Raw genomic sequence first — 288358 nt, 5'->3', positions numbered from 1 at the left:
AAATGAGGCTGTAGCAGGCACTGCAGCTAGAGTTACTCCTTCTCCCATTATTGCAAGTTATTATAAGCTTGTATGATTGAAACTGCTCTAGATAAGCACGCAATAATATTTTCTCTGTCACCATGATCACTGGCTGAGATAAGGGCTCGACGGTCTATTTTCGTGCGGGATGGAGAAAAACAAGGAGGGGAGAACTGGGGGGGAAAGGGCTCCATGTCGTGCAACGAGACGCAAGGGGGGGGAAAAAAACTTCCCCGCCGAAAGCGGGCCCACACGTACGTCAACAATGACACGCCGCGCTGAGAGGATTTAGTGTTAAAGGGACGCCTGCTAATTTTATTTGCAACGCAGCCGAGGAAGCATGCCCGCTCGAGATCCTTGTTGTATCATTTTGAAATCAAGGCCATCTTTTTCTCGGTGGTAAACGTGCAATGTTTTTAAAGGCCAGACTTAGCATAAAATCTATCGGTTGCCATGGCGACCACTTACCACACAGGACTGCACTCTGTGTTCGACTCTGTGATTTTCTCTATTCAAAGGTTCAGCATTGTCAAAAACCAAATTAGTTTTCCAGTTGTTTATCGCGAAGTTCATTATGGAAAAGGTAATAAATAATAAGGTATTTCAGTCGTGTGTGGATAGGTGCCACCCGTGAATTAACTGGGGCACTATTCCTGAAATCTGCTATTTTAAAATAATTATAGCAAAATTGGCCATTGTTAGGAAATAAAACAGATTTTGATCGCTCTGTGTATATGAATATGAAGCAAAGCAGGTAGTTGCAAGTCTGATCCCAACAAAATTACATGGTAATAAGGCTTTTCACACCTACACAGCACTTAGTAACAAAGCTCTGAAAAGGAAAGAAAGATTAAGCCCTGCTAGAGTAAAACTTTGTACCTGAGGTGCATTGCTTCTCCCTTCCTGAAAGGAAAGGTGGGTTCAGGACCCGGCGCTCACTGCATTATTCATGCTGGCTTTTGCATCGCACGCTCAGGGCTGAGCGCTGCTGGGGGGTTGTTATTAGCAGCAGCACAAACCGAACTGGGTGCAGCAGTTCAGTGGAAACCTGTTCAGCTGCTCCTCCCGAAGTGTTTGCCTAATTACAGCAAACACTTGCTGCCAAGCTGCGAGCGCACCCACCCCACGGTGAACCCATCCAGGGCGGCAGCGCACAGCTTCTCCCCTGGAGTTTGTTTGAAGCCCAGGCTAGTCAACACCTCCCTGGATCTGGGTGAGAGTGACAATTTATAGAAGTAGCTAGGGAAGCCTTTTACATCACCTAAGGGTATTTCAAAGACAAATTGGTGTCAGCAAGTTCTTCCTCACTTCTTTTTTTTTTTTTTTTTTTTCCTTTAATAACATTTTAGTCTAATTTCCAATTACTTGAGGAATGTGAGAGTCCCTCACCTTCAGCACTTCAGATTTGCTCTTGTCACCTCCTCGGTGCATGCTGGGTTCTAGCGAGCCAAATTTTGAGCTGCTGGAGGTGGTGCAGCTTCCATGGCTCCGGAGAAATTGTGCTGCTGCTTCCAGTGTGTGGTCTCACCCCCGCTCTAGGTCAGCGACAGGACACTAACACAGCACAGGGAGAGCGCCTCTGCTGAGCTCGGGGTTTTGTGTGCAGTTTGTGTGTTAAGCCATTCATTGGGGTCTGACGTAATGGGTAGTTTTTCTGTAGCAGAGATTTTTTTAGTGTTTTTGTTAATCCTGCTAGATAAAGGAAAGGTTGCTGGAGACGTGGAGGTTTGTGGTGGTCATTTTCAGAAATTCTGGGTTGGTGGGTAAGGCAGTAAAGTTTGCTTATTTGCAAATCTAATTTGTTGCCAAACATTTGTGTGCATGTAAGTTATTTAGAAGATTTCACTTTCGTAGCCAAATCACTCTTCTACTCAATACCAACTCTACAATGTCAAGCCCTGGTAATTAACATGTTGCAAACATGCAATTAAGACGAATCAGATTAAAACATAAGAAAAATGAAAGCATAATTTAACTCCAGCTATTGTCAGTCTCTTCAAGAATTATTATGCAGTCGGCCTCCTCCTGTGCAGCTCTGTTTTAGCAGAGCGTGCACTGTTTCGCACTGCATGCAAAGTAACTAAAAAAGAAATGAGACTTTACAAAGGAATGCTCCAGTTTAAACAAGCCGGTGGGGGCTACTTAGGCAAAACTAACTGGTGACAGTGTGTTTATAGTAATAGACAATGGTAGCTGGCTCAAAACACTGCAGAAAAAGCATGCTTGATAAGCCTACACTGAAAAGTGTCCTATTATTATTAATAATAGAATACGTCTCCCCCTTAGAATAAGCTTTTCATTTTTCTTTGTAGTCAGGTTTTTGCCCGAGCTCTCCTGTTAACATCTTGCCTGTGTTTTTCTTTGGTCCCCTCTGGCTCCTCCAGACAACTCAGTAGGGATCTGCTTTTCCTTCTGTGTTCTGCCAGAGTTCATTAGGGTGCCATAGACTGTTAATAAAGCAGAATTTTCTGCCTACAGTATAGAATGGAATAATATTGTCTTTAATCAAAAGTAAATGTACTAGGAAGCTATACCTATCTGTTTCAGCTCTCTCCCTCTACTTCTAAAGCAATGTGACAAGGGACAGAGTCCTATATAAGACGTTGTTTCCAGAACTATGTTTTCAAGTGAATGAAATGTTCCTCAAGAGCACCATATGTACAGCATGAAAGAAGTAATCCCTCTGCTCACAGAAGAGGGAGAGGCCATTCAAGAATCCCATACAAAATTACTAACCTCCTAACATGACCCGAATCAAATAGAAAGCGTAATAGATTTTTGTCCATTTATATCTGGCATGCTATCAAAACTTTTACGGGAATATTTGCAGAGAGTAATCTGTTTCATGCCCATTCTCTGAAGTTCTTAATCTCTCTGCTTAAATTGAGAGATATCTTTGAAAAAAGTGCGGGCTTGGGTCAATACCACTACCCATGTTCTCAGAGCTGCTTGATTCTGGAGAGCGTCAGTGATGCAACAGCACAGAGATCTCAGAGAGTGGCAGGATGATCTTTTCACTACTGTGAAAAATTAAAAATCAGTGCGCAGTTCAATTTGGAAGTTTCATTTGGCTTTTACTGCATCCGTACTGCATTTGCACTGGATTCTGTTTGCAGTAGATATTAGCAATAAATTTTGGTCAGGGGAGCAGTGTATGCATCAAAAGTGAAGTTATGTATGTTTTTTTGTTTGTTTGTTTGTTTGTTTTTTTCCAGCTAAAAACTAGACCACCCCAAATCACATTCTTTTTTTAAAGTTCTCTAATTTGAAGGGTCAGGGCAGATGCTACGTGCATGGGCTTAAGGTATCTGTGGAAAGTAGTCCTCAAGTGATGACCTAAAATGCAGTCAGAAAGAACGAGTCTGTAAAGCTTTGTTCTGTTATTACGGACCTCGCTGCTGCTTTCTTATATGAGAAATTGCAGTGATAGAGAAGAAAAGGTTGAGAAATGGGAGTTGGAAATTTAATGACAGGAAAAAATCCTCAAAGAATTATTTGATGGAAAAGTAATATACCAGCCCAAGTAGTTGAACTGTCCAGCCCACGCTCAAAAAGACAAATAAAAGAAACTATTCTACAGTCCTCTACTAAATACTCAATTTATGTGAACCAGTTGATCTTTTTTGTTCTAATTTTTCAAATTGTTTGATATTTTGCAAGTAAACTGGTCTATCAGTGCAAAATAGTTACGTTTTTGAGTCTGTAAGAGCATAACACTTGCTAAACTATTTCCCTAATAATTTTTCAGTGTAGCTTTGGACAGTTAGATTATTATCAGACAGTACCTTGTTCTGATATGACAATCATACCTCTATCTACTTGTCATGGTTGGTTAGTAAGGCAGTGGTAGTATCCTTGAGACTTTATAGGCAGCCTTGTGTCTATCTTTGTGCTGCCGTGCAAACATTTCAATTACGTGATGTTTTCAATAAAAGCTGCATACAGGCACGTTTATTTGACCCAACATTGACTGAGCAAAGCCCTGGCATTGCTTATATAGTGCATCATCTACCTAGAAAAGATGAATCACAGAAAATGTATGTGTAACACAACTGCCCTAAGCCTCCACAGGAAGATCCTTCTTAACAGGAGGGGTGCTGTTTCCCTTTCTCAGCCCCTTGTGCTGACCTTGTGCCCATTGCACATGGAAGAAGGCAGTGTTTGTAGCCAGCTTTTTAAGGACTATGCCTATGTTTTTTAGAATACAAGCCTAGGTGGGGATTTTGCTAACTGAATAACAACACGCACAGTCTTGGGGTGTTCTCCTGTCTGTGGTGTCTCTGACTATCCTTACAGTCAGGACCTTCCTGTCTCTAGTTATCACAAGCAATGTTTATTCTAATTAGGACCCAAAGGTTGTATGGAAAATGCTGGCTGACGCTCTTCTGTGAGCAACCTGGATTGTGTGGGACTTCTACCCAAGAAGGTATTAATAGTGGAATGGTGGCAAACATTAACAAGTCAGAGAGAAGGAGTGGTGTGAAGGAAAGAGATTGAAATAACCAGAGTTACTTCTCTGAGACTCATGCAAGATTTTTGCTATTTTGGATCTGAATTTATATGCAGGCAACCCTTGGGAACTGCGATTCAGGCATCAAATATCAGTGGCATTTAGGATTAGTCTGTAGAGCAGGTAGGAAAAGAGCCAAAGCCACATGGCAGTGAGAGAGGATGGGAGTGGAACTGATAAAAGCATGCAAGTGGCCAGCTCCAACTTATGAAAACACAAGCCCGATTGTATGTATTTGCAATGCCTCTTGCAATGTGCAGTGCTTTCTGTGTAGTCACTCTTTTGCTGCCATTTTTCCTTCCGTCATTTGGGATTTGCCTGAGGAATTCTTTCCCCCAACCTATGGACCAGTAGTGAGTTCTGGATACAGACGCTTCTCTGCTTTAAAACAAGTGTTAGAGCAAAATTCATCATGTAAGTTTAAAGAAAAAAAGGGGGGAGTCTCACTTGGAGACTGAGTAGGATTCTGTCTTTTCTAATTTAAAGTGGGAAATACTTTTCATACACTCTGGTCCCACGATACTTTAATGTTATATTGTATCTTTGTACACACATACACAAAATAGTTTTCATCCCAAACTTCCGGGGCAAGGAAGTCTTTTGAAATGCCTTAGGAACCATACAAGCTGTATATGCAAAATTATCCCAATGTCTAGTGGCCTCTATTCCTGCACTAATTTATGGAACATTGAGATGTTCCATAAATTAAAAATGCTAATTTAATTTATGGAACATCAAAGTCAAAACAGAAGTACTTTGTTGTTGTTGTTGTTTCATTTTGGAGAGCAATGGGGATACCAAGGTAGGGATGCACTGTCTTGTGTTTTTCTAGTTGCAAGATGCACCTGTTTCTAGATCGACACACTCATTTTTCAGTAGTCAGTTTGACTTAATAAAGAGAAAAAACAAATATATGTAATCAAAACAATTCATTTAAAGTAAAAACAGAAATTAAAGTTTATCAAGGGTACTCAAAAGGGACAGGGCAAATTTACCAGCTCCTGTGAGCTGTAATTATTGAAATTGTTTTGCTTCACTTCAAGAGAAATTGTTTATCATTGATCTGAATTCATGCGGTCTCTGACCTCACAACGCCAAAAGACTGAAGAAGGATTTAGCGATTTAGCTAGATTTACTGCTAGCACTATGGGCACCTAAAGTACAGGAGCAGGAAGTACTGAAAGTACGTTAAAGCATGTATGTTAAAATTCACATAAATTTACATTAAAACCGTGGCTAATCAGGAAAGTCACTATGCTGTAACCAGCTGGTATTCAGCTGCAGCGTGCTGAGCTTCGTGCGGTGGGCTCTCTAACACAGGTGTACGTGCGCCGATCGGGTCCCAGAGCACTGTAAGGTACAAGTATGTGTTCCCTATCCAAGGCAGAAGATTTTTTCATTTGCGTGTCTTGGATCCCTTTTTCTGTCAAATGACAGCACTGACTTCAGTTGTTACCAGATCTCTAAGCAACTCACTGATGAGAATAATTTTCCCTAACTGCGAAACGAGTAGGCTTGTAAGCTCTGTTTTGTGTCGTGACACATTGAGAAATTATTTGGATTTGAAATAACTGATGAATATGATATAATAAATACAAAGGTGGATTATTTCGGGTAGATGTGTTGCTATTGTTGACAACATCTATTACCTTCTTTGTGCCAGTACATTTGTAAGTTGAATACTGCATGACCTTGAAAGTTGCAGGCTAAAGAGTACTGCTGGCTGCAGTAAAGAAAAGCTGACACTAGCAAGCACTGGTTGGCACCAAAGTGAAGAGGATTTAATTGCCTGAAATGCTTTTCAATGAATAAAAAAAATATATTTTTTTTCTTGACTGACAAGACAGATTCTAGGTGATAGGTGCTGTGTCCTCTCGCTACTTCTGGTGCCCTTCTTTAGTTTGGGGGAAGTTATCTGTCTATTGAAGTGCTTGCCGCTTTCCAGCAACTGCACACTGAATAATTCCTCGGCTGTGGCAGAGCCAGCTGATTTGTAATGCTGTCTCTTCATACTCATTTCAAGTGCCTGTTAAAACAGAGCCCTGCACACCTACATCTCGACCATATTCCTTCAGCAGCATTTAACAAACACATTCCCCAGAAACCAACGTTCGCTTCACTGGAGAATTGCTGCTCTGGCGCAGACAGGGAAGTCAGCCCTGTGCCACAGCAATACCTGGGATACCGGCCTTCACTTCAGCAAAGCCCGCTTATAACTGGGTGTGTTACACTGGCCACGGCCTGGAGCTCGACTGGCCATCTCTGCTGGCAGAGTTGTCATCGCTTCTTTCCACAACAAAGAGCAGCACCGAGCAAGGTTCTGCATATGGCCATGCATATGTACACGGTGTTGCACTTGTCTCCACTTAAAAACGAGTACGAGGGTGGAGGAACATTTTTCCACACACCTGTAAATGTAAATCCTCCCACTGCTACTGTTGCTCTCTTAGAAACTGTATCTAAAGTACCGTGCCAGAAAACCTCAATCAATTTATACAAATGAAACCCAGCAAACACTCTACTACCCTGTGCTATGTATGCCTAAAAGAAGACTAAATGATTTCACTGTGTGAGGAGACGCAATCATACAACTAGATCTTAAAATAGCAGCAGCTCTAGCTCTAGAAGGAGCCGGTAACTGTGATCAATGTACTGCTCTATAAAAAGGAGCGTTTGAGTTATGAGAAACTGCGTGTGCCACTGCAGGTACGAGTTGTAGCCCCAGCCCTCCTGTTTGCAGGCCAGAGCACGTGTCTGGGGGTAGGTTCCCTATCTGCAAAGGAATAACCGCTCTGTCTGGAAGCTGGTGGGGCTGGGCAAGGGGAAAGCAAGCTCACTGTGCGACAAGAAAGATTTAGCCTCTGCAGAAACGCTGGATTCTACCAGACAGTGTAATCAATGGAAGGATTTAGGAGAAAGAACCTATGGAGCTCTTTAAAGCACAAAAAAGGGACATTTATCTGCATTATGTCCCTTGCTGCAGTTCACATTTTCAGCTGGCTCAGTGTCAATAGCAGCTTATGATTCTGTTAGCTTTACGCAGGGAGAAATCATACCTAGATGATAGATGTTACTTGGGGCTTTTTCTTTGTCTTTTTTCACGTGCACTCAGTGCACTGGATTAGCAGGTTGTTCTCCTACGGCACAGAAAGATGCAAGGCAAACGTTACGCAGGTAGTTGATAAGTAGGTAGATTGGCAATTTGCAAACAGCGCTGAGTAGTTGAGCTAAACTACTTAGGGCATTAAATTGAGGTGAGCAAATGCATGGCGTGAGCTCAGTGAAACAAAAAATTGCCTGATGTTAATGACTGAGGGACAGTGGGATGTGTCAGTCTGCTAACTCATAAAATAATGGGTCACACTGTTCTGTCAAAGAATGGTGTAATTTCAGAAATGGCCTTAAGTGGGGAGGTATTTGGTGTTCTCTGTTTTAGCAGGCTGGTCTGTCCTGTAGATGCCTGCACTAAGTAGATAAGCGTGGAAAACGTTTGATTCAAATGATGTTTTCGCTGTTTACCTGTGGAAAACAACCCTTCCTACTCTCATGCCCCTCAGCCCCAGTTCTTGCTGAGCAGAGGAACCTGAGAGGAAATTATGCCAAACACACTTGCTGTGTCAGTCATTTACATGCCTGTAACACAAATACAGACAGGCGAGTTAGGAAAGATGAGATGGGGAAGGGTTTGTGTGTGACAGGTACTGCACCCAGCAAGGTATGCGTGGGCTTTGCCTATTCTGGGCCCACTTGGTGCACCTGCTTGTTAGCAGCGCAGTGGACGTAATTGTCTCGTCAGCTTTCCGTGTGCTATCTGAAATCAAGTCTGTCCTCTGATGTGACTTATATCAGAGAAACATATAGATAGATGGTCATTTTATTACATAAACATAGGCTGCTGTATTGTCACTAGAAGGTGACGATAGAAGGGAATAGAAAGTGACCTTATGGTGTTCCTCCCGGTGTCGTGAAAAACACTGGGTGATTCAGAAGAGTGTTCATTGCTTCCATCTACAGCCAATAAATTGCTTCAGACATCCAACAACATGTAGGAAATTGGCATTTTTTTTAGACTAACAATATGTAAGAAATGTCTGCTCTTGGACTGGTAGAAGTGTGGCGTCTTCTGTCACCCATCCTCATAGCAACAGGAGTGTTTGTGGAGCAGTGGCATGCAGAAGGAGAGTGCTGGCTTGTAGCGTGCTTGAGAAATACCCCACGAGTTAAGTGTTCAGTGCTGATTACATGTTCTTGCTCAGTGTGATTTTAACAATCTCTGTTTTCACACGTTTCAGCAACAGTGTGAGAATATTCTAGTGGCAGGGACTTCTGCAAAGGATTTTGGAAAAAAAAAAATATCTTCAATATGTCTTAGGGACTTGTTTCAAAATATAAATCACGTTGTGTCCTCTTGTAGGCATGCCCCTCATGTTGCTTATCTAAATTCTGGGGACCAGAACTTATTCCTGCAAGTAGTAATTTCTTTCATTTCCTACCAAATTTGCTTCTCAAAGGCTGAGGTGATCAATTTAAGGAAGGTCTCTGTGTAATTTTGGTCTTGTCTTTATGTACACGAATTGTAAAGACCATGGCTGGACAACTTCTGTGTATTTTCTCAGCATGCACTGGGAATGCTGGAGCTTCTCTTTGTTCTGTATGCCATTCCTCAGACTCCAGCTTCTTGCAGCAATGACTGGCTTCGTTGCTGATTCATACGGAGATATAGCAGTCTGTTTTGTGATGATGATTGGAAATAGAACTAAAATAAAGACCAAACAGTTTCCATAAGAAAAATAAATAAAACACTTTTTTTTTCTTTCCAGGCACTATAACAATTAAAACAAAAATCAGTGTAGCTCTCTATAAAGTTATTATATGATCCATTAACAAAAACAGCTTTTCTTGCAATGACTGTAGTGCGTCTTCATTAGCTTTGCGATCTGTTGTTCTCAGGTGTGGCTTTGTTTTCCAGCAGAAGTCCTGAGGTTAATGACAAGTTAGAAAATAATTTGTACTTGAGAGTTTGGTTTGTCAGGGTTCAAGGTGTTTAGAGTCATATCACAGAACTGGAAAACAAAGACAGCACACACCTACTGAGTAGCTGCAGAGACCTGCACCGAGTCCAGGTCCATCTTTAGGCTTGGTGAGCTGGAAGCTTTCCCCCACACCCTGCAGAACATGTTGGTTCTGCTCCATATCCAAGCACCAAGTCTGAGACAACACTGTGGCAAGCATCCAGAGAAATTTGGAAGAGCAGCTTTTCCCTCGCTGGAGCTCCGAACCCAGCTGTTCTTTGCGGGCTGCTGTTGTGCTCCTGCTGGCCTTCTTGTCTCTACCTTAAGGTGGGAACGAGCACAGGATGCGTGAGCCACTGTGACAGTGGGGTTTGAGATGCTGTGGCATCACCACTGTGGAGTCTGGAGCCTTGACAGGACACACACGCCTAAGCGTGCTCACCTCCATTTCTGCAAAGCCATAAAGATTTTTATATCTTAAGCATAATGTCAGCAGGAGCTGGTCTGTGCTCAGTGCCTTACTGAAAATATTAACACGGTGATTCATGGTCTGTTCTACCAGTCAGTGCTCAGGGCTCTGGGGACTTAGCAAAGAAACAGGTTTGCTTCTTAGTATGTTTAGGTACACTGTGCAATGGAGTCTAATTAATCAATTTCCTGATTAATCTCCTTGAATAATATGTTGAAAACCCTACTTTTAGAAGTACCTGTAATATTAATGACTTGTGAATTCTCTACTGGGAAGGGGAAGGGGTACAAGAAACAGGTCACTTTATCAGGCTGGTGTTATGCTTGTCTTTTCACCAAAATTTAAGTTATGTGTCTTGAGTTGACCTGCCATGGGTTGTGAGGGACTGCAGGGTGGTGGACAGCTCTTCCACGTGAGTCTTCTAGACGGCAAGTTTTGACATTGTGTTAACTATAGAGCAACATCTGGAATCTGAGGACGGGTGTGATAAGCCTTTGGAAGGTGGTTGAACTTCCCCTTTAATCTGCACAGGACTTGAGAATGGGGAAATTGGCCTGATTCCCGGAGTCCCCGGGGAAGGCAGTGTGTCAGTGGGTTATTTGTGTGTTTGGCCTTGCACAGGAGCTGTGCCCGAGTGCGCACATACCTCGAATGAACAGAGGCACGTCGCCTGCCCGGTTCAGCGTGAGAGGCCTTCGTGTTTTCCAGTTATGTCTTCTCAGCACCATTGCTTCTCCCTCTTTTTCCAGTGATATCTCTTAGTTTCTGACATCCCCTCTGCATAGATTACTGGGTACATTTATGGATTTAGTTGTTTCCATGCTGAATTTGGTGGATCTTCCTGGACTATAGAGAGAAGACACCTGCAAAGATATTCACTATCTGAACTTATTAGTGCCTCTGTCGTTATGCCAGTTTGTCTCCCATTGTGTCTACGTTTTTTCATTTGTAATGATAAAGAGCTTCAGTTCAAGGCTTCGGCTGGTTCCTTTTGTCAGGCTCGTGGCATCGGCAATGCACTTAACTCAGCCATTCGACTATTTGAAAACAGTTCTGATGAATTAAACACCAGCAACGCTTCAACCCTTGATTAGGCCGGTATGTTGTAATGTTGCTGCTAATCAGGCTGGTTCCTAGCAGGCTCCCTTGGGCCAGCCTCACCGTGTTTTTTGTCTTTTATGTTAAATCTAGGGCGCAATGTGGTGGTGAGCTCACTATAGTTAGGCTTTATCAGGTTTAAGATGTCTCTGTCTTGGTGGTTACAGAAATATGTGACCAGGGAGAAGCACGTGGAGATTGGTCGCGATCCCCACAGATAAATAAGGCAGACAGCAGCTGCTGCTCTGGGTCTGTGTGTCATGGCTGAGGTGTTTCTTCAGCATCTGCTATCGAGTCTGGTTTAATCGTTGTCCCAGCTCATGTGTTTGAAATGGTAAACTGGAGCTCGCAGCAATTTGATCCCAGTAAACGATAAAGCTTGTCCATGGGTTTTGCTGTGGAACTACCCCCTTCCTTGTCTGCCTTTCTTCTTGGAAGTTGCCAACTGGAAAAAAATGTTTTTGTCAGCGATTACCTTGGCATTAATGGGACGTAAGGATGTGGCCTCGGTGTAATGAGAGATGCCGTTTATTATTGTACGGGGAGTCTGATATTCTGCTAAGTTCTTCTTGAACAGCCTAATTGTATCCAAGCTGATTTTCCCCAAGGGAATGAGAATGATAAGTGGGATTAGAGGGATTCAGGGAACTTTTCTAGCTAGCCATTGGCAGTTGAGGCTGTACAGGGAGAAACTCTATCTGCCCTTGTAAAACGCTATACTGTTGAAGTGGATGCGGCTTGTTTCATCCCCTGGCCTTGGCAGTGTAAATGCTGTAATCTTTCCATGTGTTCCTGTGATTCCTTGGATCTGAGGAGCACTGGCTTTTGGATCCTTTTTTGGCTGTCACCAGGAAGTCAGAACTAACGACCTGCCCATTCGTTGCCCTTATTTTCTTCACTGCTCTGGAAGTTTGCTCGAGTGTGGAGTTTCTAGTGCTCAGCCTGTAGGTGCAGAGGAAGGTCCCACTGGATTAATACTGACTGCGATAGGGTTTCCTTATCTTCCTTCTGCCCGAGGCCTTATATCTGCTATGAAGTGCTTTAGGATCTTGTCCCTGGCAACCTTATCACTAGCTTCTTCATCTACTGTGACTGGGGAGTTTTTTTGCTTGTGTTATAAGCATCTGTAAGATTCATGTCACAAAGGCTCAGGGCCAAACCCAGGCACAGGGGATTGCAGCAGAAGCCTCCCAAGAAGTGGCTTTTATGGCATGCTGCTTGTAATTGCCAGTCAGGAGGATGCTGACCCATGCCAGGACTCTGCCTAGTCCAGAAGTCTGATGATGGGATCTCCTCGTCCATCAGAGGATTATGATCAATCACAGCCTCTTACTTTGTACTCGCTTTTGCAAGTATGGTCATAAGAAAAGCAAATAAAAGTGTTTTTTTTTTAATTATTTTTTTTTATTATTTTTTTTAGAAAACTCAGAAGAGCACAATGGTAAAGCTGGGGGAGGTTGACTAAGCAGAAAAGCAATGAAAGATGTCCCCATGTTTGACTCATGTTTTGAATGCCACTGTCCTTTTATAGCACAGAGCCATTTATCAAAGCTGTTTAGATTTACTGGCTCATCACTATCAGAGGAATGTTTTTTACCTTTCTGCTATGTTATGTTCCTAAGTCTTGGAAATATTCACGTCCCTTGCCCAGATGCAGTTAATAGTTGTCTTCAGGTAAAGAGGGTCAGTTTATCAATAGTCCACCACTGGTCTAAACCCTCAGGTAAGCATGAGGTATAAAGCTCCTGTTGGCATTCTGCAGTTTGATGGTCTTTGAAGGATGTTTGCCCAGTGAGAGCACACGGAGCAATCCTGCGGATGAGTTAATTTTCTTTTTGTGTCTGCTTCTCAGTTGAGGAAAAATGTTTCATCTCTTGAACTGTTGCAGAGTTCTGCATGTTTGTAGTTTGACCTGTTTTTAAAAGGAAAATCTGCAGGGAGAATCTAGCTTGATGACTAATTATTTGTTTGCTAATAATCTTTTAATTTTCTTTCATTGGTTAATTCCCTCCTGGTTAAATTTTCAAAGCCTCATGCACTAGGATCTTCTAGAAAACCCACTATCTCTTAATTACAGTTTATCTTTGAATCCCTACAAAACAGCTTTAAAACTAACTTCTATCAAATATCTTGATGTTTTGTTCGGGTGATTTGTTCTGTTGTTGTTGTATCTTTTTTCCTTCGCTGAATTTATGTATGTGTGCTGCTGGTTCCTCCTAGATTTATTTCTGATGCGGAATGTTAGCTTCAGGTCTTCTATGAAATTTACCATCGCAGCCATCTGAAGAGACAAGGTATCTTACTGTAACTTCAGGAAGATATCATTTAAGATCTTTTGAGACCATAGTATCAATTTCACTTGCAGTCTTTTCAGACTCCCCAGTAAAGCTGCTTATTTTTGTTAGGTTTGATGTTGTCATCAGGAATGGAAGCCTTTCACACCGATGTGGCTTTGCTAACATTGTGGTGTTCCTGCTAGTGCTTTTTCCTCGTTTACATATTTATAAATATCCTGTGAATGTCCTTAACTACATGCCATGAATTCAAGTAGTTGCACATCATGCGTGGTCATCACCTGGGAGCAGAGCCTTTCTCCAGGGAAGTCTGATGGTGCTACCAAAGAAACCCAGCCCCAAATGGGGCTTTTTGTGTGTTCAGTCACTTTACTTTGCGATTTGTTGTCCCAAGCAAACATCCCCAGACCCATGGTTATGCTGTGGAAAGCTTGCCCAGTACCCACACCCAGTCACCACTACTGGTGTATATGGCATTAATTTCCCCCGAACAGTCACTGCCTCGTTATTTCTGTGCAGATGGGAAGCGTTGACAGTAGTGCATCAACCTCTTTCAGGGGCTTAGGGGTTAATACAGGCACTTCTACCAGAGGCTGCTGTTTACTAAAGCATGACCTAGCTAACTCCAGGGGATTCAGGAAAAAGCAGCTCTCCCTACTGGGAGAAGCTAGTTCATTTAAATCTGATTTGGTTTTATCATTTCTTGCTCCTGTTCTGTTTTAAAACTTTCTGGAAATAAACCCAAAAAAAGCCCCCTCCGTGCAAGTTTCCACTACTGTGTTCCTAGCAATTTTGTAAATTATCTATCACACAGATTTTTATACCATCCTCGTCACCATAGTATCCCTGAGTGCTTTCCACAGTATGCTAAGTGATGTACATAACATCTGACACATGTGGCTTGGCGTCTTTCTGATCTTCTTCCTGGAGGGAAAATTGGGAGTGCAGTGGTGGGGTTCGTTTTGGAGGAGTTTGGGGATAGGAGAGAAGTTTGTTTAGCCTCTGATTGAAGCTCCTAGTACTTTACTGACCCCTCAGCAATTCTTCCTGAGTTACTGGGCAGTTGATGGCTGCTGCCTTTTGCTGTTAATCCTAGCAACAGGCAGAAGGTAACAGCATTCAGCATTTATTCCTCTTCCTTTGAAGAGCCTTAAATGACAACCAGCTTCTGTTTACTGAGGAGCAGTAAACGAAACCAGGGAGATGATAAAACCCAGCTTTCCAATGTTAAATAATTCACCCTAAGATACTTGCTGCTTATATGGACTCGGAGCCTCCACTAGATTTATAGTCGCACTGTGTTGACAGTGCCACAGCCACCTTGCTTCTGTTGTATGTGCAAAGTCCCCAGTCCCAGGTGAGCAGAATCCTGAGGCAGGCAAGTTGTTGGCAGGACGAGCTCCACGCTTGTGTTCCTCACCCTTTTCCTTAGCAAAGACTGTCAAACTTACCAGTGCTGAGCCCTTGCATTCCAAATCTTTTCTTGCATTTGGAAGTCTGAGTCATTGCTTTCGGTAATGGTCTGTCTGGGCGTACGGAGCTGTGTCTGTTAACATGATGAATACTCAGCTATTCCTGTTCTGGCACCGCGATGGCATTTCTTGTTGATGACAACCTGGCTCTCCCTTCCCACACAAACTGACCCCATCATGGAGCTCTCCTATGGACCCACCTTTCAGAAAGGCAGGTACAAAAGTAAGACTCAGAGTAAAGGTTAGCACGTTATTTCTTATTCTGTTTGTAGGTTTTCTTTGGTGTCTGTGTACGTTGACTTTCAGTCCTGTTAATATTCTTACACAGTGCTTCAATCCTTTTGCCTTTCTCAGTTTTACTTTTATACACAAAGCCTCTGGTATTCATTATTGTATGGTTTGGTGCAGAGCCAGGCTCTGGAGTCCAAGAAGGCCATTTTGCAAAGTATTAAAGTAAAAATTAATCTAGTGTCTTACAAAACAGATGCATTCCCCCCCCCCCCCCCCCCCCTTTTTTCATTTCATTTCCTAAATTAGCCTTCCAAATGGAGCATTGGGACTGTAATTGCCAAGGTTTCTTCCTCCACACCTACTCCAAAGGTCAAAGATGAATTGTAGTCTTTACCAGAGCAGCTGGGGACCATGGCAAACCTGGTGATTTGAAGAGAGGCCTGGGAGTTATGCCCTTGCTAGAAGTACCTTGCGCTGAGGTGGAGGCTTAGAGTTTTAAAGGCAGATGAAAGGAGGCACTTATAGGGTAAGGAAGGGAGATGTCATAGGATGGCAGTATTAGGCAGAAAAGGGAAGAAGAAATGGTTTGCACAATCAGGAGGAGGAAGACAGATGACAGAATTGGGTATAAGTAGAATGGTATGTTGAACTCTGGAAATAGGTTAAGTGCAAAATCTGACTTCTATTACAAGTGTATTAGGCAAAACATGTTGGAATTAATTCCTGAGGTACGGATTGAAATATATTTGTAATTGTAGCAGATGGGTCTGGTTTTATTTTATTATTTTATTTATCTTATCCTTGGAAGGGAATTGTGGTAATGTACTGCTTATGGATGAAATGCCCTTCAGTCTTTACAGGTGTCTTCTATCATGAGATGCTTTGGACTAGAGGGACTGGGCAGATAATCTTTATTACTTCAGGTAAACATTTATTATGCCTTTCTTTTCAAAGAACAAGAGAGTACTTTTGGCCCCAGTACATTCTGGCTGGATTTATTCCACTCACACTCTACGGTGAAATGTCCAATGTCCTAACTTATTCATCTCATGACTGAATTATATACCCTTTTTATTAAAGTTCATCTGCAGTCCACTGAATTAGGGGACTGACAGTGCTGAATAGCTTATTGTTAGAAATGGAGTATTTCCTGATTTAAAGCTGATAATTATCTAAGCTCCTACAAAATAGTTCTAGGTTCCTCTTTTTTAATGCTGCATGCTTATCCCATTGCCACATGTATGTAGAGCTCAATACAAAGTGGTATTTTTTTCTTTAAGAGTTTCATCTGACATACCAATTTGTAGCAAGGAATGCCTTACTGACAATTGATACCATATAGAAGGTTGCCAGACTGGGTTTTAAATTAACATTAGGACAAGAAAAGATTGCAGAATAGAAGGCAGAATGTTTTTTTTTTTTTTTTTTTTTTTTTAAAAAAAAGCAAGAACCAAAGAATTAGAACTTAAAATCACACCGTCATTTGGGATTTCAGTCACTTTGAGTTACAAAATGTTCTTTTATTCATACTGTTTTAATTGGCGTGTTAAATGCTTTAACAAGAACAGTTCATGCATGAGTCTTTTTAAAGAAATGAGTTTTGAAAGGGTGTGTAATGAAAGAGACTGTTGTGAGAATGCAAAATAAACTTTATTAACATGGCACGATGGGAAGCATTGTGAGACATACAAGTCACTATCTAAAGGTCTAGGCAGTGGATTTTCTTTTCTTTTTTTTTTTTTTTATTTAAAGTTTTTAAAATTCATTTTGCTTGCTTAGTCATCGCCGTTCAGCTTGCTGTGTGCAATTTCAGACTTCAGCTCCAAGATCCAACTGTGCTGATTTCCTATCATCCAAAAAATGTTTTCAAATCAGTTAATTCATTTCTGGTATTTGTATCCTAACGGATATGAGTATGTGACTCTTACACATTACTGTCACTTAGCACTGAAAGGCCTCAACGCATCAGCCCTAAGGCTAGGCGTTCTTCTGTGTGCCAGCACTTGTGGGAATCACTGCTCATTTTGTCACTGTGCTATATGCTAGAAATACTAACATAATCCACCTGGGTGGTTTTGATAGGAATGCTGTTTCTTGCATGTCAATTCAATTTACAAGTTAAAATCTGTATTTCAAACTGGGAAAAAAAAATCTTGTACATATTATATTCACTCTTTACCACTTTCATACCCTTCTCTTCCTGATTCTGCTTTCATGTGTATGAATTGCAGGTATTTCTAATATTTCTGTAGACAAATCTTCACCTGAAAAGCTCTGCGCTCCAGCCGTCCCTTGTGTTTCACAGTTGGCATACTTGAGTCATTGCTTGCTTCTTGCCTGTTTAATTATTTAAAGTTCTGAAATATTTCTAATTGTTTGTCTTAAGGGAATTGATGCCAACCCATTATCTAGTATCGCTGCAGAAAAGCTTTTGCAAAGCGGAGGCCTCGTGTTTTCCTTGGTGAATGAGCTCTGATTCTGTAGCCAAGAGAGTTCTGCAGTTGAAGACTAAATTTAATGGCCTATCCCCAACCCAATTAGCTCTACCTCAAATTTAGCCTGTTCCAGCAACCTGTGGGTCACGACACCTAAAAGTACATGTTTGTTTACCTAAAGAACTGCGAAGGTTTATCAGAGCAGACCAGAGAGCTCTGTTCAAAACATGGTCAGACACACTTAGGCAAATTAATCCCAGGTGTAATTTCACTGACTCATCCGGAATTGCAACAGAAGTTAATGTAGGCATTTTTTGCTTCCTTTAAAAAAAAGTAAACAGAGCAGGACAGAAGCAAAAAGAGCCCACAAATAGCTCCATAAATAGAAATTTTCATAAATTTTCCAATCTTTACACACTTAAAAGAAGAGGTAGATGGGGCAATGGGACAGACGGAGCACTGGAATCAGCTGCCCAGAGAGGCTGGGGAGTCTCCTTTTGGAGTCTCAAAGCCTGCCTGGACGCCATCCTGTGTGACATGCTCTGGGTGACCCTGCTTGAGCTGGGGGGTTGGATTAGATGATCTCTGGAGGTCCCTTCCAACCTCAACTATTCTGTGATTCTCTAATATTCCCTCTGCACCTTCTCTCTGTGTACAGTTGTGGAGTTCAGAAATTTGACTTCTCTTATAATTTTTATCATCTTCCTTCATTTTGGCCAGAACACGGTCACTGACCATTTGTAATTTTACCGTGTATGGTTAACATTTAAATTACCTACTTGCTCAATGCTGACTGGCATGTATTCTCACCTACTATGCTCTTAGCAAGAAAGAGATACTTAAGCCAAACACATATAGACCATTTTTACAAGAACTTGGATAAATTGATGTGATTTCTAAGAGGAAGTTTTTGTTTGTTTGTTTGTTTGTTTGTTTTGTTCGTTTTTTGTTTTTTTTTCCCCCCTTGTCTTACATGATATCTGAATGAAATAAGATGAAAATAAGAGGATGAATGTAGCTTCTAGTATTCCAAGTGGTCACAATAGCATTTTTTTCCTGGTAAGATGCTGGTCTTGATAATAGTGAAGAAAGGAATTTAAGTAAGTCAATACAGTGTTTTCATGGGTTGATTTGCAGAGACTGGGAATCTGATAGTAAACGAAGGGTGATCAATTTGTGGGACATAGAAACCGTCACATTGCTTCGGGATCCCTTTAATCTTGCATTTTTGACCTTGACAGTAACTGGAATCAGCTGCTTTGAAGAAGAGAAATGCTCTCCTTGTTAGATAAGCAATTGAAATGAAATACTTCATGGTAGATGAGCAGTAATCACAACTAGAGAAATGTTTCCCAACCGTAGGTAAAGGCAAACTGTTTATAAAAGCTTCTTTGGCCACAATACTGTAAAATTCTTTCAGTTTGTTTGCGGATGCTGCAACTACCATCATGCACAGAGTGACCTTCACAGTGAGCAAGGTAGCCCAGTATTGCAGCAGCGAATATGGTCAGAGCACCCCTTGTAAGTACACGTCTGTAATCTGACATGTAAGAGTCCTGTCATTTAAGAATGAGGGCAGGTTTTAATGGTGAAATTAGAAAGGCTTGTGGGGGAGGATGGGACGGCCCATCCTCTGAATGCCTGTGTCTGGTCCTTCATGCAGCTGTGAGACTCTCAGGTCTCTCTTCTTGGTGCAAAGCAGAATGGTTCATTGGTCCTGAAACCTGACCTTATTACAGCTGTTTTTGCCCTGATACAAGTTTCCTCAACCATGTTGCATACTCTTGTTTCATCAGAGACTAATTGCTCTGCTATGGGTTGGGTTTGGATTTTTTCTCCCTTCTCAGCTGGTTTTCAGCCAGTTCAGTTCTCCAATCCAGATGCCCAAGTAACCGTGCTATTGCCAGTGGTAGGGAGACAGTGGGAACATGCAGGCAGGGCAGCTAAAGGCTTCTCTTTTCAACAGCAGCATTAATATTGATTAATTTTGACCTATTTTGATGCTATATGTTAAATTACACCAAAACAGATATTTATATATCCGCCTAATGCAACCCATGAAGTCAGGAGTATCATTATTTTGGCATTTGTCACTACTGCACACAAACCCGACCGTAGCTGATTTTTCATTAATTCGTACAGTTGTGTATACCACATATCTGTGATGTATGGTTAGACAAATCTGTTTACTTTACATATTTCAAGAAATTAAAATCAATATGCTATATTCCGTGCTAATGTGGCTGTGTGCAGTGACATCAATACTTTTTGTTCTGTCTGCAAGGACATAAGGAATTTTCAGGAACTCTTTTTTTTTTTTTTTTAACGGGGAATAATATATGAGCTGTAGGGAGCTGTAATGACAGAGTTTCATCTGAAGATTCAGCAGTCTTTGGTTTGTTTTGCTACCAGAGTCCCAAGATGGAATTAATTTCGTCTAAGTTGCGCTAGTCCATTTTATTGCTTCCCTGAGCTTTTGCAAATGGAATTGAGACAGATTTCAAGTTCCAAGGCACTTAAAACTGGTAAAATATTTATTAGCAAAACAAACATCTAAAATGATTATAATTGTAACGATTTGGGACAAAATCCAGAAAACTATTGGAAAAAACATGGCTTGGAGCCAATTGAGAGTGGCCTTCGGAATAGTCCAGGGAAGACGAGTGTTTTAAATGCGCTTTGATCATCTTATGGAAATTCAGGTGTGGAACTGGAAGAGAAGGTATCCGACATAAGACATTTAGTCTGTCTTATGGGTCCCTGGTCATTCCACACACACACACACACACGGCTATATCAAAGGAAAGGTTATCTTCCTTGAAAGGAGTCTGGATAACTGTTTTGTTGTTGTTTGTTGTTTTTTTATTTTGTGAATTTATGCCATATTACTCTGATGCATGGGGGCTTCATGACTTTTTTTTTTGTGCATCAGGAGGGATTTTTCCTGCCCCTTTCCCTTCTTGCCCCGTGATGCACAGTAAGGTTGCAGTTGGTGGCTGATGAGGCTGATTTGTTTGTTGTTGTTTTTTCTGTTTCCTCCCCAGTGAATCAGCGAGACTGGTTGCAGTGAGAGGAGCTAGAACCAGGGTATGTGTGTGATCGCCATGCCACCAAATCCTCAAGTACCTGCTTGGTGTACTTCTATCTTGCTTTTGTTTAGACTGATTGTTGTTGTCTTATTTAGGCTCAGCAGGAAATTTGCTTTGAGAATGGGACTGCTGGTTTTGGAGGTGTTTTTGGCTGATTGGCTTGATTTTTGCAGTGCTTTGTGGTATGAGTCATAAGCCTCTTTGGATCACTTGAAGTGTTATCTAAATAATCCAGTGTCATCTCAGGGACCTTGATCTCCTCTCTCTTCCTATGGCACATAACATTTTGGTGATTGTTGTGTGCATGTTTTACCGAAAGAGGTGATTTGCGGTGCTGTGTGTAACAGATGTTGGGAATGTGACATCTGTCGTAGTACTGCCTGTGATGGTGGGAACCCAGCCTCAGTGGCCTCGGGGCTCATTCCCATCCCATGTTACACGAGACTTGGCTGAGTTAAATTGACATGCTACAGACAGTGACCACTACCGCTTATCCTCACCCCTATCCCAGAAAGAAAGCTGAGCCTCTCCTGCATGGGTTTTGGAGATCAAAATACCTTTCTTTTTGCCTTTGCCTTTGTCCACCTCCTCTGTTAGTCCCTCCAACAGGAGTACATGTTTCTGGAGTCTGTGGGGAAAAACAGGTAGAAACCAGGTGGTTCAGTAACAAAGATAGGGTCACGCTTTCCCTGCCTCTCCTCTTTGATTTGTACGTGCAGAGAATCACTGAAGAAAGCTGTGCAGAGCCACGCTACGTTAATTTGTGGGGGTTCCCATCAGGGCCAGCAAGCATCAGAAGCAATGGGGGAACTTGGCTGGCGCTCCCTTCTGAGCTGGGGGTTACCTGGTCGCCCTGCGTGACGCTTTGGGGAAGGCACAGAGAAATGAAGCTACAGAAGAATTTTTGCAAACAGCTTCCAGCAGGTTTAACTGTGATAGGGGATAATCAGCGGCTGTTAAAGTCTGAGTGCAGAAAAACTCCGGCTGAGATTTGACATCTTCTTTCTGAATGGGGGCTAAACGGAGAATACCAGCTTTGATCTTACAAAAATATGGAGGCTAGAGGCTGGCTTTTAACTGAAGGCATTCAAACTGTATAATTCCCCAAATACTTGTGTAGCTGACGCTTGTCACTTTATAAAAGTGGTAAATAATCCTATTATGTGCTATAGCTGAATTTATAAAGGCTGAGTTAGGGACCTAATTCAAACCTGTTTATTCAGAAAAGCACAAGCGATATTTTGAATTGAACTCTGCACAAACTGAAATCTGAATCCATAGAAACAGATACTGGATACTGGAGTGAGCACAGCTTCTGTTGAATCATACTATATATATCGCATGCTGAACTGAATGCGTTGCACACGGATGGATATATTCGGTGCTTATCAGTCAACGTGTAGCCCCATTAGGGGCTTCCTAGGGTAAATACATTAACCTTATTTGAGATGCTTGTCTCTTCTTAGATACGAACTACAGCAAGAATATGAAATTATATGGTGGCATAAAATGCTTTAAAGGTTGCAAAACATCCTCTTCCTTCTTAAAATTTCTAAGCCATCCTTGCTTTGTATTCTGTTTTCAGGTGATTGATGGCAGGCAGCGCGGGGCTATTGCTGATGGAGTCCTTAAATAGAACACCAGACAACTTTGGATATACCTGACATCGGGAGGTAGGGCTTATCAGCAACTCTGTCTTGTTTTCTGGGAAAAGGGCATAGAAAGTTATGGTATAGGAAGTACAGACATCAGGAAGTCTCATTTTTCACCTGTGTACCTGTCAGACCTGAACAAAGTTTGAACACAGATGAGAGTCCAGTCCCAATGTTTAAACCAAGACAGGCTGTAGTCTCAAATCATGTGTATATATATATATTTTCTTTTAAATGTCCTGATAATCGAAGTTCTCCAAACTGCCACTGATTTAGGAACTTAATAATGAAATTAAAACACTTTGTTTTGCTGAACTTCCTTTTGGGCCATTCTTTGTGCCTTTTTGATGAGTCAGGCTTTTTTTTCCTTAGTCATGCTCTCTTGTTTTATTTTAATTTTTATATTTGGGTGGACCTTCATGATTTGTGGCTTTTTCATGTCCTGGTAGGGTAACGTAGCTCCATGATTTTCTCTGTTTTCGCCTGCTGTCTGCCTTTGCAGCCACCATCATCTATTCGTCTTCTTTTGTTGTTGTTCTGATTCTTTGTCATGCCATGAGTGACAGTTTTGATGCAGTATGGACTAAAATAGCAACAATGGACAAACAATAACTTGGTTTTTATATCCAAAGCAAACAACAGTTTCTTCTAGTCACCCATAACACTTGAGATCACTGTTTGGCTGAATAAAACCAGACTGACAGTCAATTCCAATCAAAGAAAAGTTAAGCGGACAATGGAGTAGAAAGGAAGACAGCACCAGTTAGCAGCATTTCAAAGCTTTCTACTTTGAGTATGAAGACAATATGGTTAACTATTTTTACTTGGGTTTACTGATTTTAGATTCTGTTTTTTAATTTTATGGGAAATAATCTTCTCTACAAGTTGCACTTCCTTTTATCAATTTAATCATAAGAATTTTCATATTCATGACCAGGGCCCTTAAAGCTTTCAGAAGGTATGGGAAGTCCAAAATGCCATGCGCCACCTTTTCCATGATGCAAGTTGCCAAAATCCCATGCTGCTTTAGATTCTCTCCCAGTGCTGCTTCTATTGAGGTATAGGTTAAATTGAAGGTTTTGACCATGCATTTAGTTTAAAATGAGTTGAATTAATATGGAGTGTTGTGAGCAGTATCACCAAGTCAACTGTGTTCCATGTGAAAAATGGAATTGATGAATTTAGAAGTGAAAAAAGTATTTGTAGAAGATGGGTGAAGTCCTTTTGGTGGGATCAGAGTGCTTACAAACCTTTGTGTTTAAAAGCAAAATTCAGGAAACCTGCATCGGTGATAGCAGCGCCTTTCCTGCGATACCAGCCTGGACTATTTAGCAGCAGCGATAATCCTTCACTTACTCCTTGGCCTAGTCCATGCCAGTCCAGTATCCTGCCTGTGGCCAGTTCCTTTTACACATTATATTTCTCCATGGATGGTACTTCTATTAATAAATACATTGCTAGTTGGGTTAGATTTTTGAGCAAAACTGCTGTGAAGTCTTCTGCTGTGCTGTACAAAGGTGAACAGGTTTCAGTGGTGGAGCAGCCCCTATGGTAGAGCTGCTTTCTGCATTGTTGTAGCAGAACAGAGCAGTCATTGCTGGGGAGGATCCTTTTTGTCTGCTTTCTGCAGTCGGTTGAACAGAGGTCAGATTTGTTGGAAGCTGCTTAATTGTACAGGCAGCACTGCTCAGGCCATGGAGCACAGCTTCACGCTGTTCTCTCAGCTGTCTGCTCCTTCTGCAATCATTGGCTTTGCTTCTTTTCAACCGCTAACATCTCACTACAGGCCTTCCTGTGAACATGCTGCCTTATGGCTTGAGACCAATGTGTGGGCACTAATCACCATCTGGAGAGAGAATGAGACTCCGGGCCAGCTGAACTTGGCTGCAAGTAGGATTTGAAGTGGGGCATGGGAAGCTGTGCACCAGGCCACCGCTCTTTTATCCTGAAAGGCTTCGTTCCACCATGGTTCCCTGGCAGGAGGTGGCTCTTGAGGGCCTGCAGGAGCCACAGGAGCTGCTGGCTGTACTGATCAGCTGCTCAGAGTGGGGCAGCCCTTCCTGCTTCCGTGGGCTCCTGGGGGCTATGGGGCAAACTGGTGTGGGGAGGCAGCAGCCCCGTGCAGAGGAGCAAGACGCCCTAAGGCAGCAACGAGCCCTTGCCTCCATGGGAGAGCTGATGGGCTGCATTCTGTCTCTGCAGGAGACACATTTCCTGCCAAGTTCGGGACTGTGGCCCCATCCAAAACACACACATCTGCAGAATACGGGTTTCAAGGAACATATTGGTGTATGGCAGCGTGTCTTTGTGAGTGCCTTTGAGTGGAATGGTTGATTTACCCATTGCTGTCAGATGGGGATGAGGGCTGGTATCACATGCCTGTGAATTTTTTATCCTACTCTGGATGTTTCCATAGCTTAGAAAGGAAAATAAAATTGTATCCAGTATCACACCACTAGTTTCCATTTGTTAAAGGCATACTTCCACATCAAGAATAACTTTCTGCCCCATGGCTTGTCTTACAATCTGTCTCTGTTTTCTTTTGCTTAACTGGGTCCAAGAGTATTTGCAGGGGAGAGGCAGGGAAGGAATGTAACTGATAAGCTCCTTATAGCCCAGATCACTGCCTGGCAGCATTCTCCAGCTGTTAAGATGGATGTTTTATGTACACGGAAGTAGAGGTGGGTTGTTTTCTCTGGGAGATGTATGCTTTTATTAGAAAATGCATGCGTCTCATTATGTGAAGCTGTGTGCATTTCTGAACAGAAGCACTTGAATTATGTCCTAACAACCCATCATATATCCTGTTCTGATTTCAGTTAAATTGTGATAATCTAATAGGACGTTTTTCTGAGTACCAAAGTTATTGGCACCATCCGTATTTTTCATTCAGCTTAGATATATACCTGGAGAGTCATTTGTTTATGAGAGTAAGAACGTCTTTACCCTTGATGAATTTATCATGAACAGCAGTGAGTGAACTGCAAAGGGTTTGAACTGATTCTGATATGGATGTTTTATCAGAGACAGGGACAAGCCTTTATTTTTATTATTTATTATTACTATTTTAATTCTTTCTGCAAGGTGCTTCATTATTGCTGCCCAGATTCTGTTCTAAGGTATAACATGCAGCACTGCTCCAGAAACAGACTGAATCACTGGATGGAAAACAAATGTGCCTTATGTCACCTCTGGTGGAATCCCAGAGAAACAAAGTTTGGGATACATTGAAACACACCCCTCTGCTTTCCTAGATTTGATTTCTTAATTTTTGTAGATTAGGTGATATGTTTAATTTGTTATAGGGTAGTACTGCTGGCAAAAATCTATGATTATTATGTAGCATAATGTCCATAGCACCCCTGTGTAGACTGAATACATGCAGTCCAACAAGTGCACCGGTTGATCAGAATTTCTCCTGCGTTTGTTCCTTCCACATGCCAGGAATCAGAGAAGAAAACATAAAAGGTATGGAAGAAAACATAAAAGGTATGGAAGTCATACTTGAGGGCATATTTCCTCCAAATCTTGAGGCATCTGGAAAACGCCAAAGAGAATTCTTAGTTTTAACATCCTTTACTACCATCAAACCTACTTTGAAGCTCTGTTTCAAACACCCTAGCTACTTGGTCATCCTGTGGAATAATGGCCCACTGTCAGGGTGGCTTCGTTAATTCAAGTGGTAGAAGCTTGTACTAAAATGCATCTAGAGCTCTCACTGTTACGTATCATTCTTCCTAACAAAATTTGTATTAAAAGCCTAGACACTTTTAACTGCAATTTCCTACATTAAAACAATGCTAATGTTGCAAAAATCAGGCAGTCAAAAGTTAAGAAATACTGCAGTCAAAGTTTTCTCTGCACTCTTAAATTGATATTCATGTGCATAAACACTATAATGCACTCTTTTATTACATGCTTTTTTCCTCAAAGAGGCTCCAGCCTCATTAAGTACATGAAATGGGAGTTGTATAGTTCATTGTTGCAGAAATGAGGAGCTGTGTGGTGAAGGGCTGAGGGGATTGTTAGGAGAAAAGAATAATGCCAAGGACAAAGCAAATAGATGCCATTCTTATCCCTTGTAGTCTGTTCCTGCATCTGCCACAGAATAACCCGGAGAAGTTCCTTAAGTTTTGATAAGCAGTCACTTATTGTAGGCCTTATTTTCTACGAAAAGTAGAAAACTGCTTAGTGCTGTAAATGTGCTGAGCTCTCACAGCCACAGCTGATGTCTAGTGGGGCTTCACTCTGAAATACAAAGTGCTTTAAAATGCTATATAATCTGATAAACGAAGCCTTGTGTTTCAGTTTAGGCCATGGAATCTTGTATTTTTCTTTTCTACTTTGTCTCAGTTGCTTTGTCTGAAAAATGGGGCCAGTGAACAAAATTGACTGCAATAGCTGAGATGATCAGGGGTCAACACTATAGAAACAACCAGGAGACAAAGAGTAACTCTGTAGTCAGCATAGGAAATCCTAAATAAGTCTGGGTATTACTGAATAAGGCCAAGGGCCAAAATTTGAGAGAGCATGATTAAAAGGTTATAATAACGTGCTCTCTGAGCTCTGTATGTCCTGAGTGCTGAATGAGGCAGGAGGCTGGCTAGGAAATAGTGTGTGTGTATAATTAAGGACAATTCATAACCTCTCTGTCCAGTGGAGCTGAATTAAAACTTCTGTTATCACCTGTTCTGACTCTTGACTTTTCAACCTGATGGCCTTTTTCACCTTACATGTTTTATTTAATATAACAAAAACATCGTACGTATAAGCGATGAGAATGAATGAGTATGCATCTGCATATAAACTCCTTCACATTTGTGTGGGTACCTTTTACACGTACAGAATATGCAGTGCAGACATATAGAAGGCCTTTCTTCCAAAGGAAGTCCCCATTTGATAGCTTTGTTACTGTTAATAACCAGGTTGCATCCGTGCTGAATGAGCAGCTGCAAAGAATCAGGATATTGGAGATGATGCTTCCCTCTGGGTTGCTACAATAAACCCTTGTTGTGGCGCTTTGATTTAAAGCACTGAAAATCTCCGAAGGAATGTGTCAGATACGCTAGGGTATTCTTTTCCATTTGCAGTACAATGGAGAAAATATTCTCTGGCTCTCCGGAGAGATAAATATGTGATTGCAATACGTTTGACTGTATTTAAAATGAAAGCGTTTTGAAAGCACTCTATTGAATATTAAGCAGATCCTATTATAATATACCTCAGATCAGAGTATAGGATTTTCCCCTAATACTTTGCAAACTACTGCTTATCTTAACTACAGAAGACACTCTGCAGTAAGGCTCATTTTAGCTATAGATTCAAGGATCCTATGTCTAATACGGCCTGTAGGATGACTGAGCTGCAGGAGTGCTTGCTGAATGATACATTGAGCTGCGTTCACATCAGCTTCGAAGAAAAATACTTTCTGCTCATGGAAAAGAAGGTGCTGCAGTGAATATGGATATCGACACGAGGCTAAAGGAATCAAACAGATAATGTGTAAAGGGAAGGGAAAACACATCCGTCATGCTCATGTAGTAAGCAGTAAGTAATTTTGCTGTAATACTTGCTTTTCCAAGTTACAATGGTTTACATTTATATACATCTCATACCCAGACTGAGCCCCAAATACCTTTATAATTCATAGATAATATAGGAACTGTATGTGTAGCAGGGAAAACTTATACAGCAAAGTCAGGAGTTTGGGAAGCTGAAATGCCAGAAATGGACTATGCAAATGTGTGCATCACATACCAACCAAATGAAGCACTATTCAAATAATTCAATAAATACTGTTTTAGTGAACCATTATGACATGCTGCATCCTAAGTAGGGTTTGAATCCGAAGCATCGGTGCTACGTTTGCAGCCTTTGTTATTTTGTGTTGATGCAGTTACTGTCACGCTGCAACTGGTATTGCTTTCCCTGACAGAAGCAGCAGCAAACCATTATTCTGCATGGCAGGTCAGGATGGAGAGCCATACAGCACTGCAGCAGGGAAACGTGTGCTGCAGGTAGTGTGTGGAAGCTTTTGAATTTGGGACCTGCAAAGTACAGCAACTTGGATTTGGAGCTGATATGTTGGTATCAGTAGAGGTGGGAGATGTGCAATGTAAATGGACTGAAAAACAAAAAAAAAAAAAAAAAAAAAAAAAAAACACCTTAGTAAGTAGGACATGGATATATTAGAATGAGTCCAGAGGAGGGCCATGAAGATGATCAGAGGGTGGGAGCACCTCTCCTGTCAGGACAGGCTGAGAGACCTGGGTCTCTGGGGAGACCTTATAGTGGCCCTCCAGTACCTGAAGGGGGCCTACAGGAAAGACTCTTTGTCAGGGTGTGTGGTGATAGGAGAACGGGTAATAGCTTTAAACTAAAAACAAACAAACAAATAAATAAATAAATAAATTAGATTTACATGACATATTTGGAAGAAATTCATCACTCAGGGTGGTGAGGCAGTGGCACAGGCTGCCCAGATGAGCTGTGGATGTCCCATCCCTGGAGGTGTTCAAGGCCAGGCTGGATGGGGCTTTGGGCAACCTGGTCTGGTGGGAGGTGTCCCTGCCCATGGCAGGGGGTTGGAACTGGATGACCTTTAAGGTCCCTTCCAACCCAACCTATTCTGTGATTTTATGATTCTAAGTATATCAGCATATCTAAACTTGGGCATTTGTGTGTTAGAATTGGGCCAAATTTGGGCACATTCGGGGACCAGAAGATACACATCTTCTTTTCAGAGTTGCTGAATGTTAAGGTTGTCCTCTGCCAACATTTCCAGAAAGACCAAGTCACTGCTATATGGGTCATCTTCTAGGCTTGAACATCTCCCAGGTATATTCATTAGGCCAGGCAGCTCCTGCCTGCAACATAGAAGAGAGCTGATGTCATGACATCAGTTAGAAATAATTAAGCAATATTACATTTCTATTATGTTTTTGTTGGCTCTTGGCTCTTTTATTCTACTAAGTGGAGGTGGGAAAGTTGCAGCTCGTATGGCCCCACTGCTGCCACCAGCACACAGCTGTAAAAGTACCAGACTTTTATCCAGGCAGCTCAGTGTTTTAGGGCTCCACAACTCCGTCTTTTCTAGATGAGACTTTCGCAACAGAGCTGACTGTGTTATTCACTAGCCTCCTCTCAGACACACTAATTTTCATCCTTTATATCAAGCCTTAGTGACCCACTCTGTGGAAGCTCATCCACTTTATACAGTCTTCCAGTCATTATGCCTGAGGCCAGCAAAGTCAAATGATGTATGTCTGAGGCAGGCATCTAATCAGAGTGATTTGTAGGCACTAGGAGAGGGACCAAAGTCCAACTGGTGCCCCAGTGATAAAAACCCACTGATTAATCCCAAGACTACACTTTGCTCTGATTCACCATTTGTGGAGAATAAATAAAACATGATCTGATCCATTTCATGATCAACTGCTGGAAAACAGTTGCTAGTTACATTCTCTCACTCACAGAAATGAGAGAAAGAGCCCTTCTCTGGGATTCTCCCCTAGCCTTTTTGCCAAACTAGGAACGTTAGTGGGTAGGTTTGGTGTTCCAGAAGTGTTCCCTAATGAGTAAATGATTGAATGTAGTAGACGCTGGTGGATTTGTTTATTTTTTTATATTGATTTTGCCAGGACTGTATGCCTGTCCATAAATAATTTGAAATGCACGATGAGCATATCAAAGCCTGGCTGTCAAAGAGAGAGCAGTCTTTCTGGGGGCCTAAAAACCAAAAAAACTAGCATGTGACCTGCTGCACAAGCAACTGCTCTGTGTCTCTGTATGTCTGACTGTTATGGGGCCTTTTTTTTTTTTCCTTGAGCTCTTTTGCTAAAGGAGAAGCAAAATATTTATTCACGTACATTCAAATTAATATTTTTCTTGCTGTTTCATTTACAACCTTGTTGTAATATCAATAGGGCTTATATATTCCCAAGATGCAATTTTTGCTTTTCCTTGCATAGTCCCCCTTGTATTGCATAGCATAGTTGTGGTCCTTTGACCTAAGAATCAAATTGATTTTCTCTACCATAACCACTGATGAAATTGAAGATAGAGGGTAATTTACATGGGTAATTTGAGAAAGAAACTAGTTTGCATCACTTTTCCTAATCATTGTGCCTGAATAAAGCAGCAAATACTGCATCCTGAGTGAGAAATAGATTCTAGATGAAAAGCAGTCCTTCACTTCAGCTGGGGTTTGTTTGTTTTGGTTTTGTACCTTTTTTTTTTTTTTCCATGCAAACAAATTTTTGCAGAATCTAGATTGCAATTAAGCTGCCTTCATGGTTCAGTGAGAATTGACATCCTGCATCTGGGACGCTGGTGAGAGATTATCAGGCTCTCTTAGGATACTTTTAGAGCTGACTATGAAATCTTTCAAGGCAGAGGGAAGCGGCTTTTCAAGAATGGTAGGAGTAGGGCTGCAGAAAGGACTTCCGTGCTGGGCAACCACATGACTGGGTGACATGAAAGGCAGTGTTATGGTTGGAGGAAAGGGTGCAGAAACAGCTTTGTGGCCTGAAGCTAGCAAGAGGCTTTGTCACAGGAGGCAGGTAATATTTCCCCTACAAGCAAGAGCGAGCTGCTCCTTGGTGTCAGTGGACAAGAGAGCTCTCTGACTGGCGACTGCGAGCCATGACTGGGGTGCACAGGAAAGAAAGAAGTGAGAAATAGAAACAGATATTTTACCACTGAGTGACTTGCTAGAAAGGTAGGTAGAGAAAATAAATCAAAAGACCATTGTTCTAAGAACTGTAAGAAAACACGGTTTACTTTGTGTACTCTGGATTTGCTGTTTCTGTTTTGCTAAGCAGCGCTGTGTTTGAGAAATAAATGTCGTCTGTAACAATTAGTTATGTTTGACATTCTAGCTTAGTGCTGTAATGTGAGAGAATTGCCTTTGCAAGTGCCCAGAGCAGACTTCACTTTATTTTTCCCTCTCAGATTTCTGGTGTGAATTCAAGCTAGTTTTGTTCTCTAATTCTGCTAAGGGCACCTAGGTTTTGAATCAGTTCTTTGTTACTGCCAACAGCGTGCTACAGAAAAGTTAGAGACACAGCCTGATCTGGATGGAGTTGTTCTGAACTCTGAAGAGACACTTGCTAAAGCAACCATCTCCAGAAGGGGGGAGCACCTCAGTCTCTTAATCAGCCCAAAGGAGTTCCAGATGCTCAGGTTAAAACTGAAGACTGAAGAACTCCTAATCAATTTTCACGTCTGAAAAGACTGGCCTTCTGTGTGCCAGGGCAGACTATAGGATTGATTCAGAACTGCAGGCATCCGTTTCTCTCTCCCATTTTTCTCTCTGCTCAGTAGATAGAACAGCAGATAATATATCATTCAAAGCTAGCGCTGTTGATCCTAATGGTGGTGTGTCACTGTAGAGGAAAGGAATGTTTTCTTGACAGTCTAGCATTTTGCTTTATGTTTTTGGCATGTTATGTGCAGCAAGATGTATGCAGTGATGCCAGCTATGAAAGTATTACAAGAGCTTCACCTAGGTTTGTGACAGCTGCCAGAATTTGTCTGTCATCGGACTCATCCCCGCATATTATCTTTGTTCAGAGTGGTTCAGTCCAGTCTTTTGTAGATCTTTATGTATTTTTACCTTTTCCTGTGGTCTTTCCCATTGAGATCTTTCATGCTCCAAAATAAGATTCTTTGTACAGAGAGGATAGATACAATTTCTAGCTTTTATCGTTTAAGTTTCCACTCCTTTCATTTCCTTGCAGAGGTGTTTGTTGACTCCTGGGTTAGAATACATCAGGTTTTCTCAGACTTATCGTCTCTGTAGTTAGCAGCAGTTAAAAATCCCCTGGGAAGACTGCTCCAGCTGAGGAACAAAGGTTTACAAAATGGCACTGTTCATCCATGATGAGTCTGTATTATTAATTGAATTGCAAAAAAACAGGTTTCTCTATTAGTTTGGTAACTCATTTGGCAACTATTTCTGCCCAACATCACCGAATACATTTTTTTAAGATGTATTTCCACCTTCTACTGACGAGATGTTGAATGCTCTGGTTAGCTATTTCCTTTCCTCTCATCCCATAAGGTTCTGCACTGAAATTGAGCTTGGTATTAATATTTTTAGTGGGGACGGCCTTTGAGTCTCTAGAAACATTATCCTCTTTTGTTTGTCCATGACAATGTCTTTCTACATAGCTATTAGCTGCGAAAGTGAAAGAAATTGAGGTCCTAGGTCTTAGATCTTCTTTGAGCACAAAATCAGACTCGGAAATCATTGTGAATTCTTACTAAACGCAGTGTAAGAGTTTCTTCTGAGTGAAGATATTCATCTGCCTGTGTTTTCATTTGTTTTCTGAGTTGCACGTCTCCATTTACGGCTGCTTTGCATGCAAGGTGTGCTTTGTCTTGTTCCTACTAGCCGTGCGAGCTGCTTAAGGAAGATTCGTATTTTTGAGCTCGCTGCCAACTGGTTAGGGAACCATCTGTTCCTACGTGGAGGTTTCTCCCTGGATGACCAATTGTGTGAACAGGCATTATGAGTTAGCTGGGAAGGAGTGTCCTGCTCACTCAGCCGGAACTGAGGCCTCGCTGATGGCATCCTTGCAGAATGTGCCCGGAGCTGCCACGTGAGCCCTGCTCACACTGCCACTGCACACACTGCTCCTGCTGAACCTTCCCAGTGATGCTGCTTCTGGCAGCAGGTCTTCAGGCAATTTTTCCCAGGAGCTCTGTCCTCCTGTAAACGCTGGGGTACTGCTTGAAATCAGACGCTTGACAAAAGTACATGTAGAGAAACACTTGAAGAAGGAAGATTTATGCTGGTTTTGTTTTTGGTGGTGATGTGTCTAACTGTGTGTTCGCTTCTTAACTGCCATTCCCGTTTACAGCACCATGAACCCCGTGTTTAATGAGCCATGGCTTCAGATAAGCTACCAATACTACAAGGGGAAAAAAGGCTCTGGCTTCCAAGGTTTGCATCGGGGTGCATCCACAATGTGAACAGACATCAAAGAACAAGGGCAGAAAACACATCTTGTTTAATAACCAGCTTTGTACTGAAAGTGCTAAAACTGGAATTTCCACTCTGTAGGAAGGTTTGTCTTTAAAGTCTGTCTTGGTTCACAGCAAAACTGCGAACAAAGGATTGTGATTATTTTTTTTTTGTTAAATGCTTTCCCAAAACGTGTCATGATGGAGAAATCAATCGAGTTTTAAGGAAATGGTAATGAAATTTTAAATCTGACTTTATTTTTAATGCCTACTATGTAAATAGAGCTGTTAGTAGAATAGGCTTTTTTTTTTTTTTTTTTTTTTTTTCTCCAAAAACTGAGTGCTACTTTGAAGAGATGAAATTTCAACAAACAGGCATTTTCTAGTGGCAGAAATACTTAGCTGGGAATTTTTGAAAAGTCTCAGTTTGATCCGAGGGCCATTCTTTCTCACTAGCTATTCTTGGGTTCCTGGGCTCCACTGCATGCCGCCTGCAAAATGTCAGCAGGTACACGGGGAGCCTGGAATCCCCAGAGCCCCTGGTGGCAGGAATGCACATAAATCACACTGCTCCTAGACTGGAGAGGAGGAGAAGTGGCACCGCTGGAATTACAAATGAGAAATCTTAGCTAGGTTAAGTAAATGACATCCTAGTTTCTCCCTATCATTGTACCTGAGCAGCCAGAGACGAAAAGAAAGGTTACTTAGAGGAATTGCCCAGCAAGGTAGAATCTTCTGAAGATTTGCATTAATTCATTACTATGTTTAAGACTTCCAAATTGGGCTTTTTCTAAGAGATACCTTTTTATCTTTTTAAGCTGCTTGAGTCTATGTGGTAATTTATTTCTTAACACAAGTAGTTAGCCTTTGACCTTTGAGAAAAATCAGAGAGATTTGGAGAGCTGATTCAGAACTTAGGCTTTTGGACGCCTCATTTCCTACACAGAATTGTAGTCAGAGGCTTTTTTTTTTTTTTTTTTTTTTTTTTTAATTCTCCCCAACTCTACCTGTGTGTGTTCTAATGTCTCCTCTTATCTGCTTGACTGATCCTCTCCAGCGCTGTTTTATGCAAAGCACAGCACAGCCAAACTCTTTGCAGAGATTATGAGTGAGTGACAGTACATATTTTCAAGGTACACTAAATGAGAAATGTGCAATTTAAGCAAAGCACTCGCACATTTGAATGAAAGACCGAAACTGTTGAAAGTGCAGCTGCTGACAGGAAATTGATGTACCCGGTGCTATTTACCTAGCAGAAATTAGTTCTCTGCGACCAGTTTTATTAAACTGGACAGAGAATGTAAGCGTGCCCTCAAGAGGGCTAAAACCCTGTTCCTTTCAAAGCTAAGTGTTAAACGTGCTTCGTCCCCATGTTATTTCTGTTTTCCTGCCACGTCCTTTGTTTTTTTTTTTTCCTGAAAAATACCACTGTAAATCAAACTAATAAGCTTTCCTGGTCAGTCTGTGAGTCCATCCTAGAGCCTCCACTTGTACTTTGCAACCCGCTGGTCATCGACAGGAGCTCCACAAGTGGAGTTTCTCCAGTCGGAGCATTCTCCTGTGGGACACAGGTGAATGCACCCAGGCTCCACCTTTCATTTGCTGAGCGCATAGGCCAGCCGCTGCAGTGGAGCATAAAGTTACATCTGAATGAAAAGGTTATTTTCTATTGCAAATCACTAACTTCACTGTAAATCGGACAAGTCCCTCGGGAGCCTCACTGTCATGAAGAGGTTCAGGTGGTTTCACACTCAAGTGCTTCAGGGCTGCTCGATCTGTCAGAGTTTTCCCTGCTGTGGGGATGTAAATTAATATTTATTATTAACGTAGCGCTGCAGTGTGCAAGATGCACCACACTTGTTAAGTTTGCCATGTTAAACTGTGTCTTGAAGCGTTTGAAGTCTGTTTCTAGAAGGGTGAAGAACTGCACGTGACAGATTTTTGGAACAGGAAGGGATGAAAAAACTTCTTAAAGCTGAGGCTGGGATACGGTCTAAGAGAATATTGTAGTAGTGTGGACCTGGCATATGATCCAAGGAAGCTGCAACCTCTCCCCCAGTAGGAAGCAACCAAGGAATGGGGCTGGAACTGGTTTTGCTCACTGGGAATGTAGCGGTCGCAGCTTTTCCTAGTTGTGCCCAGCCTCCTGTACATGTGTGAGGGAAGAGGTACTCAGCTGCTCCATCCACGATATGCAAATGCTAAAAACCAGGGTGGATCTGTGTGGTTTCATGCCAAGATGACTCTGGGAGACATTCCAGAGTCGGATCTGTTTGCAGACAGCCGGCTCTTCAGTAGTTCACTAAACTGAAGTAGTTCCCTTACCTGTTGACTTTGCTAGTAAAATGTAAAGCAGATGGATTGTGTTTTTTCTCTATCTATGTTAAATCTATCTGGGAACTAACCCTGGAACTAATCACTTGTATTTTTCAAGCCTGTGTGCCTAAAATTGAACACCTGCATCCGTATCAATCGCTTCAGGCACTGGAAGCAAAAAATGGGGCTTGGTTTTCAGAGCAATTAATTCTGTGGTGGGACGTGCAAGTACCAAGGTAAAAATTAATTTTAGATGAAAGTACTCAGCACTTCCAAAATTCAGGATTCTAGGCAAACTTTCAACAGACATGTATGAACATTTGAGCCACTGGATTGTTGTACTATAAAGGTATTCTTCTACTCCCTCCTTTTCGTTTCTTTTTCCTCCACTTATTTTAGGGATTTTTAACTTTTTCTTCCTTTTTGTCTTTAAGTTATCACAAATCCAGTTCGTTGTGAGTAAATCAGAGAACAGAATAAGGGCAAAGATGGCTGGAAGGGATCTTGAGAGACTGCCTCGTCCACCAGCTCCCCCCCAGTGTGAAAGCTGAAACGTTCAGCAGAGCCCCGAGCAACAGGCTCCTCACATCCAGGATGTGCAAGCTCGTAGAGAAGGTAGAAATAATGGAGGCAGGTGGAGCAAGCTAGCAAGGAGCTGCTGGTGGTTACAAGGGAGAAAAGCTGGGAGCTGGCTGCTGGGTTAGTTTTTTCGCAGCCCATAACAGGATCAGCTTTATCTAAGTAAAGTTTACTCAGATCAGCCTGCCTGTCCACAGCCTCCCCCCTATTAGCGCTACTGCCTTCTGAAAAGAGCATTTTATTGCCCTAATGGTAGTTAGAGCACAGCACACTTTCATTTTCTTTGCAATGTTTCAGCATCTCACTCAACTCATTCTTGTCTTTGACGTGTATGGGCATGATTTTAATGGGCCCAGTTGTCTCTGGCACTGTGACAAATGAACCTATGAACCTCGTTTTTCAAGCCATTACAGGCTTTTAAAGCTGGATTAGAGGTTTTCAGGAACACCTAGGATCTTAGAACGGGCATCATTTTAGGAATTCAGAGCAATGACCAGCTGAAGAATTTTGTTTCATTTATTTATTTATTTATTTATTTGAAATATACTCTCGACAAAGTATCACTAAATAGATACGCTCCCTTTCACAGCTCATAGTGAAAAGTCTCAGGACTTTCCAGCCTTCCTTGTAACCTCATGAAATTAGAGCACGCAAATTTAAAGCCTCCTCTACTGCGTTTAAGGCAGCAACCGAGAGTGCTGCTGAGTTGCTGTTGCTACCTGTTGGCCAACAGAAGTGGTGGGCGCTCTGGTAAGTGCTTTCTTGTTAGTAACATGCTGCTCAGGTAGCTCAATTCCTTATGCTCAGCTGCACCGCCAAGCAGTGGGTCAAGGCTGATAGTGTGAGGGAGCATGTGTAAGCTTGTTTCCGAACTGCTGTGTAAACAAGCAGTGCCCTGTCTGTTTCCCAAATGGCATTTTTATTTCCTGCCCAGACCAATTATTTTAAAAGCACTTCATTTCACCCCTTCAAATAATGGTAAACACGCTGTTTTTAAGCAGGAAAACATGGTCAAAGCAAACATTGCAAACCCTACAGAAAACAACCGTGAACCCCAGCGTGTGCTGATGGTGCTGTTTGGGAAGTGCTGTGCTCGTGGGTCTGTCACTGAAGACAGAAACGTTTTCTTTTTGGTTGGGTTTTCAGAAATGCAGTGGAGAATGCCAGCAAAACATGAAGGTGTGTTTTTTGGAAAAACTTAGCGTACGTGGATGTCAGCTACCTGCAAGTGGAACAGGATAAGGCCAATTAGTCCAGGGGTGGGTGATAAAAGGCAGTGTAGACTGAGAGCCTGAGTCTAGAGACCTTCCCTAGCAGTTTCCTCTGCTTTTTAAAGGAGCCCAGAGACCCAGCCCAAATAAATTTTTCGTGGGATAGAAGTTCTGATTCATCTTCACCTGTTGAATTTCTCCCGGCTGCTTTTGTGGATAACCCGCGTGGCCAGGTCAAGGTGGGACTGGATAAGAAGAGAGCTTGAAAAATGCAGCAGCTTTTGAACTGCAGCTGTAACCTGACAGCCTCCAGACAGATAAGCCTTAGGTGAAAAGGAACAAATATTGAGAAACAGAGTTGTGCCATCAGCATGCTTTAGTCCCTCATCTTTATGAGGAGTTGTCAATTCCTATCTCTGACAGACTGCAGGCTGGTACCCCAGGCCTCAGAGCCCTCTCCAGCCGACCAGCAGGCCTGAGGCTTAGTGCGGGAGTAAGGCACTGGGGAGAGGAAGGAGATGATTCGGCTTTGTATGTCTGTCAGGCAGGGTCTGACAGCAAACCAGCTGAACGTGGCACTTGTAATTCAGAGGGGGCCAGGGAAGGTCCCTGGACAGACAGCTGATGAGAAGCCTACAGACCAGGGAGCAGCGTTAGGCAGGAAACATTCACCGGCCCCCAGCATCCTCTGGTAAGCCCAGGGGGAGTTGTTTCCTAGAGGACAAGGTGACAAGTGAACTGTGCCACCTGCTCAATAGCACCGTGAATCCGGAGCAGGGAGTTCCCCAAACAGTTTTGGGGAAGGGTGACTGTGTGGTGCAGATGCAGAGCTGTTACCTCTCAGATGTTGGTTCTGCTCCTTGTCTTCCTGCAAGCACCTTGTGGAACAGTCCTTTCAGGGCTGGGATCCCCATCCGTAACCTGAAGATTAATAGTAGTCTGTGCTTTACAAACGTCTGCAGCTACACATGAATAAAGTTCCTTAGCCATCTGTAGATTGCACGTGATCTAAAAGCATAACATTGTGTTCCATAAAGCCCGAGAAAGTTTCTTTCACAGGAACGATGTTCAAAAAAAAAAAAAAAAGGATGAAAAATAATGTTGTTTGCTAAATATGATTTCTCTGGAAGTTGCCAGCCAGGTGACATTGGAGGAGAAGGATATGACCAACCTTTTAAAAGTGTTGGAGTCAGGGATGTCATTTAGCTTTGGGATATTACCATTTCTCATCCAAATTAAATGTACTTGCTAGTATCGCCAGGAGCAGCGAGGTTATAGCCAGGTCATATGTGGTGTGCTTCCATCCAATCAGAAGCAGATCAAAAATGCATAAGTAACATTTCCATAAATATCAACAATGGAAATTAGATTTTCTTGCAATTAATTCTTTCAGGCTGTAGAGGCTACATGGACGTCTGTGCTGACTGTGTGTCAGAACTGGCAGACGACACACGAGAGGCTGGTTTCCTAGCCAACCGGTGCTTAAATGCAATCTTCCCTACAACGAAACAAAAGTAGAGTGAGTGACTCTGTGTGCGTGTTTAAAAAAAAAAAACAAAACATCACCCCCCTGGTACGAAGTGGTTGGAAACTCTTCACTATTCTTCAGTCTTTACAAAGAAATCTGAAATAAAGGGTACATTTTTTACCCAGAGCATATGCTCTTAGACTTTTCCCCAGCTATTTTATTTTGATGTCTTCCCTTGCAACGTGGAAGTGGCAAAAGGTAGGCTTGAGCTCAAGATCAGGCTGTTTCGGTTTGCAGTCTTTGCTCCTGGAGTTACAGTGTTGTATGGATCACGTGGCGGTTCTGACTTGTCTCCTGCCCAGGGGTGACCTCTCCTCTCACCCCAATTAGGAGAGGAGGGAGGAGTGCAATAAATACATCTCAGAAGCGTTCAGATGACAGGTGCTGTAGTGGCAAATGGGAATATGTATTTTCTTCGGTCGTTTACAGGTTTAACAGCTCGTATTTGCCTGTTTTTCTGTCTGCAGTAGTCCAGTCACAGAAGAAAGCCAAACAAATCGTGCACACCAGCTCATCGCGGCTGGTTCACGGCAGCTGCTGGAGGTCAGGCTTCTTTCCTCATTCCCATTTTTCTGCCATCCAGTCGAGCTCCCTGTTCCCAAATCAGCAAAACAGATAGAGATACCTCGGGTCACTCAGCTTCTGTATCATTTGGCATTCTCACAAGCTGAAGCACGAATGGAAATGTTACTCCCACGAGTAAATAAATGCTAAGTCAGTGTCTGGTGATTCCTCTGAAATCTCAAGATGTCTTGTAGCATGACTGATAGATTTGATTAAATAGCCCCCGTAAGACTGGTATTGCGGAAGAATGATTAAGCCTAAATTATCTGAAAGGCTCTGACTCAGGATATAAACAATGCAGGAGCAATTGGGAGACCCTGAATCATGAACTGCGGCATGATATATCCTGGAGTTCAATAAGCTAATGGAGCTATTAGTGACTAAGCTAAAGCAAGCGAAGGTTTTGTTTGCTTCTGGCTTCATGTCTTCCACCCTCAGTCTCTGCATGTGGCTCAACATACAAAAGTACTTACAAAAGGGAGCGGGCAGAGACGGAGGAGAAAAAGGTAGGAGCGGAGAAGCAAAGGGATTGATGTTGTTGTTTACATCAGGAAATTTCCCCGCTGTCCCTAGGGTAATGGCATTCACAGCAAGGGACAGAGGGAGGGAGGGAGGGAGGGAAGGAGGAAGGCCCCCAGGCTGCGGTGGGGGAGGAGAATAAAGGCTAGGGGGCAGATAAGGAAACAAAAAGCAGAATGTGGAATACAGCCAAGGCAAAGAGGACATTTTTTAGACAGGAGAAGGAAAAAGAAGAGATGCCCAAATGCTTGTCAGGATTCTTTATCGTCTCTCCCAGAAATACTGCTAGCAGTACTGGCAGTGGTGCACAGAGGTTCCTATAGGGGAAAAACAAGCCAGTCAGTAGGTCACTTACAAATTGTTCTCTAAAAAAAAAAATATACAAGAAAATTCATACCTGAAATTTTCACATTTGTTGGCACAAAAGTATTTATTGATCAAAAGTAGGCAATTCTCCCTCCCTTTTAGTACGTGATGATGACAGGAGAAGTTGAATAACTTGTTCCCTTGGGAAAACCATGTTATTTCATAATAAATAAACTGAAATTTTAGTGGCAGACCTGACAGAGGGTTTTTATCTTATTTTCGTTGTATCTGAAAGAGAGGAGAAGCTGAGCTAAAAGTCTCTCTTATTGTTTTCCTTAAATTAAATGAAAGGAGTAGGGATGGGGAGAGAGAGAGAGAAGAGCCCACTGCTGAGCAACTCGCTTACCCTTCGAGTCATTTCTATGGCAAATGAAAGTGCTTCTCAAGGATAAGTAACCTGATGAAACCTTCTGCAGTGGTCATGGGGAATTGCTGCCAGAACTGGAGAGGAGGGAGAACAAAGGGCTGCATATTAATGGGCAATGTCATTAGGTGTTTCAGTGCTACATGCAGCTTTTCTGCTGATGCCTAAGTGGTAATTTTGTGGAACACACAATAGTTACACGTGGTTCATCTGTCCTTAGCTCTATGTCCTTTAAACCATGGCAAAACTTAACAGGAAGGGGAGAAAAACGCTCACGAGGCTCTTCAGTGAAAAGTGGCAGTAGCCAGGTTCTTCTGTTTGCCTTCTAGTCGGCTATGAATATGTAAAAATGTTGACTATGCATGAAGTATGAGGAGATTTTCATAATGTGGAACTGTCTCTTCTTATTAGTATTTAAATAAAGATAAAACTACCATGCATGACCGTGTGCCGACAACGTGAACAGGGAGAGAGAATCTTTTTTATTCTTCCTGACATAAGATTTACCTGATTAGAAGCTGACCAGATACCAAAACCGTAAAGCACTCTCTAAAATTAAAACTCCTAATGGCTTCATTAATACTGCGAGCTGACATCCAGCTTCAGGCACATGGCTTTAGTGTACCTTGGCGTCTCAAGAGGGGCTGTGTGGAGGGCAGAAAAGCAGGGAGCGTTTGCTACAGGACTGCTGGCATCGCCGGTGTGCTTCGTGTTGTGATACAGCAGCGGAGAGAGCCCTGGCTGTGCTCGTTGCTGATGGGGGGCTGTCCCCCTTAGTGGTGGCACGCCGGGCTTCACTTTGCAGATCCTTTTCTATGTGCTCTTTCTAAGGTGCTATTTGCGGGTCCAGGAGGAAGGAGCTGTTTGGAAGTGCTAGTGGCAGCCTAAGCTCACAGACTGTTGTTGGCATGAGGAGCCCGGCTGCCCCCGCTTTTGCTGGTATAGTCAGTGCTGGAAGCCTCGTCTTCAGGAAAGCAGCTGCTCCCAGGGTGAGTCGTGGCTGTTTGCTCTTTTGGCCAAGTACAAAACAGGGAAGGCTCTTTTAATCTACCTGTGTGTGCAGCCGGGTGGGCCCTAATCTAAACTGGATCTCATGGAACAACAGCGAAAACCAAATAACATCTGAGTGCTGACAGCCTTAATGGTTACTGATAGCATCGGCATCATCAGCCGGCGGTAATGTCGCTCTGGGCATCTCGGCAGAGGAAGAACAAAAGGAAACTGAGGTTGAAAGTAGCACGGACTAAATTAGAGAAGCCGAAAAAAGGGTGCTCTCAGCATTCAGATTGCATCTTAGGAACTAATGTCTTAAATTACCATATCAATGTTGTGATAGCCACTGGAAAATTGAATTAGTACACAGGGCATTTGGAAGTCTCCATGGCTTTCAGGGGAGAGATACAAAATAAAGGAACTCCGCTGGGATGGAGCTGCGCTGGGTCAGCCAATATCCAGCAGGCTCGAGAGCCGGCTAGATCGTCCGCCCCGTGGTTTTCCTTTCAAGTGTTTTCAAGTTGAGCGTCCAGTAATCGATCTGGGGTGCCAGCTGCATCAAGGCAGAGAGCGTCAACATGCTTCAAACACAGCACACACGCAGCGCGGCAGAGTTTGTGGAAAAAAAGCAAGGGAAAGGCACAGAACGCGCACCGAAATTTGCATTGGCGAGCGGCCAAATCTGTCTTCGTCGCCCCAGTGTGAGATGCGCCGACTGGACAATGAGCTCATGGCAAGCTCTCGCCCTCAGCAGAGCTCCCGTGCCGCATTTATTGGGTAGCTAAGTGTAAAGTCTTCTGGGGTTAGATGGGTTGTGGGCATGCCTCTTTCTGCTCTCAGATAAACAGGGCTCTTTTAGGCCGGTATCATGCAGACAAAGTCCCCTCAAGGACTGCAAGCAGCTTTAATTACGTCTCTTGCTGTATTTAATTGTCTGGCTTGCTACCACCGACAAGAAGGCAGCTTTATATATATAACTGTCATTGGACTGAGCGCCCAGGGTGCGGTGTCTGGGTCTGTGTGTGGATTTGCAGCAGCTAATTATGTGTAGGCCTCCCAGACCGCTGGGCCCAGCAGCAGGCGATTTTGGGAACAGACTTTCTATCCGGGGTAGAGGAGGAGCAAGCTAGGGACTGGTCACGTCAGTAGGGTGTATATAGGCCATCGGGTAAGTCAGGTTGTGCCCGAGGATGCTGAAGGATCTGGCAAATGTCACTGTAAAGCTGAGTTCCTGTCATCTCTGGGAGGTTCCCGTTGAATGGAAAAAGGGGAATGGTGCACCCCTTTTCAAAAGAGACCCAAAAGAATATCTGACACGCTACTACTGTCTGACAAACTGAGCCCTGAAAATTACAGAACAAATTCTCCTGGACACTGTTTCCAGGCATATGAGGAAAAGGAGATAGTGAACGTTTGAGGGATAAATTGCAGGTGATCAATTTTTACACCTTCTGTGATAAAACAATTAGCTTTGTGCGGGAGGGGAGAGCCGTGGATTGATTTTAGCAAGGCTTTCAATACCGTCTTGTGTAGTACCCCCCAGTCAAGCTGAAGAAATGCAGATTAAATGGCTCGACTTGCAAAAAGGCTGAAAAACTGGCTGACCTGTCAGGCTCGGAAGGCCGGTGGTTAGTACTTTTGCTGCAGGCTTGCTCTCGGTGCTGCTCTCAGCAGGCGGTGCCGGGGCAGGCACTACCTGGTACCTGCCGGCCTTCAGAAGGAGCCGGGCAAGCTCGAGGCATGGCCTGGGGCTGGCTCCGTGGCAGCCCCACAGAGGAGGGCCTGGGTCCTGGTGGGCAAGGAGGAGGGGAACACGAACCAGGAGCCTGCCTTTGCACATCCACGGCAGGGGCGGACTCTGCAGAGATGTATGCAGCAGAAGGACAGCAGCCAACAAGTTGGAGCATGGGCAGAGCTGTCTGGGTAGAGGGAAAAATGTTTCCCAACTGGGCAGCCAAGACCGGGTTTTGGTAGTGCTGGTCATTTTTTTAATAGGGAAACCTGCAAATGTTTGTACACTTCAGCACATGGTCTGTGAATGAAGCATGCAGACAGATGCAGGCGTGAGCAAACAGATACACGTGGCAGAGCAGGGCTGCAAGTTCAGCCAGCAGCATAAATACCTGGTGTGTCCAAGCATCTGGACGTGTCTTTGATTCCTGCTATTTTCTAAACGAACTTCCTTCCCTTTCTCAAGGCCCTCCTACTCCAGCCAAGGCTTCAGAAGCTGTCCACGTGAGGGACCACTGAGAGTCAGGGTGGTACCAGCAGCAAGGATCTGGGTAAGGGAAAATCCGTTTGCTCATCAGAATTTCTCCCTTTGGCAATGAGAAGTTTAGGTGGTCACTCGTGCAGATGTGTGTGCATACACACAGGGGCTATTTTATTTTGGCTTTAGCAAATGCTGCTGCTGTACATAAGTTATGCACACGTGTTCTTCTCAGGCTTACATATTTGATAAAATTCTTAGTAGGAATGGTCCCATTTTTAAGCTTTTGGTAACTTAAAAACCTTTTTCAGTGAAATGCAGTGAGATGCAGCGATGTTGCAGTATTTTGTATCCTTTTAATTCCTTGGACATGAATCTTTCCAATCCGTTCATCATGCTTACTCTCATTTTCCTGATTTGTTGAAAATTTTGCCTAAAGCACTGTTTATTTCCATAACCCCCAAGCAGAGCTTGCCATTTCTTTTCTGGTTTAGAGAGAAGAAGAAAAGAAAAAAGGAGGTAGTTTAAACATAACTCCATTTAAAAAAGAAAAGCAAATGCACCAGCATGCTGTAATGAAAGCTATTAAAATAATTAGTCCTTATCCTATGATGATTGCAGAAGAAAATAAGTAGTGAAAGTGAAACATATAACAACTGGATTATAAAACGAACAAGCAGCATAAAAATTGAATGAGTCAAAAGTTTAAGCCAGAATGTGGCTGAGTTTCAGGATAGCGTAGGAGGAAATGTAATTGTGTTCGTTCCATGGCAGTTTACTCGAGCTAATGACGTGTCTTTGAGAAGTGCCTCAGACTTGTGCGCAGACACCAGGCTTCCCAAAAGGTGTCACCGTGTTCGATGTCAGGGCAGGCAGTGGGTCACACCCGGCCTCAGGCACTCACAGCAGCTTTAACAATCGAGGGCAGAGTGGGACAGGACAAAATCCTACTTTTTGGCTTTGATTTGATCTCGCTCCTTATTTTATTATGGCCCGCTGGATGGCTCTGTGTTCCGGTGCCCGCTGCTGCACCACACTGAGCAGGACGGGCAAGGCAGGCTCAGCCCGAGTGCCAGCAGTTCCTTCAGCCTCGTGGGTCTCCTCAAGCACAGGCTCACGCTGGTGCTTCCAGTAAGCCTTTTGCTGTTGTTGTTGTGCATATCTCCTTGCATAATTGTCATGCTCTTGGCTTAAAACAGCATCAAACAAGAAAGATATTGTTCTGTTGATGCTGATGGCTCAATATTACCCATGTCAGAGATGTCACTTTCCTGTAGCGTGTTGTCTGATAACTGTCATGGGGTTCAGAGTTATAATGAAAAAGCTCTAATCTTGCTTTACGTGTGCTGAGAAAACATTCCCGGTAATGCAGTGTGAAGTTTCAAAGCACGTACTGATCAGATGGATATCATGTCCTTTGAAGCATTAATTGTTTAAACGAAAATATTATCGCTATTTATTAAATATAAAACAATCACTTTAGAAATTGCCATGGCTTTTGTTGTATTCCATCCAGTGCCACAGAAGCTCCTATTCAGAGACCATCTTTGCACTGCAGACTTGTAAAGGGATTTGAGGTGTGCTTGGGCTGTAATCAGCAGGTCAAAGCAAGCCAAGCCAAACCGTGAGCCCAGGATGTCCATCTGTAACTGCATTTTCCCCCAAAATATATTTGTGCACAGCATTATATTCAGTATGTAGCAGCAGAGTTAAAGTGGCTCATTTAGAAAACTCTCTATATGTGTAACTTTCCCTGCAAAGTTTTTGGGAAAAAGTGTAGGATCAGGCCAAACAGTGTTTCAAGAACCACAGATCAAAATTCTTGAGCAGCTGAGACCCCAATCTTGAAGGTCTATGGAGGGCTCTTGTAACTCAGGCCAAATTTTAAAAGAAGAGAGCTTAAGCTAATCTTAGAGAAGCAATACTAAGAACAACATTATCTGTGAGTTAAAAGAGATCCAGCACCGCCATACGCTATAAATACTAGTTCTGAAAATGTTTATTCCTGAAGATGCTATTCGTGTAACCATACACAGAGCTGTGTAGACTTGCCCTGCTTATTCGGGGGTTTCTTTGAAGTTTCTGAAAGCACCGATGAGTGTGCTTCAGTCATTTTTTACTTGCCCTATCTCGGGCAGCAAACAAACTGTGGCAGGTTTAGTCGGAACTAAACCTTGTCTGCAGGCTACAAAACCCAACGTGCCGGACAAGTTGCAGCAGAGCTGAGGCCTGTTCCTTCAGCTGTTGCAGGGCGTGGTGCTTGGGGAGGGGGAGAGTGCCTATAGACATACTTACACGGCCTGTATAAAGTATCCCTAGTGCGTAGGAGGCTGGCAGGCATCCTGTATCCACTTGTTGTCTGTGTGACCTTGCTCCCAGGGAGATCTGCTGCTGGGGATGCTCTGTTCAGCAAGGTACAGCAGGCAGCGAGAGCCCAGCAGTGGGCTGTTGCTGAGCTGGGTTGCAAGCAGTGGGCTGTGAATTAATCCAAAGGTTTTCAAGTGTCGTGAGAGGCAAAGACTCGCTGGTCTTCAGTGCCCATTGCCCGGTTGCCTGGCAGAAAGCCAGGGGATCTTACTTAGATCATGGTTTGTAAGATAAAATGAGAAGCTCTACTTAATTTAAATTGACATGTTTCTTTCAAAGTGCTGTGCTTTCCCTGTTATTTACATTCGGTCTAATCCTGTGGCAAAATCACCTCTAGGGGAGGTAGGTACAACTGCACTGACATTTACATTTGGTTTGTTTATACTGGATCTGAGGTCATGTCTGTGCATTTTACCAGTGGCTGCAGAAGATGAGAATAGCTCTAGGAAAAGAGTCTGCAGATGGATGAAAGAGTGGAATATGTGCTTTCCATAACTGTATCCCTGACTCAATATTCGCAGCAGAAAGAATCCTCTTGTGGCTTTCCATTTCTTACATGTGGTTGGCGCACCACTCCCACCTTGCAAAAGGCTCAAACATATAATTTTCTAAAGTATTGGCTGCGAAATGCAAGGTTAGATTTCAGGTCCACGAGCGAACCAAGTTACCTGGCAGGCTGAGACGAATGCACGTGTGCACAGTGGTTCAGAAAAACCTGCCTTAAAACAACTTCACAGTAAAGTTGAGATTTAAACCCATTAACAGCAGCGAATTCAGAGGCTGATCCTCTAATCCATAACTCCACCCGCTGTCCCGCAGCGCACATGTCGAATTTGTTGGGTAGTCAGGCAGCGTGCTAAAAGAAAACATTTTATTCGCCAAGATTATTTTTTCATGTCGTACTCTAGAGAATGTTGATTATCCCTGTTACCTTGTCGGTAGGACACCTCACCGGTTGGGTCTTTACATTCCTCTGGGTTTTGTCCTCATTTTATGGCTGAAGAAATAAGGCCCAGGGGTTCTGAAGGTTCGATACTCTAAGCATGGACACCTTCTGGGGTAGCTAGTTCAGCTTTTTATGGCCTAACAGGCCTTCAGTATCCTTAAGTTACACTTGAAAATACATGTAGGCTGAAGGAACCGGCCCTGAGAGCGCTGTATTGCAAGCATGAGAACAGCTCTGTGCTGCTCATTTTTTGGGAAGACATGCAGAGGATGTGCACAAGGAATGGGGCCCTATTTCAGAATGGGACCCTAGAAGAGGAGCCCCAGCCTGCTTCAGTGTCGGGGTGACGCAGGTGCGGTGAGTGCCCTCAGAGCAGCTTGCTGAGGCAGCGCGGTGGGGCGGGCAGCCCTGTCTGCTCCCGCTGGGAACAGCTGGCTGTCTGGGAAGCATTTTCGGCAGTCGCAACACAAAACAGCAAGCTGATCCAGTGACCTGCAAGCAAGAGTTAGAGTGGTCCGATCCTGTGCTAGTATGTGGGATTTGTGAATGTCTGCATGCCATTGAGATTTTTTGAATGGCAGCCTGGTGCAAAGCTGGTGGCGTTACCCAGTCGGTGGTGGCTGTTCATATAAAGCTGAATCTGATGTGCGTCTTTTAATGGAACCTCTGTATGTTTCCACTGATGTTTTAATAGCTTATCGTAAACACGTAAGTGAAATAATCCAGTAAATACAACAGAGGGACTTTGCAAAAAAAAGAAGAAAAAAAAAAAGCTAAGAAAGTGGAGGAGCCCTGAGATCTGAGTCCAACCAGGAAGTCAGCGAGGCTGCTTTGAAGGTCTCTTCAAAGCGCTGTTTTGCTGATTCCAAAATCAGGCCTGCTTTGCTGCAGAGGGGATGGAAGCATATCAGTGAGGAGCTTGATTAGTTTGGAAAAGGGCAATACTGATGTTTAGGGCCATTTGTATGTCGAGACCCTTCAAATGGCTTGTTAACTGGACCATACTGGAAATGAAGTAGAAGTACGTGGGTAATGTAGACGTGGGATCAAAACAAGTAAGCTGTAGCCTGTTATCTGTCACTAGCACCATTCTGCTTCTACTTGTATTGCAAACCAAAAGTGCTCGTGATGTTGTTTTCTCAGCGCTGTGTTGCAGCTCTTCCCCTTTTCTCAGGCTATGAATGTGCCTTGCAGGAACTGGGAGGACGTGGGCTGCCCTCCCCAGGACGGGGTGCTCGAGCAAGATGTCGATGAGCAGGTCAGAAGCCAGGTCCAGATGCTAACGAGGGGCATACGGAGACAGTGGCATCAGAGCTGCTGTGCTTGCATCCCTTCACAGCAAGAGGAGGGAGCAGATCCTGCCCGAGGACAGCCACCAGTTGCGTGTCAGACCCAAAAGCCATTTATTAGCAGTGGCCACGCACGTGGCCATGGTGGGCTTTGCGCGCCTACAGGGTATGAGCTGGAGATCAGTACCACTCTGGCTATTTTGGTTGGCATAAGAGGTCGTGACAGTCCCAGATTATCCTCAAAACCAGACTTGACTGCATCCCATAATGACAGCAAAATTAGAGGGGCCACAGCTCTGTCTGGAGCCTGCTTTCCAAAGTAGCCCAGGCCTTGTGTACTGGAGGAGAGTACAGTCAGCTAGCTTATGCTGGGAGTCTAAAGCTGCCGGAACAAAGTAGGCAGCGGAAAGGCAAACTGTGCTAACAAGCACATTCTTTAAATAAAACAGAGACATAACCAGCAGATGTTACTGGCAGCTCTCTATTGCACACTTTGCTTTTCTTCTGATTTCAGGGAGTATGCTTCAAAGTTACGAGTTGAGTTTCATGTAGACCTTGTGGCCACAACTTGTCTTGTCTTGCTCAGTGCCCTTGCCATGATCCTCTGTCTGGCCATCAGTGTGCTGCAGCTGACAAGACTACATTTCAGTGCTGCTCTGTACCCTGTACTCATTTTTTTTTTTTTGTGAGAAAACTTGTAAAGCATCTTTCTGAAAGGTAAAATGCTATATTAATGAAGGAATAATAAATGTATGTACAGATGGGAGCTATGTATCCAAAAATGTTGATGTATCTATAGATTTATTTTTGCCTGTAGGGTTTTTATTAATCCATTTATTTTAATATTGGACAGAAGTAGGAAATAAGTAGTGGCAGAAGCAAATACTTGAATCCATGGGTGGGTTTTTTTGGTAAGAGATTGATTTCTGGGCAGTGAATAAACATTTCTGACTTAAGGTGGATTTAATTAAAATATGAATTATAATCATTTTCAAAATGATGTTTAAAGTAGAAGCATCGATTGATCTTTTATACACAGAACATGCTATGAGGCATTTTATGTACGTACAGTATAATAAACATATAACATCCATCAAGTTGTAAGATGTTTAATCTCTGAAAACAGTTGTCATATTTAACATTAATGGGCACTAGGAATATTGCCCAGACTTACTTGTAATTTAGAAGGCAGATAAACCGGGTTATATGTACACATAATTCTGTATTTAAAATTAATTTTATGTTCCTGAAAGTATGTATCGATTACTACAATTTCATGGCCAAAAATGAAAAATGGCCTTAGAACACTTAGTAAAAAAAAAAAAAAAAAACAAACAAATGCATACACACAGAGATCCCAAGCTCTTCTGTTTCTGGGTCCTTGCTTTTGGAAGAGCTTTATATAGACAAAGAAGGGAGTTACTGGGACGTGTATTTCTGGTGCTCTCGTTCTCTAAGAGACCATATATGTTGCATTGCTTCCTGGTGGTGATTGGTTGCCTTCAGCCAAATGCTGCTAAGGAACTGGTGTATTTCTGTGGGTAGTCTGCAATATTGGTCTAAGAACAAGTGTGTGTATTTATTTATTTAATTAATTAATTATTTATTACTGAAGTTGCATAAAAAGGGATGTTTCTATGAGGACCTCTGAAGGAAGATCAGTGATTATGTCGTTCCTTCTCTCAATCACCTTCTCCCTTTGGTTTCCCCTGATTGTTTAGGAAAAGCTGTGGTTTTAGGTCTTCTAGCCTGTTGTTACTCAGCTGCTCTGGCTTCTTTTCTGGAAGTCAGTTAACAGACATTTAGCTAAATTACTCAACTCGCCCACTTTGGTCATTATAGTTAGTTTGGGGGTAGATGAAGCGGTAACTGTGGAACGGGAGAGGGTTTGTATACAGAGGGGTTGTCAACTAACATAAATCATCGTAGCTCTTTTAAAGTCAACAGAACTATGCCAGCTTAAAAATTGGCCTGTGAAGTCTGTAATGCATTTATTGGAAAGCCACTTTACCTGTTTTTGTGCTAATGTCACATAAAAGCCTATCAAAATGTGAAAAATGTCGCAGGTTGCTAATCTCATTTCTTTCTGCCCATCTATCTGGGTGTCTCCCAAAGCCTTGCAGTATTAAATTGCAGAATGAATATCACAGTGGCCCAATTTAACTCCAGAACAAGGAAATATTTTGAATTCTGGAGCTGCCCTTGGTCATGTGAGACAGTTGTAACAAGTAGCATCTCTTCAGCATTGCAGCGTGCACCCTGTTCACAGCTGTTGCAAGGTACAAAATGCATTGCATCCAGACTCTGCCACCTGTTGTAGGCAATTTGGGAGAGAGCAAGTTAATGGAGATACAGGAACAGGTTTTACCTACTTGCAGCGATGTTATCTGCATTTCAGTTAACAGCCGCTCACAGCCTTCCCTTCATGCCGCTGCTTTCAGAGATAAACTCTTGGTTTTGTAGCAGCGAGAGTAGGTTAGTAAATTGAAAACTAGCATGGTTTTATGGTGGGTGCTTTTTCCCCAGCCGTCTGTTCCTTTTCTTTCACAGCTGCATTAGGCCTGGCCCCACCTGAGCCTCCTTGTCTGTAAACTACCGGGGAGCTTTGTTGGTGGCATCCAAGCACTGCCCCTGCTTTCACCTCTCTGCCATAGTCAATGTCCAGCACCAAACAGCTCTAATCCACGCTGGCTTGCAGACTATCAAAGTCACAAATATATTCAGAGCATCCAACAGAAGCTATACATTGATGGGCAGATTACTAAACTGTCCCATTATCCCTAACCTTTTGTCACTGAAGCTTGTAGCCTGCAAATTGCCTCCAGCACTTTTTTTTCTTCCTTGTCCTTGCCATATAGACAGTGTCTAAATCTTAATGCATCTCCAGCACGCTACCATGAGAATCAGGCTTTTTCATTCTCTCCAGAAAGCTGCAACTTTTGTTCAAGCTCTTCTCCTTGCTTGCTTTGATTAATGAAATCCTATTTTCTTTGACCTCCTTGATTTCTTTGTAAGGCTTTCTGAGCTACAGAAAACACAGCTGCTAAAATCATCCTTCTTGACTCGCGCAGTTGGATGTGATGGAGATGGCAGTTAGAAAAAGTTGCTCTTGTCTTCTTACATATTAGACAGAAAGCTGTCTCATATATCCAGGAAGAAAATACTCATTTATCTCCTCATCCCATGAGCTTTGCAAAAGGCTTGGGAGGGAAGACCAAGGACACTAAAGCGATTTTTCCCCTCCTCGTCCTCTTCAGCTCCTCTCCATTCTCAATGTCTGTTACTCCTCTTTGAACCTGTGCTACAGCTGACACTAATGTCTAACCTGTAAAATTTCCCCTGGGCCTAAAAGCTGCTTATAACTCAGGTCAGTGGGTCATCCTTGTGGGTTCCAGGTGTTTACACGAGAGCCTGAATTAACCTTGTGGCAGAGACACACACATCAGTTTAGGGGAGACACCAGATATCTATGAGATGACAGCAATTTTAATACCTATGCAAGTAGTCTGGATTTGAATGTGAAACCTACAAAAGAAAATCTCACTGGGTTGTCTTTTCCCTTTTAAGAGCTATCATTGTAATTTCAGGAGTGGGAGGTTTGTTTTTTTTTTTATTTGGAAGATAAATTTACTAATTTGAGGTTTGACCTTTCTGCAGTTTATGCCATCAAAATCATTTACACAGTGAGCTTAAATAAATTGTACTTGGTTTTGGTGACATTTTCCTCAAAGTTATAATCGGTCTCCCAGCTGATTTTTAAAGAAACAATCTGAATTAACCAAAATGCTACAACTCGAAATGCTAAGAAAAAAAAAAAAAAAAAAAAAAGAAAGAAAAAAGCTAGAAATCAATCTCTAATGCTAAATCTAAGTCAAAAAATAAATAACTACATTTTAAAAATGCTTCCATAATGATTCATAGTTTTCACACTGCTTTGCACTCCAGCCGAAGTTGAGCTGCATTTGAATTTCTCGTGACAAACAGTTGGTACAGAAAACATGGTATGGACTCAAAGATCATCCCTTTACATTGAGCTGTGCAGCATTTCTTTGTTCTCTACAAAAAGCAAAACCCGTCTGCGCTCACGCTCTTACATCTATTATCCAGTAACGTTGCTGTTGACAATGTAAATAGCCATATAATTCATGGGGTGTGTGTGGGGGAAGTTCTCCTGATTTATAAGGTGGCTTGTTCGCACTTCCTATAGCTCAGAGGTCTTTGCGCTTAGCCGATATGAGTGCTGTGTGTGTTAACACCAAGCAGAAACCGGGAGCGTAGGGAGATGCAGCAGCTCACCCACAGCTATCAGCGCTGCTCAGCAATCCTGCAGGACAGCGGGGTTTGATACCAGTGGCTCTCACACACCTCGTGCCATGGTAGGCTTGCAGCTCCAGCATGCTCTGCGACACAGGTTTGGCTAGGTACTTGGGTACCTCGCAGGTTTACAGCTTTCACAGCACCCACAGTGTGGGAACTGTCGATCCACAGAAATGCCTTAAGGTCTCAGCAATAGACAAACACAAAGATGAGACCACACCCAGGGTCTCTTGGGCAGCCTTTGTGATCCTACAAAGGAATTATCAGTATTTAGCAAAAGTGTGGGGTCCAAAAGTGCATTCTACAAGACTGCCACTTTGCGCAGACGTGTGTGACACTGGCAGCAAATATGGTTATGACATGATACCTGCTCGGTGAGCTCTTATGAGATGAGTAGGCGTAGGATCTCAGTAACAGCATAGTTCGGCGTAATTCTCAGTAATGGTGTAATTAATTTCTGGACAGTGGATCCTGTTGTTCTTGGCTTTGTGTTTAAGAATGTGCCAGTCACCAGGAGAGGTGAATTTCAGTGGCAAAGGAATGAGTTGGTGGATGGGGGCAGGAATATGGTAACTTGGCACAAACGTGGAGTGAAGCCATTGCCTCAGGGCTGGAATACCCATGCCCTAGGTTTATAGGTTTTGTAGCTACAAAGCATGTGATGTGGCCTTGCAGATCCCAGTTGGGACCTGCAGTTTCAGAAGCCTACCATTTATCATGTTGCCTGGCACAGGACTTGATGCACCTATGCACAGCTGAGTAGGAATATGGGACCAGCAGGCAGCACCCTGGGCAACTGAATCCTCTTTCTTGCTCTGGCAGACCACCTCGCAGTAGATACTAGTTCAGAGGTATCCATACATCAGCTACTTCCCATGTCACTGAACGTTATAATTCTCAGTGCTTAAGAGAAAATTTAAGTACGTAGTAAGTCTAGAAGCTGCAACTGTAGTGTGTTGTAGGCAGAAAGCAACGAAGTGGAAGATAGCGCTACTCTTCCAGGTCTATGTGCTAGCAAAATATATGTAAAATTAACTCCTCTGTGATCCTAAGAAGCTGATCATACCCTAAATTACTGATGGGGCAAATAAAACCCCTCTGATCCCTGCTAATCTGACTTAGAGGACAGATGTCCCCCTGCTCCTAAATCTGAAGAATGGTTTAATCCTTTGTGTGCGAGCAGGACGCAGTTCAGCTGAGAATTTTACGTCACTAGAAACACAGCTGTACTCTGCCTGCATCCCGGTTTTTGTGCCGTCCAGTTTCCAGAAGCCAAGCGATAGACTAAGGAAGGAAAAGAAAATTCCTTCCTGGCCCCTGCCAGTCAGAGTTTTGAAGCACAAAGTTAGTGCAAGTATAGCGGAGACACCCAGCGCTTCAGTGTGCTCTCTTTGCATATCCTTAAAGTGTGCATTCCCTAGGACTCATGCCACAGAATTAATTTCCTGTTTTTATGAGTTCTCTTAATCTAATTTACAATCCCTTGGTTCGTACATTTCTTGCTCCCGTGACTGTATTTACAAGGCTTTTCCAAATTTCGTTCTTGAATAAGTAAAGCCTTTGCACTGTCTCGTCCAAATTTATTCGTGACCACTTCATTGCACAGATGACTCTGTCAAACCAAAGGCTGAGAACTTCGGAGCTGATACCCTAGGAGGCCAGAATAACGCTGGATCTTTTTGCATAGGTACACGCACCCAAGTTAAATGATTACTTCGCTTATGTACAATTTTACAAATATTAGTCTTTGTAATAACAAACTACCCGAAACTTTGGGAGGGAAGATTTTGAAAGGAAAGGAAGTAAAATCCTTGCAGATGTGGTCTGTGTGTTTTCCCAATTCTCTGCAAGTGCTGGTTTCCGGTAGGCTCTGTCACCTCAGCGTGCTTTCCACAGTGCCATGGCACGGATATATTATAGCATTTCCTTGGACAATATTTGCCAGAAAATGCTCTTACTTTATATTCAACTGTTTTTAACCATTTCTAATGTATTTATTAGTATTTCTTACTGCTGTAATTGTTTCTTTTGTCACTGAAATTGTCCACAGACTTTAATTAAGCCCATGAGCCTAGAGAATTTGACAATTTAATTCTTTTAAATGCAGCCTTATTGCCAAGCAGGGTTTCCCTGCAGCCCTCCCAGCTGTCGTTTTTATAGAGGGAACAGCTTTGGGTGTCATACTGTTAACTGCACTCAGGTACTTTTCTTCAATGGGCATGGCATCTACTGATCATTAAACTAAACTAATTTAAATGACCAGCTAGCGAGAAACAAATATAAACTAAACCCGTTTTAAATAAAAACACATTCTTCAGTGTAATCACTCTAAAAAAAAAAAAACAACACAACCCTAATAATTAATCAAGGTCTGTCCTACTGGAAGTAAAATGGATCTGTATGAACTGTAATTACCACACTTGAAAAGAGAGAGTTCTACAATTTGGATTCTTGACTTTCTTGTTTTTCACACAGGATAAATATTGTATCTCATGATCCAAAGCCTTTATGTTTTCCGTAGGATACTTGAAGTGAAACAATGCATCTTTTACCACTGAAAACAAGAGTAAATGGGTCCCCGAAGGATTTATTTTAAGTCAGATGCATTTGTCATTCTATATTGATAATCTTTGCACTTCATTATCATATTCAACTCACCATTTATATGCAGATGACACAATCATTTATGGTAATAGATTATACTAGAAGAAAGCTTAATATTATCTTCAAGCTGATTTAAATGAGCTTTAAGATCATCTGGCACAATCTAAATTACTATTAAATATTAATGAAACAAAGATCATATTATTTGGCTCAAAACAGAAGTTGGGTAAACTGAACAACTGGCAATCAATGCGACCTTGGAGACGGTTAGCAAATGTCAATTGTGAAGAATATGGATACATCATTTTTCATCGTATGACTAAACTATTGATTAGCTGTGAAGATTTGAGAGAAAGCCAAGAACTTTATTTGGGCTCAGAAAATATGTTGACTTAGGGGAAAAGAAAAGATTTGTTTTCCTGCATTTTCCGTTTGTATTATGTACTTTGGGTTTTGCTGATTGCTGCATAATGTTTGTTAGGAAAGATAAAGCATCTTTAACTTGGTTATCTAGGCAAATTTGCTTTGAATTATACATTTCATAAACATCACCGTCTGTCATTTTAGCATCAATTGGCAAAAAAATAGAGAACTGTCAACATTTCATTGGTACGTTATCCTTCTACTCCCTCTTTGCTCCTATCCCCTGGCTTCAGATAAGTTACAATCTTCAGTCTTCCATGTTTTCTGAAATAGAAAAATTAATAAGAAAACTAGTATCTCCGCTTCTTCATCTGGAACTATACAGCTGTGAATTCGATAAAGCGAGTCAGGAGATTCAGGTACATCCAGTATTTTGTATGTGTTTATTCTTACATAGGTCTGATCCTGTGAAGTCCTGAGCATATTCTAGGAAACACAGGTGAACTCAACGGCAGTTTATGTCAGTTCCCAAGATGACAGATAAGGGACTTAATACTTTCCAGGAGATGTTCTTATTCTTAGAGACTAAATTTTATAATCCCACAGTGAAAAGGAAAAAGGAAAATAACTGACCTCTGTGTTTTTCAGTTTATTAAAAATGCAGAAGACCTTCTGCATTTAAACACTTGAAATCCACCTCCTCTTTTATGTAGCAAGATATGTCACACTAATACATCCATTGTCCCAGAAATGCCAGCTCTTTTGACATTATAATGAATCTCGTGCTATGAGATATTGTTTGTTGTTGCCCTCTTTCTGTTCGAGGCATAATCAAGAGCAATGTGGAAATGTTTTCTGTTCAGAGCATTTCCTCTTGATGTTTGCTAGGCTGTGCTGCATCGAGATGGGCATGGTTTTCTGGGAACCTTTGCATTCAGGAAAGGGATCACAGCCATTTATTTGACCCTTGTCTGGTTCTTTGTTACCCTCTAGGTAAAGGGGCTTCCACATAGTGTCAGGAGATGGAGACCTACTCAGGCAGCAAGAAAATGTGCGGGGAAAGAGGAGAAAACAGATGTGGGAGTTGTATAGTTGGGAATGAGGCTGGTTTAGAACCAGAACAAAGCAGCTGGGGAACTGTAGGCTGGGATAGAAAAGTGACTTAAAAAGGACAGTAAGGGCTAGGATCACTTGAAGGATCTGGGAAAGTCTGTGGGAAAAATTGTACAAGTAGGAGGCAGAAGAATTTAGGTGAGTGGAGCAGTAAGTATCCTCGGAGGAGTAAGGAGTAAAGAGGAAAACAGAGAAGGAGAAGGCCATAAAGAGGAAGATTAGTGTTGGAGGAAATGAGGCATGGGGAAGATGAAATTTCTTGCCAAGATTACAAGAAATTCAGGTCTAAAGGAAAAATGTATTGGATGATGAGCTGGGGCAATGAATGCCCACTGTGACAATCTGATGTCCAGGTCATTAGCTTACCTGGAGCATAAACCCTGCAGAAGCTGTGGATGGAAGGATGAGCAGGGAAAGTGTAAAAGTTTGTGGGCATTGGGAAAAGTTCCTGGAATCTGTCAGAGCAACTGCAGGGTGGAGGAGATCTGTGCTTTATTTAAATATTTCAAGTTATTTTCTAATTCAAACTTAGTAGGTCACATATTTCCAGTATAGATGCCTTCCCGAAGAGATAACGTAATCAGGCAGACTTTTATCAAAATAACTGGTGAATCGTTTTTAGAATTAGCTGTATGCCTAATTTAAAAAAACTAATTCAATAGATTCAGTCTTTGAATTTCTTTCAAATGGCAGCACCATTTCCCAGTCTGCCTGGACCTGTCCTGGCCAGACACTCGCATCAATTTTCCTGTCCCTTCGTACCATTGACTCTCTTTGAAAGGATGGGAGAATCCCGAGAAGGAGCCCTGCTATGAACAGTAAAACCATACTTTTATATCATCAGTGAAAACCTCCTTCCACACTGTAATCACATCAGGAGGAGGCCCCTCTGAGCCTGTGCATGTTACCTAGTGATAATACAAGGTTCCCAATGAATACAGATATTCTTCAGTGTGATTAATGTTTCCACTAGCCACTTAACTCTGTAGGTAAGAGCCAGCTCCCTGTTGTAGTCACGGGTGCTCGGGAGCGCTGCTGCCAGTTTGTTAATGATGAGCTCTGGCTGTTGCTGTTGGGATTTGGCAGCGCCTTTGCTGCCGGGTGGGCATGCTTCATGTGAGTCTAGAAACCTGAGGAACTTTTGAGGGAAAGGGGGAGAGGGGCTGGGGAGAGAGACAGAGGAGGAAGGAGAGAGGGAGTGCGCGCGTGTGTCTGGATGGAGCCTAACTGGGGCTCCTGTGCCCTGTGCAAGTCATACATTTTGAGTAGACACTAATGCTGCTCATGCTTCTTGATTGTGGAAAAAATGGAAACCTTTTCAGACTGAGATGCTTAAAATAGAATCCCAAATCGATGCTTAGGCATCTAAATAGAAGCAATTTGATTTTCAGCACTACTGAGTGTTCTGGTGATGCCAGTCTGGAAGAAAATGCTTTGTGTACAGAAGTGCATTATTAGAAAATGTGGAGGTTCAGGACTTGTTGTTATTTACAGAATAACTCTATTCTGGGTCAGCTGGGTCTGGCTTATCTTTGGTCTCTATCTTTCATGTGTTTATTGATGATTTAATGTAAGAATAATATCTGTTGTATTAGGTATTTATGTCTACCCTTTGGAACAAGAAAGTGAAGGTCTTGGCAGATTCCTTAGTATCAGTGTTATATTGTGTACTTTCTAGAGATGAAAGGTCTGCTGCCATACCACACTGATCATGCAGCTGGCTCTCACAGAAGCTGTGATTCACCTGGATCCTAGTTTTTGCCACAGCAGTCCCTGCAATCCTGTCAAAAGGTGTGCAAGAGTGTAGAAGAGTGCAGCAAATATAGCTGCAAATACTGTAATTTCAGCCTATGCATATCCAGAAGAATTTTCTGTTTGGTTGTTTTTGCTTTTGTTACATGGATACTGGAGAGACCTCATAGTAGATAATTGCCTTTCCTCATTTCCTTAAGCAATGAAAAAAATACGTAGGTGTTTTGTTTGTTTTGGTTTTCTTTGTTTTATTTCCTTTGGAAAGTAGAAGCAACCTGAGGTAGGTCTTGGCAAGTATTAGTCCTTAGTTGTTTCCCTCCTGATCTTTCTGTTTGGCTCTTATTAATTCGTCTTTTAGGATCATGCAGATTATATTTCCTTTGTTTTTCCAATTCCTTCTTAGAACAGATCATTTCCTACTGCAGCCTTCACTCAACAATAGTTGAATTCATGAGGTTATTTTTATGAGTATGGCCTGTAGATTAGGGTCTCAGAACAGCATGGAATCAAATTAATCATAGTTCAAAAATTACAATTTTCATACTCTTATGATAATATTTTATAGAAAAATAATGCAAAACTACTTTAATGATGACCTGACCTCTACTGAGTAGTCTGGGTGGTGCTCTAGATTCATTCCAGATCCATTCTCATCAAATGCAAAGTTGCAAGAACTTACTCTCTTGATCATACATTGTAAGCTGTAAATATTTTCTGTGATATATGCAGTGGTAGAAATAATAGGGAAGAGTTTTCTCATATTTCATTTATGCGCCTACAGGTGTTCTTAAGCAGTAGAATTCTGGTACTATTTTGTGGTTTGTTTGGAGCCTTTTTAGTTCTTTTTCTTAAATGTTTATTGGCAGGCTGAAGATAACTTTTCAATGTTATAAAACTTGAAAAAGTGACAAGGAAATAACTTTGGAACTTCATAAAGATAGAAGGAATGTAAAATGTTGCAATGAGATTTGTAGTCATTTTTTGAAAGCATTTAATTATATTAACCCTTGTGTTAGAATGGATTTTTTATCACTAAGTGAATACATGTTTGTTTCTAATTGCTTCTTTCATGTTACATTGATTTTATGTATTGAGCTTGTAACGATTAACTTGGAAACCTTACATATCGTGTGCAGTTGAAATAAACTGAAATTCAGATGAAAGAAGGGTGAAACAGGGATGTAAACCAGATGATAGCGGTATATCGTGATATATCAGCATGTCAATGATAGATCAGTGGGTGTACAGCTAAGCTGGGAAGAGGCTGTGCTGCATGCAAGGTTTGTTCATGGCAACCTGGGCCGCAGCCCTGCTGTAAAAGCAAATGCCAGCCCCCTCACAAGAGAGTCCTGCTCCCCTTTGAGAAGCTTTATGAAGCACTGGGGGCCAGAGATGCCAAAGGTTGTTTGATGCAGAGATGCCGTGAGAGTTGTTTTCAACCTCATGGTTCTAAAATTAAGCCCTTACTTTGCCTGGTGGTTTCCTAATCTTTTTGGGTCCTGACTAGGCTTCTTCATACCTATCACCCCTTAAAACCCACTGAGACTCCCCCAAGGGGGAGAGGGGCTTACATCCCTTTGCACCTTGATGAAAAATGTGCAGAGATCGTAACACTGAGCGGTACTTGCCCTCATACGGTCCCCTCCCCACCCTCAACTATTTCCTGCTTCTGGGCTGCTTGGACCATGGCTGCTGCTGAACTCAAGCCCTCCTTTCCATACCAGCACTGTTCAGTAGAGGAGAAGCAGCTCAAGCAGCCTCTAGTGTGGTGCTGAGTTCCTGTGACAGAAGGCACTATGGAAATGCAAAAGGTGATACTGCTCGTGGACTTAAGTAACAGTCCTGTTTAAAGTCTCACGTGACGAGTTGATCTCTAATTCTTCTTTCTCTTGTTTACAAAATAATAATCTTCTGTTTCAATGGAAATATTAATTAATTTGAATTTTAAATCGCTTCTATCGGATAGTCCCATTTGCTAAATCAAAACCTTAAACAGGAGCCTTAGGAACATTCTGCAGTAACAGGCCGATACGATGTCAAAGGGAACATTACTTTCCCAGGCAGTTGTTTAGGAGTGAAGAAAAACAGCAAGAAGTTGTTTACATGCAAATGTCATCTGAATAAAAGGCAGGGAAACGCTCTAAAGAAAATATATTATTACAAAGGCATAATTTTCTGGAGGCAGAAAAAAACGTAGGAAACATTTTATGGTCATCAGCAGTCTCTCCATAAATCTGTACCATCAGGCATGCTGTGGGGTTGGCATGTGGGGTTGGTCTAAAAAAAGCCTGAGACCCTCAGCCTGGAGACTAAGAAGAAGGGGAAATGCAAGCAATGTGTCAAAGAATTTGCCGTCTGTGCTGAGCAGAAACCAGATGTTTTTGCTAGTAATTATTATTATGATAATTCATTTAAGTAGGAATAAAATAGGGCATGATTGTTTACTGCAGCCTGTTTTCCCTAGACAGACTGGGAAACGAGAAAAAAAATCTCCGAGGTTTTACTCCTGGTTAAATGAATAATTTTTTCATTTAACCAGGAGTAAATACGGCAACAAAAATAGTTTTCATACATATCGCACGGTAGCTGTGAATAGACAACATTTTTTTTTTTTTCCTTGACAGTCACCAGAGGCTGTTGAGGAATGTTAGGGAAGGTCACTTTGAATTTAGTGTTTTTAAATACATCTCGCCTCCTGCTGAAACGGGGGCTGAGCGTGGTGGCAAAACTGGAATGTCCAAAGACTGGCAAAGAATTAGGAATAATCTACCTTGGCAAGCGTAGGTAGTCGTTTCAGGTGAGAAGCACGTGCTGGGAATGGATAGTGCAGGAGAGCTTGTTGTGAGCCAGAGAAGTACTACTTCTGTAGATTACCACCGCGTATCCATTGGATTTTACTGTTGCATCTCTTACAAATTCTGATTTCATGTGTGAAATAATTTAGAATTACTCTAAATTACTCCGCTCCTGGTGTTTGATTAGGAACTCTTAGTAAGCAGAAGCTCATTCTTTTCCTCCTCTTCACTCCCACGGGATATGAATAACTATCGGTGGCTTTTTTATGGAGGTTAGAGAATGGTGTCAAGCAGTCACTCATCACATATAAATCTGGTTGATCTGTTTAGTCTGAAAAGAAAAAGTGGAGTTCTCAGCTGCTATCCCTTCTACGAGCATTAGGTTGGAAGGTTTGAGATAGTTAAATAAGTCCTATAGAAAATTAAAATCTAAACAGAGTCTGGAGGAGTTTAATCGAGCAAGTGCATTACTGGGAGTTTCTCTGACGGTGAGGGTTAATTTATCACCCTGAATCCAATCACTTTATAAAAAGCCAGCGTGGGTTTCATTTACTTTGATGAGGTTTATTGCAAGATTCCAGAAAATCAATTTTACTGTGAGCCATATTAAACCCAGGGGAATATAAACACTATATGTACTACACATAACTTTTTGTTATTGCTTACCGGATCACTGGGGAAATTATATGTTTACCATGAAGAAGGGTTATGGCTACGTTCGTTGTCTTGGGCAACTCCCAGCCTGCCCATTGTAGTGAAATAAAACAAAATGGTAGGGTTCCGAATCAGCACTTAACTTGTCTTCATATAGCCTGAGGTATAGAAACACTCAGCAGCAGTGACTTGATTTTCCAAAGGGCTTTAAATAACTGCTAGGTTATATACTCTCACTCTGTGTTCTTTCTCAAGCAGATGGTAAAAGCAGGCGCTACGTATGCCGCTGCTCGTTGGCCAGGCTCAGGTAGTTTTTGCTCCCAGAGCTTCCTGAGATTCAAAGGCAGGACTGACAGGCTTTCCTTTGAAACACTCAAGTCTGATCTGCCAGGTTAGTGACTGAAGGAAATTTGCAGTTTTTCAAAGACCAGTAATTTCTCTGGCGTGTTTACTCTCTGTCTTCCCTCCTTCTCTGTTTTGCATACTTGTTGAATTAAAAAAATAATAGGAAAGTAATTTTGCACAAGAGGATTATGTTCCCTCTAGCTATAGTGGGTCACAAACTCATTTGGGCTTGAGCTAAATATAAGGTTTCCTGCTTTACAGATTCATTCAGAGCAGTAGGGTTATAAACTTTTCAATTATTAGAAATTTTTTAGTCTTATGAGGCCTTTCAGATTATGGCCTACTACTTATGTTGAAGCTACTTAAAACAAAATTAAATGGGCATAATGGACTAAAATTGGTGGTTTTACTTGAGGAAATCTAGATTGTAAAGAAACATACAGAAGCCATTTCCCATATAAAAAGATGTTAGAATTCAAGAAAATATCTCTGAAAATCAGGTTCGTGTAGCCTGTATTTCATGACAATTTTCATCCAATTTTTCTCTAATGATGGGTTCTGTTAACAGGGAGTGATCAGTTCCCTGTGGCTTCAGTAGCTAAAGTGAAAGAGCAGACCAATACATGCATCTATGTGTATATCTTTCTCCGTGTAAGTTTTGCAAGAACTAAGAGAGGATATCTGAAAAGTGCCAGATGTAGTTAAATACTCATTTGGGTCAACTTTTCAAGGGAGATGGAGAGCCTAACTCCCTTATTAATTTTTGAGACTCCTTTGCTAAGATGCAATGTATGTTAATGTTTGTATTTTTATTTCCATATCATATTTGGTAGGGGTGTAGTCCAAAAGCTCTTGCTTGGGCCAAACTCCCTGTGAAATGTGTTTGGAATATGAGTTGCAGTGGTTATTCAAAAGCATAAAGTTGACTTTGATTTATGGATAGTTGTAAACATAATTTAACAACAAATTAGAGAAAAAAAAAAAAAAAGGAAAAAGGAAAAATATTCATCCAAAACATTTATATTAGGATTCCTCCTGATACCTGTATATCTCTATGTCATGTGTAGTTAGATGTTTCCACGATATTGCATGTATTTGAGAGTTGGAAGAACAATTAACAAAGTTTGACTCACAGTATTACTGTCAGTGAGTCTCTGTATATGAAAAAAAAAAAAAAAAAAGTGGTTCTTTTTAATGATCTAATAAATTTCCATATTAAATTAAAAAAAAAAAACAAAAACAAAACAAAAAAAAAAAAACACAGACTGTAAGTATAGCACACAAATTCAGTAAAAGAAAAATTATCATGTAGCTTACCGGTTAGCACTCTCATTGTCTTCTTGCCACTCTTCCAGTTCCCTGTCTCTTGTATTTGTAAGTGTGAGCTCTTGAAATCTTGGCCTTTCCTTTTGAAGCTATGTTGCAGTCATTTTTATTATGCAACCGAGTAAAAGTGTGAAAGCACCTAAGTGGTTTTAAAAAGGAATGAGCACTTGTTCTTGTTTTCCGTTCTTTTGAAGGTAGTCTGTGAGACTTTGGTGCAGAGTAAACTTCAGAAAAAGGATGTGGTTTTGTCGTGGGCAGCACTAGTTTGGGTTTGATTTTGCAAATCTAGGGTTGTGTGCGTGTTCTAGGCTTTGTGTTCTGAACTCGCTGAATTCATTTTAGATGAGTTTTTTTGTCAATGTAAGGGAAATCAGGCCGAGATGCCAACAGCTTTAAACGTCCGATCCAAAAGAGAGTGTTCAAGCAAGTACAACCTGCCCTAGAGCTGGTGAATGCAGCACAAGATGCTTTCCAAATCTGGAGCTTGACTATGCCCAACTCAGATGTATTTCTGAGAGTAGAGCACGTGGCTGGGGGGAAATCAGTATTTTCAGCAAATAAGCAAAAGCATGAGAGCCTGACAGCAAACACATTAAAGATGCTTTGGTACTGATACCTATACCTATCTGTTTAATATCTAAAGACTGGTTCGCGTATTTGTGCATACCATACCCGGTAGTAAAAAACCTTTCGGATTTGGAAGATACTTTCCGAAGTATTTTCCTTCATTCTTTTCTCTGTATCTGTGCACCAAGGAACTAACTTATGCTTCAGTAGCTAAACAAATTATGCAAAATTATACACCATGAATATTTTATATCCAGAACCCTGAAGCAAGGACTTTCGATGGCTTTATGTCTGCAGCAACCTGTGTCATACCCAGATGAATTCCACAACTGATAGGTTTCCCGTCTTCTTAAAACTTTACCCAGGTCTTTATTTTATTTTTTTCTTCACATCTGTCAGTGATTATTAATAAGAATGTCTCAAGGGTTTTATTGTATGTAAGAAAATGGAAGTTACTGCAGTCTGCCTTCTTTCTGCTACTGCATAAGGCAAGGAGGTTATTCCCTTTATAATTCTGAATTGATTTAAAACTTCATAGAATCCTATAAAGGGAAGTAATGTGGCAAAAACAAGAATAAATTTAAAAAACTAGCTAAACCACATTTCATCTGATGCTGGACTGCACGTACTCTGATATATCTCTGCTTCGTTTTTTATTTTTTATTTTTTTGTTTTATACCAAGGTATATTTCCTTAGAAATGCATTCTCCTTTTTCTATAAAATGTTAATTACAAAACCACATAGGCTTGAGTAGGGAAGACTGTAGCTATGGTGTACTGAAAAATGAGAGCAGTTTACAGAAAATATTTGATTTTTTTTCATTATTTAGCTAATTTTAATTAATGATCTTGCCTGCTTCCATCTAATACTAAAGAGCTGGCATCTTGAGATCACATGCATCTGCCCCTGAAGAGGTTGGCAAAACAGAAATCTTGTAATTATAACTTAACAAGGATTCTTTGGCACAGCTTACTGGTTCCTGGGATGCAGAGCCTGTGAGTTAATGCCATAATTTTGACTCCAAGTGGCACTGAATCAGGGGGTGTGGCTACATTTCAGTGTGCTCATTAATCTTCAATGTGTTCCAATAACTACACATCATACATGTATACTGGCAAATGCCAGAATACAATTGTGATTTTTTAGGTAAAGTATACTATTTACTATTCACTTAATATTGCTAACTTCTCAAGATGAGTCATACAAAGTCTCCAGAAACTCATCCAAAGAATCTCTGCTTCCTCTTGGAAACTGTTCTGGGGGTTGTCTTACCTATGCCTGTTTTCTGTCCATCCCACGCATTACATGGTTTTTGTTGATGGCAATATGGTCCAGCATAAGGTGACATTTATTAGTTACAATAAAAATTCTCAGTGCTACAGGTACTGCTAACATATTAAAACATTTATACTTCTAAGTCGTACATCCTGCTGTAGTATTCTAGCATGAATCTATTTTTCCCCTTTTACAGTTGAAAGTGAATGTGCTGTTACAGATAATACAGCTGATGACAGAGGTCCCTGTTCTGAAAGGTATTTGAGAATTTATTTGATGTAGGCATATGCTGAAACACTTTCCTTACCCCTAGCTGTAAAGGGTAAATGTATGCTGTGATGTCTCTGGTTTATACCTGCTCCTATGGGTGTTCCCCACAGGTAGGCTGCATGCAGTCAGCTAAAAATCACTTCGTAGCTGCAGTCCTCCTAGAGCTGGTCTTCTGATTTCAGCAAAACTGCCAAAGAATTCTGCTTGAGTGAAATGTGTATTATTGTTAGTGTCTCCTGGCCACCATGAACAGTACTATTTCAAAATGAGTTGGTCTCTGTGATTAGGTAAGCAGTAAACAATATACAGAACTGTCTCACACTGGCTGGCACATTGTGCATGTGTAGCAGTTTAGAATCCAGTATGTTTATACAGAGGAGGAACAACATACTTTGTTTTCATTTTGCAAAACTATGTTGATGAAAAAGTGTAACTCAGTGGTCTTTCTCTAAAAATAGTGCAATTATGCATTTTTTTTGTGTTTTGGTGATGTTATGGTTATGTTTGACTATGCTGTGTTTCGTGGAGAACGTAAAAATAGAACATATTTTTTTCATTGCTTTTACAGCTCAGTGGAAAGTGCAGATAACATTCAGAAAATGTAGATGGCCAGATAGAATTATGAAATGTTATTGATGAATTGGCCTGAGATCTTGATCAAATGAACACCGTGTTTCCGTTTTACCTATATTTTATCATACCAGAGGTTGAGAGTTTAGACTGAGAAAACACAATGCTAATATTATGATCTTCTGAGGAGTTTATGGCATTTTATGGTATGGTATTTTATGGTATTTTTCAATTTTTAATCTTTTTTTACACTGAAGTATAGAATGGTCACTAATGCTATAGCCGATGCCATATAAAAGAGACAGGACTGGAGAAATGCTACCTCTAGACCCATATAAAAAAAACACTGATGAAGAAAAATGCGATATAAACAGTTCTAAATTCGGAAGCTTTTTGAAGAGAGAAATGAAACACTTTTTAAGAGAGAGCTTCTGGTTTAGGGTGTATAACAAAAGGTTAAAGGATAGTTTTACTTAAAGTGAGAAATATTGACTGTTTAATATACTTTCTTGAAAAAGCAAATTGCAGTGTCCTGTCCTTTACCTACTTATAAAGGCAGTACTTGTTTCTGCAAATTAAATAAACATTTCAGTGGAAGGAAAAATATATGCAACTTTATTCATGAGAATTTTACAACAGAAAATTGAGATTTGGAACCACTTTTAATAGAATAGTGTATATACTGGTTACTTTTTTGATGGGCTTTTTTAATAACATTTAAGTGTGAACCAGTTAGAATAATACACACAGCTGCAGGAAAATAATGCAAATTCTGACATTTGAGGTTCAATAAGTTGAAGCTTTGTTAACTCTTATACCAAAAGCTAGTGTTTCATTGTAAGCAGACACTGGAATTGAGGGAACTATGCTCTGAGCCTTAAAGTCAAGGAAGTTGGGGGATGTTTGGTGTACTTGGAGCCTGAGCATTCAGGTGTTAAGTCACTGCCAATTACTAACCCGTTAGCTGAAGAGCCATGGTAGGAGTGTTGTGTCTATTTAATCCACTGTCTAATAATGCAACCCTAAATGGTAAAGATTTCAGGGAACTATAAAGTATGGGAAAGATGGAGAAAACGGGTTTTGAAAAAATGTCAGAGTGGCCTATCTTCTCTTTGACATTGTAGACACTTGATATGCAGAGGCACGGAAACTGAACAGAAGGCCAGCTCTTGTTGGAGTCCACTGGCAGTGCAGTATCTTCCTCCTTTGAAAATCCAAGCCTGCATGATCACCAGTTTTTGTTTTAATCTTTGGCATTTTTATTAATTGTAGCATAAAAGCTTTAACAAATAATACACCCACAGGGAATGTAACTTGGATGAGGAGGGATTTGGATATTTGAAGGAGGAAGATTAAATGGTCTGAATTAGTCTGTGAAACATATTCTGGCCGTGGGAGGATAGAATTTGGCAAGAATGAGTTGGCAGGACAGAGGAATCTGAAGCGTTATTCTGACTTGTGGTGTGATTCAACTTTAGACCAGAGTGGGGGAAAAAAACCTTGAAGAATGCCTGTGAGGGTGAGGAAAGAATACCTGTTCAAGAAAGAAAATTTCAGCTTGCCACTGCCACTCACCTTTTTGACCTCATGTGGGATCAGGTGGGTAGATAGGAAGGAAGAGTATCATCTAGACGGATTTATTAACTGCTCTAATAGAGAGGCTCTTAAGAGAAAGATTTGCTAAGATATACGTGCGCTACAATTCTTCTAGGTATCCAAGGGGAATTGAGCGCGCGATAAAATCCTTTTGAATGTAGATCATTGGAACTTGGGTTCACTGAAAAGTTACGAAGTTCAAACCAAAATCAATGTATTCAGTGATAATTATGCATTAACAATATGTTCTGGGGAACTCAGGTGCTCAAGTAGTCAATCCAAGCCTCTCTCTTTTCTCTTCTTGAGATGGCAGAACGGGTTTATCTTTCGACTGTATTCTTCATGTTAACTTGAATTTCAATGACTCCAGTCCACCCTCACATCGAAATCAACATTTATATGTATTTGATACGTGTAAGATCTCTTCTTGTATTTTGAGGTGCTGATGTGTAGTTCTTTGAAGGAGATTTTCTAGCCCTAGGGACAGCACTGTGTAAGTATTCATGGTATTTGAGATTTCCTGCTGGTACCATTTAACACTGATCCTGCATTTAAAACCAGCCAGCTTTGCCATCTTAATATTTTTATATGAGAATTTTATCTGTAGTGAGGAATCAAATGGAATTGAGTGCAATATTAGGGTTTTCTCTCTTAACTTTTTCTTCTGAAGCTCTAAGAAGGGATTGGTGCTGAGTGTGAAGAAGCGTAACAGAGGTGGAGACTTCCCTTGGTTAGGCAGACCTTCTTTGAGGAAGGTGACAACCCATATGGTACACTTGGGATAGCTAAATTCCAGCATCTGAACGTGCAGAACTGTGTGCCAAAAGCATTTAATTTCCAGTCTGTAAGGATGGAGCACCTCACAGGAGTCCCTAGGTCCGTGACTTTCCTAGGTCATCCATTTCCTACAGCTGCTTGCTATAGAACGAAAGACCTGAGCTAAAATTCTTAGTAAAAAGACTATAGATCATGCCTTTAGATCATTTTAGAAAGCTTTCTACCTCCCCTGTTCCTACAGCAGTTCAGCTCTACTACCAAGTTTAATGCTGTACCGTTTTTCTGCCCGGAGAGCTGGGAGGGCTGAGGGTGACAGATCAAGGATGTTTCAGAGAGATGAAGCGGTTGTACTCTGGGAACTCCTAAGATGGGAGTCCTGTAGTGAGACTTCACTGTCCCTCACATGACATCCTGAAGGACGATGTGTGTCCTGAAAGGTAGAAAAACTCCGTTTCATTTCCTGCTGTATACGCTCATACGTCAAAGGGCAGAAGAGTTCTGCCTTTGGGGCACAAAACTCCTACAGAATGTAAATTAGCTTCAGAATGAAGTAATTGATAGTTGTGCAGAACAATAACATAATGGTTGGTATAAGCGTGTTTGTGAAACGCGCAACTTGAACGCACCGCAATCAGCCAGAGCTGTAAGGCAGTGTAAGAGACTGCACACTTAATAGTTGTAAATGTTACATGAGTGCGAGTCGCTTGATTAAATTTATTAGAAATGTGTTACTAGCATTTTAAGAAATAAAGCATTCATCACAAAATGATGATTTCTTCACTTAAGCTCATTAGGAAATCACACATCAATTCATGCATAATTACAGGGGAATTTCTGCCACTCACTACAAATCATTACCACATTAGCTAAAGTTGACTTAATTTATCTGTGATTTTGAAAAGGTGGTATCCAAATAGGATAGAAGATACAGGGGGCGAAACTATCAACGTCATCCCAAAGGACTTAGCCTCCTCGTATTTGTCAGACAAAGATGCACCTTTAAACTCCTTTATATGTAAAGCTCATACTTCTCAGTGAGCTCTAAAGCTTTTCTTTCCATGTCAGAATCCCATATTATGGATCCAGTGCCAGGTACTTAATGAATAGTCGATAGTCTAGGCACGTTTACTTGCACCAGACATGCTCATTGTTTTTAATGATCATTGCAGTTTGAGATTGAATTGAAAGGGTTTGGGGGAGGCTGGGAGATGGGGAAGGCACCGGTTCTGCAGGCGCGGGTAAGCCAGTCCCACAGCAGCAGAGCAGAAAATGAGATTCTGCCAAGGCCAGCAGCGTTGCCATTGCAGAGCATTTACATTCCTGCGATGGTTACAGCAGGCAGAGCTCTCCTGCAGCCTGTGGCACCCTCCCGATCTCACAAACTTTGTAAAAGTTTGAGTATCGTGCCTAACTGAGAGCGTCCTGCCTCAAGGTGTGACTGTCCACCGAGTGTTCCTGCTACAGATCGCTTGCTAGTTTTCTCTTTATCGGTTCGCAGGTACTCCTGTGAACGGGTAGGTTAGGCTCTGAATTATCAGGCTGCACCATCGCCTGTCCAGGAGGCATGCAGGGACGTAGGGTCTGGGACTCGGGCCTGTAAGTGAGAGACATCGCTCTGTAACTTGCCAGCCTTTCGTTAGGGGAGGCGTGACTTGGTTCCGTCATTTTCCTGTTCTGTATTCAAGTGCTGCATCATTCCTACTGTTGGGAAGTATTTATGTCACAGTTACCGAGTCTAATTAGAAGGGGGGCTGTCTTTTCTCATCTGGGACGTTTGTGTGATGTGCCTTCCGCTCATACCTCCACTTGCTGTGTCGGCACCTGTGCGCGGAGAGGGCAAGGAGCAACCGCGGGAGGGAAGCCAGGTGCTTTTCAGGTTGGTTTTGCTGTCAGAAATAACGTACCTAGAAATACACTCCCCGTGTTCTGGTGGGGTATTTATACTTTGTTTTCTGCAGCCCTTCTGAGGGACTTTTGTGTGTCCTTTATTTTGGGTCTTTTTGTACAGGCTTGGGCTGTGCAAGCTGAAAGTTAGGCCCCTCCTTCTGGAGTAGTACCTCCCATTTGTAGGCTGAAGCATTGTTTCCTGCTTCTTTCTGAATTTATCTCCCTGGCAACACGTGAGCCACTTGTGATTCCTTTGCTAGGAACTTTTTACTTCATTTTTGGGCTCAAATGCAGCTTTAAGGGCTGTTACTTTCTAAGTAAGATGTGATGCTGTTGAATTGCATGTGGGAAGTTCAGGGTTCTCGGTGGCATTACTATGTGTACGTGTTGTTTTTCACCTTCTTTAGGAAGGTGTTATGTGAGGCTGGATGAGCCAGCTGGGCCAGCGAAATGGCTGGCTTCTGCCAAAAGGGTTAGTCCTGCTCCCTCCTCCTTTCTGGTTCCTGTCTGACCCTTTGCTGCGCTGACTCAGCATACTAAATATACAGAGAAATATTCCTTTTTAAAAAACATATATAATATACATATATATATATATTAAGAATAAGCTTTCCTGCCACTGTTAAAATTGGAAAGCTCCTTCAGAAGTCCACCCATTTCAGTGCTTTCAGTGCCTATGGATTAATGGATTGCTTCAGGTGTCTTGAGGCATATTTATGCATCTAGAGCACATATACAGTCACACCATCCTTTGAATATGTTTTGATAATCTTTTTTCTGCTGTTGTTCCTTGTTCTCTTAGGACACATAATAATTTCATATGAGAATTGATTGCCGCTGAAATGGACGAATATATATCATAACAAGTAAATTTACATTTGATATCAACTCTGAGGTAGCTAATTGCCACTTCCAGTTGTTATAAACGTGAAGCCAGATACAAAATAAAAGAGTTTCAGGACTGTTCAGTACTCTGAAAACCAGATACTTCAAAGTACTAAAGAAAGTGGATGGTGTGTAAACCAGCATCCTACATTTATAAGCAAATAATTATAGAATAGTATTTATTAATACTATAATATATAGCATTATATATTAATATATAATAATATATCATCATGTTATAATATATATTAATAGTGTTTATTAATACACATAATAACTGCAACAAAGGTTGGAGAAGGGCTTCTTAATAGCTTTTAGGTCTTAAGCTTTTAGAGAATTAATCTTGGAACAGTCACTTGTAACCAAATTTGGGATTTGATGTAATGCCTGAATTGGGTTCTTACTCCCCGCACGCACAGACCATGCTATAGCTACAACTCATGTTTGCAGCTTTCGTTGCTACTGGAATTTCAAGTTGGTTTCGCTTAATCCTGAAGTGGGCATTGCACACTAGGTAGGAGGCAGTATATTTGAAGAAGAATGCCAACTTTGGCAATGGATGAAGACATTGTAATGATAAGAAAAGAAGGGGGGAAAAAATCCAAGAAACCAATCTGAGCAGCCATTCTATCGCGGTGACAGCAGCAGTTTAGTACATTGTAGCAAAATGAATGGGCTTTGCATAATTGATTTCAACATACTAGTAGCCTGAGGTCTAAGCTGCTCAAACCCAGAACTTATTAGCCATGCTACAAAGACGGAAGAAAACTCTGCAATCTGCTACAGGGGAGGCAGAGAATAGCGTTGCTATTACAGTAAAAGCTTTAAAAGTAGGACAGAGCTACTAAGAGAAACCCCTTTTGTATATTTATTGGGGTTATTCTGTTCATCTCATTCAAATATCATAAAAAGCTATTTTAAAGTCTTTGTGCGATACCAAATACTGAGAATTAAATTCTTACTAGTCTGTAGATTTTATTACCTAATTAGAATGGCATCTCTGCACAAGTGTAATAGCTGTGCTGAGATCTCTTGTAACTGGGATGCATTTTGAATCATCTCAGCAAAAAACAGAGATGCAAAAATAAGTAAGATGCTCTTTGGGGATTTGCTTTACTTGGTTTTTTGTTGCACATTCACACACTTAATGAATACTAGTTTTATTTAATAATGTTTCGCTTTGGTGTGAATCAACAAGTGTGTTTCCTTGGAGCTTTCTGAAGAGAAGAGGATGATGTGCATCACAGCAGCATGTATAAACTGTATTCTAGAATGTGAGAACACTGATAATTTGATATAAAGTTATTGCGTTGAACAAAGAAGAAGTATATTTTTTTTACTGTTTCCTTGCAGCATTTTAGAGGTCTGTTACTACATGGTGTCTGTTTTGCTGTGCCTTTTCTGGATGTGGACTTGGGAGTGTCTGGAGAGTCTGGATTCATGTGACAGGTGCCTGAGAGTATAGTGCTATACTTGACAGAGGAAAAAATAGATTAACTTTTCTGACTTGGATCAAAGATGGGTAGTTGGAGGTGAAGGACTGGGAAACGAGATTTGAATGAGCTAATGTGTTCGGTGTCAGGATTCCCAGGCAATTAGACTTCTTTAGAAGACCATGACAAAGCTCTTCATTAGTGTTCGTTACGCTTCATCCAGCAATGTGAAATATTGACAGTGGCTCCTTTAAACACGACTATTCTGCATAGATCAGCATCAAGCACCTTCCTCATGCTTGTGCTTGTATAAGGAGCTAAACGGTATTAAGAAGAATATTGTACGTTTATCAGTAGTGGTAGTGTTTATTCTAAGTGGATCCAGCGCTGTGATTGACTGAATGAGGTTCAGTGCTCTATAATTAGCAGACTTTATAACCTATTTTTAAAAAGTTTGACTAAGGGAAGTTTGAGTAAAGAGAATTCCATGTTACTGGCAATGTTTTATTCATTTATTTTTCTATTTGCGCTACTTTCCCAGAACCTTCATAATCTTCACAGAACTGTAGGGGTGGCTGAAATATCCCATATTGTCTGAACAGAGACTATCTCAGTCAGACAATGAGATGACTCTTTGGTCAGTTTTGTTCAGATTTAGACTACTACAGTTTACTAAATCCCTCCCAACAAAGTTGTGAATAGGTTCAGATGACCCATTCTGTTGGATATATCGATCTATAGGAGCCATTTTTAAGTATCTTTTCTGTGCTGGTAAAGCCATCGCTATTCTTCAGGAGTTGAATCATGATTTTTGAGATTTATGCTGACATTTTTGAAGGGGAAGAATATAGGCCAGGTTGTAACAGCCTTAAAAATATTCAGATATTGTTCTTGAGAATGTCTGGCAGAGCCCATCAGCAAAAAGTTGTGTGGCAGTTTTGCTTTGCCTGTCACAGCAGGTTTGACTGATAGTTGGGGGAAAATCACTGTTAATAATAATAATAAATAATAATATGAAGGTCCTGAAGGCCTGGTCGGAAGCAGCAGCAGACGTGCCAACTCTTTCTTGTTTGTTTGCAGAGAAATCTAAGATAGGTTTAATACTTTTTTTTTTTTAAAACATTAAAAGAAACATTAGTGGAAAATTTGGATTGGTATAACATGTCTTTTCTGTCAAAGAAGTTTTGTCAAATGCATTTTTTTTTGGTGAAAAAACTCATAACTCCAGTAGTTCCTTAGTCCTCTAGGACAAGAGGGAATGGCCTCAAGTTGCTCCACGGTAGGTTCGGGTTGGCAATGAGGAGACATTTCTTCTCAGAAAGAGCAGTCAGGCACTGGGACGGGTTGCCCAGGGAGGTGGTGGTGTCACCGTCCCTGGGGGTGTTTAAGGAAAGGTTGGACGTGGTTCTTGGGGACATGGTTTGGTGGGTGACATTGGTGGTAGGGAGATGGTTGGACCAGGTGATCTTGGAGGTCTCTTCCAACCTTAATGATTCTGTGATACAGAATTCTTGGTCTGTGAAGTCCTGGGTGGTAAAGCTCAGTATGTGACGTACACAGATGGCTTTTTGGATTTATTTATTTTTACAACTTTTCTCTGGAGCCAATCCCTCACGAGACAGACTTAAAATAATCAGTTTCTGTTCTGAAATACGGAAGGCAGTCCTGCACTGTTCTGAGCACCGTTAAGTCATACAAACATCAGCGGGGAGCCAGGAGTCCACACAACGAGTGGCCATGGGAACATTGGACAAGAAGGAACCATCCCCTTGTGCTATTCCTTTCTGTTTCAGGTGGCTTGCGACATTTACCCACATACAGACATCTTTATCAGGTTGGTCTCGGTGACAGAGTCATCTAAATAACCCCTTTTAGATATTTTGTAGAAACGTGGGAGGAGGAAAGGAGAATCTTTGGTATGAATCACACTGTGTACCTTCTTGCAAAGCTGCCCATTGAGTCTTAACACCTAGCTGGCTGGCCTGTTTTCCCCTGGCAGAGCAAAATAGTGCTGGCTTAAGACAGTGGATAAGTTTTCAAGCAGAATGATTACAGTAGCTGTTCTTCACTTTCCTACATGTCACTAGAAAACATTTGTGAAGTGCATCTTTTGTGTGCAGAGTGTGGAGGAACTATGGTAATGGTAAGAATGTGAGGGGGAGAAAAAAGCAATTAAAAAGCTGAGTGTACCTGTGTTAATTATGGATAAAGATGGTATAATCCGGTGCTTTCTGTTATAGAGATCCCATTTTAAATTGTATACAACTTTCAGTTTATAAGTATTTGGGGTGAACTTCTTCAAGCCAAGCATCTGCCTCAGGCTGCGTTGTGGAAGAGTTTCAAGTAAGTTGGTTCGTTTCTGAGACTGAGTTTAAGGAGTAAAGATGTTTTGCCCATATTGAAATAAATGCATACCTCTTTTGTTTTTGAAGCTCTAATCTGTTTTCAAGCATAGACTTGAAATTTGTCAGGGCATCCATCCAAGTCTACAATTAGCTGTGTTAAGCTCTGCATTTTTGGTCAAGTTGTGAGCCTCTGAAAACCTGAGCTCGCTTGCTCAGCAGGCAGGCTTGTCAGAGCCTAATGGCTGAATTAAAGATTCACAAAGGTATTTAGTCTTCTGACTAGCTGTGGGTTTTGGGGGCTGGACACTTTAGGTAGGAGCTATAAGCCTCAACACATTTGTGCACATTGGTTTTAGACGGAAGATTCCATCTGCAGGCAGCATCTTCTGTCCCTTAGGGTACTTTTGATGCCCACTCAACTGCACATGCTTTATCTTAGGGCTCTGGGATCTGAGCTGGTCACTCCCTGTGCTTAATCTTTCGTATTGCAGCAGCGGGCGGTGCCAGCACTGATTTTCCCCTTGTCTTCTCAGAGCTCTTGATGTAGCAGCCTGAAGGAAAGCTGGCATGGCCAGCTTGTGGGGGGATGAAGTTGCGTGGAGGGGCCTTGGGAAGGCAGAGAGCAAAGATGGAGAGGCAGGAGCTGGAAGGAAGGATTATGTTGAAGAGAAAGTAGGAGCAGGTTTTAGGAGGAGTAGAGGCTGAGGAAAGGGGTTGGCACATGGGAGAAGGGAGGGCAGGTGGGGTGGGGACAAGCAGAGCTGAGATTAAACAGGACCAAGGAGATGGGAGGGCCGGAGTGAGCAAGATGATGGAACAGGAGAAAAGCAGCCAGAGCTGAAATGGGTGGGTGTGAATGGAAACAGAGGGAAAGAACAGGAACCGTGGCCTGGGGTACCACTTCTGTTCTCAGCAAGCAGAAATTGCAGAATGAAAGAAAATCAGAATTAAGCTTGCTTGAGTTACATCCTTCGTGTGCAGGTATTTGTCAGTATCTGCTTCTGGTAGACTTTGGAGCTCCGATCCTTTTTGATTATGGCTCCTGGAATATTATGCGTATTTTTGGCATTCTAATGTTTTTATTATTGGAGGAAAAAAATGTGGTCATTAGCCCTCCTAGTTGCATTAGAATATTACATGTTAGTAGTTTTACTGAATGTCTCTCCTGCCTATTATTTTTGGTGTGTTTTTGGAGGTGCGAGGCTCTCTGTGTAGACCTGCAACAGTGAGGCTGCATAGCTTTTTGTTTGTTTGTTTCTACTAAACACATAGCTGCAAAGGAAAGCTCTTCCTTCTATTAAATCACACTGTGATTCTTTGTTTTTCCTTACTGTACCCTAGTTGCAGAGATATCCAAGAGAGGGAAAAGAAGTGTTACAAAAACATTCACATGGACCCAGATGAAATCTTTATTTCTATTCCATGATCAGCAGTAAAGTGGAGCATTAGTAATAAAGCGTGCCTCTGCCATGGGGCAGAGCTGAACTCAGAGGCAGGCTCGTCCTCCCCCATCAGTGCCAGCATTGCTAATTAGATGGCTGCCACGGAGCTGTCTGGGGAGGGGGAGCTTGTGTGAGCAGAAGAGGGGAATAATCTTCCTGCCTGCTGAATACAAGAGTTGACCGGGTTCCCCCTCCAACTATAGTGCTGCAGTGTTTGACATTATTTGTTCTGTTAATTTCCTTCTTACCCATCGCCACCTCCCCAGGAAGGCACCTTACCTAGAGCAGGGCAGTAAAAGAGCAGGCATTCTGCCTCGTGCCACAGGTATTCTGTGCTCTGACGAGGATTAGTGTAAAAGCCACGCGCCTGGCATTCCCCTTTCCCCTCCCTTCCCCAGCCTTCCTGCTCTCACTCATAATGTAATGTTATTTCCTTAGGCAGCAAGTGGTCTGGGACCTGGAATATTGAGTTTACATCTAACCATGGGGAAGATACATGACAGTGACTGTAAAAGCAGCTTGCAGTGCGCATCTCCCCACTCAGTCACCTCTCCTTGCTTTTCTGACTAGTTTCGTATTGCTACTTCTCATTTCAGAAGGCAAAGAAGCAGCCTTCCTGCGGAATACCTGTGGCCTTCTGTTGTCTTTGGCATGATACAAATGGAATTATTTTCCCCGCAAATAAAATTGCTTGCAGCTGACATACCCTCCTTTTGCTGTGAATGTTGGAGGCAGCGTCTCCCTGGGTGTTGGATGCCGTTGTTCTTCAGGCTTGTTAGGAACTGGAGTGAAAGATTGCTTGTTGGGGCTTCTCTCAGCATAGCAGTGCGTTTGACTCTGCCAGTGAAGATTTCAACTAGAAATTGTTGATCTTTTTGTGTGCATGTATATGTTAACAACGTTTAAAGATGAATGGTTGCAGTGTGCTTACCTTGAGCTGTCTTGGCTTCAGGTTTTCATACGCAGAGCTAGCTTAAGGCATCCCAAGAAGTATGGGAAGGTTGAGATTTCCCACCCTGAGGATGAAGGCCAGGACAGAAGAGCCATTGCTGCCATAGGAAGAGGAGAAGCATTGACGTAAGCCACCCTTCCTTCCTGCCTTCTTTCCCCAGGTAGCTGCTGCCTACGTGCTCCAGCCCCTTTCTTGCTCAGTAGGGCAGGAAAAGTTGCCAGCATAGCTGTCCTTACAGAGGTGAGGTGAAGTAGGTGCTGGAATGGTGGCCCTATTGCTCCTCCTCCCAGCACTATGGTGCCCTGTGGGAACTGCTTGCTTTTCCTGTGCCTAGACACAGCCCTCCCTAAACAAACCTTCACACTGCAGTTATTAGGAAAAAAGAAGAATTTGTTTTAAAGCACTGTAATTTTTAGAGCAGTGGTTTGTCTTAGTTTTGCCTGAATTCTCCAAAGAATCAAGCTGATGGAGTCCTTCAAAGTCCTTGAAGTAATGGTTCAAAACAGCTAGTAATTGGTGAGTGGCAGGCAGGATTTCTTTTCCCTACTGAAGTCTCCCTACTAAATTTTTGTTTCTGCCTTTTGTTGTCGTCTGTATTCTGTTTCATCGGGTAGCATTTTGGGGCTAACTGAACAAGACATGCATCATAGTCTGCTAGGGAAGGTGGTTTCCTAAGTAGCTGTGAAAGTCTCTGCATAGCTGAACTGATACCTAAGCTTCTGCTCCCAAATCTGTATGCAAGATCCTGATTTTTTCGGCGTGCTGAGCAGCTGTTGATTCTAAATAATGTTGATACCCAGCCCAGCTGTATGCATGCCTAAGTAGGACCATGTTGACCTTTTGTGGCTAATGATAATACTGTTGTTTTCAGAGTGTATCTTACCTGCATATGTTCTTAGTTCTGCATATGTTGAGTTTAGGAATTGCAAAGGAGAGTGCACTTCTGGCTGCCAATCGGTTGTACTCTGAGCAATGAGGTAAAAGAAGAGTACTTAGTCCTGCTTATTTTGCATTTGTTTTTGCTAATTTAAAGGAAGGAAATCTCTGAAGAAGCTGAAGTGAGGGAGTATGAGCAATTTTCTGAGCTTCTGCATATTCAGTTACTGGTAGGTAATTCTTCTGAGAATTTCTTGGATATATATATCTGCTTGTGGATCCTTAACTCCAGATGCTAATTGAGAGGAGTACTAATTAAACAATGACTATCCTACCAAACTGCCTCTCTAGAGAGATTTCAAATCCAAATCTGCACCAAGGTGTTGATTTCCCTTACAAAAGTTCTGCGTAAAGCTACACTCTAAGCCTCCAGTCCCAACCTCCCTACCAAATGTGATTTATTTGAAAAACAGTTTTAAATCAGAGAAGATACTGAGGATTACATAATAGTTGCTTACTAATGATGCAGAATAATCTGTGTAACTTCCTAGAGGCTTGCCTTTCCTAGACAACGATTTCACATCTTGAAGTCAAGTTTATATAATCCAGCTTCCCCGTGTAATGGACGTGGTTTTGGGAAGAACACTGATAAAAGATATGGCTTGACTCAAATGGAAATTCTGAGCTACCTTCGGCAAAAGTGCAGATATAGAATGTGAAACCACCTGGTCCCCGTGGAACAGAGCAAAATGTAAGTCAACCATTAAACCATTTAGTTCATCTATTCCCTCTGCAGATTTTAAGGCTATTAAAAAGACAGTCTTTAGGGCTAAGTGCTGAAGAGACTCCTAGCCCAAGCTCTATTCAATCCTGCATATTGAGTTTGGAGATTGCAGGACGGATGGAGACCATTTATGAACCTTCGGGGAACACGTGCAGTCAGTATTCTTCCCCTCCTGCCCACCAAGAAATTTTATAAAAACCTTTCTGTAGAAAGCAGAAAAAAAAATATGAAATAAATGCCATGCTAAAATAGCAAATTTACAGATAGCCATGGCTAGTTTGTTTAAAGAAATTATCTTTTAAGGACAGGTGATGCTAAAGGATTGTGTGGTTAGATGCAGTCAGCTTGTGGCTGACTACACAGAAATATCTTCTGCTGTGATAGTTAACTGACTCTGAACAGTCCATTGCTAAATACTGGTATTTTTGAAGGACTTCATCACATTTCTTTAGTTGATGGTCTCCATTCAGCACAAACTGCTGCCTGAAGCGGGTGGGGGAGTGCAGCAGAGAATTGCCTGGGACAACCATGGGAAATAGAGGGAAGTTTCTGTTGTCAGAAGCTGCAGCAGTGGCTCAAGAGTATCCTAATACCCAACTGGAGCCTATAGAAATCACGAAGAGTGCAATGAGGAAGGAGCTGTTGCTGGAAAGGGAACTTTCACTACAGCAGTTCCTATTCCCCCTAGCAGCAGCAGTAGCAGCAGGCTGCATCTCTAGGGTGGCAGCAGCAATCCCAGCCTTTCCTAATGGGCTGAGCCAAGAAAAGACTTCCTCAAAGGTGACAGTGAATGTGTCTGATCAGTCAGAATTATTTCAGACATATTTGCTGTGAGTGCCCTGGTGTTGTATCTGGCCTTCTGAGCATTGTGCATTTCTGGGTTTAGCATCTGACATCCACTTTGTCCCTGGGTAGCAGCAAAAGTTTTGTCGTAATTCAGGTGGCTTGCAAATCCCAAACAGGAGTGTCAGGGACTGCTCGGAAGATCCCTGCAGGCTGTAAGTACCTGCTAGACAGGGTGTACAGAATAAGTGGAGCTGTGCAGGGTGTCAGCATTGTTTGTACAGCATGAGTGCTCCTATGGGGTGTTCAAATGACAGGATACACCTGACAATATTGGCAATACCAGGTGTTGTCCCAGATTTACCCCCACAGACACTCCCACTGGCAAGTAACACAGGCAGGGAACTGTTTTGGCTGCTAGGAAGCCCTCCAGGCTTTTTACAAACCCTGCCTCCTTATCTGAATCAGCTGAATAAGAAGGTATTTTTGTGCCTCTGTGCTAATGTTGCCTGCTGCTAAAATGATCATAAAGGTGCTAAGGAAACAGTCTCCACACCGGTGGTACATTAGGAAAGGGCTGGATATACTTGTTGATCAAACATCTTTTTGTAATTTTAGCAATGTGTGATATTAATATGGCTCAGCAACATTTCCAGATTGTGTGCAGATACGTCCCAGGTCAGTGATGTGTAGAGAAGAGAACTTTCTTCTGCCCAGAAAAGGATGGCTGAGTATCTGCGGGTTTATTTCTGTAACAGCTTGCTCCTGTACTGACAAGAACCTAAAAGATAAATTTTCATGCCAGGGAGAAATAATTTGGCTGCAGCTCTGTGTCAAGCCAGTTTAGGGCTGGGCCTGTAATGGCCAGTTTAGTTTTTCCATATCAGTTGACAATTTGTGTTTACAGTGAGTGTTTTGGATGAGTTCTTATAGGTGATTTCTGTCGATAAATGTTGGTAAGGACTTACCAACTATGCACAGTGGCTATTGCAAGATTGTTTCATTGATAATACATAGCCTTATCGCCAGCACCATACCTCATGTAGAAAACTCTGCGTAGTAAGGGAGCCAGCAGGCAGTCGGGTAGATACTGTAGTGAAAACAGTGGTGCTAATGTAGAAATGCTGGGTAGTTGTTGCAGGCCTACAGAGTCTCTACGTACAGAACTTGAGCTTTTGCTGTCTTGCATGTTGTTTATTTCCTGTAAAGACCGTAGTGTAACCGCTACCAAATCAGGGTGGAAGCATTTTGTACTCGGGTTCGTTCAGGTGTGAAGCAGTGCTGGAGGGATGGAGCTCTGGAGACTACAGCCATCCAATTCAATCATTATCCGTGAGAAGAACAGACGCTGCAGTCTGGAGGCAGGCAGTAGCGTGGACTGACGTGGTGCAGGTTCCTCACAGCATGCTGCTGATAGTACTTAAAATCCCCATGTAGAGGCACGCTACTCCGCAGCGCTCCTTAGCTGCGCAGAGCTGCTCAGACTGCGGTGGGCAAACATCTTCAGGTGTGGACAGGCATACTTGTGTGCTCAGCTCTCACACCTGCAGAGATTGGAACCTCACCCCTCGGGGCGAAAAATTAGTCTGTTCAGTAATTTCTCCACAGGGTACCAAGCATTTTCTAGCCATTAAAATCCTTGTGTACTGTAGCTCTTTGGCTGAGCTCCAGCTTTTACTGTCAAACAGTTCCTTCAAATTAGCTGTCTTTTAATATGTTCCTGTTTCAGGACCCCGGTGATGTAAAATTTCAGTGTAAAGGAATATGTGATGTTAGATTTTACGCTTCTTTGCTCTATGTATTGAAAATATATGCTGGACAGCCTGATTTAGCCGTAAAGAGTTGGGGGGGGAGCAATCAAATTTTGTATTTGTACAAAATAAACAATAGTATTCAGTCCTTTCTGGCACAAAGTCCTTAACCAAGTTAGCTGCTGGTACTACACTGCTATGTAGGCACCCACCCCAGTAGCCCACACAAGCAGCCTTGGGGATTGCACTGGGGTTTATGAAGAGGAGAGCAGCGCTGTGTGCTCCGTTTTTGTCTGCAGAATCTTGCAGAGATACGCTGGGAGGGTTTGAACGGCTTGTGAGCAGGGTGGCACTTGTGATACTGATCAGAGCTTATCTGTAGTGCTGCTGATTTGGAGAAATTGAGCTCAAGACGTGGTGCAGGCTGAGTTTACGGTGCAGCTAACTGAGTCTTGCTGCTGTGTTTGTCACAGAGGCCACTGAATCATATGGCAGATTTGAATTTGGTCCTTAGAACCGTACCGAAAGGTTAGAAGAACATAGCCAGTGTATGAACTAAACAGTTGCCATAGCAGAATGGCAAGATGAGCTCACCTTCCTGTCCAGCCGCGTCTTTCAGGAGCTGCATCAAATACCGGTTCACGTGTCAGATGATGGGGATCATCCTCTTGGAAGAAATTAAGGCCTTGTATAATTTCCTCGGATTAGGCATCCCAAATCAAGAATTTCAGATACCAGAGTACCTGTTTTTCACAGCTTGAGAGAGAAGGGCTAAGGTCTCCCCTTACATACATGGCTATTACCTCCGCCTCTTTGGGGTTTGCATTGCTCAGAGATTTCTTAGACAGGGCTCAGGCCTGGACAACTCTTGCCTTCCTAGTCTATTCCCCTTTTTTTTCTTCCTCTCACAAGACCACTGCCAACCCTGAAGCTCCTAATTTCCACTCCTGATTCTAGTAAGCAAACTGGGGAGAGAGGTCATAATGCAATACTTAATTCTCAATATTAGATAGAAGGGTTGTGATTGTGATGGTTTGTTCTCCTGTTTGGTAGAAACAAATTCTTGATAGTGAAGTGTGTGTCAGAACATGGATTGCTTTGAGGATTGCTGCTTGTACTCGGTATAACTAGACACTTGCAAAATTGTGCAATGCTGGAACTGTTCTCTACTTAGCTGAGACTAATGTCATTAAAAGGAATGGTGGATAAATAAGGAAATGAACATCCTGTTGCCAGGTCAACCACATTCCTTATTTGTAAGTATCGGTGTGTGTGTGAGGAGGATAATATGTGGTGATGACAGACAAGAGCTGCAAGCTCTCCATAGCACGGTGGGAGGGAAAGGTTGTAGAAAATAATGCCTTTAGCAACAGTGACCTAAACCCTTCGTTCTCTCATCGTTGTGTATACATGACCGTGAGGAAGAGGGAGAATTATGAAAAGGATCAAAAGATAAAATTCTCTTTCTTAATCAACTGTTTTTCAGTTTCCTGAGGGGACACACAACATATTTCTGTGTGTCTTCTCGGTTTTCACTGGTGATGGGAGACACTGGATCAAAGATACTGCCTCGCTTAAACTGCCCTCAATTTCTTTGTGTTTACTGTAGATGATTTACTGCCTTTCCAGGTTCCGACTTTAATCCTGTAAATGTTTTTTCAGGGGTTCATCGCAAACCTTCTTGTGAAATCTACTTATTATGTTAAAAATACAAAGGAAGAGAAGAGAAAGTGGATTGTGTTGTTGTTGGTTTTTTTTTGTTTTTTTTTTCCTTCAATCCTCCCCCTCTCCCCCTTTTTCTTTCATTCAGCACTGTCAGCCAGATCTGCACCATCAAGCCAAAGGTTGTGTTGTTATGATGAAAGCATGGAGTGGCCAGAGTCTTTTGCTTTTCCTAGGCTGATGGCGTTAAAGTGTAAAGAGCAGTGGCTTATCTGTGTGAAAAACAGTGACGTTTGAAAGTTTAAAGTGAGTTGCACCATTAAGCCTATAAAGTACTTATTTCCAGAGTGTGCCCTGTGTGATATTGGCACCAGTTTTCGGAAAACTGGGTATGATTCTAGCTCTTGTTCCCTGTGTGCATGTAGGATTGGAATACTGTGATGGGAAAAATGTGCTCATGCTTGAAATGGAGGCAGTGCCTGTCCCTTTTCAGCAGGTATTCTTGCAGCCTGTTAAGGGTTGCACAGGTAGACTCTAAAGGGAGTCTTTTTCAGTTCTTAAATTCTAATATACCAACTAAGATAATATTTTGGAAGTGAGGTTTAAAAGTCAGGCTTCCAAAGAAGTGTCATCTTCATTTCTGAATGGCTGGGTACCCAGCCCTTCCTGTTTTAATCTACAGAGGCCTTAATGGTGTTCTCAGCATTTTAGAAAATCAGGGCACTTACATAAGTACCTACATGCAGATAAAGTCTGACAGGCACCCAGTTTTGAAACTCTTGTCTGCTGGGTGCTGTGTGGGCGGTCAAGAAATTTTAAGTGGACTCCTTGGGAGATGGAATTGTTGATATCAAATGCTCACTTTCTAGCTGGCATTGATTTTATGAGAACTGGCTGCTCATCTTTTCTACTCCAGTGTGTTTTCTTCTCCTTCCCTTGTTTCATAAGCCAGTCTTCATTTGACTGTGGGGAAATCAAGCCTAAAGTATTGTTGTATCATGTGTTACAGCTGCTCCCATGTCGTTTTCTCTTCTATTTGCATAAGTCAGAACAGAACTGAAGTACTCTTCTTTCCGCCAAAGCTTTCTGTTTTGGTGAGGAGGAAAGGAAAACCAACAACTTGTCTCAATAGTTTAGAAACCTGTAGTTTCATCTTCACAAAAATGCTTTACAAAACAAAGGGAAACAATAGCTTTTGCAGAGACTGTACAACAGAGAACCCAGGGGGAACCCAGGGTATTTTATTATTTCTGAAATGCAAATCGCAGTGAAAAAGGGACACTTCTCTGTACATGAAAGCTCTGTCTTTTTTTACTCTTGCCCAGCTCTGAAGATAGAAATACAGTATTTGCCTTCTGTTTAGAATAAGCAAATGATTGGCATAAAGTGTTCAAGTGTGTGTTTTTCTTTTATCTCCCACAAGTACTGTTTTCCCTCTTTCCACTCAGTTAAGTCATGTTTTGTATTTTATGCAACCTAGAAAAGGCTCTGTGTTCTTAATCTTGTTATCTGCTTTCTCAGCATTTATTCATTTTTCAATTGCCTATAGAAGTAGAAAGGTTAAGATAGAGTAACCGGGCTCCGTGATGGCAGAATCTTTCTTTGTAAAGCTGCTGCTTTCATTTTCTTCTCAATTTGCCTTTTGTTTTATACGCTTCAGCTTTGTGATAATCACATGCCGTGTTAGATACAGGTCTTCTGCTCTTCCATAGGTGCACGCAGCATGTTCATGGAATGGAATATAATGGTGATGTACGTAGGCATGATCCAAGAGAAGCACTAACCTGTAAAATGTGACATAATGTTATTAATTGGAAAATATGATCCAGCACCGATTATTCAATACAAAAGTTGTCACAGAATTACCCAAATCCTCTTTACTGCATCTGTTATTGTCGTGTGTGTACACAGCAGCATGTTACTGATGCATCGAGGTCTTTGTTTTGATACCCACAAGTGTTATTTGGGCTCTGATTTGCTTCTCTGTGTTTTGTCATGCCATGTTAAAAAGCTTTGGGTAGCGAATGTTCCCTGTAAAACAAATTAAGTCTGCAGACTGTGCTTTTATTAATTATTTTCCATATTCTCTGCAAGGTGGATACTTTTCAGGTTGGTCTTACTCTTATGGAAAATTGTCTTGATAGATGAGTAGCTCAGAGCAACATCTGTAATTTATGGATATAGCAAACGCGTGCAGTCTCTCACTGTCTTTACAGATGTGCTTTAGGGCAAGTGAGATGCTCAGATAATGGAAAGGGGGAGTGTTAATAAATCTCAGTCAGGAAGACAATACTTACATCTTGTCTTTAAAACAAAGTCAAAGCCAAATTCTAAATTACTTTTTTAAGCATCATTGATGCTTTTTCTTTGTGCTATCGCTATATTGAATGCTAGATAATATGCTTGATGTGTAATTTAAAAAATACAAGTAATTAGACTGTGAGATTTGTTTTCCAAAACAAAACTAGTAAATCACTCAGACCCCATAAAATGTAGCGTAGTGCTTTTGATTAGTTGTTGGAATCATTTAAGTCGCTCTCGGTGTTTGTTTCAGAATTAGAGAAACCATTACTGTATATTGGAAGAATGACTGCTGTAGTATTAATGACATTATTGTAATATGTGAGGGCTGGGAAGAAAATGAACACAGAAACCGCTGCTCTGGAACAAACCAGTGATCCGTACAGTCTTGTATCCTGTCTCTGACAGTAGCCAATATGCGATGATTCAGAGGAAGAAATACACACAGCCAATTGTGTTATAGTGTACCACAGAGGGAAATTTCTTTCTGGCCCCAGATGGTGCTCAGTTTATGCCTTAAAGCATGAGGATTGATAGCCATTGTAAATTTTACCTTAGCTAGTGTAACCAAATTGGATTACTCCTTGTTGTCCGTAACCTGCCCTTCACCTGGCCTTCACAGAATTACAGTCCTGTCCCTTATTGCTGGATTCATAGCTGTTATGTTTGCTGTTTTAAGCAGATGCAGTATTGCAGTCCAAGGACTTGTGCTACTATTTTACATGATGTCACACACAATTGTATTTTTCACTGATAACAGCCTGGCTCGATGCTTTTGGCTAAACTGAAAATGTTATTTTCCTGTGGGACAGAGCAGTCACTGCACTCACCCTGTGTGAATTCCTGGTGCAGAAATTTCTCTGCCAGCTTGATAGCAGCTGTCCTCGTCTGAACGCAGGAGCCTCGTCATGGGGAGAGTTGAAGAGTAGAACTGATACTCCAAGACTTTTGTGTCATTGCAGTGGCCTGAAAGGATCAAAGTTGGGCTGGGAGCGTTACTGTGCTCTGCAAATCTTGACCTCAGCAGCCTCTGAAGGGAAAGTCAGTGTCAATGCCAGTGAATCTGTTCTTTCAGCATCCTGCAAAAGCGGTGTTGTATATCCTTAGATGAAAGCACTGAGGTGTAAGGTGCTGCTAGAGAAACAAATATTTTATTGCAATGCATATGTGACATTTGGACCAAAACTTATGAAAGTTCCTTGGATTCAGCTGTCACGGAAGCAGAGATCAAGGTCTTTGTGTTAAGCCTTGGTACATTTCATTTGTTACGTACCCATCTCATAAAGCCCCGTAGCCTGACAGGTGCTTTCTGACATCTGGCACTCTGCTAAAATAGTTGTTTATTGCAGACAAAAACTGACCTGATTTTAGGCTGGCATTCATATTGCAAGGTAGCGCAGGCTTTTGAAAATGCTTGCACTGATGCTATTGCCCTTCCAGGTCTTCTTGGGTACACGCTTGTGTGATGGCTAACAGCATGCGTGTCTTAGTGGTTTGTGCACTGCCATTTAGCCAGTCTTTCTCCGTGTGCGGGGTGAGGAGAATCCACAACAGACAGTACTTATGCAATTACCGTCCTCCTCGTCTCTGCCTCTGTGGGTGAAGATCAGCCTCTGACTTCACAGATAATGTTCAAAAAGCAGCAAGCAGTTATCACAGGAAGCAGATTTTGCTCAGCAGCTTACAGACTTGTCATTAGGAGCTGCCTTTCAGCCTTCCAAATGTGTGCTCCACTGTCATTTTGCTGCTCCTTGGGAGATAATTAAACAAGTCATGTCTCCTTGCCAAATGACCAGTCAAAGCCAGGGAATGTGGGTTTCCTGAATGACAGCGGAACACCAGAGCAATCTTTGGAGAAAAAAAATCCCCTTCTCGCTGAAGGAGGAGGCCCAGCTTTGTTTTAGACCCCGATGATTCTTCCGGAGGGATCATCTAAACTTTAAATTGGGGGAAGAAATGACCCTTTAGTTGGTTGGTAAGTGGCGACACGTCACGTGGCCACCTGTGGACCTCAGCTGCTCAACCCCGGCAGAAATTGTCCTTGAGTTGTCCGGCCGCAGGAGCTGGCACGTTGCCTCTTCCTTCAGAGCACAGCCCCCTTCTACCAGCGCTGCGCTACTTGGATGCTCACTCGAAGTCGTGGCACTTTGCACGTTAGGGAGGAAGCCTTTCTTTGTCTGTGACGGAAGGGACTTGTGGTGATATGCTGCTGCCGAGGCTTCGGGGAAGGCTTCTGCTGTCCCTTGCCTCCCACAGGCATTGCTGATCCTTGTGGGATTGCATTGCTGTCCCCTCACTCCATCTTCCTTTCCCCAGCTCAGAAACGGGGCTTTAGCAGGTGAGACTACCTCAGGTAGAGCTCTTTCTGAAGCAACCCGTTGGTTTTCTCCTCATCCTGCTCCTTTCCCCCAGCCCATATTGGCCCAGCACGTGGAGCCAGCTGGCTGCGGGGCTGGAAAGCCGGATGCAGCAGTCTCCGTGTACTGACAACTGTAGAGGGACAGCGTTTGTTCGCAGCCAGGCTGTCTGACAATGGGAAATTAGTGTTTTCTTGCTGAAGACAAATGAAGTTTTGAATACCAACAGATGAACTGCAAAATTCTGCCAGCTTAATCCCAAATCCCAGAATTTCTTATGCCCCTCGGGTCTTCCATAAAGGGCCGCAAAGCGTTTTGTAAGAGTGTGTAGGCATGATAATAAGGTAGTTGCACAGGCAGGGAACTGCCTACCTTGGAAAAATATTAGTTTGGTGTGGTTTAGAGATGAGGTGCGCTGATTTAAAGACAAAAAAGAAGAGGAAACCAGCTGTGTGGGTATTAATATGTTAGACTAACATTCCGCACACACAAAGAAACACTTTTAAGCCTTCAGTGTGCAAATCATTCACTGAGTAAATCCAACATTTCCATAAAGCTCTTGCTCTTTCACTTGAGCTGTGATGCACTTTACCTTGGACTTAACTATCTCACATTTCTCCTTGTTTTAATTACCTTTTTTTGTGTTCCTTTACAAGGTTCAAAATTCAGAAATCTCCAGGCCATTGTTTTAAGAAGAACACAAGCTTTTATACCTAATGATGCAGATAAGCATGGGGTGGTTGCTGTGAATCCAGGACCTTCTCCAAAGCCTCACAGTTCTACTTTGTGCCCCATGCGTGGCTGGGTTTTTGGTACGTGGATGCACAAGTGCTCAGAGCAAAAAGGAGGGGAGGCAAATTCTCTCCTCAGGGGTTGGGAAGCCTCCTGGGCCCTGGGGATTTGGGTCTGCCACGGCACCAGGTGCTGTCAGGCAGCTGCTGGGTGGCAGCTTTCAGCCATCCACAGCAGCAGCCTGGTGGCTCACCTGTTCAGCAGTGCTGCGGCAATGCCAGGGCAAGAGCAGCTCCCAGTAGGTTTTGGAAAGCTGTTTGAGCAAACCCACACATGGCTGTTTGCTTCAAAGCAAAGAGGTGAGGTGGCTTAAATGCTCCGATGCAAGCAGTGCTCAGACAGCAGGAGTGGGCCTAGTGCAGGGATGTTGAATGAAGTAACATAACATGTGCTCATGCGTGTTGGTGGGTTTTGTTTTGAAGGCAAGGTGGGCAATTTTCCTGCTAGGAAAGGTAAAGGAGCTGCCATTTTGCATAGCATCCCAGGCAGAGCTGTGAGAGAGGAAGGCATTTCCCTTCTCTCCCTGCAACTCGCGCGGTGGCAATGCCTGGATGCTGCAGATTGCCCAGGAGAGCGTGTATTGTGCAGGCATCAAGTCTCAGCAGCGCTGGGTTTTCTTTGTCGATTTTGTAACAGCCGTGTTAAATTGATTTTCATGAGCCATGGAAGCTGCTGAATGGGAGGAAGGCTAATTGTCCCTTCAGTCCGTTCTCCTGTCCCTGCATGCATCCAGGGAACCTCAGACCTCTGGGTAATCCCAGAAACACATTCACACAGGGAGGTGTGATTTGCGTTTGCTGCGCAAAGTGGTGATTCATTGTAATCTGCCTTACATGCGGGCTCAAGAGGCCAAACCTCATTTTTGTTTGGCTTGTCCCTGAATGCTAGTGAATGAACTTACTGTGTGAAATAACCATGAGTGTCAATCTCTGGTATTTCACCTCAGAAATTAATAATACTTTCTTGAGACAGTCTCCCTCAACTGTCAAAGCTGTAATGCTGCTGAGCGATGAGGCCTGGAGGGGGTTAGGGCAATGAGCTGCTCTGCATAGGTGCGATCAGGATGTCAGCCCAGACAAACCGAACTAAACATGCATTGGAATTTGCTGTCAATTTTAGGTGTCCTTTCAGGAAAACGACTTCTTTCCGAGTAATTTTCCTTCACCTTTTTTTTAATCCCGTGTGGCGAATCTACATCCCTCTGAGTAGGTTCTGGCTGCCAGAAACTCCCCTTCAGGAAAAACAGAGCAAAGCCACCCATCTCCAGCACAGTCACTTGCACACTATTAGAGTCACCCTGGATTTGATGCCGGCTGATAGGCTGTAAGAGGTGCTGCGTGACTCCTAAGTACTTCTGCTTAGCAGGGAGGCAAACGTAGCAGTGCTATTTTTAATATAGAAGTACAGACGGTGTTAAGCTATTTTCCTTAAAATTATTCAGAAAAAAATATTTAACATTAATGGCCAGATGTATGCTATTAAGACACTGATAGTTCATTTGTTTTCAGTAATGTTTTTAAGCCAGGCAACCTAATTAGATAGCTTTGTGTGTGCTGTGCCTAGTCAACTGTACTGGTAGGGGAAGGTCTCTTATACCTGGTCCCATTAATGCCTTGGTTTTTATAAGGAATAAGCAGAGTTTGGAAAAAATCACTTCAGACACTCTACGAAAAAGTCATTTAGTTCATCATCCTGGAACGCTTCTAGGGAACATCTGCATCTTTTCTGATTCCCTCCTCTGTCTTCATTTATCAGTGTCATTGCCTACGACACCACGTTGCGGTTCCTGTGAGAACGTCCTCTAATGCAGTACCAACATTAGCACCCACTGATCTCCCCTAAGTTGCTTTACTGCTTTTGATTCCTCAATGTGATAAAGTAAATAAAATTGTAGGCTTTGCTTGCTTCTCTGGTATTCCATAAATATTGTTATTATTTACTTAATTTCTAAGCAAATGCAGGCCAGCACATTTACGCACATACAATTGAGAGTGTCACCTTGAGTCCCTCGCTGTTGTAGGCTATGTTATATCAAGCATCACCATTACTGTGGTAACTCTGCTTTCTAGTGAGTGAGACACCTTGATAAGCAATTTCTTCTTTTGCTCCCTGTCACTGACAGGTATCGCTGCATAAATGCATTTTAATTTTGGGCCTCCTTGGCACTGTGGAGTGGCAGGGGTGCTGGGTCTTGTTCACAGCATAGTAGGTTGGGTTTCTTTGCTTCAGATGCTGCAATTAGCTGTTCTGCAACCAAATTGTCCTAATGCCTGAGAAACTGCTTCTAATTTTCAGCCTAATGACCAATTTATACCTCTTTTCTTCTCGCATCAGCTTTTTTCCTGGCTGTTGTTTACCCTGTTGTAATTACAGATAACATTCCAGTTAGTTGCCTCTCAAAATAAATATCTCAGCTCCTTTGGCCTTCCCTTGTAAGACAGACACATCTGGATTTATATGGCAGCGCTTGTCTGCCTGGTGTGCCCACTTGTGAGCCTCTTCCTTGAGTGCTGAAGACACTATTATCATGTGAAGACATTATTATCATCAGTGAAGACACTATTATGTGCAGTTTTTGAAAGAAAGCCCTCATACAGTGGCATTAATACTTTTCTACCTGCTGGAGATGCCTTGACTGATGCATCCTAACATCACATTTGTCTCTTTCACGGCTGAATCACACAGACCATGCTCTACCTTAGCAATTTCTTATTGATGAGCTCTCAGCTTTATTACAGAAGTTTCCGCAGTTAACTCCCAAGTGCAGAATCACATTTGTGGTTCGTATGGAACTCAGTTCACATTTCTGTTGTTCTTGCCACCAAAGAAATTGATTTATTTTGGGGTGGTTACTGCAATCCTCTTCAGTGTTGTCGGTGACACCCAACATCACTGACTCATTAGCACATTTGTTTATGCCAGGGTTATTAATGAAAATGCTAAAACCTTTAGTAGTCAAGTTCCCTGCCACTGACATTCTTCCCCTTAATACTTCCAGTTGCTATATTTCCTTCGCCAAGCTGCCTACCCAGCAGATACTGTTTTCTAAATTGACAAATGGTTTCCTCTGGAAATGCTTTACAGAAGTCCAGCCACACGAGCCTGACTGAGTATCTTGTCTTTGTCTAAAGCATTGATTATCTTACCATGTCAGCCTGGAGAACTCTTTGGATAGTATGCCACTTTGCCTTTACGTCCATGTCACGCATTAAACTTTCTTTCAAAATTTGTTCTATATTCCCCAATATTCCTAAGGTTGGACCAATATGTCGGCGCTCATTCATATTACTTTTCTGTTCTCAATACAGGCATTGCATATATTGTTATCTCGTCAAATGGCATCATTTCTACCTGGAGAGACTATTATAGAAATACTTGCCGCCAGACCATAGCAGTCTGTTCTTTCTATGAGCTATCTTTATTACAGAGCTGTGAGAAGGGAAGGCGTAGTTCTGTCTGGCTTTGTTTTCTGAAGGGAAGGCTTTGTTTTCTAACGGTGGTGAGATGAGAGAATTTAGTTGTGTTGCACAGGTGAGAAATCCTAGGCTGTTTTTTATTATTTAGCCTCTTTAATGTATGCGTTGGTTTACATTTCAGTGGCTGTTTATGAAAACATATGTTCTAGGAATAAGAATGGAAACAGAATGACAAAATGAGTAATACACTGGTTTCCTTAAAAAAAAATAAATAAATAAAATCAACTGTTATCATTGTATCTGAGAAGGGGAAATGACTTCAGAATCTCACTTCTCACCAGCTGAGTTGGTAATAGAGATTGAGAAGCACTGAAATAATTTTCTTAAAGGGCTGTTTTCATCTTGATAGGACTTTCTTTTTCTTGCATTTTAACAGTTCTTGAACAGTCACTGAATCCTTGAATGTGACATGGCACAGCAGTACGTGTTGTAATCTTTTATTTACATTGGGGTTTATGATAATAAATTATGCCAGCTATGTACGCTTTCATGAACTGTGGTCAGCAGCACGTAGTCCCCATAACAGTCTAATTTAATGACTTTGATGGGATATATATATATATATATATATATATATATTTACTTCTTTGCTTGATGAACTTAATCTCTGAAAGGCAGAATGCCATCTCCCAAACTGAGATTTGGCAAGTGTACCTGGACAAGACCTGTTCTCCTTATCAGAAAAAAATAGGTGTGAACCATGTAAAGGACACAAGTGATGGGAGGAGCTCTGCTTTACATTTAGTTGTATAATAGCACTAGTATCTTGGTGTGCCCTGGCATTATATGGGGACCCTGGTATTAGATGGGACTGCTTTTATTGCACTGATCCGAAAAGAAGAACGTGCAGTGTTGAGTCATTGGTTGTCCATCCGTGGAGGAGTTTGGTACTAAGCTGAGTCTGCTTATCACATCAGGCAGGTTGCCGCCAGATGGTCCCACTATGTTGGCTGAATTTTCACCGACAAAAGGATGCTCTCCAGTTTCACTCCATTTTCCAGTTTAGTTTGCATGTGGATTTCTACCGCATGTGGATTTTATTGCTGATAAAGATACGGGGTCTGTTAAACAGGCAGCCTGACTCATTTCAGCTGAACTATGCCTGTGAATACAGTAAGCAAAATTCGGCCCACTTGGGTTCTCATGCCAGAGAATATCCACATCTAAAAAACATATTCAGATGAGCATTTGGTTGTTCTTCAGAGGTTTGAAAAAGGAGGAAAGAAAAAAAAGAAACCTTAAATACAGTTATCACCTAGATTGCAGTGCACGATCGACTTCAGAATGATAAGAATTTCTAAGAGAAACATACAGGTTTTATTTGGAAACTCAGTGAAAAAAAAAAAAAAAGATTTATATTAACTTTTCAGCTTCCATTTTGCATTGATGGCAGATAACAAATAGGAAAAGAATGCTTCTTGGCTTAGTTGCTACCATATAATGCAGAGCGCATGCACATATTTAATATATTTTTTTAAAGAGGCGGTTTGATAAATGATTGGCCCAGTATTGCAATCACACACTGTATGGACAGCAGCACTATCATTTCTCCATCAGTACTGCAGAGCTTACATTCGCATCAGATGCTAATGTAAATGCCTTTACATTTTCCGTTTGCTTAGATATAAAATGATTTGGGTAATGGATTCTTTATTGTGCTACGCCTTGTGGCTGTGCAACTGATTTAATCTGGTTCCTTGCCTACTGCTTGCTATGGTCAGTGAGAAGATCTTATAGCATAGAAAGGTGTAATTTAATAAAATGTTCGAGACCTTGAAAAGCTGTCTTGCCTTCCAGGGGTTTCCAGCTCAGTTTAAATATTCACATGGCTTTGCAGTTAAGTGTTGTCAGGAACATATAGCTTCTTATCTATAGGGGTATTGCATTTGAGGAGGAAAAGAGTAAAAAAACGATGCCAAACATTTTTTTTTAATTATTTTTGAAAGATTTCTAATTCTTCTAAGGCAGCAGCCAAATATTCATGCTTTAATTCCCCCTTAGAGGAGTCCAGCCTTTCTGTGTTTCTTGGTCCCACAATTCATTTATGGATATTTGTAAGTTGTCTAATTACAAGCAAGATAGAGATGAATTACCTGTAGACTATGTACCCTTCGTGTAACACTTGGAAAGATTGTGAAGTGCAAGAAAGTGTTAGCACTAAGCATCCCAAAAATGTACTGTACTGTTATACTCTGGCAAGTACCTAACAGCCCAGATAAGCTTCATATTGTGATGTTAGACTTCTCGTAGTACTAAAGAGCTGTCAAGGGCTTGCAATTCCTTTAGGGACCATCATACATAGTTACAAAAAGACACCTAGTAAGTATAACTGATACACTGATATATGTTGCATGTGAGCATGAACTCTTTCTTCACATTTTCATACTAGTTATTAATGGAGGGAAGGATTTTTTTAAATGATCTAAATGCCATAAGGTCATAGGTTTCACACAAAATCGATTTGTAAGTCTTCTGTCTGAGGTTACTTCTGCTCTTTATTACTAGTATTATCTTTTTAACAAATTCCAGGTGTACTTTCATGAAACTTGTCTGAATTGCCTCTGTGTCTACATAACCTTTTAATAGCAATATAGTGAGCTGCCATTTTTCCCAAATCCCAGGTTGTTTGATTGCATACCAGCTGGCTAACAGCAGAAAATTCCATGTTTCTGACTTGTGACACCTCTCAGAGTTGCTATGCTTGCAGCTCCTCTGTGTTTCAGTTCCTACAATCCTTAGCTATAGAGTAGCCTAGCAGCATTAGCTTACTTGAAAGGAAACCCTGAAATTCCCATTCTGTAGGAAACGTGGATAATTTAAATTTTTATTCCTATATAGAACAAATATTCCTTAGCTATGTTCCAAAGGTTAGTATTGTTTGTGGAGTAGAAACACCAAAATTCCTGCCCAGCTATGCTCTGAAGTCCTTTAGATGACTTTTGGAAACCCCACGCTGAGTCTTTGGCTGCATTCAGAAAGGATCACAAGCAGAGAGCAGCTATTGCCAAGTTTTCTGTGGTAAGAATGAAAATAATGTATTGATGAGTTAAATGTGAACTTTTGCTTCATTTTGCCATTTGTGATCATTATTATTACCTCCACCACTAGAATAATTCTCAGAGTTTGGCCTACGGCTACAACTATTCTGTTCCATCTGTTGCAGAGATGCAATTTAAACAGGCAGAAAAATACCATCCCAGCTCAATCCATGTATTACTATAGCAGGCAAAATTTGACAATTTCAGTATAAATAAATGTACTTTGGACAAAAGGTTTTCTGTATCTGCTCATCTCAGGTGATTTCCTGGCTCCTTTCCGTAATACGTGCATTCACTGCTTAGGAAGAAACAACAGAGTGGCAGGAGCTGTAGTGCAGAGAAGGCTCTTGTGCCTGCTGATGCATTAGCTGTATCAAAAAAACCTTCACTGATTTTACTAATACGGTGCTATAAATGATAGAGAGTGCCCGAGGCCCTTTCTGTTCCTTTGGAGTAATGATAGCATTGGTAGGACCTTGCAGCAGTGGAGCAATATGGTGAAAATGATAGGCAGATAAGGTAGGAGCTGTTGTTTGCCAAGTGAAACAGCAAAAGACAGCGAGTGCCTTGCATTCTGCGCTTCCAGTTTAGCAACTGCAGTACTTCGAGTGGTGTGGCAGGGTGAGTAAAATGCTAGCATCAGTTTCAAAGATGTTTTGGATCATGCCCTTCAGTGTTCAGAGTAAAAGCTGAAGGGGCCGGTTCCACATCTTTTCACTTCTGCGCGCCCTTCCTTCCTCTGCTGCCCTTACTAATCATTACTCTAGCTCCCCTCCACCTCTCTCCCTTTTTCAACAACCTCTCATACCTCCATTGTTTCTTCCGTCTCTTTCTGCTAAGGATGTTGTATTCTCTTCCTACAGCTGTCAAAATGATGTACCCTAAACCTTGACATTCTTCCTCTGCCTGTTGGAAAGCAAAACATCGCATATGCATATAACGTAGTTCTGCTTAGAGCAGTAATTAAATGAAAAGCAGTGTACTGGGAGGCAGAGTAGTGAAGTGACTAAGAACAGAGTGGAAATTTTAATTTTTTCATGGATTCTGCCACAATTCACTTAAGAAAATAGAAGTAATGGGATATCTACCACAAGGATAAAAGTTCTCTACAAATTATTGGTTCCCATTCAAATTCCTTTTTGCAGACCGTTTCAAGAAGTAGAAACGTCAAAATCCCCTCTGACTTCAGTTCCCAATGAAGCCCACATGTAATTATTCCCATTCTCCGGTTTCTTTGACAGCTCCATCCTTCCTCTACCCCATGCAATTTTAAGATCATGTTCAATAAACTAGAACAAATATAAACATGGTTCTTTACTCCGCTTATCCTGACTGGGGGACTTAAAATAAAAGGTAGGGCACAACTGCATGCTCAGCGGGGAGTTTTAACAAGGCAGATCACACTCTAAATTCAGAGTGTTGCCCTAACTTTGAAATTCTTTACTCTCTGGTCTGGTCTGAGTATATCTGGGTCCTTTCCCTTCATTTTTCCCTTCCCAGTTTACATTCTCCTCCCTCCACAAGTGCTGCTGACTTTGCTCCCTCCTGTTTCTCCCTTGCCTACGCTCTCAGTATTGTTGGCTCCGTGCCTTGCTAAGCCAGGGTAGTGTCATGAATACTGCATGCTATTCAAATGTGCATATCTGACGCGCAAAGTTCTGAAGTAAATGCTGCTGCACATGGAAACTGTGAGGGAAATATCACCAGAGCTAAGAAAATTGTGTGACTTCTAAAGAGAGAAAACATACTGAAAACAGTCATTTACAAATGACAGATAAGCCCAGTGAATCATATGCAGCATTCCAAAAAGTAGGGTGTATCATAAAAAAATCATGTAAAATAGGGACCTTGGGATTATCTGTTTAGCCTCCATCTCCAGGGCAGCTGAGCTGTACCTGAAACATTGCTACTAGAGGTTTGTCTAACCTTTTCAAAGAGATTTCCATGATAGAAATTCAGCAAGAAAACCTAACCAGTGTATTTAATTCAAAGATGTTTTTCTCATACCCCTGAACCTGAACATGGAGGACATTTTACTTTTTCCTTTTTGCAGCAACGTTTCGTGCATTTTATATATGTGTTAGCTTTTTTCTTGGTCTCTGTCATCCTCAGACAGAGCACCTCTTGTTCTTCTCAGCATTAGCTCCGATGGCCTGCTGTCTAGACATCGCTCATTCTTGTCTTCTCTCCTCTAGATTCTCTCTGAGTGGTGTGCTGTCAGTGGATTTTTGGAAATGTGGAGTGTAAGCCGAGCAAGCTACTTCAGAGGAAGCTTTGTTAGCACTTAGCACTGTAACATTTAGGATTTTTATTTTCTTCCTCAGCAGTGTGACAGTGTTGATTGATGTTTGATTTCTGAGCCATTTTAACCCCCCAGGTCCTTTTCTGTCTCCTAGCCAGTGATTTTGCATCCAGTATTTGTGCAGTTGATTGTTCTGACCTTCAGCTGGCTGACAAGATCTGAAGTATTACACTTAGCGTTTGTCTTTACCAAGGTACATCCTATTTATTTCAGACCACTTTTCCATTTTCTTAGGATTGTTTGGGATTCTACTCCTGTTCTCCAGCACTTTGTGCCCTCTGCAACTTGATGTGGGCTGCAAACACAGCAAGGGTATGGCATCATCCCAGGCACTGATGAAATGGTTGTATTCCATGAGTCTCACTAAGACAAGAAGTGCTGATAGCTATCCTTCATATGCAGTTTTTCAACTAGTAGTATTCCTGCTTTATGCTACTTAGATTCCCCTTGATTCACTGTGAAAATATTGCCTGAAGTATGTTAGGGCATCATTAGTAGGTTTTCTAACAATGTTTAGATTGATGCCATTTGTGTTGACTGTTACCAATCACCTTGCTATCCAGTCCATGCCTGCAGATTAAATTTCTGTTGTTCTCTAACCTTATCAGTTACTGGTAGGTGTACTGAAATCTGATCCTCCCCGTTCTTTTTCTTGTCGGTATAACTGCTTCTTTCATGTCTTTAAGTAATGCTTTGTCTTCCACAAATTCCTGAAGACTTTTCTCTCCCACGAGGTTGTTGCCATTGCTTGTGGCAGGCTGACACTTCTTACTTATGCTTGCTTGCAATTATCCGATTGTAGGTGCCAGATAACGTGCAAGAAAAATTCAACTTTTCAATTAATGTACTATTTTTAATTACTATTACTGCCCTCCTGATCTTTAACAAAGCTGTTCTCCGACAGCTTTGTGAGATGATGGCTGTTGTCCTTTTCAGCTGTTTGCAATGTACCTTTTCTATTTTATTCCAGAGACTTGAGGCTGGGTTCTGACCTAACCTCAGTGCCTCAGTATCTTTGGCTGTCAGGAGACGTGATCTCCACTCAGAATAAGCCAAGAGCATTTAAACTGTCTTAAGGTAAATCATCATAACTGTGCCCCAGGCCACATTTAGGAGGTGAAGCCATCTTTGCTTTTTGCCCTTTAAGGCAAGCTCAGCAGATATCTAGCTCATCTGGGAAATGAGCTCACAGAGTTTACATGAAATATTTGACTTAACTTTTCTTTGCTTTGAATGCAGTACTTCTTCAAAGTGCCTGTAGAAAGTGATCTTTTCTCCTTCCCTTTACCACACATTAAGAGGTGAAAACCTTGCCCCACTGAAATCAGTAGGAGCTCCAGTTAGGTCAAGAATTTCACCTTAGAATTTAAAATAAGATTATGTTGTGCAAGCCTAAAGTAATGCTTTTCATTTTTCTAAGCTTACTTTTTCTCTCAAACCTCTCTTCAGTTGAAACCAAATAAAGACTAAGGAGATCACTGCATATAATCTTGATTTTTGCACAGACAAAACCAATGTTATATGAATTTTTATGTTTTTCCTACGTAGAGCAGGCCAAGTTCTCTGGAATCTATTTCATTACATGTTAAATAAATTTGGATAAAGAACGGATTTGTGTCTTAGTGAACAATTCCAGGAAATCTGAGTTGAGTTCATGATGCTGGGATTGGCATTACCTTATTGTGCTTTTGCTTTTCCATCTGCAAAATGAGTATAATGATACTGGTATTTCTTTAAAGCACCTGCAGATTTTGGGCTGAGAAGTTTTGGCTATGTTCTGTAAGTGACACTTCCTTACTTTCCAGAAACCTTTTCAGGCTTCCACTGAAGAAACAAAAAAAAAAGGAAAAAAAAAAAAAAAAAGGTATTCTGCTCTTTGTACAGCCTTTTAGAGCCTTCAGTGTCACTAGACCTGTGACTTCTCTTACAGAAATGACTCACAGGAGATGATGAGCTGGTCCTTTTGCAGCCCTTGGTCTTGCTGCTGAGGAAGAGAAGGTTGGGATTTTTGCCTCCCCACCAGCACTGATACTTCCAAGGAGTGAGTGCAACGTCTTGCACTTGGAAAGTGAAGTTTGTGTAGGGCTGTCCTAATAAAGTGGCTGTTCTGGAGTCCCAGTAGAGAGCGAAGTGCCACTTAGAATATGTTTAAATTAGGGAAGGGATTAAAGGATGTTGGTACATAGAATAGCAGGGAGATGTTCCTAACAGGGGTTCAGAAAGGAACAGGTCTGACTACACCATTACATAAGAAACAAAGAGAAAAGAAACCAAATGTGCTTGGAGATCAGCAGTTCTGCAGTTACAGGAGGGGAAGATAAAGAAACTGAGAAACCTTATTAAATTTTTGCAGTTTCCTGACTATCAGAGGGAAAATTTGCTAATTATCAGGAGGCTTTTGTTGCTGGTTTTTGAACAACTGAGGGTTTCAGACGAGGTTTCAGAAATTTAGCTGTTACGTAACCTGTAGCACTGAAACATCCCGAGGTGTTTGTGCGACTCCCTTGGCATGGAGTCAAGTAGGGACAAAGCAGGTTGTTTCTGAAGATGACTCCCAGCACGCTGGGCGGTTGAGGTGTCTCAGGGGTGCAGTCAGCCCAGACTGACCGTCGAGTCGCATCACAGGCTGCTGTCCCGATGGAAATGGGAATAAGCAGACAACTTCCATTAGAGGCTACCGTTGAGATTACTGCAGCATATCGGTCCTGTTCGTGCTCCAACGAGTAATTGCACATCGCCAGAACACGTCCCACTTTGCTGCATGGCGGAAATGGTCGATATTGGCTTGGGGGGCAGGGAGGAGGAAGGAAACAAATGCATGCTACAAGTGGGAAAAGCTCTAGCCCAGTATTGCTATCGCGTGGCATATTCTCTGCGAGATGGTTCCTTGCTGAGGGCTAAATCTTTAAAAGCATGTATGCTTCTTTTCTCAGTGATTTACAGCCTTACATGTTTTCCAAGTTTTAAATCTGGATTGTTATTCAGATATTTTTTTTCTGATGTGCTTTTAAAGTCGAGGTTTTTCAAACTTCGGCTTCTTGCTTTGGGAAACCATTTTGCTGCCTATTAAATTTTGCTGTGAAACATCTTTATCCTGGCGGTCTTATTTCTCTTAATTTCTTCCTGTTATGCTTAGATCTTTCTCTTCATTTGAACCCACAAAATTCCCAGCTTCACACCCTTCAAATATTTGTAGATTTTGTGTAAAGCTTTTATACATCCTTTGCATTTTAGGTCTCTTGGAGTCTTTGGGTGTCTGCCCAGTGAATCCTTGTATTGTTTTCTCACATTAAGATGATTGGCACCAAATGCATAGTTCTGAAATGCTCCTTTCCTTGTACGTGTGTGTTCGTCTTCCAATTATGCCTCTGCCTGTTCAGCCTAATCTCTCTTTTGGCAATTTGTTGCCAAAGTAGATGGCAAATTTGTTTTTCACCAATACTGTTGGTCGTTTCTGAAAGCTTTTTGCCCTGCTCTGGTGCCAAAATGTAAGTTTTAGCTAATTTAAACCCTTAAAAAAGATTAGCATAGAGAAATGATTGAAATGTTTATTGGGTAGCGGAAAGTTTTGTGGTTAATGACTGTGCATTCAAAGGCGATTGTGAGGAAGGGAAGGCAGGAAGGGTACCTGGGTAACCTCTGCACCTGAGGAAAAGCTGCAGCAGCCTGGGGCCGTTGGCAGTTGGCATCTTGTAGCTACCTCACCTTGTGCTGGAAGACTGGACCACCACGAAGCAGCTCCAGGGTAGTGGAGTGCAAAGGCTGATTTAAAACTGGAATTGTATACCACTCCCTGGCTTTGCCAAGTATTCTGTGGTGAGCTCCGCTGCCTCCCCAGGCACTCCTGCTTAGGATGGTGTCCTGCTCAAATTATCCAGATCTGGTTGTTCTTCCTGTACCTCAGCCCAGCAAGACCTGGGCTGATATTTGTTTCTCTGTGGGCACTAATGCTTAGCTCAGCTGTACAGGTTCTTGCTGCTTCTTTTGTTAGCCAAGAAGGACACTCGAGGGGAAGTGCTTACTGCACCTCATGTTTCTATCATACGCTTTTGGTTCCGAAGAATGCTGTGCATTGTATTTGCTTAGCTGGAAGAAGAAAGCATTTCATTTTTAAATTTCATTGGAGAGAGTGCATTCTGCAAAGCAAATTTCATTTACCTTGCTGTATTACTTCCCTTGGTGGCCTACCGATTCACATTGCTCAGCCAAGTCAAGCCAGAGCCAGCCTTCTGCCCAGTTATGTGTCTCAGCATCTCACAATTTCACATCTTAAACAGGACTCTGATTTTTTTTTCTGTGATGGGATCAAGCTGTGTAACTGCAGGTTCTTCCTGTGCATTTCTCTGGGGCTCATGGTAAGTGAACACGGCACAAGTATATCTGGAGGCAAAAGCAGCAAGTTTTGACCCAGGCCCTGAACACCTTCTCACCAGTGGTTGGGATTTCTGCTCCTACAGCAGCTTTCCTACATGGCTCTGGGGGGTTGGGGCGTCAGGCGAGCATGGGATGAAAGTAAAACAGGAGAAGAGAGAATTGAAGGAGACAGCTTTGAGATGTTGACCCGACTCAGTGTCTCCTGAGGTCTTAGCAGCATTCTGTGGCTGGGAGAGGCAGCCCTGCCTTGCTCCTGGCCACTTGCTTCCCTTGTGTTGGTGGCTGACTGACCCTCTTGAGCCAGCTCAGCTCACTAAACCTCCAAAGAATCAGCTGTTCATAAACACATGAGTTACCTGTCTCAGCGGGTCAGCTCAGCCCTAGTGCCCCTTCCAGAGTGCAGCAGGATGTCTCGTTTAGGAGCAAGCCACAGGCTGACTGCTCTCCTGTGAAAGAGCAACCCCTGGACCGAGGTCTTTGTCACTTGACCAGTGCCTTTAGACCTAATAAAAATTCTCTTATTTAGGCTGCACCTTGATCTCTTCTGGTGCAGACAGAGCTCCAGTGGAGTATTGCAAATAGCTGCTTTGGCACTGATGCTTCCTTTCTGAAAGCATATTTATTGTATTTTTAAGTCACATCTTATAGCTCACATGGCTGTATGATTTACAGATTGCATATTGCTAGCCCAGAATGCTAGATTTTCTACTCAGATACTGTGGTACGTTTTGTACTGCTTTGCTGGGGCACGAATTTTCGGTGTGAGAAGTGGTGATATTTTCCCAGTTTCTGTTAGTGGAGGTTGGCAATACGAGTCTGTCCTCAGCAGAAGGCAACGCTGAAGTTCATATTCGCAATTCAGCTTTTATGCGGTAATAACGAAAATAAAATAGTTTGTATTTATTTACTGGCATATTTTTGCAATGTTAAGATTGGTCTTATCTGGAAGATAAAACTAAGAGAAACGCAAAAGGAAAATTAGGTCATTAATGTACTCTTTGCTTCTAGCTTTCACTTCATTTGATTGTAAATTGTTTGCAGTAAAATTGCGAATTAGTAGCTTGGATAAAGCCCTATAAATTCCTTCAGTATCAGATTTAATTGAGGAGGATTGGGTCTCCAACCTTCATGGAGTATAACTGTAGCTGGATGCATTCCTAGGGGCTAATTATCCATTCCTCCATATCATTTGCTTGAACTCTCAATTGCTCACTGTTCGATGCACATCGGGTGGATGCTGGAAAATGTCTGAGAACATGTGAGATGGAAACTTAGGCAGGAAGATGCTCTCGCTACCAGACGCTAATCTCAAAAGGCACTCCACCTCCCACAGCAGGCTGCCGAGCTGGAGTGGCTCTCCAAAACATGCGTGGCTCCCCGAGAGCGGTGCAGTTTTACTCCCCATCTGGCAGAGAGATGAGGGTCACACCAAAAGTAGGTGTTCTGCGTTTTGTAAGGACAGGATGAAATAGCTATCTTTCCTGAAAAGTTGTTTCTAATGTGGATGCAGCAGAGGAGTCGTGAAATGCATGCCAGAGCCTAGCGTGAGGGACCGGTGCCGCCATTTCATGGCTTGTGCGACTGGGGGGACGTCGTCCTGTTTATGGCAGAGCTAAAAGGACGAATACACCTTGTGAAGGGGCGTCTTTGTCTCACCTCTTCTGCAAACCAAACCCCAATGTGACAGTAAGAGCAATGTTTAGGGGCAATAATCCAAATTTTTAGAGCAGAGCCATGGCGAAAGCCGCCCTTTGACAGGGTGTGTAGGCCCGGCAGGCAGAGGAGGCCGCAGGCCCCTCAGCGCGCGCCACCTGTGGCGAGGAGGAGGGCCCTCCTCTGGTGCAGAAAACTGGAGCTCGGGTTTCTCTGCACAAATGACTGGGTTTGGGCATTAATTAGAGAGCATAATTTGTTTGGAGAGTCAAAGATGAAAGGAACTCTTGTCTTCCTGTCAGATCAGTTTTGTCTGCGCCGCGCTGCCTGATAAATCAGGCTGCACAACGGGAGCCATGCGTGGACTACCCCAGAGCACATCGCAGTGTGCTGCTCTGAGGCCCGTGGGGTTTTCTTCTTCTCTGGTGCGCTCCTCATGTCTGTGGAAAAGCTCCTGTTCCCTTTACTGTTAGGTTTAACTGCTGCTGTGTGCTGCGTGGTGCCTCTTGTTGGCTGTACGGGGATTAGGCGGGCTGTCAGTGGGGACGGTTCTTTACCTCAGGCTTTCTAGATACAATGCTAGTCACGTGTCGTGCTTTTTGGGCTTCAAAACTCCGTCTAATTCTAATTTATTTTCTCTGATATAATCATTCTACACCCTAGAGAGGATAAGCAGCAACACCCATCTATTGCCAGCTTTGTTGAAGCCATGGGGAAATGCAATGGTTGTTGTTCTGCCTACTTGTAATACAACAAAACAAAAGCAAAATGCTTGAATAAAATGAGGAAAACAAAAACAAACAAACAAACAAACAAAAAAACAAACAAAAAACAAACAACCCACAACCAAATGTAAGGCAAATCCTATTTATCTTTCTCGTTGAGTAAATGCAGCCATAGAGCCTGTGAGTGAGGCGCACAAAGAGCTTGTGCTGGGGATGGGTGGGCACGCGTTCGCGAGGTGAGGAGGTCACCTGCACTCGGTAATGTTATTATTAAGCTGAAATGAAACATGCAGATGAAAGATGCTGGGATTTGGTTTGGAGTTTTGCTGGTTTGGTTTGTTCTTGTTGTGGTGGTTGTTTGTATTGCTTTTTGCCCTGCAGAGACCAGGTGTCTTATCTGTGGCTTTGTTGCTTTGGACAGTTTGTGTCCTTCTTAACAGTTGCTTATCTCTTTGAATAAGTCACAGTGGTTTAACACTATGCAGAAGGCAAATCTCAGAGCAGTGCAGGATGCCCCAGACTTTTTTCAGCTGGCTATATAGTGTGTCACTACAACAGTTACATTTCACCAGCACTCGGGTCGTATACCCAGTGTGCAGTCACATCATCACGCTGGCTCTGGAGCTTTTATTGCCTACGCTGTCATTGTATATTAAGAATTAGTGAGCAATGTGTAGTAGATTGCTTTAGACGTGCTTTATACGTGATTCCTAACATACCCTGACAGCCTGCCCTGCCCCAGCTGCGCTGTGGTGGTGGTACCGGAAGGAAAATCAGCCGCCGCTGTTGAGTTTGGAATAGGGGTTCATTTGCAGCCTCACATTCTTGTTTATGCATAACTCTATGAAACAAACAGGCATCTGGTGGGGTGATGGTTTCTGCGCTTGTCTTGAGACTTTTTACCAAAAGTATCTCCTGAATTCTGCCTGGATTTAGAAAAGCCTGCATCACCCATGTTTCCTAATGAGGAATACTTTCAGACTTGCCTTTACACATTAGATTTCCTAATGAGCAAGATAATACATAATTTTTAGGAAAATACTGTCTTTTGGCAGAAAGCAGTAGGGAGGATGTTTAATGAGCATTAATTAGGCAATCCTTGTTGCTCGGTTGTTTGTGAAATTGGAGATAAACTGGGCCATGGTTAGAGGGCCTGATCCTACTGCTGTCAGACCATTTGAGTCATTTGTGGACTGTGAAAAACAGGGAACATGAGTAGTAAAGCATTAAAAGAAAAGCAACAGGGACATAACAAATGAGGAAGTGAAACATGAGGAAACTGAAGTGCAAGTGTCAGAGAAAATGAAAATGAGGGAAGAAATGAGGAAAACAGGTTATTATGTCAGCAAGTTTTTTTTTTTAATATGTAAAGCAAGAAGTGTTTCAATATGTGAATGTATGTAGAAATGAATACATAGGTTGAATCTTTTTAAAATATAGGTTATAATCTTGAATTTTTGAACTAATATTGGAGAGCTGTGGCCTTAGTGGAGCCATATCCCACCTAGCTTTACTGGTTGGTGGCTGTATTAGTGGCATTCTCACTCAGAGGTGCATTCCTCCATCTTGCTGTGCCTCTGACCTGGGTTCTTCCTGTTCTGCCATGTGGCCAAAAGCGATGAACGGTGAGGTCTCAAGAGCTGGTTCTGCTGGTGAGTGGCTGCCTGTGAACAGGGGAACCCAGTCATGTCTGGATATATATCTGCTCATGAAATGTAATGGCAAATTGTGTGGGATGTGAGGCCGGGCACGAGGAACATTGCATTACTATGTTGCTTTGGATGAAATGGGATATTTGAAGTGTGGCAGTAGTCAGCAGAATGGTAAAGAGAGAATCCAGTGCATGCCTAATGCGTGGTATAAATCAGCATCAGAAACACCAGCAGAAAAAAATAAGAAACTTTTCCACAGGGGACAGCAGTATAACATGTTTCTATAAATCTTAATTATTTGGGAAAATGTGTATGCTAGTTAATAGAAACATACACTCCTGTCAGCTGAGAATTGACAGGAGGAACACCAAAGCACACAAGTAGCAGCAAACAGTCTGAAGGAAAAATGTTGGAGTCCTGTCTAGTCAGCAGCTTTTCAGTGCTTTATTTTTTCCAAACTATAATGTAAAAATTTAAAATCAGCAATGAAATGTATCAGGAAACCTAAAAGCAAATGGCAGTTTGAAAAGAGAGGGAAATGTACTACTCAGTTCTGTACACCAGGGTAAAGGAAACCTGCTTTATATTGTTTATGTATCTGCAAAGCTGTGGTATTATTAGAAATTCGTTTCAACAGTGGAGCTGAAAATAAAACTCCCATTTAGGAACAGTCGTACTGCTCAATTTACCACGTTGGTGTTTATAGCCAACTAATCTGAATGCCTCAATTCGTTAGAAATCTTCAAGCCTCTTGAAGGTGTGAGCATCTTCCCACACTGTCAGATTTGAATATGTAATCTAGAGGCTGAACTTAGTCAAAATGCAGCTCCTTTGGCAATGGCAAGCGCCTTTGAAGTTTTTGGATCTTCTGCATTCCACGTATCATGTTTAAAATTAAAAGAACAAAGCCTTCTCGAATAGCGCACCGTAAGCACCATGCAAAACCTGCATCTCAGACATCTGCCTGACTGCCGTGATGAGCCAGACAGAAGTTTGGGGCCGTTCCATTCATCTTCCCATCAAACAACCCGCCCCAGGTAAGAGAGGTTCCTGCAAGTCAGAGCCAACGTGGCTGGTTCTGTTCTCAATTACAGGCCAGGCAGACCAAAGGCTTCATAAAGAAAGTTTGCTCCTATGCTTTGTTGATGAGGATGATGAAATACCCCCAAGCAGTTGTTGTAGGACTTATATTTATTGGACAAAAAAAGCCCCACATTCATTGCACCTGCTTTCCTCTGATTTTTCACAGGCCATTTCAGATCCAGCTTACACTGACCTTGCATGCTTGTTCCCTGTCTGTAGACCGTGAGCTCGCCCAGATTCTGTGCAACCTAACTCACGATCTTGCCTCTTAGATGTGCCTGTTGTGCAGGCGTGGAGACACCCAGGCCAGATGAGGTTTGTGGCATTAAAAGCTCTGTGTCTGAAAAAAGATAGGGTATTGAAATCAACTTGAAATGTGTCTGATTGCAGCAGGTCTAGAACATTACTTTCAGTCTAGTCTCAAGGTGGAAATCGTTTTAGCAATGCTGATGACAAACATCTCGCTCCAGGCTGAATGATGCATTCTCATCTCATGGACTCCCTCGGAGCATTTCGTGTTAGGCTGAGGTCGTGTTGTCCTTGTGAAGAAAGTGGCAGAAAGCACAGAATAGATTCCAGCAGCACAGGGACATGCAGAGGACAAATAATCTTCTTTTTCTGAAGTTATTGCTGCTGTGCTGGGACAAACCAGCTTGTGAATGGGGATCGGGTAGCTGACATTGGGTCTGAGCAAGGCTGAGGTGAGGACAGAGGAGGGCTGGAGGATGCCTTTGGAGGTCTGCTCACCTTCCACTGCCCTGCACAGTGTGTGGTTTAAAAACAACTGCTGGGTTCTTCTGTGATTAATGGTTTTGGCTGGCTCTAGCTGGTGGGAGATCTGTCCTGGCCAGGTGATGCTTAGTCATGATTGTATAGGACTTTTGTGGACGTCTGGGCTGAGCAATGCAGCGTGTGCGTGGGCATGAAGCCATGGGTCTTAGGCAACTGCAGTCCCACGGAGTGCTGCAGTGTTTCGCCTCAGTAGTGCGCACTGCAGGCAGCACAATGCACCACTGCTGTCCTCTGAGGTACTCCTACAGTTGCTGGGCCACTCGGCAATTTGAACAGGGAGCAAGAGCCCATAAGGGCTGCTGAGTTTTTGGGGACGCCTAGTTTTGTCAGACTGTTGCAGGAGGGAACAGCTTTTCTGTTAAAGCAGCCATTTCGTTTGCAAACCTGCACTGATGGTTGAGGAACCATGGCACTGAAAAATGTTGGAATATATGCAATTTTTAGAAGTTTGAAAAACCTAATGTATCTCATATAGGTCGTATCCTTCATCATAAACATCATAAAATACTGAACATCTCAAACAGCATGCATTTTCAAGCAGTAACAGGGTCAAGGATCAAGGCTATAGGTAAAATGACAGGAGATGGAGAGAAAATACTCTCCCCTTTCTTTGAGATTCAGTAGTCGGTATGTTTGGATATTGCCCTTCAAGTAATTAACAGTTGTGTGGTCAGCGTGACTCAAATGATTTTTCTTTTTGACTGTAACAGTCTGGGTCTTTTGCCTATCTAATCCCAGAATTTAGTGACTCCCTTTTCTGAGTGATTCAGCTGTGGACTTGCTGGTGGAAAACTTTGGCCAGACAATGAGAGATTTGTATTTCTTTTACACTGGATTCCATAAGCAGATTAGTAAAAAACCCCAGGAAAGTGTGCTGAAAGACAGTTGAAGACATCTGTCCTGTTATTTATTTGTTTATTTTGTTTGTTTGTTTGGCAAAAACTCCCCAGTGGTATCTGGTGGATGCTGTTTTCTGCTCCCCCTGTTTGGATGGGAATTGGTTGCGCATCAGGAGCCATGTTGCTCTGGGAGAGGGTTGTCGAAGGCCTGCTTGGATAGCACCAGTGTGTTGGGCCTGAAGACCCAGTGCCCATGTGAGTGTATTTTTGAGGTGCTGGATTAGTTCTGAACCACGAACTGGTGTCGATGCAGCTGTGAAATGGCTGCGTTTAGCTCTCGAGGAGGTAAATGGGTGTGTGAGCCCACAGGAACGGGATCTTGGAGGAAGTGGCAGTGCCAGTTCTGGCTGGCTTATTGCTGGCTAGAGAGAGGCACAGCTCAAAAAGAACAACTGCACAAAAGCCTTTTAGTGTTGTTGACTTGGCTTCAGATACAGGAGAAAATTATGAAGCTCCTTCTAGAGCTAAAATAAAGGGAAATAAGGGAATCAGCAATAAGACAAGAGTCCAGAAACACTGGTGTAATTATCTCTCTAGGGTAGCTGCCGCTATTGTTTTGATATAATCTACGATGAATAAGCCACTAGATTCAACAAGTGCACGCATACTGAGAGCGTAAAGCAGTTCAGATCTTATGCTAGTATTCACAAATGTTTTTATTTTAAAAAAAGAAAAATACCCACCCTAAAAATCAAAATCTAATTACACAAAATGAAGACGAGATGATGTCTAAACAGCCTCGATTGGAGCAGGTGCTGCCAAACTAAACAAAGTGAACTGAAGGTTTCAGTGAGTATGGTAGCATGAAGGGTGCTGTAGAGAAAAGCTGTGTGAACGCTTTCTTACAAATCATGTGTTTAGTACAGGCCTATTTTTGAAATGCTGTCGCTTTAATAAATTAACAAACCTCTGCTCTTTGAGCTACATTGTTCAGGTATCTCATAAGCAATGTGAATGCCTGCAAACCTAAACGGAGTGTTTAACAAAACCAGAAGACTTTAGAATGCTAACACACCTTTACGGAGTTGTTTTATCAAAGAGGAAAAGTGCTTTAGAAAGTAAATGTTAAGTATGGTTCTGATTTTTGTAGTTAATATGTGACAGTCTATCACATCTTGACTTTGCAGGCAGTACTTTTTATCAACATCTGGGATAAAGGAAGCTAGAAATGTGGTTTGCTTAACAGGTTCAAGCTGGTCTGTATTAATTTGAACAGTTGAGATAGTGTTGGAGCTATGCTATTAACTGGAAAACTTTTGAATTCTAGTTAAGCACACTTTGATCCTGGTCATATTGGCTGCTTAAAGTGTACTTACACACAGCTTGAACCGATTTGGATGTTATTCTTCCTCTTCAGTCATTTCAGTCTTCTGCCTTGATTTGTATTCCTGCCCTCCAGCGCAATGTTACTCAGAAATCTCTCATTCTCCCGTGCAGATAGGCAAGTGCCTTTGCTCTTTGAAAACATGTTGTTGCAATTTTTACAAATCGCGGAAGAAAATTACATAATCTTAAAAGCTGTTGCTCAGGTCCCTGCATTAAATATTCATCTCGTACCATTCTATTTCCATCCCCTATCGTAAGTAGCTCAGCCCAGGCTGACGTACCTGTTTTTGGGGTGGCCGAGAGTCCTACCCGTGTTCTCAGCTGAGCAGCGTCCCCACACCAGGGCCTGGCCCCGCACTGAGCATTTCTGCTGGCCCCCAGGGGTGCGTGCCCGAGCTATGCGCTGAAGTTGTGGCAGTCGGAGGCTGTCACTTGAGATGGGAGGATTAGCTTTTTAATTGTCTTTACGTAAATACCAGGACAATCATAGCTTTATGTGTTGGGGCTTACTGCAATTTTTTTTCCTTAAACACCAACTCAATGAACAGCTTTTTACAATTTGTAGCTGCTCAGTCATTTTGTATGGCTTTTTAATCTCTAGAGGCCAGATGGAAGTGTGATCCTTCAGCATTACTCGTTTTGCATAATGTGGGAATTGGAACTATATTTGAATAAGCACGTAGTCATTGATGTATAAGTATATAAATATTTGTCTCTTCCATCCATGTAGTTTCTCTTCTAATGCTTTGGTTTGGATTTTTTATTTTTATTTTATTTTTTTTGCTGTTGTTTATTTTAATTACAGTTTTCTATAGGGAAAACTGTCACAAACAAGTAAATTGTGTGCCCTGACGGAAAAGGCACAGACAAAAACAGTAATTTTGGTCAAGGAGATTTAAGAGAGAAACAGACTCTCTCTCAGTTGGTAGGTTTCTAAGGCAGCTGATGGCTTACCTTGGTTTCTGATAGAGCTGCTGTTGGACTGATCTGGAATGTTGTGGGATTGTTTTTTTCTGTAGTCTTTATTTCAACCTGCCCCAGATCCTAACTTTGATTTTAGTTGCATTTATGGATGTACTCTCCGCTGTTAAGACTGCAATCAATTGATTGAAATCCATAAATAATAAACATCAAGTTTCAATTTAAGATGCAGTAACAAGATGCTATTGGGAGAAGTTTTTATGTACTTCAGATGCTTTTTATAGCTGACTCCCTCCAGAGTCAAATCCTGACACGTTCCTAGCGCTAGGAAGCTAATGGCTTTACCGCATGTTTGTTGAAGGCCGTGTGACAAATCCTATACGGCAACTGAAGGAGAGGACGCTCGTGCACCTGTTTGTGGAAGTGTTACATAAAAAGTCCCGAGACATATTTTAGCATCTACCAGTAAGCTGAGCAACTTGACCTGCTTTAGGCTCCATAGGATGTATAGTATTAAATTAACCCCAAGAAATAGAAAGGAAAAAAAAAAGACATACTAACATGAAAAAACACATTTTATTGCACTTAAGTTATAAGAAAATAAAATTTCTAAGTGAATCAAACCATAGACACAATCCCTTTAAAGGTTGTTTTCCTCCATCATGTCAGGTTGTTACATAACTAAAATTAACCAACTGGAATCTGATTGTTTTAAATCAGACTATAAATAAAACAAAAACAAAAAAAAAAAAAAGAGGAGGAAAAAAGATCGCCTAGGATACAGTGTTAAACCACTTTCACAGTTCAGCTTGAGTTGTGGCTCTTGGAGAATGAGGCAAACCATTTGACTCTTTCATTTCTCATTTTGTTTGCATGTGACATCTTTACAAAAACGTAAGTTTTTGCTCTGTCAGTTCCTCCCAGCAATAACTGTAACAGTTGTTTTTTTTTTCTCAAATACTGTAAAACACTAAGACTGACCAGCAACTTTATTTCATTTTTGTATTTTATAATATTTTTTAAAAATTTTGTCAGTTTTTTTTTTTTTTTTTTAATGTATGTTCATTCCATTCACCACAGCCCTCACAAAGAAAAATTTCCCCACAGAACAGGCTGCAATAGCTTTGTTCTAAGGAATGTGTTTTAATTTTTGCCCAGAAAAAAGAAAATAAGCTTTGCACACACACTCAATTCTTTATTTGCAGGCAAACTTCACTCTTAATTGTCTGAAACTCTTCCACTCTCAGCCTCTTAGAGGCACAGTTGGCTCAAGTTTCAGTGGCAAAAAGTCTTTTTCTGTAACCAAACTAGAGCAAATTTGGAATTCAGTCTGGGACTAAAACGTCACAGCAGAAAAAAAAATAAAAAAAAATAATTTGCTTTTCTTTCTTTCATTTAGCAGCATAAATAAGTTTGGCCACTGGGAATACAGTACAGGGGTGGGACAACAATCCCGTAATTGAAGACCTACTTCTAGCACCAGCATTGCGAATTAAATCCATCAGAGGACTCTCAAAACCCAGGACAACTTGCCACCTCAGAGCAACTTATGCATTGAAGAGTGTAGATGGAAGCAACAGTAAATAGATTAAACAGAGGCTAATACTGTGATTGACATTGGCAATGGTTGGCAAAAAAAAAAAAAAAAAAAAAAAAAGGAATAAAAGAAAAAAAAGAAAAAGCTCTGATAAAACTGTACAAAACAATTCACAGTAATATTTCAGCTTTTCCACACCAGGAATGGACTCCTTCTGGTTTTGCTTTTGTTTTTGTTGTCATTGCAGATGCTCTCTAGTTTTTGAAAGTCAACCAGTGACTGCTCGTAGAGGTTGGGAGGGACCTCTGGAGGTCGTCTGCTCCAACCCCTGCTCAGAGCGGGGCGAGGGGAGAGCGCGTTGCTCGGAGGGGCTGCCCGGACCCAGGGGGCCCAGGGGTGCACGAGCAGGCTTGCATGTGCAGCTTCTTTCGAGATCTTTGTGGTAAAATAACCTGTTAACAAGAACTGTAACATTATTATTTTTTCACCTCCAAATTGCTGAAGGAAGCAGTTGGAGGAAATTAAAGAAATAATTGCACCTGGTTTCATTTCAAAAGTCATATTTCTGCAAAGCTGCCCCGGTCGAAAGTGTAGCCTTTTTATGTGACGAGACAGCAAATGCCTCACTTGTCAGTTAGAGTTCATCATCTTTGTCTTCTCCTTCGTAGTCTGTAGGTCTTTAGGATCTGTTGCCCCAAGCCAACATCCTGCACCACCAAGGACAAGGGATTTTTTTTTCCTTTTTCTTTTTTTTCTTTTTTCTTTTTTTTTTTCTTTTTTTTTCAGGGGGAGGGAAAGGAGAACATCGTCTACACGTTTGGACAAATTAATCTTTCTGCCCTTCACTTCATATCCACGTCAAAGTCCAATACCAGCAGCTTTGTTTCCTCAGTCCCATTTCGGCTTCCAACCGCACACACTAGCTTTGTGTTAGAAGCTCTGATCCGCCACACGACGCCTCCACTTCCCCCACTCTCCAATGTAACTAGATTTCGGATAAATTCACCCGTTTTCAAGTCCCAAAGTTTTACAGTCCCATCATCTGAGCTGGTAATTACAAAGTTCTTGTTGAACTGTAAACAGGTCACAGCACTCTGATGCTTGTTGGGACCTAGAGGAGGAAACCAGAACATTTTTGTAATTAGAACTCAAGGACAGCCAGCGCTGCATCTAACATAAATATCCATCAATTTGCATACAGCTGTTTCTATCTATTAGATGCATTAACCCTGTTTTTCTGCTTCAAAAGGTACAGAAGCCTTGCCCCATGTTTTCAAAAAGTGAATGCAGGCATAGAAAAATTCCCCGTATTTCCTTCTTTGTTATAATGATCTTGTTTTGTTTACAGCAGGGCAAGTGTATACCTGGGAATTCATGAAAATGAGCGTAACCATCCAGAATGAGGTGGCCACTACGACTGTTTGTCTCCACGTCCCTTTGAAGTGTTATTACGGGATTACTCTACCAGTAAGTATTGATGGATATATAGATAAGACATATAAATTGTTAAAACAGCAGCCTGCTTTCCAGTGAAGCTTAATTTTCTGCTGTAGCTAGCATTGCTGGATATGATGTAAGACCTTTTTTAGGGGGGTACAAAACAATGTGTTCATGTGCACGATGCCCGAGTGGAAACTGAAATCTTCTTTATTACTGAACTAAAGAAAACATCTTCCCCTCATTTCTTTTGATTTATTGCAATAGACAGGGTACTTTACCTCCCGCTCCAATTAATCAGTAGGCTTTGAAACATCCAAGTGACCCCTAAATAAGTACGCTGACTGACTGTTTTGAGATGTCATTTCCTACATACTTCTGTGGCTTATTAGGCTAATACACCCATACCGAATTTCTATCAGTCCAGACCATCTGCCTTTCATAATAGGCAAGTGATTTGAATAGATTAGATTAAATACATTTTGTTCCTCTAAAGATCATACAGCTGTCATCAGAAAAAATTATATTTAAGTTGTAAATGGTCCGTGGTTGTTTCTTTGCATGTCATTTTTAGAAGTTTTGACATAGGATCTGCAGCACAGATTACTGCAGGCAGCTTGATTTACATGAAGGTAGTTTGAGCTCACCTTGCAATGTCTGTAAACATTGTCCTGTTTTAATGTCCCAGATTTTGACTGTAGAATCGGCATTCCCAGACACGAGTATATTGTCCTTGAGTTCCATTCCACTTGTTAAAGACTGGTGGCCCGTCAGCGTGTGAATGCAGTTTCCTGTCTCCACATCCCAGACTCGGATGGAGGTGTCAAGAGATCCACTCACCACATGGATACCATCAAACTACAAGAAAGGTAAATCTGTTGTGAGCAATTATATCAGGATCTTACAATGCTCTATATGAAGAAGGCTATTAAGCATATTTAATTCACTAAATGCGATGTTAGATACTGCATATGTATATATTTGGAAATGGCATTACAAAATAAAAGTTCAGTCTACATAGAGACTGAAGTGACTGTTCGATATTAGAGCAGGCGACTTGTGGGCAGCATAATTTCCTGTTGTAGACATGGCCTAGGAGGTACTCTGCTTGAGGAGAACAACACTGAACCATTGGTCTTTCAGATGTAATACAACCCTTTTACACAGAACAGAATCTTGGCTGTGCTGCAGGGTACAACAGTAAAAGGATGCCATTTTCATAGGAAAGAATTAAAAAAGCCAAACCTGCTTTTCAGAAGTCAGGGGGGCTTTAAGCTGGAGAAGGGCAACAACATGAATCCAGAACAAGCTATACAAAAGCCAAAACATAGGGAAATGGAGGGAATTGAAAAATGCTGGATGTAGCCATTTTATAATCATAATTGTGTGCAGTAAGGAACTCTTCCTAGTCATCGTTGGGAAAAGTATACAGGCTAACACAGATGTCCAAATTCTTAGATTTTCTGGGCGTATATACATATAAAGTAAAAATATGTTAAACGTGAACATGTAGAGGAATCAGCTACGAGATTAGATACTTTTCACCAAAAAGATCGGACATGTAGAGAATATAAAGGTGGAAAGTAACTTGAATGATAGCGACAATGACATAAGAGTCCAGGATTCTCAAAAAAGGAAGGAAAAAAGAGCAGAAGAATAAAAACAGTGGGCTTCAAGGAGGAATACTTCAATAAATTGAGACTTCCTTCCCATGTGGTTGTTATGTATCTATTCTCTGAGGGGAAGAAGAGTTCAGGAGAGTTGGCACTTTCTTAAAGACACAAACTATCCTTGTGTGAAGGAAAGATAGGAAGTGTAGTAAATTACCAAGACCCACTTGGCTGAAGTACAAGGAATCGTACAAAAAGTGGAAACTAGATCAATAGGTGCGTATAAATGGGACAAAATCAGAAAGGCAGAGCACAAAACAAGATAAAACTAGCAAGAGCTGTTAAGGACGATAAAACGCTATTATATAAAAATTATTAAAAAAAAAAAAAAAAAAAAAACATGAAGAAGGCCAAAAAATAACTAAAAAGCTCATTTATGCACAGTGGGAAGGAAACACTAAATGAGGCCAGCTATTTAACTTTTTTTGTTTCAGTCCTCAGCCATCTGAGTGTAGGCTAACAGCACTGACACCGGTGACAACTGAATACGAGCTTCTGCTAGAATAGGAAAAAAAATGCATAAGGCAAGTTGTTTGAAGACAATTCCAGAGACATCTGCTGCTATCTTTGAGAACTCATGGACGATAGACAAGACTTCAGATGGCAAATACAAGTTCTCTTTTTATTGAAGGAGATGATGATGGGAGATGGGGAATTCTGGATCAGTCAGCCTAACTTCAATTTCCAGAAGAAAGTAACAAATAATCTGTCTGGTTGTAAGCAATGTGGTAAGTAACAACAAATGTCCATTTTGGGAAAACGTGCTTAACCAATGTTTCTTCTGTGATGGTAAAAAGCCATGTGAAACGGCAGATGTCTTGGCTGTATTTTCATCAAGATGGAGGCAAATTTGGTGCAGAGATACTTTCAGTTCAGAACTTTGTTTACCATGTTATTAGACATATCACAAAGATTTCTGGGAGTTCTGGCAATTAGTATTTTCATTAAGATTTGTGCAACATTTAAAATCTAAAATTAACCCAGAGCAAAGTGTAAAAGCTGAGAGAGAACTGTGAAGATGTGAACTTGGCTTGAATGCATGCAGGTACAACTGCAGCCTGGGAAAATGATGACTTGGCAGGAGCCTTTGCTATAGGTAGGGTAAGGCGACACTGTCTGTCTGTCCGTCTGGACTGACTGGTATCCAGTAAAGGAGAACAGAGAACCCAGTTAAGAGAACTCAGCTCTCTGACTGCTGCTTTCCATAAAGGCCTCCTAGATCTTAGAACATCTGAAATCACTGCCTGCAAATATGGTTGAGCCTGGCACTTCACTTCAAAAGAACTTAGGGAGTGACTGGCACATGCAGACTGCTTACCAGCATACACTGCAGTTCTGGTAAAGAAAATATATACTACAAACAGACACTCTGGTGTCTGAAATAGACATATGCTATATAAGGCATGTAAAATAACTTTCCAATTCTAGCAAGCATTGTTAAGACTTTGACTGGAATTCTGCATCCTGCTTTGGGCACCCTACTTCCCAAGCAGGATGTGAACAATTTGAGTTTGGATAAAGGACCAGGAATGGTGAGTAGCCAGCACACTTCTTGGGTGGAAACACCATGGGATGTTTTTCTTCTAAGCTGAACTTACTCAAGGACCCTGAGAATCTGTAGATTATTTCAAAGGCAGCTAAGAAAGAGATGACTAAGAAAACGCAGTGTGGTCTGTAATCTTAAGTTGCTGCATAAGGATCTCTGGCAAATGGTAGGGGGTCCACAGAAGGGGAAATACTGAACTGTAAGAGAATCCACTGTGAAGCAGGGATGGGGAAGGCAGGCTGGTTATCAGCCTAATATTCTATTTATGGGAGCTGTGTTGTTTTGGGCTATTTCAGCAGGAGGTCACTATGCAATTTTAACAAATCTTCCTCTCCTAGAACTGTAAGCACCTGTAGCATTCTGCCCCCTAGAAAATTATTTTGATAATACCAAGTTCCATTTACAGGGTATAAATACTATCAGTGAGAGTAACATTACCCAACTACTTGATCCGTTATTAGTACAGTTTCAGAGCAAGACATGAATATTCATCAGCCAGAACAAGAGCCACTAGTGAACATAAGGCAGAATAACATACACTATTCCTCAATTGCACCAGATGAAATAAAACTGTAATATTTTTAAGAGAGAGGTGATACAGCATTTTTAACTTGTTTGCTGCTCGGTACAAGAATACTCCTCAGCATATAAATGTAAGGGAAGGGCTGGAGATATCTGATAAATTTTACTGCATATTTTTCAGAAGAAAATCAATTAGGCATCTTGTTCACATTTAATCTATTATGGTGAGAAAAACCTTATGATTAAAGAATTTAGGAAAAATGTTCTCTAGCACAGAGCTTCACTTTCTGTGCCATAATCCAGACTAGTTACATACTGAATGCTACTTCCTGGTTGTAAACTGTAATTGTTAATTTCTTTTTCAAGTTCTGACAGACTGTGGTGAGAACAGGCAGAAGCATGAAATTAATTTATTTCTCCTTTATGTGCCTGGAAGTGATACTTTGACTTTATGAATGAACAAGATGATCTCTTGGATTAGTAAAGGTAAGAAGAGTCTACGCATGTCTTTGCCAGCATAGGTCTGGTGAAAAGTCAGGTGACAGGTAAGCAATAAAACCATGCCACAGAGTAATACCAATAATAACCTGCATCTACAGTAACATGTCTCTGCTGACTAAGCCTAACAACTGTAAGCCTCGACTCTGAGAAAAGGAAGCAGAAGACTGGAGATTTATGTCAGGGCATTCAAATTTTAGGTTTAGCCTTGCTGTGAATTACAGCTTGGAACTAGAAGATGTGACTACAAAATAAGGATAAACAGATTTGTATAATTCAGAACAATAATCCAATGAGGTATCTGGCACATTTTCAAATACTCTATTATCTGATTTGTTTAAATAGTAACATTAGAGCTTCTTTTAGGGAAACTGATAACAAAGCTCCAAAATACATGGCGGGAAAAAAAAAAAAAAAGCAAAACCACTTAACTTGCTGGGACAGAGATCTGGGCTTTGTTACGTTGGGTGCTTTAAAAATGCTCCTCTAAAAAAACCTCACTCTCTAAATTAAGACAACATATAACTATAAAAATTGGAGAGGAGACTATCACAGATGATCCTATATTCCTGTGGCCTGTACAATTCCGGAGTAGGTACTCACAATTTAATAAACGAGGTGAAATACACCGACTTTAAATGCTAATTAACTAAAGCAGCAGATGCAAATCACTTACCTGTAATGAATAGACTCTGTTAGTATGCCCTTGCAGCGTGTGCAGACAGGTCTCTGTCTCTGGATCCCACACTTTGACCATAAAATCATATGCACCACTTACAACCCTTCTGCCATCATATTGAACGCACCGAACTGCAGCTACGTGGCCCATCAGAACATGTAAACACTGGCCCGTCTCTATGTCCCAAACTCTCAGTGTAGCGTCTCGAGAACCACTCACCACTCTGCAGGAACAAGAAAACCCCTCCTATACTTAGTATCGGAAATAAAAGTATTAGAACAATTAGATTGGGCTACAGATCAGTTAAAAGTTATAATTTGGGACACTAGGTAGCATTTGTCCACTGGCTACCAAGGCCTGGTTTGGTATGACGTTTCATTAGGGTTGCAAATGACTTGAGTGTTTTTCTTCATTGCTGTACTCACCTCTCCAGGACACATTTGATATAATTAGCAACCAGTACTTAAAAAGCACTTCATTCCTGAACAGCAAAATAATGCCATGGGAAACTGTGGACTATTGTGTCCACCCATGAAAGCTTATGAATATGTCAAGTTCAAGTTAGTGCTTTGAGCATCCCATTTTAATGACTGAGTTAACTAATTGTAACAATGAAACAAAGAAGATCTTTAGAAGTTATACTTTACTAAAAGAACAGTTATTCTGCTTGATTTTTTTTCAGTTTATACTTTTAAGAGCGTTTTCAGGCAAGAACAGAAATGAAAAGGAATTAATATTAAAGGAACAGGTAAAGGAAAACTTCATCGTTCTTCAAAAAAATAAGAAATACAACCAGTGGGCACTCTGTCAACTACTCCATGCCATAGCCAAGTAAGGGATCTATGCCAATGTTCCTTGACTCAAGACATGACATACTATTGCAGAAATTATGATGCAATCAATTAAAATCTTAATAAAATACTGCACCAACAATACTTAAAAAGTCATTCTGCAAAATGAGTAAAAGTTTGTAACCTTTACAAAAAGCTAAGAAGAAATTGTTCAGTGTGGGAGACTGGATCACAGCATACTAGAATTAGTTTCGAAATCAGGTAAAATGTGACTTTATAAAATCCATGACACTTCATTTTCTGTTCTTTAATTAGCACTCTTATGCTCTTGCTTCTATTAATCATCTCCTCCCTTGTGTTGATTTATGTAGTTTAGTTTGGATGCTTTGCCCGTTTTGTGTTTCGCTCAGTGTTTGATTAGGCACCCAACTTTAACAAGCATTTTCTGTAAACACGGCATAAATTACAAGCCAAACCGTGGCTGTCACTTTGGGCAAAGACTTACCTTTTCTCGTGGAGATGCATGCAACGCACCGTGGAGGTGTGGCCGTACAAGGTGTGTATGCATTCTCCAGTCTCAGCGTTCCAGACTTTCAAAGTTCGGTCTGTGGATCCACTGATGATGATGTTGTCCCTCATCTGTGATGACCAGACTCCGCCTGTGTGTCCAACTAGCGTTCTCAAACACTGAAAATAAACGTGGGGCTCAGTTACTGCTTAGGCAGAGCTGAAGGGAAATTTAAGAAAAGTAATCAAGGAGGTAACAGTAGTTTCTCATAGTGAAAGCCAGAAGACTCCTGGAGACTTCTCTGTGCTTGAACTAAAAATTCCATCTGTTAGAAAAGGCTCGTGAAATTTCTCTCTCTCTCATTGGTACTTTAAGGAATATTCCCCATAATCTTGCTTTTGATAAAGTAAACTGTCTTTCCAAATTTCTCAATACAGGCCCGAAGTCTTTTTCTCAGTATTTTTCTGAGTCACTGAAGGTTTTCCAGGATGTTTCTGAAGCATATGTATTAGAACTGGAGAGAGTATTCACTTAGTAGTTCTACCACCAACCTATAAGCCATATACTCCTATTTTATTTTTCTGTTTGTTTTTCCAGAAACATCACAGTCTGTAAGCAGCAGCTACAGCATCAATACTGTAAAATCGCGTTTCAAACCTTTCTCAGACTTCACTGTTGCCCAGGAGAGAATCCCCCATTACACACGCGCAGCCTCCCTTCTTTGATCCTAGCTGTATGACATGATTTTTCACCATGTAGAAACAGCGTTTGCTCACACCTACTTGTATAAAACCTCACCCACTCTGGAGCAGCGGCTTGTCTCTGCCTCTCGGTCTGTATTCCTGTAAGTAATGGCTGTATACGTCTTTCTTACTGAGCAGCAGTGAAGTGCTAACTAGTACAGACTAGACCACATCCTTGCAAGAACCTTCTAGAAGGATATTCCGTAAAGATTTTGCATTTACATTAACAACGTGATCTCTCTAATTACCCACGTTCTAACCCAATTAAATATGTGCCATGTTGATTTTCGCATTGCTCTATTTTCTTCTGCTGTGTCATGGGATGCAGTCTTGCACTGCACACGGCCATCTACCTCAGCGCTATTATTTTTATCAGTCAGACTCATATCTGCAGGAGAAAAGAGGTCAAGACTGTTTGATGATCTCTTTTTCTGTAATCTAATGCTAAGTGGCATTAATTTCCATGGCCTTCCTCTAACTGTTAGTTGACTCCTCTTCACGTAGTCCAATATTTTTTATCTGAGATAATGTATCCTAAACACACAGTCTTTAGTTTACTCCGTTTAAATAATGACACATTTTAGCTTTCTTCTCCTTTTGAAGAAACACAAGTAACTTCAGAAACAGATCAGAAAATACAGGCTATCTGGATCAGCTGTAATAAAGTAAGCCCTAACTTTGGTAGCTGTCGTTTAACATCCTTTCAAGTTTCTGCTGAAATGAAATGTTCTATCATCACTGCACGTTCTGTTTCCATCATATGACTTTTCTCCAAAAATAAATACTTTTTCTGCATCAGTGACCAATAGTACACTAATTTCTGTTGGTAATATCCTGTCCCTTCTAACAAACATACTTGAAAATCCCTTGCTTTTCTGCTGTACATAGATTTCTGGTTCTTTAAAATCTTTTACCAGTATTCTACAATTCCTGGCTTCTAGCTTAATTCACTGCTAACAAATCCATCTTTTTCAGTTCATAGCTTCTCTTCACTTTTACAGCTCCAAAACATTTTTTTTTTTTAATTTCAACTGATTTGTTCATATTTTAAGAAATCATCCTTCTAAAGCAGTAAGAACACAGAATCCTTATTTTGGGCTTTACATCTGTCAAGGGGATTATTTAGTCATGTTCATTTGCACAAACCAACCTTCAGGGTTCCTGTTATTAATTCTTCAGTATCAGTAAGCATAAGGGCTAATACAGCAGTCTCCCATCTTTCACATACAATACTTAGCTCTCTTTAAGGTTGGAGGTAAATAGTCACACTAGGATTTGTAATTACTTTCAAAAAAATTACTGAACATGAATTGATAAGTCCTGCTAGTATGATCAACTTTATATATTTAAAAGAACATTTTGCTTTTGAGAGGGTGGTATACAGAAAGCAAGTATTTTTCACTTGAGCTTAGCCTGCCCTTTTCAATTAAAAAATGAAAAATTTAATATGAGTTCCATCATTAGACAGATTGTTGTGGGGAAGTCAGTAGAGGCAGGGTGAAGCTGCCCATTGCTTTTAATTTTATTCTTCCCCACAGTAGTATTTACAATCCTGTTGAGGAATTTCTAGGCATGCAAAGACAAATGCTTTACACATTCAGCTTAAACATTAAAAATGGATACCTTTTACATCTTAAACATGTTATCCTCAAAAGCTGTCCTGGTGTTCAAGTAACTGTATCATTAAAACAAAACAAAGAATACACGAGACTAGTTTCGAAGGAAAATCTACTATTTCCCTGAGGTCATTTCTGTATCCATATAGAGCACGGACAGTCACCTTAAAACAAAAGCTGTGTGCTGAGTAGCTGTGATGTTCTAACATGAGTGAAATGTTCAGTACTGTCTTTTTGATTGCACATATTGTTTTGCTTCCCTAAGCCAAAATTAAATTATTGAAGCTTATTAAATTCCTGCCTGAGCTGGATCTAATTTAATAGGAAATATTTAAACCTAAAGCAAGTTACATTTTTTTTTCTGGCTCAGCAATATAGTGGCTTAGAACGAAAAACAAACTGTATTTGAAAACAGAGCCAGTAAAATCAACACACCATTTCAATAACTTAGAAACAACAGAAAGAATGATAGAAGACAAGTGAGATCTAGAGGGGTAAAAGCAGGCTAAATTAAGCTTTAAGGGAGATAAAGCAACATATCTGTCCAAATTCTTTAGAATCCATGTCACAAATGACTCCACAAGAATAGAAGAATTGCCAAGAGAACAAGGATATATGCCAACGGTAACATGAGCAGCATTGTAATTTCACATCAAGGTGACTTTTTTGAACTGGACTAGATTCTGTGTGGGGAAAGATGACCCAAATGTTTACCAGTATTTTTGCTGAATGTTGTGCCAGACAAACCAAAGACCATGCTGGGTGTGGCCTGATAAAACTGTGGTAGCTGATAAAACTATGGCTCCTACTAGCTCATTTCCTAAGCAATTCAGCAACATACTCAGCTTACCTTGCCGGTAACTGCTGACCACACTTTTAATGTGTTGTCATCAGAGCCGCTCACTATTCGGTTACCGCAGAACTGAAGGCATGTGATGACGTGATCATCATGACCTTTGAGCACCTGACAATAAAGAACATGAAAATGTACACTCACGATTTAACTCAGGAGATCAGAGATAAGCAGGGGAAACAAAGTGCTATTCTGATTCATAAATTATAAAATGGTAGAGTAACTTAAAAAATAATATGGCCCCTTAATCCTGTGTGTCAAGTCTAATTTACTGCCAGCTGAGACCAAAGAAGGTATTTTCCTTCTTCCATGGAGTAATACTGCATTGCTTGTCAAGCATACCACAGTTATTTTAAACCTCCTACAAGTACCAGGATAAATCAGTAATAAAAGTAGGATAAATTAGTAGCTGGACATTGCTTAATTCCTCTGCAGTTACTCCATCACATGTTCATAATCATTTTTTTGTATTTTTTTTCCCTTCAGACTTTTACATCTTAAGAGTCATTTCAATCTTGAACAAAAAGCAGGGCACTGTATTTTTTGCTGCGTATTTGTATTTCTATGGTCAAGGCCAACCATGTCTATTGGCCCCTTACCATTGTAATCTGTTAAATGCCAGGCAGCACCAAAGTCAAAAAACTATAAACAGTAAATTAAATGAAATACAAGAAAAAGAGAACATTTAAAGTGCTGGAAATGTGGATTGGAATCTAACTCCACAGATGTAGGATTTTCAATACTTGATTTGGGAAAAACTCCGGTGTATTTTACTGCAATACAGTAAAAGAATAGTTATCAGAACACACAGAAATGCTTTTATTCAAGATATCTGAGCACTCTTCAAGATGTTCATCGAAATGAAATGGGCATTTGGCTAATGCCTGAGGCTGTAATTTTAATAATAATTCCAAGATAACTTGATGTGGCGTATCAAGGCAAGAAATACAGAGCCGTTGCCAGAGATGTACATAAGTCACGGCCAAATAAACAGCAGGATATATCCATAGGGTTTTCACAGGAATTTTTTTTGTTCTTACTGTTTCATTGTACAGGAATCAAGAAAACAGGGAAATTGTCTAAAAGGATATATGTTTTTTCTTCATGTTTTTTACTGCTAGTTCAATATGAGTTTGATTTGACAGTTGCTAATTTATTTTTAAAAATGTTGTAGGTATTGCTTCATATCTTTGTATTGGAAAGGACTTAATGAGAATATGAAATCAATATTGCTAAATATGTTAATATTTTAAAAAACAAAATCTTAATATGAAACACAGTTACTGCCTTGTGTTGCTCAATTTATAAGAATATCTATTAAACTAAGCATGAAATGGTCATAGAATGGTTGTAGAATGTTTTTGTGTAGGTATGTGGCCCAGCTCTACAAATACGCGTGTTTGTATGTTTAATTTTAAATAAAAGTATTCCCAATCAAGTCTCTGAGATTATCTCCCTCACAAGACTGGCATAGGCATTCACCAAATTCTGCAGATTTTTTTAAAACAGCAGTGCAACAATTTTGTTATATGAAGCATTGCATTTTGATTTCCTAACATGGTGCTCAGAAATTAATGTAAAAACATGGTAAGCTAAAATACAAATCATTTCGTTTTTGTAAAACACACTGCTTTTTGTGCATGGCTAGTCTGTAGCAAAAAGAAAAAAAAATAAATAACTGGAGCTGACCTTGCTTTGTTCATGGCACCATGTCCATAGCTCAGAAACTTACCTTAGGCGATTTAAGTTCTCCTCGCCGCCAGTTGGTATCAATCCTGTGTTGTCTAATATACGCGCTTTTCCACGGACTATGTATAAAGCCTGGTTTTATTACTTTCCTCCTTTTGATATGTAATGGTTCATCAATCCCTAAAATGGGTTAAAATAAAAAATTAAAAAACAGAAGGGGTGGGGGGGAAGAGGGAGTGATGAGTCCAATCCCAATAAAACAACTTCTCTCCCTTCCAAACCTTACCGTGAACTCTGAAGTTAAATACTGCATTGACATAACAACCTCCTGCCAGAGGGTTCTGCTCATCTTCTCCATGCCAGCATTTGCATTTTGTCAGTGACACCACCCTGCTCCTGATACTACATCTTTCCTGGTCTTCCCAGCACAATCATTACGGTAATCATGTGGCTGAAAATGCTCTTGTTCATCACTCCTTCCTAGCAATCTACTGCCTTGGTTTTGGATCCCTTTTTCTGAGGAGATGTAGCAGAATATTGCCTTTTTCAAATAAGTATCAACCAGCAAACTCCACAACCGCTCATACTCTCATTTCAAAGCCATTCAAAAAGCAATTCTTTCTTTGTGTGCACCTCCTCTCTGGTCATGTATCTTTGTTACCTTTGAGTTCACTGTGATTCTTGATATTAGTGGGCTCTTTATTTATTTTATTTTCTTTCAAAAAGCTACGCCCTTGCCTGGCTTCAATTTATGTGCAGTTGTGCCCTGGCTGAATTGGTACTTAAGAGGTAGTGCTTTGTTTCAGCCTTACTACTATAGGTTGTTGGTTTTTGTGTGTGTGTGTTCTTTTTTTTTCCCCAATTCTCTTTCTCACCCATCCATCTCTTCTACACAGCATCTCTCTCCACTGCATCTCATTACTAGCCTGAGTCTTGTCTGTTGCCACTACGTGATTTCATTCTGCTTTTAGCCCTTTTTCTAGTGTTTCTATCTGCAAGACTTGAATTAACTGTGCCTTCATATTACTGAGCACCTCACTACGTCTAAACAGGCTAAAATACTGTTTTGGCAGTGCTCTCATTCCTAGACATATTCTTACTTATTTGTACATATTTTTACTTATTATTTATTTTTTACTTCTCAGGCTCACAAATGCAGACTCATGCCTCTCAACATTTTCCTTTTTCTCATTCTGTCCTCTTAATACATTTTTCACTGAAATTGGTAAGAGGAGAATCTTAAGATTTATGAGGTTAGACACCTGATTTCCATTGCAAAAGAACAACTCATTAATTTAGGGAGCCTTTAAAAATACCCAGCTTCATGTATTCTGTCATCGTTTTTAAAGCCCTTGCATAGACCTTTCACAAGTTCTTCTCTCAGGACTCTGAGGCAGACTGGACGGTACCTGTGTTTGCCCACGTCCAGTAAGGACACTGCTCTCAGGCACGTGCTCTGCCTCCAGAAACTGACTCCTTCCTTGTTCATGTATTTCTGCTTAGAAATACAAGTTTACCTTTTTGTTGTTGTTTTCAACTAGGAGGTTGTTTCCCTGGAAGCTTTTTATTGCCCGTTCATACTGCTGCTGAACCACCACACCTTCTTGCGTTGGCATGAGCTGTCCAATCTACAGGGCTTATGGAACTGCAGCCCCTTCTCTGAGCAACCAAGTTACCACCTTCCTTCCCTACCCTATGAAATTTCTCTGCTAATTTTCCTACAACTGACATTAAATTACAGGGCCTGTTCTACCCAACCGCTGCAGTTCTTCCTCCATGTTATTTACAAGACTGTGCACCTATCATTTTTCCATCTTAGCTCGTATTTGCTTTGTTTCTGTTTTGAATAAAGCCAGTCCTGACAAAGCCAAAATAATAGTATTTTTAAAACATACCCCAAGTATACACCCTTATGAATAGGATGTTCAAACTTAAGTCTAGTTTCATTGCTAGCAGCCCACAGATTATTCCTGCTTCCTACTTCCAACACAGATATGCACCACGTAGCTCAAACGGGTAAATTTAAAGTCATCTGAATTCCCTTTGTAAAACTTTAAGCTTATTATGTAAATGAACTGCACTTTTTATGGCAGCAACACCGTTACATTCATCTTTTTGCTCAGCCTTACCCTCCTCTTTGCATTTCTCTCTCCAGAGAAGATTATCTTCAGCCAGAATCCTCCAGTAACGGCATGTCTGGGCTGCCTGCAGAAGGTCCCTGGGTTCCAGGAATGACAGCACATACAGTGCCAGCTGTGAAAAAAAAGGGAGCATATTTTCTCAATTGCTTTTGAAAGGAAAAGGGAAGTAACTCAAAGTATTATCACACATCAGAGGCTGAAATACGGAAAATTGAAACAATAAATTATTAAATGTTCTCAGAAACTTAACAGAGCTACAGTTTGTTCCAGTGCGCACATGAAAAGTATAGCAATCATCTTAGATAACTAAATCCATATGGATCACATCAAAAATGTATATTATTTGCAGGAGAATAGATGTCAGCTGAAATCACTGGCTATTATGCTTTTTTTAAATGTCATCCATATTACCACAAACCATTACCGGCTGTACCAAAATAATCATGTCTCCAATATTTTATCTAATAAATGTACCAGAAGGTTTTAACTGGAAAACACAACGCTACGTGACCAAATGAGGAATGCTGTGATGAATAACATCATGCAGGAAGCTCAAATATAGAAAACATAAATGCTATTTGTACTCAAGTTCAAAAGTACTCCGCAGCTGCAGAAGCCCAGCATACACATTGCTCAATTTCTGATTAGAATGCAAACATACAGGGATGCTACAGGGAGTTTGATGGACCTGGATGCAGAGGGCCTGAAACACATAACTTTGCTATTGCACATAGTATGTGTTACCAAAAAAAAACAACACATGGGAAATCCCAGTAAGCAGCATAAGACAAACTGAAGTTGAACTTTTCTGTGTGACAACATTAAATGTTACCGGCAGCACTCAGAGCACAGCTGACTGAGCTAAGCCATATAATGACCATGATAAAAGCCCCAAATCTCCAGAAATACCTTCAGATGTGTTGGAGTCTTAAACAGGGACTGAGGCATCTCAAACACAATCCAAAACACAGGGACTGATATCCTTAAGGGTATCATGGATGACTACAGCTTTTCTACTGAACAGCAACAACGTATTTTCGCAGTCACTGAGAATAAAAACATAAGAGGCAGCAAAGTGGCTGCCCTGGCTAAAAACTCAAGAGGAAACATTGCTGATAAAAAGTGATGCACAACAACTACTTACGTTTAGAAATAGTGGGGTCTTTGTCAGGACTAGGATGCAAAAGTTATCAGGGAAATCATATCATCCACCTTAACTGCTGCTTGACATATCTTTTTGTGCTTACAATTTTTGTATTTAATTCTTAACTGGAGTTGTGTTGTGTATAAATAGAATCTGCCCTTTAAAGAAGCATAGACTGAAATTCAGTAAGGAAGTCATAACCATAGGCCATTGACCTCAAAAGATTTTTGACCTTATTACGTGAGAAACGTTTGCTTTTAGTAATGTAGCCCCATCAGTGACTGAGCAGGAAATAAAAATTCAGTATGCCAGGACTGTTTGCATTTTGATTGCATTTACACACCTTGTTTGCAAGTCATCACCTGCAGCCTACAGCGAGCATGCAGGACTCCACATTTGCTGAATCTGTGCCCCAACTTGCACGTTAGCTCCCATGTGCATCCCAGGCCATGCAGCTGCACAACAGTCATTCTGTCCCTACTCAATTATGGAGTCAGAATTTAGGCTTTGCTGAAAGGCTCTCTGATACACAAGCAACAACTGTGCCCGTCCTTTTAGACTTTCTGACTTAATTCCTGATATGTAAAAATATTGAAGAAACCCTGTTTCCTAACGCATATCAGACAGCTGGTCACACACAGCAAGACTCAAAGCACGGAACAGAGCCTTTCTGTTTCTGCTGGATGTTCCTTAACCGAGAGAAGAGTTTGTTTAAATATCACCTGTCCTATCTATACAGGTATGAATGTTTGCTAAGGTAGCGTTAATTAAAATCTGAGCCGACTGATTTTTAAAACAGGTTACATATGGGTGACATTTATTTTAGACTATATTTGGCTAAGTAGTCATCAAGGGTCAACACAACTCACAGTTGACTTTAGGATTAGCAGCACACAAAAGCTGAAGGCCCTCTGTCACTGTTCACGGATCTAGTTATAAGAAGGCTTCAGGTAGCAAAGATCGACCTTTGACTCAGCTGTACCTAGCCCTACTCCCCTTCCCAGTGTTAATAATACCCAACACAACACGCTGCCGCTCACTTTCTCTTCCACTCATACCATGGCACCAACAAGACTTTGGCGGATTTCAACAACACTCCTCATCTGTTAATTTCCAGACCTGGTTTTCACAAACAAGTAATTTCAATAATTATTTCTAATTGCTCCGTGAGAAAACAAGTATTATTTCAGATTAATTGTTTGACTGCAGGTTTCCTCAGGAGGAAAGCAAACATTTTCTTGGTTATTCAGGTATTAAGTTACTGTCTCTCTATTGCCGAAAGCATTTCTGAAGAAGCGGCCTCCTGCTCGAATGTGCTTCCTGTCCTGGTTAGGTAATAAAATCCCCGCACTGCATACCACAACACGACGTGGGAGACACCTGGAGATGTTAATGCAGAGTGACAACTCAAGAGAGCGTGTGTTCACAGGATGCTGGCTTTGGTAGGAAAGCCTGCTTACAGAATTACTGACCCTACCAAATTATTCTTGCTTCCCCCCACTTACTCATCACCCCCTGCTGAAGCCAGCAGGGGTGGCAGGGGACAGAAGCGATCTGGGTTAATGATCTCCAACATGGAGGCGAGATGGCGTTAGCTTGATTTTTTTGTTTTGTTAACTCAGTTGATTTTGGTGACAGTAACTGGGGGCTAGGAAGCAAAAATGATTTAAGCCAGCTTCCATGGCCAAGCCAGCCTTTCATGAAACTAAACACTTGACAATCCTGGTTTCAAGAGGCAAGCACAACCACTAAAAATAAATAAAATTAAACACACACGTATCTTACGGTGGAGTTAAAGAACAAATAAGAGAGAAGAAATATTTTACAGCTAAATAGCAAAGCCTTGTAGTGAAGAAACTGCTAAAACTGAGTAGCAACATGATCATTAGTTACAATGCAACTGCATCACTGGTTGTACTTGAGTTAGTTTTGGCACTAAGTCAGGCAAAGAAAGCTAACTCAGCTGTGAGTTACTGCTATCAATTATTGAGATTTTTGATTTAATAAGAAGTGAAGTGACAAAATATCTTCTGTTTTCCCAAAATCTAAATAGCGTCTTTCTTCCTCTGCCTCTGAACTAAGGCTGCCTTGGGCAGCTTCTTCATGAAGGTGGCAACAACCCAGAGATCTTACTAGACCCTTCTCCTCCCGCTGCATCCCCTACATACATGAAGGCTACCACACAGCGCTTCTGTAAATACTTACATCATGTGCACTAAGTCAACATTCACTGCATAAACTGCTCCCGAGCCTTACAAATGCTAACCAGCAAAACCCAGGGGAAGGCTGTGACATTTCCTAATCCACAGAGATATGATAGTAGATAAACGGGAAGAAGGGTCATGTACATCCAAGTATTTCAAAAATAGAACATACACCAGAAAGAACGTCAAGAAATGGAGATGCAGAACAGCCCCCACAGTAAGTAAGGGCATATTAAACATAGCAACCATATCCTAGCACCAGAGGATCTACTAAGAACTTGTTTTCAGATGTGTTGGTAAATGAAGACTTAAAAATACCAGTTCTCATGAGAAGTTTTACATGGCAAACCCAACATGTAGTAGGTCTGGAACAAAAAATAACGCACTGCCTCCTCACTCCAGACAACAAAACAAGTTCCCATTTGATAAAATCAATTGGGGTGAGAAATATCATTTCTAAATGAGCTAACATGCATTCATTTAACAATTGTAGCAAAATGGGTTTATAATCCTTCACGTCTAACCCCCTGTTCTAATGGCGAGGACATCAGGAATTACTCTTCTGTGGATGACATTTACTTACACATGCTGCAAAGCACACACTCAAATCTAAGTCTTAGCTTCTCCTTAACCTGATACAATATGATCAGATTTGCCATACAGGATTTACTGCAGGATATCTAGTTAATTAGGGCTTGCCTTTATCCTTAGCAAGAAGGGCTTTTCTGGGTTTACTTTGGTTGTTTTTTTCAGTACAGACTTTAGGGTTTAGTTTGTTTAAAATAAATTCAAAACTAATATTCACCAAAATATAGTACTTAAAGCATTAAACGACAATGCTTATCCTTACAGAACAATGCGCAGAGAGGCCTTACATCTGGAGGAAATGTGTGTGTACATTCTATGTAAAAGAACTGGTTCTCAAAACAAAAATACAGCTGCCAGCCCAATTAAGATACAGAGATATTTGTAAAGCTACGGGGACTTTGTTGAACGGAGTCATCCATATTTCCAGGTATCTAAATGCCCATCAAAACATAAAGGTATGTTAATGTGAAACAACAGTTACTATGGTATGGCAGTGTTTCAACTTACGGACCTTTTAAACATCAGTTTACTTCATTTTGTTGGCAAAAATGAACGCCACAGTTAGCACAGAAGTATTTAAAAGGCAGCAGATGACGCACTGCCCAGTCCTGTATTACCCTGTGTTTCTCACCTCTTTTGGGAGCAAGGAAATGAAGTCTCTTTGAAACTGGGGCTCTATCACTTGCATCATGTGTTTGACTTGTGTTGGTTCACAACTGTCAATAAGTTCATCTAAAGCAAGTAATTTCTCTGGTCCACTCCAGCTCTGCAAGAAAATAAATAATATAAAAAAAAAAAAAAAGAAACATTAAGCATAGTTTATATTAGTAAGTGCTGTTGCTTTTTCCAAAAAAAAAAGACAAGTTAAGTTTCTTTGCTGACCTATATATAAGCATATAAAAAGCCAGCAAGATAAATGCTCATGTAAATTACACAAAAATGAGAAGTTAATCAACACAAAATATTCCAAATTACTACATTGATTCTTAAGCTAAGAAAGAATTTGTTATACACACACACATACAGATTAGCAATTAAATAGATAATAATATTTAATAATAATAATTAAAATAATTAAGCTTCTTTTGAAGTTGATGAAATCTATGCACATATTACTGACAATGACGGGGCTGGAACAGAACGCGCGCTCTCTCTTTCTCCGTTTTACGTTCAAGTGAGATGACAACTTTTAACCTTAGCGTTTCATCTGACAGACCAAAAATTTTCAGTGGAATGAGAGGAAAGGAAAGAAAAGAAACTTTTTCTAGTAATACATTGGCTTACTGCCTGCTTATTACTGTGGTGTGTCCCTAAGCAACAATGCTGTATTTCAGGATCCTGGCTATAAACCTACGGGTATTTGTAGGCATCAATTTACACTTGAATAAACAGAGAATTTTGACTGGAAATTTCCTTACCTCACATTTTTACTAATGGGCATCATAAAATTTGAAGATTTCAATAAGGCACTCGTCTGAGAGCATAGCAGATTAGTAGCATCATTTGTAGAAAACAATTAGAAACTGAATACACTGCACATCTGAAAAGCATGTCTTCAACTCATCTGTGCTCCTCAAAGAGTTTAGATTTGTTACGTGAAAACAATTTAAAGAAAAAATAATTTCTTCTGGAGAAAAAAAAGACAACAGCCATTGCTAACTGATTTAGCAACTGAATTAGAGCATGAATAAAGCCTTAGAGAGGATAGAAAATGAGACATCACAGTTTTTGAGAGCAAATTCACATCCACATTCTTCAATGTCTTCTGGAGTGACATTTACAAGTAAATTAGCACATACAAATTATATTACAGTTATGGTGAGAGGCTAAGAGAAATTAAATTAAAAAAAAAAGGCAAGGTACCTTAGAATTAAGATCTCTGTACTAATCTGCCATGTATCGAAGGGCCTTTACTGCTTATGCTGTACATTCCTGCTCTCTGGATGTGAGCCTGACCATTAACTCTGGTCCCTGCAACACTACAACACGGGCAATTGTGTCAAGATTCTGTACACAATGAGGCAAGGTGAGGAGAAAGGGGGATTTCTGAAGATGAACGAAAAGCAAGTAAATACCCTGCTCTGCTTGCTGTGAGAAGATCATCGTGTTGCATCATCTCCCCTGATGAAGGTTTCGAAGCATTGGGAATGCCAAGAGAAGTCCCAGTTGCCCACCTGGCTTTCAGGTGCCCCCGTGCTTGCAGAGCAGTGAGAGCGGCGTGGCGCTGCCTCAGCTGCGCAAGGAGCACGTGCCAGGAGCTACCAGCCAGCACCCAGCACGTGGCTGCTCAGCCACCCATCTGCACGTGCCTGCTCCACAGCAGGCGCGCGAGAGAGCCTGACATCTGCCACGATGGACATGGAAAAGGGGCCGAGGAAGGGAGCTGCTGTGAGCTGAGCCTCTGCACACGCTGCTGGCGACTGGAAACATGGCCTAAGCTGCCAGGAAAGCGTTCCCCATCCCCACACGTGTTTTATATCGTCACCGCGAGAGACCCGGGTTTCTGTGCCTCAGGTGTTAGTAGATCTCGGGTCGCCAACACCTCACAGTGTTAAAAAGACACAAGTCTCTCAGCATAAACTGCAGCGGTGTCGTTATAAATAGCTTTCATTATCAATTTCCGTCGATGGAAACGTCTACATCCCAGAACAGTTCTCCATCTAGCAGGCTCTGAGGAACTGTTCCTCTCTCTGCCTTTCCAATTGCTTGTTCCACTTACCCCAAGCTTTGCTGCTGTTAGGTACAAGCGGTTGCAATCTGTCATCTTAGCTGTCAGCTGCATTTGAATTTAGGAGAATTAAGAAAGGAAAACTAATACCTGTGCTACTTCCTCACGCTCTAAGTTTCCAAGGTCAGCCTACTCTTAGTCTATAAGCAGCTACACTAAATTAAAACAAATCAACCCGAACAGCGTTGCATATTGCTGTGGCAAACACTGGTGGCAATTGTGAACCCATTATTAATTAATAATTTCACTGTGCACCGTCTGCAACTCTCTTGCATTTCTATTTTTACAGAGCAATTCAGAGCTGCGCAGAGAAGAGAATGGAGACGATACAAGAATTGCAAAGAGATGCTACTGAATAAAAGCAGCACCCCTGTCACCTGTCCAGCCATCCTTATGGGATGGATACGGGCAGGTACCTTGGGCTCTTTCTAAGCCATCAGCTGCCAACACGTGTTTTTTTCTCTAGGACATTGTCCCCTCAGTCTCTCACCTAAACACAGACCCCCAGCTACAGGCAGGAAGGGTCTGTGAGGGAAGCTCTTGGCAGGAACCATTCTGATGAAGCGAGTAATCTTGCCAGATGAACACTAATGTTTCTGTTAATGAAGGCAAGACTAGGAAATTTGTGTTTCTGGACCCCAAAGATTGATCTGTTTGCACCAAATTGCATTGAGCAGAAGTAAGTTTGTGGCTTTGATGAGAAACAACAGTAAACAAGTATCAAAGATGGAAAGAAAACAGAAAAAAAGTAGTAGTAAATGGGTGCCAAACAGTTTGCAAAGTTTCAAATGTTTTAGATGACCGGAGAGGCCTGAGACACTTGGTGTAGTGTCCAGAAAACCTTGGGACTTCTACCAGGTGATCCCCTTTGAAATTGAAGATCCCTGTAAAGAACATACTTTGTCTGTAAAATGCATGTGTTTAATTCATTTTCCTTGTCTTCAAAACTTAAGCTTAATGTAAAACTGAACCAAAGCTTTTGTTCTGTGCAGGGCTTCCCCTAGGAAAGGCAGCTCCACGGTTCCTTCCCACAGCCCTGGGGAGCCCGGCAGGGACTGCTGCTGCTGCTGTGCTCCTTCAGTGATCTGAAATCCTAAGACACAGCATCTCCCTCGTCCCTGCCCAGTGCCCCAGGGAGGTCTTGCTTCGCCTTTCGTCTGGCTGATACCATCTCATCATCCAGGATGCTGCTACAGCAACCACGGCACTGCCTACCTGAGAAATACCCCTTCCTTTTCCCCTTCGCTGTTGCGCGTAAACCTCTTTCCTCACGTTTTCAGGCAAGCCAAACAGCTTTCTATCAACATAAACATCTCCGCTGCTTCTACAACTTCCACTTCATTGCTCCCGCCTGACTTGCCTCCCCTCCTTTCATCATCTCCTTCTGTTTCTGTGCCTCTGCTCTACCATCAGCTACACTCTTCTGTCACGCAGCCCCAACCTGTTAACACCAGTTTGCACAACTCCAGTTTGTAGCAAATAGATCCTTTTTCTGCTCCAGGCATCTTCAGGACAGCTATTTTGAACACGTTACGCCGTGGTACAATTTTAGGGTGCCGTCCTCTGTTGCTGCGCTCTGCTAACAGAGCTGTGCTGTTTCCCACAGAGCCCTGCAGAGAGGCTGGCGGGGGTCCTGCTGCTGCCCAGCCCCTGGTTAGGTACCGAGCACCTCGCCACCTCAGAGGGTAGCCCAGTCTGGACAGATGTAGCAAACAAGCAAAGCCCCCTGCAGGAAGTGCTGCAGTGCGGATCCTTCCCATTGAGGGTGCAAGGGCTGTGCATCAACACTGAAACCTTGACCTTACACTGCGAAGGGGGTGCTGCTGTCATGCTGCTTATGATACAACCTTGACCACCAGCTGCGTGTAAGAGCTGGACCACTCATGTGTGCATTCACAAGAGTCTTTGGAAGAGTATGACATGAAGAATGGTAAGTAATTTGAGTTAGCTCTGTGTGGCAGAAAGAAACAGTCTTCTAGCCAGCCCTCAATGGGAGGAGGATTGTGGACACTATCTTAAACCACGGAGGAAACAATCTTTCCAATCTGAGTAAAATAACAGCGTTCACTAGTTACTCAAAGCGAGTGCTGTACTTACTGCCTACGGAGCAACTTCTCAGCATCACTATGTGCACTCCAACATATTTCAAGAAAATTCCAAATTTTGTTGATCACGTTACTGAAATAAAACCCAGCAATGTAAGCAAGTGAAGTAGGAAGAATGAAAAGAGAAAAATGGAATGTAATATTTACAGCAGGACTGTCTCTGGCTGAGTTTAGCACGCAGCTGATTTTTTTCCTTATGGCAAGCAATTTGGTGACTTAAAAATATTTCTTGTTCCAAATAAAATAAAAATAGCTTCTCACAAAAGAAAAAATATTGTAAAGATACACTTGGGCACTGAGTTTTAAAAATCTTATGGTGGACATTAAAAAGACCTGAAACCAAGAGCCACTGCGAAACAGAAAAAATAAATAGGCCTTTAAGAAATTAAATGGCTTGAACCTATCAAAATACTTTTCTATTTTTGTTTCTAGACTAACATTTCATTGAAATCAATACACATCTTCATTTTTAAAGGGAAAGTGCAAATGTACTTCCAGATGTTTCTCCTTTCTGCACTAGTTTTTGTCATTTTCACAATAAAAAACCCTAGATCAGCTACAAAACACAGCAGCAGCAGTAACATACAAAAATAAGTTTAAACAAAAAACAAGACAACAAAACTCAGACACACACCCTGTTTTCTTAGTATTTGAGTGGTCTTGCATTTAAATTTGGGGGAAAAAAAAAAAAAAAAAAAAAAAAAAACAAAGGAGAGTGACTGAAGGCCAATGTACAGGTGAGGAACCTCGAAATAACCGAGTATCACTTGTTACTGCTGGCTTCTGTGCCAAAGGACAGTTCTACCTTCAAACAGAACATATGTCCAGCTAATGTGCCCCTGGAAATTTAGCTTTAAAATTAATTGGAAATATATTTTCACATAAAATCAGATAGTGCTATTAAACAGGCTTAGGAGGCGTAAAGTGCATGAAGGAGAAAGGCCTCCCATTTCTGTTTCTGTATGGGAAAATCTTCGTATTGCAAGAATGATGCTTCCTGTGCCAGTTAATTCTGCCCTCTGGGCAGAGCGAGCTCCCCTTACTTTAAGGCTGTGCTCTCAACGTTTGGCTATTGAAGCCTTGCCCCCTTCATAAAATTCACATGGAAAATAAACATGCAGAAAATGAGGGGCTTGGCATTAGCCAAGGAGGTGAAACATTGAAATGCAGCTACGTGGCTCTGAAAGCTTTGGGTTCCAAAATAAGGGACTCCCCTTTTGAGAATAAAATACAAACTACCAGTGAGGGGGGTGATCACCGAGTGCTGCTAGCTGGTCTCTGGTCCTGAAAAAGAGGCCTCTCTCTCTCTGAAGAGTCCAGATCAGAATCCAGGAATTATTGCTGCGGCTGAGTCTTTTCAAAACCTGAAAGTATCTAATTATGCAGTTAATGGAGAACATAGTTTCTCCATTAACTAAACCAGTACTTGTGACCCTAAAATAATAACAACCTAATTATAGGCAAAGTTTCCATGGGCTTGTGGACTTCTTTTCCCAATCCTGACCAAACAGCAAATAGCATTGTTGTTTTTTTTTACTGTCAAGCATGTTTGCGTCACGCTCTCAAACACTCCAGCCTTTCATAATTTTTTTGAATATGTAACTCTTGGTAACTAGTGATCTTCCATCAGAAAATACACATTATGCACTGCACAGAAAACAGCTTTTGTCAGTACAAAGGCTTTAACATTAACAAAATGTAAAAATACAACATCGCATTATATTAAGTATGATATGTACAAAGTACCATTCAAGCCTGATCCCTGAGGGTTAAAAGGACATATTTCTATGAACCCTCTTAAAAAAAGACTCACGGTACCAATTACATGTGAGCATGTTTAAGAAACTGGATGATGTGTACAAGAATATGTTAATTCCAGACTTCCACTGTTTTAAGCAGATTATAAATATGTAAAAATAAAGAGGGAATGGAGTTCTACGTTATTATTTTAATGTTCACAGCTGACAGTGATTGAGATCAATGGTACTATGTGGCAGTGTGAATCAAGCCAAAGCACGCTCCTGCCTGCAAAATCGTATGCTCGCTACTACGTCTACAATATTGCTGCTCTATCTTTGAAAATGTCTGTTATCGTAATTGAAACTATGCCTCTATTAGTTACTTATGCCTTCTGAAAACATTTTTAGAAGCAACAGTTTATTAATCAAGGGTTGAAGACATCGTATTTCCGTTTTTCAAATCAATGACTGGGACCCATCCCTACTTCTCAAAACCAGGCTGCTGGTCTGTCTGGGACACAGTTTGTGCCGCAGGAACACAGGCCTGCCCCAGAGCGTGTCTGTACTAACACACACAACATTGGCTTAGCTGCCACCAAACTGGTGTCATGCAGGCTCTGGTTTCTACCTGTGCGACTGTGTACCCCTGTGCCTCACACCATTGGGTGTTTTAGTTTTTGTTTTGTTTTTTGTCAAATAAAGTTTTAGACATCATTGAGGGCTGTTGGAAAGATACCGCAAGCCTCTTTTCCCTCTCCTTTCAATGTTACATGCGTGTGCCAGCTGACATCGTGTTCAGTACTCAAACATCAGTAAAAATACACATCGAGTTTCCGTTCAACCTATTTTTGCTAAACACTCCTCTGCCTTCTATTCTTAGAAGACACCAGACTTATGGTAAATTTAGTGCTATACCTACACTGAAGCAAACCACGTGCTCACACTTGGTAGTCTCCCAGAGAAAATGTCTCCCGTTAGCTGGAGGCCATGGAGGCAGCCGTTACATGTTGGACAGAATTTGCAGAAAATGTGAAAGCATCAAACAGTATGGGCTATTTTATTAAGAAACCAGAGAAAGTAGTAATTTTTTTGTGAGTTTCTACAGCAACTAGCTAAAACGGGCAACTGCATTTCCTTGAAGTTGCTGCCCATTTGTTTTTTCAACAGTACACAAAATCAATGACCGAGACATTCGGGGATATACAGCGAGGACTGCCTTTAGTGCAGCAGCCCGTGCTTAAATCACAGAGGTAAGCTGCTCCAGATGTCTCTTTCTCTAAGCACTGGTTACCTGAAACATTTTCAGCCATTCCTGAAGGCCTGTGGGTGGCTGCACAGATGTAATGCGGCGCCGCTGCTGTCCCTGGCCGTTGGCTGCCCTCAGGTCCCCAAAAGTAGTAGGTGTGGCAGAGCATGGCACCAGCCCCGTGGTACTAGAACACAAAGAAGAAGTGAAAGCTGCATGTAAAACATGGAGGAACAGTCACAGCCTAGGGCAGAAGAGGAAACCTAGTGCAGAAGTTGCAGCTGTTACTGGGAGTCTGAAGCTTCCTGCAAAGCCAACACTGTGGGAATGCCCCGTTGGCCGCTCACGGCGCCAGCGCCCTCAAGCTCACAAACTCACCTGTTGCTACCACTGCGGCACTGATCTTCCAGCTAGGGGCAAACTCCTCCAAGGCCAAAAAAACACTGCTCCATCAACTGGCCAGCAGGCTATCTATTGAAGTGCGTGTTCTCATATCCCTTTCCTTGGCAGAGTGCGTCCTTTTCTGCTGGGCTGCACCTGTGCCTTCTGACTGCTGGTGCCGGGAGCCCGAGCCCAGTCTCACCTGAACGTGACGTGCTATGGCTGCTTCACCCACAAACGGAGAGATAGCTATTGTTGGCTCTTAATATACTTTTGTTGACAAAGAGCTATTACTATCAAACAATCCTAGCGCCCTGGTGATTGGAATGGGACTTTGAAGTGCTCGTATGGAGCGTTTTAAAGTTTGTGTGTTGATGGAGTGACACGGGAATTAAAGGGCGGCAAAGTGAGGAGGGAAAAGGAGCCAAAGGTGCTCCCTGAATTACAGTTGGATTTTTTCACTCTGACACGTTAAAAAACAGCTCATTCGTATGGGACAGGCCTTTAAAAAAAGCCAGGATTAAGCTGCTATTGTAGGAGCCTAGAGTCATACAGCTGACTGAGTTCTCTCTTTTTTTTAAACATAATGTAAAGCACTTCGTTCACAGAATGCCAACGTTGTGTCCCCACCACAAAATCTGGAACTCTGCTGTAGTGTTTTCACAAACATCAAAATTTTAAATGCAGTCGTGGGACTCAATAAAAAAAAAAAAAAAAATCAGCAACAAAAAACAACCCAAACCCTCTGCTTTTATTTATGATAGACCCAACTTTTTAGCAGGTGTTTATTCAGGGGGTTACTGACATTTCACTGGCTAGAGGAATAGCTTTGAACGATGCCAGGCACGTCCATTTTAATACGTATCTCATCAAAATCTACAAATCTTCCACCCTTTATTCTTCCTTGTTCTGAAGGACAATCGTAGCTTGTTCTAGCATTTACCCAGGCTGGTAGAGAAAAGTAAAGAATGGCTTGAATAGACTTTCTAATGATAATTTCACCGAGCAGTAATAGAAACAGAAGGTAATACCAAAATACTGTTTCACAGATCAGGGATCCTCTTAATGACATTTGTTTACTGGCTTTACCTGTTATATGCAAACAAAGTTAATCAGAACTGTCAATTTTAAAGAGCGCCTGATCCTATGGAAAATGAACCAAGCAGACACAAGAGCCACATCGTTTGCCTAAACATTATTACAGAAAATATAATCAAACAGTTTAGGAGAGAGGATCAGATGTTATTTAAGGATTCTTTTATGTCAATAATGACTCAAAATCCAAGCAATGACAGTAGAAAGCGTTTTTTTTTTTTTTTTTTTTTTTTTTTTTTAAATCAAATCTGTATTTACAGCCTACTCATTCTCATCACCTGTACAGAGACCTTGCAGAAGGCCTCTCATTTAGGCTCCAGAATAAGGCCCTTAACTTGGCTTATACAGGGTCTGAGCAACACGTAGCCTTGAGCTTGCCTCACTACAACAGCTACACCTTAATTTCTTCTGCAGCGAACTGGTTCTCATTCAGAGGCAGCTATTCCAAATAAGATCTAAAAGTCTCTTTCCTTGACCTGAGATTAAGCCAGCAGGCTTTTGTTCCTGCTGTATTTTTCTGTTTGCTCTCATCCACCTGCAGCAGGCAGGCAGGCTGCTGCGGAAGCTGGGCAAGCACAGCGGTTCCTTTGAGTGCCACAGGTATGCTTGCCAAGAAGCGCCCCTTCCTTGCTCCGGAGCTGTTTACTTTCACCTGAGTGCAGAGAGCGGCGTGTCGCACCAGGAACCACCCGGTGGGTGAATGGGAGTGCTCCTCCACTAGAATAATGGAAAGGCCCGGAGAAACTACCAATGCACGAGACGTGGGAGCTGCAACATGTGCTCCTCGGCTGCCTCTTCTTCTCTGCTGCAGCGTTTCTGTCTGAAAAGCAACCAGGGAACCTGTTTTCCCTCACTGTCCTAACTTTTCGCTCATCACCTGCTAAGCCCCTTAAAGGAGGGGAAATAAATGCATGTTACTTTTGGGAGACCCATCGGTGGCTGAACGCTACAATGCTATTCACAGAAATAACATCCCCAGCCAGTGTTAGGCAGCAAGCACGAAGCCTGTGGGAGGGCTGATGCTTCTTACGGGGGAAAAATGCGTGATGGTGTAAGCTCCAAAATGATGGGAAGCAGTGCGGCACCAGAGCACAATCGTTATGGCAACTATGTAGTAGGACCTGCAGCTGCAAGGCGTGCACGCAGGGCCCTGCTCGGCCACCTCCCCTCGTGCTCAGGGGCGCGTTGCCCTGCGAGGCATCTGACCGCACACGTGCCGCTGCCTGCGCGACGCGGTGCCGCTCCGGCGTAGTACGGAGGCAGGGCTGGAGGAGCCCTTGGTAATTTCACGTCGTGGGTAACAAGTACGTGTGTGTTCCCGTTCGCATCAGATGGTCTGCTCTGCCTACATAAATTTCCATTCTCTCATTCCTGTTGCCATAGCGAAGTGATACATTTGATCACAGTTTGTAATAGTCTTAGGGTTTATCGTTATGCCCCTTTTTAACAATCTGATTGATTTTATTCCCAGGAATGCCTCAGCCCTCGAAAAGACTCCAAGTAAATGGGCGTGCTATATTTAGAATCAAACACAAACCTCAGCTGAAGAAATGCAAGTCTGGCTACTTCATTAAAACTCATCTTCAGTGTAGGTGATTTAAATTAGCTAAGCAGTACATGAACACTGATACCTCCCCTTCCTCCGCTTCGCAGTGCTTTAACATGGAGAGGAGCAATGAAGCAGGCTTAGCGAGACTGGAAAGACGGGATACGCACAAGAATCACAACCCAGGGGTCTGTTATTGCATTTAATTACCTTGTGTATTCTGAGACTTTGCAGGGTTTCTTTCCCAGAGAGAAAGAACGGACCTCGGAGCCATGGTCCAACTTTCTCTTCATCTGCAAGGTGAGGGAAAAGAGCAACAACATGGTTTTAGTTACATGGCCAGCCTTACTTATACATACTTCTGTAAATCAAATCCATTTTTACTTTCTGCTTTAATAGCGGATTTCAACAAAGTTAGCATTCACCAGATTATTTAAAGCAACATTGTAGTTTCCGGCTTTAACTTTAAACAATACTTGATACATGTTTTTATACGGCACATGGATACAGTAATGCTGTTTTGAGGTCCCAAACTCACTGGAATTACATTCCTTTTATTTCCAAAGGCAAATGTTTAAAAGTGCACAGAACTCGGTGCTGCTTTATTTACTGAAGTGCTCTCTCCCTGTTCTCCAGGGAGGGCAGGAAAAGAACCAAACCACCCCCTTCATTCTCCGTGTCCAGATTCACTGCTAAAAGTCTCACACAAACGGTTAAATGTCAGGTAACGTGTCTGCACTATAAAGCAAATACCATTTTATGGCCTAAAAAAATTCAAATACATCTTTTCTTTTGCCCAGCACCCTTTATTTTCGAGTTGCACACTGGAAGCATTTATAAAACTGACCGAAAGAGTAACAGACGTTTTCACAAAAAAGCTAAGGATGAAACCCGGTAAATCTCAGCCTTGAATGTCACCCACAATTAGATGTGATCAAAACCAAATAATGAGCAGGGCAGCTGCTAAAAGGGGAAGCCAGTCTGCAAAAATTACCAGCGAGATGGAAACCAGTGAAAGCCATATTTACCCAGCCAGACAAATAAAGATTACTTTCTACATATTTGGGCAATCTTTAACCACAGGCTTTTGGACTCAGTGAGACATCGTGATGCTAAATGCAGTTTCTGTGGGTTTTGTTGGTTTTCATTTTCTTTTTTTTTTTTTTTTTTTAAAAAAAAGATGTGATACACCGGAGCACTTGAGCCAGCAGAAGGATACTTACTGCTGCGTACAACTGCAAGCTGCAGAACGCAGGAACTACCTGTGTCACAACTCGGACTTTAATTTTACCATTTTCCTTTTTTTTTTTTTTTTTTTTTTTTTCCCAAAAATGTCATTTTAAGGTACACGGTTTAAAAGTTGGCATCTCACACAAACCACTGATTTGATCTTTTCTAACACCGTGCTGGAATATATTTAACCATTTATTGCATCGGTCTACCTGGCTAAAAAAAAAAAAAAAAAAATTAAACCCAAGCAAGCAGGATGATGATCCGTATCGCGTTATCCTGATTCATTTTATTTATTTATTTTTTTTTTTAACTTTTCAACCGCCTCCGTGGCTTTCCCTGCAGAAAGCCACCGCGGACCCGTGGCCGAGCGCGGCTCGGGCATGCAGCGGGGCTGAGCTTCACCCCGCGCGGTCTCGCCGCGGCTGGCGGCGGATCCCCTGCTGCGGCCGTGCCTCCCCCGGGACGCAGCGCGGCGCTTCCCCAGGCGGGCACGGCACCGGGGGCACCCCGCGGGCACCGCCTCGCCCCGGCCGCTCCCCACAGCCCGGGGCAGCCCCCGGGGCCGGGCGGTGCGGGCTGAGGCCGGCAGGCAGCGCGCTGCGGCCGGGCACCGCCGGGGCTCCCCGCAGCACACCCGCAGCGAGCCCCGGGAGCCCCCCGCCGCCTCTTTCGGGCTCGTTTCCCGCGATTTCGGGCAACTTTCTCCCCGCGCCGGCCGCGCGGCCGGCGGGAGGGGGCGAAACTTTGTCGGAGGGCAGGCGGCGGGGCGGGACGTGCCCCGGGCAGCCGGGGGGCAGCGGGGGGGCGCGGGGTGCGCAGTGCGGCCCCGCGGAGCACTCACTTTGTAGAAGATCATCTTGAGGGTGCCGTAGAAGCCCATGGCGTCGGCGCGCTTCCCCCTGCGCGCCCGGCGGCCGGGCAGGCGCTGGCAGTAGAGCCCCTTGTCCGGCAGGTAGGTCACCGCCTCCCGGCCCGACATGCTCGGCACAGGCGGCGCCGGCGGCGGGGACCCGCGGGGAGCGCGCCCGGCACGGCTCGGCCCGGCCAGGCACGGCGCGGCTCGGCTCGGCTCGGCCCTGCCCGGCTGCCTGCGCCGCGCCGAGCCCGGCTCCCTGCCCGCCGGCCTCTCCTCCTCCTCCTCCTCCTCCTCCTCCTCCTCCTCCTCCCCGCTGCCTGCCGGCCTCCAGCGCCCGCCCCGTCCCTCCTCCCTCCTCCCGCCGCCTCCGCAGCGCGCCTCGCCTCGCCTCGCCGCGGCACTGCGGCCCGGGGGGCTGGGGAGCGCCCGCCCCGCCCCGCAGCGCCCGGCACGGCCCCGGCACGGCTCGGCTCGGAGCGTATCGGCAAGGCACGGCAAGGCACGGCTCCCAGCAGCTCGGCAAAGCACCGCAGAGCAGCGCAGGGGAGCCCCGCGGCGCTGATGGGGACGCCACCGCTGCACCCCCTCCCCCCCCCCCGCTGGGGAAAGGCGCTGGGGTGGGCTGGGGGGGAATAAAAATAATGCCAGTAGTGATAATAATGACCATAATAATCATGAAGGTGGAGAATGAGGCGCTGCTTTATCATCACAGGCGTCTGGGGCTGCGGGAGTGGAGCCCCGAGGCCGGGCGTTACATAAGGGGCGCTGGGACAGGACCCCGGGGAGCGGCTGCAGCAGGCGGGGGTGGTGGAGGGGAGCCCCCGGCCCGGCCCGGCCCAGCCCCGGGACTGTGGCACCAGCACCCCCTGGGCCGGATCTCCCCGCACCTCAGCCCCAGGCCCCCCCGTGCTAAGGAGCCCTCCTGCTGCAGGGGCTTCCCCTCCTCTGCCCCCTTACCCCTACGCTTACGGCCCGGGGCGCCCCGAGCCCCCCGGTGCTGGGTTGGGGCTGGGGCAGGCCCCTGCCGCCCGCAGGCAGGCTCCGTGCGCTCCCCTACAGCCAGCGGCAGCGAGGCACGCCGGCTCCTGCCATTTTTCCTTGGGCTGGGTGCTTCTGCAAAGTTTTCTGCGTGAGTAGCAAAAATAAATAAATAAATAAACGAATAAATAAATACGGGAGGGGGGTGGGTGCAGAGCACCCCCAGAACACGGGCTGAAAACGCAGCATTGACCTGCGGCTCCCCCCCCGCAGCACAGGGGCCGGAGGTGCTCAGCAGCAGCCACGCAGCCGCTCCTGGCAGCCAGAGGGGAGCCCCCGTCCCCCTACCACACCAAGAGGTATGGAAAAGGGCACGCACGTAAAGGAGAGGAACTGCTTTCTGCAAGAGCCTTCAGCCTCCCCGTCAGTACGTAAAGAAACCTCATCTTTACTGATACTTCAGCGCGGGTGAGCGCAGCAGCGGGGTGTTGGCACACTGATGGGGTGAAGGCACGGCCCCACGGCACACGAGGATGGCCTCGCACAGTGCCAGCCACCTGCAGCCAGCCCCCAGCCCTCGCTTCAACATCTCCCAGTGAAATGGCTCTGCCTGTCAAACCCCGGCATTTATGCCATTACCCATTAAACTGCAGTGCTGTATATTTTATGAGAACAAAATGGTCTTGAGTTGACTCCATACCTCAGACGTGAAGAGCGCCGTACATATCCCTGGGGACTATTACTGCCTTCCTCTGCGAGCGCATCGCATGCGGAGGGGAAGGAAAAAACCCACACGGGCTGCGTGTACACATGAAATCAGCACAGGAAGCAAATTAATACCCAAAGCACCAGACACGAAGGAAGCTGAACATTGCCGCCGTGGGATGCAGGACTCGAGGTGGGGGCACACACGAGGCACCCTGCCACGTTCCCAAGGCCCGCCTGATGCGGAGGGGGCTGGCAGCAGGGGTGTCCCAGCGGGTGCTGGCAGGAGAGCCCCGGGAGCAGCCTCGCCTCTCCTCTCCTCTCCCCTGCCCACGGACAAGCGCAACCTGCCAGCGTGACTGCTTTTCTCCTTTGAACAAGATGTGCTTCAGAGTAAGCAGTCAATGAGTTGAATAATAATTAGAAATTACTATTTTCCTCTCTTTTGGAGTATTGCTATTGCTGATTCCTTCTCTTCCGATAATGACTGGCAGATAGTCTCTCACGGCTACAAGAAATCCCCGACTTCACTGCCACGCTCTGCGCCGCGGGCAGGGCCCTGCGGTAACCCCAACATCCACCTGCCAGCGGAGCAGCGCTCGGCACATCAGATATTTATGCGCACAAAAGGGTTTCGGGTTCTTCCTAATTTTAGCTGCAGATACCACTGACAGATTTTGACATTTTAATGGTGACTGTCTTTCGTCTAGCAGTCTACCTTCCCGAGAGCACAAGACAAAAGCTGCACACGGATCTCTCCCACCTGATGTTTTTCTCCTACAGCCTTACCACCTCTTCCCAAACAGGGACCCACCCTCTGTGCATCTCCAGGCAGCAGCAGGTCCCAGGGGTGTGCCTGCTCTTCCCCCAAGCCTCAGGAGAGCCCCTCTGGCTCCTGCTCCACCTCTCTCTCAAAAGGGCTTTCACCCCCTCCCTTGCCTTGGAGGCCCCCCATCCTCGGGGAAGCTCAGCTTCACGAGCACGCCACGATCCCAGTTGCAAGGAGCAGCAGGAGGAATGATTTGAGACCTTGCAGGAGCAGAGGAGAACGAACACAACCGTGGAGACCCAGCAGCGCTGCAGGTCACAGCTCCGCTCTGCGTCTTCCTGGAAAACTTAACGGGGGACAAGTCAGTCCCCGGCTCCTCCGACGCTTCTGGGAGCCCAACAGCAGGGACGATGCCTCCGTTTCTATCTTTCCTGGCATTTGCAATAATCTTTACTGCAGGAACTTAACGTGCTCCAAGCACACTTAATGGCATCAAGTGAATGCTTCTCGCAAATTAACATGCACTGGGGCAGACCATAGTTAGCACTACAACTTTAAGAGAAAAACCCAAAATTGCTGCGTTTCCCTGTTTCATATGTATTCAATTTCAAAGGTTGGCTTCATTTCGTTTCGGCTGAAGATAAGTTTTCAAGTTTTTAAAACCACAATCAGCATATAACTCATGACATTTTTTAAAAATGTCTCCACCAAAATTACATAGTTTCCAGTGGACACAAGCCCAATCTCCTCTCCCGTCAGTCCTGCCAGCTCTTAATTAATAAAAATTCGCATCATCCAATTCTTTTCCTGCTGGCACCATTTCTAGCACCTTTACCAGTTTGTCATGTGGCACGCTGTAATTAAGAGCGTCTATTACTCCTAATGAAAGGCTGGGATGAGCTGCAGCAATCACCCGCGGAGCTGCGCAAGCCCCAGAAGAACGGAGATCCCGGTGCAGCAGACCAAAGGAAACGGCATTTTGGGGGGTTTGGGCTGGAGAAACATCTCGGGGCGGGCTGGCATTTCACAGGCACATATGGGCCCTGCGAGCAGAACGTGTGCGGGAGGAGCTGCGGAGCAGTACGGTTTGGTGTCTCCATTAATATTGGTAAATGCATCACTCGAGACGCTGCCAGGAGGGATCCTGTGTACTCGGCAGGCTCAGCAGACGTGCAGCAGACTGCCTCCTTTGGAGACGCCGCGGAGGGGTTTGTGTGCAGTGTCTAATAGGATTGCTCTCCCCTCACCCCCGGAACTCAGGAAACCAAATGCCCTCATCAATTTGGGGCCAAGCCCCCGGCTGCGTGCGATTTAGCCCAGAGGCAGCAGCGAAGGCCCAGGAAGGACAGTCAGGCTTCGCTATTCTTCCCCTTCTCAAATCTGGTCCGGCCTGTGTTTTAAACACTTCCCTTCTGCTCCTAATCGAGTTAGGGCAGCTGCAGCACTCAGCGCTTTGTCTTCTCTATATGACCTCTCCCTCCGACCACAGACTTCATTTAATTTGCCAAATGCTCCCATTCAGGCAAGGCTCCGGCCCCATGGAGAGGTGCTTCTGCCATCTGCTTTTGACATTTGACTGCAGCTTCAGCTCCTAACAGAGGTGTGCTGAACCGAGCTCCCTGCTCCCCAACGAGCCAGGCAGGTGCTAGGGCCTAGCTGGTGTGAGGTCTTAGAAGAGGAGGAAAAATACACCCCATGACCAGTGCTAAATGTGTAATTCAGCCAAGTAATTCAGGGCAGGCCTTTCCCCTACCAAAGGGCACTCCTATTACTGTCAGACCTCTGGTTTTTTGAACGCATTATGAACCAAGCCGATGGGATTTTGGAAAGCCCACGTTTTCATGGTTTCCCCCAGTTTGTCTCGGGCCAGGCCATGACCTCGAGGCTGCCACCTCTGATTTATGATTTATTGGCCATCACCCTGCACATGAAGGAGGAAGGAAAGGTGCCTGGGCTCCCAGGAATGCAGTCTGGAAGGAGGAATTTGTAACCCATGTACCTGCAGCTTCAGCGGGAGGCTCAGCAGGGCCCGCGGCAGCAGGTTTGCCTCACAGAGTTACAGACAGAAACGTAAGCTTACGAGCTCACGGCGTACAAGTCAAACAACCCTGCTTCAGTGCCCTGCAACGTGCACTGCTCACCACATCACGGATCAATAACCCATTCCTGCAGCACGGAGGGACCTGAAGTTTGGGATGAAGCAAGGCAAGCAAGAGGAAGCACGGCACACAAGGAAGGAGGCACTGCACTAAGCTGCACATCGCCTTCAAAGGCTTACTTACACACAGCGGCGAAGACATTATCAAGTATGATAGGTGTTACTAAATTGTTTTACTAATTATATAATGTTTCTTGGCAAAGCATTTTGAATGCTGCTTTCAAACTGGTATTTTCCACACACTATTATTCCTTATTCCCATGCAGAGCAAGGCATTGTAGTTAGCAGAACTGTAAACAGCCTGTAAGTTATTTTCCTTCCAGGGATGGAAAAAGGCATAGATAGCACCTGAATATTACTATTAATAAATCCTGATTTTATGAGAGCAGTACGAACTTTACGAACACTGCTTTCAGAGGTATATTATCTGTAGCAGACTCCCCATAAACCTGGGGGCTGCTCTGCAGCCAGCCCAGGCTGCCCCCTCCCTGCCTGCCCAGCCACGCAGACGTTTGTGCCCCCGTAGCCAGAGGCACGGACGGCTCTCTGCTTCCCTCCCCACGGAAGAGCCACAGCAAATGCCTGCCACGCTGCAGCCTCGGGCGAACCGGCGAGGAACGCAGCTTTAGGCTTCGTCCTCCCTGCCAGGGGGCTGTATTGTTACCACGGAGAGACCCGGTTGCACTAAAAAACATACTTAAGCCGCTGTCAAACAGAAATGGACACGAAAACATTACGGTTTCACCGTAAAACGAGCACAAGGTGAACCACAGGCTGGGGGTATAATGTCAACCTCCCTTAAACACGCCACGTTACAACTCCAGGGAGCTTGTCTCATTACAACTGGGTATTATTTCTCAGCAAAAACAAGTCATTTGCTTCCCAAAGCCTCTTCTTTTTTTCCCCCTTGTTACAGAAAAAGGTAAAATGAAAACAAAAATATCAGGGGAGACGGGCTTCATGTTGCTTTTAATCCCCTGTGGCAGTAACCACACGCAACTTACCTACACAGAAGTCTTGAAGGGTTTGTTTAAGAACTAGCAATACCATCTCATAATAGAGATTTTCATAACGCACATTGTAAGGAGGAGAATTAAGGTCGCTAATGCAACCTGCACTTTCACGTATTCGACTGCTTTCAGTGCAACAGGACCATTAGGAGTTGTGTTTGGTTTCTGCAGAGCATTAGTGCAGGACTGGTGTTTCAAAGGAAGGAGGAGGTATTACACGTAATGCAAAACATCTCGCCAAACATCCGCTAATGGCAGCGGATCTTCTTAAGAAGTGCATCTTCGCTCATTGTACTCCTATTAAAGTTAACTGTCACCTGTTTATTATATCATTACACTTAATACATTGCAAGACAAGCTCTGTTTCTGGAAGCAGCTGTAGCTGTGTTAATCACTCATGTTCACGTTGCACTGGGCGCTAAGATGCTGCAGCACAGCCCCGGCTAACGCAGGCACACAGCGTGGGCAATGCCCCAGGGCAGCACAGCCCAGGCCCTGCTCTTCGTGCGCCCTTACAGCCAGCTGCTGGCACGTTTATAGCTTCGTATTCCTGCTATGACCATTTCACAGATTCTGCCTGTGCTGAGTGCTCCAGATGCGGTCCATAAAGTTAGCAAAACACGTGCTTGAGGCGTACTCAATCCTACCTCCTATGCATGAGGCACGAGCCCTTCTCGCTGACCAATGCATGACAAGCACAATACTAAAAAATAAATAAATAAATAAATAAAAAATTAAAAAAAGACAACCTTACTTTTCTTTCTCCCCCAACATTTCAGCCATAGAACAGGGCTGGATTCGCTTGTTTACCTCAACAAGGACGTTTCCAAACTAATGAAACGGGCATTTCTGTCTTTGGACACTGGCGGTCAAACTGCTTTCACCCAAGTATGAGCAGGTTGGGAAATCAGCTTGGTAGGGAAGGAGAAAGGCCTGCTCTGTCACGGAGGGATTTCCAAAGAAAGCCTGTGGTTTGCACAGAATACCAATAGAGCACTGGTATCTACTGCCTGTTGTCTGATAAGTTATTTTCTTTGGAGATAGCTTAATTTTGATTGCCAAGGGAAGCGCTTGTTTGTCTGGCATAATATAAAGAAATCTATTTACAAAACAGCTCCTGCCCCTCTGCGGTCCATGGGAACGATAAGGGCGTTAGTGGCGAGCCCTCGGGCTACAGACAGAAGAATTCCTGGAATTACAGATTATACCGGAGGGATTTAGGAAGAATTTGAAGAATAAACTGTTAAAAATGTCAAATTCATTTTCCTAACTGTATTACCTAAAGAGAGTATAAAGGTTATAAAACCAAGCTTTCAAGGGAGTTTGAGATGACAGATGCAAGATACTTTCACTGCTCGAAAGCTGCTTACCAAGACAGCCCAGCGCAGGGTGCATGCTAAATACAACAGAGGATCTGGGAAAAAGCCTCCGATTCATTCGGGACACGCTCTTGGTACCCACTTGCACTTGCCTCAAGTTTGCAAAGGCAAACCTGCAAATGTCTGTAGCATCCTGCAGGACCCTGTAACACAGCTGGGAATTTAGCTTTCCCCCATCTCACCTGGCATCAGCAACTCCCCGTTCCCCACGTGGGGCCACATCTTCCCCGGAGCAGCTGGCAGCAGCCCCTCGGGGGAGCTTTGCCCCCTTGCCTTTGGCTGTCACAGGGCTGGGCGAGTGCAGGGGAAGGGTGCAGGTGGGTCTGGTGGGACACAGGTCCCTCACAGCCCGGGGCATCCCTGGTAGGTGTGAGGGGTTGTTTATCTTCACACAGCTGCGGACGGTCACTGTGCCCCACTGGCGAGCACCAGCAGCATTTAGAAAGGGGACAAGGAACTCACTCAACCTTCCCCACAGCCCCTACAACCCGGGGAGCCCTCCCCGAGTTGGGTTCTTGCCCTGAGCGCATTCCCTGGGCTGCAGGGGGAAGGATGCCAAACCTCTGCACAACAGAAAGGCATGCCAGGCATGCCGGGGTCACACTGGGCTCTTTGAAGCCTCTCTAACCCACTGTCTTTAACCTTACGCTGTGTAATTTCGCATCAAAAGGGAGCTGGCAGGCTAGGAAACCTGCCCAATCTAAACAAACTCTTCCTTGAACAGGTGCTCCGAGTCTAGAAACCAGATAGCACGCCTGTCTGCCTCCAGAAGAAATGCAGCACTGCATAATTAGGGGTAAGCAGTCCCTCATCCAGAGCAGAGGGGGGAGAATTTAAGCACATTTTTTTCTTCACTGAATCTAGCATTATTTAAGAGATTATTTAAGATAAATACCTCTAATACAGTCAGGCCCAGAACAGGTATTGATAATGGAAACCTCTCAGAGGTGCAAAATGTATGAATTAGGTCCCAAGGTGGCAAGAACTGCAGCATACAAAGAAAAATGCCCATAGCTTGCCACTGTGGTCCAAGCTTCTTTTGGAAAACCACTTTCTTTGGTAAAAGCTTATGCTCCCTTTATCAAGACATAACATTTGTACTTGAATTTTAAAAACTGCAACTCAAAAAACTGTTTTTACCATCAAGATAAACCACATACTGCAACCTCAACAAATCTCCAGACTTTAACCCGTTCTCCAAAACCTGCCGACTTGGCAGGTCAGTGTAACGCAACCGATGAGCTCCCTAAACCGAAGCCATGCACTGGGGGATAAGCAGCAAGGCAGTTCTCTAAATTCCTGGGGTTTGAAACTTACAATTTTTTTATTTATAGACAGGATGGAGTAAATTAGAGATTTCAGGAGTATTTGGCTTTCATTTGTAACCACAAAATTAGATGGCAACCGTGGTTTTAAAATCTGTAATGTTATGTAGACTCTTGGTATTTCTTAAACCCAGTTACTGACGTGAATGTAGCCCCTCTGATGGTACTGAGTTACTAAAAAAAAAAAAAAAGAAAAAAAAAAAAAAGAAAAGAAAAGAAAAGAAAAGAAAAGAAAAGAAAAGAAAAGAAAAGAAAAGAAAAGAAAAGAAAAGAAAAGAAAAGAAAAGAAAAGAAAAGAAAAGAAAAGAAAAGAAAAGAAAAGAAAAGAAAAGAAAAGAAATGCAACTAATGAAATGCTACAAAGCAAAATCTCTAGGAACTGTCTAAGCCCCCAGTGTGGTAGGCTGTATGGGGGAAGCTTATTCTTTGCATCTTTACTATTTTAATATTCTAGAAAGATATAAAATATTACAAACTATTATTTGAAATTAGTACACAAGGAGGATTAGAGATGCTGCAGCAAAGCCTATGCAAATACACATCTTGATTCCTATTCCTTTTCTTTTACTGAAAGCAATTGCGAAAGCATGTTATGAGCTATTAGATTGCTAAAGTTATGCCAGAGATCTTCTGACCAAACTCTAGGGTGGGTTTTTTGTTTGTTTGTTTGTTTATTATTATTATTTTTAATCATATTCCATCTCTAACATTCAATCGATGCCAAATGGGTTTAGGTAAGCCAGCCTTTCTCACAGAAATGGAAAAAGAAATCCCGCTGTACACGTCATATGCCTGCTGGTGTTACAGGGAAAGACTGAATGGAAAAGGGAAGCAGGAGGGTGGAGTAGGAGAGCACCAGTCTGCAGCTTGGTATTTAGCGGGAGCTCCTGCTTTCTAAGCAGAAAGTTGGCAAAATCTCAGTGCAAAGCACCATTAGGGTCCTTGGAATTTAATGTCTTCAGCACAAGCTTTGCACATCGTGTTGTTTGATTTCCTTCATCTAATCCGTACGCAGAACAAACCAGTGCCTTGAAAACCAGCCAAATCTGAATAATCTCCATTTTACTATCTACCTCCAGCAAAATGTGCTACAGGCCACTGACCGAATCATTTGCATATCAACCTACATTTAAATCACTATGCAGCTACTTCAATGTGGTCCTGCTCCGGTTGTGAGCTGAATTCCTCCTTGGGATGAGATCTGAAAGCGTTCACTTTTGTCCCCTGTGCAGTCACAGGTGATGATTAGGAGTATTTGATGTAAAGGAAAATTCGGGGAAGAATTCATTTCCTGCTTGTAGAAATACATTTCCCCATAAAAATATTTGACAAAAACAGCCTTAACGGAATACTACAACTCATTCACATGCTCTTGAATAAAGTGATTTAAATTGGCAAGAACAAAGTTTAAATACACTTCTTCCCCGCCAGCCGTCCACGGCTTTTTACGGCCTGCAGGGACAGGTATGACTCATGCCCACGCTGTTCTTCAAACACGCTATTTTAAAATGCAGATTTTTTCCACTGGTCTATTGTGCCCTACAAGTAACTACAAACTGAAAGAGGCTAAAATTAGAAGACAGACCACTATCGCCAGAGGGATTAGAAACTCCTAGGCTGTGTTGATTCAAAAAGCCGAACTGGTTGACCGATGTGAGGGAATCTTTTATGTTTATTCCTGCTAGAATTTGTCAAACTTCATTCAAAGTCTCTCCTGGCTACAAATTATTTGCAATCCATGTGTTTCGGAACAGAGGGTGGTCTCCAGATTTGCATGCAACATTGTACTGAGTAACCCTCTCATTTTCTGGTATGTAAGACAAGGAAAAAAAAAGGTGTTCACCCTAACCTAGGTCAATCATCACAAAAACACTACCGATGGCAAGTCATCGGACCAAGATTTTGTGGTCGTTTGTTTGTTTGGTCTGTTTTGTTTTTAAACCAACAAGTACAGCAACATTCTTTTCATTTGCCTTATGAAAAGTCTGCTAATTCTCACTTATTCTGATTAACATAAAGTTTGGTAGAACGCTAATTTAAGAAGTAATCAGTCAGCCTTGAGCTTAGACTGAGCAATCAACCTGACAAGGAAACTACAGAAGACACTAACCTTCCCTGTAATTTACAGCAACATTTCAGCTACTGCAGACTACTGGGTTAAAAGCTAGAACAATAAGATAACTTTCAGCTTAAGGCACGGATGTCAGTCTCCTTATCAGTATGGTCCTTCGAAGAGCCTGCTGAAAGTCTCTTCCTTTTAGATAGACAACTCCCAAATTTGTGGCGAGATGTGTGGGCTACTTGGTAGTCAGGAGTCACCACATAGCTGCTGTAACAGCAGTATCTTGATGACCAGAAAATGGGGGGTAGGCTTTGTGTTTCCTTGCGAAAAAAATAGCAAGGAAAAAAAATGCCAAGTACTTAATTTGCCACATCACAGAGGACAGTCAAATGTCTCTTACCAGGTGAGGATACTAAGAAGCAAAAACACTTCTACTGACTGGAATTTGTTCACTTCCCTGTGGACGATAACTATTTGCATTGCTACATGACACACGCCTCGCTGAAGAACAGATTTCTTTCTCTTTCACCAGGTGGACAGCTGGCAGTTGTGTTGCACTGGAAAGAGCCAGAGAAACGTGAACAGTGAGCTGGGAGAGCTGCTCAGAATTGCACACTAAATGTGGGAAGGAGAAAAGAGGAAGAGTCAGCACTGAGTCTACATTGATCTAAAACACGGGTCGACAGTTCGAAGACACTGAAAATCCAATTCATTTCCCATTTCCCAGTTTCGGGGGACATCTGTTACAATCTAAAAAGTATCTGTTTTGAAGAGCTGCGATGCTTAAGCTGTTCTCTAAGCAGAGGCAGGGTACACCAAGGTTAAAGAGATGGCTGTAGCACAAGAAATCTCATCTCAGAAGGAAAAAAAAAAAAAGAAAGAAGAAAATCACATTACCTCCCTCCCCCCTCAAAAAAAAGAAAAAAAAAATGTATACTTTTTTATTGCAGTAGGAAGCAGAACTCTAAGTTAGAAGCTTAGCAGATGCCCAAGAAAGACACATAAAAACCAGGCTAGCAGCCTGAGGAGTAGTCATGCAGGCTGTGAGAACAACTAGCAGGTTGAATCCAAGCTCTTTGAAAGCTGTTTCCTTTATCTGCGTCTGGCAGTTAGCATTTGTCTAGTTTTCTCTCTACCTAAATAAGCAAATAAGCCAGCAAACTGTCTTCAGCTTCTGAAAACTTGCACCTCCAGGAACCCCAACGAGGGCTCAAACGAGGCTGATCTTTTCTCTCTGCTGAGGTACTACTGTGCCTGGTCCTCTCGAGCTGCATCTATCATCAGAGTCAGCAAGACAACATCCAAGGAAGACCCCGCAACGCGACCTGGCAGCCGACACGGTCAGGAAGCGCCCCGAGAGAAGCCTGAAGTCAGAGGGACAAAGGCTGCTGCAGCTGGGCCCGCCACCGATCTGTCTTAGGCTCTGCAACAGAAGCTTGAGCAGCAGCGTCTGCATCGGAACAGATCTGGTCCTGCCCAGCGAAAACCCCAGCCTGGAAGAATTTATCAACTGATTCCTTCCAGACAACACAAGAATTTCAGGAATGCAAATTAACTGCTTGCTACCTCTGACAGGTCTTTCTAAACCGTCTACCAGTTCTTCCAGCTTTTCATCTCCCCCAAACAAAATCACTGTTCTCAGAAATACTCTGGAAAAGCATATGGGGAAGAATAAATTTCCCAGCACTCAGATGCTAAGCACCAAGCGCCCCCAGCCCCCACCCCCAAAACAGCATTACAGTCTTCAAAATGTTTTTAAAGGAAAGGAGAGAGAGGAGCAGCTTGCAGTAGTTTCCATATAACGCAATTATACAACCTTTTATCTGTAAGGATGCCAGCACCGAATTGCATTATTCCTTTCAAGGTCTTTAGAACCGAGGTGAGAATATTATCTTGATCTGCATTAAACTAATAACAGAGTTGAGTATATTTGCTTCTTCGTGTTAAACTAATTTTAAGAAGCTCCTAATACATTGGTTAGCACTTTTTGGGAGCAATCTCAAAGCTGGAAAGGAAGAGACCAGACAGCTCAACGTGTATAATAAGGGCTTGTGAAATAGCATCAATATCCCCTTTAATGAGATCTCCCATTCAAAGCAAGAACGGCTCGGAGACGGGGAGCGATCCCAGCTGATGAGGGCTGAACGGAGGGAGAGGCCCACAGGCTGAGGGCTTAACTAACCTGGAGCAGCGAAGGAGTAACTGGGAATCTGACTGCTTCACGTTGCTGTTTCCACCTCTGGGTTAAGAAACCCGGGGGCAATGGCTGGGAACTGCAAGTCTAGAAGCGCGTTCTCCACGTTGATGCCGCCACACAGACCAGAAAGGATGACTTTGGACTACATCAGTATAAACTTACAGTAGATAGGGAAAGAAATCTTTTCAAAGAGGATGTTACTATGATTTATCCAGTCTAAAACCCATTTTCAACACCAAGAGACAGTGACAAGGGACAACCAAATGTGTTGTGAATCAAGAACAATCCTAGGCCAGGGGACTGCCTGCTCCAGATGCCAGCCACTATCTCCTCATGAACTACCCACTACAGATTTCCCTCGCTGTAAGGCAGGGACTGAGTGAACCTGTTGTAAATAAACTAGTCAGAGTCAACTCTTGACACAGAAAGCTGCAGGTGTGTCGTCTTGTGGAGGTGACTTCACCAGGAGAAGAGGCTAAGGTTCCCTCCTTAACCTCCTTCAGTCAGGAAGCTGCGCTGGTTTATACAACTATATATAGCAGCAGATCTTTGGCAATAAATGCATTTTTTTCCTCAAACAGGCTAGGAAGTGATGACATGAGCAGCTTAACTGGCAGATCTGAAACAGCAGCAGAAGTCTGTTGGCAGGATGCACAATACCTGGAAGTAGCCTGAAGGGTGGCAGTTTATTCAGCCAACATAGCTGGGTTGGGAGATGACAGGTTCGCAGCACCAACTGCTTGGACTCGCAGGAGCCAAAAAGTACACTTGATTCCCTATCGGTAGGATAAGTAATCTGAGTTAATTGGGAACTTGTGGTACTGCTGGATTTTAACGAAGATGTGTAAACCTATATACCTGCTGCTTTAACCTTCAAAACATTTCCTCTCCTGAATATATCTACAGAGTGACATGCTTTAAGTCACGGCTTTCTTTGAGAAAGGTCTGAAGCTAAATGACTTAATCCAACATCAAAAGATCTGTAGCAGAGACAGTTGTGGGTGCAACACGTGGCTGTAGTTATAGGACCTTCTTCTTCTGTCCTGGCAGCTCCCAGCTCATTCACACACACAGAAATCCATTGTGTGACAGGGCAGGCCAAGTCATCTGTTCTGCAAGTGCTTTGAACAGACAGATAGACAGATAGCATTCCTAAACCACATTTCATTTATTCAGTTCAAAAGGCAACTTAGCTGAGTAAACAAGGCTTTGGTCTATTTATGCTTTTCTTTCTTTCCTTTTTTTTTTTTTTTTTTTTTTTTTTATCAGGGTCCCGAATTCTGTTTCTAGTGCCACTACACATGACTTGGTGCAACGTTTCTTGTCTCTGTGAAGAGAAAAATCTAATAACCTATTCACAGGATAGGTACAAAAGGGGACTAAATTCTGTTAGGAATTACATATCAGTAAATACACACGGGGTCAGCTCCCAGGCAGCTAACAGCAACCAGCTGCAGAGAAGACTTGGACTCGTGGTCGCCTGCTTTCAATTGACGAGACAGGCTGGAGATGCGGTGAGAAACAGCAGCACGCAGTTTAACACATACTAGCAGCTGAAGTACCAACTTTTCGGAGACTCTGGATACGTGCTCTGGCTACCCATATGTTCTGAAGCCCACACCGCAATGATTTCTAAACCAAGCTTGTGCTTTCATTCCGCAGGCATAAAATGATACATCGGAGAAACAAAGTCTAGTAACTTTTTACTGATTTGTTTTGGAGGTGTTTTTGGTTTCACCAGATGGAAATGTTTTCCGTCAGGATCGAAGTCATTCTGCTCAGATATTATTCAAAACGGGCATTTGCACTGACATAAAACTTCCACAACCGACCGATTTTGATTAAGGAAGATGCGCGCTCCGAACGCCTCGATGGAATACCTACGAGCTTCAGATCACACGCAGACCTCACACTGCCACACCAACTCAGGAGGAGATTTCACTCCAGAGCCTCTTCTCCTGCTACACCGCTGCCAGCCAAGCCTGCCCAGGCCCAGGACTACCCTGGGTGCAACACGGCTGCCTTACTTCTGCAGCACCTTGCCCCAAACAAGCCCGCCTGGCAGAGCCTCACTGCTTGAAAATATCCACTTCAGTTTGACAAACAACTTTGCCAGCAGCTTTGAGAGGGCATTTCCCTTAAACAGAGGGGTTGCGCTGGGCTTAGCCAGGCAAACAACCTGCAGCCGTAGAGGCACATTCGTGAATGACTGCTGTGGTGCACACGAAGCCCCTGGATTTTGCAGAGATGTCGCTGAGGAGCATCAGCATATTCTTTCTGCCAGTTGTGCTGTGAGAGCAGAGCACCCACAAACAGCTGGGAGAAATATTATCTGAAGCTGCTGCAGCTTCTTGTTGAGATGGATCCGAGCTCTTTGCCAACAGAAGTGCTCTTCTCACAGCTTGGCTGTAGCCTAACGAAGGGGTTGGTTGGCACAGAAATAGCAGCAAGAAAGGGGACTCTAAGACATAAGCCCTTACGGCTACATCAGGAACTGTTGTGTAAATGATGGGTTCTAGGAAAAGTACTTTGGCAGAAGCGATCATACTCACAGCTTTCTTCTCTAATCAGAAAATCAGTGTGCTATCATACGGGCGTATTCGTCATCCAAGGGTTTTGCATGCAAGTGCATACGATGTCACAGATGACCTCTCAACAGACAACAAAAAAAAAATACGGTAGGCTACACCTTAGACCGTACTTTGCATGAAGTTACCAAAAAAAGATCCCAAAAACTTCAACAAAGCCCAGAACATCTACAAGCTGACTTGAAGGACACCTTTAAAGGCTGTTATCTGCAAGCTCTTTAAGAAATCCACTCATGTACAGAAATCTGCAATACAAAAAAAAATTCCTGGGAGGAAGAGTTGAAATATACAAAAAGGTACAAAGTCAAAGACGGTACAAAGAATTTATGACCTTCTCTCTCTTCCTCTTTTTAAACTCCTGTTTGAATACTTGATTTTTTTTTAAAGGTCTCTTCATAAACACTACCGGCCAATTCTTCTCCCACCTACTTAGCAAGGCCATAAAAATAAACCAGTTACGTGTTCAGCTGCAGCAGACCTGATGTGAAAGATTATTGCCTACTTCAACGCAGTAGGCTAATTTGAGTAACCCTTTCTTCAGTAAAAACACAAGTTTCTTTATATATAGTATCTTTTCTTGAGATGACAAAGCTCCTCTTACCCCATAAACAATTTCCTTCCATTTTAGCTAGGATCAGTTTCTTGCACCAAGATGTGTGCAAAAGGCAATTTATACAAACATTTTACACACAGTCCTTAAGATAATAATTGCATGAGTAGCTTTACAAAAGAAAGTGGCTTGACTGATACTCAGAGTTTACAATTTGATTAAACAATGCTTAAGAAGTTTACCACAAAGATATAACACAGCATCAACCAAAAATTGGAGACAACTAACTTTTCTCATGTTTGGAAAAGAAATTGGAAGAAAACAATGCAGAGATACTAGCTTTACATCTGAGTACCGAGAGCAAACAATTCCTATGCTCGTTGTTAACCTGTGCCATCTGAATTGAAACGTTATTATTTATAGCCTTTTAGTTCCAGAAAGGAACTGGAAACTTCTCTCATAGAACAGCAGAAGCCGTAAAGGCAAAACAAGAGCTGGGAATGCAGCAAAGCAAGTAAGAGGAGCGTGAGCCTGAAGTTCACTACGTGCTTTGTCAACACCTCATCGTTATCAGTGCATAACAATTTTCTGCTATTTTCTGCAGGCTGCATTGAACAGAACATTGAAGAGTGATTATATGTCCAAAGCTTAATAAAATGTCAAAATCCACCACTCCATTGTATCGGCAATTATGATGCTTTCCTCCTACATACGGGATAGCAAAGACTACAATTTTGTATTCACGGTGTTCCAAGTGCTATGCTTTAACTTGCAGCTTGCTCTAAGTAAGTTATTTGCCAACCAGAAAGGCATTATCCAACCTCATATTTTAATAAAAATGGCATTTTTCTTAAGAAAAATATAGCTTTGACTCAAAAACACTTCTAGAAACCGAAGATTTTTAAACAGTTAGTGACTTTCACCGCCAAACAGATACCGTGGCCAACAACTTATGTCACTTCTACAACACAGACAAAAGGCAGCAGACTGGACTCTGCAGTTGCAGCTCTGCTCAAGTTGAAACGGGAGAAGAAAAGGCCTCTGGGGAAAGAGGCTGCAAAATCTCTCTTTTGGCCTCAAAGCTTCTTCTGTCTGCCAGGGCCAAGCCTCACGCCCCCCCAGACTCTGGTGCCAATGGAGAAAGCAGCCGTACCTGAGCAGGGTGGCCTGCCTTCCTTGCAGAGGGAAGGGACCTCCACCTCCTGCCTCTTACCGTGCTTGGCATCAGCTCTGAGACAGAGGAGACAGGCAGATCCAGCCTGCCCATTGCTGGCCCCAAAGCAACACTTTCCCTGCTCTCTTAACCCCCGCCTGCCACGACACCATTTTCACAGTCGAGGTAAATTGCAAACTAAGCTGCAGACTGCAACTCCCGTGCTGATTTTCCAGGGTATAGATAACATCTTCTGACAAAACAAACCCAGCTTTCAATACCAGTTTTGGATGAACCCTCTTTTTTTCCCCCAATGTGGAGCATCACCTTAGAACTTGTTACCCAAAGGAAACAAGCTCCTCAGGTGAGATGAAGCATGCTCCCCTACTTCTTCTTTTTTAATCATGCTGCTGCCTACAGATGGTTATTATGGGATTTTTCCCTACACGCTTTGGAAAGCAGGATCACTGATTTTGAACAACCCAAAGCATTGCGCAGACAGTACACCAAGTGCACCTTGTAGGGGGAACACATCAAACAGAAAACTCCTGTCAAGAAAGCAGAAGCCACACGTTAATGGCCAATGCATGGTATGTAGCCAGCTCTGTGTGCCGACGGCTGCACAGCTGAACAGCGGGTCTTACTGCAGCCCCCTTGCCAGCAGTCAGCCCTCCTCGGAGCTGGGCTTTGATGCGTCAGAGAGGGAAGGGTAATACTGGTATTTCCTTGGGAAACAATGCAATCGTGATTGCAAGACACACTTGTCTGAATTAGATATATAATACCAGGTCTCATAAGAGACGCTCTGAACTCCTAAAGCTTGCCTGCCTGTGATAGCAGCTATTAAGGAGCCTGCTTTAATGGATAAGAAACATGACAACTCCCACAGAGAGTCAGTTGGTGCTGTGCTGGAAGGGCTGGAAGCGCAGTCCTACCATTGTGCTTGCCCCTCATGGAGGGGAGAAGCAAAACACGTTTCTCAGTAAGACTTCCAAAAATGCTTGTCCTGATCTCTGCTGAGAAATACGTGAGCGAAGATCCTTGACTTCTTATACCCCTTCTGAAAGAATGTGCTGCAATTAAATGGAGTGCTTTTCAGGGTTCATGAACAAGCTCCCAGCGTAGGTAGAAGTGCGTTTGCCATGCAAGCATTAGCTGCCATTGTGAACCTGGCTGCAGAGAGAAGATCCTTGAAATAACAGATCTTCCTGGGGAGGCTGAAGCATCAGGTGAGCTCACCTCCAAGTTACCAGCCCGAGAAGCACGGCTCCATCAGCTGGTACAGTGCTCATCTTTCCACGTTAGTAGTGCTCTGCAAAAAGACACATTGCACCAAGACTGCTGCCTGCTCTGCGAGGTGGTTTGTTCTCTCTTAACTCCTGACAGCCAGGGAGACTGAACGATAACCTTGCTGCTGTCCCTCACCCACTCCCTTGAGGTAAGAAGGTCAGCTGGCAGCCTACTGACCGGCTTACCGGGGAGCGTGGGTACCCACAGACCAGGTGTCACCCCAAAATCCAGTTTCTGCGGGGCAAACCATGCCTCCCGATGTGCAGTGTTCATCTGATTTCCAGCACATGCTGAAACATGAGGCTCCTGTAACCAAGAAAATGGTGATCCTCTTTCTCCTTTGGAAACAGCTGAACCCATGATGGCTATTACTTACAAATTCCTCATCAGATGAGGTTCTCATCTAAGCAGAATAAATCTATCAGCCAGTTTCAAGACCTCAGTGAATCACTGCACTGCAGCCCACGGAGGCTGTGCTCCTACTGTTCCTGGTGCACGCTGCTTAAACCAATATTGACCGGAGTAAGTGCTTTCCATTACTCGCAGCTGACATCTGTCATAATAATTTGTCTGTTTCACAAATGGGGGATATGTTTGTGTTTCTCATCTCGTCTTCAGATGGAACAGGGTATTTGTTTCTTTGTGCTTCCTATTTTGAATTAAGGCCATTTTCAGCTCCTTATCAGTGCTGTTCTCAGAGGAGATCTTGCTCCTGATGGTATTCTCTTTGAGCACAGGCCTTTGGCCTGACTTATCCAACACTGTGTACCACCCACCCTGTGGTTACAGTAAATCATGATATGCTGAAAATAAGTACTGCTTTAATTCAGTTTTCTCTCCATACATCTGCAAAACTAATGTGAAGTAGGATTTTATTTCCTTTCTTAAGAAAAAAAAAAAAAAAAAAAAAAAGATAATTCTGCACTAAGTATAGAGTAAAAGCTATAGGAAAATAAATTATTTAAACAGTCACTAGGCATACGCAAAATGAGAGAACACTACATGGATTGGGTTTATGCTTTAAAAAAAAAAACACCAACCAGGACAAAGCAAAGCAAAACACACACACACACACACAAAACAACTTGAAGAGACTTGATAGGAACAGGCTATAGAATTCCACTCTGAATTGTTATAAAAGACCCTTTCCATCCTGGTACTGAACTGCTCAAGACCAGAAGCAAGACAAAAATGTAATACCTGTGACTTATGCACAGCTTTACAGAATATATTTACAAGACAGCATCTAAGAATTTTATTAAACCAGATTTGTGGATAGTTGTTTGGTGAACAACAACAACAACAAAAAAATACAAGAACATGGCACCAGTGTACGAGTGGAGAAAGGCACACGTCAGCAAGGTGGACTATTGCAAGGTTAGCGAATAAGGTTCCTAGCCACTTTCCCTTCAGACTTTGATGTGGCTCCAGGTCTGTCTTGTCTAGCGCGATTGCCACCTGCTGCACCTCCGGGTATACTTCTGCTTTAACAACACACATGAAGGACCAAGGCTGTGGCAATTTCCTAATTACTTTAATTTGCCCTGTACTTTTTGGTGGAGGTTTCCTAATTAAATATTAAACATAAAGAATGATTCATCACTGAAGCAACACTGAGCTCTTCAGTTTAAAGCACAGCTGATAATACAGACCCTATGGACAGAGGACTGATGTCTCTTTTTGCTGGGCAACCACTAGGTTGGCTGATTTGTCCAAACCCCAACAAGGCTCACCAGCAGAGCTCTCTGCAGCAAAAACTTTCATGACAGGAGAACTGTTAAAAGCCTGTCTTCTACCACAGAAGTGGCCAAAGTGAAAAACTTCAGCAGTACCTGGCAGCTGTAGTTTGCCCATGGGTAGTAAGCACAACGAAGCACCCAGGGCAGGAGATCAGGGAGGACCTCAGCATACCAAGGACAAAGCCACAAGATCTCAAAACGCACTGCCAAGTTTTAGAAATTTCTCCCCTTCACTGAAAACTCTCTCGGATGTGTTCTCTTTGCCACTCAGTTGCTCCAGATTTTGATTACTCACTACACTCTGCTTTCTCCACTGTTTTTGATTTCCATAGATAACTACGCTATTGTTCTTTCCCTGAAGGTTTTAACACAGACTTCTCTGAAGCGAGCCAGTATAAAATAACATTAGTGGGACTAGATTCTGGATGGAACATCATTCTACTTGTTCTACTGCACAGTCTGTTGTCTGCCTTGCAGTTAGAAATATTCCTTTTAGTCTTTAAAGCAACATCCTTTCTTACCTTAAGGGCACTAAAGATCCTACTATAAGCTTCATTACAAAACTCACATATAAAGAAACAGAAAAAGATCTCAATCTCTTCAAATCTGTGCATCTCCTATCAATTCTGAGCATCAGACATTACCTAGGCATTAAGCACAAGTTAGCAGTCATATGCATTATTTTTAAAAATGTGCAACTGACAAGCAATACACCTAAAAGTATCAAAATAATGCACAAGTATTTTGTAAGGTTTTCAAAATATTTAAGGCAGGAACGTGCATAAGACTTTCCAAGGGCGTGGTCCTCAGACAAATTTTACAACGTAATTGGCTTGTCCTAGGTCTTAGTTACTTGTGATCCCCTATCACAAGCACAGAGATGTCATCACAGACCCAAAAGAGGTTCCAGCTTTGTGCCATGGCCACAATCGTTTTAACCTTAGCGTGAAACACTTACCTAGACATTCTGAGTTCTTCTATAGCAAACGCTGAAGTTACTTACTGGCCACTGAACTACTTTTACACATGAACAGAATTCACATTAGCATGGAAATCGCACCATGCTTATAAACATCCCGACTGAGATGAGAGGGCTCCCTGTTACCAGCTGCCCACAGCCTGCAACAAAGCACACACAGCTCTCTCTAGGCAAGAACAAACCACCAAGCTACTTCACAGTTGCCTTTCTCAGCTTACACCCAAAAGGACCCCAGAAATACACTTGTAGATTTTTTTTTTCATCTCTGCTCGTGGGAAGCCTTCACGTTTCCATGTCTGTGTATCACAGGGCTGGCCCAGGGCTCGGTAGGGCCAACAAGCCATGCGTTTGCCCCACCTGCACACCACAGAGCTGTTGCACCACCTCCTCCTCCACCTTTAGCTGCGCCAATGGAACATGTTACTGCCCCCACAAGAGAACCAAAGGATCCATAGGAGAGTTTTTACACCCACTTGAGGAGGAATTAGCTGGGTTAGCTCAAATCACCCACTTAAATTGGCTGACCACCCGAGAGCTGGAGCAGGAAGGCGCGCACCACCTGCTCTGCTGGCTCTGGTGAGGCTGCAGCCACCACCGCTGGGGCGGCAGCAAGCAGCGAGGGGGAGATGGGGGTCTCCAGAGGCAGGGACTGCTGCCAAGAGACAACCTTCAGCTGGTGAGTTTTAATCAAAGTAGTGGCACCAGCACAAACAGTCGGAGGAGGGCACTCAGAGTGACAGAAAGGCTTACATCTGCTCTACGCACACCATGCGCGGACGCCTGCGCTGAACACCCCGGGCAGCTGAAAGACCCCCAGGGGCTCTAACACCTTTCTGCAGCAGGTTACTGAGCCCACAGTTCTGCTGCTCTTTCATCTTCTGCACGCAAAAAAAAAAAAAAATTACCGTGCAGCTTAAATCACTTTTAATAGCCTTTTAAACCTAACTAACTTTGCCTAAAGCAAATTGAGCATTTACAGGACACCCATTGCCAGCAACGCTGAAGGGAGGGAAAAACTGGCAGAGGCAGAGGAGCAGCACTGGGAAAAGAGGCAGAAAGGAAGACAGTGGGTTGAAGGCATAGGTGTGCAAATAAAGCCTCCAGCCAGCAAAGAGGGTTTCTGTTCATAACCTCTTTTTTGAGGTTTTGTACTTTTGTACAACTGAATTTTGAGCCAGAGGTGCAAAACCAGAATGCTGGAGTTTATAAACTCGGGGGGTGGAGGGGAACTGCCTTCAGTCACAGAGCTATCACTCCAGGGCCTGACTTTGGCCACCACTTTCTTGCTGTACTGCAATGCACATCAAGACCTAATGAATTATATTTGATTTAAAGGACTAAAGAGCTGCAGTTAACCAGTTCTGACCTTCACTCTTGCCAAGTGCATCGTGAATGCGCTTAAAATGTGGAAGCTGACCAAAGAACAGCACTTTACTTGCAACTCAGATCACATACCAATCCCCACCTTAATCTTCAGCTTTATCAATGTAATTCTAAACATGATCACTGAATCACTAAGAGCAATGACTTTGCAACACGTTTTCTGTAAGCGTAGCTCACGCCACAAAGCAGCAAGAGCATTTTGCAGGTGAGCAGTGTTGTTCTTGAAAATCTCTGGATGCTTTGTAACTGTTCTTGAAATAAAACTCCAGGCAAACAGTTAAATAGTTACAGAGCATCTCTCAGCTTGATTTCCTCTCTCCATAACAAAAATTTGACCTACATTGTACAGACATTTGTTGGCAGGTCTGGAGTCAGAGCTGAAGGTGACTTTCAGACATGAGCTTTAAGAGCCCTGATAGCTTGCTGCGCTGCAGGACCAACACCCACAGATACAGCCTGCTTCAGTAGGACTGCCACAGCACAGCCTGAGGACAGAGGCAAGATCATTCCCTGTCCCAAGCACTGCTGTTGGGGCAGTGGGGGGAAAGCGAGAGGCTGAGCTGACAAGCTTTTACGTATGCTTCTGGGACCCTCTGATCTGCCTTCAGGTACACACAAGATGTCCCAACTCCAGACACAAACGTTGCTCAATTATCACTTTAGCTCATCCCAACCAGTGCAGCGCCACCAATGCTGCTTGTCTGTGCGTGTAATGGGTTGGCTTTTCACTGGATTCGTATAATTGCACAAAATGTAAAACCGCCTCGCAAAATGCAGATTATTTTCCCTTTCATAAAATCGGGGATTTTACTGTTTGTTCACTCATCTGTTTTGGCAGCAGCCCTGATCATGATCACTGTATACAACCCTGTGATTTAAAAAAAAAAAAAAAAAAAAAGACCAGGAGATGCTAAAGGAAACGAACCACAAAGTGGGGGCAGCGGGATAGCACAGAACATTTCTGCAAAAGGAAAGCAACAATGAGGTGGGGGCGGCAGGACAGTATATAACATTTTTGCAAACAATCCATTTGTCACTTCGATGTCCCAGGGTTAATTAATATTCTATAAAGGTCTTCCAAACGCTGAATACCTCTCAAGTTCTGAATTCATGGGGCTGACCTTAGACTTTCTCAGAATGATTTTTAATGCAGTCTGTTATCAGCAAAACCCGTTTAAACACATGTCCCATCTGCCAGCACCCCATTTGCAAAAGAGCTTCTTATACTTGCAGACAGGAAAGCTTCTGCCTGCCTCCCTCTCTCCTCTAAATACCAGCTGTATGGTAATGAGCACAAACAGCTGAAAAATACTGCACAGTAACAAAGCTGGTACGAAACGGGCAGAACAACGCTTCCACTCAATGAAGCAGTTGTAGCATGAATTTAGCAGATTAGCTATTGAGCAGAGGTGGGGGGAGGCCTGGAAAAAATGTAAAGGGTCTGCACAGATAGCAAGAAAATGAAAAGAGACCAGAGGGGCACAAGCTACCAAAGGAAAGCCTAATTTCTAAAGTACTTTTGTTGAACCTTACGAACCAATTCTCCCAATTTTCTAAGGCTTATTCCTTGCGTACTAATGATATGCCAAATGCTATTCTGATTATTTGCAAGTTCAGTTCGTTTTTAAGGGAGGCAACTTGTTAATGAAAGTTTTCCATTCATTAACAAATCTCTTCATCGGCTGGGGGCGGGGGAAGCCCTTAGGAACAGAAACACGCTCTCCTCCTGCAGTTTCTGGTACTTGCAGCATGTGTGACCAACAAGCACCATATTATCTATTAACTTTTCGCATAATAGCCCTCTCAGCCTAACCATTTTTGAAAAGCGATTTTTTTTAAATGCTGACAACATCCACGCCATCCTCCAGACGCTGACAAGCTCTTCGCTGGATGAGAGGAAAGGATACTTGCTTTAAGAAAATTTGTGGGGAGCCGCATTCATCTGAGCAGCCCATGCGCGTACGAGGCACGCAGCTGAGTAGCTGTTTATGCGAGCAGCTAATTAGATACACGCTGTTTGCATCAAGTCTAAAAATTGCGCATGCACTTTTGCACTTGAAATTGCATGCATCTACTTGGCAGGCCCAGAAGAAGTAGGCAGTTTTGATGCATAAAGCCGACAAGAAAACACGCTTGTTTTTCTTGTTTGTGATTGCCCAATGGTGAGTGTTACAGGGGCTTTTCAAGAACCGCAGCCAATGCTTTCTAGGAAACAACATGGAAAAAGATGGGGCATGGACACTGCTCAGACAAGCGCTTCATCAGAAGTTTAATATGTGTGGCTTTTTTATCTATTTATTTTAATTCCGACTCTAAAAGCCTTAATATTTCAAGCCCTCAGCTTCCTGACATTTGTCTTTTGTGGCAGTAAGGCTAGTGAGGTAGTTTTCAAATATTCATCTAGTAAGACAGACTAAAAGAAAAATACAGTGTTGTTTCCGAAAGTGGTGAAGAGCGAAACTTAGCATCTGAGGGAGAAAAAAGATATTACCTCTACAGTCATCATGCAATTATGCATCATAATGCTCCCCAAAAAGCACATATAATCTTTTAACCTTTACACATCACACCTCGGGAGTTAAGCACACATACAAAATTGGCTGTGTTACTGGCTTCTTATAACTGGTGATCTTAGAATAAACAAAAAAAGAGAAAGCAATTTTCTCAGGGCATCAAAGAGCTTGTCATGCAGCTATACAATGGCATACCCAAATGACATTTTTATTGCTCGTGTCTATCATAACCCCATAACAAATCGAAGGAAAAATCACTATTGAAGTTCACTGGAAGTCTCCACCTAATTTCAAAATTTAATGCAGGTCAAATCAATTGAATTTCAGTAAAAGAATGTGTACTTTGATCTTTCCCGGAGAATTCTAGCACACCTTACAAAATATTTTTCATATTTCAAGCATCTTAAGGACATAAGAAATAGTTTATCAAATGACAAAACAGGTAGCATTTCACAGTTTTGTACACTCAGAGAAGAATAAAAACAATAACTCATGATTAGTTAACCTTAAAAACACTTAGCAGCTGAAAAAATTGTTACTTTTCAGCCTATATATTAGCAGTCATTATAATGACTCCTGTAATTTTCTCTACTTAAAAATTGTCATAAATATCACTTAGTTCATATTTCTGAATCTGATCTCTGAACTGTTTAATATGCACCAGGATAAAAACAGCTTGCTTTAACACATTACGTAACTGAAAGCATTTGGTACAAAGCAAAAGTAAAACACTTTTTCTATGGAAATGTGATCTGCCCAAGCGACTTTGGTTCCTTCCAGATATACAAGTTTTTTCAGCTCGCCAGGAGGAAGGCCCCTGGTACAACATATCTAAGTGCCGTATCTAGATAGCATTTGCTATGCTACTAACTTGCTTATCATCTTCAAGTTTACCTTGCTTATCATCTTCAAAGGAGCCTGAGCTCCTCAATATCATTTTTTAATCTTTCCAGGCTCAGGTCCTGACCTACAGACTGGGATGCAAACACAGAGTCAATAAAGGAGGAAAGCCCCACTTATTCTGGAGGACTTTCACTTGAGAAATGCAAGATTTCTGCATGTCCCATATGACTCACATGAAATATTCTAAGATTCAGTGTTTTACTACTTTGAAACAAAATTAAGTATTCACAGCGACATAATCAAAGTTGCCTACAAAAACCCTAAAAAATTCTGTCACAGTATTAAAGAGAAAGCTTGCTACTGCAACTGGCAGAGCTAAGCTTCACTCTCCCCAAAAGTTTAACCTCAAAATCTTCCTTGTTGTATCACTGGGACAGAATAGCAACTACACTAACTGGAACTCTGTAGTAAGAAGAGGCTGGAGTGAATGTTGTCTCTGTTAACTAAACCATGACATCAGAAATAATCATTGTTTCAGACCATACATCCCAGAATGATGACCCTTCCTTGTGCGATGGCAGTTTCAAGTGTGAGCCGGCGCCTGCTTTGGATACCAACTTCTTCTGCTTAAGCAAATACACCAAACACCTCTAGCAGTTCAGCTCTGCAGGGCCTCAGACAACGCACATCCAACAGTTGCCTTTAACAAAGAGGTATCCTCAAATGTACTTTAATATCTGAAGCTAAAAACAAACAAAAGTCGAAGTTGTTCTGTCAATGTCCTTTTTGTTTAAAGCATAACTACAGTTTGCCAGCACTTGCAAATAAGCTCCATGTGCTTCTAGCGCATGGAAACCTTTAAACACCAACAGTCCCGAAAAAATACCGATTATCTATATTCATGAATATAAACAATATTCAGGAGAAAACAGTGACTCACTATAAACAAGAATGATCTCAACTGTATTGACATTTCTGGGATATTTCTTTAACTTGAAAGAATTCACATATTTCCCTTAAAAGGAAGCAAGTACACAACAGATGAAGTAATATTTCAGCTTGTGATCTTCGAGAACAGGTTGAAGAGATGAAAATACAGAAAGATTTATAGATAGCACCACACTGCCCCTACACGTCCACTACAGGAACACCACCACAAGCTGCAAAATGCAAAAGAATTTACTGAAAGTGAACCAAGGTAACCATGTGAAACTCTGTTCTTATTCTTATTTTTGTATTTAACAGTCCGCCCCACAATAAATAAATAAACAAACACAGATAAAGGAAGAGAATTGGAGTATCACTACAGTGGATGTTATATTTTAAAGGACCTTGAAGTACACGTTTAGTCCATTCTCTTAAAACAAACAAAAAAAAAAAAACTACCTTGATTACACAGTTTATTACAATAACACAAACAATTCAGTTAAATATAACTTTTTCTCTGAAAGAAAAAAGTACATACTAAAATGGATATCCTATCAAAGTTTTAAGTTAAGAACGGAACAATAAAACTTCCATTATCAAAAACACTTACTGGCATGGGAATTCATTTATGAATGTCTGTTTGTGAAAAGCTATTTCACACTTGTTTATTCCCTTAACTTTTAAAATAATACATTTTTTCCTCAAGCATCCTGTTTCTTCTGACTTAAAATTCAATTGATACTTTGCATGCAGTTTAACATTAAAACTTGTTGTTCTCATTGGTGTATGGCTTTTGCTTTGGGTAACATTAAGTTGCACTTCAGCCAGAGACTTCAGATTGGATAAAAAAATAAAAAGATGTCCCATATTTCAACGAGTCAAATTCACCAGATTAACATCAACAAAAACACCGGCCAGACAAGCCCATTCTGTTTGAATGGGGATGACTTTCCAGAGCATGACTGCATAGCTGATCTATAAAGATCATTTCCCCCAACTTTAGGATGTACTAGTCCAGGGTATACTCCCACAGAAGTTTAGACATACGACAGTCCTAAATTCCCACTTTCTACGCTTCTTCATACCATGTATAACAGCATTAAGCGAGACTTTTATCAAGTCAGGCTAAATATTTTCCAAAGGGTATTCTAATAGTTTCTTCTGCTACGTTTGCTGCTTTGTTGGCTTAACCTTCTCATAGAGACAACACTTTGAGAGCTGTATAAAAAAAATCAGTACATGTTTGTATCTTGTAGTCAAGACGCATGTAGAGTCACAGTTCATTTCTGAACTTCTTGGTAGGATGACATTAAGATGTTTTCTGTGAAAACTATAAAATTTTGATTACTACCTTAGTTTTGGGTAACCTTCTTGCTGATTTAATCTCACAGACTTTTCAAAAGTCAGAACTTAAACCAAATACAAGAACAAAAGCAAGAAATGCATTATATGCTGGTGCAAGTAAATCCATAGTTTTCTACCCGCTTGATGCAGCAGAGCTATTCAGTTGCAAACTGAATACTAATCTTCAGAAATCACTAGGACTGCCAACCCAATCTTCGTCCTGTTCTTAAACTACATATAAGATGATATTTTTGTGATGATTTTCTGAAGAATAACAATAAAATAATAGAAGGTATTACGTCTCTGAATATTCTACAGGCACGTAAGCAACACAAAAGCATAATAAGCTGTTTTGTATTTCACTACCTGTGCCTTGCTTGCACTTGAGAAAGGTTAGCATTCAAAAAAAAAAAAAAAAAAAAAAGGAGGAAAGCATGCTAAGTCAATGTATTCAATAAACACATTTCTTAAACTTTTTAAAAATTAATATTGTCTGGTTGTGTGTAGTACCTTTATGTTACAGTTAACAATTTCTATCCAGACCTGACACAAGTCTTTTCCTATTTTTCTTCATCCATGCTAATAGTATATAACAGTATACGCTATAGAATCATTATATATATTTATATACAAGTTGTTTGGAAAAGCTACCTAACATTTTCATGTCCTCAAATTCAGGGATCACTTTTCTGCAGGAAATCCATGAAACAGAGAAATAAATTGCAAAAATTAATTTCTAGCTCTTTTCAATTAAGATTTCAATGTTAGAAAAATGGTCTCTGCAGAAAAGATTACTACAGCAACTTGGGGATTTCCCCCATATTATGAAATCCCTCCCTAGCCCGGACAAAGACTTGCTGTGCCTCTTAGCTCCGTCAGTGATAAACCAGCATAAAAGGGATGCCAGGGGGCTTATGTAACATTGGGAGCCGCCGTTATATTTTCCATTATGAAAACAAAATGCCTATACATTGAGGCCATAAAGCAAACCACTGTATTGCACAGAAGCAAGTATTTTTTAAAACAACTAGAATGGCAAAATTTGCAATTTTTAAAATTTATGCTTAAAACATGTCATGTTCTACAAATGTTCATATGGTATTTAAGATAAGCATACCCTTAAGTAGAAAAAGTGCCTTAGAAAATCTCTTTTGCATATAAAATACCCTAAATCTATTCTGTCCATTACACTCACATGGTAGCTGTTTAAATAAATGGTACACCAGAGCTCTTCCTTCTATGTGCACTTTATTAAATCCATGGGACATTTTAGATATGCTATGGTTTGCAGGAACATCACAAATGTCTCCCTGGGTCAGGCCAACAATCCATCTAAGCTTAGCAGAGTCTGGTGATAATTTAATTTTCATCACAGACTAATGCCATGTCTATTAGACTGTTCAAGTCACCTGCATATAAGCACAACGTTTTCAAGGAGGAAGAGGAAAAAATCAAGTTTGGATTATCAACAGTCACAAAAAAGAGTAGGAAACAGCTCTCAGAGTGATGTATTTCAGAAATTCTTGCACTTAGAGATGTCAAACCACTGTGCAATTTGCACTCATCACAATAATGGTATAAAAAGGACACGTAAGTGTGAGCTCACATTGTTTTTAGTATTTGTGTGGGGCCATCGATTGAGATTTTACTATGTTCCTGTAATTGTAACACTGTATGTTGCACCATGTCTGTAACAATACACCATGTATTTAACAATCCAGCCTACAATGACTTCTTGCACAGCTTCTTCACCCAGATCAGGGTAGTACATCCCCTTACTAACCAAGTGTTGCAAGGAAGTTTCTAAGCAAAAAAGATCATAAATAATAGCATGGTAGGTATAGTAAAAATCCATTTTCCATAACCATAAAGACAATATCCAAAGGATTCTCAACTAACAATAGAAAAACTAAATTCAAGCGTTCTCTTCTGACTACATGTTGGTAGAAACAAGGACTTAAAAGACAAGCCAGATGTTTTCTAAAAAAAAACTTTGAAAAACAGTTATTTCAGTGACAATTTATGGACCATCATGTATTTTATTCTCTCTTCTGGCTAGTCATATAGGTTTATTGAGTTATTACGTAAGTGCCACTCACCACCCTATTAGGGATCTTTCCCTTACAAGAAGCATTCGGAGCTTTCACAGACTATCCCAAGTTGGAAGGGACCCACAAGGACCATGAGCCCAACTCCTGGAAGGGAAGGGAAGCTTGCACTCAGAGGAATGACCACGTCCTCTTCAGAGGTTGCTTCTCTAAGAGGTTGCTACTCAGAACTTGGGTCAGGTTAATCGAAAGGCTTAAAAAAAATTGAAAGGTTAAGAGCAGGGGGTTGTATTTCTATCATACTGGTGGCACCTAGAGGTAAGCTCTCTGTAACTGCAACCAATCCAGCTTTGACTCAGCAAGCAAGGCATCAAACAACATTAAAATAGGAATGAGTGCATAGGTCCAGTGTCCAACACATGGCATCAGGCCTTTTTACGAAATAATGAATTCTCAAACAAGTCGTGATGTATTCTCTGAAGAATATATCCCTGTTTGAGAGACTTCACTGCCGAATCTACGGTAGCACTTTTTAAGATGATATAAATTTCTTGTCAGCTGGGATGGCCAACCAGGGAGTACTACATAAATAACTTCTACGACCACAAAAAAAAAAAAATTTTTTTTGCTGACATACCTACACAGAAACAGCCCCATTTCCAGCAATATAGCTCTGGCTGCTTGGTACTATAGCCACTCATTTTTCTGCCCTGTCTTTTGTCAGTCTCACCTCCCATATCTCATTTCATTTGCAGCCAACAAAGCAATGCTGTATCTATGACACAAGCCTGGGATTGGTGTGGCAGTGCCTACTGCTCCCAACCCCTGTAATGTCACTAAATGTCCTCTGAATCTGAAGCATCCACTGGAGAAGGAGAAGTGCTATTTCCCTCCAAGCAACCACTGTAAAGGAACAAATCACACCTAAATACTGCACAAAGATCAAGCTGCGTGTAGATGTGCTGAATCTCTCAAAACTTTCATTTACATTAGCCTACCTAATGCTCCTGTCCACTTCTAATTTTGGTTTTAGGCGAGAAACACCTTTACAGATTTTTCTATTTTTATGAAAATAAACACAACTGTTAATCAGAGCTCAAATATTCTATTTCTTAAATGAAGATAAACTAATTTTGCACTTTAAATGTAGTGCAAAGTAGTAGATTTTTCAACACCTAATGAACTTTGTTTTACGAAGTAGTGCCCTCAAATTCTCCTTACAGATAACTTCTACGCATCAGTATTTCAAATTCCTGCCTATACCTTCCATTATGCCTGCATGGAAATGCTGTCTTTTCCCAAATCTTGATCCAATTAATACTATCTGGACTCAAGAGACAAGAGCATTTTCAAAAGCAAAAGTACATTTAAAAAAAAAAAAAAGTGCCTATATCCTACATAATTTCTTTCCTCATTCCAACTAAGGATACATATATAATCATGCAACATAGGCTAATTTCAGTTATCTCCAGTTCCATTTATATATAAAAATTGTATCTAATAAATATATACAATTGTACTTTGGACAGCAAAAGCTAAGGATTTTGAAATCCTCAGATTTGAAAACCTCAGTTTGAAACCATTTATTAATGAGATAGCCACACTGGAAAACAACTGAATTTCACTTGGACAAGAACAAATGCATTCCTAAAGGCTCACTGGTAAGGAAGGTCTCAAGGGGGTAGTGCTGTTCCTAAAGGAATTAGAAAAACAAGGAGTTGTCTTTGACTTTGTGCTAGATGCCTTCTAGAACAGGGACTAGCCACAATATTCTAAGTGTTCAGCTCCTGAAACATTTTTTCTTTAGTACTCCACAGACCTCCAACTGTAAGTTGTTGCAGCTTGAACCATGGACAGCATTCAATGCTAGTTTTTATTATTATTATTATTTTCCATTTATTTTGACAGTACACAAACAACTTCTGGTTTTCCAAGTCAAACAAGAAAAGAAGGAAATTTGTAGCAGCAGCTGTTTACAGGATTGGAGAATATGACAGCAGACATCCAAGAGGTGAAAGGAACAAGACAAGGAAAGAAATGAGGTACAATTATTTTTGTTTCCAGATTTGCTTGTAAAACTACTACGTAAAACCAAACCTTGGCTCTTGTCTTCACTCTTGTCAGAGGAAGAACAGAAACTGTGTGCTGAAGGTAAGCTGGGGAAGTTTATGCTTCTGTTATTTTTAGGGTCAGGAAGCGAAGGACGGGAGAAAACACATTTATAATACACTAGAAGACGTATCCAGTGTTTCTGCTATTTAATATTTTTTTCTATTGAAAACTAAGATTTCATATAGACTGAAAAGCTCTGATTTATTTGAAGCTAGAGAAAAATAATATAATGGGAAAGAAAAAGGAAAAGGTAGAAAACTTCAGGTTTGCTCTGCTAGGATAATATTACTAAATTTACTAATTTGTCCATTTATAAAGTAGTCGCCAAGTTGCACTTAACACGGTCCAGATAAAGCCTCTGTGTTTGACAGTTTTTGATGTCTATAATAGACACAAATAACCAAGGGCAGACTCTTTCAAAGCAACAATGCTGCAACTTATTGGCAAGGAGCTAGAAGGAAATCTTAAACTCACACTGAAGAACAGCTCCGGAAGAAAAAAAAAACAGCATCTATATCTGTGTATGTATGCTGAGCATTATTATTAAGTAGTATTAGATAACAAGATGCTATGACTCCCCAGTTCCGAATGCAAGAAAGGAAGCAATTACCTACTAGCTTTAATATTGCACACTACTGAATGAAAATTATATATTGTATTTTTAAAATAGACCATGAAGTTCACAAGTACTGTCAAAGGAATTCAGAAGTTCAGAAAGGTTTTTAGCATATTTATAAGTAGCAACTGACATTCTTTTAGAAATACAAAGATGGTTGCATATATTAGGCTTTTAATAGGGCAACAGCTTTGTGATCCGTGTCATTACATGCTTTGGAATGCCACATCCAATATCTGACACTCTTATTCTTCAAAGACAACATACATTTGTATGTCCTCTCCATGGAATGCATACTGATTCTTTTTTTGTTGTTGTTCTTTGAGAGAAAATAAAAAAGCCTATTGATAATGCTGAGACAATTTGAAGATAGGAAAAAAGTAGTTCAACAGTATACTCCTAAGGTACCTACAATATGGAGGGGCAACGTATAGGAAAAAAAAAAAAAGTGATTTGTTCTTTTGCTTTCATTTTGCAGAAGTAATTTTTCCCCCTTAGTTTCAACATTTGTTTTAGAAAAAGAACTTAGGAACATCTATAAAGCAATACAGTCTCTTCCAAGTCCCAGTGTTTGAATTTAATTCCCTTTCTCCACCACCTCCTTTCTCTCCTCCCCCAAAGAAGTTTCCTTGTAAGCTAAAAAAAGGCAACACCTCAGGTTCTCAACTCTTTAGTCTGAGTTCTCCACAGAATACTCGTTCACCATATGTCCATATACCATCAAAACACAAAATATTTTTTAAAACTCTGAAAAGTTAAAACTAATAAAGAGATCAAAGCTTCAAATTTATGCCAAATCAGAAGAACATGAGGAAAACTGATCAAGAACAAAGTTGGTGTTGTATGCCGCCTCGCAGCAAGGCATGAAAATGCACAAATAGGTGCCCAAGCTTTGTGGTTCTGAAGGCTCAGAGATACAAACAAGCTGAAATTAAGTGTAGAGAAACAGTGGAAAAGAGTTTAAAATGCATTTTAAACTACTGTTTAGAACTCTACTTACTATATTTCTCAATAGTTGTCGCACATTTCACCCCAGTGAGGTTTGACCTGTGTCAACATAAACCTTTGTGAAAAGGACCATATTTACCTTCTTCCATATACATAAGCGTACAAATAAAAATACCATACACTATGTATAGACAGTCACTTGTTAAAATATGTGAAAAGACTGCACATTCTGGTGTTTATATCATGAAGATTAGAGTTCTCTCTTCACAGAGAAGACAGTTCAATTTAAAGATTTTTTTTTGTTCAGTAATACTGTTCACGCTTAAGTAGTGCAAATCTGAATTACAAATCTTAAGATCACCAAGAAAATACAATGCCTGAGGGCCAATTATTAAATAACATCTCAATTTTTATATCAACATATATACACAGAAGACAGACAACGCTAAGAGCAAATAAACACAGATGTCTCTTGAAAGATTAGTTTTATTAGGCTTGCAGTACCTATTATGACTGGGTAACTATGTCTGAATAACCTCAGGGGACGTAAATTGTCTGCTGAAGCCCAAAGAATATGCTGAAAATTTTCAGCAATTATGAACTCGTCCGTTCTACATGTCCACTGCCAGAAGCTGCCAATGCTACCTGTTTCTATAAATTAGGTCCCCAAAGTCATAAAGGCACTTCAAATTAACAGAGAGGCGCGAGTTATGGTTTTTAATACTCCAGCACTTCAGCGACCAGTTTGAATTTTTACAGCGTGTTTCCCTCTGCGTCAGGAAGAGGAAAAGACAGAAACCACGGCATGTGTGCTGGTGGAGGGGGGCAAAAAGCAGATTTCCACACCTGCCTCTCCCTGCTGTCATGTTTGCAGAAATGGATTAGTTCCCTGAGGATGTCTTAGATATCTTCTACGATTTACTTTCACCACGAAGCAGGAAGAAGAGTCACTTCTGATGCAAGCTCTACCTAACTCAACAGAAGTAAGGCTGGACCTGCTAAACACGGCCATAAACAGACAAATATGCAGTATTTCTGGACATCTAAGACATTCACTTCTGCCCCCAAATTAAAATGGGCCAGCACTTCAGAACAGGAAACTATTTCCTCTTGACCCTCTCAGAAGTTTGGATGCCTTCCCAGAAATCTCAAGACCGGCGTGGGGCTTAGTGCTGCGTCTGCAAGACAGCTGCATTCATTTTATATCGGGCACTAAAACGAGAAGACATCTGGATGCAGCCCCTCATGGGAATGCGCAGAACAAACCAAGGGAGACAGGTTGAGCAGACGCAATACGCTGAGGAGGCGCCAGGTCCAGAAAGTGATCTACATCAATCCACTGCTCCGAGCAGATTTGACTCAGTAAGGCGGCAGGATATTCAGACTGTTTGGAAAGCCGACTTCAGTTACCAACAGGAGATCCACAATCACTAGCACAGCTTGGAGAAAGGCTGCTCAAGCTGTCTCCTCTGCTTTTGGGAGGTAATGGCTACGGCTCGCTGAAGTTTGCCCCCCACGATGACCAGCTCTTTATGCAGCAAGAAAATGGGAACAGAGAAGAAGCTAAAAGAAATTTACAGTAATTTCTCTGACATTTAAAATGGAACATTGCCAATAAAATTATAAAAAGCTTTCTCTAACACATGGGGCTGGGGAGGCTGTTTCTTAAAAACATCAACAAACCAACCATAAAACTAATCTACTTCTGCAATTTTAATCCACATATTCCATATGAGCTAGGCACCGACCAAAAAAGCTGCTATTACTATAATCCATTTTCTTTCTAAAGCGAAGAAGTACTGCTATGGACATATGTCCTTAATAAATCTGGAAATTAGTTTCAGCCCCCGCATTAATTGCAATTAATGTCAAATTTTTATAGTGCAAAGTGACCTCAACACATAATGATATTTTAAACATGATGAGAAAACTAACAATTTCTACCAGAAGCAATTTTATACCATTAGATAAATCTCAGCCAGCAACAGCACTGACACAATAGACCCTGCCATAGGCTAAAGGGATGATGTAGCCCCACTTTCTCTAATTTGTATAATTATTTTTTAGCCATGTGCAGCATCTGTTAGGTAATCTTACTTATTTCTAGTGTCAATGGGAGTGGAAACTGCAAGGAAGGGGCAAACAGATGTCAATCACATGAAACAAATAGAAGATTAGTATTCTTTAAAACACATTCCTCCTAAAAAAAAAAAAAAAAAAAAATAGAAAGGTTCACAAGCATCTATTCTGAATGCTATTCAAGGAAAAGAAATTGTTACCAACTGTGAGAGTTTACTATCTGCCTGGTGATGACAAAGCAAGGGTAAGGAGTGAAAATTGATTTACATGTAGTATTTTAATACTTAAATTATTATATTTAAGCCTAAATGCTTGTGCTTTAAAATTAATTACTGGCTGCTACAGCAGCCGTATTTTTATATTTCTTCAACCTGATGGTTTATCTGGCCTAATTAAGAAATATTAGACTAGCCAGCTACAGATAATTCCTCGTTTCATTAAAGGAGGTGCGTGGGCAGGAAGGGTTTTACCAGAACAGCGTGCAGCATACACAGAGAGACAAAGAAGAGGAATACTGTGGGCGTAGAAAGGCAGGACAGTAAAGAGAGATGCTTTAGAAAAGCTATGTGGACAGAACAGGCACTAGACAGCAGCAGACTTGGTTGACAGCTTGGTATCTAGATGGGATTTGAAGGTGGCAAGGCAGAAGAGGGGAGAGACACTGAGGCCATGAAAAAATTCATGGTAGGAATCCTGTCTGAAATTTCACTGACAACGAACCACAGGAGAAATGCAAGACGGAATGTAGTGGTGCTGCAAATATGTTAAAATTGCAAACATTCTTGCCAGCTGCTGTGGTTATCATGAGAAGTAATCTTGTGTTAGGGTTTATTAATAGCAACATGCTTTGGAAGAGACTGCCATTTGTACTTACAGAACACCGTATCGTGCAGATTCATTTAGAGCAAGAAAATCTTAACCATTTAAGTATAGTAGTAAGCCTACCTAAGCACAGAGTAAGCAGAAAGAATGGGGCTAAAAACATACCAAAAATACCTTTGCAGCATCTGCTCTACTTTCTTTTTTCTACCTAAAAAGTAAAATTCCACTGGGAGAGGACCTTCAGAAAAGGAATGGCACTGTATCACCTACATACTACTGGCCGGTGATCCTAGAAACAATTTTCTCTTTCTAGCAGCTAGCACACCTCTATTTCTACTTTGTCTTCTGTCTTTCATCTCTACAAGCAGTAAGCATTCTGTGCAGAGGCAAGGTTGCATACAGCTTTAAGGATAATACCAATAGTAAAATCTGTAAATAAACTTATCTTTTTCAAGACTGTTATTGTGTATGCAGAGAGAGAGATTGGGGCTTCTAAACCATACAGTGCCTTGTGAGACCTTTCCTCATGAGAGCAGCATGTTGTGATCAGTTCCCTTTATTACATACTAACTACGTTATAGGCTGAAATATATGCTGACTACTAAGACTGGAGTCAAATGTAATCTTAGAAATTCCACAGAAAGGTACATGTGTTGAAATATCTGGTCTCAAATTTGCATATATTTACACACTGGATTCCTAAAATAAGTCTTTTACCTTCCTGAGTCTTCCACACACAAGTTGCCTCCTATTTTTCAACTTTCAAATAAAATTCTATCTTGTATATGAAAAGCAATGCAGCTTATACAAGCTTAATAAATGATCTGAAATGCAGCGTGGATTACAAATTACAACACAAAACACTTGCCGTCTTTGCCATATTGTTACACCATTCCCTGAAAAAACATTTCCTTATCTCACAAAGAACTTTAACAGATAAGCATTTATCAAGTATTTGTTCCATTCATAGTAAGTATAAAATCAGTTGGGTTAATAAAGCTTTGCTAAACTCAGTTTATAAGGAAAGATAATACACAGAAATATGTATTTAGACTTTCAGTAACACTTATGCGTTTTAACTCAATCTTCTTCTTTCCTCCCTTTATCAATCAGTTTAGAGCCTATGGATTTGGTGATTTTGGAATACCCTAGAATATGATCTACAAAAGAAATGAAAAACAAAAGAATTTTTCAATGATTTGCCTATTAATTTGAAATGTTACAGTGTCACAATGTTATTAAAAAACATATTTTGTGCATCATCTTGCACAGCATCAAATTTCTTACGACATACACAGCCAGCACTTGCATTCCGCAAATCCACATTAAAAACGTTGTACATGGTTTGCAATTCCCATCTGAATTTTTAAGATTTATCACCCTACCTCATAGACTGCATGTTCTACTACCAAAATCACATCCACTTGACAGGTAACTAGAAGTTTTTCCGAAGTGTGATCAAACCACACGTGTTCTACAGCCACCTCAATCCTCTTACCAAGAAGCCTTGTAATCCAACCAGTTACTCAGAAAATATTTTCAGGACACGATAGATCAAAAGTACAGACTTCTTTGACTAAAAGTCAAAGGGAAAAGTCACATCAGCTGCAGGGCTGCTTTACTGCTTTTTCAAGCAACTGAGTAACCTTAAAAAATCCCTGAATACAGTTTTGAAAGGTGCTACTCTTGCCCCTTTTCAGCATTATCCCTATGCAAAATTACACACAATGATTTTAACATGAAACGAAGACTAATAAGGGTACCAGGAGTGCAGATGGAGTGAAAATTGAAGAGGAAAAAAGGGCCTGCTTTTAACAGAGGACAGATACCAATGAGAAGCTGTGGGGGGAAAAGCAGAATTAGGTCTAAAACTGGGAGGAGGAGGATTGAGATAGAGCAAACCAAGGTGTAAAGCAGAGTTTTGAAGAAAAACACAAGCTGAGCAATGAAACTATGAAGGGGGTAGGCTCCTCGGTCTGATGAGTGGAACTACTATAAGCGTCAAAACCATCGCTCTCTGACAGTGACAGTCTGTCACATAAGAAGCGATAACCAATTGGTGTGCTAGGCAGCAGAGACCTGTGAGGGAGATGCTAATGCTACAGCCCGGCCTCTGCCTCGCCTGGGTGTCATTCCCATTCGGTTTGGCTGGACTTCCACTCAACAGCTGGGAAATACCAGAACCAAGAAGGCCGGTTAAAATTCATTTGCCTTCTTTCTGTTTCTGCATAAGGAATCAGTCCTGCACAATGACCCTTTCCCATACCTGCATAGCTATGTTCAGGAAATTACAAGGGCTTCGCTTGCTGTAGGAGGACAAGAAGTGTTTACTTAGAAATATAAGGGAGTGAATAAAAAGAAAATGGAGATTCATGGTTAAGGTGATTAGGTTTCAAAGCAATAAATGAAGTATTTAATTATACATTTCGTAACTTTCCCTCAGGTATATCAATCAACGAAGAGGCAGCTGGGTCAGTTTATGGCATCGCTGCTGTCTCCTGTTCCTTTTTTTCTTCTGCTGGCTGTGGTAGCCTCCATAGCTTGAGACCATAAAACAGACCGACTTTAAGAAGGTAAAGAGCTTTCACAAAGGCAATCCAGCATGTTTCAATAGCTCAGCTTTAATAACAATAAAGCTTTTTAAAGACATCTAAACAACTGGGCACAAAAGAATAAAATTGCCCAGTCAAGCCTCATTCTGACACCTCCTGAATTTAAGTGACATACTTCATCATCTCCCTAACACGCTTTTAGCATAGGCACCTGCACATCAGTCTAAGTAACATTGCTCACTGCACGAAAAATAGAAGTTTTAAACACATCAAAACCACACCAAAAAAAAAAAAAAAAAAAACACCACTTTTTCTTTATGTTAAATACAAATGAGTTTCTTACTGCTGCTTTTATCTTGGCCAGAAATAAGTAGTACAATTTAAATATAAAAGCATTTCTCAGAGACAGTACGGTGACAGAGGATCACTGAATATTCTGAAAAAAACAGTCTCTGGGAGTGTTGCAGTGAAGATTAAAAAAATAAGAACAGGCAAGTTTTCAGAGATTGCCCAGGTATTTTTGACCCAGTACAGCAGGTTAAACTAGATGTGCGCATTCTAGCTAGCAATTTACTTTTTTCCCCCCATGAGACAGGAGGAACAGCTGTTTGAACAGCAAACTAAATGCTCCCTCCTACAAATGGCTATCTTAAGCCCAGAGCTTCTGTAGCACCCCACAGAGGTAGACGGGAGCATGCTTCTGCACGCACGTAGTTCTGGCAGAGCCATAAACACTGGCTACCAGCTGACTGCATCCGTAGATAAAAAAGGAAAAAAATGGACCGTGGGGTGGCTTAGTGCACCTCCCGTAAGCACAACCTGGGAGTCCCTGGGGAGCCTCAGCTAAGCCTGGCCAAACCACCCCAAATTAACCACGGCTACCTTGAGTTAGCCAGGGAATCGAGGACCTGCCTAGTGTTTTTCCACTTCTGTGATTCCTGTTTTGTTCCCTCTCAAGTACAGAACTAAGTTAACTGTTTAGCAAGCCCAATGAAGGAGATAATTGAAGAAAGAACAAAAAAAAAGGGGGTGGCAGGGGGGAAGAAGACAACTTCAGCCTGCCAATGCTCCACATTGAGCAAATAAGCAACAGACTGCTTCTCCTCAGGGCTAGCACCTCACTCAGGAAGTACTTCAATTCCCCTTGTGAAAAGGGATGAAAGGCATAGGAAAAGAAGTTTCAGAGTGAAGATACTGGATTTTTTTTATTTTTTAAATAGGAAGTAGTTCATTATTCAAGATTATTAACATTCTAAAGTAAGTTTCCCTGTAGGCAGTGTTAAACAAGACTTAGGTTTGCCCCTTTCTCTAACTTTTCAGCATTCCTTTCTTTCCACTAAAACAATCTAAGTTATACTTTTAACAGAATGAGAAATAAAAGCTCTGTATGGATAGCTTTTCTGGGAATATTTTACTTACAGAGCAATGGACATCCTCCCTTATGAGAAACAAGCTTAGGGGACAAGAACAAACTTCTCATAGATACCAGCTGATCAGTCCATGATCCGTGCTTCCATCAGAGTGACAAATTCTGACACAAACACAGAGAGTGAAGTAAAGGCTAAACCGGCTTTGAGAGAATAACTTGTGACAGCCACTTAAAAAAAACTTCTTGCCACCAGCAGCCACAATGCTGGTTACCTGCCACAAAGCCCAGAAGCAAGGAGTCTCCTGTAGAAGGCACAGGCACGTGGGAATGCTCTTATTTGTCCAGTAGCAGACACATACTCATTTCTCCTTTATGCTCTTCTGATGGTCTCTTCTTAACAAATGGTAAGGAATTACAGGGAGGGAACACTTTGTTCACTTGGGCTTAAAGAGAAAAATAGTTTAGTTGGTTTTCATTTTATTCAGGACCTGATCCGAAGCCAGCTGAAATGCAGAGAAGTACTTTCCCTAGTTAAGACGGGAGGACACAGCATTTCCCAGAAGACTAGATAGTTTTTGGTTCATTAAGTAACTTCTTGCTGTGATCTATGAAATAACATGCTTTACCCCAGCAAGAAATACAATTTGTTGCAGAAAATGTCGGGATTAGATTTTCCTGAAACACTGAAAGGACTATGTGGCTGAAGTGCTGGCACAAGCAGTTACTTTGATTTGACTAACAACAAAAAGGGTGGTTTTGGTTGTTTTAATACAGAAATGAAGGGATAAATCACCAAGTCCAAATGAGTGAAGATGTTTGCACATAAGGCACATCAGTGTTTGAAACAACTACGTGCATACTAATCAAGCAGAGGCAGGAAAATGAAGTGGCATCTCACTCCAAGTGCTCTACTGCAGTAACAAGTCGACCCGTAGTGTGCCATGCATAAAACCAGTCGATGCTTTTACATATAAAACTGTCTACAAGCTGGCAAATAAATCAATCTTCAAATGCTTTATCTTTGTTCACCTCATGTACAAGTACATCTGACAAAGGGAAGCATTTCACTAATGAACTGAGTTGATGAATTGCCTGAATTTTGTCAGATACATTTTAAGGGTGAAACAGAAAAACTATTCTCACGAAATGGCACAGTATAAATGAATCTCTGCTGTTTCCGAGAGCAGGGCCCTTGGAAATGGATACATTTATTACCTCAGCTTTTCCAGTTTAGAATACCGCAGGGTGCACACTGAAACTCCTTTGCAACAATTCAGCTCTACTTTAAGCCGCTTGAAATAGAGGAATGCTGAAAGTGCAAAAGGCATTTTCACAAATTCTTCGGCTTATTACTGCTGCTCAAAAATGTATATTCAATATGGTGAAATTGTTATATAGCAAGTTTTAACAGTAACAAGTACTGGAATTTTCAGGAGGAAACGTGGAAATTAAAGAGGGAAGCAATCTGTTTTTAAAGTACAGCTTCTGAAACTGGTAAGAATTAGAACAGTTAGAAAGGAGAAATACTTCCATCGTTAGTGGTTTAAGAACAGCCTATGGAGAAAAATCATACAGTTAATTTACAGACCAATTCATAACAAACTGAAAGCATTTACTATGACAGAGAAAATAGAGCACTTGCTTTTGAACATACGTGACATGCATGACTGTCTCCTAAGTATGTTCAGTGATCAGCTGCAGTTCGAGCTAAGTGACATATGATACCTGAAGTGTGCACTAGTTAAAGGGCTTCATTGCTCCTTCACAATATACAGCAAAATCCACTTCAGTGCCTATAAGAGATACGTTAACAGCTAAAGAGGACCATAGCTGTGTTTATGTTTGACAATCCAGCATCAATGCTTTCAGCAACATTTTGAAGGCATGCACGCGTTTATCATGCGAGTACAGTGCTTCTAGAGCTCTGCACAAAGCTATTCTCAAGAGCTACACAAAGAATGCTAAGTAATACTATTTTTAACCGGATTCCGATTAGGGGTATTGCAGGCAAGTGTTTTAACTCCATGAGCAAACTGACAAAATGCATAGGGGCAAACTGTTAAGTCCTGTGACCATTTATAGTACCCTTCTTGACAGAAGCCCAATAGAACTAATGCAGAGGATGCAGAAGCTATGGGTTGTCAGCTCCCCTAACGGAAGCAGTTTTATTTCCAGGGATCACAGTACACATTTTAAAGATGTTTTGCTCGGTTTAACGCACGATGAAGTAGGAGAAGGAATGAGTTCAAACAAGGAGAAGGTCGATAATCTTTAAGCCCTGTCAGTGTTTGAACAGCCCAGTCATACACTTAGCAGAGAGCAGTCAGTATTGGTATTGACACATTGCCTGCTCATAACTTAGAAGCAAACCCTAGCCAATGTTTTAAAGTATATCAACTTGGGGTCTGAACATTCAATACTGAATAATTCAATCCACCACTTCTTAAATGAAGAGTATAAATTAAAGAAAAGAGTTGCACACCAGAGGAGTTCTGACACAATCTTCAATTTTACTTGAAAATACTTTTTTGGTTTTAGCAACATTTAATAAAATGATATATTTGTGTAACAAAAGTATCGATCCTCCCATCTGTTGATACCAAAGTGGGTTTTATTTTTGGATATGTAGAAATGAAAACGCAGACCTTTTATGCAGCCAACGCATGCTACCATGGAAGGAACCCAATATGGTGATCGCTGAGAGCTCTACGCAGGCTTTGAATACGTTGCAAGGCATGAGAGTAATGGTGGAGCCTCTCATCTTTTCCACTACCAGCTGCCATCAGACTGAGAACTAGTAGTTTCAGAGGACAAGTAAAACTTAAATTGAAGGTAAAATACATGCTTGCAGCATTTATTAATTTCCAGCTTAGTCCTAAAGATAAAAGTAGATGCTGAACAACTTCTTAGGACTCTTATAAACCTAAAACATCCAAACTCATGAAACTGACTGCTCAAACATGATTTAGGACAGGACAACTGAGAGACCGTGATCATTTTAGAACAATGGAATTTCTTCAGAGAACTGATTTTTAAATCGTCTTTTCATATTTGCAATAAGCTAACGCGTAGCCACACTGCTCACTACAGAAAATACATATGCAAGATTAGCATTTCCATGCTGACAGCATAACTTTTTAATATTCCCATTACTTCTTTAAAATAAGACTTGTGTGGAACATCTACTAAACTCATGGAAAATTTTTTATTCTATGTTGCTTCTATGCTTTATCAAAGACAAAGGAACTAGAACTAGCAAAATGTATTCCGAATGCTTAGTTTCAGGCAAACCGTTCTCAAAGCACACCAAAAATTTGAAAACGCCTATTAAGAGATGATTACTTTATCAATTTCAACCTTGTGAAATGTTCCTATTCGCCATCCAGTGAACACACAAGTAGTATCTTTTACATACAAGAAATGTTCTCAGATACTCAAAGCAACACAGTAAGGAGAAATCAACCTTTCAAGGGCAATCTTGTCAAATTTAAATGTCATCTATGATTTAACTACGTAAATTCACTAAAAAGGGGTATTTAGACATTCAAGGGAAGTCAGCACATTTGCAAAAGCTGAACCAGAATTTTAAAACTTGGCATCAATAAATGGAGTTAATATTTACTCAGTAGCAACAGAAAACTTCATAGTGTGGGGAATATTCATTACGATGAATAAATTTATTTATAGTTCTATTGAAAAAAGTTCCAAAAAGTAATAAAGACAAAAAATTAATTTGACTTTAGAGAGCATGAGCTCAGCAATATGTAAATCACGTAACAGAATCATGATATAAGTTGATTTGCAGCTTTTTTAAGGAATTTTATATTAGGTACTGGAGAGAACAAAACTTAAAATACTTTTTTCTCCCCCTCATATTTTGTGTTTTAAGAGCCACATTATCCATATAGTTCCTGAAGCTGTAGCATAAGACCCGTGATAGTCTGTCAGGCTGGGATTGTCTATATATAAACTATATCGCAACCTCCACATAGTAACATGCTATTTTTATTTTCTGTAACAGCAAAAAATTTTTATCTCCACTACTGAGTTACTACAGTATTAAAACTGTATTTTAAGAATTATTACTAAAAACATTTAAATATTAAATGAGTTTAAGATCTCTGAATTCTCTACTTTAGTACCCAACTGTGCCAGTGCAATTCAGAACTGCACTCAGTGATTGCCTGCAACTAAAATCCTACAGCACCTAAAACAGCAAATAAGAGTGAAGTACAAATTTAAGAATGCACTTCTTTTTATATTTTATTTTTTTCATCTACATGGTTTGCACCTATAAAATAATCTCCGACGTGTCCCTGTAAATGAGTAATATCTACGACAAACAACACGTGGATTTTAATTAAAATGAAGCAGGAAAAAAAATATTGAGATAAGTGACCCAAGGGCTCTTCTGTGGCACCCCGAGACAATACGCTGTACAGATAACTATTTCCTCATGGGACGAATGCACCATGACAAAGCACTAAACCACAAGCAAAGTGATCAAAATTCAGGTTTTAAAGAATTTTACACTTACCCGCCTACGGCAGAAGGGCAAGCCCTGGGCAATGATGCTGATGCTAAATATCTTCATCACAGTTTGGTGTGGTAGAGGCTCTTTGGTACTTTTAAGATCAACAGGTACCAAGCCATGGTTTATGGCAGTTTTCCCAGGTTTGGACATTTTACTGTTCTTACTCTGTCAAGTCTACTAATAATGCATGAGCATTGCTAAAAAACCTTTGCTCCTAAAGTTGCATGTTTTCCTTCAAAAACGGGTTTCAAAGTGGCGATCCAGCTCCCCACAGCCTTCTGCCTTTGTCTCTCAACCTTCTCCTGCCAAGTGTCCTGACCTGTCTGCTGCTCAGTGAAGTGCGAGCTATCCTAGTATAGACAGGAATTGCACGACGGAGGGGCAGGCAGACTGCTCCTGCCAGTCACACAGCTGGTGGACCTCCCCTGCCATGTCAGGAGAACCCTTCTCTGAAAAGGGATCCGGAGATTAAAAACCAAGGAGAAAATCATGTAACTGCCACGAGCTTTCAGTGCCACAGACGTTAACGCATGTGCTTTAAAGGAAGAATTTTTACTTTATTTTAAATTGGTTTATTTTATGAGCTGGTGATGTCCTTTCAGAGCAAGAATTTAAGGAGACTCCAGCCTTCAGACCCTAACGGTGTTACCCCAGGATCAGCCACACCGCTTTCCAGGCACGCTTCTTCTGGAGGCTTTCAATAAAAACTTGACAGCTAGTGACTCAAAAAAGTTACCCAGGCTTTGCTGTTTCTCACCTCCGCAATCACAATGTATTGCTAAGACTGGAAGTTTAAAAATGAAATGAAAGAAAAAGTAGGAAGAAATTGGAGTCCCCCAAAGTGAAGATATTGGCTTGAAATGTGGTGGGTTTTGTTGTTGTTTTTTGGAAATCAGAAGTAAGACTACAGTTTTCTTCCTAGCCCTCCTTACCGACATACAGGCAGCCCAGCCTGCACCCCCCTGCTCCCTGCTGCTGTGGGGGCTTTGGCTCTAGGCACCGGTGGCATTGAGGTATTCTCCCCTTTTCTGGCGGGTTTGCATGCAGGCCCCTTCCATCACACTGGTGGAAAGGAGAAGGGCACAGCCCCTCCTCCGTGAGGAGTGTGGGAAGAGTCACCTTGAGTTTCCCAGCTAGTTTTCCTTCGCCCCCCTTCCTGCAGGAAGGCTGTCCCCCGAAGGAGATGGGGAGAGGCTGCTCTCAGCAACAACCCCAGCTGAGTGCCATTTTCTGGAATAAGTTGTTATTCCACCAAAGCACGCTAAAACAGCCATGTCTTATTACTCAGATTACCTGCAATTAGTTTACTTCAATTTTAAATCATTTTTTGGTTCAAATTAGCTTCCCTACAATGCTGTTAGGTTCCCACAACCCTATTCAACCCCTGTACTTAAACACGGTTCTTAAAAATATATTCAAATTTTGAAAACCTTTTTGAGCAAAACTAAGTAGAAAGAGACAAAAGCCTGTGAAAATGTCTTATGAAATTACTGATAAAAGATGCAGAAAGCCGTCAAAGCCCTTGTACGAACCGAGCCAGTATAGCCCAAAACAGAGTGAATAAATGACCATTAAGAAATCTTGCGTGTCCCTTTATGCACAATCCGGCAAAGATAATTAACTGTATAATTATGTAAGGGCAAAAGAGGGAGTGTAGTAATGCTTTAATGCTTGAAGCACAACACTGTAACTTGACAAAAGACAGCATTAAAATATGCCTGTATTAGCATCTCCACTTAGCTCTTTGTTTCCCCTTCAAAAAAGCCAACCTGTCATCATGTTTCACTCGCAAATAAAGGGCCTCCCCAACTACACATTTACTTGTTGAATACTTCTTTTTTTTTTTTTTTGTAAAAACATAAAAACCCAAAATGTTTCACTCAGTATATATACATTTCAGCAACTATTTACTTATAAGAAAATGCCTCTTAGAGAACTTTACATTTCTTTACAGATGCTGCATGTGGAAATGCTGGGATAGGTGGATGAAAACACTGTGCCAATCCAGCATTCTATTTTTCTTTACTACTATTCCATTCAAACACCATTCCAAAGTAAGCTTTAGATGTAGATTTTCTTCTAAAAGACCTCCTATGTTTCCTTCTTTACACTTCATCCTATAAACACCAAAAAGCAGTTTATCATTAGCTTACATGTAGCAGTGGAATTATCAGATCATACTTCATAGCTTCATTCTGAAGGACTTGGTATTTTATACAAGTATTAGACTTAACTTGGCTAGAAGACTTTGGAAAGGTGTCTTAGGATTTCATTTTCACTCAGACAAGGAAGCCTTACTAAAACACTCCAAAGAGGGAGCAAACGTGCCATTTTATTTCTACCTTAAAAGACTGAACGGAGGAAAAACAAGCAACTCACAGTTCTCTATTGAAGTATCTTTCAAAATAAAGCAATAAATCAAAGTTTTCCATTTCTGAGGTACCAGTTACTGTCTCAATTGTTCCAGCAAAGTGGGAAGTTTACCAAAATGTATTTCTATTGATGTAATTTAATATTTAAATAGTGGGTATGTAATGTGACAAGATGAGACCCAGTATTTATCAAACAAAGCAACCCTCAGATTCTAGTTTAAGGAATACGCTGTATTTCATTTAATCACATACAGAAATACATGCATGTGTGCTGTGAGAAACTGCTGAAAAATTGTTTTAAGAGACTATCTCATTGCGCAATTGCTGAGAGGAAGATCAGACAGCGTGGCAGATCGTTCTATTTTAATACCCGCCGCTATCAGTTGGTATCAGAGCCTAGTAGCATACCAGTGTACAGACAGTCTTACTCCTCCTTTTACATCAGCTCATAACCAATGTGGAGAACAGGGACACGACTCAGTCCGTTTACAGTTCTGCATGCAGTCGGGGAGCCAGGCATTCTCCCAGCCCCACTCGTGGTGCAAGGCTCCTGTCACAGATTATTCTCGTACCTCTCCCAACAGAGCTCTGATTATCAGACCTCACTTTGCTGTGTGGTTTGAGGTAAGAGTGCCAGCATATGTCAGTTTTTCCTCAGTAACTTCCAAACATTCACAAACAGATATTCTAAAGTAAATCCACGGGGACGCACTTCTAGCTGAAAAAAAAAGTATCATGTTCACTTTGAGTTGCCTACTTACTAAGTGGATAAAGCCAAAGCAGAATAAGGATTACTTTCTTGTCATATGCGAAGTGACTACACTAAATTTTACACTCTACCACACTAAAAGGAACAGCTTCAGTTTTTGTCTCTGCCCACTCCACTTACCCCCTCTTTTTTTGGCATCATCAAAATGCAGACCAGATATTGTCAGCCCATTTTTGCTCCCATGCATCATCATTCCTTTTCAGCCTTAAATGCATGACACATTACTGATTGTAGGTATTAATTGTCTTACAGTAATGTTCTAGGGCCCCAAGCTATGCTGGACAACTATAAACATTTAATCAGTGAGAGTTCTTAGCCTGAAAATACAACACAGCCTAATTTAAGCAGTAAGAGGAAGACAAAAATGGAGAGGGCTGGCTATTTGGAAGTGTCAGGAATATATCGCACATATTATGTATAATTTATTTTTGTATTCATTACACATATACTTCTCATTTAAGCTCTAACTGTAAATTTTAAAGAATAGCTCTGTTGCTTTTATCTTTAAAAGCTTTTTCTTTAAATATTATACAGAGAGAATGTATAAACTTGACAAATGTGAAACTACAGAAATTTGAGCCTCACTGCTTTTAATACATTTTTCTAGCATCCTATTTCTGAGCAATTTGGGACTGATTTCCAATGATGCTCTTTTTAAGTGTTTACCCATTGTCGTGTTAGAAAACAGATCACTTTATGCATAGAAGTGCCTGAAAACTTGTGTTTGAAAATATTAGTTTGAGATTGCTATTGACAGTTAACTATAAGCTTAATAAGGCAGAAGACTTTTCTTTCTTTTCTGAGGGTCCAGTGAGGGGACACCTCTGTAAAGCAAAAGCATGCAGTAAACACCAGTAACTTCTGAAGTAATTAAACATGAACCTTTAGCAGAGTTTTTTTAGGAACTGTTTACCAGAAATAAAACGTTATGAAACTCCCTTGCTTGTTCAGAATACTTGACTGCAGAAGGCTTTAAGGCATAGCTGTAAAAATTTATCACAGCAACAAAAAGCAGCTTACTCACAAACTTCACAAAATCTTCTCCTAGAGCCCACAATTGTTTTGGATACTAATCCTGCTGAAAGACTACATGAACTTATGACATTTTAATGTGGTGATGCAACAATTCAAGACCTACAGAGGCCTAAATTAAATATTTCCAAGTATAGAAAGACTGAAATGCAGAAAGCAGAACCCGAGGCACTCTTTCAACAGTTCTTAACATTGGTGAACAGCTGCCCTCAAATGGATAAAGCAGAGCACTGCAACATTTCTAAAGTCACCTTCTCAAAATGTGCAGATATTGAAAAACGCGCTAGAACTTAGATTATACACATGCCTTATTGCTTTCCTAACGTTCATGCCTGTCCCTATGCATGTGTAGAAAGAGTACCAACCCTTTTGTGAGCGAAGTGAACTACACTAGTAACTATTCTTGAACAGTGACTGTGGTCCCAAGCTTCTTTCTGTGAAGGACTTCTAATACCAGTACACAAATAGTTCCCAGTTGATATACTGCATGAGCCTGCTTTGTGCAGGCAAATGAATAAGCTGCATAGAAACACGGCACTGCTGTACCAAACCAGACCAAATATACTAGTGGCACTGCACCAAAAAAAAATTCGCTCTCAAGAGTCTCTCTATCATGTCCCAATTTACTCGGTACAAAACTCTGTGTGTGTAAAAATATAATGACCCAGAACCCTGAAGAGAGTATGCAGGGAATCAATGGAGGGATCATTTTGATCTCTCAAGATCAGAATTGACTAAAAAATATAGAGAAGAGAAAGAGGTCAGCTGGAGAATCCAGCAGCAAAAGGAGAAGAGCAGCATTCCCTGCTTGCAGCTGGAAAGCAGAGATCACCAAACTGCCTAGTTCCTCACCAACCAGATTATCAGTCCCTTGCAGTAACTCATTTTGCATATTAACTTACGCCCCGCTGAAATACAGATTCATCCTCCTTTACCAGCAAGGACATTCCCCCTGCCCTCTAAAGTAGAGACTCAGATCCACTGTGAACTGATACTAAATTAACGCATTACCACAGATCATCTGAGAAGAGATTATCCATGCATGAGTGTGAACCCTTTCAAACATGATAAAAATGTACTAGCTGCGAACTGAAGCTTGGAATTAAAGTGAATTTAATGTACTATTTTAATTCTACATTTGCTGCAAACAAATGAAAACTGTGACTGGCAGCTGCAGTTCACCTGATGCGCAAGCACAGTGCATCAAGCTGAAGAAACTCGAGAATACCTCTGAGTCCTGCGGGCAGCTACTAATGAGAAAAAACACAACACAAGCAAACTGGCAAGAGACCCAGAGTCAAAAGCAAATCTACTATTCCCCTTTTTCAAACTTTTTAAGTTGAAGAAATAAAGCACTGGAACAATGAAGTGGTCAAATGTTCCAACAGAACATCACACAAATCTCCAGCCCTGTTCAATTACTCTGCTCCAGGCTCTCCTTCAGTTTCTGGTTTGCTGTTTTTCTACTTTTTCTTTTTGTCCTTTTATTCCTGTTCCTCAGCTACTGATTCTAGCCCAGCAGTGTCCATGAGCTATGCAATATCTTCTCTCCTTTGCCTTTTACACCTAATGAAAGAGTAAGAGCCCTTATCACCTGCATTTTTTCAGGCTGAACTATGACGTTGTGTACTGACACCTAGATGGATAGTACTTTGCAGAAGGCTGAAAAGAAAGCACAGGAATGGAGAAACTTGGTTCCTATGTTCCCTTTTATACAATGTCCAACTATTACAAAAAGCTGTTTTGAAAACTCTTACAGGAAAAAAAGCATTTCATGAACTTAAATCTCTTAACTTTCTCTCAAGAGACCGACGACATCAGCATCCCCATTTCAGCTACAGGTTATTCAACACACTAGAAGTCAGTGAAGAAAGAAGTGATACAACCTGTAAATTAGTTGACTTCACACTGACAAAGTCACTAGCACTTAGGTGCAGTGTTAGTTTAACAGCTATTTTCTTTAAGAAGTGGTTTTCACCTCCCTCCCTTGCTCTGGCCACTTGATTCCAAACTTCCTTAAGCTGGCTGCAGCACTTCTCACACTTTGCTCTGAAATGACTTCAGTAAGCAGGGTGCCAGAAAACCCTCAGCTTTCATTGTCACTTAGTAAATTTTACATTAGCTTGGCAAATGTAAGCAGCTCATAAAGTAGCCAGATGCATGATAATGCAAACACAAACAGCAAAAGTGTGTGGAAGTGGTGAGCAAGTAGACAAGACATGAACCCTTCAGCAACATCAAGCTATCAGGTCCCCTCTCCTTTCTCTTGGATCCCTGAGCATGAAACACTGGCCCTGAATAGCCATCACCAATAAAAAGCTTCCTGAGCATCTCAACAAACAAAATTTATTATCAAGAGAAAGGGAAGGGAACACGCTGCTATAGGTCTGCCCTCAGTCCACACGTTGTTAGTGCAGAAGAGGATTTGACAGAAGTAGGAGGAGACCATTTGCACAAGGAAGCTTTTTGTCAGGTCACATTAAGAATTTATGAGAAAGATAGAGACTTTCTAGGAAATTGCAGATTGGCATGACAATATGTCAATACTAATGATACTACCGTGTCATTAAGACATATACTTAACCACATACATTTTTAAATAGTTACTACCATATTTAAGCATCCTGTAAGTGTACATATTTATAATCATAAAACTATCATTTGCCTCTGCTCCACAAACTTCCTAACTTTATTTACTGTACTATGGGGTCTTGTTGTCATTATCTTTTTTTTTTTTTTTTTTTTTAAACCATCTTAGAAGCACATGTCTTTCTTTCCTCATTAAAAATTTCAGGTATGTAACAGAAATCCAGCTTCATCATCTTGCACTTTCCAAGTATTCCAGAAATGTCTGCCCAGTCCTCATTGGCTATAAAACAATTTGGTGGTTAAGTACATTTAAGTCTAGCCAGAGTTGCACCAGCTGTTAAGAAGAACTGCTACAGCTGCTATGCAGGAATTCATTTGCTGACCACTTATTTATGCTGTTGTTGCACCTTTAAATAAAGCTGAGGCAAGAATTAAGACTACAACAACAGGTAGAGAAGTCATGCAATATTTAACACTGGATTAAAATGCAAGTCAAATTCCCAGGCTGAGGACAAGCTGGGGTGGGGGGGAAGGGGAAGCAGGTGGTTTTGTTAGCAAGAAGGCTGCTTTACAAAGCAGGAAACTGAAAAATTAACTTCATACAGAATAATTCAACTTCTCTTAGGAACTTTCCTAGTACTTTCATGTAAAATGCAAGACTATAAATGAGAAATTATCTACTTGTGTATACACACATACAAAATATATACAAAGCCAGTACCAAAATATTTTAAATCACAAGTACTAGTTTTTTAATAGCATCTAGAAACCATTACTAAAAATTAAATTTGGACTTGTAATTCTCCCTTTCTGCATATTAAATGGAAAAGTTACATTCCCCAAAAAAACATAAAGCTCTTAAAAATATTTTGGCTACTAATGCATTCAGATTTTCTTTCTTACTAGGAAGAAAAAATGTCCAGATACTATTTAGCATTAAAAAAATCCTCTTGTATACCCTGACATCAAAATAAGACTCTTATATCCAGCTATTTTATTTAAATAAAATGAAAATATGCCAGAAATAGAAGTTTGAACAATGCAAAGTATTACATTTTGAAATGAAAGAACGTAGGCAGCCAGGTCTATTTTTTAGAAGATTATTTTTTTCTCACTAGAACTGTAAAATTCAAATAAATGCAACAAATGCAACCAATTGTTATACTGGCATTCATTTGATAGCAATGAATTAAGCTACCTAATCCTTTTCAGCTGGTTAACAGCATACTGCAAAGGGCTGTGAAGCTATTTATAAAGCTCAAGATATGTGAAGTAAAGGATGCCTAAATCACAGAAAAGAGCAGGTAGTCTATGGAAGACATGGCACTTGGCTGATATGGATGTCATCTTCACCTTTTATTTGCCTCTTTTACTTCCCTCCTTTTTTCTTCCCCTCTGAGTGGGTAAGGAGGAGATGGGACAATTCTTGCCTGTATTCTTATTTAACAGGCACTGGCTTCCCCTGGTTTGTTCAGACATTGCCCATTATCTAAAATACTTATGAGTATTTAATAAATATATATAAACATATTTATATGGACACCTAGATCCAGCTTTGAGCTGAATTGTCTGCCTGATGTTTGTACTTCAAACTCTGTCAACAAAGAAATAGAGGGCAGCAATACCAAAGTGTTCTCACTGGCAAAGCATCAGAAAAGTTTCAATAGTCTGTTGTGTTGCGTTTTTTTTCCTCCAGAACAGATAAGCATGAATGCATATAAAACAGAGCTTGGAATACTTACTTAAAGGACATGCAACACTAGGGGTTTCCACCAAAGCCAAAAATTGTGCAGATGGGTAATTGCCTCGGGGTAACAATATCCTTGCTGAAATATCCTTGGCTTTGGGTAATGTCCAACTTAAAGATAAGGAACAACACTACATCTAGCAGGAACAAGGGATCCATAATGAATTACACAAAGCTTGATTTCTTCCATATAGCTGTGTCACTTCCAGTTTTACTTGCTCATTTTAATACAGTGATTTATTTTCTGTGGTTTAGAATATCTGACTAAGGGATCAGAACTGAAGGACTTAACACTGGCAAAAAAAAAAAAAAAAGGTATGTGTTATTTGTTGTTTATTAGTATTTTTAGTATTCAATATATTTGCTTAATAATGATTGCAAAAGCTGCCATCCTTTAGAAAGGCTCCATAACTTAAGTACGAACAACAAAGGGTCTCCTGCCTCTGCCAAACACAGATAACCAGCAGCTGAGTAACACACAATGAGAAAGTGCTTTGCACTTACAGGAAACATTGCTCATACTTCACTTAAAAGTAATAATGACTTCTGATGGTGAATAAGGTGGAACTTATCCCTGCTGGCAATCTGTGGTGGCTGCAGGTACATTTTCCACTTCAGCAGAGGCACCAGGGATTGAACAAATACATTAAAATTTAATAAGCGTCAACAGAGTCTTATTTCATGACACAGCTGAAAAGCACAGCCACTGTCTCCCAAGATTGAATTTCACTGAATAGTACTAAAATTCTCAATTTGCCCATTTCATATTATGTAATATTCGGTCAGGTAGTCACATCAGTAGAAAACATCAGCTTTTGGTAAAAAAAAAAAAAAAAAAAAAAAAAAAAAAAGCATAAAAAGAAGTAAGATTCTCTACAGAGAAATAGTTAGTTTAGTTCCAGCTTGACTTAGGAGAGAAATCTCTGCATTTCCTTCTTATACTCAAGAATTTGTAAGGGTATGTAAATTATTTCCTTATGTAAAATTTCCTGAATACCAAGATGTTGTGCAGATAACAAAGACTCTACAGAAGTAAAGGATATACTGCTAGTTTGCAGACTGCAATGACAAATGAGTCACGAAAAAATGTTAGTCCTGCAGCAGCTGTTAAACATAGTTCTGGTCCTCAGATCAACTTCTATTCCTCCACCTTTCTGAACTAATTTCATATCTCAATTTTTTTTTTTTTTTTTTTTAAGTATAAGACATCAACGAACAAAATAATTGTACTGATCATAACATTTTAAACATAAACTTGCAGCCAGATTAGTATTAAAAGACCATCCTTAAAAAGAAAAATAAAATAATGAACAGAACCAAAAACTAACTCACCAGTAAGTTTTATTTCCTTCACACTTCGATTCACCATTGCATCAAGTTTCATAACCACTAATAACAACTTCAGCTAAGCTCCAAAAGGTGAAGCAGCTTAAAATCAACACTGAGAGCAGCAGCATCCACTGATAAAATGCTCAGTAAATACAGCTGTATCACTGCAGACTAGGGATATTTGGGCTAACGATCACATCAGGCAACAGCACCTGCCACATAATCAAGAACAACATAATGAACAAATGGCATATTTAAGTGGGGCAGAGCTCCCGCATGTATTTCTTAGACAAGCAATGCATCCCCCACAGAGTAAGCATACTGAAAGTATTCTTGAGCATGTTTTCGTGATTTCTACTTCATCATGGCATGGCCATATAATTCACAAGCTGAAATGGTGTTACCGACATTCTTAAAAAATGCAACGTATATTTTAAAAGGCTAATTTTCATCTTGAGTACCAAGATCCTGAGCAAAATTTGGGTGGTTAATTGATGCTGATTTCAAAACCTACAAAAAAAGTGTGCAACTAAAGACACCGCCTCGAGTAGTTATTCTGAAAGGATCAGTTTGGTGTGTTCTATGCAAAGCCATCTAGGAATCTGATATGGCAGTCGGAGTCACACCGACAAACTCCTCTCCAATATTTATCTTTAAGGAGCTCTGCAGAGGCCAAGAAACTAGAAGACAATTCAAGTTAATACAGCCTCATACCAACACATCAATTCTGAGCAAGTCTAAGAGACTGCTTCCCTGCCAGAGAGGTGGCTGGCTTTTTCCCTGCAGCAGGGGAGGGCTGGAAATATGCCTGCATGTCAACAAACATACAGCTCCAAAAGAATTGCACGTATGTTGAGACAGAGCTACCAAATGTGCCTGTAAGGACGATCAGGAACTAAGGAAGGTACGTGTTCTGAGAGGCAGGCCGCATCCTCACTGCACAACGGCTGCGATTGGACGTTTGAGTCAGGTATCTGTACAGACTAATCTGGCACAAGCAAGAGCTCTGTTGTTTTATTTTCCAGTGTGACTAGTTGAGGTAAATTCCTAGACTGGAACTGAAAGACTGACCTCAATTATTGGTAATGTAGAAGAAAATTGCTTGTGCCTTACTCAGCTAGGTCTTTAGTCCAGTAAGTGATCACTGTAACAGGAAAAGAGAGGACTAAATCAGCACTGTGTCTTTTCCACATCAGGAAAACACACATCTCTCCATAACGAAGGCAAAAATCAATGAAAACCTCCTTATTAAATACCATCTTGTAATCAAAACCATGACCCAAACTGCCAGCATCAATGTTTTCTGTTAAACGTCTCTTCCTTCGCAGGCACTGAGATTGTTGATTCTCCTGTCTATACACAACTCTCAACAAAACAAATTACACATCAGTACTGTGCATTAAATCTGTAGTTAAAATTCTAGAAACCACGATGAAAACCAGTAAACCACCTTTCATTAAAGGAAAGAAAAGACAGTGTTTATTGTAGGAGAGATTCCTGTCCTTTGACTGCAAGGGACATTTTAACATAGCATTTAATTACTAGATACCTCAAGAATTTTGCATGAGAAAGCTGAACTAGGTAGCCAAGTTATGCCACAAACTATATCTGGGATAACTGCGTATTACAAGTAGAACCCACGTATCAATTTGAAAGCTTCATGATCTGCTTACAGACTGCAGAAAATTAGCAGAGCAGCCATTTTTTAATGCCAGCTTTACCTGCAAGTGAAAGCATAGGGACGATTCTACTCACAAAGGTAAGAATGCAGCTAAACCTCAGCAAATATCAGGCAGCAAATGATCCATTACCTAATGTCAAGTAAAAACAAAGCAAGAGAAAAGTACTTTTCAAAGGAAAGGTTGGTATTTGAAGTCAAGAAACATGCTGCCGGTTAGCACAGAAGAGGAAGAACTTTGCTGTCTACAGAGAGACTGGGAATCTGCATTCCTTCCACGGATACTTTAATATTTAACAAACTACATCTTAATGACAGTCACAGAACCTTTCCAAATGATCCTTCATGCTTGGAATCATCAGCAACTAAACTGTGCAGTATATAAATAAGAAAGAAGTCAAAGGTTGTAAGTGTTAATTGATACTAATCTCAAGAGCGTGGCTATTTCTAATGTTGTTACAGTCCAACAGAAAAATAAGGTTCGGTACTGGAAGGGTCAAAAATCTTATTTTTAAAAAACACAAAACTTGCTCCAAAATAATTAAACTGTCACAGTAACATACAAGTAGTTCTGCCTTGCAGTTGTAAAGACCATTAATTGTTTATTTATCTTAAGCCATTTACTCATCTTATCCCATTGTATTTTAATGCCGTGGTTCACAAAAACCAAAGGGGGAGAACAGCAGGAAAAAATGTGCATGTCGCTAATCTTTTCAAGACAGTGATATGAAAGCAGCTTTAATTAGGAAGGAGAATCTGAGGGAGAAGCGAGAACAAAAAATTCTATTGCCAACTTTTTTTTTCTTACAGTCAGAGCACTTCCTAACATGTACCCATTTTGACACAACTAAATGAATTATTACTTGGTTTAAAAACTCTTTAAAGCATTGTGATAATTGTTAGACATCTCAGGAGATGAAAGGCATGAAGAATCTACATAACCTATGCATGATCCCTGCACACAAAAAAAGGGGAAAAAAGCAATCTCTCTTTACAGTATAAACTTCTTAAATTCCATTGTATTTATTTTGCAGATTAAAAAACACACTAAGTTTTTAGCTGCAGGAGGGAAATCCTTTGCAAAGCAATGCAGCACAACAGCACAACTCTCCATAAGACTGCAGCAAAGCAATAGCAGCACCCTCTGCTGCTGAAAAAGAGGTAAAAATGTTAACACACATTGCTGCAAGACAACCACCCCACCTACACACAGTATTCCAACCTTCCCTAAACAGAGGGAAGTAAACTGACCCAAAGGTCAGCATTGCTCTAGTTATCCTTTCTTTCCATGTATTTCTAAAAAAGCTTTGTTTGCTACTGACCTTCTGACAATAAATTTACACTTGCACAAAAGAGGAGCCACTTTTCAGTTTTCACAGGCATGAACTGCCCTGTGCAATCTTCCTTACAATAGCCACTTAATTTCCTTTAGTTTTAAAAATTGATACTATCCTTCCACACAAAACTGAAATTACCAAAAAATACATCTTTTATATCCTTGTGCTCTATGCACCAGCTCAGAACAAGCACCAGAGAGTAAAAAATTCTCTCCCAGTCTGCACGATTTGGGAGCTCAAACTAAGTATTTGAGCTTTAGGTTTGCTCCAGACCTTTAAGTCTGGAAATGTAAGCTCCCAGGAACGAGCCTGTGGTACGCGCTGACCTAGCTCCACTGCAGCCAAGCCAGCTTAGTTGGTCTCCCCGCCATTCCCCAGGGTCGACGGACAAAAAGAGCAAGGAGTGTAATGCTCACACTCACACACTCGCACCTCCCAGTGACTTTGTGGTCAAACAGGCACGGTGGATACGGAACCTGGAATCAGAGGTCACTGCAACCAAAGTGCACCAGTTTTACCAGAAAAATAAGCTGCTTCTCAACCCTTACCATTGCTGTATGTTATATATGAGAGGAATCAAATTATTAACTTTAAATAATGCAGTAAATGCTCAAATACAGCAACTGCTGAAGGGGTATCAATGTGGTTTTTGTGGTTACAGATCCAACTCTATACACCTCAAGAAGTTATTATTAGACATAATAATTTGGATCTTTTAGGTTCTGTATAATCTTCAGATTGTTCTCCTCAATCTGCCAAAGACCAGCTTCAGACACGCAAGCAGGAGTAAGAAAGGAAACATACCTTGATACCACAACTTGACCTACAGCACCTAACTGCTTTTGGTACTCTGGTATGAAGTACTTTTTTGTCTTAATCATAAAAAACTGTAACAATATTCACTGGAACACAACTAACCATTATCAGGAATATTTATTTTTATTTTTTAAAGTGACTGTTTCCTAACTGAGGTAGCTTCAACATAGGACATAACATAAATTTTAAATAAAGGAAAAACTAATAGATCAGTTAAAATTTTGTGGTAGCTTTGGTGTAAGTGATCATGACTTCTTTTTTCACCATTCTGCAATAAATTTCAAGTCCATCCCAAAGCCAAATAAATCTGTAACTTATTTAAACTGTATGGGAACATTTTCTAAGATAATCAAGATGTCATTACTCCTCTAAGAAAACATCAAAGCAACTAAACAAAAACAACTCATCTTGATGGAAACAAAGCAATTAAAAACAACAGATTTAAGTATACCGAGGATGACAGCTGTTAATATTAAAGTTAACATTAAAAACTAGAAGTTGTAGAAATAGTTAAGCAAACAACATCTAAAACAAGCAAGGATGTTAATTTATGTAAGCTATTTCCCAGTGCCAGTAACTACCAGCTATGTTTTCCTGTCCTTGCAGTGTTACAGAATACCACAATTACTGTGGGATAAAAGCATTTAAGGGCAGTTGCTACGAAGTATCTGATGTATTGGAAGTTTCTGTTTGCTCCTGTTGTGGTTTAACTGTAGCAGAATCATTCCTAAGGAACTCAAGTGATACAAAGTCATCAAAGGGAACTGGCAATGGATGCTGTGCATACCATGCAACCAGCAAACAATCAGCATCGAGAGCACGTTCCTGAAAGCCTTGCATGTATTACTTATTTTACCCTACCGTGCTGTTTTGTATTTTTATGTAACAGATATGACAAACAACATTTGACAGGAGATAGATTGAGGGGAATGAAAATTAACTGTTAAGAATCTAATGGGGGTACACTGGGTACAAGAAAACTATTCACTTGAACACACCCAAGCATCAATTCAATTTTCTAGTTGCAAAGAACACAGATCATACTTACAGAACAGAAAGCTCTCTGAAAAAGTCTTGCATCATGTTGGGCAGAGCAGCCGGACATGAAATCCCAATGCATTGCTGTGGTCAAAGGTGTTAATGTGATTGTTTGTTACGTGATCAGGTAATACATAGTATGAATAATTTTTAATTAGCCTCCTTGCAACAACTGAGGTGCTGGCATCTACAGTTCAGATCAATGCTCAAAAATCAGTGTTAAGGGAAATACCATAATGAGGACAAGAATAGGAAAATACGTCTGCTGGACACAGTGTCCTAAGTACCTACATGTAGGAGACCTTTCAGGAGTGAACTCGATCACTTTATCACAGAATCACAGAATTTCTAGGTTGGAAGAGACCTCAAGATCATTGAGTCAATGTACACAACATAAAGACACAAACAAAATAAAGACAAGTTAAACAGCTCTTCAGTTCAGCAGGAAAACAATAGAATACAATGGTCAAAACAGACACAGTAAAAAGGCAGAATAGAATAAAAGTACAGAAATTTAAACACAATTCACTGAAACGACCAAGAGTTCTGACAGATCTGCCTTGCTGGACTGTTTTCTTTTATAAAAAGCAAAAACATTTGAACAATCTGCTTTAGCTTGCACAGAAGTCAACACAGATCAGCCTAACATTTCAAGCAGGGGACTGTAACATAATCACAATGACCCTTCCAGATTCCTAAGGCACTCCTGGTGAATGCAACAAAGACACTCCTGTATCCTCTCATTTTAAGGGCACACACCCTTCAGTCATAATATTTTCAGTACATTATGGAAACAATTACTGCAATTGCTTCCATGGAACAGTAATATCAAGCAAATATTTACATATTTTATTTATATATAATCCTACATATTGTGTAAGCATACATTATAAATATATAAAAACATTTTCATATAAATGTTTTAGCAATTTTGATTGAGTTTATCAGCTAGAACAGTCAGCTTGCTGCTGCCAGGTGGACATCTAAGATGATGGGTGCCCAACACAACTGGCATATACTGTGTTACTTGGGAACCTTGCCACATCCTTAACATCACATGATTCCACAGGCCAATAAACAAAACGTAAAAAAAAAAAAAAAAAAAAAAAAAAACATTACAAAGAGACTTTATTCAGTAGTTTATAAGGAAAAGAAAAACAGAAAGACAAAGAACAGATATCCAAAAGTTCATATGAGTGCACAGAAACAGTTCACAACTGTAGCAGTTGCTGTTTTACTCAGTCACGCTCCTATCCCCTGATAGTTGGTACTGATGAAAACACCCTGTATGTTGCCAGCATTGCTCCATACAGCTACATCAAGCTAGCAACTGCGTTGGATCAGCAACGTATGCCTCTGAGCAGCAGGGTTTACATCTGACATAGAAACAGCAGAGCGGCAGATTCAGTCCCCACAGCTGATACTGGTGGCGCAAAGCAAGCTTCACAGGAATACAGAATACAGCAAGGGAGCCCATAACTCAGCCAGAGCGACAAGAAGCAGAACTGTACTAGACTACAAATGCTGAGAAGCATATCTGAAACACTAAAAGTCAGTCTACGAGGTTTGAGTCTCCTGGGATGAGTCCATCTCCAACAAGTACAAAAAGAAATACTGCCGATGAACCTACAAATACCCCTTTTTCTTCCCAAAAGCAGCATATTCATTAGTCATGAATGAATTACCAGAGTAGAAATAAACATGCTCTGGCACAGCTGTATTTCTACAATATTTCCTAACACAGAATGCGTTCCTATAGTTAGATTTTGTTTTATTAAGGAATTGATAGGAATTAATGAAGCATTACTGCATAACCATGACCTCGAGCAGTGCCAGCTCAAGCAGCTTTCTACCTGTGCTGCTCCTTCAGGTATACAGTTAAAACTATCAAAAATAAAGTCACACCATGAATCAGAAACAATTCCCAAAGATGATTTCCACTACCTAGCTCCCCAAACAGTTCTTGCAGGAGCACAGCCTGAGGGCGCAGCACAGATGAAAATGGCCAGCACTGCATGGAAACAAAATGCAAAGCAACTATCAGACAACACAGAAATTGTGTATCTATACGAAAATCTCTGAGACAAGCTCCTTTAGGCAGAACTTCCTTGGAATATTGATTCATATTGAATGTGCCATAAAAAAAATTTTGAAAATTGCATTCATTACTAGAGATGATTAAAAAAAGCTTCAGAACTGATCATGTTCTGCTCAGTTCATACGTATTTTGAGTACGGTTAGTTACAAAGAAAAACAAAGCTTTTGAGTCAGAGACTTTACATGTATTTCTGAGTGTAAATATATCTTACATTATGTATCAAGTCCAAACTGGATGGGTGCTAATTGTTACACAATCATCAACAAGTAACACTGAACTTTGGAAAACCAAATCATCAGATTAAAAACAGCACGTAGAAAGCTAACTGAATGACATGAAATTTGACTGCATCACAGCATTTCATTCCAAGTTAGAAAGCGTACACTTCAGAAGCTTGAACAGTAGAATTATAAAGTTGTATCATTTCCTAAAAAAACACATGAAAACATTATGACTTTTCTAAACAAACTAATCAGCAATACCAAAAACGTATTGCTGCAGCTTCAAGCAAATATTCATCCTATTTACCTGTTCTGGTGCATCTTCAAGTCTGATTATCAATACATTTATATTCATAGTCATACAAATAGGGAGCACTGTTAATTGCTTCTGTGTTTGTTTTTTTTTTTTTTTTTTTTTTTTTTTTTTTTTTTTTACATCAGTTTTCAGAAAACCGAGTATATTATAAGAATTTGAGGGGTTTCTGTTTTATTTTGAAAGGTGGAAGGAAACAAAGTGTTTTATTACCAATTTATGATGATTACAAAATTAGCACATAGGCTTAAGAACAATGCTCTTCCACAACGCCACTTCCCTGCTCCTCCCTTTCATTAGGCAGTATCACCGCTATCATTATTCTTTCAGATTTTGCTGCTGCTAAAAGCTAAGATAATTCTTTCTTCTTGAGGTATTCGGAAAACATGGTGAACTCCTAACAAACAATGGATCTTAAATGTTGGGTGATACTTGTAACAATAAAAATGCTATTATTTATTTTCAAATTGTTGTTGCAAACTGGAAATTTTCAATCATTTAACACAATTTACAAGCTCCTTTCAAGTAGCATGTCATACAGCATTATGCAATGACTATAAATGAATGATTCACTATTACGTTCTTTTAAATCCATATGTTGTCAATGAAATCACCGTGACCTGTCTAGAAGGGAGAACGTTGAGTTCCTGTAATATTTCACACTAACTTTTCATGACCAACACTTTGAACTAGATCTCACAGACCACCACATACACACAATTGCTTACCTTCTTTCTTGCCTGCTTTGAAAAAGAAAACATAAATAACCCCTGGAGAGTCTTATTAAGGGTATGAGTCAGCATATGAAATACTTTTTAAAACAACCCTGTTCTTTTTAAAATAGTCTTTGAGAGCTCTAGTCCCTTAAAACAAGTACTTATTCATGTCAAATGCCTGCAGATTTTCTGATTATTAACAGTGAAAACAATACAGTTTAAGAATTTATGTAGTCCACAAACTAAGTTCTTTAGGAAACAAAGTCTTGGCCTCAGTTTAAAACCTCAGTTTAAGTTTATATATAGATATTATTTTCCAAAATCCAGAGTTAACCAAGATTAATAATAAAAAAAAAAAAAATCAGTTTCTCACCTTTGTCTTTGTGTAGAATGGTGATGACTGGTGAATGGGCAAGTCCATGAGGCTATTGGAATTTGTGACACTGTTACTGTTCGCATGTTCATCTTCTCTACTGCTGTCATCAGACTGATCAAAATCATCACTCTCCTGGTCCATTTCCTCCTCCTCTTCCACCTCCTCCTCTTGATCACCAGCATGTTCATCATCATCTTCCTCTTGGTTACAAGTGGATTCTTCATCCACTGTAATAAGTCTATTGTTATTTTCTTCTAACTGTTCCTGCTGGGATTCATGTCTGTCATCAAATCCAGGTTCTTCTCCTCCTATCTCCCCATTCCTCCCAATGTGCTGCTCCTCTTGTTGTCGTCTTTGCTGCTGCTCCTCCTCTTCTACAACCCGATTCATCTGCTCCTCATCTACTTGGCTTGAGGAAGCATTACCTCGAAGAGATCCACCAGTTCGTCGCCTCTTGCTGCCCACAGAGAGCAGTTCCTGATTCATTTCCAAAAGCCAGCTTGCTACTTCTTGGACCTTGGCTAGGCTATCTGAAGATGCAAATGCTTTCACATTCTAAGGAGACAAAAAAAAAAAAAGTGGAAAATTACAAGCTATATTTTTGATTAGATGATGCATAAAATATCACTGCATTGTACTACTCCCAACAACTTGAAATTCCACGCAACAAGGAGCAGTTTCAACTTCAGACTCAATTTTTTCAGTTCATTGTCAAGCTTTTAACAAGAGAGTCATTTCTACTATCATATAGTCTGAACATGATCTCTGTAAAAACTAGATTCTGCAAAATTCCTAAGTTTTTCAGAACTACCTGCACGTGAGTATACATGCCAAGAGAAAACAACCAGCTTCTTAGCTGTGCATGGCACCCCGTGCTCAGGTATACACACAGCACACCTCTTACTCAGCATGTTAAGCTACACAAGGGATTCAGAAAGCACAACGACAGCATTGGAAAGGAGCACGAGTGCCCCATATCACAGTAGGAGCAGTAAAGGACTTCGTTTCCACAAGTCCTTCAGTAGAGGAAGACATTCTTCAACCCACTCTTCTCCCACCCACACATGCACAAAAGAACAACTCCGTATCTTCAGAAAGTCTACCACCTGTCAGTTTGTTCCTTTGTTTTGTTTGTTTTTAAAATCAGACCAGAAAACTTTAGAGGCTTGGATGACAGAGGTCTGAATAGATAAACCCCATCTTTGCTCTATGATATTTTTAAAAATACTAAATTTATTGCTGAGGTGACTGGAAGGTCCCAGAAACCATAGCTCAAGTCATTTCATTGTGTCTTAATGTAAAAGCCACAGAAACACATTTACAGATGGTTTTAAAGTCTTGCTTTGAGAGGAACTCATAGATGGGATTCTGAACACCTGCCTCCTCTTCAGCACGGAAGCAATACTTAAATCCCAAAGACATGGTTCTCAGGTTTCCACATATCTAACCACATGACAGTCACCCCCAAATAAACCCTCAAAGCTGAGAAGCTGAAATGTGTTCCAAGCAAGTGTCCACTAGCAATTAGTTCCACTCCATGAACTAGCAGCTCACAATAAAAGACAATTAAGCTATACACATCAAGGCAAGGACATGAAGGAAACAGCAGAGACTGTGCTGACTTCTGCTTTTACCAGGGGAAAAACCCAGCAGGGCACTGGGTTGCACGTGACCCAAACCAGAAGCTAACAACTCCAACCTTGAGTGCAATGGGCATCGGAAATAAACATGTTTAATTTTCTATACATACTAAGTAGTACTTGAGAAAGATGCCATTAAGAGAGCACTCTAAGAGATGCATTTTCACTTTTTTTTTTTTTTTTCTTAGCATATTTGAGTGATGTTTATCTCCATTTCATCATGCAATTCAAATGTGGTTGTGAATACCACCTGACGCTAGCACAAGTTATTTATCAGGCTTGCTACATAGTTTAGGCATTATGAATGTGACAACAGGACATCTTACTTTCTCAGAAAAAGTGAGAAGATCTTGATTTTTTGAAGTACTTAAGTCACTTAAAAACCAATACTTAAAAGGACTATATAAGAATCATAGAATCATAGAATCATAGAATCATAGAATATCCTGAGTTGGAAGGGACCCTTAAGGATCATCAAGTCCAACTCTCGACACCGCACGGGTCTACCCAAAAGTTCAGACCATGTGCCTAAGTTCACAGTCCAATCTCTTCTTAAATTCAGACAGGCTCGGTGCAGTGACCACTTCCCTGGGGAGCCTGTTCCAGTGTGCGACCACCCTCTCTGTGAAGAACCCCCTCCTGACGTCCAGCCTAAATTTCCCCTGCCTCAGCTTAACCCCGTTCCCGCGGGTCCTGTCACTGGTGTTAATGGAGAAAAGGTCTCCTGCCTCTTGACAACCCCTTACGAGGAAGTTGTAGACTGCGATGAGGTCTCCCCTCAGCCTCCTCTTCTCCAGGCTGAACAGGCCCAGTGACCTCAGCCGTTCCTCGTACGTCTTCCCCTCAAGGCCTTTCACCATCTTCGTAGCCCTCCTCTGGACACTTTCCAACAGTTTCATGTCCTTTTTATACTGTGGTGCCCAGAACTGCACACAGTACTCGAGGTGAGGCCGCACCAGCGCAGAGTAGAGCGGGACAATCACCTCCCTTGACCTACTAGCGATGCCGTTCTTGATGCACCCCAGGATACGATTGGCCCTCCTGGCTGCCAGGGCACACTGCTGGCTCATATTCAACTTGCTGTCTATCACGACCCCCAGATCCCTCTCTTCTAGGCTGCTCTCCAGCGTCTCATCGCCCAGTCTGTACATGCAGCCAGGGTTTCCCCGTCCCAGGTGCAGGACCCGGCACTTGCTCTTATTGAACTTCATGCGGTTGGTGATCGCCCAGCTCTCCAACCTGTCCAGATCCCTCTGCAAGGCCTTTACGCCCTCATTTGAGTCCACAACTCCTCCAAGTTTGGTGTCATCAGCAAACTTGCTCAAAATACCCTCTATTCCTACATCCAGATCATTTATAAAAATATTGAAAAGTACCGGTCCTAAAATGGAGCCTTGAGGGACCCCACTGGTGACCGCAAGAAATCTACACCTTCACTGTCTAACAGTTTTAATTTCCACTGCAATTCTCTAGTCACAAATGAAGCTTAAGAGTTTTAAACATTCTTCAGTATCACCAGCTTTATTTTAAATATATGCAACTACCTGTTTAGGACGTACTTGCTGAAGTTGTAAATGCTCTACTTGTTCCTAGAATTTCAAACATACTTTCAATTTTACCTATAAGCAACTAACATGAAAGGTTAGCATTAAAATAACAAATCAGATGACAATAATAATTATAAAATGCATCAGATTCTGCTAACTGCTTAAATAACAAAAATACTCTACTGTTACTGTTAATAACAGGCCTAAATGAAATTCCAGCCAATCAAAAAGACAATATGCTAGTTTTATTATGGATTTTTAATTATTCCTCCATTTTTGCAGTGACCATCAATTCACAATGTTAGCCTCAAACACAACTTCCGTTTCGCTCTGTATCTAAACAAACTCAGCTTGTTTTTTTCCAGAAGCCTATAAAATGCATTATCAAAATTTAATTACAAGCAGTGCTACATCAGAAAGCATCAATATGCAAAGAGGTGATACATTTGCTGAAGCACAGATGGATGTACGTTATCTGAGAGATGTGAAACATTAAAGCTGCCTTCTGTCACGCAAGTGCTTGCAGAATTAACTGCTGCCAGCTAATACACAAGATGTAACCATTTCCATACATAAGGTAGATATGGAACAGTAAGGGGTTATTATTTTGCAGGGTGAAGACTGCCAGAGAACTAAGATGCTGTGTTTTCATCTAGCACCGGGCCTCCTTCACATGTACTCTGAGCCCCATACTTCTATCACATAATGATTGAATATCCCAAGTTGGAAGGGACCCCACAAGGAGCATGGAGTCCAACATATCCTCAGATTGGTACCGGGAAGCTCTTGCTTTTCCTGCCCACCTCAGACTTGAGTGAGAAATTCGGACAGCCACCGAAGCGTGACAGGGCTGCAGCAATGCCTGCATATGCATTTATCATGCAAACCTCACTGAGCTGGGCCAGCAACTCTGGCAGGCAAGGCTCAGGGAAGTTTCCTAACACTTTCAGCAGGTCACTGTATGGAAATACAGGGAATCCCTCAGGAAAACGTAAATCCTGGAAGGGAGCCAACAGTGAACACCGAGCCTCAGAACACACCTCCATCTACATTCAACATTAAGTGCTGCTCACACTGAATTCTTCAGCTTTATCCAGAAAATATGCACAGAAAATAGATTGAAGAAGTAACCCAGAAAAACAGTAGCTCAAAACCAGCTGTAAGAAGTGCTGAGGATCACCAGGGAAGTACAGGGAAATTCCTCAGGACCGACAGCCGCAGCAGGCTCCGCTCCGTGAGGCGAGCGCCCCGCGGCCTGCTTTCCCGCCAAAACCTCTCCGTCCCCTCAGCAGATCTGAGAACCACTGCACATTTTTAAACTTATAAAAACATAACTATGGGAATACCTGGAAATCTCCATATGTACGGCTGGCTCTTCATTATGCCCTTTTATCACTTAAAACTGTAAATTAGGGGAAAAAAAAAAGGAGAGGAGGTCAGAGGCAGAGAGGGCAGGGTGGGGGTAGTGAGCCTGTTTTGTGTGGCAAAACTTGAAAAGGTTATCAAGACTTAACTTCCAAGTGAGAGATGCAAACCCCCTTCTAGGCAAAAAAAAAAAAAAAATACTTGGACTTTACACGATAGCTGACACTAGGCAGCACTATGCACAGGCAGCCTACACGCTGTAAAAATAACATTTGATGTAATGATTGTACTACTAGCCCCAAAGTTCGCATATGGGAAAGGCTTCCAACAGCAAAGTAACAAACCCAAACAGAACCATAACAGTGCAATAACTGGAAACAAACTGTACAAAGTCAAAGGGGAAAAAAAGCACTTCTGTGGGTTACAGTACTGGACAATTATCCTCATGCAAGGCATTAATGAAGACAAGACGTTTCAGACATAGCCACACCTTAAACTACATTCATGGGCTTTAAACAGAAATTGTAGGAGATGAACTTTGCTGCATTACACAGGGTGGGAACCTAGATCATAGCAATGGCCTCCTCTAGTCATAAAATTATGAGTTTAATATATTGTGGAGAACTGGAAAATAAACAAACCTTCTATATTTCCATTATCTGAAAATGTAGATCTGAGCAAAATGAACATTAAACTTTTTTTAAATTTCAGTAGCTTTGAAGCAAAATACATCATTCTCAGTGCAACTCATTCTACAGCAAGACAAGTAGGCACGCATTTTCCAAGAATAAAGCCACTTCTTCCAAAGGTATACACACCTCAATTTGCTCATCCGGCCAATTCACAGCCCCAGGCTCCACACAAATCAGCTGCTAAAAAGTTTCTCTGCTCCTGCTCTACCATCGTCTTGCCCAGCATGTCTCCGGCTACTGCTTTTTTTTCTTTACTCGAGACTGATCAGCAGACAAGATAGAGTAGAGCAGCACACGCAGCCTCTGTTGGATAAGAAATCATCCTGCTCCCTTATGCAATCTCTTTAAGATCCTTTACCACCGATTCATGTTGTTTATTTAGTGCAAAATGGTCAGAGTAACCAACATGAAAATTAAAGTGCTCCTTTAATGACTTATGTCAAACATAAACCTGACAGCAAGCAAAAAACTAGACTAAGCATTCAGTAAATTAAAAAAAAAAAAAAAAAAAGAAACAAAACAAACACAGTTAAGGTTTCCCTGTGCAAATTTAATTAAGTCCAGCTGCCTCTAATCTTCTTGTGTGGCCAGTTTTAATTACCTCTCCTCCCTACTATAATCTGGTCCCAACTTTTTATCTGCCTTCTCAGGCTTTTCATCAAGTCTCCATGCCCCAGCCAAAAAGACCTACATCTTTTTGAACAAAGACAATTCCACTTTTCCCACAACATGGGGTCTACTGTAAGATGTCTCTCCCCTCTGTTCACCTGCTTCTCTTAGCCCAACAATCTTATTTCACCAGACTTCACCCATTTTCTCCCTGCTTCATCATCCAAATTTACCATCTCCTAGGACTGCCTCTTAAGACAGCCCCCTCTCTAATCCTCTGCCTCTGTCTCCCAAACCCTTTTAGCCTTGAGTGCTACTTTTCAGTCCCATATTTTGCCCTGTTCTGATCAATTCCCTGCAAAACAAATTTAGATGAGACACAATAGCTGATGTAGGTATTAAAGAGTACAAGAGAGCAACATCCCTTGCTATCAATTACAGGGACAAACACAGGAAAGCAATTAAAAGAAAATTTAGCTCTGAGTTGGAAAGACAATGGGGATATGGAAGATCTATCAGGTAATCCTAATTCCTCTTAGTAAACACAGGTAAAGTATGAAATACAAGATAAAACATGAAATAGCTTACAAGACCCAGCAGACAATAAGATTACAGAAAAAATAGTTGAGGAAACATGAGAAATTACTATGGGAATTTACATATATTTAGCAGTGCTTCAGCTGAGTGGCATGAAAAAATATCAGAGGTGGAAGATAAATTAGGACCTTTATTAGGCAAAAGTTTAGAAGAAACAGCTTGAGCAACAAGCAGTCAACATACTTTTTCTTTAGATAATGATAAAGTATGATATCTAATTACTTTATACAGACTAAGGTATTTTATATGAACAAAACAAGGGCCCAGCACTCATTGCATTCTTCTGACCTCCAGCTATACTCATACAAATGTTTCAAACTGCAGATGTCCATTCCCTCCTTAGAACTCAACTGCTGAATCGAAAGTAACATCTTCTGCTCAATAGGTCTTGGTCCTGTTAGTGTAGGAGAATAAATTTTCCTTTTATGTATCTGTCCTTTCTTCCTTTTACATTATTTTTTCTGTAGTATTTCCACATGATCTTCATTTGTACACTTTGAACATCAGCACAGAACATTAACTTTTAATGTCCATTCTCTATTCAGAAACAAATAACTTCATATTGCATGTTTAAGTGGGTGAATAAAACTCTTTTAAGCCATTACGGTAAAAGCCCAGTCTCTTCAAGACAGATTCCCTTAACTCTTCAGACAGTGACTGTGGCAGAGTCAGAAAAGCTGCAAAAGGCACAATGCTCTTGCTTGCTCTGTACAGGCAGGGCACACACAGATTCATTAGCAACACAATCACCTGCGAGGTTCATGCACACACACACAGAATTTGGATTACTTATAGCTAAAATATATTCCATGATTTCTCTGTCTTCACAACATCAAGAGGAATGCTAGATCTTAACACCATAAACCAGAACCCCATTTCTTCTCTCCTCAAAAACAGGAAAAACTGTTCAGGATAAAACATTACACAGAAGAGACCTAGCCCAGAAAGACTTCTTGCTCATCTTCTTCTAACTCATCTGAGTTCAAGTTGCGGAAGTTTTTAACAACAGAATTATGATATAAAATGTATTATTGAGACACACTAACAAAATTAAAGCAGTCAACACAAAATAGGAAGAGAGGAAGACTGATCTTTTCTATAAACACTTCTCTGCAAGAAATTCATGGCCTTAGATCTTATATTTGAGATGTTAAAAATATATGCATTTTCCTCACTTCAAAAAGGAGGAACAAAATACCATAGCAAATTACAGAATAGCATGTTATACAGGGTATGTTTTTACCTTAGAACTCGATACTTAAGGAAATGAGAATTACTGCAAAATACCGTAGGGGTAAGGATAGGGTGGTAATTAGAGAAAATGGTAAAGCGATCCACTGAGGATGCTGCTGGAAGACTCCATCACCTCGTAATAAGAAAACAATATAAAATTATAATCTTAAGTCCTTTTCCCCAAAAGCCATATCACAACTGACAATTATCAACACAAATACAGAGTTATTGAAGAAATGGAGAGCTCATGACTATACACCAGGAATATTCTTACCTCTCAGCTCACAGAAAACTAAGACCAACAAAGTTACTCCTCCTTTTTAATTTTGTTTTCTTATGTTTTCATCAAGAAGAGTGAATGGATATAAATTGAGAATAAAATAATTCAAAATCCTTGAAAGATCATCATGGGAGGCAACAATCCACAATAGGAAATCAGTATTATGACCGATCTCACTGTGTTCATATAAATAATTGTGTTATTTTTAGTAGTTACATCAATAATAACTGTTATACAGAAGATGGCTGGTGTATCTTTTCAACAACTACTCTTTGAAGTAAAAAGGAATAATCTGTAAAACGTGACAAGTTAACAATCATGTGTGACTAATGACAGGCTTCTCCCCTTTCCTCAGAAAATGAAAAGCAGCAAAAAGCTTGGAGGAGTTTAAAGGGTGCCAAAATTTCCAGCAGCTACTGAAAACAACATAAGACAGGCAAGTCCTCCATACAGTCCTCCATGCTGCCACTTAATCTGTAATGTTAATCAGCGTCCTTTTTCTCACTGAAATAATCTCTGAGCTAGAAAGGTAAAGCACAATTTTCAGTTTTATTCTTATCCTTGTGCTTTGACAGTTTTACTGTGACTTGGATTCCTATATTCATTTTACCTCTCTAAACGGAAGCTTACCTTGCATAATTAATGCATACACTTTAAAAAATATATATTATTTTTTTTACAAAACAGATTACTACGTGAAGCCTGCAGTATTGCTACTACTAGTAATACAGAACTAGCATGCTCGTTTGTTCAGTTTAGAATAGCAAGTTTCTATCTTGATATTTCAGTCTCAGTTCAAGTATGCCTTCTGTGCATACTAATAAAGAGAAGTTTATTGCCAAAAACAAGCAGTAGATCATACTTAACAGCAATATAATCAGAATATCTTTAGTTACATTACTAGAGAAGCACATGGGCTGAAAAATTCTCAGATTAGATAAATAGAGCAGGCAGATAATTACAGTCTTATGATTTAAAGATGCTGTTGCATGCCTACTTAGCAAAGCCTAGAAATGTAGAAATGGGATCGTCCCAACTCTTACTTCATGCTAAATACACATGTAATAAAGATTTTCTCTCAAAACAAACAAACAACCCCAGTCATCATACAGCAAGAGTGACAACTCCTACAGTTCAGCAGGACACAACACGGTTCTTAAAATGTCATCTGTTTGGGAAATTGGGAGGTTAGTTTCACTCCTCCTACCCCTTCCCTAAACTAAGCTAAAGAGGTTTGGGGTCTGTGGTAGTTAAGACAGCTTTCCAAGCTGGCCCCTAATCTCTGCAGATCACCCTCAGACTAGTAGACCTGTATTGCCTGTATCTAAAGTCCTAGAGATCAGTCTTGATGGAGATCAGTGCTCCATCAACAGCCCTGCATACAGAGACCTTCCCAGCTGCCTGGAAGAACATCATTTTGGATGCTTTTATGCAGCTCAAGGCCTTTTATCCATAGGAAGGGAGCCATAGGAGAGAAGAGGATGACACTCCTAATCTTGCTTTCTAGTAGTAACTCCAGTTAAGCCATGCTGGAGCACTACATATCATGGAAAACTCTCCTGAGAAAATGCACAAATTAAGCTCTATGTTCCAACAGAAGGAACTGAACCCAGAGCAATCCGTCAGTACCGCACTATTTTTAAGTAAGCAGGCAATGTGATTATCATGCAGAAATGACTACTTTGTTCCTAAGTATCCAGCTGAACAGGGATTTTATCTAATAGACAAGAAGCAAGGTCCAACCACTGAATGCTGAAATTAGAAAAATCCAAATGGAATTAACTATGAGAATAATTACTCACTCTAATAGCTTACTAGGAAGATAGTAAATTCATCACGGCTAAGTCTTAAATTAGAGAAATACTCCCTCTTAGCTCAGCAGGCACATTTAAAAGCTGCAGAACATGTAGCACGAGCCCAGCTGCCCGAGCACAGTTAGCTGGCTGCCCCTGCCTGGGAGCACACAGGAGCACGAGCTGCCATGGTCACCTCCTCTCCGCTCCGACAGCGCCACAGGTTACCCAGCTGCTGATAAAAAAGTGCCTAGTTCCACTGCAGAGAGATCTCAAGGCCATAAAGCTTAACACGCACAGTAGCTGGCACAGCCAAAACAACCTTACTGTAGATTTGTCTCCAGCATCCACAACAGTGCTGGACATGGCCCCTGGGCAGGGATGCATTTCCAGCATACAAACCTACAGACCTTAGCAATACGTTATGCCGAGCTGCTTTATGAAGCCATTCACATAGCCTGGTACCTCACACGGTGCTGCTTTGCAGAACGGTATCATAAGAGCAATACATAAATAACTTCCAAGAAGAACTGCTCATTATTAATGCAAAATATCTGAAGGTAAAAGCAAAACAGCACTTGGCAGCGAGAGTGCTGCCATTAAGATGCTTGGTCTAAAAACCTCAAAGTGATTTATAGAGTACCCAAATGACTTCTCCGTCTCCGTTTCTTTCCTGTCCACTAATCATAAAAGTCATTTTGGGTACATTTCCCCAAATTATGGGTTTTACTGATAGTGAATTGCAATTTTACCAGATGGCCAGTGTCAGCTTCTGGCAAAACGGCAGCATGATTTCTTGGACAGAATCTCTAATTGAAAGGCTGCAGAAGTGCAGCACAAGGAGGCAGATGCACAGAACAAAAAAGGTGAACCTGGAACGCAGAGCAGAAGAGATGGACAGAAGAGGTGAACTTCAGCCGAGGTAGACCTTGAGGACAGAGAGCAATTGCATTTAGTTAAATTTAAACTGAATTTAGTGAAGTTTAAATGGGGGGAAGGAAGAAATTAATGCCAAGTACTAAACTCTTTCCTAACTGAGATGAACAGCTCTAGTGTGTAATGACAACGCACAACCAGATGAACGCATGCACACTCACTTTGTGCTGAAAATCTTTCCAGTGGTTAAGAAGGAAAACACCACAGGACTGAAGCTGAGAGAAGTGTAAATCGAGCAAGCACCAAGAATAATCTTCTCCTTGGCTGTCAAGAAGTTTCATGGCATAGCACAATTTTCTCAAGAAGCTGGAAATAATATCGTCTCTTTTGAGATCTACCACATAGGTATCAGAGATATATCCGATAGACATTATGGACAGAGCAGCTCTGGTGCATAAGCTGCAATGCCACTGCTTGAACATCCAGTCAAAAATATTAAGAGCTCTCCAGCTAAATAGACATAGAAGGTCCCATGGTACAATGTCTGCAAATGGGCCCAAGCACTGCTATTTAAGAAATATAGCTTCATTTCAGACTGAATTTCTAGAAAAGACTGCCAGGTCTTTGTTGTACAAATAAAGAACAGCTTACCAGACATTAAAGAACTATCTATTAATACTAATGCTACTTCTTTTCTTTTTCCACAAGGTGAAAAAAGTCCCCAAGTCTTGCCAAGCTATCACTAACAGTACTTTGCATATGAAGATCCATAGCGGTAAGGCTACTGTTTAAAATTTCTATTTTCATTTCCTGTTTTCGGTTGCCTACTCTTTAAGAAAGTTTGAAGGACTATTATCTATAACATTCAGCTGTCATGTAGTTTTAATTGCTAGGAAAAATTCCAGTAATTCTATCAGTACTGCTAATGCAGCTGGGAGTAAAAGGCTGTAATACATTACAGACTTTTTTTATTTAGGCCTAGTTCAGCAGAGCTATAAACTGAATTTCTGAGATAAGAAAAGGTAGCTGGGGATCAGGTTGGGGTAGAAAATATCCTTCATGCAAGCAACACAAGATACTATTGCTGGTGTAATCTTACCATTTGGGGGGAAAAATACAGATCAGCTCTGTTCCTGTGAGATTGCTGTAAAAGAACAAGGAGTAATATATATTTTATGAAGAATATCTATCTGTCCACTGTCTGACTTCATATCTTATGAAATGCTCTGCTATGTACATTCAATCAGATTTTGTGCAGTATCTGCTGGGCAATATTGGCTCCATTCTGAATACTGTGTTTTCAAAGCTGAACTCAAGAAACATGTACTTTCATCCAGAGCTAGTCAATGAACTCATTAAATGCCTTTGCATCAGCATCTGATAAGAAGTCTTTGACCTCCTTTTATTTTTTTCCTTTTAATAAAAGCCAGAAATACAAATAAAGAAGAATAATGGCGGCATTTACCAGACTTGCTGAAATCTGTTAATACATTGGTTTGTTTGCATTTTCACCATAAGAAAAACTTAAGTACAACAAGGTCACATACTACTGGGACACAGCAGAACCGACTCCCTTCTTAGCGTCTCACTTGAAAGCAAAGAAAAAAAAAATCAGTCTCCACACTGTATTAAAAACAGCAAATGTCTTCTCATTAACCTCACTTCTCCAGAACACCGCTTACCACACGTTGGTTCCTGAGTGTTATGTTCTCTGCATCACCGGGAAGCTTTCCGGCAGCAGATCGAAGCTCTGACCTTGCAGAACAACAAGGCGCTTGCTGACAAACAGCATGTGCAACTGCCAGGTTCGAAGGAAGATGATAACCCAACCTGTCTAAAAGAATCTGGCCTCTGCCCAGACAGACTCTTAGCAGGCTCCACTGGAGAAATGGAAATGGTTGCAATTATTGTTATTGGTTTAATGCCCTTAAGATGGCTCTCCGAGAATCTTATTTCAGTAACTGATTAAGCAGTATGTTCAGCAGCAGGCCATTTGCCTGCCAACCTAAGGAAACTTCAGTTTGCTCAGCCAAACTCTGTCTGTGGCTGGGAAAGTAATTTGGGGTGTCTGCGTGACCAGAGATGAAACTAGGTACCTGGAAATGAACATTAGATGGCCTTCAACATTAGGGACAGGGAGGCAATCAAGTGCCCTTGAAAATTCCACGAAGCAATAGACTAGGTATTCAGTGCTCCTGCTCTACAGCACCTTCCTACTACAGAAAGGTGCTGTGAGCACAAGCAGGGAGAAGAGCTGCGTCCCAGACCGGGCAGCACTGACCCCAGGAAGAGGGAACAAAAATCATGTAACTGAACTACCAACCTAAAGAGGTACTGGCAAAGCCTGCACAAATACAAATGCTCTTAAAATTTGAAATTTGGGTCATAAATCAATTGCAGAAAGTAACATGTTGTAGAGGGAGACCCTTCTCTGAGGCTAACGCCAGTGAAGATGCTGCTGCACCTCTGCCACAGGACGTGGCTGGCGAAGCTCCACCAAAAGCCAACTGCAAGAGTGCTGCCTAACCCACCCCACATCAGGGAGGTCAGCAAGCTCCCCAGTCAGAGCAAACCAGCACTGGATTAAAAGTGACTAACGTGAGCTGTTCTGAGGACAGCAGACCATACACCCTTCCAGGGCAGGGGACAGCCTGGGGCCAATTAACATCTTACACCGCTGCAGAACAAACACCTGCCCATAAACTTTATGCTATATTCTGCAATAAAAGCAAGCCGTGTTTCATTGCTAGCATTAGGGATCTAAACTTGGCTACTGAGGTTGGCAGAAGCCACATATCAAAGACCCAAATCAATGCACTTGTCCTGCAGCTTGCTGTCTTTTGAACTTGTCATGGGAAGTCCAGAAAAACAAATGGCAAAGTTATTTTGTGAGGGTCACAAAGAAGTTAGGGAGGCAGTTTTTTAACTGGAAGTTAGCTCTACCTTCTTTCTCTTTCCTCTCCACATGAATATAGATGCACTGGCACACCTAATTCATATTAGGTATATGAACAAAGCTGTACCAGTAAAATATTACTTGGTATTAACTTAGCATCCACACTGCAGAATGACAGGTCAATGACAACAAAAGGAGAAGAGTGCTACTGACCTTAAATACACTGCTGTGTTTCATTGTACAGTTCTTGTATGCAGACAAATGCTGGCTTAAAGATCACTTTAGAAAGAATTGATGCATCTGTCAGAAATTACTTCAACATAACGTGGTTCAGCTTGAACTGGCTATAACAACAAATTCTTATATAGTGCAGAAAAACTTCCTACCTTCACCCCCATCTTACACAGAGAGCAGATATAGCACAAATACTAAAAAGCTGGTGGAGAGTTTGCCCAGCACCCAAACCAATTCCAAACAGGTTCCCCCTCTGAACTGAATTTCATTTCTTCTCTCTTCAGGACCCTTTCCCAAATGCAGACAACCAAAGATTTCGGTTTTATAGTCTGATCCACCAGCTGTTAACATGACAAACACTCTTACAGATAACAACTAAGTAGGTGAATGTTTCCCGATACTTCAGAGCATTTTTTCTCCTTTTTTGACAATGTGCATGTATTGAAATAAGGTTAAGTCCCTCATTTAACCCCTACTTGATAGTAGATGCATAAAGAGCTAAAAAGGCATATTAGAATCATTTTTCAAATACAAACAGATTGCTTTAAGTCTAATATGGACGGTATTCCGAGGAAGCCTTTTCCACTCCTGTCTTACTCTTTAAATCCATGCATGCCACCTGCCTGATGGCACATAAAACAGCAGTTACCAATTCCAAATGAATGCCTTCAAATCAGCCAGTAAAAGTTTTGCTGTACGCATGTGTGCATCCCATACAGACCACTGTCTCACCAAACCACCCGTCTGCCAGAGCTGCACCTGCTTCTCATGCAGAGCTGGGACAGCTTCTTTGCAGCTGTGACCCCACCACAGTGGCAGCTGCAAGCAGGAAAAGGCACCAATGTCACTGTCTTGACCCACCTTTAGTGCAGGCCACTCCACCTTCCTGACTTTTCAAGGGTGCTGTCAGTGCAGTCATCATGAAGATGAAGAGTCATCACTGTCCTTGCAGGACAGCAGAGCCAAACAGCACCAGCTGTATCGATCAGACACAGACCGCACTGCTTCCACCCAGACCTGCTGTCCATCCTCGCTGCTGCGTCAGGTGTGTGGTGTGGCAAAGGACAGCTGCTGTACCCCACAGCTTCTGCACAGTTCTTGGAAATCAGCACAGTTCCGGAGCACGTAGGTGAAGTTACTCTGGCCCTAGTGAAAGGCGTCTTGATGTTCAAAGGGAAAGACTTGTCAGACAGTTGGTAACAGGTGGAAATGCAAGGCAGCTGGTACGGCACAGCCTGTCAGACAAGAGTCTCTCGTACGTGCCACACACAGCCCCAAAACGACAGGAAGGGAAACCCGAAGAGTCTAACACTGACAGCACAGGGGAACAGAGCTCTGGGGTGCACGGAACAGCCAGGGCACGCTTCTGAGTCAGCTGGTCATTTCTAACAGAGAAAAGTTGTTCAAAGAAAAGACTGGCAAAATAACCATAAAAAAATAAGGCCATTTTCAAATTAACTCAGAATGGGTTTTTATCACTACCACATAAAAAAGATGTGTGGGACACTCCAGCTGTTAGCAGCTGTATTTCACTACGACTGTTTCTGCTGTTCTAATGCCAAGTTGGAAGATGCTCTGAATAATACTTTGGGTGGCAGCAGCTACAGCACCACCACAAACAAGGTTTCTGCATTTGTCCTTACTGGAAAACCTGGCTGATTAGGTTACGTCCTATGGCAGGCACAGCGGGAAGCCTGTAGATTGGACCTTACAGTAATCATCTGCACTCCAACAGCCTAAAAGGGGTTTTAGTAAGCCTAAGGCATTTCTCTTGGTATACAGCTCAACTTCTCAAAAGGCCCACTCCTAAACAAAGAAAAACAGAACACGGTACAAATCATCCTGACCACGTAAAGTCCAATTCATACATGGGGCTTTCAAGTCTGTTTCTATCTTAATATTTCTCATAATCTATATGTGGACTTCCATAATCTCAGATGCAGGCAGGGCTGATTAACAGATGGCACCGATCTGTCCAAAGTTTAAAAATCACTTTCTGCTCACCAGGACATCAGAGTCATCTATTTGCTCAACAGTAGTGATGATTAGATATAAATTCCATCATGATAGAAAAAATACAATTGAACTAAGGCATTTACATTTCCATTCCTATTATCTTGACACCTGGGAAATATCTAGCAAACAAGATTTCTTTCTCCAATATAAACCCAAGAAAAAAAAAAGAAAAAAAAAAGGCTTTGAGAAATGCTTTTATTTCCTAGAGAAGATTTTATCAAAATCCACTCCCTTATTGTTCATATCCGTTCTCAAAGGTACGCAGTGAACATGGGGTAAGAGCACCAACGGGGTGCGCAGATCTGCTCTTACTGCTCCGACTAGTGAGACCAAGCACACATTTCCAAGATAACCCATCTTCAAGAGCAGACATTGACCTGAAACAGCTTTGGTTGCTTTTTACGGATTGCCCAAATACTGTCTCATATTCTTTGGGTTTTGATTCTGCATGGGAGAAAAAAAAAAAAGCCTGTGGCCCATCTGCCTGGGAGGTGGGATCTCCCAGCCCCAGCAGCACCTGCCACACTCAGCTCTGGGGCTCACCAGGCAGAAACCTTAAGTGCACACATTTGGAGCTGTTTTAAAGGACTTGTTAGAAGTGGACAGGAGACAGCTCAAAAAATCTGATCCAAAGTCTATTCAGCTCCAGACGATAAATTTAGAAGGCTGAGTGCATTCAGAAAACCTTCTCAAAAGCCATAAAATCTGGAAAAGGTTCAACTCCCAGTAGCAGGACGGCAGGCTGGACGACCCTAGGTCTTTCTGCTGCTGGTGAAGGAACAGCGAGCGGGTGATGGGTGCTCCATCATTTATACCCTAACACAGAACTATTGAGCAGCTCTGATGCAGGTACCATCCATCAACAAGAAATGGTTCACTTAGTTGAAATCACATTACCGACCTGAAGAAAGCATGAGATCTTTATGAGCTCACACAGAAATTCTCTCAGCTATGCAAGAGAGCTTGGCGACACATCTTGGAAGAGTGAGAGAGAGCTTCAGCAGATTTTCTGGCAGGACTTCTTTAAAACATAACATATCAACCTCAAAAGACTGGCAGCAGTATTTTAACAGGTATTGTGGAAAGAACATTTTAGTGTTTATTTATTTATTTATTTTCAGTTGTGTGCACTCAATTCCAGTGGGACCCGAAATATTAGCTGAACTTCTTATAGCCAGAGATAACACCAGGACAAAAACAAGCATTGCAGGGAAATCCTAGTTCACTGAATTAAGAGATAGAAGTGCACACAGAGCACTCCCATAGACAGAAGAACACTTGACAGTAGGTAACAACCAGCAGCTAACAGTAAGCAAGTGCTCTGCAAGCTCCCCTGGCACACTTACACTGTACAAGATTTTGCATTTTAATTTCAATATACACTTCCTGACACGTTAAATAAGCTATTTAAATAAACTTTTAGAAAGAAGAGGGGTACAGACACATTTGTGCACCCTTCCTGAGGTGCAGCCCAGCCCCCACGCCCCCAACCTGCTTATCGCTGCATCCAACCAGCTCCCCCGGCATACCTGCGTACATAAGCATCACTAATCTGCTTCAGTCAGAACAAGCCAGGTTAGCTTAAAAGTTTAAATTCTTAGCTAAGCAGATTTGTTTTGCCTGAAATAGATTAGGAAGCAACCGCACGAGCAGTTCCACGCACCGATGAGAGACACGGGGGGACAGGACAAGCGGCACGGGCTGCAACCCGTGAGCAGCACTGCCCAGTCTGACCTGAACGGCCACTGCAGCACAAGGGCACCCACTCGGGAAATTGGTTAAGGGCTCAATTCAAACTCACGGTCTGTTCTGTTCCACAGCTTCCCCATGTTGTAAGAACCAGTGAAAGTGAAGCAAGGATTCCCGTCCTGGTCTTACAAAGAGGCTGGCATCTACAGCTGATCACGTTCACTTACAATGAATCATGGACACAACACTTAGAGTCCAACTGCTAGTACTTCTATTTAAGCAGAGAACAAGCTCTAAATATGATGAAAGTGGCCAATGTTGGCCAAGGGACAAACTTAATTTATTGTTACTTTTGTTCATAAACGAGGAAGGGAGTATAGGTCTACTGGAAATAATAAGAATGACCGTATCTCACTATCCTCATTTAGGGGCTTCTTGCTTCTTTGGCAGTCATCTTCCTAAGTGATTGCACCCTGAGAGAGCTCATGAGGACAGCATTTCAAGGGCAAAAATAAAAGAAAGGACATGCACATACCCAGATGGCAAACACACCACACAATTTACTACTTGGCTGAAGTACTTCACTCCCAAAATAGTTTAACCTAACCTCCTTAGGTCCTTACAACAACCTCCAAAGTCTAACAAATACAAACCAAGTCTGCAAACGCACGGAAACAATAAGCAAAGGTAACACCAATCCCTTCATCAGTGGCTTCAAGGAGATGTTTCATGGACGACCATGTGGTCCACAACTTTAACTATGAAAAAGGGTCTTCCTCATGATGAAGAAATTAGCATTTTTGCTACAAGTGTGTCACACACACACGTGTCTGCTTCTGTCCTAGTACCACTTGTTCTTTTCTCTACAAAGCTCTGAGAGAAGAGTTTTGCCCTAGCATCCTTTCCCTCCGAGCGGAATGCAAAGCAATCCATTTACACACATAGAGCCCAAGATGCAGGCATATAGGTAAGACAAATAGACAATTCACATTAATAACCAAAAATAAGAAACTGAAAAGCTAAACTTTTGCCATTTATTTAAAAAATACAACCTTTTCTAAATACCTTCCAGGTTAATGAAGTTGCTGGACTAGCAAGGGAACAACCAGACGTGTGGAGGGGTGCTTTTGTACTTCACTCCCCTCGAGGAACTGATCGTCATTGAGCACTTTCACACATTTTGCTGGTTTGTTTTAAACACAGCAAGGATATGTGGGAGAGACTGCAAGGTAAAATGCTTCATGAAGATGCAATAAGTTTAGCTCAACTGAAAAACTATTAATCTCTAGCTACCAAATACAGTGCCACTGTTCAGGAGTACAGCATGCTCTTATCAAATTGTCATCAATAAGCAGCAACAGGAAAGTGACTGGCCAATGTTCAGTAATCTCAGTACATTTGTGAAAACTCCACAAAATCCATGGGAGTAGCATAACAATAAAGCTTGCTTCTTCAAGCACACGTGTCACCTCCAAACCACTTACCAATGAACTCGATCCCCAGTATGTAACTTGGAATCCAAATGCTTCAGTTGGCCCTTCCCAAAGCGTAATTGTTTCTCCAAGAACAAGTTTGGCAAATACTACCTAGGATGTATCACTGTCAATACACACACACTTTCCAGAGGTAAAGGAGCAAGTAAATCTCTCTTGCACAGCAGAGTCCATCATCTGTATTTGTAAAGGATGGTCTTGCTCAACAGAATTTGCAAATCACAGACCAAAGAAAAGAAGGAATATGTAAAATCAAGATAACACAATTAGCTGCTCACAATGGGATAGATTTGCTGCTTGCTCTTTCCTCTACTACAGAGGAAGGGAATCAGAAGTACTGACACAGGCAAGTGGGACTTGCTGATGAGATGAAAGGAAAGGTATATTTTGAATAGCAACCTGAAGGTTAAGTTAGAAGCTGTGTCAAAACGGAGAATATTCCAGGCAGATGTGGCAGCATAAAACTAGAATCGAAGTAAGTATAAGGGGATAGCAAGGCAAAAAAATATGAAGAGTGGAATAAATTATACAATATAAGGCCTCAGACGAATTATAGATAATTCATTACTAGATATAGAGTAAACAGGATCAGATCTGTTCAGTGCCTGTAGCCAAGAAAGTGCATTATTGATCTACTGTATTATGCAGAGCTTGGAAAAAGACGACGACTCAGGAGTAAGTGTTCCAGCATATCAATTTTTATATTTAGCAACAGCTGAAACAAGCAGAAATGGACACTTCATAACATTAGTACCTGATTGTTTATTTTATGCTTCAAGACAAATTGGCTTTGTGCACCCTGAAGAGGAATGCTGTCAAAAAGGCCAAAAACACAATTCCTTAATTTAATAATATTTAAAGCTTCTCTAACAATTGAGATGGACTCCAAGCAGCATTGTCCTTGCAGCATGTTATTGATACTGTTAAAACAAGACTTTCCTAATGGAAAATCTAACAAGATGCTAAGCCAGCCAAAGTAATACCGAAAATAGCTGCGGTGTTTACAAGCAAGTATCAAAGTGTTCGTGTCTCTCTGAAGTCCTTTTATTTCCAACACCTAACATATGCTTGTGTAAATCCATAAGATCCTGAAAAGTAAAGGCTGAGAAACACTGCCCAAATTTCACATTGTGGGAACGTGGCAAAATATTCAACTTTGCGTGGGACAAGAACCAAGTTATTTAGAGCCAGTGTGACAGATTTACACCAGGATCCAATGAGAGCTACTGATTAAGTAAATAAGCAAAAAGAAAATTCAAGGACTAGTAAAAACAAAAACTTGACTTTGTGACAGCAATCTGTTTGTTTTTGTGTTTTTTTTTTTTTTTTATCCATGGGCTTTTGATTCTATAAAGCCTAATGTCTTTTTTAATTCTACCCAAGGAAATGCATAGGCTGTAGTACAATCCTTGCATGAAAATGAAATCAAGTCTTCTGTTTGCAACAGATTTGCCTGATGCCAGTGGCTGTTTGCCAGCCATCAGCACTACCATTAATACAAAGACTCTTATCTGCTCTTTGGTTGGTTCATTTGTTACTCGCCTATATTTAAAGTCTTCCTGTGGAAAAGAGTGGACTTGTGGTTCTAGGGGTATCAATGCTGCTACAGTGATAGATGGCTTGTCAAGATACCATGACCATTGTGAACTTACACATTACTAAACACACCTAAATGTATACAGTGGTATTAGCTGCCTTTCTCAGCACCAAAGATAGCTTACCTGGCCAACTGAGAACTTGCCTTTTAAAACCAAAGGTGCAGCTGCGTTCAAATAACAGGAGTAAACACGTCAACACTTATTTGTGAATGGATACGGCTAAATAAAACGAAAAAAATACAAGCGTGCCCTTACTGTTTCCTCCTCAAAAACTATGCCAAATACAAATGAAGTCTGATGCCATCTGCCACCTAATTACACCTTATATAATATATGTCATCAGGACACTTACCATAGCCATCACTCTGCAAGCGATGACACAAGATTGAAGTATTCAACTATCTGAATTTTCCTGCTCAGGGAACTCGCCGAGCCTTTGCAAAGCTGTGCATGCTAATGCAAAATCTTTTCAGATGAAATAGCTAAAATAAATTGATAAGAGTTATGCAGCCAGTGAAGTGCCATCACCTTTTTATTTCCCAGCTATTCCCACAAGCAGGTACTTGTATTCATTATTTTCTATAGTCCCTACACTTAAGATTTGAATTCTGCAAGTCCAAGACCAACTACAGCCAATGGCATCCACATCATACACTATTTGGAAATGTACTCCACAGACAGATCAAATGAAATCCAGTCCTCTTTTCAGGCAAAACTGTCTGAATGACTGCCTGTTGTACTTTGTATTACACCCGTATGTTCACAGTCCACACTCTACGGTGATAAAAGATGCTACTGTGTTCATTATGTTCACAATTTAGGACAACACAAAGACAAACAAAGCCATTTTAATTACAAAACTTCTGGAGTAATGTTTCAGTAATAGAATGAATAAATTTTCCTTTCTGGATTGGCTTGCTGTGTTTCACCAACTTAGCAGTGCTTATGTTACAGTACCATATGAGCTTTGAACATCAACAGTAATTCATTATGAATCCTGCTGCAACAGGATTCAACTTGTCATCGAAAACAAGCTGATCTGAGGCAGTAACAGAAATTTTCTTCGCCAAAGTCAGGCAACATTTTTCGTGCCACTTTTTCTCCCCTATCAGTTGGCGTTACTTTGAAGTACACACACTACTTTCTTACTTAAACCTTTCCCTACTAAAATAAACATGCTCAGAAACATACAGCATGAAATACTCATCTTCCCCAAAGCAGCAGATAAGCTTCCAGGTAAAGACAAGGAATCAGTGCATTTCTGTGCTCTCAGGGTATAGAAGATCTTTAACCTTTTCAATACAGGAAGAACCAAAACCGATCAAAACAAAAATTACACTATACGTTTCCTGACACATCAAACTACCATGAAGTTTCCAGCTTAAGATAAAAGCATAGTAAGACTCTCTTGACGCCAACAAGTCATTCAGCAGTTAAACTTCAGTCTCCCCTAAAAGGCAAGTGTAGATAGGCCTGCCATATTTAATTCAGAAAATGTGGTGTGCTGGGAAATACCACAGCTAGACATCTCACTGCTACCTTGAGCTGCTGACAACTTCCAGAGAGAAGAAAAGCTTGTCTCGGCAACGTCCTGACATGGATGATTCTAGCCTCTAATAACTGAAATCTTAATTTCACCCCACATTTTGCTGTTGTTTTTTGTTTGTTTTTTAATCTTAATGAGAGCATTTCTTAACAATATATTTTTATTATCGAGAGCAAGAAATTTTTGAACTGCTCAGTAAAGTCAGTATCGATTCCCCAAATTTCTCTTCCTTTCTCTAGCGACCAGCAGCACACATCAGAAATTTTAGAAGCGTACTTCTTACATCAGCAGACATAAGACGATGCACAGTAAGGGCCTGTTTTGTAAGTCACAAGAACACGAGGCCACCAGCTTTTAGGAGTTCTGCAAGCCACTGATTACATAGACAGAAGTGACCCCATGTACTAGCACAGAGTGAAACAGCCTCATCTACTGACATCGGATCCTGCAGCCTCTTGCTGCTGCTAGCACATTCAAGTGCATCAAGGGACAGCTGAAGTGCTTGGTGCACGGTAAGACCTGGTTGTGAGAACTGCAATGTATGCTTTGTGCTCACTTGCCTGGATCGATGTGACAGACTTGGCACTCGGACTCACAGACAAAATGCCTGAAAACGTCCTGACTGAAGTCTTTGAGGAGATAAAAAGCAAGATAACTGTGCCCTCCCTTAGCACTATTCTTTACCTGTTTTACAGTCTGCTTTCATGGTTAATTTTCCCTGTAATATATTAAAAAAAAAAAAAAAAAAAAAAAAAAAAAAAAAAAAAAGCAGATCCTCTATTCCTCTATTCAAGAAGAGAAAAACCCTTGCTGCCCATAGCACCTCCTTTATTCAGATGCAGTGCAACAATGAAGGCACAAGATCTGAAGATCTGGCTTGGAATATTTAGGGAAAGCACGGTCACCACAAAATGAGCTCATGTCTGTAATGTATCAGGACACATCCTGTATATCTGCTCTCTCAGAGCACAGCTCACAGCTGGTTTTTGCTTGGATGTGGGGAAGCCTGGGGAATGCATTATTTTATGGGGAGGGTGCTTTTTCACGCTGGGGGCTGATAAAGGATCTGAAACATTCTAATAAACCCAGCCAGATTTGCTACCTTTGCCTGCCACTTAATCTAACAGCTCACTACCATTAAATGTGGTTTCCAACCAAAACAAACAAAATCATGCTTCTTTGCATAGCTTTTTCCACATATAGAAGGTTGTCATTTTACTTTATTTACAAAAATATAGGTTCACAAGGAACTTGCAAGTGGAGCACAACTGGGAAAAGTTACTTTCATATGAACAATTCACATCACAGAACAGTGAAAGATTAACAATACATGTTGTATAAAGCAGGTTTGAGGATGCCTTTAAATCAAGACTAAAATCTAAGAATCAATTCATGTTTTTCACAAAGAAAAATGTGTCTTGTGTAACTTGGTCCATAACGGAAGCTATGGGCACCAAACAGTGAGGAACTTTTCAGTCCAAGAACAATTACTCTAAGTTTCTAATAAGAACCAAATTGGGAAGTTGCAATTTATTTCTCCTGAATGACAATTATCCTCACATGCAGTATTCGCTCTCCCACTCTTCCAAACTCTTCTGGTGAAGCTCTATAAAGATGAAGTTCAGCCAAAACATTTTAATTATTCGTTCTTCTAAAGGAAGAAATATCAGGTGGGCACAGCTAAGCAAGATGCATGAAGTACTTAAAGACTAGCCTACATACAGGCATCAGTGCTCACAGGTGATCATAAGATAAATTTTTGAAGGAGGAACTGCTAGTGTACATGTATACATAAGCAAGCTTAGGAAGCCTTGATTACAAAAAAAATGAAATGAGAGAAAAGTTTAGACCCAAGATATTTGTGAAGTCTCAAAATGAGTTGGTAAGCTTGTATATACATATCCAGGGTTTGCTGCTTTCCTATGCTCCAGAACAAAAACTGACAGCAGGTCATCAGCCACAAGTACGTATACTTCTTAAAATTATTATTTTTAAAATCTCATCACAACAGACAGGTAGAAACTACCCACATTATTAACTTCAGTTAGTGGCTTGCTAATTCATGTTGTTTTAAATCCAGCTGGCACACCGCACTAATCCTGATGTCCTGCACTAACTTAGCAACTGATTTTCACATCCTAAGATCCCGAATTGCCACTGTTATGCAAGGTGTCTTTCTAGGCAGAAAGAAAGAATTAGCGACCTAGCTTTCACCAGTGAATTGCCACTCAAAATTATGGGCTGTCACAGCCTTAAGAGCAGCAAATTACAGCACTGCCTTCCTAGCTCCTGTAATACCACACTCAGTCCATGTTGGTTAGCCATTTCCTTCGTTCCTCAGTTTATGCCACCTAACCCAACCTGCTTAAGGAAAAGATTTTGTTGTCACTCAGGCTATCATGGGAAATAACCGCAGCTGTGAAAACAGATGGAAAATGCTTTTGTATACATTCAGTTATGATATGTCTATCTGACGGGAAGCGTCTTCTACTCCCCATCCTGAATTGTGACTGTAGGTGTAGGCATCTGGAGGAAGGCAAAGTGAAATTTGCATTCTTTGGGGAAACAGGTGGAGAAAAAAAGGGACAAGCTAAGCATTAGTAACAACTGTGCATCTGGGAGACAGCACAGTGGGAAAGTAGAAGACAATGAAAGCGACCAGGCAAGCAGATGGAGCCAAAAACCTTGGTGTGTGTGTTTGTGTGTTGGGGGGGATAAAAAATAAAAATCAAGTGACAGCTGCATTAGTTGGCACACAATCCCCAATGGATGGCAAAGACACTACCCCTGTATTGGTGAAGTGTCAGAAAAGACACTGAAGGAACAAGGTCCATCTTTCTATGAATTAAAGACTACAGAGACTACGTGGTTAAAACGTGCTTAAAAGATAGCAGTGAGATCTGAGTTAAGATCTAATTTTTTCCCCAGCTCCAGATGTGAGAAGCTGGGTGAGTCACTAATTCTTTCTGTATCTGCATTACAACAGCCTCAAACACCAGTTTTTGCCCCTAGGGCCTATATATGCCCACAGAGTGCAAGCAAGATGTATTTACCGAGATGTTTTTAGCACTTATTTTTCAGTGGAATTTTCTGGGGCGTATTTTATTATGCATCATATTTCCCGGGTTGCTCAATGGTATGGTATGTGCATACGCTTCATAGCTGACCACTTCATTTTAGCGACAAACATAAGGCAAAAGAGTGATTTTGCCCACCCTTTGCAGGCAGACACGTACTGATCTAGTGATGCCAGCTGCATTGAACTTAACTGTGATGCCACGTTCCTGCGAAACCAAGGCTTGTATCTTTAACAATGTTAGAGTTCAAAGAATAGCTATGGTACAACTCCACCTCTTCAACATTTTTATTTTAAACTATTTTTTATTACTACACTTTTTCACTTGCTGTGAAAATCAGTTATCTGTGCTGATTATAGTTTTTTTCCTCTTTCATTTTCCCAACTTAGGAGGGCCCAATGAGCAAGCTAACACCTGGCCCTAAAACAAACAAAACACCAGAAAAATCACAAAGATGCCACCTTGGATGATAAACAAACGCAAACACACTCAGAGCAAAATTTGGGAAGAAGAGAAAGGAAAAGAAGAGAGGAAAAAAAGAAAACCACAAAAACAAGACAGGTTCAGGAATTATTGTCGATGCTTTAGAGATGCCCAGAGAATGGTGCGATGAGATCTGCTGCTTTTACATGCTGAATGACTGTATCTCAAGAAAACAGCCTTAAAAATATATATGTTTTGAAAACAGTAGTTACAGGCACAGATAAAAATTGCATGTGTAAAAGAAGGATCTAACCTTTCATTAACTCAGACTCATCTGAATAGTTTTTAATACAGTGAACTGTTACTGACTCACTCTGAAGGCTAAGATTTTGCAATGATTTGCCTCAAAGCAATTTTTATTGTCAGTATTAAGTTGCTGATAAAAACAAGGGATTTAAAATATAAGTGCTGACACAACCCTAACTACAGTGTTCTGCACAGCATAGTGGCACAGCTATAATTAAAAAAGACAGCCTACATCAAGTAAAAAGCTTCACTGCAAACCTTTTTAATGGATCAATACAATATCATCAGTGACATCTCAGTAGGGAGGATAATGGTAAAGCAGCCTTTTTATGGAATTAAGAAAAATCATATGTATTAATAAAATAAATATATCTTTTGAAGTCTGTAGACAACAAGTTGTTAAGTTTACAATTCAATTTTATCATTATCTGCAAAGCATAACATAACCAGTATACAAGATGTTGTTTGTCTATTTTTCTTGTACAACAGTGTAAGTGCAAAGATGGTTAAGGATACAAAAAAGGTTCTAAAATCTGGAATTAAAAAGAGGTCTTGGAGAAACTTCTATTTAAAACTTCTAGAATAGAAGTTGAACAACGTACAAGGAAAAAATATTTGCAATCACTTTCTCAAAACAGTGAGCGAGCAAAGTGCAGTATTCAGATCATAAAGTTTTAAGAAACTTAAAAAACTGAACATGGTGTAAGAATGACCAGAATGGTTCATAGCAAGTCTGCCTGACTCCTCACGTATCCCCTTCTGCTAAGGCTGGAAGTCAACAAGCTAACAGTCACAGCAGGAAGTCCTGAAGGGGGAAGTCTTGTACTTATAAGGAAAATTCATTAGGAGGAATATCAGGAACATTAAGCTACCAGTAGGTAAGAAGTTGCTTGGAGGACCGTCCAGAGCAGCCAAGCCAAGGATGAAGGTTTGGTTTTGCCCCCGTGGTATTTCTGCTCAACAATCTGAAGATCTCTGTTGCTGTGATGACACGTCTCTCTAAACAGCTTGCTGTGGTCTTCTACGGCTTAATGAGTAAAAAGCAGCATTTCTGAGGGGCCGGGGAGTGGAGGAGTTATGAAAATTGTACTTGAAAAGTTGGTTTGATTAGAATAGACAAAATTTAATTTGAACCCTGGACTCTCATCGTCTTTAATGCTGTTAACAGGATCGTCTGTGTTGGAGCACTTGTAACACCATTAGTGAGATGGCAATTGTTCCCAAACGAAGACTTGGGAGGCCAGTCTGACGGGACAATTCTACCAGCCTGATAAACCATCCCAATTAGATAGTTACCTACCCTTACTTTTGGAAGATCTCATTTCATTTCCAAAATTGATTTTTTCCCCCCTAAATTCAGTTTGAGCAACAGTACATTGCTCTCTCTTGCGTTGCTGTGCTTCTGATAATGCCAATATTGATGGCAGTAATCGGATTTTACTGCCAAATGTTGCTGTTTACTGCGATGCCATCATTTTTCCTGTTTTGCAAACAATGAAAAACAGCACCAAAGAAATTTTGTGCTGCTGTTTATAAAAAGAAAAAAGAAGAGAAGCCACTTTAGCCTGACAAAGACCAAGGGAAATTGAAATACTACCACAGGAGGGAATCACCAGAGAACTGATGGCGGATGAGGGCCCCGTGGTGTACCACACAGCAGCGAGAGAACAGGGGAAGGCACCAGGCCTGCGAAGCACAGCAGCTGAAGCCAAAGACAAAGCCTGGGACTGCGGCAGGTATGGGTCTCTCCAGATAACCAGGACGGCTCCTTCAGCCCCAGGTCTGCTTGCCTGTTCTCCCCTCCTCACCACACGGCTCCTCAGTGCACCAGAGGCCTCCCATGCACAGCTCCCTCCTCGCAGCTCTGCACCCTCACCACTGTCTCCTCAACCAGAGAAGATTCAGTGCTTCCTGATTATTCAGAAGAAAAGCTCTGCTGCTATTTCAAGATAAACTTATTCCCCGGGGTATTCAGAGTCCGTATTATCCTCTGATTGCAGAGAGGCATCATTTCGGAACATACAGCACCAGGCCCCAGGACTGAGGCACCTGCTCTGCTAAACTGCTGGCAGAGCCGCCCACCTATGCTGAGAAGCACCAGCTAAAAAACACATAAACTGACACCTGCTCATAAAAATCTTAGGCCACCATTAACTTTGGGATTTAGGAAGTCTTCTCTCTCCTGTTTTTATAGTCACACTAACCGCTTAACCCAGAAAGTGGACATATGATAGCACAACCAAGGAGTTACCAGAAAGGCGCATCGGCTCACTTGGCTTAAATACTTGAAGCTGGTATCTCCACAGAAACGGACTTCAGGAACCTTTAGTTTTTAGCATTTGTACAACATAGCATGAAAACTGAAAATCCATTTACACGAAGGGATAAACTTAATTTTACTAAATGTCTTGACCTAAGAAGGTAAAATTGGGCTTTCTTGTTGTATAAACCTAGACTGGTATGCTCTTGTAATACAGCTAGTCACTCATTTCAATAAAAGAAAGTTTTGACTTTTATTTTAAGCCATTAGCCTTCCAGAGCTAAATTTAGCCCTGGAGGAGCTGCCAGGTTCCTTTTAGACACATTAGGACTGCTATCTAAAATGCAGAATTACGATCAGAAATTCTATTTCTGAGAGAACAAAGCCTGACATTCAGATCCCACAATAAGTTTCTAATGCCACCAATTTGGAGGGCAGCTGGAAGCAAACAAGCAAACAAATCGCAACTATAACTGTTTTTTCACATATATACAAATACATATTTACATATAGAAACATACACTCACATATAGGGCATGTTGTCTACAAAAGCAGAACCAAACTGATTCAGCAGCTGCGCAGGTGGTACCAGTATCATTGTAAGGCCAAGTCAGCAAAGATCTTGATTCCCTTCCATGTTTCCCGAATACAGAGAAAATATTAGAACATCTTAAAGGACTGAAATATTTGGGAAGTATTACACAGCAAGATACTCATTTTTGCAAAGATCGGTAAGCAGACTATCTGATTTCTCCCCTTAGTAACAAGCATTCACAAGCTGGTAACACTTTCAGCTCCCAAAAAGGTTGCATGGTTATACAAAACTCAAGGTAGTTTGGTGATACACCACACAGATGGATCCAGTACTATCACATTTCAGCAAAATGAGATTAAGTTAGAGTGGTTAAAGAGAAAATAAGTTTGAAGTCCTTCCAGGAAACAATTTTATCAGTATATCTCCAGGAAACATCTCTAAGAGTTCCGTTAAGGCAGGTAAAATGTACATTAGTAGCATTGATTGTTTTTGTCGTTGTGTGGTGTTTTTTTGTTTTTGTTTTTTTTTGTTTGTTTGTTTGTTTGGTTGTTTTTTTGTTTGGTTGTTTGTTTTTCTTAATAGTCAGTGCAATTCTCTTTTTTTTTTTTAATAAAGGAAATAGGTTTGCTGGAAGATCCCTTTCACTGACACTCTGGGATACTTTAAACATGAAACATTTTAAGCCTGCAAAATCATCCTACTAAATGGCATGCACAGTCAAACTAATTTTGGAAAATGTTGATGCCTAAATACCATCATTTGTTTTCAACAGTGCACATACCACCTCAAATAAGTCTGTTTCTTCCCACCTTTGATACAAGCTTACCCTAAAGTTTAGCCTGATGTTTCACACACACACAAAGCTTAGATCTCATTAGAATATCTTTTAAAAAAAGATATTCAGAGCTGTTGTAGTGGCTACCACCATAAATATCTTCTGGCTGAGTAATAAGAAGAAAACATTAGTGATGAAAACAGCTAAGTGCTGGCTGTTGCTAATTAGAGCACCACTGGGGTCCAGAATCTGAATACTACACGTACATAGTATATCAAAATGGTACGGGTACACTAATGGTGGTATTCTACCCAAACCACTCCACAAGCACACCGGAGGCACGTAACCACCTCGCAGGCAGCAGGCAACTGCATGAATGAGCAGAGGCAGGCATGAGGGCTGGGGCGTAATGGTGTTTCGCTGCCCATGCACTCCCAGAGCATTGGAAAGCCTTTAGGTGAGCCAAGGGAACACAAACCAAATGAGTCCAATTAATCATTCGGCTCTGGTAGCACAACAGTACTCCAGCAGAACACATTATTGCTCTTTACTACCATTCCCGGACAAATTCCTGTCAGCAGAAAGGACTTTTTCCCCGCCCTGGCTACAGTTTCATGGAATTGTTGTATTTTGCAGTGCAGTTTTGTACACAAAACACTATTATTTTACAAAAAGAGACTGTTTTATCTGAGAAATGCAATTCTTTCCAACTATTTTTCTCGGTGATTTACAAAGATTTTTCTTAAACTTCATGGCATAACTCACTCTATCAGTGCACTTCACTTAGTAGCAAAATACACAGTGAATCTCATCACCTTTCTAACAAATACTTTCATAAAATATATTATGGTGGCAAAATTCCTACATAGTATAGGCTAACCTTCAGAAAGATGCATCGAGAAGTATAAGCAACCTATTTACTTACTTTTTATCATCGAGTTAACTCATTTAAATGGAAGTGATTTTCAATTAGCCTCTCTCAAGCCAATAGCTGCATTTCCTAATGCCTGCTAAGGCAATTTAAAGTAAAGAGCTGAAACACGGGAAGATCACTGAACACCCACCCCCTCCCAGTCAAATCCGTGAACTCAGCAGTGACTGAGTACATCCTGCACACTGAGCCCTGGGAGGTGCTACTCCACCACCGCCCACCACCTCCAAACACTAGTCTTCAGGTTCAGAAAACATGTCTGGGCTCTTTCTGCTACTTCAGTACAATGACCAGTTCTCTCAGACTCAAAAAAAAATCCACTGTGTGCTGGAGAAAGAGGAACCTTTGTTTCCTTTCACACGTCTAAATTGGTGAGATAGAAACCTATTTCTGCAAGGAGACTCATGCTCATTTCACTATGTAAAAGCACAGCTGAGAAGAAGCTGAACATCAAACTCTGCATGAGCAGACATGGAAGTAGCAGCATATTCTCTTCATTTGGAAGAAGGTGTACCAAATTATATGAAAGAATCAACTTTTAGTTATCTCTTTTCAAGTATAAATGGAAAACAAAATTAAAACCTATTGATTTAAATCATATGTTTCTTGCTCACTGATTTTAATCATGATTAGGCTTGACAATTACAGATCAAACAACCTTGATTTACTTAGGGCCACTTAAATCACTGTATATATGATCACCTTAGAAATTGTTACCTATCTGATGTTAGCTATCAGTTATTTAAATCACCCATTACACACGCACCACACTGATGTCCTGAGGCCAGAGTGACTGTCCTCTGAACTTCTGTGTACTCAACTTATCTTGGACTGTTTTTTACTACCGAGCTCACCCAAGACTCTTCTACTTCCTGATGGAGTTTTTTTCCTATCAGTTTTCACTCCAAAAAGAGGCGTAATACAATTAAAAGCAACTTTAATAATTTAAGGATTTTGCTTTTTAGCTTTCATTCTTGTATGATATGCCATGTAAAAGTGAGCACTCAAAGTGTGTTTATTCTTGCAAAATAATGGACAAAACCTAAGTATTTTTTTTAAAGGGAAAAGAATTAGGCATGAGCTATTACTAACCACTGTAAAGTGCTCTGTGCTCAAACTACTCTCCAATTAGCCTGAAGATTAATGCTGCGCTACGTTATCCTAAAAGCTGTAAGTTCAACACAACATGCTTCAGTTTTATCAGCCTAAGACAGCTTGGTCCGAAAGGTTGGCCCAATTAAGCTCCCCAGTTTCAGTCATTAGATCACAACTCCTAATGAGTTTTTCTACAGTAAAACGCATATCATTCTCATAACAAATATTTTTTTGTTTAGTTTCTAAATAGAGCCAGCTTTAAACCAAGGGACTGGAGGGGAAAAGAGAGAGGGAGTAAAGAGGAGACGGAGCACGCACTTTCAAAGCATAACATAAAACAAAACGTAACATTTAGTACCAACATGTAAGAACTGTTGCATACTGTCACCTAAGCCTTAGACTATGTTTGGCATGGACCAAATTCTCAGGAAATATATAAAAGCACATGTCAGTGTGATTTCAATTGCTATCAGTAAAGTAGAAAAGCTGACGTGTATGAAGTTGGCTAAGAGTTTCCAGTTCTCTGTTGAAATGATCACACAGAAACCCGCAATCTGAAGCATCAGTATTAAAAACGTAAATGAATTTCCCATGTTATTGGAGAAAACAGCTAGAGAAGTTTTTATTCTTACAAATGAGCTGTTACATCTTTGAACATCTAGCAGTTTCAGGGCAACTGGAGGCTGCAATCAAAACATCCATTAGAGTGCTCCACGTTTCAGAACAAGCAAGCAAGTGGTTGTCAGAGCAGCCAGTAAATCACCTGATCCTATTACAAAATCAATTACTGCAGCACATTTCTATTGCTACACAACCTGATAATGGCAAAATGATATTGGATAGCAGCTGCAAGGTCAAGAAAACTGCTAAGAACATCTGAAATTTGTCTTTTTATCATGTACGTCCAAATTATACAGCATCCTTTTAATGGCATATTTAAAATTTAAAATATAGTTACCTTCTTCGGCTGATTGAGACATCCAATGGATAGTCTCTGCAACTGCTCTGATGTATGGCTGCAAGACAGCAGATTGGAGCAGCACGTCGAACAGCCCAGCCTCTTCATTAAAGAAGAAATAATGCTGCAGCCACAGCCACACATTGACTTGCTCAGATGAGTTTATTCTTTACGAAATCAGGACCGGTACTGTCCCATACACACTCAAATCTGGCCAGCTGCCTCATTCTGCAGCCTCCTGGCTGTAGCTGCTGCTGCTGAGCAGACGAGAAGCCCGCGTTTCTCCAGGAAAAACATCAGCCAGGCTGAGCAGCAGGTAGCACCTCGCCTTGGAAAAAACGCGTGCGCTCTCCCCTCTTCGCAAAGTGTGCTGCTCCGAGGAGAAGGACAGCTGCCTAAGAGGAGAGGAGTGCATGCATGCAGGGAGGGCAGCCTCTCCCAGCCGCTTGCTGACTGCTCCTCCTGTGGCTCTCGTCACCTCGGGTCTGCCTCAGCCTCCCCGGCAGCACAGCCTCCAGCCTGGGCCCACGCCAGCAGCAGGCGGCCCCACCCCGTCAGCCCCACACGCCTGCATCCCCACAGCATCCCGGCAGCATCCCCAGCAGCGGGCTGCTGCTCACACCAGGAGCTGCAGACCTGGTGCAGCTCCTCTGCCTGATAAGGACCTCCCAGCTACACGGGGGAGCAGCGAGAACCTGGCTGGCTGCTGCTCCTGGACTGACTTCTGGCAAGGTCTGGGGGAAAAGGGAAAAAAAGAAAAAAGCAAAGGAAGCCTTCCTGAAGACTCCGAGTGCATGAGGAAAATGCTACTGGGGTCTATCAGAGCCTGAAATAAGAATGGCTGCCACAAAGCTGTGTGAGTGAGAACAGCCCTATGAGAAGTCAACAGAAATTTGAGCCTGGGAAGGAACAAACCGTGAAGGGACTTAAAGGCAAAAGGTAGCGGAACCACCTCTCCAAACAAGTTAGAGGCAGACAGTATAAGCAGCGTTAGTAGTCTTGGAGGAGACTTTGCTCTGAGAAGAAAAAAACAGAACAGAAAAAGACAGAAGTATGCCTGACTGCTCTTTTGAACTAAACAGGTCTTCTAACCTTTAAAAAGTATTCTCTGGGCAGAAATATACTTTAGTTTAACACACAAAATTACTGTTGAAAATATTTTCTCATTTGCAAGAGATACTAATGCAATAACTATATACTTCTTGGTTTTCACATAGAAATGCAAGTAAAACTGTAAAAAGCTCGTTTGAATTGGTTTAAGATATGTATGCAATACTATTGCTGAAAGTAGGAGGTCTCACATTAACACACATGCTTAACCTGATTATGGGATAATCTGACTTGAAATAATTGTCACTTACATTTAGAGAGCTATCAGTGCTCGTCTCATTCAACAGCATCCTCTTTATCAAAAGGTTAAGAAAAATGCAAGTGACAGGAAAGCAGCTTAAATGAATATATTCACAAAAAACTTCTCGTTATCACACTGCATTGAAAGCCAAATTTCTCGCCTGCTTTCCCCCCTCCCTTTCCTCTCTTCCTCCTCCCCCCTCCCTTTCCTTGGTTTAGAGCTGAACTGAGCCTCTCCCTTCACCTTGCTCTGCCCTTTTGCTATTCATGGTTGTATTAAATCAATTTCCAGTCTATGTACAAGCATGCACAACAAATTGCACAATACGAAAAACCTCTGGTAGATAAAGACTACAGATGCAAACAAGCACAATAATGCAGTAACCTTTTACTCGCCTGCTGGAGGTACTGTCTGCTGCACAGAATTTTAAATCCTCATCTGCGGATGCAATTGAGCTGGTATTGCCAAGGACTTTGCTCTTCCCGTGCTGATTCTACACAGCTATTCATTGAGAGAGCACATTATATAGAAAATTTAAAGTAATATCAGGTGAAATTACTTAAATGGCTTGAAAGGAACCAACTTCTAAAAAAATCAGCCATAGCTCTGACCAGTCACATTTCAGAGAGATGTCAGACACATTAGTGAAGAAAGTCTCATTGCTGATGCATGCTTGCCAGCAATGTGCAGGATGTGGAAGCAGAGAGCTAATGAAAAAAAATTAATACACAGATTTAAAGTGCAAGGATCGTGTTCTCATGCTCAAAATTTCACACGTCGTGCACACCACAAAAAAGTCTCTGACCACAAGCATGTATTGTTTATAAAGCTAAGGAAATGGTTGTTAAAAACAGTCCCCACATCCCCCTACTTCAAATCCTGGTCTCTCAGTAGACTGCAGATAAGTTCTAATACAAATATTCTTACTGCACCTGCATTTCTGATAAATACAAATGCTGGCTTCTTCCTTCGGCAGCACACATAGTTAAGGATTGCACAGATGCATATCTTAACGGGCAGTCTAAAGGAAAACATCAATATTTTGGATAACGGTTTTGAGTCTAATAAGGTTACAAAGTACAAGGGTGCTTCACCAGAATTTGTATTGTTCTTAGCAGAAACGAAACACCAGCACTAAAGCCTGCTATTCAGTATTTATGAATTATGCCCCTCCTCGTGCCCGTTTCCTTAATGTACTATTGATTCCAGGATGCATGCAGTGACAGACAACCCACAGTTTGATAGCATAAGTATCTGCAAAATAAATTAATATTTTCAGGAATATCAAAGTAATATCAATGAAAGATTTTTTTTCTCCTATCTAGGGACAACATAACTGAAGTCCCACTGACAGTGACAGTTAAGAGATGAACAAACTTTCTCTCCACTACAAGCATCCTATAATGTCATGTAAAAAATGGCAACAGCATTTCAGTGGTGTTACCACAATATTTTCTAAGATGTTTCTTCTACTTTCCTATTGTCTGTTATTAGCAAAACTTTCCCTACATCTTTACTCCCTAGGATCCATTTAATCTGAAAATAAAATTTTGCCCTGAGTATTTTTGTTACTTCCCTGTGCATAACAGGAAGATTAGGTGCATAACGCTCTTCTCCATAATATTGATTGAGAGGAAGAAATTATGCAGCCAACATCCTGCATAGTTACTTTTCAGAACGCCAGCTATTTTTGTTATTATATTAGGTTTCACATGTCCCACAAACTTAGCAAAATCCAAACTTAAAAACATCATAGGATTGTTTATGGTTTTAAAGAAACATTTATCAAACTAACAAAGCTTTCTTGCGACATTCCCCCTCATCAGCCACAGACTGTTTCTACAAAAGATGTAAAAGAGAAATGATTTCATGCTAAGCTAAGGCCATGCTCTCCTGTATGCAAGATCTCAGTGGGCAAACCGCCAGACACACTCTTAGTTAAAGAGCCTCAATGAAATATCACTTGGATACAGTACGTGGAAAGACCATAGGCTATGAAAAGTGTATGCACTAATAGAACAAGTTATGTGCAGAATATATACTTCACTTAATAGTTCACAGGGATATATCTATGGAAACAACATACAAGTTATGAAATATCGTAACCGAACAAATTATCAAGCATACACTATTTTAAACTGGTATAAAATTTAAGGGGGAAAGCCTTCCTACAAAAAGACTCTTGCCAAGTAATTGTGGCAGATGATTAGCAGCACACCATTAGGGCAAGAACGCTCTACTATATATAATTCATTGTCAAGTTTAAATGTCCAAGCACACCACTAAGATATCAACACGCAACATGCTTGATATACAGTACAATACTCAAAGGGAAAAAAGGCCAACAGGTTTATGTATAATATTTAGAAAATAGAAAGGGAAAGCAAGACAAGGTACATGTCTAAGGGTTTCAGAAAGATCGAAGACACCTTCTGCAATGGATGGACGTGTCCTAAGGAAACTCTTTGAAAGATGGTCAGAAATACCAGAGGCCCCTGGCTTGTCACACGGTCTGGCCAGCACCCTCAAGATGGTGTCTGCTATCTCAGAAAGTAAGTCCAACATGCACAAAAGCCACTTGCAATATACCTTCCAGAATTGCCAAGAAAATAGCTTGTTCATATACTTCCTTGTGAATTAATCGATCTTCTCAAAGTTGATTTCTGAATTCGTCATTAAAAAAAGTTTTGAATGCATACCTACCTTTAAGTATAGTCACAATGTTCATCTGTTTGTGGAAGACAAGGTGAATACAAAATAAGAATTTATACTTTTTTAAAATACTTTTCAAGCAAAGATGATAGCGGTATGAAAAAAATTCTAAATCACTTTAAAATAATCAAGGACCTTGTAGCGTCATGAACTGAACCTACACTATGTAGTTCTTCATAAGCCAAAAAAATGCTTAAGTGGCATGTAGAAAGGGCTAAGTGCCCTTTCATATACCACTATAATAGGCAAACAGGTAAAAACAAATAGCTTCTAATTGAAGGCTTACTACCTGCAATAAAAACATTAAGCCTGCACTGGGAGAAGCACCAAATTGCTTGAAGAACTACATCATCTCATGCACTCGAGAAATCTGAGAATATTCCTACTTAAAAATATTAAAGTGTTCTTTGGATGTTTAGATTCTCACATCAAAGAGAAAACAAAGACTTTAAAAAAAATCACATCATACAAGTACACTGTCCCAGCAACAGGCAGGTTTCAAAGAAATACAGAAAGGACATAAGGAGTCTGCATTTTCAGCAGCGTGACCCAAGGCAATGCAGCAAAAGTGGTTTTCCACTTCATCACCTTCTCTCAAGGCCCCTTCTATCTAGTCTGGGGAGAGGTGAGAAGCAGGTGAACGGGTCATCAGACTCAGGCTCTTTTTTCCCCCCCTCTCACAAAAGAGAAACTACAACAAAGGGTTGAAAGTGGGAGACACCATTTCTGTTTCAGAACTGTGCAACTGGTACATGCTTGTACAGCGCAAACACCACTTGCACCTAGGAAGACCCCCATCTCATACCTGACCTCCTTTTGTTGATGACAACTTCTCTAATTTGAGAAACAAAACACAAAACCCTGCATCTCTTTTCAAAACCCAGTGCTCTTCCCAATCTCACCCATAAAGAGAAAAGGAAAATGCACTTGCAATGCCTGGAAGTGCTGCTTTGGCCTCCCTGGACGCCAGCAGACATGCCATCTTTCCCTGTGCAGCACAGACACATTACCCAAGCCCTGGCTTCCAGGAGCACACTGGCACTGTAGTGGTGGCAAGCCTGGGGTCTGTTTTCCATCCACACCACCACCATTCCAATCCCTTAACAAGGCTTGCTGCAGGAAACACAGTGGCACATGTAACTGAATGGACAAACATTTCCAACCCAAGCCACTCTGTGACTGAAGGTACCTTAAAGATCCCCTAGTTCCAGCCCCTGCCACAGGCAGGGGCACCACACTGTAGACACGTGATTGTCGTTAGCCACCTGAATTAGAGGCTCCCTTTGCCTACATGTACGTGCACACAGCCTTCTGATCAACTCCATACTGTGTTCGTATTTGCAGTATTCATCCTGCATACTGTCCATCTACCCAGACTCTCTCTGCTGGAGAGCAGAAAAATCAACAGGATCATTTTGTAAGAACCACTGCAACACCTATCGGACTTGAGATGTTTGTTCATTCTGCTTGAGACTCATATACCAATTGCATTTCTTTGCCTCAGCTTTGCTACACTATTCCTCCCAGCTGCAACATAATTTGTTATTTATTGCATGTTGGTGCACCAAAGAAGAAAAGTTGTTCCTGTATATGATTAAAGTAAGTATACCCAACAATTATTCCAATGTACTTGTACACAGCCTAGAAAAAACTAAGGTGGGAAAAAAATTAACATATCCTTCACAAAGGCAAGGCATTTTGCACTCTAAAAATTAATCACTCCAATCCACAGGATTTCCATACTATGGAAAGCTGTAGAAAACTTTTAAAAACCCTCTCTGCCCTTACTTAAAAAGCAGAATACATAGGCTAGTCTCCCTGCTCTCCTGGCCATGCAATACCCCCACTAAAATCCTTCTTGCTCCACATGCTCAGTTGGCATTACTTCAGGCAAGCAAAGAAACCAGCAGCCAAAAAGTAAAAAAGGATAAACTACTTTTATTGTTTTCAGTGAGGGCTGAGCAAGTCCCACAGCCAGAGGTCATGTTCCCCTAGCAAACTTCCCTACACTTCACAGGACTAAGTTAAAATCATGTACCTTGAACAATTCCCAGCATCTGCTAAGACAGAAGGAAGTCTTTTCTACCATCTTCCACCTAAATGAGAGAAAACTCACTGAGAGTAGTCTGATGAGGGTAATCAGTGCCGGGCTTGTGAGGGTGTTTCCTGTGAGAGCAGGAGACAAGCCAGCATCAGATTTCTGGATGTCTATCCTAGCAGGCTTAAGGAGAAAAGATTTCATAATTTGGCTTGGGAGCTAAGTCACTTAGCTTAAGTAGTGCTGTTGATAGACAGTGTGGTTCCTGGCATTAGATAGCAAGCCTACATTTGAGTCATGAGCACAGGCCGCAGCAGCCATCACACCAAATTAGGCCTGGTGCTGCTACAGCCAGACACGGGGACATCTGCCCAGGAGCTGCTCCTCTCTGCCCATCCTCCCAAACGCACTTAGGGGTTTACTGAGTAGTTGCCACTTCCCCTTCTCTTCTCGCCTCTTCCCTCCTCCCTGAAAACCATCTGGACAGGACTTATTTATTTTTTTTAGATACATAGCCCAGAAAAACAGCTGGAGATTATACAACAATTGAATACAAGAAGTCAGTAATCCTTCAAGTGGATTATAAAATAAATTCACATTACTGTATATTACCTACTCGCTTTCAGTATGCTAACATGTTACCTCATAAGCACTGAGAGCTTTCCAAGATACCACAGTGGTCTGTTAACAGCAAGTGGTCTTTCTCCTCTGGAGCTTCGGGAAGCAAGTTGGGATAAACAGCTGGCTGCCAACAGCACAGAAACAGTTAACATTTTCCTCAGGTAACTCAATATTTCTCTTTCAGAGGTCTTGTTTCAGGGCGTCTGCTGCTTTAAGAAGGAAATGCTATCAATTTATGCTTGGTGCTTTTTTCTAAAGGTGACTTCATTATGGAGTTGCCGCTCTTCTCCAAACAAAGACAATTGACAAAAATCCTGAAACAGTGTAACAAGAGCACTGATGCTTTATGGAAAGAGGGATGCTGCTACGAAGCCTTGCCCTCTGACAGCACAGAAGCAGCACACAGCTAATCATGGTGCTGCCAATTTCAGAGCCACCCATTTCCATTAGCACTGAGGGAGGAGAGGACAGGGACAGCCTAGCTCTCTGAGCTGTCACGCCGTAGCCGCCGAGAGGGTGGTCATTTTTCCACAAGTACAGGATAATAGCCAGACAGTTCCTGCGGCACTTCAGACTTGGCAAGGCCACAACATAACTCCTAAGTGCTAGTTTTTAACCCTTTTATGTGGGATCAACACAAGCAACCTTGCCAAAACTCCCCATCTGATCCCAGTCCCCTCACACAGTGCACAGGGGAGGCTGTGGCCCCTTCCCTCCCTGCTGCCAAGAAAAGCTCCATCTCATCTCGTCCACCTAGATGCATGGCTGTCACCGCAGGGCAGGGTGATATGGTCAGTTCTTCAACACCAAAATCATCATGCACACAAGTCACAAATCACACCATAACACCAGACCTGTCATCCTTTTTGGTCTGAATAATGCTTAAGTCAGAGCGAATCCCTAAACTCTTTCTAAAGCTTGCTTAATCTCATTAATAAATTTAATCTAGGCCTTCACAGAGCGGCAGACAGAAGCCAGTTTTAGGAAACTCAGTTTCTCAGCAATATTTTTTTGAAAATACCTGAAATTGCCAGAAGCAAAGCAGACCACCACACCGAAACACACACAAGAACTCATGCACAAGGAAAGCAGTCCTTCACTTCCCGATCTGAGCATTTCAAATAAGAAACCTTGCAGACCAATTTCAAAGTTGAAGAGAGAAGGACAAGAAGAGCCTTATAAAGATCAACATTCCCACTGTGTTTCGTGTTAACTCAAGAGCCGCAACAATGAAGCTATTCTAATCCTTGCTGCTCTCCAGGCTGCAGGAAACAAGTGGATCGGCCTTCATTATGTTTAAGACACAGAAAACACAGATGACTGGCCACTTCAAATGAAAGCTTACAATGTTAGCATAGCCATTATCAAATAACACACATTTTTTGCCCTGGTTCTCCACTCAAGCCTCACCCTCCATCTAGAGGCTTATATTAAGACCAAGTATTTACTACCAATATTACCTTTTGAAATATTCTGAAGTCCTTATCCGCTGCCAAATGCATTTTTATTACCCCATTGGAGGTCACGGTCCAGATCTCCCTGCACAATCTGACCCACATCTACAGTTAAAACAGTCTGTGTGAGTGAGTCATGGGGAAAAATGCTAGCTTAACACCAAAAGGTTATGAAAGTTTAAGAAGCTATTTTTAATTTACATAGAAGCTCATAACAACACACAATTATGTTCCATGAGCCTGTTACCTTTCTGGTGAAGAAATAGAGTAGAATAGAAATAGAATAGAGTAGAATGAGAGAAGCGTCTTGCCTGTTCACTTTTTTTCATATGAGATCATCAATCTGGTAATCCTAGAAGGAAATCTATGCCCTCCAGCAAAAAAGAAAAAAAAAAAAAAAGTAATCCACAGCTGTCAGCCGGTGAGCATTTTGCAAGTTGCACTTCCTACAGAGTACTTCACATTTCCTTAAACAGCAGAGCAACCAAGATTAAGTGAACATCAACTCTAAAAACAAAACAAAAATCCAAAGCTGAACTTAACTCAATGCAAATAAGTCAAATTTTCATCAGCCTCCTAACAAAAAAAAAGAGGTAGTAAAAAAATCCACATAAAGATGCATCGCAAAATCCATTCACAAAAATATACAACATGTCAGTTCTTAAATGGGGTTTAATAGCAAGAAACAACCTACAAAGCCACTCTGTATTTATATACCAAATTCCTTAACATGTCTTCTAGTACTTTCTTCCATGCCTCCTTGGCCACACTGGGCATTTAAATCCATTCCTCTCACTTGTTCAAATATCCAAAAACCAGGCAGATACAGGAAGAATTTAGCTCTTTAGAACTGCCTATAGTCAAAAACGATAGCCTAACATTAGCGTCACTCTGAGAAGCAGTGCTGCTTATGCCAGGATACATGTTTCAAACCCCACACCTCCCATACAGAGGAGAATAGAGGTGTAATTGTTCACATAGTCGCACTGGGAAGAACAGGAAAACTGATTTGGCTGGAAAATAACCCAGGAAAAGAAAGAAGGCCACATATAAGATCACCAACCTTTATCACAGTGCTATTTCAATATGACTTTGTCAACAAAACAAAGGTGGACAAGGGATAGAGGGAAAAGAAGGTTTTGACACTAAGGAGCCAGACTGACAAAAAAAAAAAAAAAAAAAAAGTGCTCAGAACTGAGCAGAGACCTGCAGCAATAAGTGTGCTGAGGGAGCTTGAGATGGATGCTCTCTAAGATGCTGCCTGAAAACCTTCAGAGCACTCCACCTGTTGAATCACCTACAGTTGCCTTTGCATTTGATCTGCAAGCAGACCCAGATGCTACAGGGCAGAAGAGGTGACTTTGAACCCATGACTTAAAAGTAAAGGACAATGAGCTGTCAGTGTAATATCCCAAACACACTTCATTTATATATTAACAAAACAGATTTTTAGTACTGAATGATGACTAGTTCTCATGTTTTAAGGCGCGTATTTTTTCAGATGTTAAGAAACTTTAATTGACATCAGGATGTGCAAGAGCAGCTAAGTGTCGAGGTCACAAGCTCGGAGCCCAGTTCTGCATACGTGTCTTTCCATGGCCCCTGAAGCAGCTGGTGCAGATGAAGCAAGCTGCACAAAGTCACGTAAGTTAAAACGATTACATGGGAACAGAAATATGTATACAAGGATGTTGTGAAATTCATGATACGTGCCTTTAAACAGCTTTTCTAGTTAGGAGAAAGTATTCAGTTCCTCTCCAGTCCTGAACATTCTTGATCCCAGAATATTCAATTCACAAAGCATAACTTTACAATACATAGAATTTAATTGTTTTTGACTTCAGGAAGTACTTCTTCCTCCCTACAGCAACACCAAGATGAACTTACTCCTATACAGGTATACATGAGAGCCCTCAGTGACAACCACTGCCTGTCCTAGATCGAAGAGCAAAAGAACCAGTAAAAGATGCCTGATACTTGGGCATGGATGAGAAGGAGACAGAACTAACACTTTTTTTTTTGATATAAAATAGTAGAGAACCCTTCATTTTCTTCCCTTTTGTGTAGTCTCCATTCAAACACAAACCTCTTCTTACTTCATTTGCAGTATTATCATTAATAGGATGCTTAAGGACACAGGCAAGGTTAATTCCATGTTTGCTCATGCTTTTTTTTGTTTGTCATACCACAACCATATCAGCTTCATTTAAATTAAATGCTGCAGTTGATTAATCAGTGTAATTAATTTACCATTCACTATTTACACTTAAGAATTCATGTACTAGGAAGCATTTTTTCCCTTTTGTCAGCTGGTGCAATAAGGGATATTAGCCTTCATCCCGCTCCTACACCTCACACTCTCATTCTTCTATACCATCACAGCTGCTATCACAACACACTGCATCCGCTCCTCAGGAGCCCTAGTATATCCCATGTCTCTCTCACATCACAGCATGAATGTTTTAAATAAATAATTGTAAGCCTCTGAGGCACCAAGCTTTTAAACTGGCAGAAAAAACATACAGTCTTGGCACACGGCAGTGAATTTCTCAGTCACAAAGTTCTAAATCAACAAGACACCAGTACAAGTTCTCCCACGTTGTTTTCTGGAGTTGTTTTGGTTTCTAATTGAAATATCTTCAGTGTTTCCATTGTACATAAGCATACACTGATAAGTTCTTCAGCAACTCTTCATGCCATCTTCCGGATTTCCAAATCATATTTTGTTAGCTCTCTCTTTTCTGCAAATACAGGTTATATTCTTATCCACTTTTTATTACTGACTATTTAAATCCCTGCATATTCAATATAAATAAGACATCTGACAAGCCTAACTTGTCAACCAGTCACATGCTGAAGCCATTATCCAAAATATTAGTGTCAGTGAGGAGCAGAAAGCATTGTGTTAGCAGTTCTAGATATAAACAATGTCTGTAATTCTATTTTTTAAAGTTTAATTGTAAGATTTTACTTTTATTCTACAATTTCACACAAGCAAAAAAAGTTCACCCAAGTTTAAGGAATCAATTCCCTTATTTTTTTTTCCCTAAAGACTCATTTTCTACTAAAGCTTGTATTCAGCTAAATATTTCATAATCCTCCAGTAGCTGGCAAACCAGCATATACACTTAAATTCTGTTTACGGGACAACTTAAGTTAGGTTTGTAAGTATTCCTGTGTTTTGTGCACAGAAACCAAATTACTTCAGAAATGCCTGACTCTAAACTGCAACGGTTGAGGAGCTGCTTCATCAGTAGCTCAGTCCGCGACACAGACAGCTATGTTCTGTAATATCATTACGTGCCTCATTTAAGGCCATCCCAGCAGCCAGTCTCACACAAGTTTAATGCATAAGCTATCCTGTGAAAGGCCTTCTTTTGTCATCCCTGCAAGCAGACAGCCGTGGCCATTGTAAAGATGGCTCTGTTCTTTCATGTTGGGGCAATGACAACTGCTCCTCAGCTTTATCTCACGGAAGGCAAGCCATCCTCCTTGGTCAGGCAGAAACAGAAGAACTCTTTGCAGAGATCGATGGCAACACATTAAAGAAGGAAAGGAAGGCTATTACATTCAGCCACTAGCCACTGAGTTTTCTTACAGAAAGATTTTGACAGCTAAGGAACATTTTGCCTGATATCCAACTCTGGAACAAAATGGAACAGGCACAAATTATCCTTGGAAATGTGCTTGGAGTTCCCCAAGGATAAAAGGAAAACAAAGAACATGGAGTTACAAATTAAGGTTCCTATAGGGGAAGGATAACTATAGGATCCCTATAGGGATCTTAAAGGCTATCCATGGGCAGGGACACCTCCCACCAGACCAGGCTGCCCGAAGCCCCATCCAGCCTGCCCTTGAACACCTCCAGGGATGGGGCTTCCACAGCTTCTCTGGGCAACCTGTGCCAGGGCCTCACCACCCCCACTGTAAAGAACTTCTTCCTAGTATCTCAGTCTCCCCTCTTTTAGATTTGAACTCCTACCCCTTGTATTATCACTACACTCCCTGATGTGTCCCTCGCCATCTGTCCTGTAGGTCCTCAGTAAGTAATTTGTGTTAAGTGTTAAAGGAACAAAATTCTAATTTGCAACTGCTACCTAATTCATTTGCTAGGGAAAAAAAAAGAAAAAAAAGAAAAAAGAAAAAGAAAAACACAGATCCTTCTGTGGATAATAGGTTAGAAAAAGTAGTTTCATTTAATTGCTTAAAATGCACCCAGCCCAAGATTTGAATAGGGAAGGTTACTCAGGAAGGTAATTTAACATGGCATTCCAGAGAAAAATAATCTGATTAATCAAGAATTGCTTGAACTACCTAAAGCAGCCATCAGAAACAAATTTAAAAAATCATTTTTAGAATGACTGTCCCAGATCTATTCTGCCTCACCCCCCCCAAAAAAAAAAAAAAAAAAAAAAAAAGACTTCTTCCTCTTCTAATACTGAGAAAAAATGGTGTTAAACACTTGAAAGATAGATACTTTACAAGCGAAACCAGAGACAATGGAGCAGAAAAGGTTTTGCTTTGCCACTTGATCTTTGCACCTCCTAGTTGAGGTTTAAACATGTCAGCTCGTCATAAATTGATTAATATGAAATATCTCTCGGAAGTAATCGACACACTCTGAAGTTACCTTCATTTTGCTGCAAAGTTTTTTGCTGACAAAGTTTACAATGCACACAGCCCACATACCAAACAAAGCAGGCGCACAAAAAGGTCCAAGCATAGATCAGAGTGGACGGACACACGAAGGCACATGGGCTGCAAGGGGATCGTGCAAGAAGGGAACACGATCCATGGCCGAACCGTCCCTCCAGAAGCTCATTCATTAACTACCAGAGGCTAATGATTCAGGCATCTTCCAGGAGGGCAGCTAAGCATTGTGCAAGTAACTCCTGCCTGGCAGCTTAGGAAAGGATGGGAGGCGTCTGTGCTCCCTTCCACAACTTAGATCTTCTGCAGAACCAAAATCCCAAAGTTTTTGGAGTTCAGCCTCCTTTGTATTAGGTAGCATAGACATAGTAAATATCTCATATAGATTCAGAAATAATGAACGACTAGCTCCAACAGCAGACAGAGGAAAGACCATTTCACCATAATTTTACCCTGCTTCAGCTTTACTTAAGACAAACATCTCTCCATATATCACAAATCCCAAATAAGTGTACCTTAGAAAGGCACCTGCTGTACAGATAAACATCTTCCTACAGTAATTTGCACCGAAACAGATTATATTGTACCAGTGCTCAAATTTATATCATTTGTTACAGGAGGCCCAATGTATTAATTTTCATGTCTTAAAAGGAATTGACTAGGAACATTTTCAGGTACTTTCATATGTCCAGGACCTTGTACTGTCAGGGAAGAGCAGAGAGACTTGAACTCTGTGTAACAAAGCGACAATTTATGCCACAGATATGGTCTTTCAGCAGATTCCTCTTGGAGGCACATAGCGATGGGCTATGGACAAAGCCTACAACAAATTCTGACTTCTCACCCTGGTAATCAAGTTTCCTATCACAGGCAGTCAAATACTGAAGCAGAACCATCTAGTGGCATGTCTATCATTGGAGATGCTCAAAACTTTTCACTCCATCTAAGCTGGTCCTGCTGTGAGTGTGGGTCCAGGCTAGATGAACTCCAAAATCCCTCCTAATTCAAGTCACCTGATGACTCCATGAAACTCAAAGGAGGATCAGAAAAAGAGTGTCAATTATCCCACACAGTGAAACAACATATTAACATATATGCACTGGTATACAGACTGATGTTTGATTTTTCACCTGTGAAAATGAGGAAATCACTATAGAAATAAATACTACTTTCTCTAAATGTCAGTTGATAATATCTCATTAACTAAAATCCTAATACCACATACTGAAGCGTCACCGCTTTTTTACCACAGACAAATGAAAGACCTTTTAAAAATCTTATCAAGTGAACTACACTGGTCTTAATATTTTAATAACAACTGATAGTGACTGCCAAAATAGAAAGACAAAATTTCTAATAAAGCATACAGAGCATTTGTTCCATGTAGTTAAGCAGCTACGTAAAGATGAAGCCAGTATGATTTAAGAGGCTATCAATGTGTTGTACACATCACTAATGATGCTCAAGCCACAAAGTTGTATAGACTCCACAGAGTATGGGCTATGTACATACTCACAAAGCCAGAGGACGTCTCCTGCTGCTTTGCACGTGCACTGAAGCACATCCTAGCACTTGACACCAAGCTAAAAACAGGAAGACACAGGATGTTTCTGATACACTTGTTTGGCACTCCAGCACACTGACAGGAGTCAGTGGAAGCTGGGCACTCGACTCTCCATTTGATTACTCCTCCAGCATTTGGCCTTTACTGCTGACTATTGAGCCAGATTTTCATTCTGCCCACCAAAAAAGAAGAAAAAACAGGTTAGTTCAGACTTAAGGGATCGCAGGAAATCTCTAATGCAACCTTCTACTCAAATGACAGTCAATAGTGAATTCCAATCAGGTCACTCAGGATTTTGTCCAGTCAGGTCTTGAGAACCTCCAAGGATGTGGTAGAGGTTTGCACTTTGCATTGCAGGTCTGTCAACCCACCTAGATGCTTACCAGTTAAGGACATCAGAAAGAGGGATACCATAAGCAGAACTGGAATAGCATTCAACAAATTCAACTATGTAATTAGAAATGCAAGAGAAGGTCTTGTGAGTAAATGATTTCCAAAATTTCTGTGCAATTTTTACCAGTATAAAGCACTGCATGTTCATACCATGTCACACATAAGCATTATAAATACACAACCAACAGCACAGAAAATATTTCAAAGTTACATAGATCATCGTAGAGCCAAGAAGAGTTGGTACCAACAGGCATGGTGTCTCCTACACTGATGCCTGAAAGCATTGCCTTAACTTTTAGGAAATGCCTTGATATACACGGAAAAGAAAATCAGCATGCAGCAATAGCCTGACTTAACAGCAAGAGCAAGACTGCATCTGTAAAGGCCTGATAAAAGGCTGCTGCAGCAATCACAATGCCAGATGATGAGAGCTCGGATGAGAGGTTTAACTATGTGGATAGAATACGAATCTCAGATTTTCTGCAGGAGGAATCAGGGTGACTGCTTGTGCTAGACAACAACAGTAGTTTCTCTATTTGTGGAGACACACTATTTTTCAAGCCTGTACTGAGACAGCATGAAGTGATGTTGAACAAGGGAGCACATTATTGGTGTTTCTGGCAGTCTCTCTGTCCAGTGGGCTGCTACAGATGCACAGTCAGGCCCTTATTACCGATCCTACCACTCAGGCATTAAGTGTCCCCTTCCCACCTCTAAAAATGCGGGCAGTAGGGATGCAGTGGGGATGCGGGTGTTTCTCAGAGCACCACTCGGTCTGGCATCCTTATCAGCTAATAGTAACAGTGAAAGACCTGCCACTGGGAGGAGCTGCAGTCATACACGATTTCAAATCCTCACCCTTCGCTCTGGAGAAGGCAAACCTGACAATGCTTAGTCCTCGTTTCTTCCCTACAACTCTCCTCCTGCCTTCCTGCCCTCAACGACATCTCAGAATGGAGCCATTAGACTTGGATGTAAAATCTTGTTCAGCAAAGACAGAGGCAGTGGCTGCTCCCCGACTTCTAGAAGCTGAGATCAACCACACTCTTTAAAGAAGCAAAGGATTGTAAAACTTTATAGAAGTTGCCAAGTTCAGAGCAATGGTCTCCTGAAACAAAATAAACATATTTTTATGTTCCAAAGATCTAATTTGAATAATCACAGCTCAGTGGAAACATCAATTCAAACCTGAAGAGAGAAAAGCAGACTAAATGACAACGCTGCTGACAGAGTTTAAAAAAATAAAGTGAGCCTAAGATCTCAGCTGCATACTTTTCGGATCATCTGACCCCAAAATCCAAACACACTGTAAAATCTTAATGATATGCCAGAAGTATTTTCGCAACAGTACCGTTATACATCCAAGGTGACAAGAACAGAAGGAACTGTTCGATAGTAGTGTCTGTCAAGATGACCTTGGATTCAGCTGGAGATTCGGAGCCAAATTTTTCAACTATTAGTTTTGTCTTTATTTTGAAGGAGGAAACGAGACTGCTGAATATTCCTCTTGCTTTTCAGGAATTTTGGATCAAAGTGGATGTTAATAATTAGAGCTGGTAACAAAGACTGGAATGGGAACATCGACAGTCTTTTCCGATTTCATATGAAGTGCTGTTTTCTCTCAGGCTCAAGGAGAACTACTGCATTGGCCAAACCTTATTACTAAGTCCACAGCCAGCAAAGAGAGGAATGAAGAGCTGCAGGCCAGAACACAGGATTTGCCCTCGCTGACCTGGAGGGATGCATCAAGCTCCCTGTGCCTTTTACTACTACCTAAAACACAAACTCCAACTAAGATATGATTGCTAGAGAAGTTTTCTGCCTCTCCTCCTCACCTTGGTTCAAGATCTCCTGGATGCTCACAGCAGCTTTTCCTGTCTCCTGTTGCCAGCTGCAGACAGGCAACAACCAGTTCACAGGTTACACTCTCGTGATGCTCACAGACTTCTCTGCAGCCCACAGGCTAGGGCATTTTGTAGACAAATTAAGGCTTCCATTGTATCCCATGACGGCAGATGCCTAAGCTTAGGCCTATAATTCACATGTCTTAGTTTAATCCTGTTCAGTAATTCTTCCCAATTAATTTGCCCCACAGGAACATATGTATGTATCTGAGAGCCAAATTATTCCTAGACTTCTATATCTGCCCTCAAGAGCACAGTATCATTATTCATCTCCAAACTGTACACTGGAAATCAGAGTAAAACACGAGCTCATTAAATGGTAATTCTCACACGACAAATTTTCAAGCTTTAAAAATTAGTATGCAATCTTGTCTGTTTTCTGAAACTAATTTCAGACATGGGAAATGAGCGACATTTTCAAATCAAGGGTGAATAGTCTCCTACAGACAGTGATTTACAAGATCCAGACAGGGCATTTAGCAGCTCTTAGAAGTCAACCCATCTTCAAAAGAAAGGTAAGCACTAACATTATCTTTTCTCAAAAGGCTGAGCATTTGGAGAAAGTTTCTTCAGAGCTCTTTGCAAGCTGCTTACAAATTATAGGCAAAGCCTTCACATCAGAAGAGAGAGAAAGGAATAAAAGGTGCTGTACCTGACATTTAGATTCAGAAATTCCAAACAGCTCACTTTCCAGAGATTGAGTCACGTAATTGTACCTTTCAAGCCCCAGCAACAACAACTAACGCTGTTTGAAGATCCTGCATTTGGTTTCTACGAAGCACCAACACTCTCAGAAGCAGCTACATCGAGGTCTCAGTTTACTTTGAGGGAAAAAGTGGGCAATTCTAGCAATAACGTAACAGCACGAAAACTTGTAGTGACGCACGTCAGCATAGCCTTGGAGGAACCAGACTGCCACTGAGCTTTCAGTAAATATTTATCAATGTCAGTAAGTATCAATGCATTCCTCTTTCTAGTTTTGGCTTTCAAGATATGAAAATCCACATGCAGAGTCTGCCATCCCTTCAGCTACAGGTACAAGCCATTCGTGTGAGCTCTCTACAGACAGGAGCAGCTTTAATTCAAGCATTTTACTACATACGAGTTAAGCAGGAGCTTCAATATGAGACATACGCATACAATGGGTAATTTCAGAAGAGCCCTGAAGCTATACATTTGCATGTGTTATTAGAGGAGTGATAGCTATAGTGCAGTAGAGCTGTATGCTGGAACTGACGTTGTTCTTACCAAAGCTGAAGGGTCAGCATTCATTTAGCATGTGATATTTAATGCAGCATGCAGACCAGTTGTATAGATTGAAGTAGTGCCCTGGTTATCCCTGTACTTGTGGCAGCTGAACTTGTTAGTTCAGCTAGGAAGAACAGCCTGGGAGGGACAGGGGAGACTGCTGGGGTTCTTGATGTGGTCTTTCCCTTGAGGAGCAAGGGAAGGGATGTATTTGCACCTCAAAATGCTGCTGTGAAACTAAGTGTGCAAGTCTTTCACGAGGAAACACGTGGAGAAAGGCAAACATGGAGCAACTCAAAGGCTCTATCTTATTTTTACCCTAACTATTGCTCACAGTGCACTATAAAGACATTCCTTTTCTTCTCTCTGCCTTCAACCCCTCCAATAAATCCCCTTTATTGGATTATGGATTAATGCAGCAACTATAGCAGTAAGCCGTTTCCATGAGAGTGAAAAAACGTAAGTTGTGAACCATTAAGCAGAGTAGCTTTCCACTTGGAGCTGTGGGTCTGCCTCAGATACTCTGTCCTTCACAGGAAAACACTGTGTTTCTTCACTAAGAGGGCTTTCAACAAGGCAAACAGGACAAAAGTTTGGTACCTGCTAAAACACTCCCACAAACTTTAAAGCAATTAATGTAACCACCGTTTTCATCAAAACATCTCATGTCCAGCAAAACTAGCCGCAACTTACTTCAAGTCACAGCTCCCACTAAACAATGAATAGCTGTACACGTATTATTGGCCACATTACCTTCATAACGTTATACAAGTTACAGACTGCCATTTGAATCCCATGTGCTGAACTTGTGCTGTTGCTTCTTTTCCACAGAGAAATAAAACCATGTTGTTATTAAATTATCATCATGGGCTGCAAAACCCTGCAACAAACGTGAATACTCAGAGCAGCATTTACCCGACGACCTGTAAGTATTTTACAGATGTGGCTACATACTCCTACTTTACAGAAGATAATGCACACCAAAAAAAAAGGGGGCAATATGCTCTTAAGTAAGACAAGCTCAGAGAAGTCAATGGCAGAAGCTAGGAACAAAAAATCCAGTTCTCCCAGCTATCATGGCACTGCTCTGTGCATATCTCCACTCCCAAAGGACTGACAGGAAAAAAAAAGGCAGCTACATGAGTTAAAAATAACTTGTGATTAGTGAGGACAACTCTAGGAAAACTGAATGAGCCAGAGATTCATTTAACACAGAACTAAACTCTCAGCTAGGGAACACGAACATTGCAAGGGCAGGTTAACATCCTTCTCAAATTAAATAAAATTGAGCTTTCTAAGGCAAAAACCTCAGTCAGGAGAACAGTATTCAAAACACTATGAAGAAAAAAAAAATAAACTTCAGTAGTCAAATTGATAATAGCTCAAGCAATCAAGCATAGAAAACCTCCCGAACTCAAGAAGTGAAAAACAACCTTCAGAACTAACTTCAAGATGAGAACATACGCTCTGTTTGCATCTGGGCTATGCTAATGAGAATGAGGTAGTTGATAACCGACAGAGTTAAGGGATTTTTTTTTAAGGAAAATGGGAAAAACTGAAATGCCTTTCTTGTTAAAGGAGGGCAAAGAAAGCAATTAATATTTACCTGAAATGTACCAGGAGTTAGAGGAGTGGAAGAGTACATGACATGTCACAAAAACACTCCTGAGCCCATGACAGCAGAACTCTGTATTTTAAATAAATATGACTTCTCAAATGTGTCTTCTGAAGGCTTCTTTAGGCTGACCTTGGTTAAACTGACTATGCAGTTAGTTCATCTTGATGCACTGCTTGCCTGCAAGAACAGGGTTATTAGGTCTCTTCCCATTTGTAGACATGAATTCAGTCTGGTGCTTAGCAGTTATTTGCTTCCCCTCCCTTTACTTCCACAAGAAGTGCACTGTATCGAGTACATTACATTCTGGTGTGTGAATATGTAAGACCCACACATTTTGTTGATTTTAGTGGGGAGGAGAGTAAATATTTACCACAGGATGGTGAAGATTCACTGGCAAGCTTTGCATCTGTTGCTCTGCAGGGCCCACTACTACTTGATGCAAGGTTGCCTGCAAAAATTTTGGCTCTGATAATGAACTTGAAAGTAGATGATTATTAAAAAGCTAGGGGAGAGAGTCAGAGCTAAGTTTCTTCAACATACATTTTCCAGTATGGCTGCTAATACTTAATCATTTTCCGTATAAATTCCAAGGTAGAATGATTACAGGGACTTCTCTCACAGCAAGTTTTTACATAACATTCAAAGACGTCAGCTTATTCCTCCAAAGGAGCAGTCGTTGCAGCTATAGGTCTTTCTGTTGCGCAAGATGAATAACAACTGCGCTCCCACCCCTTCTTGCACACGGTCTAGTAGCTAAGGGCCAAACCGCACACGTTTTATTGTATGTTGTTTTAAAACCAGCAGCCACCTACATGTGTTAGTTGTCTTCTTTCTTCAATATGTGTAGTTTCCAGGCTGCCGTTTGTCATTTGAGATGGGTGTTTAGCAGGTTGATGCCAATGAAGAAATATATAATTATTAAGCTAACTGCAGTAAAGTTCTGTACAGCCAAAACTCTGCAAATAGGGTTTGTTTCTTTATTTCTACTTAAACTATCTTTCCAGTGAAAACTGCATCAGAAGTACCACTTTGCTTTGACATACACAGCTAGCATCAGTTGCAATCACATACTCAAGTTACAAATTGTCCACAGGCATCATAAGATCAACACAACCTCAAAACCAGTTCCCGACAGCAACCTATTCAAAAACAAGCTTCCATGCAGTAGGAGGAAGGATTAAAAGGCATTATTCAAAGCCACACAACCTCTTCCATTCCATTACTCACAATGATACTTGGACATTTAAGAACTGATGAATATGAATCATGTTTAGCCAACTGCAGCCTCCAAACTCAATTTGGAGTTGACTAATTCTACAGAATTCTTCTAGTACCCATTATAGTAAGAAAAAACTCATATACCTTAATTTATTCTAAACAATTCTTTGGCCATGTAACCTTTCAACTGTGTACATTGGGGGGAGCTGAGGTAGAGATCCAGTGGCAAGCCGAGCTGCCGAGGACCATCAGTGAGTATCTGCCAGATGGAGGTGCTAACACAGCCTCTGAAGAGGTAGCTCCTTCAAAAATCAGGGCTCACTAAAGTGAATTTTTAGGATCACAGAGAAAACACAAGTGTTTTGAAAATACATAAAACTACTGAAACATTAAAATGTAAAACAAGTGTGGGAGGGCAGAGCTGGGTAAGCAGAGGCAAAGAGAAAAGAGATGCAACCAGGAGATAGGGAGATTGCACTGAGAAAAGAATACACGAAACGCACTAGAGAGCAAAACAAACCTCCTTTTCTGCATGCAGAACAACAGCAAAGACGAAAACTGAAGAAGGCAGTAAACAAAATACTTAGGAAAGGAGGCACTACATGCTAGTAACAGTGAAAAAATCCACTTGTTTTCCTCATGGAAAGCAGAAGCAAAGTGTTTTTTCCTGCTTAACGTTACCTTCCTGCAAAAACATGCAAGTTTTACATTAATAACCTTTTCACACTACAAGATTCAGCAGAAAACACACAGCCAGAAGTTACTTCCTCTAAACAGCACCAAGCTAACCAGAGCATGGCAAGCCAGCTCCTCTCCAAGCAGTCAGTGGTGCACAGGCTGAACACACTCACTGTGCTTCTTCCTCAGTCTCCTTCCTAACTTCAATAACAAGCTCACTGGGAACAAACTGCCTCAAAAATGACATCTAGATACATTTACACAAGGACAACTTCACTGCTTGACACATTCTTTCTCAAAGAAATGGCCTTAGGGAAAACTTCCTTCCCTGATGAATTAAGAATGGATTAGGACATGAAACTGCTCTGTAAGAAAAACAGTAATTCAACCTGTGTATTGTAATACAAACAGGGACACCACTACGGACAGGTCATAACCACCAACCATACAACAGGATCCCTACAACAAAACTCAAAGCAGAACGATACCATAAAATGCATCCCAGCAGCTGCTCCCAAACAGCAAGTGCCCCAGAGCAAACCTGCATGCCAGAAACCACTCGGTTACAGCATCTCTCATCTGCACTGTACTTTCCCACCCCAAAGAAATATATGTATTGCAGAGAGCAATAAACAACCCTTGTAAAGTTGCATTTATTAGGAAAGTTCCTAATGCTTTAACCATTCTAACTTCACGTGTGACATAATGTAAATATATATGGCAAATCTACCTGAATCCCCAGATTCAATGAGAACAATATTGTTCAAGATACAGAAAGATGATCATGTTTTACAAGTAAAATGTTTCTAAAGCAATCTGATAGCTTTGTAGTCCCCGAGCTCATTCTTAATGTCATCCCACCTGATTTAGCAGCCTTTCAGTACACAGACATCAACTTCAAGAAATAATTGCCTTTAACACAAGCTCTAAGAACCTAACAAATCTCATCTTTGTCTCATCCATGCAGCCAGGAAAAATACTATTTGCTCATTTAACCAAATTCTTAGAAAATAATTCAAGAAATAAAGTATGGTCACTTAATTCAATCAAAGGCTATGGTTAAGTCATGCGTGTTAACTACTTATTGAAACAAACCAGGCAATCAATATTTAAAAAGAAAGGTTTTTTCAAAGTCAACACACATTCTATTCTGGACTAAGCAAATATCTACTCCATATGCTTCCTTACAGCTACAATACAAGTACCTTCCTACTTTACACACAGGTTCCAAGAAAAGCAGTCTTCAGAAAATCGGTCTCATGTTTTCTTGTTTCAGGTGGCTCACTGTACTGAGCCACCTAGCAAGAAAAAGCACAGGAGGGGTACACTGTCTCTTGGTTTTTACGTTGCTCAACTGAAGTCAGAGAACTGCTTTCTTATTTTTCCCTGCACACTTTCCTTCTTCACAAAAAACTTTTTATTGTGCTTTAACAGAAGGTCAATGGCTATCACTTCTCTACTCCAGCACAATGGTGAATTGAAACAAGAACCCATAGCTGTTAGGACCGACAAAGCAACCAGTATGTCTAAGCCAATAAAGCGATTTGTTCATTAAAGCTACTAATAAAGCAACCTTTTGTTAGTCTATGAAACATCAGAAACCTCATAGAATGCATTTAACTATGCTTTTTCTTATAAAAAGAAAAAAAAAATCACGAACTCAGAAATTCTAAAATCTGTTAACTTCTCCACTTCCTCGAGCTGCTGATAAAAAACCCCTCAGCGCTAACTTTTGAAAAGACAGGAATTGCAGTGCAAAGTTTCATGCCTTTTCACAAACAAACAAGTTTAGGGTTCTTGGTCAATGTACAACACCAAAACCTCCAAATTTCTCATATTAATGATTTATTTAAAGCTGCCTGCTAATACTGACAACCTACTCTAAGTCAACAAGAGTGCAGTAATTCTGGAGTGAAAGAAGAATCAGACAAGGGATGCGCTCAGTTTGGGATCCGAGGATTTATTTGGATTTCACGAACAGCAGACATGGGAAAAGCTGCAGCGAGCAAAGACCAAAATGCTGCAAACACTTGTGCTCCTCGCTTTCAATTAAACCGAAGCCAAGTTTGAACTTTCTTCCCTGGTGCTCAGAGATTTTTACTGTTCTCCAGAGCCAGCTGTAGCATGACTATGGCAACAAACTTTCCAAGCAAGATCAGTGTTTTGCCCTAATAAACTCAGCAGCACAATATCAGCAATCCTTGAGAGAATGAAAGTGAAGCGTCCCCCATTACTCACAATTTCTAAACTTGCTTCATTAACAAGTCAGCTCCATTGTTCTCTAATCAGAGCCTGGGCCAAAAAAGCAACTTTCCATCTAGTCACCATCAGCTAAGCAAAAAGCAGGACAGATAATTCTTCAAAACCACTATATTTAGTATCAGTGAAACACATTTTACCAGCAGTGAAATGCAAGTATTGCAGCAGTATAGAACAATAATGCAGATAATAAAGCAAAACAAGATATGGCATGGGAAAAAGTCCCTATATACACCATATTACTCATATAGAAAACAACACAATCCCCACTGTCCTAGTGGCAAGTCAGTGTAGAAGCAAATTCAAGTCATTCTTCTACCATCATTTCTCACCTACTTCTTTTTGTCAGGCATAACGCTAAACTACCAGTTTTAGTACACAGGTCTATCCAAGTGAAAATTTCACCCTTCAGTTTCACCCTTGCTGCTGCAATTTCTCAGGGACAAGATTCCCAATTGTTTCCCTGAATGTAGCATTTGAATTCTCAGCTAAAGTTCTTGTAACAGAATGACAGTAAAATATTTGTCCACACAGAGATACTTACAATTCACCAAGGTTCTGTCCTCTGCTATTCAGAAAAAAAAAAAAAATAGTCTGTATTTATAAAACAAACGACTGATATCTAGAACAGCGATAGCATCCCTCCCCCTACACTGTGAGTCTCCATAGCAAGCCATGAGATTATACCCTCCTTCTGGAATTAAGTGCTTATTCTAACAATAACACTTCAATAGCCTGTAAAACTTTTCAATTAAACAGTCGTCAAGCAGCCTGATAAGGCACAAAGACAACTGATAGCTGGAACAAGAGCGAAACAACAAGTTTTGCAGCCCTCCTAGCTACTGCCAAACAAAACATTAATCAATGAGTAGTCAAGAAGCAAACAAACTACCATTACCTTTCTTTGCAAAACTGGACAGGTAATTTTACTTAATTGTAAAATTTCAGCCATCTTCAAAGTCCAAGAAGAGCTTTAAGTGAAAAACTTAGGAGTCTTTTGAGTGCTATTGCACCACTATGGAGTATCAGCAAAGAAAACAGCAGCACAGTAACTACTGCAAAGGCAGACTCTAGAAAGAGTTGCACAAGGGTTATCGTATATTGTCCTGACAAGTAAACAAACATGACTTCTCTAAGTTATTAAAAATAATTATAATGTTTTCCTAATTAAGTTATCAATCCTCGTTTTGCTAATTGCCCCTGACCAAGTCTTTCAAGAGAATTTTCCGGTCAGATGTTCATTTAAGCTTCAAAAGATTCACACAAAAATGAGGCTTCCTCCACAACACAATACGCTGCCTGGTATTTGTGATCAACTGCACTTTTTGGTTTGCTTAAGTTTCAAAATTAATCCCCTGTTTCATTTCAGTTCCAGTCCCCCAACAGTAGGAAGTCAATGGAATTTGTGCTCTTAAGTGACCTAAGAGTACTTGAAAATCCTGCTCTTCAGAAATCAAATTTGTGCTCCTCCAAATAAATAAATGCAAGCTTAGACTAATAAAAAGCTCCCGGTACTTTTTTATTAACAATGAAAAACTGACAATCATTTTTGTTCTGAGGCAACAGAATTATGTCACTAAGAAGTTCAACAAACATTTGTAGCTATCGATACAGCAAACATTTATGCACACACTCAGCCTCCCACAGCTAGACTTACGACCGATTTTAAGTCTATAGGTCAATGACTGAAGGATCAGGACTGAATTTAATTAATCTATCCTTACCATGTGTTTAATAAAAATTGATACTATAACCTATCAGTCGTGATAAAAGCAATTTAACCAGAGTTAAAACGCATCATAAGTGTCTTCAAATTGTGATAGCAATTGTGACAAAAAAAAAAAAAGTAAGATTATTTCAAATCTTGAAAAACTGACACCCAGAAAAATAAAGACTTTAGAGGTTTGCAGAAAACCACCAAGCATTAAACTTACCTTTCTTCACAAGGGTACTCCTTTCCAGAGCCACAATCAATAAATGCAAGTTGACAAGGCACTATCAACAGTGCTGAGCAAGAGGCAGCTTCAATTACAAGGGCTGAATTTTTGTTTACTTTGCCTGCTTGCAACAGTTGAAATGCTAACATAGGAAATGAGCTATTTATTATTTCAGAAAGATCCTGTTTTGTTTTAATTATTATTTTTAATAATCTATATCATCAAGACACAATCTTGAGAGTTTCTGTGCTGATGTTCTTAACACAGGAACAGCTATACAGGAATTGCCACTTCCTGAAGACACAGACGAAAATTCCTCCTCCTTACTTGAATACCCTTCATTTCCACAGGGTCAAGCAGTTCTTCAGTAAACATCCCCCCACAGCCTATGCTTCAGCTCAGCCTGCCATCCCTAGGATTGACTTCAGCCTTGAAATGCTAGTAAGCAGTGGTCCCCAATAGCACTTCCCCTTTTCAATGAAAAAATCAAGCAGTTAATGTAGAAATATCTGTCTTTTATGGATGTGCACTATTTTATCAAAAATGACTTGAATATAGAAGAATTAGCACCTGAAGAACGGTCTCTTCCAGACCAAAGAGACCAACTTCAAGGGACTATGACAAAGGCAAGTGACAAGAAGAGCAAACGATAGTAATTGACTGTCACTGCTCCTTCCAACACAGACACTAGACAGCAATATAGACATATAATATAGACAGAAATATATACATGTAATACAGGAACTAGACAGATACATTCAAAGGAAGAGCAGTTCTTCATGCCCTAGCATGATGAAAAGATGAAAATTTTACATGGATTCAAGGAAATACTGGAGAAGTTCAAAGAAGAGAAATTGTTCACCAGTTTCTGAAGAAACAGAAACAATCTCTGGCTCAGAGGTTCCCCAAACCGCCTGCAGCTCTGTATGGAGAAGTGTCAACCATTTATCTCGTTATCAATTTTCCCTATGCATCCACTTAGGGATGTTTTTGGGATGGGCTGTGTGACAAATCTGGGAACTGCAGAGTTCCTATATACCATTTTCACTTTTATGACTGGCATCAGACATGGGGAAAGAAAGAACTTTGGTGTGATCTAGTATGGCAATTTTTGTTTTAAAGCTATTTAATAAATATGTTTTAAAATAGATCATTTCAGTTAAAATATGGAACCAAGTATTTTAATGTTTGGATTTCTCTCCCCCCAAACCTGACAAGCTTGATAAAATACATTAAATCAAGACATTTTACTGAATTTGACCTTTCATTCAAAAATATTAAAAGTTCACGACACCTCTAATGAAATATTTTTATTCTCCACCACAATAGCTAAAGCAGTTTCACAACTTTGTGCAAGCTCGCAATAGGCGGCACAGTGACCTGCTACCCAGCAGTCCTGGCTGGCATTTTTCTCCTGAGAAAAGCTACAGGAATAACTCCAGGTTGGGTTTGTGGTAGTTGGTGGGTTGTTTTTATCCCTGCCTGAAAGACAGATACAAGCAATAGATGGAAAGGCACATGACACACCTGTCCATTACCTGGAGAGCCCTTCTCTGCTCCTGCTTGCTCCCTCTCCACTGCAACACAGCTTGCAGGCTCTCTGTCAGCTGAAGCCAAGGCCTCCTAGACCCCAAGTTCAACATCTACCTGAGCAGACATGTTTCAACACTCAATTGCACGATTTAGGCGAGTGGAAGAGAGCTAACCACCTTCCCATTAACACCTTGTTCAGAGGAAATCCGCTACACTGGGCATTTTGCCATTTTATGAGCAAAAATCAGAACTGGGTTATGTGAGAGGAGTGAGAAAAAGTAACCTACAAATATTAAAGATTATATCAACTTCCTAAAAACATCCAGTATTCTAGTGTTCAAAAAAAAAAAAAAAAAAGTTCTTTCTACATTTAAAAGAGCCAGTAAATACGATGTAGAGAGTTAGACAAACAAACCTTTCATCTATCAGCAAGCTAGCTGAAAAAATTGCTTAAAGAAAATTATTTTTAAACCTATGCAGGTGGGTATCGGAGAACATACACAACATAGTTTCTGTTCAGGAAGCTTTTTTTTTTTTTTTTTTTTAATCAGTAAGATTAATCTTGGTGTTGGGGGAAAAATACTGTTTTTGTTTAGACAGCAGCAAAAAAAAAAAAAAAGCATCAAAAGGAAAAGCAATAAATGACCGACTACTTTACAGAAAAGGGTTAATAGCAGAAGGCCCGCATTCTGTATTAAAACTCCTTCACATATTCACTAGTGATCCAGCAACTAACAAGTGGTGAAGTGACAAAACTGACTCATGCCAAAATTATTGAGGTTAAGAGAAGGAACTGTAAGGATCTTGGATAATGTGACCAAGCTAAAAGAGTGATGATACATGACAGACAACGACATGCACTGCTTTGTCTGTGCTTTTAGGCGCATATACTACTCCCTGACTTTCTGGATTTCAGCAACAAACTCAGGGAAACAACAGGTTTGCTCTGGGCAGCCCACTAAAGAATGATGCTCAGTTAAATGCCAGGATGTGGCTGAATACCGCATTTCAAGGAGAAACTTCCTAACATAACAGCACAATGTCAAAAACAGTTTGAAATGCTAATTAAACTAAAGCAGTTTTTAAAAAAAAGGTGAAAGTTGACCAAAGACATCTTAAATCCCATGCCAAAACACATGAAAAAAAATCAGGTGCGTTAACATTAGAGATGCAACAAAATAACACACAGGAAAGGGTACAGAGAAAGAAATTCAGAATGTGGGAGCTACACCTCGAGTTTTGTAACAAAAACTTAAGTTACAGGGTTAAAGCCTCACATATAAAATAACGCCGTAAAATCCTGATTAATACAAGGCATAAAACAATTGGTTAGACCCCAAGATTTTGTTCAATTGAAAAAAAAAAAAAAAGAAAATCCTATGGGATTTTTAAAAGGATTACATTTTAGTAAGCAGCATAATAATCTTTAATAACAATTTTAAGACTGATCTTGAAGAACAACAAACTAACCACAGTTTTACACATGAAAACTATTTGATGGCACTCCAACACCCTTTCAAAAAGCGGTCCGGAAGAGAAAGGATTGAAAGACAAAAAAGATCAATAAATTCCATAATGAGATCCCGACCCTTTTCTGGAGGTGGCAACTACAGGATGGTGAGAGCAGCAGAGAAGTTAACTCTACCATCAGCAGAATTCTTGAATGTGACTTTTTCCCCTCTTTGGCAGCAGGCACAGTAGCTGTGCTCTGCTCACAGCACACGCTGCCTCCAGCCCAGCTAGCAAGCTGCACAAAGAGCAGGTCACACGTGGAGCAGGGCAGTGCTCGGCTGCGAGACCAACAAATCCGTGATGGGGAAGGGCACAGAAGGCATCAGGACAGCAGTGAGAGCTGTTACTGCAGTGCAGGGCTACAGCAGCAGACAGGATACAAATCCATAGGAAACAGCATTTTATTAGCTCTGCTGCTCGTAGTGCTATTTGTTTCCCTTGTGTTTTACAGATTTGAATACTAATATTCCTACTCGCTGTAGCTTTGATCGCTGTGTCAAGTGTCATCTTACTGAATAAAAGGATTAGTTTGTCCAGGTTGGCAATGCTGTGATTGTGATATGAAGAGAACTGCAGGGAAAACCCTTTGAAGATCCAGTGCACGCTCATTTTTCTAGGTTGAGTTGGAGTAGTAGCTGAAGGTGGGGTTTTTGTCACGCGCATACAGCATGAAACATATGACAATACTTACGCTGTTTAGTATACAGATTGTAAGCATTTATAGATATTTTTGTTTGACTTTCTGCTAAAGAGGGGCAAACCCACTCTTCCCTTACAGAAAAGCTAGAAGCACTCATCTTGGCTCACAACCACCAGTATTTGAGAAGTGCACAGGACCGCCTCAACAGCCAGAAAGGGGCAGGGGGCAGCAAGATCGGCCCTTTCGGCTGTAGCACAGGCCCCACACCAACTTCAATAGATCAAACCACAATTGTGAGGTTTTGGGGCACAACTGAACAGATTTAGGATAGCCACTGCCCAAAGGGTCCCCCACCAGCCACACACACTCACCGCATCCCATGCCAGCTCTCGCTCATCGGTGTGACACCGAGCTGACTCCGTTTTTAGTTCCCTTCTCACTTCATCTTGAGCTGTCAGCTTTCTACCATTTTAGTGCCCTGAATTTAATTACCAAAAATTCAGATTAAACCAAAGACTAGCACAGCAAGATGGCAAGGGGTGAGAGAAACCCTTTGGGACCATCCCCTTCAGCAGCAACTGAACAGGTCAAATGCAGCACAAAAGGACAACCCCTGTAAAGGCCAAGTGAGTAACACCTCTGGAGTTCTCAATCTTCCCACAGTTGAGAAAGGTATTATGAAGGGTAAATTGTTCCAATTTCATTTTTTTTTCTGTTTTAGTCTTCACTAGGTTGCGCCTAACCTACACAATTAATTTTGTTCCCACCGCACTGCAGTGTAAACAAACAACAGGAGTGAGAGGGACCCAGAAGTTAACATTTCTTTTGTGCCACCAAACAAGCTTTTGTTCTACCAGTCATTCCCAGCACCCTTGTGAAAGGTTCCCACAGCCCGTGTAAACAACACGCGAGCTGAGCTGGATGACTGTACCTACCTCCTACACAGCCAGCCAGCAACCGCAGCATGCAGCTCCCCTACCTAGAGAGCCGCACATCCACCCCGAAACACGGGGCACCACCCGCCCCGACCCCCCGAACAGAAGATCCTGCCCATGCTCCTGAGTCATGCCGAGCATTATCTCACGCTCCTGCAAGGCACAACCAAACATCAGGAGGGCTCCAGCTGAAGTTTGACCCTCCTGTGTTATTTCAAGATCAGCCCACTTCTTTTCTACTGCGTATCAGGAATTACTTGGTTTCAGAATAGTCAGGCATAACAGTATTCAGAGGACAAGAAACAAAACAATTTGCAAGATTTACCATGGCAATAAGCTATAAAGCTAGGAATTCAACACCAAAAAAAAAAAAAAAAAAAAAAAAAAAAGGAAGAAAGAAACACAATGTCCTGAATACAAACACAACTGTGAATGTTACAGTTGTTTTGCTACAGCAAGCCCTCTCTAGAAACCACCCCAGTTTTAGTGCTCTCGGGTATGGAAGACTAAGTTAAACACCCAAACAAGCTAAGAAACTGTCACTATGGAGGTGATCAGTGTGGTTAATGCAAACACACTTCTGTGTTCCAGGTTTGAAAATGAAGAGTTCAGACACCTGCCTGTTACAGAGCCCACACAAAACACTCTCAGCAGGACCTACTTCACACGTACTGTCGCTTTCCTGTAGGGCGTAGTGTCAAAGCACAGTCAGAATTACTGAGGGGCCACCAAAGACCGTGTTCTGTTGCTGCGATGTTTTAAATGCAGTGACTTTTACCTTAGGATGACTTGGAGATGCCCTCAAGATGTCTAAGAACTGTTACTATCACATTCTGCAATAAAGAAAGAAGTTTGCTGTCATTTCAGTGATCCACCCACTCACAGAAACAGCACGGATCTGAACACACTCATCAGCTCTTGCAACAACAGAAGAAATGGCCATGGCAAAAGAAAAAAGAAAAAAATCAGGAACAGATGTTCCAAGCTACTTACACAAGGGTATCTCCAGGATCTGTTTCAGGGCCATCTCTATTGCGTGGAAACCCAAAAGATCTTTTGCTTTGAGCACCTCTGCATGAATTAAAACTAAACATAAACAGCGAGTGGAGCAGCAACACCTGGCAAACTGCACGTTTACTATCTGACCTAGCTTGGGCCACGCAACACTGCTTAGCAGAGACGCAGCATTTGCTAAAGCAAAGACGTAGGCATCAGATCTTCCACGGAGATTCAGAACTGTGCCAAGCTATGTGAGACCACACTGGCCACAAAAGATGAGTAAAATATTTTCCAGAGAGACCTGAATCCAAAGCTGTAGCTTTTGTTATCACTATTAAGCAGTTATGATCTTGAACACTGAAGAAAAAAAATCTTTTAAAAAACAGCTTTACTAGGTGATGGAGAAGTCAACAAAAGCGTGTATCCGCTATTGTCAGGTCTAGCATAGAAACGCCAGATTTTGCAGCTCCTGGAATAGCTAGTGAGAGACTTCTCAAGCATGAACTATGCCACAATGCTGAAAGGCTTGCACTCGCCAGGGAACACACTGAGCAGCTTACTTTCCTAAAAAGGGAAGCTGGAAAAAGCTTGAAACCTTTTCTTCCCCATTGGCTTCGGCTTGTGGTGTTTTGGGCTTATCACTCATTCAGTGAGACAAGTAGCTTGTCCTGAAGTAGCCTGTTCACTTCTGAAAACATTGCAACTGCTTTCATTCCTGCAGATACACAAGGATACACATTCAATCTCATAAAGCATATCGTGTATTTTACACAAAGAGAAAAATATCCTTTCAACTGAGGTTTATAATGAGGCAGACTCCCCACAAGCATAAGCAGATCCCGTATGCTACGGCAGATCTAAACGTAAAGCTCCACCTTAAAGAAAAGGTGGAAAACCTTTTCCTGCAGAACGTGTGCTCCAGAAATATTCACCACTATCTGTGAGCACACCGAGCCCACGTGTGCATTAAGGACGTTATGCCAGTCTAAGTGGGCAGCATCGAGCAGAGACTGTCAACACCACACTCCCTGGGTTTGCCGTTCCTGTCCTTCAGGAGTTCAAAGTAATTGCTACAACCTACAGCACAAAACCACAGGTAGGTAACCTTAATGCTGCATTCACAAATATTTTGTTCCAATTAAAATGGGCTCTCAGTACTCCTCGTGCACTCGGTTCTCCAACACCTCCCTTTATCTCCTTGATAGCCCCAACCAAGGGGGCACACAAGGGATGTCTCAACTTGAATGGCTTGAAGATCTCCCCCCACCTCTCCAGAGCAACGTTTCCTCTTCTACCTTCAGAGAGAGGCATCAACATCAGACCTAAAGGCTGGGGATCTGGGAAGGGGAATCTAGTAACAAGCACAACCATTATCCTAGAATGAGCATATATTTCTAATTTTCAAAGAGGATCCACACATAAAAGCAGGAGCCAGGGATGAGAAAGAATGAATCAAGTGCCTGGGATGGCCACGTAGGAGTGCAAGATTCATCAATGGAGATTTAGAAGAGTATAGGGGAAGCAACCACAACTCCTCCTTCCCCACAGCTCCACGGTACCCTTTCTGGGTGCCCTGAGGAGGCTCACCGCTCTCAGCTCCCACTCTGGCTAGGCAGCTCTCGCACCCTGGTTCAGACTGCAATGGCCACCAGTCATCATCTTGGAGGGATTTGGGGCAGGGAAGAGAGCAAATCTTGCTCTTGCAGCTGTTTGCGAGCATACACTTCCTGAAGTCATCTTGTCAGTGTTTTGCTAGCAAAACAGCACGCATGAAGACTCCTCATCCTTCAGTGCAAAGCTATCCATCTCAGCTCAAGACACAAAGATGATCTGAGCTAAACAAGCTGGTCTTGAACAACAAGGAGTATTTCACGTCTCCTCTTACCAGCCAAGCTGCAGGTGCTGTATTCTCTAGCTGATGGTAACATCTCGAACTGTCCAGTAAGTAACGGGAAAAGATACCTGCTGGTTTCTTAAAACATGATGTTATGGAAAAATACATTGTTTCCCCCTTGTGAAAATGAATGTAATTGTTTCAGAGAATACTGAGAAAACGAAGTATTGAAGAGCTTCTGCATAATCGAGACCTGTCTGTTTTGCAAAGATGAGCAGTCTTGAAGACATGTCATCAACTTTCATGTACCTTTTGTCACAGTGCACAAGTTTTCACAGTGAATAAGGTTCAACTCAGCAATTTCTTTTCATCCTGATATTCCTCATTTTTGAAGTATGTATCCTTGTAACGTAAGTTACAATATGCACGCGTTATGCTTCCAAATCTGAAACATTTTGGTCAAGCTCTGAAAAGAGCTTTATTAGGCTCTTTAGAGAGCATAAACTTCAGGGATATGGGCTGCAAGTCAAAGTGCTTACTGACACAAACCATATCCACAACATTGACAAAAACAGCAAGAATATATTAGAAAGTGCTTAGCTGTAATGCATGCATCAATACAAGATAAATGTTGGAGTGGCTGATCAGAACCACTGGTGGTAAGAACAAGGCAGGATTCACAACGCCGCGGACAAATCACTCCTGTTTCCCCTTCCTTCTCACGAAGTGTTCCCTCACGACTGAGCTGCGATGCCTCTTGCATTCATTAAAGCCAAAAAGCGTCTCAAAGTTCTCAAAGGAAGAATAACAATGACAATGATCAAACCCGTAGCTTAAAGTTCAAGTGCCTAATGGAGCCATTAGAGTTAGTTACTGATTCCTGCTGACCAGAGCGTGGAGCTAAGAAAAGACTCGTTTATTTCACCCATAGCCTAAACAAAGGTAAAGCCTGAGAGCCACGTTTCATCTTCTATTGAATATGAAGCTGTGACAGGTTCAAGTTTTCATTCTCTCTCATAAAAAAAAAAAAAAAAGGTACAGGGCATCCGTCCCAGCTGACAACCGCTACATTCACTCTAAGCGACCAAAGCAGATACCCATCCACCCTTGCCTCCAAGCCCCCAAATGCAGGCGAGGAGGCTGCTGAGGGCCACTAGACACACAGGAGCAATGTGGGCCACAGCCATGGGGTGATATGTTGGGAAGGTTGCTTTGGGGAAGAGCCCAAAGCGCACAGAGCTGCTTACAGCCGCACATCAGTGGCTGGAGCCACCACAAGATGTGGGTGATCGGGCTCAGCGGGGCTCTGGCTTAAGCCAGGTCAGCCTCCATAACAGAGGTGGCCGCAGCACCCAACGGCCAGGCCAAGAATCTTCTTAGCAATGAGGGAGCCTCCAGGATTATGCAGTTCACGTCTTTTTCAGGCCAGCATCTGAAGCCTTTGCTGCCACAGGAGCCGGTGGAAGCAATGCTGGTGAACAGGCCTGGTCCATCCGTGACTGGGGGCACATTTCGGTACAGAGCCATCCATCGCCTTCCACAAACTCACTGAGCTATAACAATACTTTCTGTCACGGAGGAGCATTTACAGGAGCGATTACAAGCAATCCTCATTATCTCTGTCAAGAATTACCTGATATACACAGGCTCTGTCAGAGGAAGCTCTGCAGATTCTGCCTTAATGGCACTTTTATTTCAAACGTAACGTAGGTAAACTCAGTTAACAAGCACACATTCTTAAGAGAAAGAGCCAAAAGATTAAACACATTTGTTAGCTACAGCCTGAATTTAGAACTGACTAAAGGACTGACTAATGCTGACTAAAAGACACTTCACTTAGTTTACTTTAAAGAGCCAGAAGAGCATTCCCCTCTGTTCAATAACACGGCCAGGCCTAAAACATCGCACCCTCCTCTCCTAATCCAGAGAGGAGAAACGCCGCTCAAGTAATTAACAGCACTTGTGCAAAGTACTGCGTGTGCACATAATGGGAGGAAGTAAAGTTAGTTTGTCAGGCTGAAGATACAAATGATTTCTCTTCCTAAGCTGGCAAGTTTCTCTAATAACCAACACAAATGAGGCTCGCATGCTCTCTGAAACACCAATGCTTTTGCTACCGGATAGATGCTATTGCAGCAGTAAAAGGTTACTCAGCTCGAACAAAGGAACTACGTGGAGTAGATCTAAGCTCTAACAGGAAAAATAAACTTAAGACTGAAAAAAATCATAACATAAGATGATATATTTTCTTGAAATATTTATCCACCCGGAACAGCAAGAGGAACGCTCAAGTGCCATCAACAGAGAGAGCGCGGCTGCCGCTAATAACAGGATGACGATGGAGTGGGAAAGGGCAAATTTAAGTCTGAAACCAGGAAGTGACACAAAAGCAAATGTAATCACTGTATCAGAAAAGAACACAACAACGCCGTGCCTTTCAGCTCCCGCAGATACTGCACACAGCAGAAGGCTGACCGACCATCCCTTCAACTCTGCGGCCTGAAGGGAGGGCAAGCTCCTGTCCCGACCTCTAGCTCCTGGAGCAAGAAAACCAAAACCTGATCCGAATGAGGAGTTCAGCCCTCCCTGCTTTGTCTTTCGGACTGCAGTGACGACAAGGAGCTAAAGATATGGAGTTACTGGGGTCTAAAGTTGAGTCTTCTTACCTGTCAGCACGTTTGGCCCCAAAAAGAAATTTAAAAGGGTCAGGTGCCCTGCCTGCCTGCCGGATTCCCTGCTGGCTGCTGTGCTGTCCCCACGTCTCCAGCAGCTGCCCCTCGCTCAGTGTGAGGGCGCAGAGCACGGCTAGGCAATGCTGCCCCTGCCCTCGGACCCGCAGCACCCAGCGTGCGGCGCCCAGGTGCAGCGTGCAGCCCTCGTACAGTACACACTGCCGCTACTTTTCACATTTTTCCTTAATCCCAACTCCACCTGGTGCAGGAGACACAGACGGGGAGGGCAGAGAGGGGCCGGGACATTGCTCTGAAGGTGTCCTCACGCCACAGCAGCTGTCCCCCAGGGCTCCCAGTTGGGGCGCTCCCCCGAACCACCCCGCAGAGGCACCGCAGCTGCTCCTCTCCCCCCACGAGGCTCCCCAGCGGCGGGCTCAGCCCCGCGCCCCCTCCCCGCCCCGGGGCGCTACGTGCGGGGAGGCGCCGCGGGGACCCGCTCGCTCCACGCCCGGGCATTTCCACCACCGCACCGAGCCCCCCCGCCCCCCTCCGCTACTCACTTGTCGGTCCCGGCCGCGCCGGGCTCCCCGTGTGCCGGCGGGGCGATGCCGGCGGTGCCCGGAGCCCCCTCCGCCGGCCGCCCCCCGCCCCGGGGCCGGGCCCCCGCTGCGGCTGGGCGCGGGTCGGCCGCTCACATGGAGCCGCCGCTGCCCCCCGGGGCGGCGGGGACGGGGGACGGGGGGCGAGGACACGGGACGGGGGCGGGGGGCGCCGCTAGGGCCGCGGCGGGGCGGCGCGGGGCGGCCGTGCGGCGGGGCTGGGCGCTCCGCTCTGCGGCATGGGGGGGGGGGGGGGCGCGGGGCGGGGCGGGGCCGGCGGTGGCGGGAGGGGGCGGCGGGAGCGCGCCCCGGGGCCGCTCCGGTGCTGGGCGGGGAGGGCGGGAGGGGAGGTGGGGGGGGGGGGGGAGCGAGCGAGCGGCGCGCCGGCGCGCCCGGATGACAGCCGTAACCAGGCAACAGGCCACGCCCACCCCGCCACGCCCCGCCTCGCGCTGGCGCGGGGCGATGACGCCGGCGGAGGGCAAGGTGGAGCCCAGCAGGTAGCGCCGCGTGGTTCAGGCCGGGACAAGGGGGCGGGGACTATGGGGAGGGGGCGGGGCATCGAGGGAGGGGGCGTGGTCTCGATGAGGGGGGCGGGCCGCGCGCAGCCGCGCTGGGCGGGAGCCCGGGCTGAGGCGGGAGGGGAGAGGGTGAAGGGGGGGGGGCGTTGGCGCTGCCATGGCGAGGGCAGCACCCGGGCAGGCTCAGAGCCCAGTGAGGCAGCAGTGTCCTCACCGTGAAACACACGCACAGAGCCAAACCCAGGAGCCCGTGTGGCTTTACAACACCCTGCCGTGCCCACCTGTGCCGCGCATCCCCAGGGAGGCAGCTCGTGGTGCTGCCTGACTCCCAGCCACCTCATGGCCAGAGGCCGTGTGGCCACGCCAAATGGCTGCTGCCATCCCCGCAGCTGCTGCCCGGTGTTTGTTCACCCCTTGCTGTAACCTTGTTTACCTGCTTTTCCTCTTCTTGCGTATTAAAAACAGATGGTTCAGCTTATCCTTGTCTCCAAACCTCCCTCTCTTCTCCCTTTTTTCCCTCCCCGCGGTAAAGCTGTTACCCGTCACGCTAGCGCTGGTCCCGTCAGCGCTACCCCCGTTGGGCGCGGTGCCAAGGCCGGCGTGCTGGCAGCATGTTAATCTGCGGAGCGGGAAGGTGGGAGCCGCAGCATCTCAAGAGCAGCTCATGTGAGAGCCAACACTCCCCAGCCCTCGTTCCCAGCACTTCAGGATCATGGGGAGGCAGGAACCACTGCTGTCAGCAGCACCGCCTGCTGCCTCGCCTCCTTGACGCCTTCAGAGCACCTGTGGTGAGCCCGATGTGTGGGGCTGATCCCGGGACAGCACGGCAGAGGTGCCCTCTCGCTCTTTCAGCTGCTGCCAGGTCCCTTCCTCGCCAGCTGATCCACCTCACCTCCCGCACTGCCTTGCTGAAGCCTTCGCTAACAAATTCGATGGGGGTGTTTGTGCAGGCAGCAGTCTCCTTCACTAGCGAACCCTGGCTCCTCACAGAACATCGCTCACCGTTCACACAGAATGAGAAGGCAGCCATCTAATAAACACATGAATAAATATTTAATCCGGTAATTAATTAAAACTTTGTTTTCCTCCAGCAGGCATTAAGTCTGAATGAGTTATTTAATATTTTCATTTAGGTAGAATTAAAGATTGATGTTATTTCAACATACGTGTCTGTGAACTGTTTCCTAAGTTTGCAAAAATGTGTGTGCAGTTATTGCCATCTACAAAGGAAATAGCAGTACTAAAATATGTATGCCTCCAATATCAATCTCTTCTACTTGAAAGGTCAAGAACAGTGCTCTCCTTCAGACCTTGTCCATGTCAAGGTGTTCGCTGGTTCTTATTTCCAGGACCTATCACTTATTCTCCTGGCTTTACACTTTGTTGTGCTGTTCTCCCTCTGCCATTCAAGAAACAGGCTTTCTCCTAGATTAAACAAACGTGGAACACTAATACCGAATACGTATTCCATGGGAGGCAAAGTGAAGGAGACTGATGGAGGGCAGTGAAGGAAAAAGTTGACCACCTAATTGACGTAGATGCCTTGCTCAAGAAAGAGAAAAACGTTACTCTGCCAGCAGTGATGACAGTGCTGAGACCGTGTGACATTTAATGAAAATGTTAGGATTTTTTATTAGTCACAGATTAAAGTGGTTCAGCGCCTAGTCTTTAATGGAAATGTTGTCATGACTGACTGTACTTCAAGAAGTAGGGATAAAAAAGCAATGTACTGCAGATCAATGTGGTGGCAGAACTAAGCAGGGAGATTAACACTGTCATATGCCAGTCTCTAGTGCCACCAAACATCCAGTTTTAATAAAATTTATTTAAAAAAATAAAATATAAAACATTTTTAAGTTTAACTGTATGATTTCCAGCATATGATCCAGTGAGAACACAAAACTTGCCCGAGTTTACCGCTTTGCATGTAGAAGGAGCTAAAGACTGTTTAAGCACTCAGTCTAGAGGCTGAACAGATACCTACTGGCCATCTGGATGTATTTTGTTCCTGTAGTGTTTTTAATCCTGATGGACTACTATCTGTACCAGAAGTTGGTATTAAGCTTAATGGCAAGACTGCAATCTATCATTTTTTAATTACACTTAAAATGCACGTGTAAGAAAAACTGCACTGAAATACATTAAAACTTCCACGTGAGCTTGGCAACTGAAAAGATTACATGTTAGAAAGCATAGAAAAATGAGATGATGGTCTGAAAACGTGAGTTAGAAGACATGTTTTGGTAACAAATCTACAAGAAAATTACGATTATAGAGGAAATCCAACCCTGTGCTATACTACGTCATCTTTAAAATGGCAAAAATAGCGAGGTGGAATAAACAAATGAAAGGAGCGTATTTAGGTACTAAAACAGCATTTTTAATCTGATTCATGTGCCCATATTTCTTTTTTTATCAGATGTCTATGGTAAATTTTGTAAGCTTGAAGTGTTGTTTGAAGATAAAGCAAAAAGGATTTCTTTGTGTGGGAAAACATGGATCCGAATGAAGCTAGTGCTGAAGGAGGCATTCTGTATAAGGTTTAGTTCATTTTGACTAATGCAATTCAAATTCACATGCTTACTCTTTTTAAGACTATTTCCCCTGATTATTTACAGATATGTATGTCCTAGAGGCTTGCAGTGCTGTGCATCACACCACCTGCAGAAATGAGAGTGGAAACTGAGTGCTGTCTCAGGCAAATGCTTCAGCTATGAATAACCTGCGAATATCTGAGGCTCCACACATGAGGTTTTGGAAGCGGAGAAGCAGACAGCCAGGTATTGGGGTAACAGGTGGTGCACATGTGTGGGGGGGGTCCTGTGGCAGGGGAGGGTTTCTGGGTAAGGGCTGCCCTCTGAGAAGCAGACCCTTTAGCAAGAGTCCTGTGAGCAGAAAGTCCCACTAGACACGAAGCCCTGGCTTGCAGCGTAGTGCTTATCCACGCTTTGGATCCCCATGCCAAACACGGGGCAGAGCTGTGGAGAAGCTGTGCTGTTGTACTGCACGAGTAGTAGGAGGAAGGCAATGGAGCCAGGGATGCCTGATCAACAGCTGCCTTGATCACACTATGTGTGAGAAAAAAATTCTTAAGATCAGACAGAAGGCAGCAAAATGGTCAAGGTAGCAAAGTGACAAGGGAGTTGAACCACACTTTTTGTTGAAATATAGATCAGTTCGTGTATCTCAAACTTTATCCCATCGGCTGGAGCGTGCGTGTTGTACATAGGCTGTCAAAACCATCACACTAAATATGCTACTTCAGACCTCCCGCTGCCACTTCCTAAATGACTTGAAACACCCTCTGTGCTTCATGTGGGGGCATGGCACAATTCAAGCTGAGCTGCAAAGAGCTCCTTGTAGAGTGAGAACCTTCCAAGCAAAGTCATGCTAGTTCTGCCTTTGACTCCCAAACCACTGCCCTGGCTGACCCTGGGGAGGCCTTTTTAAACACCCAGCATGACAGAACTGAAACCTTTTTTTTTTTTTTTTTTTTTTTTTAGAATGTAAGGCATAATTCTAATTTCTCCCCTGGTTTTACTGAGTACTATCAAACTGTGTGCAGGCTGGTTGCACCAGACTTAGCCAATAATATAGTGGAACCTATAGTACTCAGACAAAATAAATAAGATAAAACAGAAGTTACAGTAAGAAAGCAAGAATTAAATTTTTCATCTTTTTTTAATTCCTGTGGGAAAGAGGGACTCTGAGCTTAGGCAAAGCTATAATGTAAAACTTCTGTACCAGTAAAAGGAACAGCTAAAGAAAAAAAGAGCTAGCCAGGATCTCATTTTCAAGAGATGTAATAGCCTAACACTTGATGCTCCTCAGTGGCGTGTTGAAAGTCTGGGAAAGACAGAAGAAATTTCCAAGATAAATAAGGCCAATTTTCATGGATGTAGTCAAATAACAGGAGCCTATTTCCCAAGCCTCCTCCCTTCATGGGAGACAAAGGGACTAAATTCACTGCAACAAACAGCAATGAAAGTTTAGCCAGTAACTACAGCAGAACCAGGTTCAGGGTACAGTAAAGATAAAAGAAGCTGCTGCGATGGCACCAGCTCAGAAAAGCAATAGCACAGATGAACTCATCAATATGGAATTTCAATCTCAAACCATAGGTCTTGGTGACAACCCCACCCTTTGCCGTGGAGATCTACTTATACATGCCATAGTGGTAATAGCAGAGAGAGCAGCAGTGGTATCATATTGGAGAGGGTTTGTGAATTCTTACCCTGACTCAGGAAAATGGCCTCATTTTGGATACTTACAGAGTTAATACAGTGCAAGACCTTTCTTTTTCTCCCCATTCTGTGTCTCCATTTCTGCTTACCCTGTTATAGGTACTGTGATGCTTTTGGCAGAGGTAACCTATAGAATAAGCGAGGCAATGCAACCAGCGAGAAGGTTAGCTAAGGACTGCCTGTATAAATACACTGGCTTTAATGATAGGGTTAATTGCCTTTGCATGTCTGGCTATAGTTTGATGCAAATACAACTCTAGTGAAAACGGGTCTGACGTAAGTGTGCTACATACTGATATTTTGGTTTGCGTATGCTACAAGAGCATTGCTGGGATTTTTCTTTACCATATCATTGACCTCTGCATGCAAAGCTGTACTTGTAAAAGTTTACATCTTCAGTGAAAAACACTGTGTTTTGTGAAATGTTTAGAACTGAGCTCCACTTTGATTTGACCTGTGCAACGCTGCAGGCTCAGATCTCCAATCTGAGCAGCCTTATGGGCAGTACTTAACTCCTGCCCTACTGTTAATGCACCTGACGTGGCACTCAACTGAACCGATTTCCGAATGTTCTCCAAATCTGCAGCAGAACACAAAGTTTGTCAGGTTCACCACAGCCACTACTACAGCAGAGGTAAAACAGCTCTAGCACTCTGTTTAAAATTAACTGTACCCTGGAGAATTCAGGGCAGAAATGGCAAGGGTATTGCAGATCAATGTGGTAGCAAAACTCCATCGGGCAGCTTGCCCAGATGCTCACGGCTAACAAGCCTCGTCTTGCTGCTATTGGACCAGAAATTAATAACAATAAAAAGAAGGTTCAGATATCTATCTAAGTGCAGCTACTTGTTTCCATAAAAGCCATAGAGGGAACACAGAAAATTCCCATGGGAGAGCATCTATTCTGTGCCTCCCTCGAGTGCTAGTTGACAAAACAGTAGCCTATTTACAGTATTTGTCTAAGTATGTGCTTGAACTTGAAAGCATTAGCACATTTCCTTTACAATCTATATTTAGCTGTGGTAGTCTAACTGTCCTGGTAAGCAAAGCAGGTTTGGTGGGAGCACATCCTAATAAGGTATTCCCCAGTACTGAAAATAATTGAATCACCGTTGTGATATTTCAACTATTCATAATACCATTAAACAACAAGTTCATAGGAAACCTCGGTGGAAACCTATTTTCATCAACAATGGTGTTTTCTGCTTAGTGTTGAATACCTCCTAGCCATAGCAGAACCAAACTTTTCAGAAACTTTATTAATTTCTTGTCTACACCTCCAGAGATAGTTCCACAACAAGAAGATTTTTCTTTAATATTTTATTTTTTGACTTAAATTTGAATACCTATTTTTCATCTTTATTTCAGACACTATCCAACACTGTCCTACTCTCCTGTATAATTAGTATTTTGTTCAGTCCTGTTACTTTGCCCATCAGCAGCCCTTACATTTTATAAAGCAGTTATTCAGCACATCAGCTCCTGAAAAGCATTTTGCACAGATGTGGAAAAGACAATCATAGGAAGAAAATGACATTAGAGTCATGGGTTCTGTTAACTAGGAGAATAACCCGCTGACCATGCAGAAGGCCTACAGCATTCTGACCAATTAAAGATTCTACTTCTGATTCTAATTATGTGGCTATAAAATGGGAAGTTTTAGGCAATCAGCACCTTGTCCTCCAAACCAGTAAAGTCAGAGGCAAAGTAAAGGCACTTTCCCAAAGCATACCAGATAGGGACAACTCTCAATTTGTCTGAATTAGGCTATCAGCACTACCACAGAGTGGTAACAGTATCTCATCAAATTCCAGGCTTCGAGGCTTTTCTGAGATTGCATTTCACAATCAAAATTACTAGCAAGTGAATATAAGCTTAGAACTTGATTTCAATTAATTTGCATGCTTTTTGGTTAGTCAATTTTTCCCTGCGTTGTTGTCTTTTATGTGACGGTACATTCTTCCTTCTCCCATGTCTATGCAAATGAAACTCTCCTGTGACTAAGTAAAATATAACCAAGTTTCTGTAGGTGTGCCCCATCATAAGCAGACTTTAATTTAACTATTTATATTTCAGTAATGATATTTATATGAGAGAGGGAGAGAGAGAGAGAGACAGCACCTTTTAGAGAACTAGGCTGTTTACTAACAAATTAAGACATAGCTGTGACATGGGTTTGTGTAATACAATCTGATAGCTATATAGATTGTAAATTAAGAATATAGATTTTGGCAAGCCTTGTGAAAAAGGAATAATCTTGCTATCTCTTAATGGTGCAATTCCAAATAATAATTTTGGTTAGACAGGCATGCTTCTACCATTTCTTGTTCAGCTGTGGTTCTGATCTCAGCAATCCAGGTCCCTGGGAACAATGCAAAGGTAGTAAAGTTCAACATTTTATTCTTAATCAGTGCTCTTTGGGAAGATTTTTCAATAAATGAACAATTACTTAATAGGCAGCTGTTAAATTATACAATGAAGAATGAATTCTGCATGGCAGGTTTGAAATGGAGCTCTATGCTCTTCGGGTTCCTTTAGAAATTTCCTTTCCTCATCAGATAAACTTGCATCATGTTAAATCCAAAAGCAGTGAGAAATAGAAACATCTAGCACATGGGAAGCACTACACATCAAAAGTATTTGTGTCCGAAAGCCCAGCTTCACAGGGAAAATTACCCAACTTGCTTTTCAAATCCAGAAAAAAGAGATGCTACCTCAGGAACCAGGCTGACTGCTGTGGGCTGGTTCTTTCTTCATAGTATACTTCTGCTGTTGGCAGGCAACATGAAATTTTCCAGAAGACAATATTGTAGAAAGCTAAATAGGATCCTGGAGAAGACCCCAGTTTTTATATATAATTATATACAAATGTATATATATAATTAAATTTTATATATAATACAAAATTATATCTGAAATTTGTGTCAAATACTCTCTTTTATTTCCTGTAAAGGAATCCCTGAAGAGAGGAGATATGACAGCCCTGACAATTGCTATGATGAGTGATCCCTTCAGACTATTATGTTCCTGAGATATAAAAGTTAACTGTGTAGCATAAAGCCTTTTCCATAAGAGAAAAGATCTCCAAGTATCAGGCAGGAAAAATAGTCTTAAACTATAAAAACAAAAAAAAAAATAAAGGAGGGGGAATGGAAAAAGAAAGTAGAAAATTTTTGATTCCTTAGTGCTTTAAGGGTTATTCTGGGTATCACCAACACTTTCTGAGATGGTGCTTTTGTTCTGTTCAGGCTATATCTAGCAACAGAAAGTGCTTTAAAAGGTTTAATTAAAGAAATCAGCCTGAAAACAGTTGCTTATTACAAGTGAGAAGCAGGCACCACTGCCTGAGAGAGAAAGCTGAAGACAGTTCCAGTATGTATGTTCAGAGGCAGTCCAAAGCAGTTTTCAGATATTTGCAGGATTCATATATATATATATATATGTATATATATATATATATATATATATATGGACCCTCTTACTGATGCTGTCATTATAAAAGAAAAATGTAATAGGAAAAAAAAAAGTTTATGGAAATCCAACTGTTAGCCAAAGTATTTTTAAATATGGTTCTCATTAGCAAGGTGTTACCACAGCTTTCGGACTAGTAGCTGCTATTCCTTTGGGTAATATTAACTGTTGTAATCAGAGACTGTTAACTGTTACCGAGATTAAATAGCTTGTCATTCAGATTTATGTAATCAGGAAAGGGAATAAGGATGAATTCCCTTCTGGCACTCATGGGTCAAATCTTTATTGTAGCTTAGCTAGTATAATGGGCTTGAACCTTGTAATAAGCTTGAAAAAAAGCGAGATAATGTAATATATCTTCTGCAGCTCTGGTCAGGTCAGCTTCTTCACTGTTTCTATTAAGCAAAGCAATGAGCCTACCCACGTTATTTTGCAAGAATTACCCCTTAGCAGAAGCAGTGCTAGGAAACAACTAAACAGACTAAAATCCCTCAGCCAGAAAGCCTCCTCAATTATCATCCTCAGCGTTACTCGGAAGGCTACCATGCCGTAAAACTTACCCTAATTCAGCAGCAAACCTCAGGACCCACATTATTTGTAGAAAAGATGACTGGGGTTATAACGCTAGATCAGCTGCATGAATATTAATAGTGCTGAGAGCCGTAAGAGCGATGGTTCTCAGACTTTGCAGGCTTGTTCAGCATTATGCTTATCAGGCCTCCCTGGAGCATGCCTAAGTGATGCAAAACTGAAAACCATTGGCAGAGCTGAAGAAGAGTTCGTACCAGTCTCTGCTGCTGCAGGCACTGCAAGTGTGCCTGCTTTAGCTGCAGAATTTGGGGGGGCTGGTGTTGAGAAAACAAGCAGCACACTCCGGCTTAGTATGCAGCCAGGTGCACCCCAGCAGGGCTGCAGCCCAGGCTCCCAGGAAGAACCCCTTCAGTGGCCGTGTTAGTGATGCTACTTGCGAAATCCTGGTGCTCCCTAGCTACTGCTGCTAGACAGGGTGTGGCCTGCTGGGGGGTTGTTACTGCCACTGCCAGTAAAAAAGCCATCTTTTTACAGCCTTGTCTGCCCAGGGAGCCCTTCTGAAAGGGTATAAACAAGCACCGGGGCTTGGCTTTTCACTCTAGAATTGACGAGTAGTCATAAAAAAAAAAAGCAATGCTTTGAAATCTCAGGTTGTGCTTGGGGTCTCTTTAGAAAAGTCAGGTATTCCCTGGTTTTGCCCTCTGACTTGGCACCAGCTTCAGAAATGCCGGGTGGGCTTTCCCCCATGCGACTGCAGAATATGGAGCACCAAGTGCGGTAGCCTCCTGCCACCCTGAGTGTGACACCAGCCTCAGTGAAAGCCAGAGCAGAAATAACCCCTTCTCAGAAGGTTTTCTTCAAAGCACAGCCAGCTCACTGCTCCTTTCTTCCTGCAGCGAGGCACTGTATGGTGTCTTGGTGTTTCTGGGGTCTGGCACGCTGAGGCCAGCCTGAGAACAAGTGGCCAAGGAAGCAGGAACCTCCCAAACCCAGCCTGCCACCACACCTAGCGCAGGGGGAAGTTGTGTTGCAGATAGTCTACCAAAGGCTTCAGTCCTTCCTGTTGAATCATTGCTAAAGCAAAAATAGAGGCTCTTGAACAGTTGGCAGCAGTCACGCTGACCTTGACAGGGCTAAGACTTCATCCATTCAAATTAAAGGGTAATCCAATATTTCTTGTGGTGTCGTCCCACTGCTGCCATAAAGCTGAACATGACCTGGTCTAATGCAAAGATGAAAGACCACATACTTCCCAACTTTTGCTTTCCAGTGGAGAGGAAGGTGTCAAACTTGGTTCATTTTCTCCTGCTGTCACTTGGATTTTAAGCACTGCTGATTGCCACGTGCACTTGATATTCAGGGCTGAGTCTCTGAGCACAGGGGAGGTCTGTGCCATGAAATTCAAATCCGTTCCATATAATTTGGATCTGAGTTTTAGTTTCAGCTCTGCTTTCCTTTCAGAGTGCATATTGCACACACAGAGTTAGTGCTTTATGTTGTTCTGCTTTCAGGGAAGTAATTGAATTTCTTTGGAAAAATGCTGAATTGCATATTTATTTAAGAAATCTGTCATCCTTTTGCTTATTTCTGAAATCTGTAACTATAGTTCCTAAAAGTTTATCTATATCAACAGAAAACAAAGCACTCACTTCCTTCATTTTATTTTTCTATATAGTAAAATTCAGCAGTCCATCCATGTGCGTAACACACTGAGGATTAAAAAGAATTTCATCAAACTGGCTGCAGAGCTCAGCTTTGGCATGCACTAGGAAAAACTTCATTTGAATTGTTACAGTAAAAATAGTCCCCTTTTAAAATCCTGTTGCATAAGAAAAACTTGTATAAAATTTACAGAATAAACATGAATTTCTAAGTAATTGCCTTAAGTTTGTAGCCAGATAATTAAATCTGATGCTTTATAACAACTACAGGAACCAAAGAGGAATATTTTTTGCTATACACCCATGGAAACTAGAATTAATGTAGGAGGTTGTGCTCTTCAGAGCAGTAGTACCAGTCATGGGCAGTGTCAGGACACTTAACGTGATGAAAAAAATGCTTAACGACATATTTTCCTGCTTTTTTTTTTTTGTTGTTTGTTTTTGTTAGATGCCAGATGCCTAATCAAGGCTTTATCTTTATTGACATCAAAGCCTGCCTTCAAACTGCCCTTCACCTGAGCGAAATAGCAGCCACCTGCACTGGCAGTATTTATATATCTGCCCTTGGCAGTAGCTTAACTTAGCCTTGGGAGTGTGTTGGGTCTCACTGGGAGCAAAGGTGTCCTGTGATTTACTTTAGTATTGGCTTCTTAAACTGCAGACTTAAGGAGTAGTGTTGCAATTTTGTGTTTCTGGCTCCTCGTGCTTGGTGACTTGGGGTAAGCATGAAGAGAAAAGAGAGGCTGATCACTTGAGGGCTCCTACAGAGGAAACCAGCAGTGGGGTGCTGGTGCCTGTGGCTATAAGGTAACACGGTGTTGGGCTGATCAGAGCCAAAGTAGTGGCTTTACATGAAGCTGTAAACACTTGTATCAAATACAAAAGCTGTGTCTGTTGACCTTCTGTGGTGCTAGGCAAATGACATCCTGTGGAGACTGCTCTTGATAAGTGCTACGTTAGGTAGTAGTCATTTCATGTCAATGTTGACAAATGTGGTAAAGGTATTGAGGAGGCCCAGTGGCTTGAGCTTTGACACCCCTAGGCTGTTTTGCTCCCCTCTAATGAAACTTTCTGTCATGTGACTGATGGAAGTGAAAAGCAATTTACTGCTTTGTTAGTCTCTTCTAAATCTGTATCTAAATTTATTTCAGCAGCTTTGTCAACTTGGAGACTCTCATTTTGGTGCTTAACTGGAATAACCTCAGAAGCAGTTCATAATTAAAAGACAACTATGGCCACACATGGCAAGGCTGTGGTGGGTCTTCACCAATTTCTCTGGAG

General features: G+C 41.6%; 1 protein-coding gene across 6 annotated transcripts; it reads right to left on the bottom strand.

Moving 5' to 3' along the window:
* Positions 1–111924: 111924 nt before the first annotated feature.
* FBXW7 (F-box and WD repeat domain containing 7) lies at positions 111925–276874 on the bottom strand. 6 transcript variants are annotated; one of them, XM_082758779.1, is made up of 12 exons: positions 276611–276874; positions 207814–208371; positions 142535–142617; positions 139348–139489; positions 132116–132250; positions 127537–127660; positions 125451–125587; positions 123716–123829; positions 120504–120685; positions 119205–119430; positions 114940–115150; positions 111925–113966 (listed from the first exon to the last, which is right to left on the bottom strand). In XM_082758779.1, the coding sequence occupies exons 2-12, from the start codon at positions 208300–208302 to the stop codon at positions 113698–113700; spliced, it is 2112 nt and encodes a 703-aa protein (XP_082614905.1). In that variant the 5' UTR covers positions 208303–208371; positions 276611–276874; the 3' UTR covers positions 111925–113697. The 6 variants fall into 6 exon arrangements, with proteins under 6 accessions (XP_082614905.1, XP_082614903.1, XP_082614904.1 ...); XM_082758777.1 differs by lacking the exon at positions 276611–276874 and adding an exon at positions 265923–266038; XM_082758778.1 differs by lacking the exon at positions 276611–276874 and adding an exon at positions 242016–242065.
* Positions 276875–288358: the final 11484 nt, after the last annotated feature.

The sequence above is a fragment of the Aythya marila genome (genome assembly GCF_965140915.1).
Source record: "Aythya marila genome assembly, chromosome: 4".
NCBI lineage: Eukaryota > Metazoa > Chordata > Aves > Anseriformes > Anatidae > Aythya > Aythya marila.
This window is presented reverse-complemented; position numbering and strand designations above follow the sequence as displayed.

Excerpts from the sequence above, each read along its gene's own strand:
- FBXW7 (XM_082758779.1), bottom strand. The coding sequence starts at position 208,302 with ATGAATCAGGAACTGCTCTCTGTGGGCAGCAAGAGGCGACGAACTGGT. Across the intron at positions 123,830-125,450 it reads GAGAACTTAAATCGCCTAAG|GTGCTCAAAGGTCATGATGA; the intron begins GTAAGTTTCTGA and ends CTTTATTGTCAG. Across the intron at positions 113,967-114,939 it reads ATGTTTACAGACATTGCAAG|GTCCCAACAAGCATCAGAGT; the intron begins GTGAGCTCAAAC and ends TTCCTCCTCTAG.